The sequence below is a fragment of the Marmota marmota genome, unplaced genomic scaffold (assembly GCF_001458135.2).
Source record: "Marmota marmota marmota unplaced genomic scaffold, marMar, whole genome shotgun sequence".
Classification (NCBI taxonomy): Eukaryota; Metazoa; Chordata; class Mammalia; order Rodentia; family Sciuridae; genus Marmota; species Marmota marmota.
The window spans coordinates 46,192,332-46,401,694 of record NW_026000005.1 but is presented as its reverse complement, the minus strand read 5'-3'; the positions used below and the strand labels follow the sequence as shown (position 1 = coordinate 46,401,694).

Here is a 209,363-nt window from a genome sequence, read left to right as displayed (position 1 = left end):
GTGAAGGGGGGGGGGGTGCTCGGCTGGGGGTAAAAGTGGCTGAGGGAACAGGCAGGAGAGGGAGAAGGGTCCATCACCTCCTGAGGCCGGAGCCTTCTTCCTCCAAATTCTTCATAAATAAAACTTCACAGTAATCGAGGACTGTCCATTTCCAGGGCCAAATCAGCTAGTTTCTGGCCAGGGAACCAGCCTCAGTGGGGCTGCCAGAGGGACCGGGGCTCGGGCTCGGGTCAGACAGCACCGGGACTTGGGGGCCAGGAGCGCTGTGCTTCTGCCCTGCGTCAGGGTTGGGTGGGCTGCAACCCACGCCGAGGTCTGGAGGAGCGCTGAGGTAGACAGAGTGGCTGGTCACACTCCTGGCCGTGAGAGGACGCAGCCAGGAGCAAAGGCCCTTGGAGCAGAGGCAAAGGCTCCAGGCAGCCCTGGGTCGTGCTGGAGCCTTCTGGGGCTCTCGTCCTGGAAGACACCAAGTTGTGGACTGTGGGGGACCTGTGAGCCTGCACAGGGCTGAGCTTCTCCTGCAAGGCCATCTGGCCCTGGGGAGACCGAGGCAATTCACAGAGAGATTCTCTGTGAAGGCAAGCGGCAGCCGCTGACCAACCGGGGCTAGGCCCAGCCCAGACACCCGAGCACAGGGTTCCCTCAGAGGCCACCAGGGCCTCTCACAGGCCAGACTAGGAGGGTCCCAGCTCCTCGGATCACTTCCAGTCTGGGAAGCTCCAGCGTTCCTGGGCCTTGCTTTCTGGGAACTTCTGGGATCCCCCTCTGGTCCCTGTACCTAGGGGCACAGAATGCCCAAACCCTTCACCTTCAGCAGGGGATCAAAGGCCATGCCCGGGCACTGCAGTTCCAGCCCCAGCACTCTGGGCACTGAGCACATGCCCTAGTGGCCTGCAGCGTCACAGCACCTGGAGCTTCCGGGAGCAGGTGAGGTTGCCATGCACGAGCCCCCACATGGCCAGCAGCTCTGCGGGCAGCAGCTTGTGCACCACCAGCATGGAGCGGAAAAAGCAGGGCTCCTTGTTCATGCGGCTGCTGCGGTTCTGGGAGATGCCGAAGGTCTTGAAGCCCTTGTGGGCTGTGGGCTGCACGCCCAGCACCTCCAGGCACATGCCCAGGAAGACGTCATCAATGGGGTAGAGTTCCAGGGTGTCACAGGCGTGGTGCAGGCGGCGGGCCAGCCTGCCGGCCATGAGGAAGCCCCCACCGCCAGCATAGGGCGGGTAGCTGGCCTTGCTGTACAGGATGGGGGGGATGTAGTACTTGTTGTCCTTCCTGCGGATGGGCCGCGCGCGCTGCAGGACGTCACCCACAAACAGGTTTTCCTGTGGCTGCCTGTCAGCCAGAAACTCAAGCAGGTTGGTGGGATTCACGAAGACATCATCGTCACCCTTGAAGATGAAGGGGATGTTGGGGCAGTAGATGTCCAGCCACTTGAGGAAGTGGATCTCCTTGAGGGTGAGGTTGAAGAAGCTGTCAAGGAAGTCCCACTGTAGGATGTCGCGGTAGAGACGATCCTCGTAGGCCAGCAGCTGCTGGTAGTGGGTCCGCTCCTCCTGTTTGGAGGCCGTGCCCAGCAGGAAGAGGGTGCGCACAGCGCCTCGGCCCCTGCCAGCAGACTCCCACTCGCGGCCCCAGGTCTGGCGGATGGCCTCGCGGCGGTCATGCTGGGTAATGACGGACTTGACGACCACCAGCAGGTAGACGTCACCGCCACACTTCTCGGGGTGGTTCATCAGCATCGGGAAGTACCGGCAGTGACGATAGAACAGGAACTGCCGGAAGTGTGGCTCCAGGCCCTGGAACCAGGGCTGATGGGTCAGGTTGACGTTGGCCGAGCAGTTAGTGGTGGTCACGTCCCAGGTTTGGGGCCCCTGGGAGGCCGTAGGGGTGGGGTCCACCACATCCTTGAGGCTCTTCCAAAAGCTCTTAGGGTTCACCAGGTTTCCACTCAGCTTCTGGGCCTTTGGTGACCCCAGCGTGGGGGGTGGAGGCTCCTGCAGAAACTGACCAGGAGTCAGACTGCGCTGGAATACCGTGACAGCCACGAGGAGAGCCAGGGCCAGGCACGCGCTCCTGTAGAGGGTTCTCTTCCTGAGGGGAGGGAAGGAGGAGAGCGTGAGCTGCTATTCTCCTGGCAGCCCCAGTGGGTTCCAGGCCCAAAGGTCAGCTTCCTCTCCCAAGCTTACCACCCTACCCAAGGAGCACCGGAGGTTCCCACCTTGACCTTGCCACCCCCAAGGTACATGTGGGTTCACTTAACCTCTCCAAGCCACACTTCTACTTCCCCCAAGTGGGACAGAACACAGGAAAGGAGGGCTTGGCATGGGGTCAGTGAAGTGCTGCCATCTTCCTGGAGGACCACCTGATGAGATGACAGGTAAGAGGCCCTGTCCCCCTGCCCAGGAGCTTTCATTTCCTGGTGTAGCCCCAGGAGCAACAGAAGCATGATTTTTTGACTCTGAGCCAGGGTCACTGGGAGGGGCAGAGATGGCACCCTCTCTGCAGCCTGGGGCGCACTGGAGAGTTGCTATTGCTACTGAACCAACAGAAAAGGACAGCTCTTAGCCAGGCACAGAGGCACACGCCTGTCATCCCAGCAGCTCAGGAGGCTGAGGCAGAAGGATCTTGAGCTCAAAGCCAGCCTCAGCAACATAGGGAGCCCCTAAGCAACTCAGTGAAACCCAGTCTCTAAATAAAATATTAAAAAGGGCTGGGGATATGGCTCCGTGGTTAAGCACCCCGGGTTCAATTCATGGTACCAAAGAAAAAAGAAAAGAAAAAAAAAGAACAGCCCTATGGTTGACAAGAGACCTGAAAGCGGATGACCCATGCCCCTTACCCCTACATCATGGGGAGGGATGAGGTCCCCAGCTCTTCTCCTGGGAGGGAAAACATTCAGAGCCAGGAACCTCACCACACCCATTTCTGGAGCCAAAATCAGAGCTCTTCACCAGCAGCCACCCACTCTTTAGGGCTTGGACCCTGCTCCCCAGTACCCACAATGCAGCACACAGATGCCAGGAGGTCTGCCCACTCTTCCCTGTGGCACATGGAAGCTGAGGGCCCGGGGATAGGTAGGTTGGCCCAGCAGGGAGATGGCGCTGACCTTCTCAGCAGGAAGTGCAGGGAGAGACAAGGAGCCAGTGGAGGTGCCCAGGGTGTCCTCAGGGCCAGGGGGTTAAGGCTGAACCCCATAGGGCGAGTTTTCCCCATGGAGCCCCAAGGTTTCCTGGACACCAAGTTGGTGGAAAACAGGGTCACCTCAAAGTGCGGGGGCAGGGTGATGAGACCCGAGGCCTGCCCCTCCCCGCGAGGGGCGCCGAGCACCCTGGATCCGGGGGTCTTCCAGCCCTGTGGGCTGCGGAGAAGCCCCGTACTCGGGACCGGAGTCCGGAGGGGGAGGTCAGCACCTGGGCCGCCCTGCAGGCGCGCTCCACCTGCGCCAGCCGCTGCGCTGATGAGAGAAGCTNGGCCCAGCAGTCCAGCCCCGGGCCTGGGCCTGCGAGGAAAGAGGGCCCGGGGCTTGGAGCAGAGCCCCCTGGCTAACCTGGAGAGGAGGCCGCCCCCGCCCAGGCCCCGGCTCCTCTGTGGCTCCAGGCGGCTCCTTCTCCACTCCCACCCCCCACCACCAAGAGAAGGCCTGTCTGCCTGGGCCCCGTTTCTTTTCTTTCCATCCATTAACAAATATTTCACGTAAAATCCTTTTTGTCCCCAAGTCTTTATTAATTCGCTTGTGTGCCAGGACCACCTCCTCTTGGGGAGTGGGCATCTTGGCTCAGGCCCAGGCTCTGGGGTGATGTCCCCTCCAGTTGACTTGGAGAATCCTTCTCAGGAAAGCCTGGCCTGCCATTGGCCAGATGTCTGTTTGGTCTTGTTCCTTGATGGGTTCCTAGAGCTGAGCATGTAGTAAAATTTCAAAGTGCTCATAGAATTGAAATGGAGGAATTCAGCTGTCCCCTCAATGCCGATGACATTCATTCAGTGGTCACAATATGCCGAGCCAGGTTCTAGGCCCCGGGCATGAATAGCTCACTTCCTTTAGGGGCTACCTGTACCTTATAGAAAATAAATGGAGGTGCAAAGAGGACAAAGTCAGGCAAGTGAGGTCCCATGGTTAGTAGCCAGGAGGCCTCCTGGATCCAAGCCTTCTCCCAGAGATAGCAATGACAGGAAGCTACCTTCCTGCCCAGAGGCACACAGGGAGGGCAGAGTGCTCTAACTGGTCCCAAACCTATGAGGCTGGGTGAAGAGTCTCTTTAACCCTTTCCTTAAGGCTCAAGAGCTTCTTGGAAGGGGAATAAAAATTTAAGGTACAAAAGAATTTCCAGGGTGTCGTAAGCTCTAATCAGGGAATGTGAAAGCCTTCCAGGCAGAATCCAGAGGAGGACCCTGGATGACAGGTTCTGAAGCACCGGATGAGGAGGAAAACCTAGCCTGCAGCTGCGGGTCCCCTGGCCTGGCTGCCTGCCACTGAGAGCTACCCACAGCTCCCCGTCCCTGCAGCCCCTGTCCCCTTCACCACGGCTTTGCCCTGGCTACCCATCCCCACTTTGTTTCGCTGTCTAGGCTTTGGGATTCTCCCTGTTTGCCTTGCAGTGTGTGGCCTTGCAGAAGGGGGAGGCCCTGCTGAGAATGGCCTACCTGTCCACTCACCCCAGTGCTGTGGGATCTCCTCAGGTGCCAGGTGAAGGGTGGACACAGCTGTCCCTGGGAAGGGGTTGTGAGCTCAGGTTTGGGGACTAGAGCAGGGTTGGGGTCAGCGACCTATACTTCCTGTCTGTCTCTAGGGACAGGTGACTTATCCCCTTGAGACCTCAATTTCCTGCCAGTGCAGTTATGTGAGATGACGCATGGGAAGCGTGCAGGCCAGTGTCCCCTACATGATGAACATCACGACAGACAGCTGCTGGTGACAATTTTATCATTGATGCTTGGCTCACCCCACAATGCCCCAGAACCACAAGGGCTCAAGGAGGTGGTAACCAGGGGAGCTGCCCGAAGTCCGCAGGGTTTTCACCAGTGCAATCTGGTCAGTTGAGACAGTTTGTCACATGGGATTATGTGTTCTGTGTGTAGGTCAAACACAGAATGGGGAAATGAATGGCAATTAGGTACATGGCTCGCTGAGGGTGGGGTGGGTGGGGTGTGTGGGAGCCTGGCTCCTTGGGTTTTCGTGGACCCATCCCTATCCAGAAGCACAGCAAGTCCCCCACCCCTCCACTCCTGGGCTCACGCAGTCTGGCTCATACCACCTGTCCGGCCCTGAGGGCCATCAGATTTCTGTGGACTTTCTCAAGATAGCAGGTGGTCAAGCAAGGTCAGTCTGCAGATGGAATCTCCCCTGCCCCACATGCCCTGGTTGAAGGAAGAGGCTGGGGAGATAAAGCTGATCCCAGGAGGCAGTCTGTCGGGGGTCAGCAGAGGGAATCAGGTAGGAAATAGCAGGAATTCAAGCCCCAGGGTCACTCTGTGCCCCTTAGCTTGCTGCCCTGAGGTTAATTCAGTGAGCTGGGGTGTGGAAGGACCCTAAGAAGTATCCCTTCCCTCCTCCCCTCCCCCATTACTTCTCTGTCTCTAAAATAAAATTTAAAAAAATCAGTTGTAGATGGGCAGCTTGCCTTTATTTTATTTGTTTATTTTATGTGGTGCTGAGGATCAGACACAGTGCCTCACACGTGCAGGGCGGGCGAGCGCTCTGCCGCAGAGCTGCAGCCCAGCCCTCTCTCTTTTCTCCCTGCCTTTATTGTGGGACTGGTGATTGAACCCAGGAATGTTCTGCCTCTGAGCTACCTTCCCCTGGCCTTTACTACATTTAATTTTGAGACAAAGTCTTGCTTAGTTGCCCAGGCTGGCCTCAAATTCAGGATCTTCAGACATCGACCTCCAGAGCAGCTTTACCTCCCAGAGGGGGCCGTGCGCCCTGCTGCCCATTCCTCGTCTCCACACTCTCCCCGCATTTGCTGGGAATCTAGACCCTAAGTGACCACAGCAGAAACAGTGCCCTGTAGGAGTGGGGAGACATCGCCTGCCAGGGCTCAATGATTAGTGGGACCAAGTGGGGATCTTGGGCCACAGGGAACCCAAAAGCAGAATCTGAGGAGCCCTGGGCCCCTTGGAGAGAGGTCAACAGCTGGTGCTGGGAGCTCGGGTGGCCACTGGGTAGAGAGCTCTGCCTGCTGTGTTGGCTTCGCTGCGACAGCGTGAAGTTCTTCCACGTGTGGATTTACTTCAGTATTTGAAAGACCCTGAGCAGAAATGGACCCTCCAGGCAGCCACCGCCATCTACATTCACAGTGGAGGGTCTGCGGACAAGCACCAGTGGCAAGAAATTGCTGTTCTTAGGTGGGTGCAGTGGCACACGCCTGTAATCCCAGTGTCACGAGTGAGCTGTGTCATTAACATAGACCAAACACATTTGTGTCTTTCCAAAATGTCAGAATTTATTGAATAGCACTAAATTCACAGGCTACTCATGGGTGACCCAGCTGTCACCAGCAGGACAATCACAGGTTCTTGTATTCCCATCTTAAATTCTAAGGTCTCTAACACACAGGTCACGCGTCACGCTGCACACCATACATAACGCACAGAAAGGTTAGGAGAGGGCAAGGCAGCACCGGGGCGCAGGAGGCTGGGCAGAGAGCCCAGGCAGGGAGCGGGTGTGGACGCAGAGTCACTGTAGGTGGGCAGTGCTTCCAGCTTCCAGCCAGAAGAACTTGTTCAGGGCACAGAGGGGTCAAAGTACGGGAATTATTCTAGGCAAAGATCCTGATTGATGGTAATTTAATGGTTCAGTTTGAGTGAGCTTGAGAGGTCAGCTTGGAGTGGGACTTCCATGATTGTCAGGTGCAGGAGAAACTGAGGACAGAGATTCAGAGGTCCATTGCTGTGGCTATTTTCCTAGGGAAGGCTAATGATGAGTGACCAGGTGACTGGGTCAAGGTGCTGCTGTGTTCAGTCTTGGGGTGCCCCTACTTTTATGGGCCTCAAGTAACAGGGTTGTTTCATTCGGTGGTCAGGTGTGTTTGATAGACTCGTGGGCCTGGTTTTCCTAATATGAGTTTGATGTGCCCAAGCCGCTTTGTGCTTCTGATTAAGCTGATAAAGTCATGGGTTTTCATTCTTTATGTTTTAATTTTGAGGCAGGGTCTTGCTAAGTTGTCCAGGCTGACCTTGAACTTCTAATATGCCTACCTCAGCCTCCTGAGTTCCTCAGATTGCAGGTGTGTGCCACTGTGCCTGGCTGTCCCTGGTGGTCATTCTTATTAGCATGATTGATTGATTTATCAGCTTGTACCTTCTGTTTTTGACAGGCAGATGGTTTTGACAAAGTACCACCTCAGTACTTCAACTCAGCATGGATCAGCTCACAGCAAACTACGGAGCGAAAAAGGTTTAGGACAGTTTGAAAACAGCTGTTCCATACATGGAAGAGTAACTCAGAGCTGGGCACAGCCTGCTTTCCACATCTAGCAACTTGGGAGACTGAGGCAGGAGGAACACAAGTTTGAGGCTGGCCTCAGTTACTTGCTGGGAGCCATTAGCCAAGTAGGTATGACAATTTCCTTGCTAGCGTACCCCATGTTGCTTAGTGGAAGGACTCGTGGAAATAGGACATTTTGCAGTGACATTGCAGTTAGGTGACCTTGCTCAAGGACCAGGGCGGATCCGGGATTAGGGTGTTCCTGGTTTAGGATAATCGGGTTTAGGGCGTTCCAGGTTTAAGATTATTCCTGCTGGGAATAGGGCGTATCCTGCTGCCTGAGTTCCCCTTGAGTTCTCACGGGATTCAGACAGTATATTTTGGAGATAGAAGCCCAGTGGAGGTGGATTTGGGCAGAGAACGTGGATTTCCCCAGAACGTGATTGTAGACGGCTGGTGTGAGTTCGGGAATAAAGAGTTGCTGTTTGAATCTACAAGCTGTGTGGTGGCTCGTGATTGTGTGCCCAGCCAGACTGCGGCATTTGTGCCCAGCCAGACTGCGGCAGTTACTTAGCAAGACCCTGTCTCAAAATAAAAAATAAAAAGCATTGGGGGTGTGGCTCAGAGGTAAAATAACCCTGAGTTCAATTCCCAGTACACACACACACACACACACACATTGCTGTTCTTCAGCGGAAAGAGTGTCGCTAGAGAAGGGTGCCTGGAAAGAAGTACTGCGAGTCCCTGTGCCATGCTGGGCGAGCTCAGCAGCCTTCTGGAGCAGTGCCCTTGGCCTAGAACTTTCTCAGGTTGGGCTTGGCACCTCACCCCCATCATGACCTGGCCATGTCTTGCAGCTTAGCTGGTCCTTGTCGGTGTGTCCTGGAATCTGCCCTGAGATGCTTTCCCAAAAAGGACCAAGAAGGAGGTTCCCCGGGCTGGGGCAGTGGTGGGACATCTGCTTGGTGCTCCCTGCTAGGAAATGGAGGCTGAGCCTTGATTTCCTTCCTGATGAGGAAGTGTGCTCCCACCCATCGTGCAGGGCAGCCCGGGGGGGCCTGGGGGACCCCAAGGTTTCTCAGTCAAAGGGGCACACCCAAACGGCACTGGAGGAGCACACACAGGCAGACGGAGGCCACCCCCCACTCCCCACCGCTGGTGTCTCTAGACACTAGCTGCCCTTGCAGGGTCGGGATCTGATGGATTCAGGGCTGAGGGAAACAGGGGTAGAGGTGGAAAGAGGGGTACGTTTCTCTGGGAGTGGGTCCTCCCTTTAAGGAGGTGAGGGTGCTCCCAGTGGGATCCAGGGTCTGCCGATGCCGCAGGCGGCTGTGCTGGGGAGACCGTAGCTTCCCAGTTGCCCCGGGGCCATGCCCCGTGTTTGGGCAGGTTCGGGCTTGCTGGCCTGAGTCCTCTTGGTCGCTTGGAGCAAGGCCAGCAGAAAGTCTGGGGGAGAGGGAGGCAGAAGAGGGAAGCAGCCTGGAGGAAACAGGGCCAGAGAGAGTGAGGAGCCAGCCTGCGGCGGGGTGGTCGGCGGTCCGCGGTCGAGGAGGCAGCAGAGTGGGTTAGGAGCCTGAGAAGAGCGGTGGAGGGCGGCGCGTGCTCTGTGCAGGATCTGAGAGCCAAGGGGGATGATGGGGCCCGGCACCTGAAGACCCAGGCTTGTGGCTCAGCAGGGGTGGCCCAGGACTCCTCTGGCTGCGAGTGACAGCAACTCAACTCAAAGTAGCTTCAGCAAAAGAAATGTGAGCTCAGGTGACAGAAAGCACCCCCAAGGGCGGCCCTCCTGTGGGACCCTCCTGACTTTCCATGAGGAGGGACAAGGCAGGTTTTGAGGTGCCTCCAACTTGGGGGCCCCAGGGAAAGAGGTTTTTGCTCTTCCCCCCTCCATATGCAAGATCTTAGGGAAGGACTCTCCATGTCTCCCTTCTGCCATGTGCCCCTTCCTAGGCCAAGGAGCATGTCCCAGGGCTGAAGTTCCACGAGTGACCAGGCCTGGGTCGTGGGTCCTTTCTGCAGATGGAGCAGCCAGCAGGAGCAGCAGGGCTGGCGCAGTGTGGCATCTTCAAGAACCTGCATCGCAGAGGGTCCTGGGCAGTACAGACGCCAGGGCCAGGCCTCGCCTCCACTCAGGCCAAGCCCTGGACCCTCCACTTGTCCTGCTGTGCCTGCCGTTGGTAGGGGTGTACACATCCACGCACTCTCAGACCCGCACACACACATCACACTCACCAACCCCAAAGGTGGAGACCCTGGAGGGTGAAGCAAGGGGCGGTGCCCTGTGGGAAATGCTGTCCTGAGGCTTCTTTCTGGAGTGTGGAATAGCCCCAGGCTGGTCAAAGAGAGGTGGACTCAACTCTCTGGTCCCTTTCCTGAGCCCAGGCACTCACCACTAGCCTGGGGATGGCCGAGTTCACCTGTGGCTTTGTGGGTGTGGGGGTCATCAAGTCAGGGGGAAGCTGGGCACAGAGGCCAGAGTTCAGGGAGGCCCAGGACCTGGGCGGGAGGCCTCTGGGGCAGGAGGGCCAAGGAGCACACGGGGAGGATCGGCACTGGCCCCCATGTCTGGGTGCACCCCAGGCTCCTGTTGGGAGGGGTGTTAGTGGGAACACATCTACACACACTCAGGGACACGCACACACAGGCATCGGCACTTGCAGAGACACGACTACTCCTATACACACAGGTCCAGACACCCACACGGAGTCTGCACATGCAGAGAGACACACAGCACTCACGAGCATGCACACATACACCCCTGAGATGCACACTCACCCAGTAAGACACACACACACACGCCTCTCCCAGGCAGGAGGACCCTCCTCACCACCTCATCTGCTGACACTGAAACCCTGCCTGGCCAGCCCCCGCTGACCCCTGAGCAGCCTCTTTTGACCCCCAGGTCCCCGGGTCTTCAGGACTCTGGGCCTTGCCCACAGCCTTCGCGGCCTGCGTCTGCCCGCCACGGCTCCAGCACCTGGTCTTCTCCCCTTCACCAGGACCTGGCTTCCCGCTGCCCAGATGCTCTCCTTTCAAGCCCTACCTCCAATGTCCCCTCCCTTGGGCTGGGTGCCCCCTGCCTGGCCCGTATCCCCCTGCACCCCTCCTCCACCTGGCGGTCCACAGTGGGACACGAGATCAGGCTCCTGTTTTCCCTGCGGACCGCACCACCAGGGGGTGGGTGGGTGAAGAGCCAGCTGCCCTGCCTGCGGGGTCTCCTGCAGTCCCCGTGGCCACAGTCAGCAGACGACGACGGGGTGTGCCCAGCCCAGGGAGCCCTGGGCGGCCCAGACAGCTCTGCAGGGCCTGCCCCACCCGTCCAGGCTCACACTGACACATATTCACTTGAGGGGGCAGTGGGCCCCTCGTCCCGGGCAGCTGCGCCCAGGCTGCACCCTCCCCTCCCGGACACCAGTGACTCACATCTCCACCCGCCAGGCAGCCAGCGTGGACACACAGCCGCCTTTCAGCCCCTCGGCCTCAAACACTAGTGCAGTCTTCCCTCTGGGGCGCCTCCTCTCCCAGCAAGCTGCCCCCTCCCGGGCTGTGCTCGGCCCACACTGAGGCCACGCCAGGCCCCTTCCTCCTGGAGCACAGGCCTCCCTGTCTCTCGTCACCCGGCTCCGGTCCAAGCCAGCCCTGAATGGCTGTCTTTTCACGACCAGAGCTGGCCAGGTGCATTCTGGGCAGCCCCGTTCCCACTGCTCCCAGATGGACATCTTCGGCCCCGGCTGCCCAGAGCGGGAGTCCACTGAGGGCTGGGTGGAGACATGGAGGGACTCAGAGGTGCCCAGAAGTCCTTCCCAGCCTCCGAAGGCTCGGCATGCTGAGCCGCCCTCCACACACACGCTCCATCTGCTTCCCCAGCCTCAAGGATTGTTCCCACCGTAGAGAGGAGAACACTGAGGCCAGGGGAGGTGGCCAGCTGGTGAGTGGGGGAGCCTGGACCTGTTCCTGGTCGAGCTGGTCGATGACCCCACCCTGCACCATCACAGGGGGTGACTGAGACAGCACCCAGGCCACCGAGAAGGGGCCACCACGGGCACCTTGCGACGGGAACCCTGACCCCGGACCTCCTCCTTCTTGCATAACCAATCTGCCCGCGGGTCTCAGGGTGGCTCCTCGCCAGGCTGGCCAGTCTTAGTGTCTCCACCCCCCGCCCCCGTGGTGCTTGGTCCACAGTACAGGCCAGCTGGGGCTCTTCCCTGGGGATTTTGAAGTGGATTTGGTCTCTGGCCATAGCACTTCTGGGGACTAGGCCACAAGTACTCCACTCCTACTGTGTGTGCGGGTTCTGAAGAGCCCATCAGAGGACAGGGGTGGGCACAGCGCTGGCTGGGATCCCGTGACAGGCTCTGCTGTGGCCAACTAATGCCCCTTCCTCAAAGATGTCCACGCAATCCTTGGGTCTGGTAAATGCGTTAGGTAGCAGAGTGAAAGGGCCTTTGCGGATGAAATGAAGGTCATAGACCTTGAAGCGGATTATTTGGGGGCCTGTGTTAGTCAACTTTTCTACACTATGACAAAATGCCTGAGGAAAACCACATTTTTTTGATGGCACTGGGGATTGAACCCCGAGGTGCTGTACAGCACATTCCTAGCCCTCTTAAATTTTTTAATTTTAAAAAACAGGTTCTTGCTAAATTACTCAGGTTGGCCTCAAACTTGTGATCCTCCTGCCTCAGCTTCCTGAGGAGCTGGGATTACAGATGTGTGCCACTGTACCTGGCTTGAGAAAAACAACTTGAAGGAGGAAAAATTATTTTGGCTCCCAGTTTCAGAGGTTTCAGTTCATACACGGCTGACTGTTGCTTGGGGCCTGAGGTGAGGCAGAGCATCATGGTGGAAGACCGTGCAGAGCCGACCAGGAGGGAGGGGGAGAGACACAGAGGGGGGAGGGGAGAGCAGGGACAAGATGCAGTTCCCCAGGGCACGTCACCAAGGACCCACTCCTTCCAGCTGGGCCCCACCTCCCAATGGTCCATTCAGCTGTGAATCTGTCACTGGATTAACCCACTGATGAGGGCAGAGCCCTCATGATCCAGTCACTTCCCCAAAGCCCCACCTCTGAGCACGCTACCTTGGGGACGAAGCCTTCACGTGGGCCTGTGAGGGACATTCCAGTTCCGAGCTGTAATGGCCCGTCTAACCAGTGGGCATGTAACCATACGTCCTCTAACTGGCAGCAGAAGAGCTTCAGGAGAAGCAAGGTCAGGGGACTTGGTGGCAGACGGCTTCCCTCCCTCTCCAGGTGCTGAAATGTAGGGGTCCAGGTGCTGCCGCAGAGGCCAGAGGGGTCTCCAGGAGCCAGCTCCAAGGGCATAGGAACCTCAGTCCTACAGCCTCAAGGAACTGGGTTTTGCCCACACCCTGAGGGGTGTGAGGTAGGTTGTCCCAAGTCCAGTAAGAGCCCCACTGGCCCACACCTCAGTTTCAACCCTGTAAAACCCTGAGCAGCCTGGACTTCTGACCAGTTTGAGCTGATACATCTGTGTGGCTTTAAGCCCCTAAGTTGGTGGCAATTAGTCACGGCAACTCTAAGAAATTGATATTAACCGTGAGCACGGGTGAGCCAAGAGCTTCTCATTTGTGGTTTTTGTCACCCGAGAGTAAGATTCCTGGCTGATGGCGTGATTGTTTTCTGTCTCCTCTCTCTCCCCACAGGTTGCCCGCCTCACCATGGAGGGCACAGGGCACCCAGAGCTCCCTCCCAGTCACCCTCGGGCCTTGGAGCCTGTGAAAGTTTGAGGCTGCTCCTCCGGAGGCCCAGACCTGTCTCCTTCACCAAGACCACGGGTAGATCCCATCCTCCCCAGAAGACCTAATGTCACTGGGGAGGAGCCGGTGGGGAGCAGGGAGAGGCACTGGCCTGTGAGCGTTCCTGGTGGCTGGCCAGGGCTGGTAGAGGCTGGCAGGGTGAGGTGCCTCCTGCCTGTAGCAAGACTGGGGCCGGGGAGAGGATGGCCTTCAGCCTGCGCAGTGTCCCTCAGCCTGCTGGCCACCCTCTTCCTGCTCCTTCGCTTTGCCCCTGGAGTAAGGAGAGCAGAAGGGCCTGGCGCCAGGCGCTGGAGCAGAGGAACGTCACTGAGATAACATCGCCTGAAGCCAGCCGCGTAGAAGTGTTAAGACGGATAATCTGGACTTCTTCAAAACCAAGATCTTCTGGTCTTTGAAGAACATTTGAGAAAGACTGAAAAAAGCCGCAATCTGGGAAAAACTACTCATAAAGCGCCTGAGTGAGCGCCCGGAAGAGCATTGAGACCACAGAACTCTCCTGCGTGGTCAGAGAGCAACCTGGCTAAGAGAACATGGGCAAAAGATCTGGAAGGGACACCTCACCAAAGAGGACAGATATGGGTGGATACCGAGAGGTGGCGCTAGGTAGAGACGTGTCAAATAACCCCGTGAGAAGACGTCAACAGCCATGACCATTAAAACCCCGAGAAACAACTGCACACCTTTTAAATCATGGGAACCCAACCCTGGGCCATATCGCACGTTGGTGAGGATGAGGAAACACTGCATTCCCATGTTCTGCTGATGAGAACGTAAATTGGCTCGAGAGTTTTGGAAAACAGTGACACATCTTCTTAATAAGTTAAACATGTACTCACCTCATGAACCAGCTGTTCCACTCCCGAGTATTTATCAAGACAAACAGAGTGCGTCCCTATAAAGACTTGTACGTCAGAGTCCACAGTAGCTTTATTTGTAGTAGACAAAATCTTTCGGGTACTCATGACGTTCAGTCAACAAGGGACGATATTTAGGACACTGGTCCTGTAAGATGTGTATGGCCTCGTGATATTCTAGCCTTTTCCTTTGTGGAAGCACATTCTGTGCTGTTTGCACACTGACCTAGTTGCCGACGACATATTTCTCAGAACACGTTCCTGTCCGGGAGCAACACACGACCATCCACGACTGTCTGCACCGCAGAATACTGACCACACAGAGGAATCAACTATGGATACACGCTGCAGCAGGGACGGACCTCAAATCATTGCCCTGGATGAAAGCCAGACGAAACAAAGTACGTACTATGTGATTATATGTACAAAATTCTAGAAAACGCAAAAAAAAATCGTAATAACAGAAGGACGGCTTGCCTGTAGATGGGCTGAGGCGGAAAGAAGAGGCTACAAAAGGGATTGAGGAAACTGTGGGGGTGACGTTTGGGTTCCCCACATTTATTGTTTCACGAGTGTTGACATATATTAAAATTTATTACACTGTATACTTTAAACACACAGCTGACTGTTGTCAATCATACCTCAATAAAGCTGTTAAGAAGAACAACGTGGAACAGGAGGGATGGGGAGAGGGACATTCACGTGGCGGGGACGGCCGACAGGAGGAACACAGCCCACATTGTACAGCTGGCCCGGTCACTCCAGTTGACGACTATTAACTGAAATTCAAAACAGCTAATAGAGAGGATCTCGAATGTTCCCAACACACAGAAATGATGTGTCTGAGGTGACAGGCCAGTCACCCTGATCTGATCCTTATATATGGTATACACAGTACCCCATAAATAGGTGCGATTTCTATGGGTCAATTAAAATACATTAATAATAATAATAGGAGGACTATGGCACAGGTGTTGCGCAGAGGAGGTTCGTGGTTTTCTGAGAGGGCAGAATGGAGGCCCAGTGGTGGCCAGTAGTGACCCCAGAGTGTGGGTGGGCATATCAGCCCCACCTGGGCCCCTTGGAAAAGCAGATGCCAGGTGAGCTCTCCCGGGAGACTGTGCACATTCAAACTGCAGCTTGGGCCAGGCCCGACCAGGACACCTGGACCCAGGCCCTCCAACCCTCTCAGAGACTATGGCAAGGACTCCCTAGTGTGTCTGTAGAGTGACTGGGGACATGGTCAGTCGGGGAGAGCTGGAGGCAGGGAGGGGGCAGGAAAGACTCTCTGATTTGTGTCCCTAGCCACTTGGGTCCCATCATGGACCAAGAACCTGAATTGCATTTGGTCTTGCTCTGATCTGAGTGTTTGGGCTGCATTTCATGATGCCACCTGGCCTCCAAGAATTTATGGATTCAGAGGTCCTGGGACAGAGGGCAGAGTCCTCGCTGCTTAGACTCCTCGTGACTGGACGGAGTCCCTGGGGCCTCTTCTCATCCTCCATCCCGTAAGCAGAGACTGAAAGGGTGACAGGAGCCCGAGGAACAGGGCAAGAGGACTGCTCGGAAGAGGGCCACCACGGGGTCGAGATGAGGGGCAGGAGTGGCCAATGGGCATTTCTAGAGGCAGCAGACTTTAAGATTCTGTAGAGGGGACCCAGGATCTGTCCTGACATTACAGGTGTCAGAGGAAAGAAAGCCAGCGCTGGGTTTGCTGCCACGAGTGCCTTCGGGGGACAGGCCTCGGTGGGCACTGGAGCTGTGTCAGGGTCAGAGCCCCAGGTACTACTGTGTCCACTGCTCTACAAGGTGGCAAGCTGTGACGCTGAGTCCACCTGGCCTGGACCTGCTTCAGCGCCTGAGCCTCAGATGGTGTGCCGGGGCGTGGCCAGCTGCAGGGTCCTGGCCATGCCAGGGGGCAGAGGCCCTTCACTGCCGGCCTGACCCCACCCTGGGCCCGTGGTCATGGAGTCCTCACTCTGGCAGTAAACGTCTTCTTCAGCCAAACCGCCGTACCGGAGAAAACCAGTTTTGTGTTTCATCTTGGGGCAGATTGAGTTACTGAGAAGTTCTGTCTGACTCCAACTGCAACCTTGAACTTCTTGGTCCAGTTTGTTTGGCCTGCTGCTCTGGTGTCTCCTGGTAACCTTAAAATCTGCGGCAGCATAAAGAAAAAAGAAATGATGCCGTGTTCAGGAAAATGAATGGACCAGAGACCATCACATTAAGAAAATAAGTCAGACTTAGAAGGTCAAGGGTGGTGTGTGTTCTCTCCTATGAGGAAGCTAGAGGAAAGGGGGAAAGAGAGGTGCCGGTGGATCTCCTAAAAATCAAAGGGAGATCAGCAGAGGGAAGGGACCGAGGGGTGGGAGGCCGGGAGGGCGCGGAAGTGCAGGGGGGTGATACTGGCCAAATGCTGTCATCATGCTTTGTGGGTGTGCGAGTGTGTAACAACAACCCCCATCAATGTGCACAACTGTTAGACATCAATCAAAAAATGTAAAAAAATCTGTGGCAGAACCTGGAGCCTCACGGGAAGGTGTCACCCACCAGCAGAGCAAGGAGCGTCAGCTGGCCCCGGAGCCCAGTGCCACCACAGCCGGACTCTCCAAGCACCCAGCCCGTCGGCACCTCTCTGGGCCCTTCAGTCTTGCAGAGGGACCCTCACCATGTCTTCAACAGAAATGAAGGCAGAGGCCTCTCTCCGAGGGGGGACGGGAAAACCTAGTGGGGTGATTCTTGCTGCTGAAGAGTCACCCCTAGATGCGGGTTTCCCAGCGAGGACCTGAGACAATGGCCTGCCTCCTGGTCCCTCTTCCCGGCAGTGGGAGGGGCGGCTGCACAATGGACAGGGTCAGGACCAGCCTGGAACTCCCCAGACACTGTGACTGAGAGTGGACTGTGACCACAGACGGGGAACAGTGTGGCCTGCCACGTCTAAGAGACCAGCTGATTGCCTGACAAACCTTGTGTGCTGACTAGTTACACCCCATCTGAAGAATCGGTTAAAAAACAAAAAGGCAGAAATTCTGTTGGCTCAGAGGAGCAGAACGGGACAGGTCAGGCGGTTCTGGAAACTGGCCACCAGAGACTCCACTGGACACCACCTGGTTCTGCCTCTTCTTCAGTAGCGGCTCATGGTGGCTTCTCAGGGCCATCACCAGCTGACATCGCAGCTTCCCATCAAGCCCTCAGCCCGGGGCAACTCCCCAGGGCAGGCTCTGAAGCAGGGTGCAGGGAGGAAGGGCCTTGCGCTGGAGTCCCAAGGTGGGGGGGAGGGGAAGGAAGGAGCAGCCCCACAACTTGGAAGAGGTGAACACAGACCCAGCAGCACCCCAACTTCTGAATGGAGCCCAGAGATACATCAGGCCACCCCACCGTTGGGTCAGCAGGCCACCACGAGGCCTTGTGTTCTACCTGCTCCGTCCTTGTGTCCACCTGGCTCCCTGCCCTGCCTGGTCAGGCCTGCCCCACCCTTTCTGGTTATAGTTCCAGGTCTTACTTAGAATTCGCTTCCCCTTGAAGCCCTGTGTGGAAGGTCACTCCCTCTTCCTGCTCTTCAGGCCACCCTGAACACCCCTCGCCTGAGCTCCAGTCTGGCCTGGCTGCTCAAAGGTCTGCCCTGCCCAGCTGCGCCTCCTTCCCTGCCACGGGACTGCCTGCCAGTCAGTCCCCGGCCTGCCCCGCCTCCCTGCCCGGGAGAGCTAATGTGCTCTAATCCCCTACTCCAGGGCTCTCCTGGGGTCCCACAGAAGCTCCTGCTGCTTGCTGCTAGGGCTTCCCAGTGGCCTGTCCCACATCAGCCTGAGCTCTGGCAGCAGGCAGATCACAGAGCCCACGAGCGATGCTCCTTGGCCTTGGCCGGCTCTGCCCAGGGCCAATACGTGCCTGGCCCACGGTGCTCAGGCCTGCAGCTGGCTCCCTGGGTGTGCATGCTGTTGGCTAACCAGCCCCAGATTGGCAGGGATCCCAGCGTAGGTTCCAGAGGGTGTCCAATGCCAGACCTTGAGTCTAGCCTCATGCCCCACGGTCAACGGGCCTCCCAATGGGCCCTGGGACCATGCTGCTCCTGTTTAGCCAGGGAATGGTGCTGGCGTTTCCTGACCTCACACTCTGGTGGCTTGGCCTCCTCTCCTCTTGCCTTTGGATCCAGCACTTTTTCCCAGCATCTCTCTTTTCACTGTAAGCCCCGGGGCCCAGCCCTGCTCCTCTGGGCCCCTCTGCCTCTGCCTCTCCCATGAAGATGCCACTGTCTGAGTTCAGGCCCGGCCTGGGTGCTGCTCAGAGACCTGCTAGTCTGAATGTGCACCCCCACTTATCTCCCTTTTCAGCCCTGGTCAGTGCCCCTTGCCCCCGGTTGGGGACCAGAGTCAAGTTCCAGGGGTCCACTCCGATACCCAGTGAAGCCTCCTCACTTGCAGGAAGTGGTGACTCATCACTGAGCCCGGCAGCCGGAGCGGCTCCACTCCCTGGGGCCTCAAGTGGGTGTGCTTCTGTGAGGCACTCAGGGACAGTGGAGGCCTGAGCGTGGCAGCGTGCCAGCAGGACGGGGTCCAAGGAACACCTAAGTCACCGGGAGGAAACCCTCAGCTATCGCACAGCTGGGAGAACGGTTGCAGGCTGGCTCCTGAAGGTGAGGCCTGAGTGAGCTGGCGTGGGAGCCTGGGCCACTTGTGGACAGGTGAGAGATGTGGGTGGAGCCCCCTGGAGCAGCCGCCACCAGGCCACTGCACACACACCCTTGGTTTTGCCATCCTAAGGGTCACACGTTGCCCTGCTCTTCCAATCTCCCCCGACAGGACCCCTGGTCCACCCACACTATGCCTCGGGCCGCACCATCTTGTACCAGTTCCGCCTGGGTGTGGTCTCTGGGGGGGGGAAGGCTCTGCTCTGTGATGCCTGCCCATTCCTATGGTGTAAATGTGCCCACCATGGCCAGTTTCAAGTGACCAGGATGATGTCACTGAACACGGAGTATTTCCACCATAATGACGCAATACGTGCAGCCACCTCCAGGACAGGCAGTAGTGAATGTCGCCAAGTAAGTGTAAAGGGACAGGCCTGGGATATTCATTCTTTGTTTTTAACAGAACTCACTGAATCATAGGCCTCACAATTTAGCTTCTGGTCATGGCTGTATTTACAACCAGCTCACAGGGCTCCTCTGAGAAGTGGCCTGACAGCAGTTCTCGCGCTGGCCCCAGACACCACTGCTCCCACCCGGGAGCCGGCGGAGGCCTGGTGGGCTGCGGCCTTTGCTGCCGCCCCCTGCCAGAGCTCATGCGGTCAGGCCGCCTCCGCTCCCTTCCCTAGGACCACTGTCTCAGAGCCTGGGCCTCCAGCTCACGTCCTTGGCCTGCTCCGTGCCAGGCTGACCTGTGGCCAGGCTCTAAGGAAAAGTGGCCTCGGGCAGCCCCCTCCTCCACAGCGTGAGCCCGGGACAGCCCTCCATGCGCTCCTTTCCCCGCACCTGCCCCTCTTCCTCGCCCCCGGTTCTGTCCCAGTCTCTCCCGACACCCGTGGAGGTGGCTCTGGATCTGTTGGTCTCTCTGCCTGACTTTTCCCAGTGGTGCTGCTTCCTCCTGGAAGTCCACCCGTCGCTTCCAGCAGGGTTTGTGCTCGGGACAGTGCGACTGTGTCTCCACCTCGGAACACAGAGTGCCCCAGAGGACGGAGCTGCTCAGCTGACTTAGTATGGGGAGGCCGCGGCAGCGAGTGAGGTGAGTTCTGGACCCCTCTGTGCCGCAGGTGTCCCAGTGAGCCCTTGGTCTCTCCAGCTGTCCCATGTCCATGTCTTTCCACACAGGCCCTGGCTGTGTGATGAGAGGGCCCCCGGGAAGACAGCATGCGTGATGTCAGTGAGACTTGAGAAGAACTACCATGTAGTGGGTGAAGCCCCACGGGAGGAGACCCGAATCAATGGCCACTACCAGACACGGGTACGACCCTGACTGTCCTCCGACCACAGAGGCACAACTGAGTCCAGGCAGATCCAGCAGAAGAAACGAGCCCAACCATGGCTCACCGCATACTCATAAAACTAATGAAAACTAAATAAAACTGTTTTGAGCCACTAAGTTTCAGAGGTGGTTTGTTAGGTGCAAAGACCCACAGCATCGCTCCAACCACATCTCACTACGAGCCCCTGAGCCCCTCAAGGGGAAAGGAGGACAGTCAGGCAAACAGGCCCAGCCCCCAGCCTCAGGCTGCGCTTCCGGGGACTGGGAGGGTCCAGGAGGATCCCCGATCCTGCACTAGGGTGAGGGTGAGGGGCGAGGCATTCTCTGAGCCTGATTTAAGGGGAGCAGACCAAACTCATTAATCAAAGTAAATAATACTTTAATACAATATTTTAAAAATCAAATCAACATAATGGTCCATGTACAGCTGCATATTTTTGTAAAAAATATTGGTTTTTGTAAGAAATTATTGGTTTGAGGTCCAGGATTAGGGTTAGGTAAGCCAAATAGGGTTATACAAGTACAGGGTGAGCCTTGTTTTTTATTAAAAAAAACTTTGATATTTTATCATTTTTTGCATTTGGTTTTGATTTTTAAAAATTTGAACCCAGGGGAGGGCCTATGTAGGTCAGGCAAGTGCACGACTACTGAGTTACACTTCCAGCCCTTTTCTAAAATTTTTTGGAGACAGCACCTTGCTAAGTTTCCCACGATGACCTGGAACTTGCAATTCTACCCCTGCCTTCCTGGTAGCTGGGGTTGCAGGTGCGCACCACCATGCCTGGATTTAGCTCCTCCGATCTGGGCTGGGTCCTTCCCTACCTGCTGTCAGACCCCAGGTACCTGACTGGCTTGCGGAAACTCTTCCTACTATTTTCTACCCTATCCTGATTTGAGCACTTGTCAGGCAGTTATACCACACTCTGAATGAAGCAAATGAGATCAAGTGCTTCTCAGGAAAAAATTGGGGGAAAAAAAGAAAGAAAAAATTGGGCTGGGTACAGTGGCACATGCCCATGATCCCAGCGACTCAGGAGGTTGATGCAGGAGGATCACAAGCTCGAGGCCAGCCTGGGCAGCTCAGCAAGACCTTTAAAATAAAATCAAAAAGGGTTGGAGAGGAAACGAGATGGTAGAACGCTTGCCTAGCACATGCCAGGCAGGACCTGGGTTCAATCCCCAGTGCTGCAAAAAGGAGGGAGGAGGAAGAGGAGAAGCAAGAATAGAGGAGGAAGGGGAGGAAGGGGAGGAAGGGGAGGAGTACGGGGTAACCAGAGAGCTGGGCTTAGCTTCCAGGGCCAGAGGGGCCCACAGTTATTAGAGGTTCTAAGATTCTTCCCATGGCTTCCCTCGGTAGGTCTCATGGGCAAATCTCAGGAGTCATGTGATTGCTCTCGAGGTGATCTTTAAAGAACTCTCGGCTTATTTGTGTATTTGGTATTTTCCCCTGTAGATTGGGTTCATGTCCAAGCTCAGCTAACTCTGTGGAGCCAGCAGATAGCTGAACTATTTATGAACAGGTCCTCGGTATTTTAAAAAGCACATTTCCAGCCCGCAGCCTTGGAAGGCAGAGTGTGCCCGGGCGTGGCCCCCAGGCCGCGGTGAGAGGCCCAGTGGCTCTACTCCTTTCTCTTTAAAAGACTAGCTTTTCTTCTTCCCCAATGAGCAGACATTTGCCAGTGAGATTTCCGCTCATCTGTAGGCGAGGGAGAGACAGCTGGCTCAGCCCGGGGAGACACGGCTGAAAGACACGCCCCTGGGTGTCTGCGGCTCCCACACCAGGCGGGGAAAGGCCGTGCCAGGCGGCGCCTGAGGAATCCCAGGGGAGTGGACTGGTGGGCACGGGGAGCACCCTGGCTGCTGTTTATCTGTGACCACGGGGTGATTCCCTTCCGGGCCTCTGCTCCCCCCGCCCGCTTCTCAACCCTGGAGACCAGCACCTGATTGTAGTCCAGGCATCTGCAGGCCGAGCCAGGGGTTCAGAGGGCACCCGAGGCCCCGGGCTCCAGAGTGCAGGAGGACGCACGCACTTCCAGAGAGCTGAGATGCGGTGCTGGGCGGTGCGCACCAGAGTTCTAAGGTGCCTGCCCGAGCCGCAGCCAAGAATGCCCGAGAGTTCCAGGGTCCCGGCCCCAGATGGGCTTACGGGACTGTCAGGGGGAACCTGGTTCTTTCTTGCTCAAGGGACTTCTGCTGGCTTCTGCCTGCTCCTAAGCAGTCACAGGCCACTGAAAAACACAGGGATTGTCCTTTATTTCCAACCTGTGGGTCCCCTGAGATGTCTCCACTGAAGGCAGGAGACACCTGGGACATGGCCTGGACACTAACTTGCTTTCCCTCCCCACTGCCTTCTAAAACCTGATCAGTTTCATGATTTTACAGTGTGGGTAACACCCAGGGTACTGTGCTGTGCTGGCTCTGAGGGTGAATGTCCCTCCTCTGTCCTAAGACTTGGGCCTGATTTACCCTCAACAAGAACAGTGGTCACTGGTCATTTTGCTGGTGGAGGTGGTATGTTGTGGTCTTTTTAAAATCTTTTTTTTGTGTGTGTGTGCTGGGAATTGAACTCAGGGGTGCTTTACTACTGAGCTGTGTCCCCAGTCCTTTCATTTATTTATTCTCGTTGTGATCCTCCTGCCTCAGCCTCCTAAGCTGCTGGGATTACAGGTGTGTGCCACATGCCCGGCCTTATTCATGATCTTAATACAGGGAGGGAAACACGGGGCATTAAACTGGTCGGTTTTCTAAAGCTTTTAAAAACTGTGTGCAGCCAGGTGCAGTGTCACACGCCTGTCATCTGTGACTCAGGAGGGGAAGGCAGGCGGACTGCAAGGCGGAGGCCAGCCCGGGCAACTTAGCAAGACCCTTCCTCAAAGAAATGAAACGAAGTGAAAATAAATAGATAAAAAGGGCTGGGCTGGGGATATAGCTCAGTGGTGGCGCGCCCCTGAGTTCAATCCCTAGTACCACAAAAAATAAAATAAAAACCAAAAAACCAAGAACCCGGGTAGGAGCAGAGGGCTGCTCTGAAGCTGCCGGAGCATTCCACATTCTGTATCTCAGTTGAAGACCCAAACAGAGCCCCAGGCTGCTGCTGGGGCTGACACTGGCTTGAGAATGAGGTGCCTTAGGATGAGGACCTCCGCAGCCGGCCCCAGTGAGGACAGTGGCTTCCACAGGGCAGCCCTGGTCAGCAGTCTGCAGAGTCCCTCTGGCTGGCTGAGCTTTCGTGGGCTCAGCATCTCCTCGGGAGCCAGGGAGATGGCAGGGCTCCCAGGTTTGGTCTCGAATTCTGCCCAGCTGGTGCTGGGGAGCTGGGGATGCTGGCTGGACCTGGGCCCAAGGTCTCCCGAGGGCAAAGGCCACGGCTCTCCTCCTGTGAGTATGAAGGTGACCAGGAAATGTCCCCTTGCCGGGAGGGCAGTAGTAGGCTCCCCAGCCCTCCCCATGTGGCTCTCCTAGATGAGAAGGGCCCAGATGGTGGGCAGTCACGACCGGACTCCTGGCTGGCCTGGCGGGCAGGTCCCTCCCCAGCTCCCCAGTCGTTCAGTGTCTCGTTGTCAACTGTCTCTTCACATCTGTCACCTGCAGCTGCTGGCTGGCAGAGAACGGGAAGCTGGCTGGTCCTCAGGCAACGGGACAGTGACACCCAGGGAGAGAAGCATCCTCACTTCCTGTAGGACTGGCTGCCTGGGGAAGAAGGGCCAGAGCAAGATGCCAGCGCCAAGTGATGCCTGCACAGAACCCCTCTGTGCCACACAATCCCTCTTTCAACCCGCTCATGTCAAACAGAATGAGAACTTTCCCTCCCGGGTCCCGACTCCTGGCCAGGGCACGACTTGCTTGGCCACGGCCTCCCGCCACAGGAAGCAGGCCGCCTGGTGGGGCTGCCCGGTTGGGCTGCCGTGAGCTCTGCTGGGTCCACTTCCCAAGAGCTGTGCACACGGCTCAGGCTGCGCGAGAGGCATCTGGGTGTGTGGCCAGGGCAGCCATCAGCTGCTGGGGTGCTACTGATGTGATGTTATCACCCGCGCTCTTCTGACCTGGTGTGGCCTGGAAACTGGCAGGGTCAGAGGCCTGACCACTGTCCTCTAGCGGAGCTCTCCCTGGGTCTCCTGCAGCTGCCCTTGGGGCTGGGGGGAGGTAGCCTGGCCTGAACTGAGGCTTCGCCGAGTCTCCCCCAGGAACAGGGGCCCGTGGCCTTGCAGCCTGCAGGTCCTCAGGTGGCCACAATGCCCAGGTCTGGCCAGGGAGGGCTGGGGGCAGGCACAGAAGCGCCTGTCTCTGAGTGTGGCTTATTTCAGGCTGTTTGGGCTTCTATGTTTTGTTCTTCATTTTCCTCTGAAAAGGTCCAGCTTAGTTGGGGTGCAGAGGTGGTAGGGTGGGGAGTCAACTGGTTGAGGCTGGGAGGGTCGTCCTGACAGGGAGCAAAAGAGCAGCAAGGTAGGCCCCAGGACACAGTGGGGACCTGTGGACCCACCCACAACTGGCCCTCCTGGTGGCCCTGCTACCTGGCTTGTGAGGAGTCACCTGCTTCTCTTTAAAATTTTTTTTTAGTTCTACATGGACACAACATCTTTATTTTGTTTATTTATCTTTATGTGGTGCTGAGGATCAAACCCGGTGACTTACATCTGAGAGGCAAGTGCTCTGCCACTGAGTCACAACCTCAGCCCCTCACCTGCTTCTATTTGACTGTGTCCCCCACTGGGGCACAGCTGTTGGGCTGAGGCCTGCATGGGAGTCTCCCAGCACAACATAAGCCTCGTTCCAGGGCCAGCCTCCTTCGCCAGGACAGGCCAGGTTAACCCCGCATGGGGGTTGCTCACTCTGAGCTACTGGCCAGGGCCCAGGCTGACCTACTGTGCAGGCCCCTGGAGGAGGAAGCCGTGGAGCCAGGGCGGCTGGCCTTCTGGGGGCCACACGAGGAGAACTGGGGGGTCAGGGCTGATGCCTTTGCCTTGGGCGAGTTCAGCTCGAGGGTCTCTGGAGTGTCGGGGGTCCTTGGCTTGCAGGTGAAAGTCGATGCAAACTCCCTAGGGAAAAAAGTGCAGTTAGAGTCCCCGCTACTGAACCGCGGTTAGGAAGGGGGGAGGAGGGAGGCAGCTATACTGCTGAGCCCCAACAGGTGCCAGGAAGGCCCTGTCCTAGGCACGGCGTGGGGAGGGGGCACAGGACACCCACAGGCAAGAATCCCCGCCCTGTGGAGCTCACAGTCTAGGTGACAGGGAGATCATGAAAAGCAAACCCTAAAGGGGTGAAGGTGGGAAGGGGACAGAGCCTCCGAGAGATGGTGTGGGAAGGCATGTCAGCAGAACATGGTCCCCAAAGATGTCTGGGTCCCAAATCATGTTCAATTGCATGACAAAGAGGGCTCCTAAATTTGCAGGCTTGCTGGGGCTGCTAATTAGCCAGGTGTACAGGAGGGAGATTGTCTCGGCTTATCTAGGCAGGCCCAGGTGATCACAGGCTCCTCCCAGGAGAGAGAGGCAGGCGGCCCCGGACGATCAGGGAAGGAGATGGGCTGTGGAAGAAAGGCCCAGGGATGCACTGCCTTCAGAAAAACCTGGTCCTGGCCTATAGGAACTGACCGCCCAAGGTGGAAGGGGAGCTGAGAGACCAGAGGCAGAGAAATCCAGGAGTGCCCCAAATGCAGTGTGCTTGGGACCGGTGGCCAGAGTGTGTCTCCGTGGGCAGCAAGACAGAAGGATCCCACATCCCGAGGCAGTAGAAAGTGATTTGTATGCTGAATCACACAAAGGTGGGCCTTGACTCACCGGAATGTCCCTGTAAAACTATTAGCATGCCCAGTGTGAGGTCAGAAACAGTCGGGCATCTGTGGCTGCACAACATGCTTGGCTGACCATCTTAATGACTGTTTGTCAGAGAGGGCTTGGGATGCGTGTCAGGGTCACCTGGCAGGCCAGCGGCGGTTCTGACCAAGTTTTGACCAACATGGCTCCAGGTCAAGCTGAAGCCCTTTAGCACAGCTGCTGACTTTGAGGACGGAACAAGGGCCACAAGGAGGGCCAAGGAGTACAGGTGGCCTTTAGAAACAGGGGACAGCAATGAACAGGCTGTCCCCCAGAAAGGAATGTATCTATTAACACCCCTTGAATCTGGCCCAGTGACTTCTGCCCTACGGAGCTGGAAGTTAATACACTGGTGTCGTTGAGGTTTCTAAGTGTTGAAATCTGCTTCAGCAGCAGAAGGAAGCTAATTTTAGATGGGGTGGCCAGGAAAGGTCTTGCTGAAAACAAATGACAGTGAACCCTCAGTCCTGCGAGGCAGGCATCACACTTCATTTATAAGATGTACAAATTAAAGAGTCCATAGCAGGTAGCTGAGACCAGGGGGACCTTGAAGCCAGCACTTTCCAGGTGCCCACAGGATCTGGCCTGCTGCAGCAGCCTCGCCGGACATGGTGGCCCTGTGTGGGCACTGGCTCCCTCCTCCCGCCAGCAGTGAGATCTTGTGCTGTCTCCCAGCAGGGGTTGGATGTATGGTCTCTTGGCCCGTCTTGGGCTCTCACCTTGACTTTCTGAGTACCTGATGTGCTGATTTACTGACCATGTCTGTGAAGACTTGGAGCCCCCAGAAGTCCTTCAGGTGTGGTCACCACTCCATGAGCTTATGTGGGTGCCTCAGCGTGTGGGCGAGTCTACGCACAGAGGGCTGCTGAGCTGCTGAGGAGAGCCTTCCAGGCAGGACACAGAGGTGCTGGCAGGTTGCAGGGCTCCCACCCTGGGGGCAGGGGCAGGTGTGCAGTGCAGGCTGGGAGAGCGAGACCCAGAACTCCAGTGGGCATGCGCAGGAGCCAAGCTCCCTGGAGTGGCCAGTGACCCTCAGGGCGGCCCTTCCTCCCTCCAGCTGTGACTAGATGTGAGCAAGTTCCCTGACACTTGGGCAGCCTCAGTTTCTCTCCTTTAAGATGTCTATGTGGGCTGGGGATGTGGCTCAAGCGGTAGCGCGCTCGTCTGGCATGCGTGCTGCCCGGGTTCGATCCTCAGCACCACATACAAAGATGTTGTATCCGCCAAAAACTGAAAAATAAATATTGAAATTCTCATTCATTCTCTCTCTCTCTCTCTCTCTCTCTCTCTCTCTCTCAAAAAAAAAAAAAAAGATGTCTATGTGATGATTCAGTGATGCACCCTTGTCCCCAAGACAAGCGCTACATAAAATAAGGGTTACTGTTCTGGCAGCTTCTTTTTTTTTTTTTTTAATATTTATTCCTAAGTTTTAGGTGGACACAATATCTTTATTTTACATTTATGTGGTGCTGAGGATCGAACCCAGTGCCTCTAGCATGCTAGGCGAGTGCTCTACCATTGAGCCACAATCCCAGCCCTCTGGGAGCTTCTTTAGAGAAAACTGGAATTTCTATGGCATTTCTATATTTCTATATGCTTTTCTCTTTGTATTGAGGATATATCACTTTAATAAGTAGAAAAACAATACTGACAATATCTAAAAAGTCTCTAAGTTCAAATTAGGAAAAGACTGGCATAAAAATGGTCCCTACTTTAGGCCAGAAGCCTTCAGGCCAGATTCAGGAGGACGTGGAGGACATAACTCTACTGCATTTTTTAAAAATTGCAAAATTAAGTCGAGTGCAGTGGCACACACCCATAACCCCAGCTGCTCGAGTCAGGGGCTGAGGCAGGAGGATTTTGGGTTTGAAGCCAGTCTAGACAACTTAGTGAGACTTTGTCTCAAGTTAAATGAAAAGGGCTGGAGATGTGGCCCAGTGGCAGGGCACCCCTGGGTTCAACATTTAGTACAAAACCCCCCAACAAAACAGGAACAACTGAGACGCAAGTAAAAAATGACCTCTTCAGAACAGTGGCAACTATCACGGCAGTGGTAAGGGTGGGGCCGAACACTGGGTTACCTGGACACGTCCCCAGCTGTGGTCTTGGGATAGGGAGGCCAGCCCCGGCCATCCTGGGAGCCATCCAGCACTGGGGGTTCAGGCCCAGGAGGGCTGACTGGATTCACATATGGCACCTTAAAGCCCATGAGCAGTGACATCAGGCAGTGGAGTCAGGGGTTAGCTGAGGGGAGGCAGTGAGAAGCAAGACAGAAAAGGGCTCAGAACCTATAACCCCCCAGCCCCAGAGTGAGCAGGAAAGGGCACTGCCCTTTTGGAGAGCAACTTAGCAAGGTGTTGAAAGCCTTGAGGGGTTGGCTACTCTTACATTTCAACTTGGCTGGACCACAGTAGCCAGATATTGGGTCAAACATCATTCTGGATGTGTCCGTGAAATTGGTTTTTGGAGAAGATTAAGATTTAAGCTGGGTGTGCGGTGGTGAATGCCTGTGATCCCAGCTACTTGGGAGAATTAGGCAGAAGGATTGCAAATTCAAGGCCTGTCTGGACAACTTAGTGAGACTCTGCCTCAAAATGAATTTTTTTAACAAGGGCTGGGGATGTAGCTCAGTGACAGAGTGTTTGCCTAGATGTGAGAGGCCCTGGGTTCAATCCCCAGCACCACACGCACAACTAAAGCAAAATTAACTTTTTTTTTTTTTTTTTTTAGTTGTCAATGGACCTTTATTTTATTTATTTTTATGGGGTACTGAGGATCAAACCCAGAGCCTCACACATGCTAGGCAGGTGTTCTACCACTGAGCCACAACCCCAGCCCCCAAATTAACATTTCAGTGGTAGACTTCAAATAAAGTGGATCACCCTCCAGAATATGACTGGGCTTCATCTATTGAAGGGCTGATTAGAAAAAGATGTACCTTCCCAGAGTGGGAAGGAACTCAGCCAGCAGGCGGCCTTTGGGCTTGAATGGCACCTCTTCTCCTAATCTCTGGCCTGCTGGTCTACCCCGTCATATTTTTGGACTTACCCAGCCCCTCAGTAACATGAACCAATTCCTTCAAATTCATCTCTCCTCTGCACAGACTGTTCACACCTCAACAGCCACACTCCACTGCCCTGTGCCCTAGGACACAACCCCTGGCCGGCTCAGGGAGAGAGTATCCTCGGACTGGGACTCCCTCTGGCTGGCTCCTCCCAGTGGCATATGCCATAGCCCTCCTGCTGCAGGAGGTGGCCATGTTGACAAGGAGCTGGGCAACTGTCATCGACCTCTGCAGAGACGAGGGGAAGGACACTGTTGGCAGGATGGACTCCACGTCCCCACCCCAGCATGCTGAGGTAGCCAGAGCCAGGAAATAGCACTGGCCTGGCAGAGAAGGCCAGCAGGGCAGAGCGGGGAAAGTAGTTGGAAAGGAAGTCCGGGACGGTGACCACCTACGACAGAGAAGGCGTTTGCTGCAGGAACACACAGCACCCGGTGCCAGAAGTCAGTTTTGCTCTCTGTGTCAACCGGAAGGTGCCCTGGAGATAGCCGTCAGAGCTGTGGCCGCCTGCACGGGCAGCTCGTCAACAGGCACCTGTGCAGGAGGAGCAGTAATGGCCAGCAGACTTCTTCTGTGCTGGGGTCTGGAATGCTGCTGAGTCACACCAGGCCACTGAGCATCCCCGCAGAGTGTGGGGGCACCATCACCTGTGGGTGCACACAGACTGGGGCACTCAGGGCCCCACGTGGTCTCTGCTCCTGCCCTCCCTCATCCGGTTACAACAAAGCCAGAGTGTGGCCGAGCTGGGAGCCAACAGGAGTGGAAGAGAACACACAGGACGAAGGCAGAGGCCCCAAGCTCAGCAGCCGTGCCCAGGGCGTGCGGGAACAGGGCTGTCCTCCACCTGCCCGGGCTGCCTGCTTCCTAAGGGTGGTTCTCCAGCTGGATGGACTCTACCTGTCCCAAGCTGCCATACTTCCTTAGGGGACACAGGAGAGGGGAACAACATATACAAAAGTAAAGCTCTTTCTCCTTAAAAGTTTTGGATTTCAGCCGGGCGCAGTGGCACCAGCCTCAGCAACTTAAGAGGCCCTAAGCAACTCAGTGGGACCCTGTCTCAATAAATACAAAAATAGGGCTAGGGAGTGGCTCAGTGGTCATGCACCCTGAGTTCAATCCCTGGTACCAAAAATAAATAAATAAATAAATGAAGTTTTGGACTTCATTACTGACACTGATGAAGTTCAAGTGGTTGTCAAATGATCAAAAAGGAAGCAAGAATCACTTTAAGAGCCTTACGGATTTGCTGACAGGAATAAGGTGCTAAATGGAGACTGAATCAAAAAATGAAAAATGAAAAAAATTTCTTCAGAAAATATTTAGTGGGCCTTTGGAGAGTCCACAGCAATCAGACTCTCTCTGGTGTGGATATTTCAATGGGCTTGGATGTAGCCACCCTAATTTGTTGCAGTAAACCTTCTTATCTCCAAAGAACGTTGAACTCTACACCCCACCCCGTCAATACCTGTGTTTTCCTTTCCTCTACTCTTTTTAATAAAAGCCTCAGTCCTTCCTCAAAAAAAAAAAAAAAAAAAAGTTTGGATTTCAGATAGTTTTGGACTTAGGAACATTTGCATATGTATATGAGGTATCTTGGGGAGGACCTAAGTATAAACACAGACTTCATTCATGTTTATATATACACCTTATACACATAGCCTGAAGGCAATTTTATGTAGTTTTAAAAAGATATTTATGTGCAGGAAATAGTTTCCTGGTGTGGAATTTTCCACTTTTGGCATTAGTGCTCAAAACATTTCAGATTTTGGAGCTTTTCAAATTTTGGACTTTCTGATTACGGATTTCAACTTTCACGTCCTGTCTGAGGCAGGACAGAACCTTGGCGGTGTTTGCTTCAATCCCCACCTGGGCTTGGAGAGGAGAGCTCTGTCTGAGGCGTCCGCTCCCTCCCCTGTCCCCAGGTCATGTGGCAAATGCCTTCTGTCCAGCTGGGGCTGCTCTCTGGGAGTCACAGGGCTCCCTCGGGACCACACCAAGCTGTGGTGGGGGGACAAGAGGGAGTGGGAGAACAAGTCTTTCTCCCTTTTTCTCTGACCTGTGTTCTGACAGCCGGGTGTGGGAACACAGTCAACCGGTGTGTGACCACTGTCTTAGAGGACAGCGGAGCTGGCTGGGGGCAACGTGTCAAAGCAGTGAGCTCTGTGCCCGTGGCAGGGGATGGCGCTGCTGGGAGCCTGTGGCCTGGGGTGTAGCCTACTTGGGATCACGCAGGAGCAAGGGTGTCTAGCTGAGACCTGAGGGGGCCAAGAGGGGGTCAGGGTAGGCAGAGAGTGTTCCAGACAGTGTGGGGAGAGGGGATGGGACGCGCTCTCCTTTTCACCCTCTCCCTCCTCGTGCAGAGCCCCCTGGAGTCAGAGGACTGAACACGACGGTTTGACCACCAGGGACCTGTGCCCAGCGAAGCCTGGCCGGCCAGCCGGGAACCCTGCTGAGCGTCGTGAGGGGTTGCTTCCAGGAAGTGGGCCCTCAGGCGCCTGCCATCAGGGAAACAGTTATCCCCCAGCGTGAGCTTCATAAAGGAGGAAGGAAGGAGAAAGGACCCCAGGTCCGGAGCGCTGCTTTCTCTGACTGAGTCTCACAGGAGGATCTGCCTGGCCCTGGGCCTGGCCTGGAGGTCTCTCACTCTGAACCTCCTCCCCATTTCAAGAGGGGACCGAGGGCCAGAGAGCCCCTGACCTGGCAGACAAGCTCTCCTTCAGTCACTCAGACAGGGAAGGGGCCAGGTAGGGGGCCTGCAGCCACTGGCCCGGAGGTGGCCAGATGCTGGGACCCAGGCCCCCACCCCACCTCTGGCCTCTGGCTCATCCTGCCACCTTTTACAGCCTGTGCTCCTTAGGGGCTGACCCCTGTGGTACCTCCACCGTCTCCAGGAACGTGGATGAAGCAGGTGCTCCTGCCCGCCTCCTCCCCCTCCCCCTCTTTCTCTGACTTCCTCCACAGTGGGTGCAGGCTTTGGTCCTCCCACCCGCTCTGGATGGCAGTGTGCGGGGGCCTCTAGAGCTGGGGGGCTCCTGTTTCTGCAGACAGGGGAGGAGAGGGCTGGCTGGCTTCCTGGAGGGAGGTACAGTCACAGGGACCGGGCCCTGCTCCCTGCAGACACAGGATGGAAGCCTTCACGGAAGGCCTGGGCCGGCTGCCCATAACGTCCCTCGAGGCAGAGACTCTGAGGGTGTGTAGGCCACCATATGCGCTACCCCGTATTTTGGTGCCCAAGGATGAATTCTCCATCTTGAAGTCACTCTGCCTGCAGGGTGCCCGTGGCCAGGAGGACATGGAATGGGCAGCAGGCGACTGGGGCTTGGGACAGGCTGGTCTGAGACTGGGCCGCGCCCTCTCCCTGAGCAGGTTTCCTCAGATCAGCAAAGGGACAGGCGGGACCACCGGACGGCGCGCCTCTGCACCAGAGGAAGAGAAAACCATTTCCCCATTGGGCCTGTTCTGTCCTCGCCACCTTCTCCCCGCTGTGCCAGCGTCTTCAAAAGTGAAGAGCAAAGATAGGATGCCGCCCCCACGTCGCCCCGAATCACACGTCCCCGGAACAGTTTCGCCCATGGTTCCTGAAACTGGTCTCTGGGGCGTGTCCAAGAGGGTTGCCCCTTGGCACTGACGTGGCCTAGGGTCACCAGGCATGGTGGCGGCATCCCATGGGTGCCCCGTCTCTGTTTCAGGACCTGGAGAAAGCTCCCTGGCTCTCGTTGTCTGAGGCCAGGCCAGGGGAGCCTCCCCAGGCCTGGTGGGCGCTGTCTGTCCTGGGTCCTCCTCCAGGAGCCAGGTGTCTGATGAGACCAGGCCCATGACACCCCATGCCCCTACCTGACGGGCTCTCTGCTGCCAGGGTCCTGGGACACATCCTTCAGCCAGCTGTGGGCCACTGTGGGGAATAGGGGAGGCTCCTCCTGAGGTCCAGCGGGCAGCTGCCCTCCTGCACCGTCATCCGTGGCTGCTGGGGAGGAGATGAGAGTTCAGTCACACCTGCCCTGGCCTCTCTGCGGTGCTCTTTCCTGGCTGGGCTGCAAAGCCACGGCGAGCGCACCCCCAGGCCAGGCCCTCAGCTCCCAGAGCCAGAGATGGGACACCTGGGAATTTGGGTCAGAGGGGCGCAGCACAGAAGGCTCCCTGGTTCTTCCCCCCCCCCCCAGGGGAAAGCTGTCGAACACAGAGTTGTTTCCCCGGGTCCCCACCGCATGGCTCCCCGAGGAGCTCCGAAGCACATTTGCTTCTCTGAAACTCAAGTGTAACTGGCCTCCTGTGTTTTGATGCTCTAAACCTGGCAATCCCAGAGGTGGACACTCCTTACCACCCTCCTCGAGGTGCATGGGTGCCAGCAAGGGCCCAGGTCCAGGGTCCTGGCCACCAGGCCACCTAGGAGACCTGCACGGGGAGCAGATGGAGAAGTCCGGTGCTGCAGGGCCTGACCTGGACCCTCATGGAGGACGCTGTTTGCTCTTTGTGCAGCAGGGAAGGAAGTCCTAACACAGAACACTGTGTTTGGGACAAAGTGCTGTCAGAACAGTAGCAGGCACAGTTCCTTGCCCCTTTGACAAAAAGTCACTCCCCGGTTGGTGCAGGGTCGAGCTACGTGGCAGTTTCTGGACTCTTGGTGTCTTGACTTCCAGAAGTTGGTATGTTTGTGCCACCTCTGGCCCATGCTGACCGTCGTATGTAAACTGGCACACGCCCACTATGAGAGCTATTTTTGCTGCGCAATAAAGCAGACGCTGTTCTCTGAAACCATCTGGGGGGGGGGTTTCTCCGCGTCCTCCAGCTCCCCACAGTCGATGCTGGAGGGATAAGCCCCCAGAAACCCTGGGGTTGGGCCTGTTTCTATATTTCACCCACCATGTACCCCTTCTTCCCCAGCCCCACCCCTCTTCTCTTTAAGTCCTACAGCCAAAGGGGTCCTGTCACTTTGGAATGACCCTGTGACAGGGTCTGAATTCGTAGTTAGTTGTGTCTCCTTTTTTTTTCTTCGTCAGTACTGAAGATCGAACACAGGGCTTTTTACCACCAAGATACATTCCCAGCTCTTTGTATTTCTTATTTCAAAATTTTGAGACGGGATCTCACTAAGTTGCTAAGGCTGACCTCTAACGTGTGATCCTCCTGCCTCAGCCTCCCAAGTCGCCAAGATGACAGGCATGTGCCACTGCACCAGGGATCCCTGCTCCTTAATCCAAGTTCCTTTTGGCTCTTCCATTTAGAAAACACCTCAGCTCTATCCTGAGCATAAAGGAATCTTCCCTGCAGGTTTCCTTGAACCTAGAGCAAGGTCTTTGGCTTCCAGATAATTTTATTTTGACTTAAAAAACAAAAAACTCACTTCTGCCAGGCATAATCCTGTAATCCTGGCCACTCGGGAGGTTAAGGCAGGAGGATCAAGTTGGAGGCCAGCCTCAGCAATTTAGCCAGACATTCAGCAACTTAGAGAGACCTTGTCTCAAAATAAAATTTAAAAATAAATAAAAGGGCTGGAGGTGTAGCTTAGTGGTAGAGCATCTGTGAGTTTGCTCCCTGGTACCTCAGGGGAAAATCATTCCTGATATGGAGCCTGACGGGTGGCTTTATTTCAGTCCACTCTGAAGTTTCTACCTGGAACTAGAGTCTCTGTCTGGAACTAGCATTTCCAGCTTCTCGGATCCCATCTTCGTGGGCCCACTCCTTGGCATGGGCGCTCTGCTCAGGGCACTCAGGATAAAGCCCAGGAGACAAAGCCCGAGCAGGACAGGTGCTTCTTGAGCAGGACTGCACTTGAGGGCTGGGTGCACGGGGCTTCCCGAGCACTCCGCCAGCTGTGGAGGCCGGTGGCGCCCAGTCCCCTGGGCCAGCTGGGCCAGCAGCTCCGGGTGAGGAGCAGCCCTGTGCTCCTCTGGGCCCCCGGAGGCCTCCTTGGCTCAATCCCCTTCCTGCACTCACCCTGCCACATGCCACCCTGTGGACACTGGGGTTCCACCAAAGAGAAACGGACCCATGGACAGAGCAGGAGCCAGGAGGAGGGCACTCGGGGAGCGGGGCACACGGGGAGGGGCACCAGGGTTCCCAGGACAGAATCCAGATATTCATGGTAAGTCCCGGGAGATGGGAAAGAACATTCCTCAGGCCACTGGCTTGTACAATTCCAAGCCGATTCCCTGGTTTTTCCCTTGGGAATGATTTCCTTTGGGCCCTCTATGAGGCTGAGCCCTTTGCTTAAAAGGAAAGGTCCATCTTGGCCCGAGTGGAACCAGTCAAGCCTCCTGCAGGGCCCACCCGCTGTGCTGAAGGGCTGCTCCTCCACCTGGCGTCGGGGGTCCTACAGAACAACTCCACGTGCAGACCCTGGAGGGATCCCGGAGGCTCTGTAGATGGGGCCTGCTTCCCAGCGCAGCGGGGACACCTGGGGGAGTAGCCACGCGGGCTAGCTGTGTCTGGGGACAAGATAGGTGAGAGCCAGATGTGGGAGGAAGGGCTGGAGAACAGGCCTGTGTGGAGAAGCGTTCAGAGGACGTCAGCTCAGGAGGACGGACCCTGCCGCCCTGCCCTGCCATCAGCCATGGCACCTTGTCCAGGAGCCCAGACACGGCCTCACTCCTGGCTCAGCACAGCCTCACGGGCACACACACCGAGGCCGGTTGCCATCCCTCCCTCAGGCCAAGGCTGGTGACAGCAGCAAGAGATGAGGACAGGAGACCAACAGAACAACTGGCCTCAGTCCTTGGGCATAGAGGAAGGGCGAGTGTACCCCAGGGACAGAGCCACCGCCTGGAGGGACAGCCTGGAGGTGGGCTGCTCCAGGGGAGGACTTCCGCCGAGTGGAGGGTTTGTAAGGAGAACCCGGGTGCAGGCCTAGGTCAGGAGCAGGCTCGGCAGGCCCAGGAGAGAGAAGGGAACATTCCCGGTCCCAGGCCGGGGACAGACAGGGCTGAGGCTGAGTGTCACGGGGCCCACGGAAGTGGAAGAGCTGGTGGGCTGGGGGCAGGCTGGGCGCTGGCTGGGTGCCCACCAGACTGGGCAAATAGGGACAGGCGCAAGGAGGGGCACGGGGAAGACGGACTCAGCATCCTGCCGGCTGCTCCTGCCAGAAGGCTTTGGGGAGATCAGCTGCTCCCTCCTCAGGCCCAGACTCTGGGAACTGCATGTGACCTCAGGGCTGCGTCCCCTGGTGGGTGCCCACCATGTTCATGGGAGGAATTAGGATCTGTCAGGGCCCCATCTTTGTCAGGGCTGAAATCAACTACAGTTGAAAATAACAGTATTGTCAACGTCGTGGCACCAGCAAAAGCCACACTCAAGACATTTCTGTGCATGACGTGCTCACAGGCCTCCACCCTCAGGTGGCAGCACAGTAAATCTCTCCAAAAGAACCAACCAGGGCCTGCGGTGAGACCCTGGGCAGAGCAACTGCCTGGCACGCATGAGGCCCTGAATTTGATCCCCTGCACTGCAAAACAAAAATGAAACCATCATATTTATAATTAAGACTCAGAGGGAGCCGGGGTGGTCCTGAGAAGCTGTCACCCTGAATGAAGCACACAGGCTTCCCGAGGTCCAGGCCTGCGGAGCTGGAAAGCACTTTCAACTCCACGGCATTCGATCAAACTGGCCAACATCCTAAGATGACCTAAGACCTCCACCCTGGCAGCAGAGGCCTCTGGGTGAATCACTGAGCTGATTCCTTTATGAAGGCGCGTTAACAGTCACAACTGAAAACACAACGTAACTGACGCTCTAGGTCGGAGGACTTTAGAAACTGCTCATAATCAAGAGCCTCTGCCGGGCACGGTGTGCACACCTGTGACCCCAGCTACCGGGGAGGCTGAGGCAGGAGGATCGAAAGGCCAGCCTGGGCAACTTATCAAGACCTTGTCTCAAACTGTAAGAAGGGCTGGAGTGTAGCTCAGTGGTACAGCCCTTGTCTAGCATGCGAGAGGCCCTGGGTTCAATCCCCAGTACTGGAAAAAAAAAAAAAAAAGAGAGAGAAACCAAGAAATCAATCCCTCAAAGTCCCTCCAAATGGCCCTGCTATCTTCGGCCTCACAAACCAGCCTGTCACCCTGGTCAGAGCCTCTGAGTCCAGCTCTGAGCAGATCCTCCAAGTCCTCAGATGTTCCTCATCCCGGGCTCTGACCCGCTCCTCTGTTGTTTTCCTATTTGAATGGAAATTAGAGTCTTATCTGGACTGCCCACAATCTTTTTAATTTCCTCTCGAAAATTAAAAAAAAATACTTTGTACATTTCTCATTCAAAATACTTATTTTTTTGGCATCCAAAAAATACTCTTGTCCCCCCATCAGTCTCTGGTTAACCCAACTGGAGGCTTCGAAGCCCATTTGGATCCCAGGGTTGTTTGGCTGCCGGGTGCCTTGACTCGGCGCAGCTTCCCGAACACGGCGGCCCATCTGGGCACCAGAATCTGAGGCACCGAGACCTTGGCCATGGATCTACGTTGCTACGGTTTGAATGTGGGTTGAGTGGGTCACCCAAGGGTTCACAGGCTGGAAGCTCAGTCCCCCGTGTGGTAATGTGGAGGTGGTGGGCCCACGAGAGGTGGGGTCTAGGGCAAGGTCAGGGGGTACTACCCTGACCTGAGGGTTTAAAGTAGTTCTCATGGGATCCACTTAATTCCACCTGGAGTGGGTTTTAAAAAGAGCAAGACTGGGCTGGGGATGTGGCTCAAGCGGTAGCGCGCTCGCCTGGCATGCGTGCGGCCCGGGTTCGATCCTCAGCACCACATACAAACAAAGATGTTGTGCCTGCCGAAAACTAAAAAAAAAAATAAATAAATATTTAAAAAAAAAAAAAAAAAAAAAAAGAGCAAGACTGGCCCTTCCCAGCCTCTGCTTCCTGTCTTGCCATATGATCTCTCCCTCTTGAGTGCCCCACCATGATGTCACCTACCATGTTGACCCAGCCACCAGGGCCCCACCCGAGGCTGAACCAATGGGGCCACCTGATCTTGGACTTTCAGCCTCCCAAACTTAGTTAAGTAGACCTCTCCTAACGTGTCCAGCCTCAGGTGTCCTGTTATAGCAGCGGGAGTTGGTTAAGGCAGACAAGCGTTCTGAGATCCTGACTCCAAAGTCTCAACATGAAACCTCAGTTCCACGGCTCCTCCAGGAGCCTCCAGATGTGGGTGACAGATACTATACTCCAGGAAGGGGGGCTGGAGGATCAGCCGCCTCAGGGCTGGCTGTGTGATCCCAGGTCCCCAGCCTGCAGGCCCTGGGGCTGTGGCTGAGGTCAGAGGGCTTTCCAGGAGCAGGCCTGCACCTGCGACTCCCACTGTTGCTTCATTGGGATTCTAGATGTCACCAGGCCCAGAACTGCCCTGCAAGCAGCGGTGTTCTTACATGAAGAAGTTGTGTGGCACTCAGGGACATCAGGCTTGGCCTCCTTGCAGATGGCCAGGTGAGCAGTGAACAGGGCCTGCAGGCTGCCATTTCTGGCCTGTTGGCCACTCTGCGGAGAAACCAGATGCTCTTCCATCCTGCAGAAAAACATGAATAAAAGCAATAAATACAGATAGCTGGGGGGCACTGGCTGCTGGCCACCTGTAGCATCATAAACAAATCCAGGTGGTGGCTGTGCCTGAAATTCTTTTGTCACATTGATATTTTTAAAACCCTTCTGAGGGTGTTGGCAGAAACCAGGAAGTCCTGTGCAGAGTGACCTTACCTCGCTCCTGTTGGCCCTGCTGGGAGTTGCTAGTGCTACAAGGTGTGGTACGTTTCTAACACGTAAATGTCTTATGGCTTTGGGTGACACAGGCCCGTGACAGTTCAACCAAAGAGCTTAAGGCACAAATCTGTTTCTTCTCCAAGGACACAGCAGATGCAGGAAAGAATGAACCCAGTTAGAGAAGCAATGACCGCTGTCACGTCAGCCGAGAGCAGCGGCAGGCAAGAGCAGAACCGGGTGCAGCCTGTTTCCTTCCACCACCACCTGAACGACGCGGCAGGGTGGCCCCTGAGCTGACGTCCGCACCCAGAGCGGTGGAGATGGCTGTCTGCTCCGCCAGACGTGCGTCACGGGCACCTCACTGCGCCAGGCCCAGTCAGTAAGAGGCGCAGGCTGGACTGAGCTCTCAGAGGGCAGGCTCCTGGTGGCCCTCCACGGGCCCCAGGAGGGCTCTCCACGTGCCTCAGTATCAGAGCACGTGCTCCACCAAGGAGGAGACCGAAGCCACCACTCAACAAGGGCCTGGTGGGGACACTTGGTGACAAGCCTGTGCCTGCCCAGGGCTGGACTCTGGAGTGGCTTTCTTAGATGTCCAGTCTTTAAGGCTAGACTCGAGAGCGACACAAGGAGACACAGCAGCAGCCCAAGGGGTGGGGAAGGCTGCTCTGCTGTGTCCAACTCAGAACTGGGGATTCCTGGGGTCCATAAGGGGAACGTCATCTAGCAGGGGGAACACTGAGCCAGGTGACACAGAAAGATTTAAGGCACCACAAGAAAAATGTTGGCTGCCTCTCCCCCCGAAAGGCCTTATAAGATGGCAGTGGGGTGAGGGGTCCCCTGGGGAGCTTCGAGGCTGGGATGGTGTTGGTGAAGACCCTACAGCCCCGGCCAGGGCAGGCAGACTTGGTCCTCAGCACCTATAAGGCCACCCCGGTCACGGTCCTGGGAGAAGTGCCTGGAGCCCCTGGGGCTGGGGGGGACTATGGCTCAGGGGGAGGCCAGAGTCGGGCAGAGAGCGGGGCTGGAGCGAAGGGCCAGGCCTCAGATCCACTGTCCCCAGGTATCCACGCCATTCCCTGAGGCAGGGGGCGCAGAGATGGCCATGTTGCTCTAGGAAATGCTGAATGGGCGTGCTGGGGACACAGATAGCAAGCCCAGGCTGGATCTGGGCGGCATCGGTGTGTGGTGGGTATCGGGGAACAGGCAGGAGGGAGTGAAGGCCTCTGGAGGAGGGGGTGAGAGGCAGAGGGCCAGCCCGCAGGGCAGGGGGCAGTGGCCACTGTGAGAGCACATGGGGCCCGGAGGATCCCCAGGTGGGGGACTATTGGGTCACCTGGCGGCAATTCCTTGCAGACGTCACTGTTCCAATTCCCAGGGCTGTGAACAGGGAAGGGTCAGGACAAACCAGAGAAGGCCTGAGGGTGAGGGAAGTGGCCACTGAAGCACGTTGACAGGTCTAAGCAACAAGTAGGAGGGAGCAGGAAGCAGAGCCCAAGAGGCATTGGGGGGTTAGGCCTGCTGGGGCACTCCAGCACCAGGAGGCCAGGCTGAGGCCGGGCCGAGGGAGGCAGAGAGCCAGCACAGCATGGGCCAAAGTGCCAGTGTTTACTTACAACCTCTGCTCTTGATAAAAAGTGCTCATCATGAACCATCAGATCAGCAGGTGTAACGTGCAGAATGCCCTGGCATCCCCACGCCTAAACACACTGCTTAACATTTGGTATACAGTCAATCTTCTTAAAAAAATGCAAACTAAGTTGGGAGCCATGGTGCATGACTGTAATCCCAGGCACTCAGGAGGCTGAGGCAGGAGGATCCCAAGTTCCAGGCCAGCTTGGGGAACTTAGTGAGATGCTGACTCAAAATAAAATTTAGAAAGGGCAGGGGATGTGGCTCAGTGGTAGAGTGCTTGCCTAGCATGTGTGAGGCCCTGGGCTCCATTCTCAGTACTGAAACAAAACAAAACAAAAACAAAAAAAAGCAAATACATACAGAATACTAAGCTGGGATCACTATAAATGGCCCGCATGACTATTTCACCTCTTTTCCATTCAGCAACATATTGTGAGTCTCTTCATTTCTCATACTGTCTTGTCTGGATATAATTTGCATAATCAACCTCCTATTTTGGCGTGTAGATTATTTCTGATTTTCTAAGTCATACTTCAATAAACACCATTGTTTATCCTTATGAACTTCTGATTACTTCTCAGCATCAAATTAGAGAAGTGGAATATTCCTAAAACACTAATGTCTTGATATTATCAGATCGAAGATTCCAGATCTACCCCCACTCCTGACAACACTGAGTTACCTGGGGGTGCTGGTTGGACCCTCACACAGACTTCCTGGAGGTGAGTTGGAGACACGGAGAAGCTAAGAATCCTGCCCCCAGCACTCTGAGGCCCTCCTGGGTCTCCCACACACTAGACTCTCCATCTCCTTCCTTACCGCGCGGTGTGCCGTGTGTGCCTCTGAGGGCAGAAATCCCATCTCATTTGTCTTTGTGTCTCCAGCACTGAGCACCCCGTCCACCAGAGGTGACGAAGATGTTTGTTGAATCAATCAGATGGAGGGAGCTGGGGACCGCCACGACTTAGTTACAGGCAGGGCCATTGATTAGAAGGTGCTCTCATGACTGGGCAGGTGCACCCCAGCCAAACACCTCCATGGGACGATGCTCCGTGGGGAAGCACATTGCTCACAGGCTAAAGTCGGCACTTAGTAATTCCACATATTTACAGGGCACAAGCAGACAGTGAAATGAGCCCAACAGGGAAGTTGGCAGATCACCTCATTCTAAGGATAAAGAAGCACATTCAAAGTCTGCAACCTTCTTCCAAATAGTTTGGCCCCCCAAAAAATATTTTAAAAAGTATAGGTGTGTAAATTATGTATCACACACAGAGAAAGCAAGCAAGGAAGCCAGCATTTATGAACTGAAAGTTCTTTACCGTAATATTCTTTCAACTTGTCTATAGGTTAAGAAATACTGGTTATATGTTGGAGAGAGAAAAGGGCGCAATTAGTTTGCATATCAGTAATTAAAAATAAAAACCTAGAAATAGAAGCACATGGTGACTAATTTTGAAATCTAATCAGACAGATCTCAGAGCACTGATTTGGCATAGGCTTTGACATATTCACAGGGCAAACCCCAGACGGGCAATAGAACTTGGCAAAAGCTGGTGCTGGGGACACCAGTGTCCCCAGTAGCTGTGGCAAAGAGCTCACCAGGGCAGGCATTTCCACATTTTATTTGTTGCTAAATCCCCAGTGGCTGATTGCTTATTATAAAATTACCATGGACTACCACTGGAAAGAGCAGAACTTCCCAGCCGTGGGGTAGCTGGGTGAAACGTGGCACAGTTACGATGGCCACTGTAAGGCCATGGACACAGGGGGTTTGCTGGCTCTCTGAACCCTCAGCCTCCTCCATGTGTTCCTCTGCAGTATTCTCTAGACAGGGAAAGAGGCTGCCCCCCACAGAAGGGGACTGTCTCCCCCAAAGCCACAGGGGAGGGGCCCCAGGCCTTCCAGGGAGGCCGCTGGCTCTGAGGAGGAGCACGACGTTTTATTTCTGTCCAGGGAGGCACTGTGGAAGTTCCTGCTCCACTGGTTTTTTTGCTGGGCTGGGGATGGAGCTCGGGCCTCACTCGTGCCTGGCACCTCTGCCACTGAGCTCTGCCCAGTCCATACCGATGCTTGAACAAGGTCATCTTAGATAGACCTGGAGTCCTCAACTGTGACAGAGGCCACAAAAACAACAACATTAGCCCGTCCACGTGGTCCCACATTCCTTCTGGCTCTGTCCTCTGAAATGACCCTGGCCAACACCCATCTTCGGAAGTGGCCCTGGAGATACTATAACCAGCCCCCCACTTCTCTTTCTGGAGGTAGAAACCTGGGTGTAGGGAGGAGGGGGGTCTCAACTTCTTTCTTTCCAAAATCCCTCACAAGATAAATGATAAAGAGATAAAGGATTTCCAGTATGAATGCTTTATTTTGCATTTTTAAATATACACATCTTATACGTCAGTTAATCAAAGTGAAGCTTAAGAAAATAAACTCCTGCCTCCTTTAGCCTGGACTTACACTGGGCACCCGATCCTGTGGCCACTGGGGGTGACAGGCCGGCGCAGGGGCTCATCCCCACTCCACTGCACGCTGGCCAGCCCCCTCCGCCGTGCCTTTCCGGTGTTGGTCATGATCTGGTGGAAGAAGAGGAAACATGGCTGGAGCGCTGACCTGAAGCAGAACTTACCACATGGAATCAGTCAATCTCCAGTAATCAGGTCACAGGTTACTCAGGTAAGCAGAAATTTTTTGGGAAAAGTCCTTTTAGGTTTACATACGATAGCACTCAGCAGAATAATGTTTTTAAAAAACCAAACATAGGAAGAGGAAGAAAACAGTTGACTACAGCAATTTATCACATCTCTGCAAAGTAATGGTCTTCGGAAAGTGAGAAGAAAGGCCAGATTTGACTTCACAAAAAATTAACATATCCATGTGTGTAGTATATTAAAAATGAGCCAGTCAATAGGCGAACGAGCAACCCAGAGAAATATTTGCAGCAAATTCAATAACCAAAAGGTTAACATCTTCATTATGTAAGGAACTCCTACAAATTGGTAAACACTAAACAACTGGGCAAAGAATTCACACAGCTGAGTCACAAAATAGGAAAATTACCAGTAAATCAAATAATGACCAACTTTAGGAATAATTAGAAACTACAGCTTGACCAAAAAGATACCACCCTTCAACTCTGTGTGTGAATGACAGATAGACCCAGCCACCGCCTGGAAATGTAGTTTGCAACACCAGACCACTGCAATTTTGTGACAGCTCTTTTGGAAAGCAATTGGCATTTGATGTCAAGAGTGATAAAAATGTTCCTATCTTTGGGTGTAGATTCTAGTGAAAGAGTTCAAAATATGAAAAATATTAAATAAACATAGTTTTTCATTATAAAATTATTGGAGTACAACTAGAATGATCTAATAAAAGGGCAATAATTAAGTAAAATATGGCATATTCATTTGACATATGGCCATTTACACTGATAAAGAACAGGTTATAAAGAAAAATGTTCACTTAAATATTAAATGAAAATCAGGTGATAACGATGTATATAAATAATACTATCAATTATGCTTAAAGTACACAAAAAGGTAGGAAGGAAACAAGTTGTAAAGTGACCAGAGCAGCTCTACAGGAGAGTGGGACAGGAACAGTTTTTCTTTTTCATGTTCTGAGTTTTGTGTAATAATGTTACAATTATGTTAATAATTAAGAAAAAATGTTTAAAGAAGAAATTACAGTAAAACTGATGAAGTCCAGATAAACTGTGGATTGAACCCATGTCAACTTCCTGGGTTGATCTTGTGCTATAAATGACATGAGACGCAACCACAGCGGGATACGGGGTGAGGGGTGGGCAGGACCTTTCTGGCTGCTTTCCTAATATCCAGTGATTCTAGTCCTATTTCTTTTTAAATTTTTTTTGGAACCAGGGATTGAACCCAGGTATGCTTAACCACTGAGCCTCATCCTCAGCCATTTTTTTATATTTTATTTAGAGACAAGGTGTTGCTGAGTTGCTTGGGGATCACCAAGTTGCTGAGGCTGACTTTGAACTTGTGATCCTCCTGCCTCAGCCTCCTGAGCTGCTGGGATTACAGGTAGGTGCCACCACACCAGGCACATCTATTACTGTTTAAAAAAAAAAAAAAATCACAAATAAACAAAAAAAGCCAGAAGGCCAAAAAGTGTTTTTAAAATTGGATTTATACCTTTGATGTCTTGAGTTTTGCTGAAAAGTTCTTTGGGCTTATCTAGCACTTAAGGCAGGGTGTTATGGTTTGGATGTGAGGTGTCCCCCAAAAGCTCAAGTGTGAGACAATGCAAGAAGGTCTGGGGAGAAATAATTAGATTAAGAGAGCCTTAACCCAACCAGTGAGTTAGTCCCCGATGGGATTAACTAGGTGGGGGCTGGGGGTGGACAGGGTGTGGCTGGAGGAGCGGGGTCACTGGGCTGCCTTGGGGGTATATATGTGGTGAGCTGAGCTTGGTCTCCCTCTGCTTCCTGGTCACCCTGTGAGCCGCTTCCCTCTGCCACATTCTCCCTCTGCCACACTCTCCCTCTGCCACTCTCCGCCATGAAGTCCTGCCTCACCTTGGGCCCTGAGGAATGGAGCCTGCTGTCTATGGACTGAGACCTCTGAAACCCTGAGCCCCCAAACAAACTTTTCCTCTGCGATTGTTCTGTTGGGTCTTTTCCTCACAGCAGTGAAAAGGCTGACCAGACAGAAAAGAGAAGAAGACAAGAGGGCGGGGCCTGGGGACCCTGGGTCTCCTCTGAGCTGGACGGCTGCCAGTAGGCAGGGTCGAGCTGCCCTGACTCTGGTGGAGGGCAAGGGAGTGGGAGGGGCAGAAGACAAGCAGAGAAGGCGGAGGCTGCCACTCTGGGGGACACGGGACACAACCAAGCTCCGCAGAAAGACGTCAAGTGCAGCTCCCTCCCATTGTACCTGGAGGTTTCCAGAAGCAGGGGTGTCCACCCAAACACCTGACTGACCATTGGCTCCTCGCGGGCTCCCCCCCCTCCGCCCCGCACCCAGGCATCTCTGTGCCTGCCCTCAGCTCGGCTCCTTAGGCCCAACTTCAAGGCTACCTTAGGCCACTTGCACCTCTTCTCTTTCCCTCTCCCTGCCCCAGTCAGTCCCCGCTTCCAGGGCCTGAGTGCAGGGAGGAGGGGAAACTGTGACAGGAGGGCTGGGGTCACTCAGATTTGCGAGTATTCAGCTGTCTGCAGACTGCCACCTCACCTCCTTAAACCTGCGGTGGGAAAGCCTGGAACAGTACCTCCGTCTGACCCGGCTACCCCACTCCTCGGTTTATACCCAAAGGACTTCGAATCAGCATACTATAGTGACATGTCCACATCAGTGTTTATATCAGCTCAATTCACAACAGCCAAACTATGGAGCCAACTAGGTGCCCTTCAACAGATGAGTGGATAAAGAAAACGGGGTACACATACATAATGGAATATTACTCAGCACAAAGAAGAGTGAAATTATGGCATTTGCAGGTAAACGGACGGAACTAGAGACTATCATGCTAAAGGAAATAAGCCAATCCCCCCCAAAAACCAAGGCCGAATGTTCTGATATGCAGATGCTGACTCATAATAGGCTGGGGGAGGGGTTCAAGGGATTGGACAAGGGGGAGTTGGGGGAAGGGAGGGGAGATGGGAATGGGAAAGAGAGTGGACTGAGTCAGACGTAACTTTCCTGTGTTCACATATGCACACAGGGCCAGTGTAACTCCACATCATGCACAACCACAAACACGGGAAGTTACACTCCCCGTATATGTATACACGTCATGTCAAAATACATTCTGCTGTCATGAATAACTAAAAAGAACAAACAGAGAAGCCTACAGAGGCCTGGGCCTGACTTTCCTCCCCAGTGGACGGGATGCCTGAGGACAGGCCCAGGCCTCTGGCAGTCATCCTAGCACCTTGTGCATGGGGCAATGCAGGCCAAGCCCCCTGTCCACCCTTGCTCCCTCAGTTGCAAAGGAGACTTTCTGGGCAGGAAGCAGCTCCTGTCGCAACTGTCTGATGAAAAGCTCTCCAGACTGAATTCCACAGAAACACATCTGGGTCTTGGAAGAGGGGACAGAGTCGTGGCATCCACACCCACCCATCTGGAGGAACAGGCGCCCACCTGGGCTACTGTGGAGAGATCATTTGAAAAAGGGTTCTGCTATAGCAAAAGGCAAATTATTTAACCATAATAGTGCAGTATGTGACTGAGATGAATGTAATTTGTTCGGTAGTAAAAGTTGGTGAACACATCCACTTAGATTAAAAAAAAATCGTATTTCCCATTTGTTAGTTTTGAATATTTGTGAATCACCTGAATTACGATGTCATAAAGCATGCATCTTTGTAATGCAGGTACTCTATTTCATCTATCTTTACACTCACAGAAAATAACCTGGAATAGGAGCGGATGCTGTTTGCTGTCTACTCAATATGCATTCTCTCCTTCCTGACCAAAGAACTCTAATTTTATTGGCACAGCAAGTGTTTACTTAAAAATCTTCATTTTTGCCAGGTGCAGTGGTGCATGCTTATAATCCCAGCTATTCAGGAGGCCAAGGCAGGAGGATTCCAAGTTACTGAGTCCAGCCTCGGTAACATGGTAAGGCCCTGTCTCAAAATAAAAAGTAAAAGGGTTGGGAACGTGGCTCAGTGTGGCCTATCCCCTGAGCTCCATCCTCAGAACCAGAAAAAAGAAAAAAGTTCACTTTCCCAGATGCCCTGCACCAGAGGCCACATGACGGTCTGAGCAGAAAGAACGAAGGGACAAGCACCCAGGAGGGCAGACTGGCTGCCTGGACATCTGGACTTCTTCCATCACAGGCTCCTGCCAGGGGCTTCCTCCGTCTTCTTATGACCCCAGGCAATGGGCATATGAGCAGAGGCCTCCTTTAAAATAAAGGAGCACAGAGACAGGAACACCATGGAGCTAACCGCAGCTCTGAGCCCAGCACGTGCCCTAGCAATGTCTTCACGCTGGCATGTGCTTTTAAGATTTCCAAGAGTGGAGTATTTTTTTAAGTGCAATCCTTAATTCTGTTGTGACCTCCCCACCTCTCCAGTACTATGGATGGAACCCAGGGATGCTCTACCACTGAGCTACATCCCCAGACCTTTTCATGTTTTTGAGACAGGGTCTTGCTAAGTTGCCCTGGGTAGCCTCGAACTTGCGATCCTCCTGCTCAGTCGCTCAGCTTCCCGAGTCACTGGGATCACAGGCTGCGTCCTCCTGCTTGGACTTCCTTTGTAACTTCCCCTCATGTCACTTGGTGCTGGATGGTCCAAAGGCAATTCCCCAGTTTGCTAAGCAGAACTTCAACTGAGGTTACATTCGATTTGGGTTCAGTGGGAAACACTTAGGATTCAGTCACTTCTGTGCCTAGACAAGCGAGCGCCTTCTGTCCTGGTGTAGGAACGGCACTGAGGGTTCTCTATGTTGCAGGCGCTTGCCTGAATAATCAATATGTAAAAAAACTTGAAAGGCCCCTACTCCACACTTAAAGGGTGGCAGAATATGCTACTCCAAAATATGCCACTTTGGTATGAGGACAATTGTGAGCAAAAGACACTTAAAAAACAGCAGGTCCAAGAAGGGCTCTGATCTTCTTCTTTTTTCCCTGAACCCCATAGATAAAAAACTCCCTTGTGAAGGACAACCTCCCTGGTCTGGGCCAAGAGAGACTCTTCCATGGGAAGTAACAGTGAAGAGACTTCTGCACAAACACACCATGTTAAATATTTATCTTTTCTCTCAGTTCAAGACAGTACAAACCTGTCATATATAGAGATGATCAAAGGGCATAAAACAAAATACAGGAAGATAAACTTATGAGGTGTGCCAAGCAGTCAGTTATTGGATTTTGTGACATTTGTGATGGGCCTCCCAAGCCCTTGTAGGCTGGAGGCTCACAGAGCCTAAGTCTGCCTTCTTACTGGCAGGCAGGGCGAAGGAAAGATAAAGAGCCTGGGGTCTGACAGCATCCTTTTTCCTTAATTTCTTTTAAATTTTGAGACAGGGTCTCACTAAGTTGCTTAGGCCTTGCTATTATTGAGGAGACTGGCCTTGAACTTGAGATCCTCCTGTGTCAGCCTCCCAAGCTGCTGGATTACAGGTGTGCACCACTATACCAGCCCCTTCCCTGAAATTCTTAGCTGGACTGATAAGGCAGGAATCCTCTTCAAGTTCAGCCTGCTTCTGACTTTTCAGCAGTAAGCATATATTTCTTTTATAGTTAGGAGAGAATAAAACAAGCAACAAAAAGGAAACTGTAACCGGTGTTCACTTGATGTTTTCAGTATACCCTTGTGGCTTTGATACTCACATGTTTTTTCTTTTTCCGAGTCTTCTTTTCCCTAAACTTCTCCTACCTGATCTCTCCTCCCTGATCTCATTTTCTCTGAATCACTTCTATAGAAGCCCGCTATTCCTGTGGATGGGCAGAATCACAGCCTTTGAAACAGGAATCCCCTGTATTTCTCCTTTGCTAGTAAAGCAATAAACCTCCTTTTTCCTTTTTCTAAAAACCATGTTGGGACAAGGACCAAGCTTTCAGCAACAAAAGGATTCAGAACATTTTGGGATTCAAGATTTTTTTCTGCTTGTTGGGCTGTGTTTTCGCATACAAGACTATGGGCATTTAGTGGATCCCAACTAATCCCGTAGCGGGCAGAGGGCCTATCTCAGCCCGCAGGGGGGCAGGCGGGAACACTGGATGGGCTCAGGGTGGGGACAAAACTGAAGAACAACTACGGAGGGGAGGGGCGTGGGAAGGAGCTGGGAGCCCTCTCTGCAGGCACCCCAAATCCTCCCAGTGTGGAAGAGACCCCGCCTCACTCCCAGGGAGCACCCAGACCTCCAAAGACAGAGTCCTCGGAGCCTGGACTCAGCTGCCTGGAGGCCCCACAGCCTAGTGCACGCGGCTCAAAGACCAAGGAAGGCTCAGCAACCCTCCAGCCTTGGTTTCCTTCCTATAGCAGGTTCCAGTAGATGTGCCAGGTCCATTTGCTGGGAGGAGGAGATGAAATGGAAGCGGGCGTGTGAAGCCCTGGGTCCAGGGCCCATGCCAAGTTCACGTAAGATGTTCCTGACTGCTTCAGGGCTGGGGTGTGGCTCAGTGGGACAGCACCCAAGTGGAGGTGCCGGGTTCGATCCCCAGCACACGAGACAAAACAAACGTAACTTTAAAACAAAGGCAAGGACTGGGATTCTATGACTGTGTCATAATATTTATGTCCCTTTAGGCCAGTGGTGAGGCTTTTTAAATCAGGGTATTCTTTGCAGGAAGAATTTAGTGACTATGTGGTACAGTATAGTATAAAAAAATACATGGACACTCTGGCAAGAGAAACAGGAGTGAACTTTCTGTCTCGAACAACTCGTGTTCACAAGTCTGCTTGTCACTTCTCCAGAGTTCTGGGTACACAGCACAGTGGCTGTGGCCACTGCCCCTGCCACAAGAACAGTGACTTGTTCTCCTGTGTCAAGTGTTGGAGGTGGGTGACTTGAGTTGGAGCTACAGCAGCAGCAGTAACCCCTGAACTCAGGGGTGTGCCTGTGGGTCCCAGAATCCTGGGACACCTCTTCTCATCCCGAGCCCCTGGGGGCCATCTTGACTGCACCATACCCTTATCTCCAGAGACTGGTTGGTTTTAAAATCACTGATGTGCAAATAATTCCTGGAATTGTGATGAGGAGCTCTGGGTGGCGCCTAGACTATTTTTAACCCATACTCTAGTCTGGGACCAGCTGTGGCTCTGCAGGGCACAGGACAACACCTGCCATCTACCCTCAGCAAGAGCAGCTTTATCTGTTTTGTGTCTTTCCTGAATATAACACTGTGTCTCCAGCATCCTGCCACGTTGGGCAAATGGTTCATGTTGGAGAAAACCTTTTAAAAATAATTTTCTGACAGGATGTTTCAAAAAGCCGGCATCTTCAGGCTCACTCTGAAAACTCTGCAAAGTACCTGGCATCTGAGAACAAGGGGCCCGAGCCATGAATTTCGGGCACACACTCCCCAGGAAATGTCATCTGTCTAAGCTTCCTTCATGTGACACATGCAGCTATAAGAGGAGACTCTAAGTCCTTTCGTGCACCTCCAGAGCAAAGGGCAAGGTGAGACTTCCCCCTCTTTTGAAAGACCTAAGCCAGCACATATAGGTTTCAGCTGGCAACTTCAGATCCCAGGACTGCCCCGGGGACCCACCCGGGCAGCCTAGGATGAGTGACAGGCAGGGGAGACGGGGAGGCGTGCCTGACCTCAGCCGTCACTGCTCTACACCAGTTTTCTAACAAAATATAAAAATATTCTCTCGATGAGATCCTAGGGTGGCCTGGTGTGGTGGGCTGGACAGTGGCCTCCAAAGGCCATACCCACGTCCTAGCCCCTGGAACCTGTGGACATGACCTTGTTTGGAATAAGTCTTGGCAGAGGAATGGAGCTAAAGATCCTTGAGCTGGGAGGTCATCCTGGATTAGCCAGGTGGGCCCGGGGTCCAGAGAGAAGTACCTCCACAAGAAACGGAAGAGAAGGCCGGTGAAGACAGGGGCAGCCATCAGGATTGCCGGGAGCCCCCAGGAGCTGAGGAGGCAGGAAGGCGCTCCCGTAGAGCCTCAGGGGAGCCCAGCCTGCCAGGCCTTGGCTTTGGACTGCGCCCACTAACACTGTGAGGGAACAGATTCCCGCTGTTTGAGGCCACCCAGCTCCTGGTGTTTTGTCACTGAGCATGGAACACGAAGGTGCCTACATAGTGAGTTCTTTCTGTGCTTCGTCCTTACTGCTCACATCTCCAGCCAGGGCGGTAAGCAAGCCTGCGTTGAACCTCCTTTGTGTGATTCAAAACATTCCCTTCTGGTAAAAGGAAATCACACTGACCCTGAGGAGATTTCAACTGTGTGTGGTGCACGCCCGTCATCCCAGGGACTCAGCAAGCTGGTGTAGGAGGATCACATGTTTGCGGCCAGCACTGGCAACTTAATGAGACACTGTCTCAATAAATAAATAAATAAACAAAGGAATAAATAAATAGGCTGGGGTTGTAGCTCAGGAGTAGAGTTTGCCTAGCACATGTAAGATCCTGGGATCGATCCCCAGCACTACAGGAAAATTAAAAAAAAAAAAAAAAAAAAAGTCTCAGAACTACATGTGATGGTGAATGACACCATCTCCACATGCCAGTCATTTGGGGTTACTGATTAACGCTCTAGTTGTGTCTCACCAGTTGGCCTGGCAAAATTGGTAGTTGCGGCTTATCCTGCCTCATTTATATGTTGAGTTTGTTGAAATCGCCACCATATCCACATGAGGTCCTGTCCGTGGCATTTCATTGAGTGGAGGTGCTAAAATTGTTTACCAAGGGCTGTATTCAGGCTTATGTCTGACAAGGCCACAGTGATCCTTGCCGGCATTGACATGCTTGTGTCACTGTGTGGTGACTTTGGGGTAAGGGGTGTAGGTACATGGTCTCCCCAACGATCACCACCCATTCTCCAAAGGAGACACACCAATTTGCCTCCTGTTTTCCTCATAACAGGAGGTCCTCCAGATGCTTAAAAGAATGTGTGTCCTCTCAAACAGCCCAGACTCTCTGAAAAAACAGCTTTTTTGGTAAACACAGGTACTCACGGCTCAGACTCCCATCAGGAACCTGGAGCCCTAGGCTGCCCCCTTTTGACTCTTCCTGAGCACCTCCCCACCTGAGCACCTCGTGCAAACGGCTTCGTGGGCTCCTGTGGCCCCGAGACATTCTAAGGACAATGGCAGCCACCATACAACTGTGACTGGGGTAGTGGTGGCTGGCCTGTCCCTCTCCCTCCCTTCACTCTTGCCCCCATAGTCTACTCTCCAGAAGGCAGCCAGAGTGCAAGTTCGAGTGGACAGTCCAAATAGTCCAGTGGGTTCCCAGCTCATGCAGAGTAAGATCCACAACCCCTGTCATGGCCCCCACAGCCCTGCAACCTGTCCGTCAGCTGTCCCTCCAACCTCAGGTTCCACAGCACATGCTGCACTCTAGCTGGAGCCCTGGACACTCCTAGGTGATGATGGGGGGATGAGGGCAGGTGACTAGGGACACCAGTGCCTGGGGTGAGGGGATGAGGGGACTGGGCTGGTGATGGCAGCGGGAATGGACAGGTACATTCTGCTTCCATGTTCCTGCAAAGGCTCAGGCCTCCTGCACAGGCCATCTCCCCTCTTCCCGAATCTGGCTTTGCCAGTCTACTGTGGAGGGACCGGCACCAGCCTTCTTCTCCAGAACCAACTGCCCAACTGGAGAAGGTTTTAATTTTAAGGTCCACGTAACTGACCCTATCAACCACCAGCTTCCAAGTACCAGGAAGACCCCCCCTTAACGATAATGGCCCTTATCCTTATGTGTCAGCTGGTCCACACAGGGCTTTGGTCTGGATTGGTCTGAATCTCTGGCAACTGCGCATCCTGTCTGCTCTCTGATCAAGGCTTTCTGAGACACCTTGAGCCCAAGACTCCACCAGCTCCTGGGTGAAGGCAGCTCCCTCCTGACTCAGGTCCACCCTCCTGTTCTTACTTCCTCATTTACTTATTTATTTATATTTGGTCCTGGGGATGGCACCCGGGGCCTCATGCACACCACATCTGTGTGCTACCAGTGGGCGACGCCCAGCCTGCGCCCTGCCTATCTAGGTGGCAGGCTGTAGGCCAGGGTCTCCTGGCGCTGGTTAGCATCAGAGTTGGAGCTCTCAGAGGCCAGCTTCCGGCCCTGGGACAGACAGTGAGACCAACGGCTTCTCAGATGGTGGGCTCCAGCTGAAGCACTGCTCTCTTGGGTTTCTGTGGCACTGCATTCTGTGGGCTCTCTGCAGGCCCCTCTATTTGATTTCTGTCCTTCATGGGGGGTCCTTCTTCTTTCCTGCGTGTTTGACAAGCTGGGGAGCCCTGTCCTCGCCCACTCCCTCCCTCCCACCTTCCACAAACTTCCGTGGGTGTCAGTCACCACTGCTGTGCCCATGTCCTCCGAACTGACTAGTAAGAGGTGACAAAAAAGCTGGCTGGTGGTGACTGCCCCACAGCTGGGCCCACCTTCAGATGCCCCCCAGGGCTCCCGGCTCACACCTGGCAGCTACATCCCCTCTAGCCCCCTCGGCACGGTTTGAAACGCCCACCCAATCCTGTAACCACCCTTCCTGTTCCAGGTTCATGCCCGGCAGGTGGCACTTACTCCCAGGTACTCCGTCGTCAGAAGCTTCTCTCCTGAGAGTTCTCCCAGCTGGGGTTGGATCAGTTCGTCTTTGTCCAGATCAGCTTCCATGGTGTCATGGTCCTCCTGCGTCAAAGAGACGGGGTGAGTGTTGTGGACACCCTGCCTCTGGCCCCAGAGGGAGGCTCCCCAGAGCATTAGCCCAACATGGCAACTCGTGGGTCCCGTTCACGGGCCTCAGGCCCATCTGCCCTCTATGTGGAGATGGGTGGGGAGGCCAGAGAGCCCCTGGGATCCGGCGGGGCGAGCACTTCCCAGGGGTAGTGTGAAGAGGCCCAACATGGCACTGCAGCCTCTCTCAGCCACAGTCCTCGGGTTCCTCTCTGCGGCCAAGGCCCCAGGGCAGTGGCCAAACCAGTCAATCTACAACCAGTGTCAAGCACTTTCACATGCACAGGCCTCGAGGGGGCTACAGACGTATGGGACAGCTTTGTTCTCCTCAAGTCAGTCACGGTCACCAAGAAGACAATACGCGGGGCTCAGGCAAAGAATGTCATCCTGTAGAAAACGTCTCCATAAGATGAACACGTTGTGTCAGCACTGTGGCTCCAGGCCTGCCACCTTCAGATCTCGCCCTGCGGCAGATTCAGAGGACTGCCCAGCACAAGAGGCCAAGGCTGGAAGGTGAAAGGCCACTGGTAGAGTGAGATGTCTAAAAATCGCACAGCCCAGATTCAGACATGGCCTCTGAGGAAGGACACTGCCTCCACCCAGGAGGGCAGCTGCGAGGCACCAGCGGCTGAGGATGGCCACTCACGGAGGAGGAGAGAAGCGAGGAGGAGAGGGAAGGAGAAGAGCCGTTTAGCTTCAAGGAAGATGCAGTGGACCTGTGTCCCTCCTCCTCCCGCCAAGTCAACTAAAACACTGGCCACTACACTTAAACAGAAGACCCTGAAACATGGAGAAGGAGGCAGACCAGCGAGGGACTTTGGGACCCCAGGAGTGACAGATGAGGGCTTGGTTTTCTTCTTGCCTCATCCACGTCAGACTTGGAGCTGAAGAAGCCAGCAATCAGGAATGCCAAGGAAGACAAACGTCCCCTACAGCCTGCTCCCTCTAGCCCAGAGACCAGGAAAACGGGAATCGGACATGAAAAAAACACCATAGAAAGTAACCAACACTGTAGTCCCACCCCCGACAGAGCCTGCAAGGGCCTGGGGATCCTCATCTTCCGCCCTCACTGTGGTAAGGCACCCCACACCTTGTGGGGGGGGGCACCAGAGAAGCCGAGCAGGGAGATTCCGTCCCTGCTGGGCAGTAATGAAGCCCTCATGCCCAGTGTGGGCCCCTTCCTGTACCTGACAGTAAGTGGTTTCTTTCCATCTTCCTGCTGGGAGAAAAGGCCATGTTGGGGACCAAGTGGGGACCCAGAACTCCTGCCCCCATTCTAAAGTAATGAGGGAACCCCATCTTCCAATATGGAACCTGGAATTCTACCCACACCTTTCATTAAGGAAGGAGTCTGTGCGTTAGTGACAAGGTAGCGTCAGAAGAAACCAGCTAAAACAGAAGTTCAGATAAGATCCAGCACCTTACAATACCCCAAATGTCCAGGTTCAAACTTAAGACAAATCCCTCATCACATCAAGAACCAGGGAGATTGCTAATCAAACGGAGAGAGAATCCCTAGATGCCAATGTTAGGTGACAGAGATATCAGAACTATCTGACATAAATGTTCACGCAGCTATCATAAAAAATGCTTCCATGAATAATCACAAATGCTCTTGAAACATAAGGCTCAAGAATTCAGAAAAAGAAGAGAGAAATAAAACCAAAGCAAGCAAATGGAAGAACATAATAAAGGGCAGAAGGAAGAGAAGAAAAGCAGAAAAGCAACAGAGAACATGGATGAAAAAAAAGAGCTGGTACTTTTATTTAGGATTAATGAAATTGACAAGACTGCCAAAGAAAAAGTCAAGACTCAAATTACCAGTGTCAGGAAAGAAACAGGGGCTGTCAATACAGACCTGCAGGTATCAAAGGGATCATCAGGAATTCCCACAAACAACTCTACACACAAAGTTTGAGGACTTTGAGCAAAAACACAGACTCTTCACCAGGTCTCTCAACATGGAGTCAATAATGTGCACGGTGCTAGGAACATTAAGGAAACTGGACTCATAACTTGAAAATACTTGTAAAAGAAATCTCCAGGCCTGTGTGGATTCACTTGAGAATTTTATCAAACTTTTAAAGTAATACCAAGTCAAATAACCAAAGGAAGAGACGTTTCTCACTTCATTTTATGCAGCTAGTATTACCCCGGTACCAAAATCAGAGAGAGGTAATACCAAAAAAGAAAAGCACAAACACCCCTCATGAATATAGCATAGAAGTCCTTGACAAATAAGGCAATATATTCATAGATTTCTATCCCATGACCAGGTACAGTTTGCTCCAATGATGCAAGAGTGGTCCATATGTAAAACTTCATCCCTGTAACCCACAATATTAACAGACTTATACAGGAAAAACAAATCACATGATCAGCTAGACACAGTGGCGCATGCCTGTAATCCCAACAGCTCTGGAGGCTGAGGCAGGAGGATTGCAAGTTTGAGGCCAGCCTGGGTTACGTAGCAAGACCCTATCTCAAAATGGACAATCAAAAGGGTTGGGGGTGGGGCTCAGTGGTAGAAAGCCCTTGGGTTCAATCCTCAGTGAAGGAGGAGGAGAAGAAGGAAGGGGTGGAGGGAGAGGAGGAGGAGAAGCAGCACATGATCATATTAATGGGTGATCAGAGTATTTGACAAAACTCAACAGCCACCAGACAGAAACCCAGCAAATCAGACAAGTGGGGAACTTGATTAAGAACATTTACAAAAGCCCTACAGCAAAATGGTACTTAGCAAGGAGAGACTGGATGCTTTCCATCTAAGACCGGGAACAAGGCAGGATCTCTACTCTCACAGCTCTTAGTCAACATGGTGCTTGCAGTTCCAGCCAGACTAATGAGGTTGAAAAGGAACAAAAGGCACAGATCAGAAAGCAAAAACAGAACTGACCCTATCTGCAGATGACATAATTGCCTATGCAGAAAATCCTACAGAATCTTTAAAATATGTCTGTTGTGCATATGTGTATATATAAAATATTATTTTCTCCTAGAACTTATGATTGAGTTCAGCAAGGTCACAGAATACAAGGTAGACATATAGAACACAATTTCCTTCTTACTTTTTCTTTTCTTACAGTGCTGAAGATCGAACTTAACATCTCAGCATGCTAGGCCAGTGTTCTACCACTGAGCTACATCCACAGCTCCAATTTCTATATGTAACTAATAAACAGGTAGACACTGAAATTAAAAACACCACTTACAACTACACAAAAATAAAGGATTATCTAGGTATAAATCTGACAAATCACTACAGGAGGTATACGCTGAGAACTACAAGACTAATGAAATAACTGAATATCTAAGTAAACGGAGATACACACTTTGTTCATGAATCATGAGACTTGACATGGTTAAGATGCTAATTCTCCCCAGATTGATATACAGGTTCAGCTCAATTTCTATCAAAATCATATGAAGACTTTTTTTGTAGCCATATACAAGATTATTCTAAAATTTATACGGAAAGGGCAAAGGAGCTCGAATCAGCTAAGACAATTTTGGAAAACAAGAACAATATATAAGAAATCATACTATATAATTCCAAGATTTACTATATAGCCACAGTAATTCAGATTTTGTGCTATCGGCAGAGAGATAGAAAAATAGATCAACGGGAGAAAGAACTCTGAAACAGACCTACACAAATATTCCCAGTAGATTTTTTTTTTGAGTTGGAGTCTCGCTGTGTTGCTCACACTGGTCTTGAACTTCTGGATTTACATGATCCTCCTGCCTCAGCCTCTTGAGCAGCTGGGACCACTCTGCCCAGCTTCTTCCCCATTGTTTTTTGACAAAGGTACAAAGTAATTATGACGAAAATAGTTGTTATACTGGCCGACAGAACAGGACACATGTCGATGGGGGAAGTGTGTGGTACTCCTCCTGACTCCCTGCCAAGTCTTGCTTCAACACTAAGTTGTCCTCTGTGGGTTAAGTTATGAAAAGCAGCACACAGCAGCCCAGACTGGGGTCTGAGCTGAGGCTGAAGGGAGCCACTGGCCCTGGGAGTGAGCAAGGGGAGAGGGCTCCTGGGGGAATATGGCAGCCAACTGCTGCCCCAGGGTGGAGCCCAGGCTGCCCATCATCTTCCTGTGACACTGTTCCCTGAGCAATGCTAACCAACCTTTCTCTGATTCCTGGCACACTCAACAAGTAGAATTTGGTTCCTCTAAACATTCTAATTTTCAAGAAAGCACGATTCTGCAAACATGAGCACCTGTGCTCATTTAATACTAATTTCTGATCATTGTGGATGCAATGGTCTTTGGTGAATGTGATTTACCCGGTTCAGTTCCCAAGGGGTATGAAGTTCACACACCTGGGCCCAGGACTGGGCTGGGAGCTGAGCCCTGGAATGCCAGGCTGTCTGGTTAGGGCTGCTGTAGGGGGGCAGCCCCAGTCTTTAGGCTGTGGGTACCATACCTGCCATCATAGACATGGCCACCTCAGGACATGCTACCTTAAGAAAAGGAGATATGACTTATTCTAGGTGGCCCCCAAGGCAGGCCAGAAGCAGCAGACGGAGACAGGTTCTAGATCCACCCAGACCCTGTCATGGCCATCGGCACTGGCACTGCCTCAGTCATGAAACAGCCTGCAGAGGGACATCACAGTCACCAAACACCAGGGCACCCCGCCTGGCAGCTGGCACACTCGCCTATTAAACCATTAAGGAAGGCGCCCCCATCCTTACCCTTCCCGGTGACTCGGTGTGGATTCCTTTGATCAATGCTGCTTTCCTTAGGAGGAAACCACAGCCTGGAGAACAACAAGCCCACTGCAATGGTCCAGCCTCAAGGCTGAGCCTGGCCTTCAAGCTCGGCAGCCCCTTTTTGCCCAGGTCTTTCTGACCTGGCCCCTTGGGGCCCTGCAGGAGAAGCCTGTTTCTGAGGAGACACAGGCAGGCCTGCCCAGGTCTTCTGAGGACCCAGGGTCCGCGGTGTCTGGTTGCAACTGAGCTCAACAGGGCACATGGAGTGGGAGGGAGATTGTGGCCACGGTCTAGAGTCCACAGCTCATCCTCTCTTCCCTGCTCTTGTCTAATCATAAATGGAGAATCCACTCTTAATTCTACCCAGAACACAGGTTCACGGTCACTGCTGTGATCTAAGCTCTAGTCTGAACCCATTCTTCCTAGCAAGAACAGTTGCCAAGTGCTAGTGGACTCGGCATCCTAAGATTTCCCTGAGTTCCTTAAAGGTAACGCTATCTAGGAGACCCTACCCCGAGGTCAACTCTGGGAGGTTTGTGTAAGAATTATGTTGCTTCTTGGCTTGGAGTTGAGTTTACCAAAATAGCAACCTCTTAGAGATCAAATAGCATGTATACATTCTACGATGATTTCAGGAAAATGACTGCTCCTTGGGAACCAAGCAGCGGGCTCTGCGGTCTGAGTGGCAGGGATCTGGGCACAGAATAGAGTTTCATTTCTCCTCCAGGGAACTAAGCCTTGGAGGCCCTGACTGGAAATGGGCATGTGAATCACAGTTTCACGGAGGTATTAGTGACACACCACTTCCCTGCCAGGAGAGAATGGGAAACATTAGGAAACCAAACAAATGTCCACATTCCATTTCAAAGAGAAAGAAACAGTAAATGGCTAACAAAGGCTGACCTCGGCCAATACCAGCAGCAGAATTTCTTTACCTTGGACCATGAGTACGTATGTGAGACCCGTCCACTTGCAAATCAATCTACGCATTTGTGCCGCCACATCTTCCCACAGGTTGAGGCTTGACCTGTTAACTTCTTCTAATACAAGTTACTATGAGACTCACTGAAATATTTATTCAATTTTATTTTTTAAATTAAAAAGACTGAAGCTACTTTTCATTTAAAGTGCTTTGTAATTAAATTCACGGATCATTGATAAACTCTCACTAACCTCCCAAAACACAGGGCCGTTTCTGCTTTGGTTTCTAACATATGTAACACATTCATAAAGGCTACCTGGAATTTCAGCTTAATGATGTTGGGAGGGGGCAGAGAAAGAACCAGGGTCTCCGGCTGACCTACTGGCAATGTGGAGAAGTGGCTTCCCCTGACTCAGTTTCTCTCCTACAACATGCAAGGCAATTACTATTGGTGTTTTCAAGAGTAGAACGTTACTATGGGATGCATAAATGTAAGAAAACTGATATGGAAATCATTACTGAATGGATAGTTCTTAATTAAAAAACTTTTGTTCTGAGGTTTAATTCAGGAAAATATGATTCTTGACAGTGCCCTGGTTTCTCTAATAAGGGGGCTGCCTGCTGCCTCCTTTAAAACCGTCACGACCGACTTGAGGAGACTGAGGAAATCTCTCCTGTTCTTGCTTTTGAAAAGCCACGACACCGTAGATGCACACCAGGCACTGCTGTGGCTTCTGAGAAACACTAGTGTCTGTGAACAGGAAACAGGCATCCTCGGGGCTCAGGCAAAAGATAAAGCGGTGGGCGAGGTGAGTGGGAGACACATGCCAAAGCCCACTGGTGGGTTCCCAGCAGCACTCGGAGACTCTGCAGGCAGGGACGGGGGGTGGGGGGGGGCAGAGGAGTCTGGAATGGGCACAGAGAATCTGTCACAAAAGATGCTTGCTCAGAGCGGGCACTGGCTCCACTGAGTGGTACCAAGTAGGCTGGAACAGTGGAGGCCGCACAAGAACGTCAGACAAGAACTTCCGAAACTGGCAAAACCAGTGGCGACAGCCGGGAGGTACTCAGGGCTATTGAGGGCTCGGGCGTCCTGGCAGGGAGGGGGCAGCTGCTTTCCGACAGTTCTCCCCCAGCCTAAGCAGGCAGAATCTGCCAGCCCCGCTCACGTGCAAGGGAGGCCCCGGTGCCCCATGCACCATGCCGATTGGCCACCATGTGCACTATCCGACCTCCTGGCTCAGGAATGCCAAAGAGAAGGACGTAGATTTTAAACACCCACTTTGTGAAGCAAGGGCCAGATGAATAAGGAAATACTTCAGAAAGAAATGCCTAATTAGGGTGGGTCTCAAATACCATTGTTGGAGGAATTTTACTAAAATTACTGGCCTTTATAGTCAAGCAGAATGCATCAGATTACTAGGTAGAGCTCAGGGATAACTGATTACTTCAAGAATTAAGACTGCCTCAAAAAAAAAAAAAAGGCCCTTGAGCTGAGATGAATTTAGATGTTCTCATACGAAGCTTCCCCATAGCGGCTCAGTGACCTCATGACACTACAAGATTCTTAACTGGAGGCTTTAGATACACAATACTCTAGAAAAACCAGATTCTAAGCAACTGGCCTGAAAACAAAACTAAGGTTGACCACTAAATGCATTTGAAAACTCAGATTCTCGCAGATAAATGCAGAGAGCAGAATGTATTCAAGTGGTTTCACATATGACAAGTGAAAGTGCCCAGTGTGCTTGCCACTCTGCGAGCAGTTAAACCCCAGACAGCGTCTCAGGACACGGAATTGTAAATCTCTCTTTGTAAAAATACAGGAAAACCCTCCACCTGGGAGAGCAAGGGTGGACTGAGGTGGCCAGGCCCGGCAGTGGGATGGCAGACTTCCCGGGTGGATGGGCCCCGTCCACAGGGGCAGCATTTCTCCTGCACCCACCCTCAGGGCTAAGCACGCCAGCTCCGCATCCCCCAGGATCCTCCTGGTGCCCAGCAGCTCTGACGTCAACTTCCTTACTCACAGAAATGCATCCCAGGCTCCTGAGAGCTGGCCAACAACCAGAGCAATTCAATAAACGACCAGAGTCAACCCAGAGACCCTAACACCCTGACCTCCGGCTTCTTCAGGTCTGTTGATTTGGCTTCTTGATTTGCTTGCTTAAAAGTTTTTTTGAAGTCTAGGCAAAAACAGCAAGAAATAGAAAATGGCAAAGATGCCCTGGGAAAAGCAGTGCTTATCAACATATTTAACCCCAGAATCAGAGAAACCTGGAGGACCAAAGCGAAGGTGGGAGAAAGCATCGGGGAGGTCACAGAGAGGGGCCGCATTACAGCAGCTCTGTGGACACCATGCTCACACAGCCAAGAGCCTGAGGGGCACCTTCCAACCGAGTCCAGAGCTGCTCAGGGAACAAAAGCCCCCGAGACCAAGTCCGGGCGTCCCCTCCCTGACATGACGTGTGTGAGGGTGAGACCAAATCCCAGAACTGGAAACACCCCTCACACAGAGAAGGGATGGCCTCAATGTCAGCAAGAATGACATAAAGAAAAACCTTCAGTGAATCGTGTAACTTCTGAAATACGTTTAGATGGACCTCAAAGTTCCAGCCCCACACTCCACTCCACTTTAACCCGTGTAGGGGTTCAACCTCTCCTCCAGCTGCTTCCCACTCTCTGCTCCAAACCTCCCTCCCAGCAGACAGGAGTCTAGATCTGATCATGAGGACAATGTGACAAACAGCCCCCTGCACCCCGACTGTGCTGGTGTGTTCCACGGGGTCCTCATGATCACCCAGTGAGAAGGGGCTCAATATGCTCACTTCATGAAGGCCTCAAGAGTTAGCCCACATTCCCAGAGCCACACAGGTGATAAGTGGGGGCAGCATTAAAGCCCGCAGATGGGACCACTGCTCCCTTCCTTGGTATCTGACTCGAGCCCACTGACTCAGCATTTAGCCAGCGTTAACCAGGCCTCTGACCTTTTCTAGGGTCTCAGGGCACAGAGAGCTTTCCACACTCCACCCATCTGTTCCCCTTTGCCCTGGACTTGGAACGAGGACACACTGTGCGGATCAAATGCGCACAGGACAACAATTAGACCCAAGATCCCAGTGACCTGCCACAATAAGTTGACTTGCCAAGATGTCCCTCAGGGATCAAAATAGCATCCTGGCCTTGGTTCAACGCTGCCCCACCACCTACTTTTCTGGATTAGACATCTCATAGCTTCAGAAGGACTAAGGAGTGGACATCACATGCAAAGAAAGGAGGGAAAGGAAATGATCACTTGTTTTGTCTGCTGTGGGTCACAGGTTAATCTGCTGATCTTGCGACATTTCAGTCATATTTACCTCTATTTTCACAGATGAAGAAACAAAGCTGTACTGTTCGTGAAAATACAAAAGTAGACATGGGTCTTACCATGTGGGACTTTGAGTACTACCAGGAGCAACTTGAGATTTTACTGGGTGATGAGGAGCGTGGAACTGTTTAAAAAGGGATCAAGGCAAAGTACAAAGGGGTTTAGCTCCTTTGAAGAGCAATTTGGCAGGATCTAGTGAAAATGAGACCCTCGTATTCATGAAACTAGCAACTCAAGGTCCAGGTGTGAGCCTTGTATTTGTGCAAGGAACACGGACAAAGATGCTCTCTGCTGCACTGTGAAAAGTGCAGAACAGGAAGGAGAAAGACACGCTGCTTATGCTTACAGTGGAACACCCCACGGTAGTTAAAAGGATGAGCTTGGGCGGTGTGGACCGGAACGAATACACTTCTATCACAGAAGGTGAACTTAGGGATGAAAAAGCAAGCCAGTAAATGATTCTTACACTACTAAGCCATCTATGTAAAGTTGAAAACCATAAAACAAGGGCTCCGTGGAAGAGCACCCACTTAGCACACACCAGGCCCCGGGTTCCATCCCCTGCACCGCAAAACAGACCAACACAAGAGACCATAAAACAAGAGTGCGTGTTGTTTATGGAAATACGAAGATATTATGAAAGCACAGAATCATCCAGGGAATTTATATATCAACTTCAGGATAGTGGCTAATTCGTCAGGAGGAGGGTGAAGAAGGATACAACCATAGCTGTCTGTTATTTATTTTCTGTACTTTCTGGAAAGTCTAAAATGTTTCCTAAGTTAAAAATTAATTGGTTGCATCCCAGAGTGGACCACTCCCTGCTTTAGAAAATGGTCTGCGGGCCATGTGCACCTCAATCTGGGAAGGGAAGACCAGAGGCCAGGAAATCGGAGATGGGAGGGACGATGAGGCTTAGGCCAGGATGTGGAGCAGAAAAGGAAATGAAAGGGAAGAGGCAAGTGATTTTCAGACGGATGAGTCACACGATTCGGTAACGGTCTAGAAGGTGATGACAGAATGAGGAGAGGGAAGAACCGCAGGCCTCCAGCAGTTCAAGGAACACGGGCCCCAGGTACAGCCGGGCTGTCCAGGATCTTCACAGTTAAAGCCCCTGGTTCACACCCACCTCCTGGACACCCATCTCAGGGTGAGACGCTGGGACGAGCGGGGCTCTAGTTCATGACAGTCAGTGCTCTGGCTGCTGAGAGAACACGAGCCTCGCGCCCAATGGTCAGGACGGGAACAAGGGCCCTGTGTCCATACTGGGTGATGTCTGCCTGAGACCAAAGCCTCCTCAGCCTAAAAGTTCCTGAGGGCCCAAAGGCTACCTGGTCCCAGTGCCTGGAGAGTAGGTTCAAGTCCCAGAAATAGCCAAGCCTGGTCAGTGATGTGCTGGACTCACGGGGCAGTTTTCACCACCGTAAATGGGTGCGGTGTGCTCTGATCACTTACAAATGCCCGTGGAGTGATCACATCACACCTGACACCTTCCAACAGCTTCCTCCTCTCTGAATAAAAGCTGAAGTCCTTCTCATACCCAGTGATCTGATGCCATCTCCTGCTCCCTCCCCACATCTTGAGCCTGGAATGCCCCAAAGCGCTCCCTTCTCAGGGCTTTGACGGCTGCTCTTCCCTGTCCACCAGGGGCTTTCTCCGCCCTTCCTGCTCCCCTGTCCTTCAGGGTGTCCTCTCCACCTCATACGCTGCATTCCCACTTGTTCATTTGCCGGAGGTCTGCTTCCTCCCCACAGCATGTCTGGTTTGCTTATGACTTCCATCTCCCCAGGACCTGACCAATCTTCTAGTATGAACCTGAGCGAGTCAGGGAATTCCCCCTATAGAAATCATGTGTACAATGTGACACACGAATTAAAATCAATCATTTCAGGTATTTCACCAGGAAATGACCAGTGGATGCCACAAGTTGAGAAGGGTTTGCTCACTGGGGCAGGCTACTCACACTGGGTAGGCATGGCGTGTTTCTGGCCATCTTTGTCTGGGGAGCTCCTGTCCGAGAAACCCCACGCTTTTCCTGGCTGCTACTGGAGACTTGGTAGAGGGCAGGGCAGAGGAGGGGGAAATGAAGGGGGACACCTGGAAGCAGAAGCGCTGCAGAAGGACTGAGATCTCAGCAATCTGCACACATCTCTGAGTGACTGCCAAACTGCAGGTACATGCAGACATGGCAGGGAGCCCAGGGAAAATGGAAAGTCTGGGAAACTTGTAAATTTCGTGTGTTTGTAAATGCAAACTCCAACCCACACACAGCTCAAGTGGCAGAAGGTGGAAACCTTACTGGCTTGACGTATCAGAATACAATCTTTGGCCCAATCTAATCGGCAGTGAAACTATGCAGGGGGACTCCAAAGATTGGGGGAAAGAAGCAGCAGAGATGCTAGCAGCTAGCTGCAAACCACAGAACAGATGGACGCTTCAGATTAAGAACATGCAAGTCAACTGCTAGCTAAAACCAACAAAACCAATGAGCCTTGGGAGAGTAAGATGATTCAGAACCACCACCACAAATTATCTATGTTTGTATTTATGGTCAATTTGTTTTTTACAATAGTACAATTTCACAGAAATCTAATGGGTCAAAACAAATGGTGTTGGGTAGCTACCTGTGTATCCACATGCAAAAAGACGCTCATTTATGTGTGTGTGTGTGTGTGTGCGCGCGCACGCCTGCCGCATGTGTGTAACCACAAAAAGCTTCTCTGTTTTGTACCCACAGGCTATCTGGAAATGGTTTGTTCCCAGATGAACTTCTCTCAGACTAACAGCCACAAACTCCTCCCATGTCGTAAGCACACCCTTTTGCAAGGTGGCTTTGCTACTCTTCCAGAGCATTAGTGATGTCTGGGCTCGCCTTGTAACTTTGACCAGTAGGATGTGGCAGAAGTGAGCCCTTGAGAGCCTTGTCCTCCAGTCTGAGGTTCTAACTTCACCCTCTTGAACCAAGACAGACCCAGCAAGGAGGACAGAGAAAGAGAGAGGCCACATGGAAGAAGACAGAGAAGCCAGCTGACACTACTGCCAAGCCACTGGTGAGGCCACCTTGAACCTTCCAGCCAGCCTTCCAGTCCATCCAACTGTGGTCACGTGAGTGAGTGCAGAGGACCTGTCCAGGCAACACACAGACTTGGAAGGAAAATTTGTTGTGTTTGAGGCCACTAAGATTTGGGATGTTTGGCATGATTTGTCATCAGTTGACAAAGGCTAACCAACACACACCCCCCAAATGAGGCAGGCTCCTGAGCACCTGCTCTGCATGATCCCATTCACACATCTCTCAAAAACAGGGCCAGAATGGGAGGTGGGTGGCAGGCACCTGAGCCACACAGGCGTGTGCCTTGTGAGTGCTCTCCCGGGCTTGGAGTATGTGGGCCAGCCTTGTTCCATTCCTCTGGGGGGACTCTGCAGAGAGGACCCATCAGAACTCCTGCAACATCCCATCTGGAGCATCTATCCCCACAGAGTCATCTAGGGAACACCTGGCACGTGCCAGTTGCTGATCTAGGTAATGGGCTCGTCTGGTGAACAAAACTGATACCAGCCCTGTCCTAGTGGCACTTACAGGTCCTACAGGACAACTGACGGCAGCCTGAACAGCCTAAAAGCAATGACTTGGCCATGAAAGATAATATCAAGATAAACACCAGAAAGTACTAGATGCCAGCTGCTAAGTGAGTCGCATAACTAGTTCCCTGCAGCTCCTCTGCCCACACAGCCACACACCTTCCATTTTGTTTCTGTTTTTCTCTATTTCAGGTGAACTTTCCCTTCATGATCTCACTCAGCCACCTGACTCTGCTGGGCAGCAGATCCCATCTTAACCGTCACACGCTGCGCCTGATGGCTGCTGTTCTGCAGGATCACAGATGCTGCTCACTGCTAACAGAAAGCCGTTTGGATTCCCATGTTTTATATAATGGACTAGGTACGTGGCACTTGGCATTAGGTACAGGAAATCTCTATTTGAGCAAACCAGATCCTGCACCTTTGCAACAAGCCCCAGCGATGTGAGCGAAGACCTGGGGAATAAGCTCAGGCACAGGTGTCTTGAATGCTGGAGGAGGGACGAGCAGGTCACACACTGTTTTCCTCTCTGTCATGTTCTCAGACTTAGGTACTAAGTGTTTCATCTTGGAATGCCAAGTGACAGCGATTTGATTAGACCAAACCATTTATTAAATAGTCATAAAATAGAACTGTGCATGATGTGCCCAAGTGTTTCTTAAAGAGTTAAAAATGAGAAATATACCTTTCTGCACAGAATATACCATCACCCCAAAAAACCTATGATAACAGGAAAAGGTCTCAAAATGCCTCACTATAATTTTTTAAAAATTAGATAAGAGAGGGAAAAAAGTTTATTGTAGAGCATTGTTTGACCTTTTCTGCACCTGTTTCCATGGAAACAGATGTTGGACAAATAGGGTTTATAAATGCCTAGGAATCATGAGGTGTCTATAAGCCCTCACCTTGTTTTGAGCCATCTGATGTCTATTTCCATAGAAACCAGAGTGGAAATGAGGGCAGCAGCCATGAGTCAGTCTGTTGGGCAGCTAGTTCATCCCAGGCATGGTCTGGGAACCCAGGAGCTGCATTACAGAAACAAACGAATTTAGAAGCTGAAAAGGTACCAGAAAAAAGCAAAAGCCTTAATTGGGAAACACTGGTTTCTTTACTGACTTGGTTGAATAATGGAAAAGCCTTGCAAGTATTATAGACATAAGACAGACGTTTCTCTGCGAATTAGGTAACAAGTGTGGTCTGCCCCATGCCAAGCAAGCTGGCACCACAGTGACCATCAGCAGAGCGATGGTCTATACTATAGAGTCACTATAGAGACTACTCAGCTGCTGGCTCTTTGGACAGATGCCCTGAAGCAGCTTCAGGTGGCCACCAGTCTCACAGATTATGAATGAAAGTGCCAGAAGGGAAAGGAGTCCGCACCCTCAGCAATGTACCTGCCTGTGAAATGCAGGGTCAGTGGGGGAGGCTGGTCAGGAATGTCTGATTCCGTGTTCTTCCTCCTCTGGTGCCTTCTGTATAAAATCCATTCCACCCTGCACCTGAGCTATACCCTACACCCTCCAAACCAGGGTTCCCCATTTGGCATCCCATTTTCCCAGCTACTGTGGTTCCAAAGTTACCAGCCTTTGGGTCCTAATTACATGCTCTGCCCTGCTAAGTTCCCGACTCCCACTGGTTCCCCTCCAGGGGACTCCCTGCCTGGCCAAGCTCAGCCCCACTCCCTCCTGAAGCCTGCAGTGGGAGGGAAGCTGGGATCGAGGGCTTGTCCAGTCTAGGTTTACAGTTCATTCCCAACAAGGACTGCCCTGGGGCCTCGGGCAAGTTTCTGAGGTTCTCTAAAATTTGCTTTTCTCATCCCCAAAATGGGGCTCATAATAGCCTTACTTGGCGGAGAGGAGTGAGGAGTAAGTGGAAGGAGGGGGTGGAGGTTCAGGCCAGCGCCTGCACACAAGCGCAGTTTGTAAATCGCTGGCTGTGCGGTCACACTGGGCTTTCCGGGTCTCCACTTAACTGGACCTCTCATGCCAGATTAGTCTTCCAAAGGCATGGCTGTTTGCTCCCTCCCTCCTGGGCAGACAGATCCTGGGGTCTCCCTTCCCTGCAGTCTTTCTGCTCCTACCCTTGCCCGTCACACTCTCTGAGCTGGCGCACCGTGCCTCACCCTTGGCTGGCGGCAGGCAGGGCTCTCGGCCGGTGCGTTCTCAGCCTGGCATGCTCTAGCCCCACCACTTATTTGCTAAGTTCCTGTCTTTAGTTTTTGATAAAAGTTCCTTTTGGAAGATGTGGACCTTTATTGGCTAAGGTGACTACAAAGGAATCCAATGTGAATGTCATGACCAGATGCCCTGGTGGCAATAATTGTCCCAGTTCTGGAACCCAGGTGGAAGGTAACAGCAGGCAGGATGAAGTGAGAAAACTTAGGGGGCGAGCTTGGAGACCACACAAGGTCCCTGGAACTCCTTCAGCTCTGGAGAGTCCATATCTGGAGAAGAGGGAGATGAGGCTAGAATGTCCAGAGGCGGGGGCCAGGCTGCTGAAGTCTCACATGTTTACTGTGTCTTTTCCCCCCTTTCATGATGCTGTATCTGGGGCCTTGCTGACCCTGGAGTGACGGCCCCTCTCAGGCTAGCCAGTTCCTAGAGACAGGAAACAGTCTGCCCTTGAGCACACTTTTCAAATAGAAACCAGCCAATCCAGAGTTTGCACCCCAGTGTTTATTAGGCTCTTACATTCCTGGCAAGTAACCACCTGCCTCAATCACCCCAAGGCCAGGTGCCAGACAACTAGGGTTAGCCCCTACAGAACAGAACTCGCTAAAACAATGCAAACTGGACAACTCAAGGCCTGTTTACCCTGCCTTGCCTACACTGTGCCGCAGAAACCACAATTTAGGCTCTCATCCACCTCTTCCTCCTCTCCTACTACCCCTGCACTGATCCCAAGCTTCCCTGTGTATGCCCCCCCGCCCCGGGACATGGTGTGCACCAGCGCCTGGGCACAGCAACTGTCTGCTGGCCTGTTGGTCTTCCTGAACCACACGTTGCCCATTGATACACTAGATTCTAAAACCCCTTGGAGACCACAGCATTATCTAGGGCTTCTGTCTGGTGCCCAGACCCCCACCACATCAAGCGTGGCAGGCCGGAAGCTGATGACAGCAGTGACACTGCTGCTGCTGCTGCTGCTGCTGCTGCTATTGATGATGACAAAAAGGGCTAGTAGCCCCAAGGGCTTAAATTGTCCTAGGCACTGCGCCAAGTGCTTTGATAGTGATTATCCATTAGTGATGCCCGAACAAACAGGGAGATTATAAAAGCCACGGGTTCAGTTCTATCACTTCAGCCTGACCTTTCTTTGGATACTAATATTTACACCTAGGGGCTGTGTGTTGGTAAAATATATCTAAAGAGTATCACATGAAGTATCATATTAAGTTCTACCTTGAAAGTTAATGGCATGGATTGTTTTTGCTCTACCTGAGCCCCAGCCTCAGCCCTTTTCAATTTTTTATTTTCAGACAGGGTCTCATTAAGTTGCCCAGGCTGGCCTCAAACTTGTGTTCTTCCTGCCTCAGGCTGCTCAGTTGCTGAGATTACAGGTGTGTGCCACTGTGCCCAGCCTGACAAATTTTTAAATGAACAAGACCCAGTTTTCTGCTTTCTACCTTGATGCTTTGGAAAATAGTTTTGAAAAAAAAAAAAAAAAAAAAAAAAGCTCTAAGCTTCCTATGTCAGTCAATCATGTGAGATGGTCACTGGTTCTGGGCTTCCAACGCTACCTCAGGGTCAACCTCAGCCCCACCCACCAGTCATGCCTCTTTCCTGTACCCGGCCAGCTTCCTTTCCTCAGAAGAATGTGTGCATGTGCCAGGGGGCCAAGGGGAATAACTGGGGGCAGGACTGGTAAGAAGGGATTCAAACTCGCTGGCTGCCCTGTAAGAGGCAAAGCCTGTCTCTCCTGGAGAGATGAGACTTACATAAATTTTGTGATAAAGAAGTCTCCAGAGAGCTGCTTTGTTGACAAGAGGGCATGATTTTCATTCCAAGCCTGTCCCTAGTGCTGCCATGTCTCCTGACAAGCTAAGCTAGGGTGGAGGTGTTCTGATACTGATGGGGTATCAGAAACGCCCTAAAGGAAGAAAGAGCCAGACATCATTTCAACATGGCTGTCACCATGCCTTGGAGAATGCCCTCAAAGCAGGAAGAATGGAGTGAAGCTGGTCCCAGGCCAAGTTAAGGCAGAGTGAAAGGATCACAAGGGCAGGGGAGAGGAAGACCACGGGCACCCGGGTTTGCACAGTTCCTCTAGAGAGGAACCATTAGAGGACTCTGATGCCCCATCTCCTGACCTCCCTCCCTCCCTCCTGGGGCCTGGTGCTCAGTGTCCCTAGGGCTCCATATCTGCATTCAAGCCACCTACGGTTCTGAGGGAGAAGAGAAGGAGGGACTCCCAAATTGTAAAATCCTGCTCTGTCTTAAACTTCATTGTTACTACTCCAGTTGTTTAAGACTTGTTGACCAGATTGTCTGTCTGGGTACCTATTCCTTGTCATTTGTTATTATCTCCTTGCCTGAGGTGTTTTTTTTTAAAAATATATATATTTTTTAGTCATTGATGGACCTTTATTTTATTCATTTATCTATATGCGGTGCTGAGAATTGAACCCAGTGCTTCACACGTGCAAGGAGAGCGCTCCAACACTGAGCTACAACCCCATCCCTTGACTGAGTTCTTCATCTTCTCTGGGAAGCTCTTCTTAGTCTCACTTGCTCATTCCTATCTTGCTTAACCTTCTTGGACTTAAATGTCTTGCCCTCAAGACTTATAAACTTTCCAGCACCTGCCTACAAGATTCTGATTTCACTCTGTGGGATCTGTTGTGCCATGTTTTATTCTAATCCCTTTATAACTCTAACACAACCAATGGCTGTACTTTTCTATTTCTTGACTTCTTAAAAAAATCCTAAGAGTTCCAATTCTCTACCAATTAATTTCTTACAATTCACATTTAAATTAATAATTCTCCAAATGACTATATGTGTGAAAGAAGGTAAATGGCAATGACTCATGTCATTTGCATTGAGTATTTAAATTAGATTTAGAGAACAGTATAAAAGACCTTAAAACAATGAAGACATACAATGTTCTTGGAATGGAGCACTCCACCATTAAGGTTCCAATTCTCTTCAAATTGATTGATAGCTTTAGTACAGTCCCAATCAAAATTCCAGCTAGTTGTATGGTGGGGGAGGGAAGTGGGAACGTTCTCTGACTCATGAAAGGGAGAAATCTATTCAAAAGAAGTTAGTTTTAACTGCCAATCAAAAATGAAAATATGGCAAGTTATCTTTCTTTGATTTTTACAGATGTCAATAATTTACCTTATTATAATTTATGCAACAGAACACATTTGATTACTATAATATCAATTAAGTTGGAGTGTAATTTTGTGAAAAATTATTCAGAGTTTAACAAAAAAGGATTTGAATATTTAAACCAGATTTGATGAGTTCTTTAAAAGTCAAAAATTGAAAACTTGTTATAATCTTTCAAACTAGAAGTTTAAAAGCCCCTGAACTGCATGATAGATGTACAGGAATTCTCTGTTACTACTTTTCCTTTTCTTTTTTTATACTAAGGATTTAACCCAGGGGTGCTTTACCACTGAGCCACATCTCCAGCCCATTTTTATTTTTTATTTTGAGACAAGGTCTTGCTAAGTTGATTTGGGCCTCACTAAGTTGCTGAGGCTGGCTTTGAACTTGTGATCCTCCTGCCTCAACCTTCTGAGTCATTATGATTACAGGTGTGCACCACTACAACCAGCTGTACTACTTTTTCTGTAAATCTAAATTATTCATCCCCACAGAGATTTAAATTTAAGGACCTTGCAGGTAAGATATCATAAATTTGGTTAGAGAAACTACTTGGTTGCCTTGTATGGCTGACCTTGATGAAGCCTGCTGGATGGAAAGTTAGCAAAGGATATCACAGCAGTGACACTCTTCAGTGAAACAACAGCCAAATGGCAAACATACATGCTGAATCAACACCTCATCTGCAGAATTATGCCTAGACTTGCTATTGCTTTTGATTTAGGCTCAACAGTGACTAATTACCAAAGATCTTTTATGTAAATACTTGACAACAAAACCCAAGCAAAATCTTTAAAATGTTGGGTACCTTTATTGACTTTCGTGGTTTATCCTAGAACAATTATACTGCTGACATTTGCACAGAAAATACAAAAGCAGTGATGGGTGAAGCCCTTGGTAGCACGAACAGAGGCAGTAGATACACATAGGATAGGACAGAGATTCATTTAAGAATGTTCTTGATGAAACAGGTGAATTAATTTTATTAAATCTCTAACCTTATGGCCCATCTTTTTAATATTCTGTGTAACAAAATAGAAGTACAGATAAAGCACTTCTGCTTTACTACAGCAAGATGGTTATCTTGAGGAAAAACATTTGTGACATTACTTGAGTCCCAAGTTGAATATGCCTTTTTTTTTTTTTTTTTAAGGGAACACCATTTTTACTTGAAAGAACAACTGATAGATTCTGATTATTCAGACTTGGGTATGTGTCTGCCAGTTTCTCAAAAAAGGATGCAGTAAGCCTGTCCTGTCAAGGAAACAACTAATAGTATTTGTTAGCAATAGTAAAATTTGAACTTTCAAGCGAAAATGAGAATTTTGAATAACTTGTATCTGTCATTGAGAGCTTAATAGCTTCCCAAACCATAAAGACTTTTTTGATGGGAATAGCAATGATATTAATTAATGCATTTTTTTCATGCAAGCTAATGAAATGTGTCAACATTTGGAAGAACTACTAAATTTGATAAAACAATATTTTCCAAATGTCCAATAAAAAGTAATACAAACTCATGCATAGGTAGAAGTGCTATTGAGCCAGGTGTGGTGGAGCAGGCCTATAATCCTAGCAGCTCAAGAGACTGAGGCAGAAGGATTGCAAATTTAAGGCCAGCCTCGGCAACTTAGCAAGGCCCTAAGCAACTTAGTGAGACCCTGTCTCAAAAAATAAAAAATGGCTATTGATGTAGCTCAGTGGTAGTGCCCTTGGATTCAATTCCAGGTACCAAAAAAAAAAAAAAAATGCTATTGAAAGCACAGACAGTGCATGAATAATATGATTCTGCAACCTGTACGCTCAGAAAAATGAGAAATTATATCCCATCTGATTCAAATGTATGGTATATCAAAGTCATTGTACTGTCATGTATAACTAATTAAAACAAATAAAAAAATAAAAAAAAAAAGAAAAAGAAAGTGCAGACAAGAAGACTGCAGGAAGAATTCTGAACTTCCAAGAATCTGCTCTTCCATAAAAGCAATGAGAACACTAGTGAAACTGTCAAAATCAACTTTTTTTAAGTTAATTTTGAAATTTCAGTTTCAAGTTTCTCTGGAAATCCATGAAGGCTTGTAAAGACCTGAGGAGTGTTTATTTAAGAAAAATGGCTTCCTCTCACTAAGATAGCAAGCATCATGGCATTTAAACTTGCCTCTAGCTCCACAGAAAACCGACAGCCACTTGTGCCTATGTGTCTAGCAAGAGGCCAGCGAGGGTGGAGGCCAGGGGCCTGTCTACTCCCTCAGACACCCGGGTGGACCCAGCTCCACCACTTACTTACCCAGCTTCCTAAACTCAGCCAATGACCTGCTTTCTGCCTCTCCTCGTCTGTGAGGGTAAATGATGACAGGACCTAGCCCAGGGCTGCTGGAGGAGCAGAGGAGGGAACTCAGGTCAGGTGCGAGAACGTGCCTACCACGCGGTGAGGCCACACTGGTGGAGCTGCTCACTTGGATCATTATGGGCTCATCTACGGAGACCAGAAACTCTCGGAGATATGGAAACCCCAGCTTCTACATCCTATAGATTTTTAATGCATCTCTCCCTTGTCTTTTCCTAGAACACTCTCATTTCAAGGCCCTTAAATATTTGTTCAACAGATAATGACTTCTGAATTTGACAAGTTTTTACATAGGAAATTTCTGATCATATGACTGTCACTTATATGGATCCAGCAAGTAAATGTCCATGGCTGACCTCACCTGGCACTGAAAGCTGTTCTTTTAAGAGGGGAGAATATTTATCTTAAAATAGGTCTTCTCAAATTGCACAGAAAGTCCTTCCACCTCCACTTAGAGCCACTGGTGGGCCAGACACGAGGAACCTCACCTTAACATGCCATAAGAAAACCTGAGTCATTTGGGGGTGAGAACCCTGGAACCAGGCTCCTGAGCCTGTGAATCTACCGCCTGCCCCCTGGTAACAATGCACATGTTCACTGTAAAAATAAAGTACCTTACCTCACACATTCCTTCACAGTGCTACACAAGGTGCTTTTGACCCCTTCAACAGTTGTCACTGTCCCTTCTCTTGTGTATATTTTCAAGGTCATCTAATGATGATTTTATTTCTCTGGAGGTTTATATAGGTCTGGGGCCTTGTGGATCAAGAGAGTTTATGAAGCATCTTAGAAAATAATGAAAATAGCTGTCCTTGAAAGGCCACCTTTTCTCCTCCTGTCTGGAGCCTCCTGGCAGTGTCTGACCTGCTTAGGTCTCTCCCATCTCAAGTCAAACCAAACCAAACCAAAATGCTCATTTAGCTACCCGTTCTCCCGTCCAGCAGGTAGCCATGCTGTGGGAAGAGCAGTACATACTTATTAGCACCGTATTCTCACTTCCCACCTGCTCCGCAGTTCACTCCAGTGTGGCCTATGCCCATCAATCCACAGAAAAGCACAGCCCTTGACCTCCACGCCACCACATCGAGCATCCTGTTTTCACTTCTCTCGCTTGACAAATCTGCAGCCCAGGGCCCTGTTGGCCTCTTTCCAAGCCTCTCGCACATTTCCTCATTCCCTGTACCCCCCGCAGTTCCTATGCTAACAAAGAGGGTGTAACTTTCCACACCTTTCTGCTACACAGATGCATAGCACATCCATAACTCACAGGTTTGTGGGTTTATATGTTTGCTTTTTCTTACTGTTCACATTGTTTTAGGATTTCCTTTTTCATTTCATATTATATCCCAGATGATCTATAAAAACAGGAGATACGTTTCTAGCTCAATGATTTTTAAACTTTTGTATACAAATGAGTCTATACTCAGACATCAATGAGTTTTAACACATTAAAGTCATTACAGTTTTGGAAATTAGAAAGAAAACCTAGATTGTGCACTGGGGTCCTCTTGAGAGTTTCCAGTGGAGCAGGACCAGTCATGGTGGATGTGCAGATGCACAGATTTCAGCTCAATGTGAGGCAAAGGGAGCATAACTGACCCTGGCCTCTGACTCCCCCGGAGAGCCACATCACTAAGCAGCTAACTGAAAACATTTTTTTATCTCTGTTTCAGGTCTAGATATTACATTAAAAACATATTTTGCATTGGTAAGAAAAATGAAGTGTGACTCTAATGTCCTGACACTAATTCTGATGTCTCCTTCATCGTTGTCACCTTGAGAGGTGACAACAGTACTACTGCTTAAATGGTTCTTGAAAATTTTCCTTTAGCCTAAATATCTGTTTAAGCATTTATTTTTTCCCTCCATTTCCAATAGACGGTTATAAAAGTATTGCCTGCCCTGGCAAAAGCCGAATAAAACCCAGCCCCTACTGATCGGCTACTTTGCTGACCCTCTACAGTGCACTGTGAGGATCCTTTGTGAGACACAACCCACTATCTGCTGAACCTGAGTTGCGGTTCCAAACAACAACAGAACCTTTCTTGAGTCTTCCCAACTATACCTCTTCTGGGAATCTTCTGAAAATTCTACTTATCACAACAAATGTTTTCAAACATTAACCTCTTTTTTTAAAAAAATATTTTTTTATTGTAGATGGACATAATATCTTTATTTATTTATTTTTATGTGGTGCTGAGGAATCAAACCCAGTGCCTGACACAAGTGAGGCAGGTGCTCTACCACTGAGCTATAGCCCCAGCCCAAACATTAACCTCTTAAAATGAAAATACATGCAGAGTAGCAGCAAGTCCAGAGAACTGAAGGAAGACCTTGATATCTGATTGTGTAGAGTAGATTATAGTTGCTTTCACAGGGAAATTTCCACAAAACTGAATTCCCATCACTAACCAGAAAAGTTGTTCCAACGAAATTTCCCGTACAATACAAAACCAAAGGATCAATATGACAGTAAAACCCAGAGCAAACAGAAAAGCCAAAAAGGATGACACGGAAAGAGGGGAAAGCAGACCTGGGGGCGACCTCCGGACACAATGACAAAGAGCTACTGAATCCAGTCATTAAAACATTAACTGAAGAGCGCTGACAGCCAGGCACAAGGCAGTGTCTTGCTGTGGTTAGCAGTGGCCTAGGCGAGATGGCCAGCCAGGTCTACCTTAAGGGGTGGCCACAGTGGTCCTCAGGTACAGAAGCCTGTTTTTTTTATAGTCTGTGGCTAAGAATGATCTTTATATTTTCAATATTTGGGAAAAAAAGTAATGACATGAAAATTATGACATTCTAGTTTTAGTATCCACAAACAGTTCTGTGGGAACACAGCCATGTTCCCCTGACAGCTACTGTGTTACAGAGGCAGGACCAGAGACTGAAACCTGCACGAATGGCCTGCCAAGCCTGAGAGGCTTCCTATCCTCCCCTTTACAAAGAAAGTCCGTGACCCCTGTTCTAAATCAGATTCGACCGCCATTTGCATTCTGTGTGACCTCGGGCTGGTCTCTCCTTAGGAGGGGATGATGGCCAGGTCCCCTCTGCAGGTCGGGTTCAGAGCCTGTGCCACCGGGCAGGAGGAGTGAGCAGGAGTGCCCACTGGTGCCACCTGCAGTCCAGGATGGAGATGGCATGCGGGAGGCGCCTGTGAGTCGCTGGGTGGATCTCACCCTCCTTGTGGGGGCTCCTATGTAACTATTGCACACAACTGATGCCATCATGAACAAAACTTTGACTGTCACCCACTTTTTAAACTGACAGACCTCAACTTCCAACAAATACATTTTCCCACATCCATATTTATAGTGAATACTCCCCCACAACAGAAGAACCTTCCAGGATTCACCGAAGGAAAGCAAGTCACATATCCACACCACAACCAGGAGGACAATGAGTCAGCTCTTTCTGGGTCTCCGAAGGGAAAACAAGGCCTAGCCTGTCATCTGAGGATCCAGACAGCTCCGGGGAGTGGTCCTTCCAACACCTCACGGGCTGCGCACATTAGCTTCTGTGCATTAGGAGGAGGGTTTTCCACAGTGAGAAAATCCACTCCCAAAGAATGAAAATAACTGAGTGGGGTTGTTGATTCTGCTGGCTCTGAACCCAACCCAGGACAGCTCAGCCCAGAGCTGCTCACCATGAGCCTCTGTGCCCAGCTGCCCAGCCAGGGAGATGGGTGGAGGCTTGTGGTAAAGAGCTTCCATGAGATCCAAAGGACGTGCAGTCTGCATCTCCGCTCTCTGCAGGTGTGTAGGGCCTGCAAACACAGCCACTTGTGCTGCCACCCCGGGGCCCTCCTGCTGCCCCCTCCATCGCAAGGTAGAGTCTACTTCCTTTCCCAGCCGGGGCCGGGCTTGCTGTGTGCTTCCGCAGAGTGCACAAGCCCCGTTCTGAGACCACTGAGCCCAGAGAGGACCAGAAGGGCTCACTTCTTCCCTGGTGGAACCCAGCCTGACCGGACCACTGAGTGACAGCTGGCACTGGAGAGACACCTCGGAGGCAGCCATGTAGGACTCTATGTGAGCCACCCCACTGGACCTCAGCCACCCCACAGGACTGAGGACAACAGGGCAGAAGTGGAAACTTCAGTTCTGAGCAACTGTTCAAGGCAAGGAAGACCAGGATAGTTTGGTATGAGTTTTCTACATGGTGAAAAGAGTTTCCAACTTACTTCATCATCATCATCTTCATCATCATCAGACTCAAGAACGCCATCAAGCAGCTCTTCTATAGAGGAAAAAAAAAAAATATATATATATATATATAAGAAAAAATATCAGTGAATAGCCACAAACAGTGGGCGACTTGGCCAACACAATCCTTCAGGCGCCACAGAGACCAGTGAGCACCATCAAGAGAAGGAGTGCTGGGCTCAACCATTTCTCATCGTAATCATTTCAGACACGTTTTGACATTGTCCTCAGAGATTTTAAATAAATCTCTCCATTTTTACCAGAACATATTTAGAGTAGCACGAGGAAAATCCCAACCAGCACATAATTTGAGGGACCTTCAGGGAAGGGAAGTAAACTAACATTTACCACCAGACATGGCAGCGGGCACCCCGACACTGAATCCTCACAACCCCCTTACAGCGAGAGGTGGAGGCACAGAGGGGAAATAGAAACCGCATCTACTTCTGTGTACAGGTGGGGTGGTGGCTGTGGCAGGGAGGGTTCCCAGAGGTTCACTGCTACATCTTTAGCGTTCACAAACAAGCCTGGATTCATAGCGTAACTGAGCCAGAGAAAGAATGGACCATTTTACCATATGTAAAATGGGGATCCTACCACCTCCTTCTTAGGTGAAGCATCTGGCCCAGGTACCAGCAGGCATTACACAGATGCAGGTTCCCTCCTCCATGATGCCTTCCCTGGTGCCCTCACTGAGCCCATCATCTCTCCCTCCCTGAACATGATCTGCGTTTCACCTGGAACTCCTGCCAGCACTCACCCTGTGGATGACCCTGCCTCCTAATGAATGGACGGCTATTGACTGCAGGTGTCCCTTGTCCCTACTCTACTGGGTTGTGAGTATCTGGGGATGGAGCACCTGACTTCCCCCTCCCTGTGCTCCTGCTGCACCCTCCTTGTTAGCACTGGTTTGGTGAAAGTAAAGAAAGCCTGAGAAAAGAAAGGAAGTCAAAAAGAAGGAAGGAGAAAGAAGGCGTCAAAGGCCATACTTAGAGGTGGCCTTAGCACGGGGCCTGACAGAGGCACCTACATTAATCAAACACCAAGCCACGGCCTAGGAGGGCGTCACCAACATCCTGACAGTCTCACTTACTCAAAGTGAGGTCTCCGCTGACCTCACTGGTCTGTGGCCAGCAGGACACCAAATCTGTCCCCACCTTGATGAGGTTTGCATGTCTCTACACCCATCCCAAGCCACACCACTGTCACAGAATGCCAGTGAGTTCAGAAAGCTACTCTGCAGACATAAAGCTGTTAAGTCATTCTGCATTTTGGCTGAATTTAATTATCTAACTTCTCTTCCCTTCTCAGACACAGCATATTCCATTCCATCTGCAGGAAATGCCTTTCAAAATGGCGGTGCTTCCTATGGTCACCAATTACAAACCCCTCAGGTTCTCTGTGGAAAAGTCAAGTAGTCCAGCACACTCCCTGCTCTCCTTTTTGGCCCAGACTCTCTTCCCTAACCCACAATCTCTTCATCTATTGGCTCAGACTCTTCCCACCACCCAGAACAGGGCTGGTCCCATGTACTAGAAGACCTGGGTCTGGGCTCCTCCACCACTCACTCCTGAGTCGGTGCACAGCCACGCTGCCCTCCCCAGTACCGCTCTACTTTCTCCTGCCCGTGGACCAGGCTAGCACCGCTGTTTCTCTGCCCTGACTGGCTATAGTCTGCCAGCTCCCTTGCAGAGGGCTGGAACTGTGGTCTGGGCCCAAGCCAGGGATAAACCTCCTTACTGCTGTTGGCTATAGCTCTGCTTGTCATTGTCACCAAGCTGGAATTTTCTTTCAGGCTTCACCAGACTAGTCTCTTCCCACCTATGGGGTTAGGCTCTTAGATACTCTAAAATATACCCACAACTTTGTACTTGAAGATCTTAAAACTTCACTGGAAAAACAGCACTGGTGGGCTGATAGCCACGGTCTCGAATGTATGAAAACCCACTCCTGTGCTTTTAAGTTTACTAAAATAAAACAAGGAAGTCTCTAAATAAAGATAATGGTAATGTCATTTCATGGTGGTTGTGGTTTTTCCTTGCAGTGCTGGGGATTGAACTCAGGGCCTCTGCATGCCAGGCAAGCACTCTACCGCTGGGACACACCGCCAGTCCTTCACATATCTTAAACTAGGAAGGTGGCCCCAATCCACACTCCGTTAGTTTCCATATGAGTAGAAACACTGAGCAGAAGTTCTCTAGTTCCATTATTGTCTTGACTGGCTGCTGGTGGCACGTGTCATAAGGTGTGAGTGTGTGCTTTTGAATCTAGTTTCAAACTAGCAGACTCCTAGGTAGTCATCTCTGGGTTCTGCCTCCATAAAGAACAACTTGGATACTTTAGATGAAGAAAGAAATGTTTTAGGTCCCTTATTTGAACAGGAACTTGCTGAACTTTTGGGTAGGTATTTCCCAAGTCTTCCAGAATCTCCAGGGCTATCCAGCTGTAGTTCTGTCCAGGACAACTTCTTGCCAGAGTGGTTCCTTACAAAGATGTGAACTGTCTCCTCCCTCATGGCAGCCTGGCATGTTGAGCCAGGGCAGTTTTACCTAAGGGAAAGTTGACTCTTATGCCAGGGAGCAAATGGAGCCTGCATCCTGCTTCTTGGCTTCCAGGAAGACTGGCAAGAAGATGGATGTGCATTTGTCTCAGCGACCCAAACACAGGCAGCCTTAAGAAGATTCCAACCCAAATGTGACCTTGAAGTTGCAGAGAACCCCTGGCCTGAGAGGGAGGACTTGGCGCCACTAATGACCAAGAAGCAGACGGGCAACAACTACCCACCTCAGTGGCAGCCCACCCAGAGAAGGCGGGAAGCAACCTTAGCCGAGACTCGGGCAGGCTTGTTCACATTATATGTTTCATCGCACCAGCCTGGGCTCGGAGTCAGAACTGAAGTCCCTGGAGAAAATGAAGCTCTATTCTCTGCCCACCTGAATTTGGGATGAGTTATACTTGCTCCATAAGAACCAAAGAGGAGGACAAACAGGATGGCCAGGAAACCCACAGCTCCCTGGCCACTCACTCCTGTGGCCTCTTCTCTGCCTGGCAGCAGGCTCCTCTTGGCTGCCCGGGTACCACCTGTCCCTCGATGCCCTCTCTCTCCTGTGGGGATTCTAATTTAACTGGTATGGGTGCAGCAAATCTGCCCAGGTGCTGTGAGGCTTGAACAGGGAGCAGAGACACGGCACCTGTGGGCTTCTGGCGTTTCCCTGGAGCTTGGCTCTGGTCAAGCAGTGACTTGTGAGGAGAAGGGAGACCCTGGCTTACCTTTTGCTCATGTTTACTTGCACTGCTAGGTGTCAGGGAAGGGCATGTGGAGAGTCAGAGGGGACAAACTGCCCCAATGCTGGCAGCACCAAGGGCCTCTGTTGAAGAGTCCACACCAAGAGCCAAGAGCTCCTCCCCCACCCCATCCAAGGCTCCCCTGGCCTTCCTCTCCTGCTTATTATGGGACATGTGGCTGTGGTAATAGAAGCAGCTCAACAGAAAGGGGACCTTGCTTCTAGATGAAAATCATACATCACCTGGAGTGAATGGATCACCAAGGGAGGCGTGTACTGCACTATCTGACCCCAGGACCTGGGGAAGTCACCCTTTGGGGGCAGAACTTAGGAGGGGAAAGGGAGAGGCCCATAAAGAGAACTTACAAGGTTAGGGAAGGGTTTCTGAAATTGCTTTTAACTTCTTTTTGTTGACTACAGGCCCTAAAGTATGATAAGAGACTGTTAATCTTTGGACACTCTGGCCTTGACTACTGTGAGTTCACCTGGGCCTCCCCACTTCCCTAAAGGCCAATGACTTCCAAGGAACCCCAAGCCTCACTGAGAGAGCCCAAGATCCTTCTGACACGTGCAAACAGTTCAAAAGCGAGGCGTAGGTTCTTGCATTAAACTGACCGGAATTGAGCTGCTTGATGATGAACTCTATCTGGCGGATCATCTCAGCATTGCCTTCTTTGATGAAGCAGCGCAGGATGTCTTCCATCCCCTAGAAGCACAATGCACACGATGCTTTAGTGTTTTCAGTAGGGCAGTTTCATCTCATCCAAAAAAGAATTTCTCTTTTTTTGGGGGGAAGAAGATACGTACAATAAAAATCCTCTGCTTACTACTAAATATTCTTTTTGTTCCTTTTATAAGTCACAGTGAGATTTTCTTCTTGGTTGACTGACTGACTTCAACATAACATTATAATGTATTTAGCTTAAAAACAATTGTAAAATTTCCCTGCATAGTACTGCCTCGAGTTTTGGCAATTTGTTGAGAGGTGATTTCTTTCCTGTGTTTTCCTCTATGTATTCAATGCCTTCTGGATTTTAGGGCCAAATAGGGCCTTCAAAAAGTGGAACATTTGTTTAGAGAAGTAAATGAACAAACAGAAACTCTTTAAACAGCCTTCATTCTTTTTCTATCATAAGAATTATAGTTACTACACTATGTCATTATGTTATTGTAATTTTTAAAAAAATATTTTTAGCTGTAGATGGACATGATATCTTTATTTTATTCTATGCAGTGCTGAGAATTGAACCCAGGGCCTCACATGTGCTAGGCAAGCGCTCTACCACTGAGCTGTGACCCTAGCCCCTATTGTAATATATTTGACACTGGAATTTTCACATTGGCTAGCACAATCACAGGGAAACCCAGAGGTGAGTTGACTTGAACATGGTGTCTAATTCCTCTCCTTCCTCTTTCTCTGAAGGACGGGAGTTAAGCACACAGCTGGAGCTGTTGAGGCTTTCTTGCCACCAAGACGGGAAAGCGTATCTAATGATGAACCCAAAACAGAAGAAGCAGAGTGCAGAGGTGGTAGAGAGATGGATCTGATGCCATGCAAACCCTGACAAACCATGCTTGAAGCTTATCCTGGACTTCTTGGTTACATGAGCTGATATGTTCCCTTTTTAGGTAGGCCAGTTTGGAATCAGAGAAGTGTCAAGAGCAGAAGAGGTTAAACTCTCATGACCCAATGAAGAGAACTGCTTTACAGAAAGGTTAAATCAAGATTATCATTTGGATGGTAATCCTAGCTCCTACGTGGATTAACTGTGTGACCTTACTCAAATTACTCAACTTCACTCAGCCTGTTTCTTCAATTATAAAACATAACTAATACACATGTATACATCTACATAACTAATACCCAGTTACATACGTGGTCTTTTTTAAGACCATGTATGTAACGGGGTATTAGTTATGTAGATGTACACATGTGTCAGGATGCACTGAGCCGAACGAGGAAGGCCTGAGCATCCACTGTTTGCCAGTCACACCTAAACGATAGCATCTCGTGCCGCGGCTGGCACCTACGTCCACTAGACAGGAGAGGCTGCCTGGCTGTGTCTGGAGGGCTAGTGGCTGGGGTGAAAGACCCGGTAGCTAAGTCAAGGGGATAACAGCAGAGTGAGGAGAGCAGAGGATTGGGACAGAGCTGAGAGAACAATGACATTTCATTGGAAGACAGACGGGTAAGCTCACAGAGACCCTGAGAAAACAGTCTACAACGGGAGAAGGCCTTGAAGGGGTCTCTGGAATCAAGGACAGGGTGTTTCAAAGAGGACTGGGCAGCACTGTCCAGCTCCTGTGCGGCCAGCCAAATACCTGCGTTTGTCTTACAAAGGGACAACACCAACATCTGGCGTGGACCTTGGCTGTCAGGAGAGCTGACTTTGCTGTCTCAGTCTTATCAACGGGCCTCACCCTTACCGTCTGTCCCCACTTCCCAGGGAAGGGCCACTGTAGGAGCGACAGCTCCATCAGCCCGACATGCCCAAGAGCAGAATTAAGCACAAGCAGCTTGGGAATGGAAAGTCCTCAACCTGTGCCCCAGGAATGGGACAAAGAATCCATTCAGGCTCGCTTCTACCTTTTCTTCCCAGATGTTACTTTTACAAGTGAGTATCTGCTCTTATCTTTATAGATCTTTTTATTTTCACTCTTTCTCTTTCATATGGCTCTAACTCAGTTGTTACTTGGAAAACAAACAATAAATTCCTGTGTAAAGAGGAGGATCACCTAGGGATGCTTTCTTAATAGGAAAGAGTCCAGTCAGAAATTGTACTTATTTTTTAAAACCACATATATTAGGTAATGTTTAATCTGAATTATAGAAATGAGAAGTCATAAAAATAACAGTATTTGACCCTGAAAGTAATAACTCATTTTGAAGATAATCCTGGCCTAATACAAACACTCAGGTCAGATGGAAAGGAGAATATCAGCCACGTGTTTGAAATGGAATTGCAGGCTGAATGGAAGCAACCAGGAGGTCAAGGTTAGGATCATTGCAGGAAACAGTGGAGAGGCCCTTATCTGGAATGCCTGGGGCTTCAGGGTTTTGGCTTTGGGAACATCTGCATGCACATAATGAGCTCATTTATGCTTTGTCAGTATCTCATACACATGCCATCAAGATGACTTCATACAGTATTTTAAATAATTCTGTGTGTGAAACAAAGTTTTATGATGTAGAATGTTCTACCTGTATTTCATGTCTATGCTCCAAAAGTTTTAGAGTTTGGAATATTTAAGATTCTAGATTTTTGGATTAGAGATGCTCAATATGAAATAACACAGAAGACAGTGTTTGTATTATAGAATTTAAGGAAGGAAAACATTTATCATATCTAGATTTTTCATTAAAGATGAGATTAGGGATAGGAGTCTAGAAAGAAATTGGTATAGAAAGAGCGCTTGCCTAGCATGTGTGAGAACCTGGGCTTGATCCCTAGCACTGGGGGGCAGGGGGAAGAAAAAGATTAAATTAGTTCTTATTTCTAAAGAAGCACTGCAGCCTGAGGTGTGGAAAGTTCTCAAAACAAACATGCAGTTGGCCCCTACACTAGCTGTGTGGCTCCAGGCCCAGAAATCTACCTCTTACATCAATGGGGACACAGCCACAGCCACTCCTTTAGGGGCTTTGAGGACTGAGTGGGCTAAAGCACCTTGCACAGAGGTAGACAGCGTGTACTGAACACCACACAGCTCTCCAAACGATCCCACTCTCCCTTATGCTCAGCAGTTCAGCTCTATACCACATTCTATTTTGTTCCAGCCCAAATAGTCTAATCTACCACTAAAGGTCTTCAAGAGAAACTTCCCTCTTGGAAACTCAAATATCTGTTTTAGGTGAATAAAAACATTTTCCTCTAATTCTGAAAGTCATTCAGGTTTTCCAATAAAACTTATAAGCTACATAAAATAAACAGCCAGTGTACATGATGGAATTCAAGTGACTTGGGAGGCCGAGACAGGAGGATCATTAAATTCAAGGCCAACTTCAGCAACTTAGCAAGAGCATGCTTCAAAATAAAAAATAAAAAAGGGCTGGGACCCAGATGCCTATCAATAGATGAATGGGTTAAGAAAAAATGTACTTTTACTCAGCCACAATGACTTTATGGATGTGAGGGCAATCTGGCTACAACATCTGTCACTCCATTGATTGCCAGGGTTGATTCGGCTGATCCCACTGGCTAGGCGGGTGTCCCCTTCCTCCCCCACAAGCTGTGCACTCAGACAACCTTCCCTGATAAAGGAGCACTGTTCTTCAGTCAAGAGTAGCTGCACTCCCCTGCTAGAACCTCCAAATGAGCTCTGGTGAATAATGACTTTATGACATTAGCTGGTAAATGGATGGAAATGGAGAACATCATGCTAAGTGAAATAAGCCAACTTCAGAAAATCAAAGGTCACATGTTACCGGGCACACACCTGTAATCCCAGCGGCTAGGGAGACTGAGATAGGAGGATTGTGAGTTCAAAGCCAGCCTCAGCAAAAGCAAGGCCCTAAGCAACTCAGTTAGACCCTGTCTCTAAATAAATACAAAATTTATAGGGGATGTAGCTCAGTGATGGAGTGCCCCTGAGTTCAATCCCCAATATCCCACCCCCCAAAAAAAGTCAAATGTTTTTTTCTCATATGTGGAAGTTAGAGTAAAATAAAGGAAAGAAAGGAGAGGGTCAGATATCATAAAGACACAGGCAAGATCAGTGGAAAAGAAGGAGCTTAAGTGGGAGAAAGGAAGGATGGGAAAGGAGGAGATGTGCTATGTATATACATATGCCACAGGAAATTTCACCTTTATGTGTAAGTAGAAAGAACCAACCAAAAATAAATAAATCAGAAGAGCAAACGGAAGATCAGTAGAATAGAGGAGGGAGAAGCGGGAGGGAGGAAGGAGGGAAGAGTGGGGAGCGTGAGCTGAAATCAAAGGCCATTCATGCACCATTTCTTGGAGTAATCGCAACCCCAATGTTACTAGGTATAACCAAAATGCTATAAATAAATGAATACAATAAAGAAAAAAAAGGGGTGTAACTTAGCAGTAAAGTGTCCCTGGGGCTAGCCCCAATACTAAAAAAAAAAAAAAAAAAAAAAAAAAAGAATAAAATATTTCTCTGCATAGAGATAAAACTGAACATTCTGAAGTATTTCTTCTTTTATGGCTATTGTTTTACACAATTGAGATCATACTGGTTACAATGCTGTTTGTTATTTTTAAATTTAACTTACTATTTTCTTGTGTCAATATAAAGCTCATAAATAAAGTTTTAGTAGCTATAATAATAATAGCAGCTAAGATCACCTCTCAATGCTCACTAAGTGGCAGGCATAGTATGTGAGCATTAGTTCTTTTGATTCTCACAATTCCATGTGTTTGGTGCTACAGTAATTCCCACGGTGCCCAAAGACAACCAGATCTGCCATGTGAGCTGGAGCCATAGTCAGGACGCAGATTTCATAAAGACCCTTTCAGGGAAGACTAGCCCACTCAAGGTTGATGGATACCATAGAATATGTAAAGGCCAAGATCCAGGATGAGGGAGGAATTCCTCCTGATCAGCAAAACCTGACCTTAGCTTGTCAGCACAGGAAGAAGGACATACTTGGTCTGACTACAACATTCAAAAGGAGTCCACCTTTCATCTGGTGCTGAGGCTGGTGGTGCTAAGAGGGCTTACCCCACTCCCAGGAAGAACAAACACAAGAGAAAGAACATTAAGTTGGCTTTCCTGAAATACTGTATGGGGGACGAAAATGGCACAGTTATTCACCTTTGCCGGGAGTGCCCTTCAGACGAATGTGGCACTGGAGATTTTATGGCGAGCCACTTTGACAGACTGTTGTCTGACTGATTAATTCAACTAACTAGAGGACCAATAATATGTGACAACAACAACAAAAAAAAGACAGAACACAGCTCTGGCTGGGCGTGCCCACGGGACACCTCACCTCCCTGCCTGTTCTTATTCCTTCCCCAACTCGTTCCTCCGAGTGTTGCCATTTAGGTTGTTCCCTGGTTTCTACTACAATCAATAACGCTGCAGTGAATATTTCAGTATATACTATCTGGTCATGGTGTACGTGAGCTCCAGAAGAATTACTGGGCAAAGAATATGAATGTTTTTGAGGATTATATATATATATGTGTGTGTGTGTGTGTGTGTGCACGCGTGTGCAGCCATATTGCAAGGATGTTCTACCAACTAATCATCTCAGTCAAATTTCTACACTAATTTTGAAAGGCCTTTCCCTAAGGGTACCATGGAATGTAGCTAGGAGGCTAGGTGGCCCCCTGCGGCGCACAACTGCTATGATCGTAGCTGGAGAGTACTGTAGGACCAGCTACACCCCAGCCCTTGTTATTTTTTATGTTGAGACAGGGTCTTGCTAAGTTGCCCAGACTGACCTGGAACTTGTGATCCTCCTGCCTTCCAAGTAGCTGGGATTATTGATGTGTGCCTGGTTGAGAAGCAACTTTTAAACAGCTTCTCCACACTTATGCTTATTATATTAGTACCAAATACAATTTGACTGGTCTTACCATGTCTCCAAAAGGAGGAAAAAAAAAGGTGGGGGGGGGGAGGCAAATGAGTCCCCTGAGGCCCATTTAAGCTGACTGAGTTGTGGAGCGGGAGAAGAGCTCAGATAAATAGGGCTGCCTGACACTCGGGCTCAGGCCTCGGGCAGCAAGGGCTCGATTACTTGGGCAGGGTATCAGCCAATGACTGGCATCCCAGCTTCCTTTGCAGCGAGGGTACTGGCACCCAGCCTAGATGCTGCCAAAAATGTACCCAGGTGAAGCTTCTGAATTGGAAGCAGGCAATGTGAGAAAGTGGGCAGGAGGGAACACACATCTTTTGGAAGAGTGGATAGCAGTGGCACCCAGACCTCTGGGGAGAGTGGAGGAGGGTTCCTGGCATAGTAGGCATGAGCTGTGGGCAGCCCATGGAGCACAAGAGCATTCCTTCAGGCTGGGTGCCCCCACGCCCAGTTCCCTGGTCTCCCAGAGATTCTACAGCCTTCCTACCTAGCACCACATCTGGTCTGCCCCAGCTCTGGAGAATGCTCACAGGGGCTCTGATCCCAGGGAAGGGCACATGGTGACAAGTACTCCAGCTTGGTACTAATTGTACTTGGTACTAATATAATTTTATGCATGTGCTGTCATTTTCCATAAGCACACAAAGGTTTTACCCAGTGGCCAAAACAGAATTCTTATAATGACATGTTCTGCCTTAATTCCTCATGATGTAATAAAATTTTCATTCTGCCTCATCCTGCTTTTCCTAATTATCATCTTCTAAAGTTATTAACATTGTGAACAAAAGAACCACAATTTCATCAGCAATTATGGTAAAAATTATGTTACTTCCAGGTTTTCAACATTGTAAAAATGTTAAAATGAGCATCACCCTGCACTGAGTTCCTCTCTGCATCAACAACCGCAGGGAAATGAACGAGCCCGAGATGGGCACTGCAGTGGGTCTCACCTGTGGTGCGCAGCTGCTTTGCAGAAGGACTGTGTGACCCTCAGCTCAAACACCAGCAGGGCCCAAGGACATCAGTTCTGTCTCCCCTTCCCTAGCACTGCATGAGCAGAGGGTACTGTGGGGAGGTTGTGGATAGCGTTTTTCTTGTCTTGTTCCTCTAGTGCTTAGCATTCCCAGCATCCCTCGCAGCTAAGGTGAAGGCAGGTGCACAGCTGAGACGCTGACCAGCAAAAGCACCATGCAGCCTCATATCCAATAAGAATGTGCTGGCTTTATTCACCTAAAAACTCCCTCAAGGATAAAAGTGTAAAGAGGGAACCCGAGGATTTAAGAGAAACCTTACTGTGGCCATAACCACCCTTTTGAGGCCACTTTACAAATCGTTCAGTAGGCAACCGCCTGGGTGTTGTGTCTAAAAAGTTCCTCAGCTCAGGCTAACAGGGGTCGGGGAGGCTCATGACTCTGACCTCCATTCAAATGCCAGAGGCAGCCTACACTCAGACCTTTATCTGAGCAATTCAAGTTTTCTCTTAAAAGTCAAAAACTAAAGTGTTTTTCACTAAGTTGCTTCATTATCATTCAATCTTTTTTCTGTGTCATTATCTCCCACGTTCCTCCTTCTGGGACTCCTGTTAGACAGATGTTAGAGCTGCTCATAGTGCCACTCAGGACCCTGGGGCTCTGCTGCCATATTTTTTCTCCCTGGCCTGATGATCTGTGGGATGCCCTGTTCTGCTGAGCTACACCTTGATGATCTCAGGGGATGTGGTCCCTGTCCCCTGACTGCACTCCCTCCCGTCATCCCCACCTTTGCTGGATGTTCTCAGGGCCTTGTGCATTCTAGGTATGCATTGTAATATTGAGCTATACCCCAGCCCTTGCCTTTTTTGATGCCACGACACCCCATCCTTTCCTCCTACATGCCATTTTCCTGTTCCTTCCTTGATTAACAATCTTTCTCTTTCACCTAAATGACTACAGTGAGGATTTAATCAAGCTTTTATTTCCTATTTCCTATTGAAAATGCAAAGTTTTTAATTTAAAAGTAGCAGGCAACTCAGTTCCACTGTTTGGTAAGCTGGTATAACTGTTAATGTGATTTAGAAAACCAAAACCAAGTACTCCTATTAAGCCATTCTAAGGAAGCAAAACCAACTGGGGGAATGTTCTGGTTTCAATCTGACATCATCCTGTGTTTTGAGTGGGGAAATACATGTAATCCCTTCACCACAGCATATAATATACGCATGGTTACCCTGGTTTCACATGGTACAAAGAAAAAGAACAAAACTTTAATGACTTTGCTTATTAGGTCTTGAAACATTCACCTCTCCAAATAAGACACTAATCACCTGGTGCTGATTTCACTTGAGCATAAGCACTAATGCAAATACACTAAACTGGGAACTTGCTGTTTACCAACCAACTTGAGTACTGCACTTTTGCAATCTTTGCAGCTTGTCTGTTCCATTTGCAAAATAAACTTGCTGGAAATTTCTTAACACTGCGGTTCTTAACCATTTAGAATTTAGGGATCCCCTTGAGATTCTGATAAAAGATATAGACTTTTCCCAGAAAACTTTCTTTTGTGTGTGGTGCTGGGGATTGAACCCAAGGCCTTGTGCATTTGAGGCAAACACTCTACCAACTGAGCTATATCCCCAGCCCCTGCCCAGAAAACTGCAAATACACATTTTGCATGCCATTTCAGGGAGTGTGTGACCTGTGTAAAGCCTCCCCGGCTCTGTGGAGCAGTGCTTGCCCCAGCAGCTGGGCACGTGGCACTGACAGGCACCCACAGCACTCAGCTCTCTCTCTTACCATTGCTCTTGCCTCCTCACGAATGGATGGAATAGAAAGGATACTGTACAGAGCTCCGTTCACATATGGCTGTATCTTTAAGGGGAGAAAAAGACAGTCAATTGCAAGTTTTCAAATACCACACAACTCAATTATCAAACACCACAGCTGGCTGAGGAGGAGAGGGCGTCCATCTCTCCGGAGTTCAGGATGCATGTTTTCAAAGAACAGACATCTCTATTTGTATGTTCTAGGGATCTCTACAACCAGGAGTCCAAAACCAAGGCCATCTCTCTGCCCAAGGCCTCCTCCTGCTATACTCCACTGCTTAAGTCATTTCTATCCTCCTGGTCACGGAGCCTGGGAACTTTAGAGTCGTCACGGATTGCTCGGAACTCCCTGGGTTCGGTCCTTGAAAGGAACCTTCTATTCCACATCTGTTGCTGCCGTCCTGTTCACACATCGCTGTCCATGGCCCAGCCTCCATCAGACCTCCAGCCTCCACCCGACACCCACCCTTTAACCCAACCATCCTATCATCGCTGAAATTCTACAGCATGGGCTGATTGTTCCTGCCCCCCCCCCCCCCTCGGGAGCCTTCCAAGCGCCCATGGCGAAGTCCTAGCTTCTTCCACACACTGTGTGTACCACACACACAGGCTCCTCCAGGGGCCGGTGCCCACACCACCCACTCTGCTCTTCCCTCTGTACTGCCCAGGGTGCCCACACTACTTGAAGGACCCCCGCCACATGTTCCTGGTGCACGCACCTCAGCCCTGGCTGCTGCAGTTTCCCTTATGGGAAAGCTCTTCCCACATGTCCATCTGGACAGCTGATTCTGCCTTTCAAACCAAGCTCCGACAGAGATTCTAGGAAGCTCTTCCTGAAAGCTCTGCACACGGTGCTCACTTCTGCTCCCTGTTCAACCCTCTACTGCTCTCCTGATTTCTGTGACTTTTTTTTTTTTTTTTCCTTGTACGGGAGATTGAACCCAGAAGCATTTTTTAAAAATTTTTAATTCTGAGATAGAGGCTTGCTAAGTTGCCAAGGCTGGCCTCGAATTTGTGATCCTCCTGCCTCAGCCTCCCAAGTAGTTGGGATTAGAGGTGTGTACCACTGTGCCTGGAGACTCTGTGGGTGTTTTTTTTTTTTGTTTGTTTTAAATATACAGGAAGTCTCTTCCTTTAGGACCTCTGAGGAGAGGACCATTCTTAAATCATACAGATAACACCAACATTAAATGAACACAGGACAGGTCACAGCTGGCTTGATGAGTGAGAGTCACCTGTTCTGTGGACTGTGTGCTGCTCTCTCCACAGGAAGAGAGAGGGCACACTGGCCACCACCCTTCCTAGCACTGGGCTTTCTCTCTTTCTCTCTCTCTCTCTCTCTCTCTCTCTCGGTTCTGGGGATTGAACCTAGGGTGACTTTACAACTGAGCCACATCTCCAGTGCTTTTGAGTTTTTATTTTGAGACAGAATCTCGCTAAGTGCTGCAGCTGGTCCTGAACTTGCAGTCCTCCTGCTTAAGCCTCCCAAGTCCCTGGGATTTCAGGCGTGTGCCACGGTGCTCAGCTAAGAGCTCAGTGGTTTTTAAACATAAAATGCATGGCACAGACTTTAACAGCCCCTGAACTCCACCTGCTGAAGAAACCAGGTCCTCAGCAATGATGCTGTGAGCCAGGAGCTGTGGGTGAAAGGAGTGGCTGGAGCCATCTGCCTGGAATGGGACGGACCAGTGGGAACCCAGGGCTCCCTCGTGACCCTGTGGTCTTGTTACTGTGTCCTGCTAACATACGCCCCTGCACCTGGTCCATGGAAAGAGGTCTGACTTTGGCTGCAGGTGAAAGGCAATGTTGTAGCTTGTACAAAGGCGTTTGCAAAACACAAGAGAAGCATCACCTTTGCTGGTTTTTGTTGATTTGTCTTCCTACAGCTCTATTTCACTTCAACAAGGTTTATGGTCCATAAGCTACGAAACTTGGAGGATACCACCAGGTGGGAGGGGATGCTGGTGAGAACAGCTGATCCAGCTGTTCTAGAGGACAATCTGGGGAGACTCAGCCATAACCTGGTGTATGCTGTGAGTCGGTGGTGAAAAGGGTCCACACCCTGGGGAAGCTCTGCGCAGGCTCGGGTGGGCAGGTGCCTCACTGAGGACAGCTGTGGCAGCAGAGCCGGAGACGACCCAGTGTCTACCCCTGGGGGACAGGTAACATGGAGGGGCGTGGCAGTGGCGAGACTGAGTGAACCAGGGGCATGTACAGGAGCCCAGGAAGGTCCCAGCAGCACAGGAAAACTCACACCACGCAAGCTCCACACATGCAGGGTATGGCACAGATGCGGTATCATGTACTTTAAGGCCACATTTGTACCTACTATGGACAACGTTAATGCGAGCGCTGACGCTGGGGGGGAGATGAAGCCGAGAAAGACGATAAGGAGAAAAAGTGAGGTACAGCAAGGAACATCCCAAAACACGAGGACTTGGGGACACACTCCCTGCTCTGAGCTCCAAACTTTTAGATTATAAAAGATTTGAAGTCGTTCATAAAAATACCTGCAGGAGGGAGCATGTGTATACTTGTCAAATGCAGCCACTGCTGCAGGCCAGCCCCTTGGCTGCAGGCTGCAGGCACCGAGGGCCCAGTGTACCCCCACACCCGGGGCCAGCAATGCTGACTGAGTACCTCGTGATTTTCGTGGCCAAGGAGATCCGAAAGGACTTTCAGCACCAGGCCTGCCACCTTGGCACACATGTTCTTCCCTGTGGGACCAAAACAAAACATGACGCATCTGAACTTGGAAGCACAGTTTCACGTCAGGCAGACCTGAGGACAAATCTGGCTGGTCTGTTTATGCTATGCTGTGATGGAAGGCAACCCCAGGCCTGGGTATAAAAGGAAATCAGAACACTGTTATGGAAAACTACAGTGCCTGGGAAAAGGACAGTCCCCTCCTGTTTGGACTGTAAATAACTACCTGCAGGGATCTACTCCCATTTGAAGTGCTGCGGCTTAGCCCAAGGCTAGAGATTTATTGGAGGCCTGTGAGAAGAGCCAGTTCCTCCCCTTTTCACACTCTGTTTCTGTAAACCTACTCCTGCTAGAAACTAGAAATTTTATGGCACCAGATAGTCTATTAATGTTGTGAGAAACTGCAGATCGGGGCTCAGAATTTGGAGTGGGACCTCCTCTGGGACCACTGGCATAAAAATAAAGTTTGAGCTGTCCCACTCTCCAAGTGCCCTTTGCCGCTTCTTAAAGGCTCTGATTCCAGCAACAATGTGACTGTGGGCCTCAGTGTCCTCCTCTTTAAAACAGCAATTATCTACCTGAAAGGCTGATGGAGAATTCAGTGAGGTGGTGGACATGAAGGACTTAAAGTGGCGTGGAGCCCCCAGTGCCCAGTAATGGGCTATGGCTATTACTGAAGTCGGCACAGACTGATCCCGTACAGGTGGTGGTGCCACCACTTCCCTGAACAAGCAGGGAAACGGCTTATGATGCTCAGAGAACCTCCACCACCAGGAAGGGGTGAGAAAAGGATTAGGAGCAGGAAGCACGGTTAATGTCACTGCTCCCACCACCAACTTAATCCTGGAGAATGCTGGGCGCACAGTCCTCAGTCTTCAGAATAACGTAATGAAGATGAAGGAAAACACGAATGAATTCAATCTCCTCTTCCTGTGCGAAGTGCATACATATAAACGCTCTTTCTAAGGCCAGACTGTATTTTGGCCTTGGGGACTCAACAGCTCTATACCTAGCTGGAAGTACTTCAGGCTGTCTTTTCTTTTTCTCTGAGGGAGACAAAAAGCAAGCCCCCCCCCCTGGGCTCACTGGGAACCTGGGCTCTGGTCAGGATCTCTTCTCACACCCCCATACCAGAAAATACAGGATGGGGTGAGACCTGCGCTGCGGAGGCAGAGGTTCATGAGCAAAGCCACGGCGTACTCCAGTGTGTAGTCAGACAGGCAATCTGGGTCCTTCAGAATGTCAATCAGCCAGAAGATGAGGCCGTCTCGAATCATCGCTGTCTGCAGTGGGCGCCTGGGACGAAAAAGGCCTGAGGTAAATTAAAACTGGCAGGCGGGGCTTGTCACACAGGAGATACAACTCTGCGTCATAAAAGAAAGCCTACGGAAGATATAGACTCCGAGGCATTTTTTAAAAATTATTATTAAGCTGGTACAAATGAAATAACAAAATCCTTTACTTTCAGTGTGTGTGTGTGTGTGACTACTGGGGTGCTTTACAACTGAGCTCTCTCTCCAGCCCCCAACTTTTTTTAAAAAATTTGAGACAGGGTCTCACTAAGTTACTGAGGGTCTCACTGAGTTGCTGAGGCTGTGATCCTCCTGCCTCAGCCTCCCAGGTGGCTGGGATTACAGGTATGTACCGATGTACCCAGCTTATTTCAAATATTTAATGAATATTCATCGACAGCTTTTGGTCTACTTAAATCAGGAAACAGGGCCACGGTAACACTTCTTTGAAAAATAGATTTTTGTCTCAACCCTATATAATGCAGCACAGGCACTTTGAGCTGAATGAAAATAAAAACAAAAAAGAGCAAGACCCAGCTCAACAGCATTCTGACTCGGATCTCTACAGACGAAGAGTATGGCTTAATGACCCGGGAAACAGAAATTTCACCCAGCATCCAGGTGTAAGATTTTACAGAATCCAATACCTCTTCACAACATATAATGGCGGATGTCATCATGTTAGCCTTAAGAACAGATGTCACCAAGCACAGTGCCACCGTGAGAAGCTCTCTGGGCAAGCCCACTGCTTTCTACTTTTATTGCAGAGACCCTGGAAAGCTGCAAAAAACATTAGGCCCATTTCTACATTACCAGAAAGAACTATTTCTTCACCCAATCTTTTATCTGTACTTCAGTTTCCTAAACATAGTCACCATGAAGCTAAGCTGTTGTGTAGGTAAACGGGAGCAAAGTGTTCGGACAAACTGAGCAGGAATAACTGGACAAATCACTTGCAGCTCTTTTCAGTTCACGAGTTACTACAAGAAATTGCCACCGGCAGGGACGTGGATGACAGCAGACCCTAAGCCTGTCCCTTTCCCCGTGAAGCATGTACCGATTAGATTACTTCACTCTGTAGGCTTCTGGTAATTAGGGAAAGTCAGTCCAATGTTAGCATCTGACGGGGAAAGCATGTTCAGAAGAGGGTGGGCAAAAAGCTGGAGGTTCTAGAATTCTTCAAAAAGTCAAAGATAAAATGAGGCAGTGCTGAGGGAAGCTGAACTCTGAAGATTTGCCATCTCCCTGGCAATTCCACTCCCAGAAGCCTCTCAAGGAAATGCAAATGCACCCTCACCTGAGACTCACAGGCAAATGTCCACAGTAGCACTTTGCAAAACAGATAAAACAATGAAAACAATTCACACATCCATTGACTGAGATACAAAACAGGGCCTCTCTATCAGATGGAAGGCTATTCGGCAATAACAAGGAACAAAGCACTGACAAGGGCTAGGACAAGAAGGAACCGTGAAAACATTACACTAAGTGAAAGACGCTGTCACAAAAGGACACACATTATCTGATTCCATTTGTGAAACATCCAGGACAAGTCAGTCTACTGAAAGGAGTTTGGTGGTCATAAGGGCTGGGGCAGGAACAAGGAGGGACTGTAAATGGTACAAGGTTTCTTTTTGTGGTCATAGAAATATTCTAAAATCAGATTGTAGTGATGGCTGCACACCTCAGCAAATCTGCTAAAAGCCATTGACTTCCACACTTAATATGTGAATTTTATGGTAAGGAAAGTATACTTCAATAAGCTCTCAATTTATAAAAACCTCTAGCAGGTGCCAGATCGGTTCAAAAGTACGTGATTTTTCAATTTCTGACGGGGAGCTTCCAAGTCACAGCAGGAGGGTTCTGGGACGGACACACAGGGGCTAGAACCCCAGGGTAAGATACACAAGGAGAAATGGCAGGGCCTGTGCTGTGAGCCACTGGTCTCCACAACTGGGGCAGCCAAAGAATGCTTTTGGCCACACTCCCTGTGTCCTCGAGACAGCCCTGACTCCCAGGGGCTGCCAATCACACAGAGGACTAGAGACAACTTGAAGAGTATTCATGTTTGTCTCTCAACCTCGCATGTGGCCTGAGACACAATCCAACAATTCAGCACCTGGAGGGCACTAATGACCTACTGGACACCACCAATGTCCCCTGGAAAACTGTGCCTCCATTCCCAGCAGACTTGTGTAGCAGCTTACTGGAGGAGAGAGAAGCTTTCTATATCTGTCTTGGAAAATCACCCAAACTCTCCTAAGTGTTCACAGAAAAACACCATCTGCCTCCCAGGTTATGGGAATTAAATAAGCACTAAATGGCAGCTTAAAAAACTCAATCAGGCTCCACAGGACCCCCCATGACCTATGGCATGATCATCACCTGAGACTGAACTTCTGCAGGGCCCCAAGAATATTTTCCCGGGTGATGACGTCCTTGTCCTCCTCCTTCAGCCTTCCCTCCAGCATCCGCAGCACCTTAGTGTTCTGGGCCAGGTAGAGGCGGCCTAACGATACCCCAGACGAACAGGGGAGAGAGGAAGAATTAATCTGGTGGGCTCCAAATCACTTGCTATGGAAACTTTGCATGTAACACAGCAACTTTGCATATTAGATAATTTTTTGTTCTAAAAGAAATCATTAAAATGCATTTCTTCTAAGAGTTGTTTTATTCAATCAACTATGTAATGAGGAGAAATCACTCTTCACGATCGCCATGTTCCTGTGGGGAGCACTGTCTTCCATGCCTGCAGTCTGAACCCCACGGTGAGATGTGCACGGAGAAAAGGCAGGGCCTGTGCTGTGAGCCACTGGTCTTTGCAACAGGGGCAGCCAAGGAACGCTTCTGGTCACACTCCCTGTTCCTCGACGCAGGCCCAGGCTGGAGAAGGTGGAAGCCATAGGGAGGATCCTAGAACATGCCTTGAATGGGCACTGACCTGCTGTGGACTTCTTGGTGACAGACAGGTGTGATGTTTGGACACAAGTGTCAACAGTGCAATGGCACATCCCCTAGACTATAATAAATGTCTGCTGAATGAATTCGATAATGAACAGATGAATGGATAATAAAATTTTGGAGTATTGTGTATCCATAATTTGAAAACTCTTTTTATTTCCATTTTATTTCCACAGCTCAAATAAGTAAGAATTATGGAAAATAACGGCCCTTTGCAAGATCATTTTTAATTCATTTATGGTGGCATGTTATTTTTTAAATTCTCAAATCCTTTAATTTAAGAGATTATATTCTATTGATGGAAGTGGTACACTGCTTATTGGAATCAGCTTTCATTGCTTCACCAACCTTATTTTGCCTTTAAGTAGAAAACTATAGAAAAAGCATAACCTGTTACATACTTGAAAGTAATCTAAATAGTATTGTTCCAGCCCAAAGTGATAAAACAAGAAGGGTTACAAAATCAGCTCTTTCGAAAGCAACAAAATTTGCTGACGGAGATTACAGCATGGGGCTGGGGCTGGGGCCCAGTGGTAGAGCACTTGCCTAGCATGTGTGAGGCACTGAGTTCAATTCTCAGCACCGCATATAAACAAATAAATAAACAAAGGTCCATCAATAACTAATAAAAACAAATTAAAGCACTATGACAAGAATGTTTAATTTTTACAAGAGACTTCCAATGAATTAAACAGTAATAAAATGAGGAAACATATTTCATCTTTAAGAAATGTGGGGGGAACACCTGCACAGAGCCGCTCTGCTCTGCTCTGAGAAGCTGTGCCTTACCTTCTGCTAGTGACGCCAAAGCGTTGACGAGCCTGGCCATGTACTGCCGCACCACCTCGCTCTTGGAGTGCAGCAACTGCAGCACGCTCCTCTGTGGGGACGAAAGTGGAGAGGACGGGGGCTCTGTGAGGAGGAGGGCAAGGTGACAGCCGCCTCAGCAGCTCTGGTTGCTCCCTTCCTCTGCCTGGACTGGAGGGGACAGACCAAAGCCAAACTTCTCCTCTGGAAGTCTTGGTTTCAAATAACACCTGATGAGACTTGGCAAAAAGAATTTATCCAGACTTCTAAATTAGATGAATTAACCACGCAAAACACGCAGCACAGCCGCTGGCACACAGGAAGCGAGGCTGTTGGCTGTCACTATTGCTGAGCGTCACCAGGTCAGGGCATCTGAGCTGGCTTCCTCCAATCCACAGCAGGCTACAGGAAAAGGGTTTTCTAAATTAAGCTGGGTGTAGGGGTGGGCCCAGAGAAGCAGAAGGCTGAGGCAGGAGGATGGCAACTTAGTGAGACCCTGTCTCAAAATAATCAATAAAAGGACTGGGTGAGTGTTAAAGTGCCCCTGGATTCAGTCCCAACTTCAAAAATAAATAAATAAATAAATAAATAAGATCTAAATTAAGGACTGAACCAACAGAACGAAAAATGTCAACGCTACTCTAAAAGTGGCAATGCAGGCCTGGAACACCAGACCCAAGGCCACAGTGGGCAAGGAGGAAGCACCCAAGTTCCACTGCGTACTCCCCAAAAGGCCAACGGACTGGGGGAACCAGACAAATGAGTGAAAAGTGTTAAAGAAGCAGCTGGACTCCATGCTGCTTCTGTCACCTCCAAGGGTGGTGCAGGGGCACAGGGGTGTTCTTATGTGAGGGTGGCATAGAGGGTCTCTGGACTGGGGACAGTAGGCTCAGGTGGGCTAGGTTCTGCACCAAATGGAGGGGGTGTCTAAATAAAGAATGAAAAAGCTGCCCCCCCGACTTGGCTCCCAGACCCTGACTCTGGCAACCAGATCCTTACCTCTCTGCAGGACACGAGGAGACTCTTCTCGGAGGAAAGTGACCACCCCAGGGCAAAGAACTAGAGACTGAAATCAGTGGCTCCCAGTCCATGGCCCCTCAGCTCTCCTCAGCAGAGCTGAGCCAGAGGAAAGGCTCTGACATGGAAAACAGAGCCAAAGAGGGGGCCTCCCTGGAGACCAGACTGTGAGCGAGGGGAGAACCAAAACTAAATAAAAACTTTGTCACCAATACCTCTAGACATAAGAAACTGTATTGTATCCAGGAAAGAAGCAAATGCTCTGAGTTAACAAAAAACTCAACAGGAACTATGGAAAATATAAACAAAGAAACCTCCTAGAAAGTACAACAAAAAGAAAAAGATAGAGAATATGAGAGAAAAATTAACAAAACAACAGTTCAGAAGGGTTGACATTTAGGAAAAGAGAAAACAGAGGAAAAAAATCATCAACAAAATAAAGAAAATTCCCAGAAATAAAACTATCAGATTCAAAGGGCCCACAATAAGGGACCAAAATGCACTTCATGAAGCACATCCAGGGGGACCTCTGAACTGTGGTGATAAAGAGAAGACTCACCATGCTCCCATGTGCTTCTAGAGAGGAAAAAAGACCACATACAAAAGATCAGGAATCAGAATGACTTTGGATTCTCAACAACAAAACTGGAACCCTGGGCTGGGGTTGTGGCTCAGTGGTAGAGCACTTGCCTCACATGCGAGAGGCACTGGGTTCAATCCTCAGCACCACATAAAAAATAAATAAATAAAATAAAGATTAAAAAAAAAAAAACTGGACCCCTAAGGTTCTAGGACGGTGGTCTACATGCCTGTAGTCCCATTAATAGGGAGGCTGAGGCAGGAGAATTGCAGTTCAAGGCCAGCCTCAGCAACTTAGCAAGACCCTATCTCAAAATAAAAAATAAAAAGGATCGGGAGTATAGCTCAGTGGTAGGGCACCCTGGGTTCAATACCCAGTATACAAACAAAACGAAACAAAACTGGAACCCAAAGACAACAAAGTAATGTCTTCAAAATTCTTTTTTTGGGGGGGAGTGAACCCAAGGGAAGTTTACCACTGAGCTACATTCCCAGCCCTTTATATTTTGAGACAGGTTCTAAGTTGCCCAGGCTGGCCTTAGACTTGGGATTCACCTGTCTCAGATGCCCAGGTTGCTACGATCATAAGCATGTGCTACCACAACCAGTAAATGTCCCCAAATTCTACAGAAAATTTATTTACAACCCAGAATTCTACACAAAAAACAAAGATATTTTCATTCAGGCACAATCTCAAAAGCCAAACTGCCAGGTGGTCTCCGTGTAGGGACTATGACTAAAGGATGCGCTCCACCAGCTGAGAGAGCAAGTCAAGGAAGAGGGCGATACCGGAGAGAGGGGACAATGGCTGGAGTTGGGTGCGGGGATGACTGGATGACAGCTCTGAGGCACATGCAAAGGGCCACAGCCCACAGGGAACAGAGGTGACTCGAGGACACTGCATTGAGGACTTCATCTCCTGCTTCCTGTACACATTCTATATTTAATTTTTATTGTAGTCTAACAATTATATAGAAAATGGCACAGGTCGTAAGTACAGAACTCTGTGAGTTTCCATAGTGAACATGTGGGTGACAAGTAGCCAGGTCAAGAGGCAGAACATTATTATAGCCTCAGGACCCCCTTCCAAACTGAGGGAGACATTTCTTTCCTGGCTTCTTCTGCCACAGATTTATTTTGCATGTTTTCGAATTTTTTACAAATGAAATCATATTTTGTATATTCTTTCATGCCTGACTTTTTCACCCAACTTTTTTTTTTTAGGGTTGTGAGATTCACCCATGTTCTCTCTGTGCTCCTTCTCATTGCTCTCTGAACCCCATCTCGCAAATCTATCACAGACATTCATTCCTACTGTTGATAGACATTTGGGTTGCATCAAGCGTTTGGGATCTTATAAAGCAGTACCACTCTTGGACTTATTTTTGCAGAGGGGCACCTAGGATTGAACTCAGAGGCACTCGACCACTGAGCCACATCCCAAGCCCTATTTTGTATTTTATTTAGAGACAGGGTCTCACTGAGTTGCTTAGGACCTTGCTTTTGCTGAGGCTGGCTTTGAACATGAGATCCTCCTGTCTCAGCCTCCTGAGCAGCTGGGATTACAGGCCTGCACCACCGTGACTGATCTTGGACATTTCTGAGTGAACACATGGACCCGTTTCTGTTGGAGTACACCTAGAAGTGGTTTGCTAGACATAAGCTGTGCAGTCTCAGTAAACGCCACAGGTATTCCAAAGCAGTGCACCAGGGTGAATTTTAAACAGGGAGCTAAATGCTTCAGAAAAAGAGCTCAGAACCAAGACCCAGAGAGGCGCCCCTCCTCCCCTCACACCTGCAGTGTGGACAGCTGTGGACAGTCTTTCCACCCCACAGAAGGGTTCTCACAAAATCAAATCCTGAGAACCAGAAGCAGACCAGCGAGCTTAAAGGCTGAAATACAAAGTGGCATGTTCTGTAGTCCCATCCCAGCTACTAAGGAGGCAGGGGCAGGAGGATCACTTGAGCCCAGGAGTTCAAGACCAGCCTGGCCAACAGGGTGAGACTCTGCCTCAAAAAAAGAAAAAAAAAAAAAAAAGCCAAAATACCGAGAGCTCAGCACTGGCTTTCTCTGCCATATACCCATGTATACTATCGCTGGACAACTAGTACCTGGCTGGCCTTTCCATCCTGCCACATGCCCTGCTTCCCAGGACTCTCTCCTGACCCTGCCTACTAATGTCCCCAGAGGGGATCAGTAAGTGCCCGGGAAAGCTGTGCCCCACTATTATCCAACCATCCATTCATGCCACCTTCTCCCAGTGCCCCCATCTAACCTGAGCACAACTCCACCTCCCTGCAGAGCAGGGTCTGTGCCTGCTGCTCAGCACAAAGTCAGACGGCACATGCAGGACTCAGGGATGGTGGGAAACTATAAAGACAAGCAGGAAATGATTCACACCAAAGTCAGGATGTGAACATCCATTTTGTAACAGCACTGTTCTCAGCAGCCAAAAGGAGAAAGAAACCCATGTGTCCATTGACGGATGAATGGATAAGCAAAATGAGGATTGTAAGGCTAATACATGGAATATGATAATCGAGCCTTTAAAAGGAAAGAAATTCTGATATATACCTGAATAATAACATGAATAAACCTCAAGGACATTATGGTAAGTGAAACAAGCCAGTCACAAAAAACCCCAATACTATATGAGGTCCAAATCATGGGGACAGAGCACAGGATGGTGGTTTCAGGGCCGGGGGAGAGGGGAAGAGGAGCTGTTGCTTAATGGGCACAGGGTCAGTATTATAAAGTGAAAAGAGCTGCTCATGGAGACGCACGGGGGTGGCGACTTACCATCATGACTGTATCTAACACCACTCAACGTTTAAAGTGGTTAGGAAGGTAAATTTTATGTGATGTGTGTTTACCACAAGATTTAAAGGTAGGACAGTGTTTCCTTCTAGGGGAAAGGCCAGGGCACAACCGGAAGCACCAGGAGGTTAGACGGCCTGAATCTGCTTCCCTGTCTGTGCACCCTGAGTCGCGCTCCGTTTTCAGGACTCACGGTAAGCAGCGGGAGGAGGGAAAGAGTTGAGAATTGGAGAAAAAGAAAATGACAGAAGGAGCCGCGGAGAAGAATGAAGCAGGTCCTGCTAACTCATTCAGGACTCCTCGCTAGAAGCAAACTCAGACTCCCCAGCTCACAGGGTCAAGGCTGACGCCCAAGGAAACAGAAGCTCCCCACCTGCTAAGGTCAGTCCCGAGGATCGCAGGCCCTGGCTGACCTCTGCCCACCTCTTACCCACCTGGTTGTGGCTATGACAGTCCAGGAGGTCGTTGCTGATGTACGCCTGCAGAACCGTCTCCCTCTGCTCCCCAGGATGGGATGTGGTCAAGCGCTAGTGGGAAGAAAAACAAAAGTAACAGGACCTAAGTGTTAACAGGAGAAAAACTCCCATATAGCAGCTATGGTTTAAACGGCAGTTAAAACTCCACCAGTGACTATACACTGAACCAAGCAAAATAAATACTAGCCAAGTGGGGAGGTTGGTTAGCCAGCCAGCCAATCAATAAGGTGATGTGGGGGACATCTTAGGAGATGGGTGATGTCGGGGATAATGGAGTCAGCTTCATATGTGAAGTCTCCTCAGAGGGAAAGGGGCATGATGCCCAGGTCATCAGTGTGCAGATGAGAGAGCACCTGTCACCCTAGAGAGGCAAGAGTTGGCTCCACAGGGTGAATGGACCGTTAGCCAGCAGGGGAAGGCGAGTGGAGGGGTGGGGAAGCATGGCCCAACTCAAGAAGGTGCAAACACTGGGCAGAACCGAGTGGCTCATGGGTGGGGCGTGGGGCTGATGGGAGGTCTTGGAACACACCCTAAGGGACCCACAGAGCCATACTCAGCGAAGTGTGAGCGTGCCCGGTGGGGAGCTGGCAGGACTTCTGTAGACTGCAAAGTCCACAGGTCTGTTGTGTCGCTCTAAGTAAGGGCTTACGTAATGTCTGCAGGGAAGAAGAAGGTTTCACTTGGAGCACGTGGAATGTGCTCGTGCACATGGGCGTGGGCGGTATGAGTGGGGAAGCGAAAAAGCCATGGAACTGAAGTGGGCAAATGTGCTTATTTTTCCAGGAAAACCTCACTAGATAAACATCCTGAGGCTGCAGGCCCTGCTTCTGGCTGGAGAGAACACCCTGGGCAAGGCCAGAAGGAACAGTGGCTGAGGGGAGAGCTGACAGGACGAGGAGAACCGGGGAGGCAGGTGCCCACCATCATGGCGGGAAGGCCCTATAGGAAGAGGGGCCTCTCCTGGAGGAGGAAGGTGGCAAGAAGGCCACACAGGGAGCTGCTGCCCCCTCTCAAGCTCACTGAGGTTGAGGCAGGGGCCAGGGGCCGGGGCGGGGCCCTGGAGGGGGACGGAGACAAAATCATTAAAAAGCCTGCTTCTTTCTCCTGTGACACTGTTCTTCTCTCAGCAGAGCAACGTCCTGTCTCAGCCAGAGGCTTGGGAGAAGCGTGGGCTGAGAGGAAGTGCTAGGTGGCAAACCAAGAGCCAAACAGGAAGCAAGTCTGCTAAGCAGAGGGCACGGCGGGGACAGCCCGGGAGACCCTCAAGTGGCCCACCCATGGGGCCAACTGACCCCAGTGGAACCAGAGCAGACGCCATGGCCTGGCCACAGGACTCTCCCTGTGTCCTCAAGTCATCTTCCAGATGCACCACCAGACCAGCAGGGAGCAGGACTGATTCGTCCCCAGATGGGGGAAATTAGTCAAGATACTCTAAAATTAGGGGATCCATGAAAGGGCCTGCTGCAAATACAGGGCGAGGCAGAATGGTCATCCAGGTAGAGGGCCCGCCATCAAGGGGGGATGCCGGCAGTCCTCAAGTGAGTCCAGGGAACCCGGTGTACCCAAGCCCTTTCAAGGGCTTGGGCCTACAAGGACACGATTATTTTCACAATTCTACTACAATATGACCCCTATATTCATGATCAGTCTCTCAGGGGCTATATGAAGCGTGGCACTTGGCAAATAGAATGCAAGAGCAGATTCGAGAATCCAGCTGTCCTCCATGTTGCTGACATGAAGAAACCTGCAAACACGTGAAACAATGCACCCTTCTCGTTGACTTTGTTGATCAGAAAGTTGTTGTGATTTTTAATAAAAATGTCATTTATGTTAACATGTTCATTTGTTTATTGTTCACTTTACATATTTTAAGTTTCTCAGTTGTAATTTCCAATACTGTAAATATCAGTAGATAAAATTCACGTAAACAGCAGCTCTCCGCAGTCCTTAGTAACTGTTGAGTGTGTGGAGGGTGTGAGACTGAACCTGAGAACCCATGGCTGGTTCATGCTGCTGCTGTCAGGCTGGGGACTGTGAGGATCCGAGGCCTCAGAGGAGGCTTTATTTCCCCTAAAGACTGGTCTTTGCCCTGGAGGCCGGCCCCGTGACATCTGAATACCGGAGTCTTGGGCCTCCCAGCAGGCCTGGCAGCTCTCGCCCAGGAGAGGCCTTGACTGCAGCTCGTCATCACGTCACAGCGTGAAGGCAACAGCAACTGTGATGCCAAAGTAGGGGTCTTAGAAAGGCCAGAGCTGCCCTCAGGAGCTGCTCTGAATTCTAGTTCTTGGTGGCATTGGGAGCAGAAAGGAAGATTTCCAGTAGAAGGGTTACAAGATACAAGCATGGTAGCCAGCCAAGAAGAGCAGCACTGGGCTTGCCTTTGTTTTTTGTTTTCTGACATCAAGGGAAAGGTACCTACCCAGCGCAGAGCCTGCAACAAGAAGGCTTTCAAGCGGTCGCTCCCCCAGATCAAATCCTTCTTCAGTTTCTCATAATCCAGGGAGGGCAGCAACGGGACATCCTTCAGTTTCCTACTCAGCGTCACAAGTTCAAAGACAAAAACAAGCGGGAAAGGACAGGTTCATGACACCTCCTGACCATCCACACACCTGCTCTGGACCTGATCAGCCAGAGGGACTAGCAGTGGCCCCGCTGCCCGCCCTCCAGACTCAGCCAGCTCAGCTCGGCCAGTTCTGTTAGATGGACCAAGGTTTTGTGTTATGGTTTCTCTAAAATGAAGAGTCTCTGCCTGAATAGGCTTAAAAGCCACTGCCTTTGCCTTAGGCTTGTGGTGGGGAGAAGTCACCCTGGAGGCTCCTAAATTTTCCATCCAAGTTCTATTCAGAATTCCTGGCAAAGCCCTCAGACTATTAGCACCAGCAGTACCTGAGGGGTTTATCTGCACACCCAAAGCCATTGCCCCTCTCAAGCCTGGGGAATGAGTACCATAGAACAGGGGCCAGGAAGCAACTTGTAAGGGAGCAGGGGCCGGATGGACCACTGTGGAGGTGGAGGACTGGGAGCGAGGGGCTGGGACACACAGTGAGAGGGACAGTTTGCTAAGCCTGCCCAGAGGACCCCAAGTTTAAAGACCCCAGGGAAGCCAGGGGTCCGATTAGATCTCTGATTAAAGATCTGCCCAGCTTGGACGAACCCAAGACCTGCCCCCGCTTAGCCAAAAACAGAAGGAACCAGTCCCTTCAGACTCCTTGTCCCTAAAACAAGTATCTCCACATTTTGGTTTATTGAACAAAAGGTTAGAAAGTAGGGAAAATGAAGAGAACCGAATGAGGCCCGTGGTGTAGGTGACAGCACAGTGCCAAAACGACTTCCTCCTGTTGACCAGACACAGTCACCACTGGGGAAATGGGGGGGGGCCTCAGTTTCTGTGAATCTGTAATTAATTCAAAATAAAAACCTAAGCCAGGGTTGGTGGTACATGCCTATAATCCCAGCAGCTTGGGAGGCTGAGGAGGATCACAAGTTCAAAGCCAGCCTCAGCAACACATCAAGGCCCTAAGCAACTTAGCAAGACCCTGTCTCAAAATAAAAAATAAAAAGGGCTGGGATGTGACTCAGTGGTTCAATCCCTGGTACCAAATAAATAAATAAATAAATAAATACCAAAAGAAAAAAAGAAAAAGAAAAAAGAAAAATATCTCCAGTATCAAGGGGGAAAAGGAGACACACAGTATTAAGTGGAGACACACTTCCCTGTTTGGTGAGAACAGGGAAGATGCAGGGCTGCCCTTGTTCTGAGGGTGGAGGGGAATCAGTTCTAGGAGGAGGGAGTCCGGGCATGCTGGTTTCCTATAAGGAACTCGTGTTACTTACACAATGAAAAATGACATGCCAGCTTTTTCAGGATTAGCTTTTACTGGACAAGATGAGATTCTTGTAGAGGTTCCATGGAAGGGGCCGGAAGAGAAGGCAACAGCTGAGCTCTCAGTGAGCAGCTGCGGGCGGAGCGCCCCTCTTCGGCACCCAGCAGGAAGCCCACGGAGCGCACCGTGGCTGCTTCAATGCTGTTTTTGGAGGCACATACTATTCTGAATTTAAAAATCAACAGAGCTACTTTGCAAATTCCAATTGTAAATCACTAGGTCAGGATTTTTGCAAAATTGTCAAGGCCATGAAAGACAGAGGAACGCCTCAAATTCAAGAAAACTAAGAAGACACTCTGGTATCTTGAGGTTCTGGCTCCAACCCTGGCCCAGGGAAGACACGGGGGAGCAACAGTACCTGCGAATGAGCCTGCAGACCCGGTGGGAGCTGCCTCAGTGCCCACTGCTGGGTGTCTATTAAAGCTACTGTGAATTCCAGTTTGACATCTAGCTGTCCTCATTAATAAGATTTTCCAAGAGCGATTACTTACACGGGTGCCAAGGAGGCTCGCAACATGGTTGAGGCCTGAGGGGAAGGGGACGGGAGAAGAGAGACCATGTTAAGCACCGACAGCAACAGCTCTGACTCAGACCCTGTCAACAGTACACAGCCAACACGCCTGCAGGGTTCTCCAGCCACAGTCACACATGACTTAAAAATCAGCCCACACCAGTGCTGAGAGCTGCCCGCCCCAAGCCCCTGGCTAAGGTAAATGCTGCAGTGGGTCCACCCAGACCCCAGAGGCCATAAAGCTGCCCAAAGACATCGTGAAGAATGAAAGCAAAGTGGGTCATTGGATGTTCTTAGTTTTTTCTCTCTCACGATTTTCTCTCTAAGTACAAAAACAACACATGTACTGTGTGTCATTTCCCAGTCCTGAAAGAATCTGGCTTGGGACCCATGGAATAAGTCACCCCTTCCCTGCCTCCATGGTCTGCCAGATGCAGGTCCACCCTGAGATCCGCTCTGGCCCTTGAGCAGCGTGCTGCTCACCAGGATCCACTGAGGGACTCGGGATCTCGGGAGCACAGTGTGTCACAAAGCCTTCCGGGAAACCCAGGCACCAGAAGTTTCAAACCCTGATTCTTGTGATCAAATCAGAAAGGTTTCAGACATGTTGTTCAGAGTGACAGGGATGAGTTTATTAGAAGGGCTAGGAAAAGGGAAAGGGGGCTCTCTCAAGGCAGAGAGTGGGTCCTCTCAGAGAGGAGAGGTGGGCGTGCCTCTCCCGCCCTCCAGCTTCTTGTTTTGTTTTTGGCACTGAGGATCAAACTCTGGGGTCCTTGACCACGGAGCCACACCCTCAGCCCTTTTTGTATTTTATTTAGAGACAGGGTCTCACTGAGTTGCTTAGTGCCTCGACGTTGCTGAGGCTGGCTTTGAACTCACGATCCTCCTGTCTCAGCCTCCCAAGCCCCTGGGATTACAGGCACCTGCCACTGCACCCGGTCTGCCCTCCAGTTTTATTGGGGGTCCCAGGGAAGTTTCCAGAGAGCCCTGCCCAGGTCCACCTCTTGATTTTTGACTCACAACAGGATGATATCAAAGTTCCAAGTCCCCACTGCCATGACTTTGGCCTGGGCCACCAGTTCTAACTGGAACCTGTTCTTCAGATGTTCCGGGTAGGAGAAATTAATTCTTATCTCCCTGAGTTCGGGATCTGGTCTGTGTAAAGGTCACAGAAGTTCCCGCTTCAGGGTAACTGTGTTCTTATCAGCATTTCAAGGCCTGAATTTCTCCTGCAGATGTCAGGTAGTGCTGAGGAATGTGACATATCCTGTGAATCATATCTTGTGGACTTAGGTCAGGCAGGGCTTCAGGTAAACAGTTTCTCAAAAGTGAAATGGGGTCAGCACAGCGGGCCCAGTCTCTGGAACCACACCCCAACCTCAAGTTCCTACCACTTGCACCTGACTGTCCCCTCTCATGCAGACCTCTGGAACAAGCACCTGCATCTCAGCCGGGCCCTTGGGGACTTGTGCGCACTTCGGTTTGAGCATCTGACTCTGGTCCATAAGTCATGCATTGCTAAGCCAGCAACGCCCTGCTCTGGTGACAGCCCCATTACGGGAGTGCATATCAGGGAGGGCAAGTCCTTCATTTTCCACACTTTGGGCTCATCTCGGATATTCATCTACTGAATTAGCTTTGGAGAGGAACCAAAGTGTTTTCCTGTTCATGGGTTTGTTTGAAAGAAAATGGAATTTCCATCCGCCATGGAGCCTTTCCCAAGGGGCAGGCCGTGGTCCTTATTCTCTCTGTGTCCCCACGGCTCTTGAACAGGACACCAGTCATTTTTAACCACACTGAACTGTGATTATTTCACAAATATTTGTGTCTTTCTCCTTCAGCAGACAATAAATTCTGTAAGGACTGGAAACATGTCACCCTCCTGTCCTCAGCATCTGCTACAGTGCCTAGGCGGACGGAGTCACTGATTCAACATCTGTTGAAATGAAGGAAGACGGACCCCCCCAAGAGGCCTACTCCAGGGTCCTCCAGTGCCTAGGAAGAGGCCCTGGTGACGACGACTCTGTCACTGATTGCTTCCCTCTGGCAGCTTTACAGATGTGCAGATTCCCACCTTGTGGACATCTGACCTTACTTTTCAATGGTCCGTGACTATGTATGTTCCCATATTTTTTAGCCCTTGGGTTGTATTAATTAGTAAACAGCTTATTCCTATTACTGGCTTAGTGAAGAGTTCAGAAAATAAGTTGAAAATGGTATCCAAATTACTCATGTAATACATTAAAGAGACCAAGAAGCTGACAGTGGGTCAACTGGGTCAAATAAGGACATGGCCACGCTAAAATATTAGCATAATACAGATAAAAATTAAGAATTAGAGGGGCTGGGGTTGTAGCTCAGCGGTAGAGCACTCGCCTGGCATGTGTGAGGCACTGGATTCAATCCTCAGCACCACATAAAAATAAAATACAGATATTGTGTCCACCTATAACTAAAAAATCAATATTAAAAAAAGAATTAGAAATGCTGGCTCATTCCTATTTTCCCAATAAAATTCAGCACTACCTTTTTTTCATAGCTATAGGAAGTTTTCCATTATTTAAAAACCAACCCCTCTTTGCTAAACTCTATCGATCAATTTGCCTCATGAAGAAAGTAGTTGACAAGTAGGAATAACGGCCCCTCAGGAGTGGAAACAACAGGTAAGTGAAACCCCACTGGGACTTCAGCATCGAATCAAGGAAAGAAGAAAGCCAGGGATGGGCTGCGGAAAAGGGCTCAGCACTGTGCCCAGGACGGAGTGGGAGGCCACAGTGTTTCATGCATTCAGCAAGCACCCACTGATTACACCATCTGCCAGGTCACTGCTAGGCCCTTGGTCACACGGGGTGAACAAATCAAGTGCCTTTCTCAAGAACTCCTGGTCCAGTGGGGGGACACATGGCCAAACAACTCCCCTTGCCTCAGGGTCCTCACCTGCAAGATGGTGGTACTCAGAGTGCCGACCTCACGGGTCTGTTTCAAAGATTGAGTGAGTTAATTCTGGCCTGCTCAGTCTCCACCCCCAGCCCCCACAGATCAGGTCCCTGTGGTTCTGTGGTGAATTTCCCTCACACCCAGGACTTTCTCTCCAATCCCCACACCGGGACTTCCTTTGGCACCACCTCTCTCTTCTGAGCACAGACGGCCATGGTCAGAGTTCCTTGACAACCAGTGGGCATCTCATGGGCATTAGCTCATTTCCTGCACTGTTGTGGAGATGAAGCACCTGCCCTAGTCCAAGAGTCCAACCAGAGGTCGGGTCCCAGAGCCCACGCCGGCTCGGCCCACTCCCCCGCCAGGCTCTTCCTCCAGCCCTCCTGTCCTGCTTGGCCAAGGGGAGCTTTATCAAAGCCACCTCACCCCCATCTCCTCAGTCTCACCTCTGGCACAGCTCTGTGCCATCCTGCAGTCTCCTTCTTCATCCTTCAAACTCAGTTCCAGCCATTGTGCTCAGTGAGATGGTTCCCACCACTGCCCTCTACCCTCACTTCCTGGAGCTCTGACAAACACGGATTTTTTTTTTTCTTTAATATTTATTTTTCAGTTTTCGGTGGACACAACATCTTTATTTTATGTGGTGCTGAGGATGGAACCCAGCGCCCTGCGCATGCCAGGCAAGCACGTTACCGCTTGAGCCACATCCCCAGCCCAAACACCAATTTTTTTTGCCTGGTACTGCTGCGTTCTCTACAGAGCGTAAGGAACGTTTTCCATGTTTCCATGAGAAGTGTGCTCCATGTTTCTACTTTCCCTCCAGTGGTCCTCAACAGGGAGTCACCTTGTCCCAGGGGACATTTGGCAACACGGGGAAACATCTTTTGGTTGCCCAAACTAGGTGCTATTGGCATCCCCTGGGTAGAGGCAGGAGGTGCTATTACCCTCCCATCCACACACAGAACAATCCAGTGCTGGAGTCCAAAAGCCCTGCTCTAGACAAGGGCTTTTTGTTTTGTTAACAAAGCAGATACTCAGATCTCTTCTGAAGTGAATTGAGTTACTCAAGGATTTGCAATCATATTTATGATACGTAGGAGGTGTCCACCTGGAAAGGCCAGATAGGACCACATGTGGGTAGGGGCCACAGGGACGGCAGAGCAAGTCAGCACAGCCACCCTCCCCAGCCCGATGACACTGAACTCCTCCCTCTGACACAGTTGCTCCAGTTGGTAAGTAAGTACTGAATTCTAATTTAAACGACAAACTTGAATTGACCTAGACATTGACCCCTGGGCATAAACTTGCTTAATGATGGGGTACATAGCAGGCCATAGCTTCTGTGTCCTCCTCCTGGGTAGAAGTCTTAATAATAACACAAAAGCACTGAGGAGGCTGCTCTGAGGTTCTGTGGGCCACTCTTCACTGTGTGCTGGATTTCTAGAAGTCTACATGTGCAGGTTCTTGAGCAGGATGTGACAAGAGCCTCTGCTGGCTGCACTCAGGAGTCACTGCCACCAACTGTGAGCACTGCAGTATTTGCACAGTGTGGGGACAGTTCCAACAGGTAGGCAGCAGCCCCAGCAGGAGAAAGATGACAAATCCAAACATCAGCAGCCACAGAATAATTCCCTTAACGGAGCTCACAATAGGTTCTTAACACAGGAGGAACAAGTTTCAGAGAGAACTCCCTTGCTGAGAAGTAGGTTCTGGGTCCTGACTCCAGGCCAGGTGGCTCTTTATGATCTCTAGGTTTTTATGCTGAGAGCGCAGAGAATGGCCACTGTGGCCAGTGCACCCCTCTAGGAAGCCTGGCAGGAATGCTGGGGCAACCTTTTCAGGGCCCAGGTGTCGAACAGGGGGTAAGTAATGTGTTAATGCATCAGCTATTCCCTGAGCACCTTCACTGAACCACTTCAGGGCGAGGCTCTTGGAACTGTGGACCTGGGAGACAAACGTCCCTAAGCCAAGGTAAAATGGTAGTGTAACAGGGGTCCAAGTTATGCTTACACAGCCCTTGCTGCTTTGCCACTGCAACTTATTTTTAAAATGGACACATTTCTTTCTCTTCCTCTCTCTCTCTCCTCCTTCCTAATCTCAGGGGAATCAGGATTACTTTCTTCCCCATTTTAGGCAGAGCATCTGTCCTTCAGTGTGCACCCACCATAGAAATCAGGTAATCCAGACTTTGGGGATGGCACCTCAAGATCTCAGAAATGATTCTCTCCCAAATTAACAAATGATTTACAACTCCAACGGAGGACATGTGGGGTGTAGCCTTTGAATCCCCTCTTTAAAAATCCCCGGTTCCCCTTGATGGGCACAATCCCAGCTTCTGGGATAGGAGTTCCCAGTGCTTCTCCTTTGCTAATAAAGTTTTTTTCAAAATTGTGTCCTCATTGGATTGGCATCAGGGACAAGGAGTAATCTTTCAGTAACAGTAGCATCTATACCTTATTATGGTTTAGATCTAGAAATGTCCCCAAAAAACTCATGCTTTGGAAGCACAGTCCTCAATGCAGATAAACTCAAAGGTGGGGCTTTTAGGCAATGATTAGAGTTGTAACCTCGTCAGTGGTGCCATTTGATAGATTTGAATGGGCAACTGGGTGAGAACTATGGACAGGTGGGGTGCGGCTGGAGGAAGTGGGTCATGGGGGGCAAGCCTCAGGACTGCTCTGTTCTGAGCTTTCTCTCCCTGCTTCCCGGCTGCCACACACAGAGCAGACACCCGGCCACCGTGATGTTCTGCCTCACCTCAGGCCACGGCAACTGAGTCAGGTTCCTGGACGTTCATGGATTGGTCTGTGGGCTGAACCTCTGAAAGCTCCTCTAAGCTGCTTGTCGGGTCTTCTGGTCACAGTGATGCAAAGCTGCCTACCACACACTCCTTGGCCACAGGAAGACCCTAGAGCCTGGGCCTGCAGCAGCTGCTGCCCTCTGGTGCAGGGGTCCTGGCATAGGGGAAGATGGGTGCTGGGACCACCTCAAGGACAGGACAGCTATCGGTGATAACAGTGGGGAAGGACTTTGCTAATGACATGTGAGGTCAGTCTGCAGAAGTGTATTCAGAGAACTCAGTATCTGAGGTAACACCAAGCAAGGTGACTGCCAGTCACCCAACTGGAGACTGATGAGCAGTCCTCTCCTGAGGGACTTCTCCAGAGGCCTTGGTATGCCACTGTGTGTTTGGAATCACACTAGAGAGCCTGTCACAAACTCACTAAACTATAGCTTGTCTGGCTCTGGGGCAGGGAATCCTGTGGGATTAGTGTTAACACAATTTGCACAGAGCACAGGGGAGACTGAGACTGAGCCAACACACTTGGGAAATGCGTCTCTGCTGGTACAAAAGTGGCAGGAAGAGCAGGTGCTCATCCGGAGGGGGAGAAAGAAGGGGCGGGGCTCAACACCGGCAGGCTAGGACAGCAAGCAGCTGCTAACCCCTGAAGACCAGCCGGTGCCCACCAACTCCCCCTGCCCCTGCTCATGCTGCCGCCTATGCTGTGCAGGAGCGCATGTGACCAGGGACGGCAGGACCCTTGGCCAGACCTCCAGAGAGGTTCAGATGACCACAATGGGACATATGAGGCAATGTGCTCAGCCCAGGGACTGTATAGGTAATGGAGGGCAGAGACCACCCAAAGCAGTACAGGTGCTGTGGCCAACTCCCTAGCAGGAAGGGGGAGGAGCACAGCATGAGGAACGCTTTATCCTGCAGCAAGGACAGGTACTGGGAAAGGGGACAGCACAATCAGCTGCCTGTGCGACACCCTCATCCTTCTGGAAACTTGAAGGTAGAAACAAATAGGACAACCAGAAAGGTAACTCCGGCTGGGTAAGTATGTAGTTGGTACAGCAGGAGCTTTGAGATGTTAGGAAGGTGCCTTTAAGCCAGGAGAGCACCTTGTAGAACCTGAGCAAACGCAACAGCACCCAGACTGGGGAAGGAGGGAGGATGCTCTTTCGGGTCCTGGTGAACAAACGAACACAGGGCGAAGAGGGGAAAGGCCCTGGGCAATTCCCAAATGTTCCCTAGAGTTGCTCACTGAGACAGATAACACAGGAGCCCAGTTTGGAGACAGACTGTGGCAATCCTGTCAGACCGGAGGAGCCCGGAATTTGCAGATGGCCAATCACAACTCTCCAAGTGTCACCAGGTTAGTTCAGGGGTGGGACAGGCACTGGAGTGTGAGGTACAGAGGGAGGGGAGCTCAGTGGGCAACTCCAAACCCACAGGGCCCTGGACTAGAGAGTCTGCCTATGGTGATGGGCCAAGGGCAGGTGTCTGCCCCAACCCAGGTGGTCACAGAAGGGGAGGGCAGGGCTGCTGATGCTGAGCTTCAAGGCAGAGCGATGGCCACACGCTGGCAGACTCCAGGAACAGTCTTCCTTGGCTGAGCAAAGACAGCAATGCTCCTGGACACAAGGCCATATGAAAAAGGGTGACCACCACCACTGCCCCAGGCCCAATAGGATTTCCCTGTAACAGAGGGTAGGTGTGGGAGTAGATGGTTTCTGAGAGCCACACATCTGGGGCCTGTCAGACATATACTTCCTGCCATCACCTGGAAGTATTCACTTCCAATGGGGCCTCACCTGGAACTGTTGAAGAAGGGAGGGTTAATTTCCAGAAAGGCCATTTCTCCAAATGAGGATGCATTTAATTGGAAATTTCCCATCTCATGAATGCACAAACCCAGGGCTGCCACTAGGTGGGCCTTGGGACTCACCCAAGGGCTGTGACTCAGATTTCCACCCTGAGGGTCAGCCCAAACTCTCTCATGACCAGCTGCCCTCTGCCTATTCCTGCCACTGGCCTTTTTGGACACAGACTGTGGCAATCCTGTCAGGTGGGAAAGGACCTCCCTCCCCCAGCACACTTGTCCTTGAAACTCTGAATTCACCGTATGCCTGGGAGGACAGAAGACAGAGAAGGGAAAGAAAGACAGGTCAAGGGCTTTCGAAGCTGCAGCAGTACAAAGACACAGCTGCATCGTTAGCAGCAGCCAGGGGCTGAAAAGCCACCACCAGAGAAAAGAATGGCTGACTGCACCGTGTTCTCAAGCTGAAGCTCTAAAAGGGAAACGTGCATACACTCTAGGGACACAGAAGACTCTTGAAAGTGTGTTAAGTTAAAGAAAATTTGTATAACAATAAATATACTGAAACCTTAATATATAACCCTAATTATACATCTAATACATTTACTGAAAAGGTTTACGGAGTACGTAGGCAGCAGGGTCAGCTGAGGGAGGGGCTGAGGTGCAGGATGAGTGGAGGAGGAAGGGTTTGTGTGCTGCTCCTTTTACTGGTGAGCTGATGTTTTTCAGTGAACATACTTGCAGAGCCCTAACCCTACACCTTGGTCTAGGGTTGACTTTCAACAGATCATAGCAAAGGAGCTGCTCAGCTGTGTATGAAACATGAAGCCTGAGCCAGTAGTGGGTCAGCCAGGGATGTCTAGCGACAGGCTCCCCTCAAATGCATGCTGCATTGCGTGACTTGTGTAATCTTACAATTACTGCTTAATGATGGGGATACGTTCTTTTCCCCCCCATTATTGGGAGTTGTACCTAGGGGCACTTAACCATTGAGCCATATCCCAGCCCTTTTTATTTTTTGAGACAGGGTCTCACTCAGTTCCTTAGGGCCTAAGTTGCCCAGGCTGGCCTCACACTGGCCATCCTCTGCCTCAGCCTCCTGAGTCACTGGAATTACAGGTGTTGCTACTACACTGCCTAACGGGGATATCTTCTGAAAGGTGTCATTACATGATTTGTCATCACAGTGTCCTTACACAATCTACGATGGCTAAGATGTCACCAGGTGACATGCAGTCTGTTGTTGGCAGATGTCCTTCCTGAGTAGTCTTTGGAGCTTCCTGTTTTCCTTATCTCTGGTGCCCTAAGGAAGAATGCTTACTTCTTCTCACTAGATTGCTGAGGACATGAACTCTGGCTCCTTGCAGCCCAGTTTTTAAGCCTGATAAGGTAAAGGACAGACACACCTGAGGTGGGGCGATGGCCTGCAGGGCTGAACTATTAGGGACTCCAGAGAGAATTCTCAGCCTCCAGAAAATGAATCCCGGCAATAGTCATCATTCTGGGAGTACCCGGATTCACCTGCCAGCTCTGGTCATGCAGGCAGCGTCCTGGACACAGTTACCTGGGCATGAACTGGAGAAGGGCAGGAGCAACACTGCCCCCTGCTGTTTCCATCATGGGGTAGTCATGGGGCACTCTGCCGGTGAGAGCTTTCCTCTCTCTGAGGAGAGGGCAGACTCCTGTGTTTGTGGGACTGGGTGGATCTGGACACACACCACCTGCTCATCCTCTCCCATCTCCCTTAGCAAGCCAGCCAGAGGGCACAGTCAGTGTGGCTCCTCCATGCTGACCCCTCGTGGGAGCATGGTGGTGACAGTGGTAGCCCTGGCTTGGCAGAGCTGCCCAGGACGGGGTGAGCCTGATGAGCCTGACTCTATAAATCTAGTTCAGAGAAGGAAACCCACCTCCCTACCAATCAACTCCATGATGCCAACCCACAACAACAGAGGTGGGGAGGGAAGAACAGAAGTCCTGGATCAGACAAAGAGGAAGGCTGGGAAGGGCGGGGGAGGGAATAGGGAAGACGGAAGGAATCAGACACAAGTTTCCTGTCCTTATATATGAACACACGACCAGGCAACTCCACATCATGGACAACCACAAGAATGGGATCCTAATTAGAATAAGTTACACTCCATGTATGTAAAATATGTCAAAATACACTCTACTCACTTCTCAGAGGAGGACATACAATCAACAAGTACATGAAAAAATGCTCACCATCTCTAGCAGTCAGAGAAATGCAAATCAAAACCACCCTAAGATACCATCTCACTCCAGTAAGATTGGCAGCCATTATGAAGTCAAACAACAACAAGTGCTGGCGAGGATGTGGGGAAAAGGGTACACTTGTACATTGCTGGTGGGAATGCAAATTGGTGCGGCCAATTTGGGAAGCAGTATGGAGATTCCCTGGAAAGCTGGGAATGGAACCACCATTTGACCCAGCTATTCCCCTTCTCGGTCTATTCCCTAAAGACCTTAAAAGAGCGTACTATAGGGATACTGCTACATCGATGTTCATAGCAGCACAATTCACAATAGCTAGACTCTGGAAGCAACCTAGATGCCCTTCAATAGATGAATGGATAAAAAAAATTTTGGCATTTATACACAATGGAGTATTACTCAGCACTAAAAAATGACAAAATCATGGCATTTGCAGGGAAATGGATGGCACTAGAGCAGATTATGCTAAGTGAAGCTAGCCAATCCCTAAAAAACAAATGCCAAATGTCTTCTTTGATATAAGGAGAGCAACTAAGAACAGAGCAGGGAGGAAGAGCATGAGAAGAAGATTAACATTAAACAGGGACGAGAAGTGGGAGGGAAAGGGAGAGAGAAGGGAAATTGCATGGAAATGGAAGGAGACCCTCAGGGTTATACAAAAGTACATACAAGAGGAAGTGAGGGGAAAGGGGAAAAAAAAACAAGGGAGAGAATTAAAGAACAGCAGATNGTTATACAAAAGTACATACAAGAGGAAGTGAGGGGAAAGGGGAAAAAAAAACAAGGGAGAGAAATGAAGTACAGTAGATGGGGTAGAGAGAGAAGATGGGAGGGGAGGGGAGGGGAGGGGGGATAGTAGAGGATAGGAAAGGCAGCAGGATACAACACACTAGTATGGCAATACGTAAAAAAGTGGATGTGTAACCGATGTGATTCTGCAATCTGTATATGGGGTAAAAATGGGAGTTCATAACCCACTTGAATCAAATGTATGAAATATGATATGTCAAGAGCTTTGTAATGTTTTGAACAACGAATAAAAAAATTGTAAAAAAAAAAAAAACACTCTACTGTCATGTATATCTAAAAAGAACAACAACAAAAATATCAACTCCGCGTTCTCCCACAGAACCCTGTCCGTAGTGAGGGCGACACTTTGATCTCACTCTTCCGTCTTGTTTCTCCGTGGTTCAGAACTCAGCAGGGGATACAGGGGGCTTTTTCCTGGGCCCTTCTGAACTTTCAAAGTTAAAGTAAGTTGGAGAAGCCTAGGCTCATGTTAACAGCCAGATCTGAAGACCAGTCAAACACAGTAAGCTAACAGGCACCCGCAGGTTTCCCACAGGCTTGGCATTGCCTTTACAGAATGCCATCTGCTGGAACACACCAGTGTGACAGGGCATCTGAGGAGGAGCAGACCTGGGGCCACTCTACAAAGGAGGCCAATACGTGCCCATTTATTTTTGCTGAAATTGGTGGCAGCCTGCTTGACCCTAAAATGTTTATCACCTTAAAAAATAAAAAAGTAACGTTCCTCTCCTTCCATATCCTAAATCGTACCAGTTCAGTCACTGCACACCCCATCTAAACTGCTAAGGAGCCCTGAGAACTCAATGTCACCTGACCCTGTGCTACCGGGGCAGGGGCAGCACCATAAAGGGTATGACTGGCTCCACTGGCAAAATGGAAAACGGACAGACTGGACAGGAGGCCACGTGGACGTTAACCTACTGAAGTTCATAATTATGTTGCTGTTTTCTTTCTATGAGGTACTGGGGATTGGACCCAGGGTCTCATGTGTGCTAGGCAAATGCTCTACCTCTGAGCTACACCTCCTGTCCCCTAAGAGAATATTCTTAATCTTAAGAGATACACACTAACCTTATAAACATACACAACTCTTAAGTAGCTGTTAAAAAATAAATTTAAAAAACTCTTAAGTATTTTGCAGTAAAGAGTCATAATATATGCAATCGATCCTTCAATGGTTCAGAAAACAGATTTTATGTGTGTGTATAGAAAAAGAGAAAGCAAATAAACAGGTAATGCTAACAGTTGATGATAGATAAAGGGTATACCAATCTCCTTTGTGCTACTTTTATAACTGCCTTGTAAATCTGCAATTATTCCAAGCAAAAGTTAAAGGAAAAGAAAGAATCCCTGACTTAGACCATATAAACCCCAAAGGGCAATTCTTTTAAAAAAGAGAACGAGGCTTCCTTCCTTCTTTTCCGACTGATACCGAGGCCTTGGAGGCCTGGAGCAGCTGCCCCAGCAGATCACAACATGCCTCTCCACTCCAGCCCCAGAGACTGCATTCACTTTCCTCTTGTGGGGCTGGGGCTGTAGCTCAGTGGGAGGGCACTTGCCTGGCATGTGTGAAGCCCTGGGTTCAATCACAAGGACAGCCAAAAAAAAAAAAAAAGAAGAAAAAAATCAAAGACAGTTTTCCTTTTGAGAGTTTCTAGGCCTCCAGATCCAGCTGCGATTCAGCCTCTTGAACGAGATTTTCTCATGCACATTCATTTTCTTTAGCTACATTCATTTTAAATTTGAGGGACAGAGCAGGGGTGCTCTGCCACAGGCAGAGAGCCTCACCGTCCCAGGCCTCGTGAAGTCCACGCTGTGCGCCAGGCTCTGCCGCATCTGGTTACTGAAGAGGCGGATGCAGACACTCTGCAGGTACTCCGGGGTGATCTAAAGAAGACACGGGGACATGTGGTGAAAGGCACACAACCCACCCAAGGGACAGTAGGAGGCTGCTGTCCCCCAACAGCCTCTGTAAGGCACAGTGATGAAATGGATGAGCTAGAAAAAGAATCATTTGGCTTTAACCTTGGAGCTCTTGAGAAGAATTAATGCACTAACTTGACAGAAAAAGCTGATAATATATCCTGAGGTGTGATCAGAGGACATCACGCTTCAAACGGTGTAGTCTTACCTGCTATAGTCCCCCTGCCTTGGAAAATAGATTTTAAGCCATTTTTGTAAATTCAAGAAATAAAGTCACTGGGTGGCCATCACGTGGTGGAAAGAGGACCAGGCTGCAAACCTGAAGGCCTGGGCTCTAGAGAGAAGCAGCAGCCTGCCCCTTGCACTCCTGACCTGAGATGAATCAGGTTTACCTGTAGGGCCACGGCGAGGGGTAAATAGGGTCACACAATGATGGCTGGGTACATGCTGAGTGATGACAGAGACGTGATTAACAGTCAAGGGCCTGGCAACATGAGGCTGAACTGCGTCACCATTAGGGCTGCTGTTCCACAGTGTTCTTCAGAATGCCTTCACCTCGCTCATAGTCCTTATAAGTCAGGATGGGTATGTGACATCTAAGGTGGTGATCTCTGCATTTTTTCCTTTCATCTTTTCATAAAAATAATACATGCTTATTTAAAATGTGTGAGTCCCCCACTTTCTTCCAAATCATAGCCTTCCCCCACAAACCAATCCTTAGGGGCAATTAAAAATTCTGCAGCCTTACAAACTTGTCTCTGCATCTGTCAGAGGGGAACCTCCTTTTGCACAGCTTCATAATTCCTTTGTGCTGAAACTTCCACATGGTAATGGAACTGGCTTCTATTCCTGCCCCTCGCTCACTCATCTCCACGGAGGAGGGGAGCCTAACTGGAGAGCTGGGAAGACCTGGGAACACCGGCCCAGACCTTTTCTCGCCTGCTAGGGCTCCTGCCTATACCACTGGAAACTTCTGGGCTGCTCTGTCCATTCCATGGCAAATGTCTGATCATTCCTGGACACACAACAACATAAGAAATCACAGATCACTCAGAGAAAGAAGAGCCCCACTGAAGGCTAACCTCCTACATCATCCTGAGTGTACTGCCAATGGATTCCTACAGTCTTAAAACGTAAACATTCCCTTTTTCACATATGTGCATACAAGTGAACTGAAATAATACAAGAGAAGTTCAAAAAGGAAATGAGTTGAAAGAGCTGTGGTGGAGGAGGCTTCCTACACGATCCTCTGAATCCCGTCTTTTGCCATGAACACAATCTCTTTCACATTACAGACCAGCCAGTCCAGCCTCAACACTCGAGGCCCCTTTACACCCCCGCCTGTGGTCTGCAAGCTTCTGCTCACCAACTCCAGCGATAGGAGCTCACAAGCTCATTTTGGTCACATGCCTCATCAGGTATCACATGAACCTGGATGTAGGCGGTACACCCAGAATGAGGCAAGTTAATTTTTAATATGTAAGAAAGCAAAAGGAAGGTTCATACATTAAGAAAAACTAATTTGAAAAGCCAACAATGAACTGAGAAAAATACTTGCACTAGATAAACTGTGAGTGGCTCTACTCCAACAGCCCTGTCCAAAGCTGAACTCCTGATACCCCCACGCCTGCTCCCCACCCAAGGCCTCCCTGTCTCAGCTGGTGGCGACACCATCTTTCCAGTTGTAAAGGGTCGCCCTTGACTGCACTCCCTCCCTCCCAGGTCCAGTTCAGCATCATCTTCATCCCACATCTGGACAAGCACTTCTTCCACCTCAACCACATCCTCCTTCCAATGACTGCAACTGCCTCTGTGCTGCTCCTCCCAGTCTCCCTACAGCACCTGTGGACGGTTCTGAGTGGCCAGGTGACTCTGCCACACCTGTCAGACCTCTCCACTTCAGCATTCTTCTACTCGGCTTCCTCAGGGTGAAGGTTGAGCCTTCTGATGGCCCCCAAGGGGCCCGCCCTGCCTTGCAACTTCTCCTCCCGCTTGCCCCCACCCCAGCCTGCCCTGGGCCCTGCTGGCCCCTCTGGCCCCAGCTCCGCTCCTTACACACTGAGGCGCAGGCCACGCTGTGCACTGGCTGAGGCTTTGGCCTGGAACTATCTTCTCTCCACACTGTATGCTATTCCCTTGCCTCTTCCCAGCAACCCCAGCAATGAAGCTCGGTCTACCTGCACCCTGTCCAAACTCGCAGAGCCCCAAACCCTGATCCCTTCATCTGGCTTCCCTTTGCCCCCTAGAGCGGTCGTCCTCTAGCTCAGGTTCTTATCTATTCTGCTTAGGTTTGCTCTTCGCCATCTGCACTCTTTACTGCAGTGCCTGCTCCCTGAGGGTGGGGTCTCTGCTTTGCAGAGTGATGCATTCCAAATTCCTAAAATAGAGACTGGCGTACAGTATGTATTTAACAAATCTTTTTCAAACAAATAAAACATATTTAAAAAGTTCAATTCCATATGTAAGGACTATAACATATATTTAAATCATGAGATAATATTTCTAACTATCAAATTTGCAAAACATAAAAATTTTAATAATAATACCCAGGGTTAGCAAGTGTCTTTGTTGTTGTTGTTGTTGTTGTTGTTTTGTTTTTTAATAAAGAAATGGAATCAAGTGGAATCGCTGGAATCAAGTCAGCTTAACCTTCTTGAAGGATCTTTTTTGAGGGGGTACTGGGGGTTGAACTCAGGGACACTCAACCACTGAGTCATATCTCCAGCCCTATTTTGTATTTTATTTAGGGTCAGGGTCTCACTGAGTTGCTTAGTGTCTCACTGTTCCTGAGGCTGGCTTTGAACTCGCTATTCTCCTGACTCAGCCTCCTGAGCCACTGGGATTATAGGTGTGTGCCACCACACCTGGCTCTGAAGGACCTTAAGCATAAAATTCAACCTGGCAAATCAACATTAAAAAAAATAACAAAGGAGCTGGGGTTGTAGCTCGGTGGTGGAATGCTGGGTTTGATCCTTAGCACCACATAAAAATAAATAAAATTGGGGCTAAGGATATAGCTCAGTTGTAGAGTGCTTGCCTATGCATGCACAAGGCCCTGGGTTCACTCCCCAGCACCACCAAAAAATAAAATATGAATGAATAAATAAATTTAAAAATAAATAAATAAAGGTATTGTATCCACGTACAACTAAAAATATATTTTTTTAAAACATATAACAGAGGTTCATCTCCAAAGATATTTTCAACTTTATCAATGACATGAAAACAAAAACCTGGGGACAACCTAAATACCTAATAGCAGGTACCTGATACTACATGAAGTGTGCCACTGCTATATGACCAGAAACCCTGCAGCCACTGAAGGTGAGACACTGCAGAACAACACTCAATGGCTTCAAGCATGTAATTCTGTAGTATTACACAGCAGGCCAGAAAATACTGTGTGGCCTAGAATGCACTTTGGGAAAACATGTGTATTTAAGTTCTGAAAAAAGTCTGAAATATTGACCAGTATTAGGACTCACAATTATATGTAATGTTTCTTTTTCTTTTTGGATCATTCTATATTTTTGAAATTTTCTATAATGCATACTATCTTATAATCACATTTTAAAAGTTAGTAGAAAGAATTTTAATACACAAACTTACACTGGTAATAAAACTATATATAGTACTTAATACACACACAAAAATGAATACAAATAAAATTATGTAAATACAAAAAACATCAGCAGATTGTAGCAAGGTCTTACACTCATTGTGACACACTACAGTTTTACAAAATGTTTTCCACTGAAGGCAAAACGACAAGGGATCTCTGCATTGTTTCTTATAACTGCACCATGAACCTATAATTACTTCAATTTTTAAAAAAACTTACTCTCCACAAGGAGATTTTATTGTACTTCCTAATTTTTAAAAGTGAAATACTAAAGTCATTCCCATTATAGTCAGGGAGAAAATGAAGATGCCCATGACATCATTCAACAATGTCCTACAGGCCTTAGCCACTACTAAAGAAAAGAAAGATACTGAAACAAAGTAAAATAAAATTAAAATATCATTATTTGAAGATAGAGAATCAACTGAAAAACCTAAGCAAGTAATAGGGTTCAGAAAGGTAGGTAAATGTATACAAATCAACATGTGAAAATCAACTGCTTTTCACTATACCAGCAGGGCAAGAACATTTTTCCCACACATTTTTTTCTGTTGCCAATTTATCCTTATAACATTAAGAATTAGGGACAGAGGTTGGTGGCACATGCCTACCATGCCAGTAACTCAGGAGGCTGAGGCAGGAGGATCCCAAGTTCAAGGCCAGCCTGGATATCTTATTAAGACCCTGTCTCAAAATAAAAAATAAAAAGAAATGGGAATGTTACCTCAGTGGTGGAGCACCCCTGAATTCAACCCCCAGTGCTGCAAAAGCAAAAATAAACAAACCAAAAAATAAATAAATAAATAAGCTAGGGGGCTGGGGTGGTGGCTCAGTGGTACAGCGCTTGCCTAACGTGTGAGGGCACTGAGTTCAATCTTCAGCAACACATTAAAAAAATAATTAATTAATTAAAGGTATTGTATCCATCTATAACTAAAAAAATATTTAAAAAAAGAATAAGTTAGATAAAGATATGATAAATAATGTGTTAGGAAAATGGGTAAAATACTGCAAACAGCATGATGAACCCATGTGAAGCATCAGCTCAGCCCCTGTCCGTGTGAACCTTTTTAAATAGAGGGGCAGGCTCTGCTGGTGGAGGAGTGGCCAGGGACTGCCCACCACACAGCCCATTCTCCAGACACCACTTCTCTCCAACAGAAATATACACAGGGATCTTCCTTACCATCTTTCCACTGACTGTGGCCTCCAGGGAATCCACCAGCTCGGCTGTGACTCCAATGAGGTTGTGGTAGTCGGCCTGGATCTTATTGTACCGCTTCAGGTACGTCATTGACCGACGCTCGGCTTCGACCAACTGCTGGTGGAGCTGCTGCAGCATTTCTAGGAAGAGGGTGTACATGAAAGCCACACACAAGAACAACAACAAAACCCCACAGAACAAACTGCTTTCTTCTCAAAGGACTATCATACCTACTTTCAGAATATTTTGCCGTAATAACAGACTTGACACTATTGTGTTTAGCACTTTACCTCTAGTTCATGCCACCTATAATTACAAAGGATTTTATAATCATTAATTTAAATTCTCTTGGTGCTGTAAGTTCAACTAAATCATCAGTGGGCTCCCAAACAAAATCTCTTCCCTTGACTGACCCCCACAAAATTTCTAGTAGTTTTTCTATTTCTAAGGAATAGAATCAACATTTCTTTCTATATTCAGCTCACAAAACAGTGGAACCAAACCTGTGTCCTTTTCTCTGTTTTTGTACTATGAGGCTATCTGGGGATATTCCTATCCACAGGATGGTCCTCCATTTTAAACAAAAAGTAGAGTTGCTTGACTTATGCTTTAAGAATAAAAACCCAGGGTTGGGGTTGTGGATCAGCGGTAGAGCGCTTGTCTAGCATGTGCGAGGCCCTAGGTTCGATCCTGAGCACCACATGAAAATAAATAAATTAAATTAAATTAAAGGTATTGTGTCCAACTACAACTAAAAAATTGATATTTAAAATAAAAAAAAAAAAGAATAAGAATCCAGGGCTGGGGCTGTAGCTCAGTGGTAGAGTGCTCGTCTAGTATGTGTGAGGCCCTGGGCTCCATCCTCAGCACCACATAAAAATAAATAAATAAAATAAAGGTATTGTGTCCATCTACAATTACAAAAAAAAAAAAAAAAGAATAAGAATCCAGAAGAAGATAAGACTGCTGCAGTGCTCATGCTGCTGTTTGAGAAAGCAGAAAGCCACTCCACTAGAGAGATCGAGGCCACACCACTCTGGTCACACCTAGAAAGGGCAGATTCTCATCAGGGCCAGACTTACAGTCAGCTTTCTGTCACTCTAAAAAGAAAAAAAAAACAACCCTAAGACAATCAACTTCAATGGTGGAGAGCCTTATTTCGGCTCACAGTTTGGGAGGGGCCAGTCTGTTGGCCCACTGCATTTGGGCTTGCGGTAGCAAGGTACACCAAGGTAGGAGCGAGAAGTAGAGGAAGCCTGTTCACCCACGGCAGCCCAGAAGCAAAAAGAGACAGGCAGGGACCAGCATCCCAACATCCCCTTCAGGACACACCCCATCAACCCAAATGTGTTCTACTAGGTCACACCTACCAGGGGCCACCACCTCCCAACAGCACCACAGACTGGCAACCAAGCCTTTACCACATGGTCCAGACCATAGCACTACTTCTCTCCCTCTTTTTATTTATTTTTTTATATTTATTTTTTAGTTGTAGTTGAACTCAATATATTTATTTATTTATTTTTATGAGGATCAATCCCAGGGCCTCGCATGTGCTGGGCGAGCGCTCTACCGCTGAGCCACAACCCCAGCCCTTCTCCCCCTTTCATGATGGCTTCATTTGGACAGGAGATGGTGCTGGTCCCAAGACACTAACTCAGTACTGCACAGATCCAGCAGGCACTGTGGAATATTTATTCCATTTACAACAGATTTCCTAAATACAGAGAGAAAGATTCTAAGGTAATGACCTGGACTCAAATTCCTACTCTACCACTTTCTAGTTGGGTGACAGCAGGTAAAATATTTAACTTCTCTGATTATCACTTTTTTTGGGGGGGGGGGTTATCAGATATTAAACTCAAGGGCACCTAACTATTGAGCCACATTCCCAGCCCTTTTATGGATTTTTTTTTTTTTAGAGACAAGGTCTCATTAAATTGCTTAGGGCCTTGATAAGTTGCTAAGGCAGGCTTTGAACTCGTGATTCTCCTGCCTCAGCCTCCCAAGATTCTCACTTCTTAATCTACAACATGAGGATAATAATTTTACCTTGAAGGGTTACTATAAGGATTAAGTAAAAAACACACTCCAAGTGTCCAGTGCAATGGCTGGGATAGAGCAGGTAATCAATAAGTGGTGGTTATTATTATTTCATTTCACAGAAAGGGGTCAAAGACTTTCTGAATGTATTTCTATGCAAATAGATAACTGGCAAAAGTGCAGAAAGTCTGCATCCTAAGCAGTGGTACGCAAGCTTTGAAATACATCAGAATCATCCAAAAATAAAGATGATCAGAGCCAGGCACAGTGGTGCACACCTGTAATCCCAGCAGCTTGGAGGCTGGGCAGGAGATCATGAGTTCAAAGCCAGCCTCAGAAACAGCCAGGTGCTAGGCAATTCAGTGAGATCCTGTCTCTAAATAAAATACAAAATAGGGCTGGGGATGTGGCTCAGTGGCTGAGTGCCCCTGAGTTCAACCCCCAGTACCCCGAAAAATTATAATAATAAAATAAAAATAAAGATGATCAGGCCTCACACTGAGACTTTGATTCTGTAGATACTCGGCGGGAGAGGGTTGTGTCCTATGCATCTATGTTTTCAACAAACTCCCCAATGACTCGATGCATAACGTAAGTTTGAGAACCAGTGTCCTAAGTTACCCATTCTTCCATGTTTGTTATGCATGCTCACACACATTCAGACTGTATTTGAAAAACTTCCATGTTTCACAATTATTTGTGTACAGAAATAACTATTATAACTATCAAAACCCAAAATATTGTTAACAACTATTTATTATTCTTATTCAGCAACCATCAAATCTCAGTGTTGAAAAATAATTTTAAAAAGTCAGCTGATACAAATTTACATCCAGTACTTGAGCTCCCAGAAAATATCCCTGGAAATGATTTCTTAAGCTTCTCCTTAAACATTACAAGGGAGACGGACTCACTACATTCTTTCTCTTTTTTAAATGTGTGCTATCATTAAAGCTCTTCATATGTATCAAAATCAAAAATACATAAATTATAATTTCCAAAGATGAAAATTCTCCTATTCACAATCCCACCTCATGGTAACAAATATGAGAATATTTTTGTGCAATCTGTCCATCTACCCCAAGGGGTAGATGAGGGACCAAGTTGCAAAACCCATCATCTGGGCCATAATACCTCCCAAATCTCAACATGAGTGTCCCCAAAGCAGTCTCTCTCCAGAGGCAAATGCACAAAGGAACTCTTCCCCTTAGAAGCTCATTTTGTAATTAACTAAACAAAAGGAACCTTTGCCTTGGGAACCCAGAATTATAATTTATGACAGTTTCAAACGTGGCACCTTTAAGGAAAAGGAGAACTAACTTCCTGCTATGAGAGAAGCTAACTTCAGGATGAGAGAAGCAGACCACTGGACTGAAAGTTTCATGACCAATTTCAAATACATCATTTGGCAGAATAATCTGCTATCCAGAGACATCAGCTTGCAGATATCCCAGCTAGCTACGAACAAAGAGTAAATAAGATCTTAATTTTAGAGACTTCTTGGCTGCTCAGGGAAAAACAATCAATTTTAAATATGGGGTTCTGGGGGTGTGGCCTAGTGGCCGAGTACTTGCCCAACACATGCAAGGTCCTAGTTTGAACCCCTGACCATGACTGTATGATTTCAGTGATACCTCGAGGTAACCAACTTTATTCCAGAGCATTAAGCAGCACTTTGACTCTTTTCCTTATCAAAATTTTTATGAGATAAGAACAACTCTGATGATTTAGATAGGAGGTGTCCCTGAAATGTTCCTGTGTTAATGCAGGAAACGTTTGGGGGTGAGATGATTAGATTATGAGACCATGACCTAATCAGTAGGTTAATTCATTTGATGGATTAATAATCTGAATAGAAAAGCAGGTGGTAATTATAGACAGGTGGGGCACGGCTGGAAGAGGTGGGTTGCTGGGGATTATACATTTTGTCTCTGGCTTCTTGCATCCTCTCTGCTTCTCGGCTGCCATGTTCTGAGAAGCTTTCCTCCAATACATCCTTCTGCCATGATGTTCTGACTCATCTGGAGCCCAGAGCCAGGGAGCTGGCCGACCATGGGCTGAACCTCTGATACCTTGAGCCAAAATAAACTTTTCCTCCTCTGTTGTTCTTGTCAGGTATTTTGGTCACAGCTACAAAAAAAGCTGCCTAACACAACTAAGCCAAGATGCCTTGCCATGCACGAACTCAACTTTTAATAGGGAAGTATCTTTTAGACTTTTCATATTCTAAAACTACTGATATGATGTGCACGGAAGTCCAAAGAATGCGCCTCAAGTTTACAAAAATTTGAGATGCAAGAGACATACACAACTAAAAGAACGTCACAGGACACTTTCTGATAATTCTAGCATTCAAGGAACCAATAATGAAAGTGATAGAAATTTCACCCATGATCACTCAAGCTTTCTCTGTTAACATTTCTACTTCATTTAGAGGCATTGCTTCCCACTCCAACAAAGAGTTAATGAGATTTTAATTTTAGAGACTCCTTGGCTGCTTAAGCAAACCAGGGAGACTATGTCTCTAATAAAATATAAAAAGTTCCAGGGATATGGTTCAGTGCTTCAGCACCCTGGATTCAATTTCTGATACAGGGGAGAAAAAAAAAGCAAAACAAAACAGAACAAAAATGACTATATGGATTAAAGTTCCTTTCTAGCTTTTCATCATTACCTTTTCTGCTTGTTTTTTGGGGTGAGCAGCCAGACCTGGTTTGCTGGAACCCCTGGAATTCAGCCTATGGCAACACTGGGAGGTGGTGAAACCCTTAGGAGGGCAGGGCCAGTCCATTTTTGGGGTTGGGGGGGGGGCAGGGGCAGGGGAGAGTACCAGGAATTGAACTCAGGAGTGCTAACCACTGGGCACAGCCCTTTTTGTAGTTTATTTTGAGACAAGGTCTATTGAGTTGCTTAGGGCCTCGCTAAATTGCTGAGACTAGCTCTGAACTCGTGATCCTCCTGCCTCAGCCTACCAAGCCACAGGGATTCCATGTGTGCACCACTGTGGCTGGCCCAGCCCCGTCTTTTCATTCTGCTTTCTGGTTCCTCATGAAAGCTCCACCCCTTGCTCCATGCCTTTACCATCAGGGTCTCTCACCACAGGCCCAAAGAAATAAGACGGCCCAATCTTAGGATGGAAACTCCAGAACTGTGAGTTAAATAAACATTTTCTCTTTATAAGTTAATTGCCTCAAGAACTTCATTACAGTGATGAAAAGATGACTCACACACAAGGTTACTAAGGACAAAACGAACACTGAAGCCTTTCACATCTGACACTACTGAAACTCTCCACAGGTGGCAGACCTAAAGTATTACTCATTTGTCAAGTTGGTAAGCAGAGTTAAATAATTTACTAATATTTTCTTTCTTTAAAAAAGTTTAACTCTCTAAAAGAAGCATAGAAAAACAATGGCAGGACGTTCTGCAATATTCTCTGACATTGCTCTACTTTGAAGGGGGCAAAGGGGATATTTCACAGACCAAAACTTTCATGTAGCAAAACTCCACCTGCTGGGAGTTGAGGAACACGCCATCGATACTTACTAAAGGCATGAAGCACCACACACACCCTTCCCAACATGGTAATTCAGACACTTTTCAAAATGTAATATCAAAGACAAACCTGGCCCCAACTGAAGCCACCAATTTCATATTAACTAGTTTTTCTCACCTCGCTGGAAAATGTTCTGGTAAAAATTACTGACCATGGAAAAACATCATTTTACATACAAACTTAAGATTGGAATTTCTACTTTGAATATAAGAAATGGAAAAGATTTATAAGAATGGGTGCTGAATAAAAAAAACCCATTTGACTAGTTCAAGATAAAAGTTAAAATATTACAATAATTCCATAAGGGGCTGGGGATTTAGCTCAGTTGGTAGAATGTTTGCCTCCCATGCACAGGGTCCTGGGTTCAATCCCTAGCACCACCACCTGATAATAATAATAATAATAATAATTCCTTAAAATAATCCCATAGTGTCCTGCCTTCGGAGCTGCTACAGTCATTTATTTCCCTTGGGGACCCTATCTGGACCCTCCATTTCCCCAGGCCTTGCTATTCACTACGCAAGACTAGCTGGCAACACCAGACACCCTGAGAGCAGGCCTCAACACTGCAGATAAAGATGATTACAGAGCACTCTGTAAATATTTAAAGCCCTCATTTACCAAGTCTACAAACTCTTTCCATCGCTGTTCCTACCTCGCAGCTTAAAACCTGAATTGGCAGAGCTGTTCTTATAAAAATTTTAATCTAGATGATTTACCTTTGTTGTTTTGTCCATTCTCCTTCTGGGATGAGAAATAAGTTAAGGAAAACGAGCGTGTGGTAGACAGTACCAAAGAGGAAGAGGATTCTCAGGACAACGAAGCCCAGGTCTAAGCATTTCTGTGAGGAGCTAAGATAGTTAGCGATGTCTCAATACTTGGTTGATTTCACTCCCAAACCAATCAGTCCTCTTCTCTCCATCGCAATGATCACTGTGTTGGTGGAGCCTTGCCTATTCCCACAGCCTCATAAAGGCCTTCTACCGGCTTCCAAAGACCTTCCCCCTGCCGCTGAAATGTCCTAAAAATGCAAATATGCAACTTCAACTCCAAAGCTTTATCCTAAGGAAATTGAGATTGGGGTGAGTATAATGGAGCCAGACTGCCTGGGTTCAAACCTCAGCTCCCGCGTGTCTGGATGGGATACCAAAGCATATTCATGTGGGGTTTCTCTTTTGATCTCATTAAATTCTTCTTAATTTTTTCATAATAGCACTATTCACATACCATATAATTCACCTATTTATAAGGTGTACATTTCAATAGTTCACAGTATATTCACAGAGTTATGCAACCATCACTACAGTCAATTTTGTTTTGGGGTTTTTTTTTGTTTGTTTTCCCTTCTCTTTTGCAGTGTGGGAGTCAAACCCAGGGTCCATACATGATAGGCAAGTGTTGTAGCAATTTTATAACATCTTCACCATCCCCCAAAAGAAACCCCTTATTGACCAGCAGTCATGCTCACTTGCCCTGTTCTCCCCAGCCCCTGCCACCATTAATGTACTTCCTGCTTTCATAGATTCACCTCTTCTAGACCTTTCATATAAACAGAATCATACAACATATGGCCTTTTGTGCCTGGCTTCGTTCACTTAGCATAATGTTTTCATTATGTTGTAGCCTGAATTAGTACTTCATTTCCTCTTCTATTTCATCGTATGGATACATCACATTTTGTTTATCCTTTTATCAGTTGATAGACATTTGAGTCATCTGCCCATTGGGCTTTTAGGAATGTTGCAAGTTGCTGTGTGGACATATGTTTTCACTTCTCTTGGGCATAATCTTGGTGTGGAATTGCCAGGTCATATGGTAAGTCACCTTCTGAGATAACTGAACCTGTTTTTTGAAGACTATTAATGATATGAGGAAATGTTCTCTTCATTTGATAAAAAGATGCAAAAATAAACACACATACATGTATCTGTTTTTTATAAATACTGCAAACTTCTGGGTGTATGTATGGGTCTTGGCACAGCCTCCCATTAATGCTTTGTACACCTTATAAATGTTCACAATTTATATTCTCAGATTCACAATCATTACCCTTATCTACCAGGCACCTGCAACCACTGGCTGCTCTCATTCTGCAGGGGCTCCCACTGCTTCAAAAGGATACGTAGATTGTCAAAAGCTTTGGCGTGTTGTTTGCTTTAAAAATTAAAGCCAGAAACTTTTCCAGCTTCAACTTTAACTCTGGAGTCCAAGAGTCCTGGAGACAAAGAAAAAAAAAATAAAAATAGTACCCCACTAAATGCCAGCAGTACCATCAAGTTGGGGCCATTTGGTTAAGAGCCCTGCTAGTTACAGAAACCAAAAGCACAGGATCTTCCCAGAGATGTGAGAATGTAGAAACAGGTTCTAGGACTTATGACCAATTCAGTTACAGAAGACTCAAGAATTCACAGCACGGAAAAAACAATTCAGTACATGATCTGAATATTTCATGTGATTTAAACACAAGCATGACAAGTGACCTTATTAGGTTGAATACCAAAAATAATTATGGTTTAGGCATGCATGGCGCTGGTAGGCATAACACAAACAATTATCGCTAAGTTACTGATGGTTCCAAAGAAAGAAACTCATTTTCATAGAACTTGCCTTCATATAAAGAAAGAATAGAGGTCATTATTGGAAACAAATACATCCTATCATGTCAAGCAGTTATGATATGCTCCTTGAAAATAATATATTGAAAATAACACTCATTAAAGAAGGAAAAAATAATAAAAGAAAAAGTGTGACAAGTACCGATCTTTCAGAACAATTTTCTTCATACACTTCATACAAAAATAACTTCCACTCAAACCAAGAATTTCATAAAAAAGACGCTCTCCCAGTAAAACACTCACATCCACCTGCCTGGTGGATCCTGCTGTCACCCTCAGACTGTCCCATCCTTCCCTCTCTCTCCTCTCCAGCTCTGCATCCAATCACTCTATCCTATGCCATTTAGTAACAATACAATATAAATGAACACGTATTCCTAAATTTTGAAGAGTTGTTCATTTTTTGACACCATGTGATCATTTTGTTTATAACGAGTTGTCGTGGGTTGAACTGTATCCCTGCAGAAGACGTATGGAAGCCCTAATCCCTGGTATCTCATGAGGTCTTTGGGGAAGGGGCCACTGCAGATGTAATTACAGTTAGGAGAGGTCACACTGGCACGGGGTGGACAATTAATTCAATGTGACTGGTGCCCTTACAGGAACAAGGAAATTCAGACAAAGGAAACATGAAGAGAGAAGTAGACCATGCAAGATGGAGACAGAGGCTGCAGCAATGCAGGCTCAAGCCAAGGGCCACCCAGAAGCAACCAAAGCTGGAGGAAGAAAGGCAGGATACTCCCCCAGAACCTCCAAAGGCAGGCAGCCTGCACACACCTCGACCTTAACCATGCCCAGTCTCCCAAACTGAAAGACCATAGATTTCTGTGGTTTCAGCCACAGGGTCCTTGGTTCTCTGTTGGGGCATCCTTAGGAGGGCAAACATGGCATCTAGAGCTCAGGGCTCTCTGCACTTGACCATCTGGAAAAGAACCTCGGAGAGGACTGTTGTGTCTCAACATGAATTGAGACTTCTTAAAAACAAAACAAAGTATTTGTAGAGCTCCAGTTAGGCTGCTCTGTTTTGGTTACCTCCCCAGTGATGCTCTGCTAATGACAGGCTTAAGACTGGGGTAAAATCTCTCTGGGGATGAACCCCCCATTTTTTTTCTCAACTGTTATTTTTCCTGTGCTTTCAGCTCTGAGAACATTTCCCAAGTCTGATGGGCAACTTGACCACCATAATTCCAAAAATAAGCATAAAGAGCCAGGAGAAGCCCTGGGTCAGCTCTGCTGAATGATCTAGAAAAAGCCACTCACCCTTTTTCTCTCACGGTTTCTTCCCTTATAGAATGCAGGCTTTTAAGGAGATTAGTCTGGCTGTAAAACAGACTCTTCACATGACAGGGAACCTTTACTTAGGACCCTGATACAATGAGTCACGGCAGCATTACTATGGGAGTGAGGAAGGCCCAGGGCTCACCCCCTGGTTTACCTGGGGCTTCCTTTCTGTCCCTTACAGAGACTACAAGGCTCCTCCCCACTTCTTCAGATCTTCCCTAATCAAGCATATAGTGGTCCCTAGCACAGAATAGGTGTCCAGAAGTTTTTCCTAAAGTTATCAATTACAGAAATTCATAAGTATTTCTGCAGAAGGATGATCCTAAACTGAGTTTGCAAATAGAACTCATTACAATACCTATGAAGGAATTTCCTGTCTGTCAACACTGCAGAAGGGATAATATAAAAAAGCAATTAAAAGAACTCTTTGAAAAAAAGGCCATAGTTTTTAAATGCACCCAAGTGTCAAGGAAGGAACTGCAGAGGACAAAATGAAGTGAAAGCAGGAACCCCAAGAGTTAAGGAACATCGAAGACAGTGTTTTTGCTGTAAGGATAACTGCAGAATGTTGAAGACCTTGAACTTCAGTTCTGAGAGTTGTCATGAGTACATAAGATGGCAAACATAAGATCTGCTCATATTACATAATCTAAAGGAGACCCCAGAACAAACCCAGGACTCCAAAGGGCTGTAGCATAAGTAAAATGTTATGGATAATAAACTCATTGTACAGAAAGAACCAGTATTGACCTTGACACTGGGTGGAAGGAGGGAAAAGCCTAATTTGAGATTTCACAACCACACTCCGTACCATGAGCTGAGACTGACACTACCTGGGTTGTCCCCAAAACTACTGCAAATAATCTGATTTCAAATGGTCCTAGGTTGGTATGCCCCCCGTGACTGGAAGATGCCAATAAAAATCTTCTTTGGAAGAACCAAATCGCATCCAGGCCTCAAAGAAATTCTTTCCAGTTCCAAGTAAAATAAACTCATCAACACTTTTTTTTTTTTAAAAGAGAAATAAGTCACTGTCAGAGCAGCAGAAATAGACATAGTAGAACCAAATTTACACAGACTTTTGGTATTGAAATTCACAGAGAATATGAGATAAATGTTTAATATGTCAAAGAAATAAGAAAGCAAGAAATAAGAGTATAAAAATGACCCAGCAAATCTGAATAAAAACAACAACAACAAAAACCCTTCTATCTTAACACGTTAATAAAGTAGCCAGGCATAGTCATGCATGCCTGTACTCTCAGCAACTCAGGAGGCTGAGGCAGCAGGAGGATCACAAATTTGAGGCCAGTCTCAGCAACTTAGGGAGATCCTGTCTCAAAATAAAACATAAAAAGGCTGGGGGTGTAGCTTCATGATAAAGTGCCCCTGCATTCAATCCCCAGTGCCACACATGCACAAAAAGTTAATAAGTGAAATCACAAATTCAATGAGAAGAACATTAATCACAGCTGAAGAATAAATTTGTGAACTGAAATATAAATGTGAATAAATTGCCCAAAACATAGCCAGAGAGATCAAGAAATGGAAAATATATGCTGTTAAAAGACAAGGAAGGGGCTGGGGTTGTGGCTCAGTGGTTGAGCGCTCGCCTAGCTCGTGCGAGGCCCTGGGTTTGATCCCCAGTACCACATAAAAACAAATAAACAAAATAAAGGTATTGTGTACAACTAAGAAATAAATATTAAAAATAAATAAATAAACAAATAAAAGAAAGGCATTCTATCCATCTATGACTACAAAAAAAAAAAAATTAAAAGAAAAAAAAAGACAAGGAAGATGCCAGGCATGGTGGCACACACCTGTAATCCCAGGGGCTTGGGAGGCTGAGACAGGAGAATCCTGAGTTCAAAGCCAGCCTCAGAATCAGCAAGGCACTAAGCAACTCAGTGAGACCCTGGCTCTAAATAAAACACAAAATAGGGCTGGGGATGTGGCTCAGTGGTCAAGTGCCCCTGAGTTCAATCCCCAGTACCCAAAATAAAACACAAGTAAGGCCCAAAAATGTAAATGTAGATCACACTACTTCAATACACACTTTAAAATGGTTAAAATGGCCGGGCACAGTGGTGCACACCTGTAATCCCAACAGCTGGGGAGGCTGAGACAGGAGGATCATGAGTTCAGCTAGCCTCAGCAAAAAAAGTGAGGTGCTAAGCAACTCAGTGAGACCCTGTCTCTAAATAAAATACAAAATAGGGCTGGGATGTGGCTCAGTGTCAAGTGCTGCTGAGTTCAATTCCCGGTGCCCCCCCCCAAAAAAATTGGTCAAAACGGTAAATTTTATATGTATTTGACCACAATTTTTAAAAATGAAAAAGAAAAAAGAAGACACAATAAATAGTCTGATGTTGTACAAGAGATGTAGCTCCATAATCGAGCACCTACCTGTCTCATGTGGACAAGACCCTAGGTTCAATCCCCAGCACTAAAAAAAAGAAGTGCATTCAACCTGATCAGATATTCAGAGGAGAGACGAAGACAATGGGGAAGAGGTAATACATGAAGAGATAAGAACTGAAAATTTTCCAGAGTTGTTGAAAGACGCAAAAACAGTACATCCAGGAAGTCCAATAAATCTCAAGTGAAAATAGAAATCTATCCCTGGACACAAAGAAGTGAAACTATACCATCCCAAAGGTCAGAGAAAAAATATAGATCGCCTCTACAGGAATAGCACTTAGGGTGACAGCCAACTTCAAAGCAGCAACAATGAGAGCCAGGAGACTGTGCAGTGCAGTGAAGTTTTAAACATAATCGAAATCTCCCTTCAATCCTTACATACAACATGATTTAAGAGGCTATTATATTTTAAAGTATTTCTGATCGGGTGTCAACATACTTTATATACAAATAAAATATGAAAAATTGTGGTATATATGTGTATTAAAAATTGTAATGTAAAAAAACAAAAGTATATGTATAAAGGCATGAATTGTGTGAACATACTTTATATACAGAGATATGAAAAACTGTGCTCTATATGTGTAATAAGTATTGTAATGGGGACTGAGGATGTGGCTCAAGTGGTAGCATGCTCGCCTGGCATGCATGGGGCACTGGGTTCGATTCTCAGCACCACATAAAAACAAAATCAAGAAATTGTGTCCACCTAAAACTAAAAAATAAATATTAAAAAAAAAGAATTATAATGCATTCCACTGCTATTGTGTATTTAAAAAAAATAAAATCAATTAAAGATAAAAAAAAAAAATTCTGTCAGCCCAAGTTAACAGGCCTTAATATAACCAAAAATAAATCTTATTTTATGGCACCAAAGAGTTCATTAAGCCCATTACCTCAATGCTCTTTTACAGTGTAATTTAAGAGTGGTTGCCAGGGATTAGGGGTGAGGACAAGGGTGACTACAAAGGGGCAACACAAGGCAGTACTTTGGGATAATTAATGCAGAAGTTCTGTGTGCTAGCTGGGTGCAGTGGTGCCTATAATTTCAGATAGTTAAGCAAGAGGATCATAAGTTCAAAGCCAGACATAGCAACTTAGCAAGGCCCTAAGTAGCTTAGTGAGACCCTGTCTCAAAATAAAAAATGAAAAGGGCTGGGGATGTGGCTCAGTGGTTAAATGGCCCTGGGATCAATCCCTGGTACAAAAAAAAGAACAAAAAACTGTGTGTCCTGATTGTGGTGGTAGCATTATAGAATCAATGCATGTGTTGAAATTCATAAAACACACATGACCAAAAGTTAACTTTAGGGCTGAGGTTGTGGCTCAGTGGTAGAGCGCTTGCCTAGCACATGCAAGGGTCTGGATTCGGTCCTCAATACCACATAAAAATAAATGAATAGGGCTGGGGATGTAGCTCAGTGGCAGAGTGCTTACTTCGCCTGTGGAAGACACTGGGTTCGATCCTCAGAACCACATAAAAAATAAAATAAAGGTATTGTGTCCATCTACAACTAAAAAAAATCATAAATTTTTTAAAAATAAATGAATAAAATAAAGGCATTGTGTCCAACTACAACTAAAAAAAAACCTTTTTAAAAAAATAGGTTAATTTTACTATATAACATCTAAAAAAATAAAACTTTAAAAAAATTTGTCAAGCAAGCAGGTAAGAATCCTTGCTTTCTGTTAAAACTGAACACTGGTATATGCTGGCCTAAAAACTACCTTTATTTGCTTTGATCTATCTACAAAGAGAAACTATAACATGTCCTCTCTGTTTATGGCATACTCAAGGCTATATCATTGTGCGGTTAGTTCGTTCTTTCTCCTAGATGTACAGTATTCCATTGTGTGACCATTACACAATTTATGTATGCATGTTCCTTCTGATGTACTATGGGGCACTGCTAGTTCTTGCTATTACGAGCTTTATAAGTATGTACAAGAACACAAGCCACAGCTAGTATAGGACAGTGAAAATTAAATCAAACACTCACCAAATATAACTAACCACCCAAAAGAGGATGAATAAATTAGGGTTACAAAAAATAATAATGAGAGCAGCCAGGTGCAGTGCTATACACCTGTAATCTCAGCAGCTTAGAAGGCTGAAGCAGGAGAATCACAAGTTCAGAGCCAGCCTCAGCAACTTAGCGAGGCCCTGAGCAACTCAGTGAGACCCTATCTCTGAATAAAATACAAAAAAGGGCTGGGGATATGGCTCAGTGGTTAAGTGCCCCTGAGTTCAATCCCCAGTACCAATAATAATAATAATAATAATAACAACAACAACAGCAGACTTTAGTTTTCTAAAGTATAATTCAGAAACCAGAAGCTTACACAAAGTGAAGCCACAGATGTAAAGGCTGCCACTTACCTGGAAGAGCTCTTTGAATGAGGGGTGTACCATGGGGTTGGGCACAAAAGGGAGGGCATAGAAAGGAAGGAACTCGGTGGTCTGGCTTAACGCTGCCCCTTTCGTCTCCAGGTAGTTTTTGAAATAAGAAATCCGTTCATCCAGTTCCTGCTTGTCCTAGAGCAGGGAGAAACTTGTTTGAGGTTTCTAGCTCCACAATGGTCCCCCGTTCACCCATCTGCTCTTGAGGCTCCTTGTCACTGGCCTTGTCCCCATCTGGCCTGGTGGGCACACTGTCTCCAGTCATTCCAACATCACCTCAACTTTACCCCTAGTGAAACTTTAACAGAAATGCCAGAAAATTGTATGAACAGTTCAAGACACTGCTTTTTAACTTCATTTTTACCAATTTAATATGACCTCCAAATTCTTCATGAACATCCTTTTTAGTGAAAAGACAAAATCTCATCGAATCTCTCCTACTTTGAGTAGTTCTCCCATTATTAGACATATCCACTGTTTCCACTTTACAGACATTCATGAACATCTGTCTGCATTCCCATGATTCTAAGGGGAGTAGGTATCTCCACAGGTTCTTGAAGGCGAAGTACCCCTGTCACTACTCCTCTCCTTTATCCATCTAGGGGCGGATCCTGCCCCACTTCCCTGCTCCACATGCAACCCAGTGCTCCTCAGTTCCCGTCTCAGGGTTCCTCTCTTCTCTTGGACCTTGATGAGCACACAGAGGAGCTGGATTTGGTGTTTCCCTCCGTGACCTCAGGGGCCCCACAAGTTATAGCCCTCAGCCTGTGGCCTTGTACACACACTAGCTGCTGTCCTCATGGGCACACCTCACTGGACCTGTACGTGGCCCTTTTCCAACCCATCTTGAAAAATGGATGACGTTTTTTTTCTTACATCAAAACAGAAAAATTTAAAAATAGAAATAAAAACAAACAATAAGTCTCCCATGACCTTCCCCACATGAGTAATATCTTAAAGAACAGACTCCAAGAAAGGGTACTGCAAGGTACCGTAATGCCCCTGCCTCCATCACCGCCCCTTCCTTGGGGCCCCTGACGTTCAGAGTTAACACAGGTCCCCAGGGCAGTGTTAACGTGCATGACCACAGATCAACTGGCTTGCTCCCTCTCTAGCACTTCCTCTGAACTACAAGGCTCATCCACCCCAGGGCTTGACACTTCAGCCCTCCACCCTACCGGGAAAAGGTCACGGAAGCTAAATTCAACCTGTCATTCCCATGCACTCTATAAATAGGCAAACTATTCCCCTACTACTTGCGTTTAAATTTATTTCCTAATATGTGGCCCAAAGATGTGTTCTTTTAGAAGTCTGCATATATATACACTAAGCTATTTTGATGAGTTTTTCAAAAACTTGAAGTATTTAGATAAAAATTTGATTACAGAAATTATTAAATCTCCATATAAATTAGAAAATAAAGTGCTGGGAATGAGGTGGAAAATAACTTCTCAAGACACAAGATGCTGCACCTTTTGAGCAGAATGATGAAAGAGGACAGAACCAAGAACATGGAAGAGCTGACAACTCCCCCAACCTCCGCCCACCCTTGCCCACCCACCAACCACAGCCAACCCACCGGCCTCCCTACAGAGTACTTCAGAAGATAAATGGCAAAATGAATGTGAAGATAGAATTCCAGCTTCTGAGCAAGGGAGTCACCATCTCGGACGGAACTGGGAACATGCTCCTCCCACAAATCGAAGAACACCTTCTGGTCTCCACCATCAAAGGCAGCCACGAGATCCTTCTGCAGAGAGGACATCAGACTGATCAAGAATTATGAAGGACACTTGTTCTTCCAACACCCAAACCCCTCATAGCCCAGCTAATACTACAGACACCCCACACACCCCTCTTCGGAAGCAGGAAGTAGAAATACAAAACCCCAAGAGACTGCCCATTATTTGGCCATTATTCTTTTTATACTTTCAAAAATGGTTTTAGATATGATTTTCCTATATAATTATCATTTTTAGATTACTTGTTCTATTTATGATCAAGTTTATTAACATTATAAAATGGAAATGTACAGCGAACAAGGTCACGGTGTCTGGTTATACTTACTTAGGTCAAGGACATTCACTAATAAGGATTCTTCAAATGTGACTTTTACAAAAACTATCACCATGTCATGTGATGGAGAACTACTGTTTCAGAAACCTGAATTACTGCAGGAAGTATCTGCATACATTGAACATAAACTCAGAACTTTCCCAAATGAGACTCCAATGAACTTCTACCTCCTCCAAGCCAGCCTCTTTCTGTTGCTCAGCCTTGAAACAGGTCAAGGGCAGCTTACAACAACTCTGGGTGGGGGCTTCCAGGACAAAGCACACAGCCGAGCACAGCCCCTCTTGGGAGACACTGGGGGTCCCAGGGAAGAAGGCTCCACACTCTTGTGAATGAATGATATAACAGCAAAGTGGATCTTCCCAGAGGCAGTGCTGCTGGGCCTGGCTCAGCACCAAGTTCATCTCTGACGTGCTCCCAAGCAAACCCTATGAGCCATTCCAGGGGAGGCCTTTACCCTGAGCATTGCAGACCAAGAGCTCTCTATGTGAATGAGGAGAGCACAGACTCCCATGGAATTTGAAGGCCCAGAATCATGGTATTTTCTTTTCTTTCTTCCCTTTTTCTGCAGGGAGAGGTACTAGGGACTGAACTCAGGGGCACCTGACCACTGAGCCACATACCCACCCCTATTTTGTATTTTATTTAAAAATAGTGTCTCACTGAGTTGCTTCTGGCCTCACCACTGCTGACTCTGGCTTTACACTCGTGATCCTCCTGCCTCAACCTCCCAAACTGCTGGGATTACAGGCAAGTGCCACTGTGCCTGGCCATGACATTTTCTTAACATGGCTTACCAGAGCCCACATGTCAAATGGCTCATCTACACTTTGTTCTAAACTCCATTTTTAGTCCTAAAACCACAAGGCTTAGATATCCACTCCAATTTGTTATTTTCTGTTATGTTCATTGGTAATTATCCTAGTGTGTTTAAAGTGTAATACTTCAAACACACTAGATAATTACCATCCACTCCAATTTATGATTCAGATTTTATACCTAGAAATAGTCCTTGCATTTAAAATATCCTTATGTGTAAAGCAATCCACTGTAAGTACGAGATCACAAACTATTAATGATCTTCTGTAAACCACAATCAGAGCCAGAATCAACAAGATGAGAAAACGTGCATACCACCGGGCACCACTAATAACTCATCAACACATACTTCTTAAAGCACTGTGCCCAGGGAAACACCATTTGTTTTTGAAGGTCCCTGACAACATATTTTGTTTAACTGCTCTGTGTATTTTTATTTGTGGATCTACTCCAGTGGGGCACAATTACTAACTGGAGGAGCAGAAAAGATACTCTGTGACAATCAAAAAATTTCAAGGTCATAGCCAGGTATGGTGGCACATGCCTGTAATCACAGTGGCTCAACAGGCTGAGACAGAAGAATTGCGAGTTCAAAGCCAGCCCCAGCAACAGCGAGTGAGACTCTGTCTCTAAATACAAAATAGGCTGGAGATGTGGCTCAGTGGCCAGGTACCCCTGAATTCAATCCCCCGTATGCCAAAAAAAGAAAAGAAAAATTCAATGTCTTTCAAGTTACATAAAAATGGATTGGAAGACATCAGAGAAATGTAAATCAGAATCTCAAGATATTACACTTCAGTCGAGTGTAGCAGCGCAAGCCTGTAGTCCCAGCGAGTTGGGAGGCTGAGACAGGAGGATCAAGAGTTCAAAGCCTGCCTCAGCAAAAGCAAGGTGCTTAGCAACTCAGGGAGACCCTGTCTCTAAATAAAATATAAAAAAAGGGCTGGGGATGTGGCTCAGTGGATGAGTGCTCCCGAATTCAATTCCTGGTGCCAAAAAAAAAAAAAAAAGCATTACACTTCAAACACACTAGGATAATTACCAATGAACATAACAGAAAATAACAAATGTTGGTGAGTCTGTTTATAAAACAGGAAGAGCCAGGTGCAATGTCACATGTCTGTAGTCCCAGCTACTTGGGAGGCTGTTTAAAAAAAAAAGGCAAAAAGGGATGGGGACGTAGCTCAGTGGTACACCACCCCTGGGTTCAATCCCCAGTACAAAAAAATGGGCAGGGGTTAGGGGACTTGCATACACTACTGGTAGGAATGTAAAGTGGAGCAGCCACTGAGTAAAACAGTCCAGCAATTCTTCAAATAATTAAAATTTGAACTCTCATACAATCCAGCAATTTCACTTGGGTGTTTCATGGATATATATCCAAGAAAATGGAAAGCAAGGTTTTGAAGAAAGATTTGTAATCACATGTTCACAGCAGTGGTCACAAAAGCCAAGAAGTAAAAGCACCCAAGTGACCATCCCGGGAGGAATGGATAGACAAATGTGGTATATACATACACTGGAAATTATCCAACCTTAAAAAAGAAAAAAAAATCTTGTTACCCACTACAACATGAATGAATGTTCTCATAACTAAGAACATTATGCTGGGTGAAATAAACCAGACATAAAAAGATAAATACTGTATGATTGTACTTATATAAGGTATCTAAAGTAGTCAATTCATAGACAGAAAATAGAATGGTGGCCAGCAAGGATGGGGTAAAGGGAATTATTTAATGGATGCAGAGTTTCAGGTGTGCAAGGTGAATAAGTTCTGGAAATCTGATTCACAACAATATAAAATTCTTAGCACAACTAAACTATACACTTAAAAATAGTTAAGATGACAAACTTATTATTTTTTTCAATTTTTTTTTAGTTGTAGATGGACATAATACCTTTATTTTATTTATTTATTTTATTTATTTGTTTTTATGTGGTGCTGAGGATCGAATCCAGTGCCTCACACATGCAAGGCAAGTCCTCTGCCACTGTGTCATAATCCCAGCCCAAACTTGTTATTTTTTAAATAATTTTTTTTTTTTTTAAAAAAGACCCAAAGAGACATTTAGGGTCTCAGAGGCAGCTAGAGCTGGAGCAATGACAAAGCAGTTGCCAGTGCACAAAAGCCATCCAGAGGCACTAGATGTGCCAAGAAGCTCCACAAGCCTTAGCTTGCTGGCCTCATCCTGAATCATCTCAGGACCTGGTTAGGCATGAGCATCGCAGAAGATTCTTACTGTTCTGCTAGTTAGATACTAAGGAGCTACAGTATTCCTCCCAGACGTCAGCCTCAAGCTGCGAGGCTCACATATGCTTCCAACGTGCAGGGCCAGGCACATGGTCCTTCTCCAGGCAGAAGGCATCCAGGTGCTACAAGTGAGGCTGAGCCTGTTTCTACTTCTCTCTCTCTCTCTCTCTCTCTCTCTCTTTTTTCTTTTTTGGTGGTGCTGGGGATTGAACCCAGGCCTTGTGCATGCGAGGCAAGCTCTCTACCAACTGAGCTATATCCCTAGGCCCCTGTTTCTATTTCTAATAATGACAATATTCTCCTTTTACGTTCTGACCTCTCACTCTGGCTGCTGCTACACCCCACAGAAGTCCATGTCTGAAACAGCAGCAGCAGTCACCACCCAGGCACCCAAGGCCAGAGGGCACTAGGCAGAGGTGCAGGCCTCCTGGAGCTCTAGGGGACACTGCAACAGTGCCCTCCTCAACAATGGCACATGCTTGACCACTAGGAAGTCAGGGACTAAGAGAGAAGATGGCTAATAGGCAGCCTGAACTCCAGATCCTTAGGAGCTTGCAAACCAAGCCTCAATTACTTCTGGAAGTAGGTATACTGAAATAAATACATTTATTAAAATAATGAAATTGGGCTGAGGTTATAGCTCAATAGAGCACTTGCCTTGCAAGTGTTGTTATCCTCAGCACCACATAAAAATAAATAATAAAGATATTGAGTCCATGTTAAAAAAAGAATCTTAACAAAAGCATAATAATAAGCCAGACGTGGTGACACACGCCTATAATCCCAGCAGCTCAGGTGGCTGAGGCAGGAGGATCATGAGCTCAAAGCTAGCCTCAGAAAAAAGCAAGGTGCTAAGCAACTCAGTGAGACCCTGTCTCTAAATAAAATACAAAATAGGGCTTGGGATGTGGCTCAGTGGTCGAATGCACCTGAGTTCAATCCCTGGTGCAAAAATAACAATAATAATTATAATAATAATATCACCTGAAGGTGATACAGGCTTCCTTGTCAGTATCACTTGTTCTCTTGTCACTGGCAACATTCAAGGTGAACTGATCACACCCGAAATGGTACAAATGGAACCGAGGTATCTAACGATGAAATGAGGAGTTTAAGGTCCTTTCTATCCTTGGAAAATTCCAAATCTCTGTGCTCATTGCAGCCTGCTGGTATTCAGAGCTGCCTCAGGCTTTCTTTGTGGTAGGACACTGCCTTGTCATTATCACTCTTGCTCCTGGTCCCCTTCAATCTCCCAAAGCACTGTGAGGCAGAGGACTGGTTCTGCTTTGGTTGTCAATGCTCCATCCCTAGTACTTAGATTAATAATCTCAGGTTAGAAATTACACTATCCTGGTTCCTATAGTTTCTTCTTCTTCTTCCCCCAAAATATGAAAGTTCTTATTTGGCCACCCCTTTCCTATGTAGGGAACAGAGATTTAAAGATGAAGCAATTAATTCACCTATAAACACTCACATGGTCTAAAGTAACCCTGGGCAAGTCCCCAGAAACGATTCCATCATTATTCAATATGCTGCAAGTTGAGAGAACCTTAATTCTCTACAGAGATGAAAAATAAGCAAAATGTTACCTGAATAATCAATGATTTGGAGTCCCTTAAAGATCCACCTGCTGTTTTACACAACGGTTTTCCTTTTACTTTGCATTCTTTTGAAAATGTTTTCAAGGTGTCTTCAAATTCAGCAAAATCTAAATACTATAAAAGAGATCATAAAACTCAGCAGGAAAAAAAAAAAACACACACACACACAAATAATCAATTTAAAAACAGGCAAAGGACCTGAACAGATATTTCTCCAAAGACACACAAAGGCCAACAAGTATATGAAAAGGTGCTCAACATCACTACTTATAGGGAACCACTGTATACCTGAAATTTGCCAAGAAAATAGATTTTAAGTGTTCTCACCACCAAACAAAACAAATGAAAAACCCAGTTAACTATTTATTAATTAGTTTGATTGTGGTGATCATTTCACAATGTATACCAAAACACCAAGTTCTAGGGCTGGGGATATGGTTCAGTGGTACAGTGGTTGCCTACCAAGTACAAGGCACTGGGTTTGGTCTCTAGTACTTCAAAAAAAAAGAAAAAAAAATCAAGTTCTGGGGCTGGGGATGTAGTTCAAGCAGTAGCGCGCTCGCCTGGCATGCATGTGGCCTGGGTTCGATCCTCAGCACCACATACAAACAAAGATGTTGTGTCCGCAGAAAACTAAAAATAAATATTAAAAAAAAAAAAATCAAGTTCTTATACCTTAAATATACACATTTTTGGCAGCTATGCCTTAATAATCTTAAAAAAAGAACATCATTGAACATGTATCGTACATATATTTCTGTTTTCATATCAACGTGTAACTGTCTGATATTATTGTACCAGCTCAATATTATAATGAATTTATAAAGAACTTAGTAAACTGCTATCTTTAGGAGAATATGGGATTCAGCTTAAAATTTACTTATAAGTATGTACTATAAAAGCCTAGAAAAAAAGTATCACAGAAAATGTAAAAAAGTATTTCAGAAAATAAAGCTGCTTTCAGGAGGAAAGTGTGAGCTACATGATTTGCTATTAATTATTATTTTTTTAATATTTATTTTTTAGTTGTAGTTGGACACAATACCTTTATTTTATTTATTTATTTTTATGTGGTACTGAGGGCCACGCACATGCTAGGCGAGCACTCTACCACTGAGCCACAGCCACAGCCCACTATTAATTATTAATAGAAAAAAATGACTTGTGCAACATTTTCAAAGAGGTGAAAGGGATCAGCAGAAGACCTGATGGATTTGGATCCAGTAGGTCCCTGGGAATTTGTTACTTGAAACAGATGGAATCAGAAATCATGTATGTTCCTAAGAACAGGAGAATATAAATCATTAAAATATAGGTAATGTTGCTAGAGATGTAGCTCCATGGCACAGATACACACACACACACACACACACACACAGGGGATGTAGCTCAAAAATAAAATGCCTTTGGCTTCAATACCCAGGACCAAAAATATTTTTTAACTTTAAAAAATTAGATAAAATAGAGGCTGGGGCTGTAGCTCAGAGGCAGAGTGCTTGCCTAGGATGTGTGAGGCACTGGGTTCGATCCTCAGGACCACATAAAAATAAACAAATAAAATAAAGGCATTCTGTCCATCTACGACAAAAAAAAAAATTTTTTTAATTAGATAAAATACTAATTTTTCTGTGACCCGTGTTTTAAATAACATACCTACCTCTTTTACTAGTCCAAGTAATTCAGATTCGTGAGCCAAAATATCCCCCATAGTGAACTGTTACTAGGAATTCTCACAGCAAAATTCTACAAGGCAAAAACATAAGACAAGGTTTCACTTCAATCACCTGAGAAGTCCAAAAGGGTGGCTGTGATAGGCAGAATAATGGCCCCCAGGATGTCCATGTCCCAATCCCTAGAGCCTGTGAATATGGGTGGCGACATGGCAAGGAGGAATTAAGATGGGTAATCAACGGACCTTCAATGACAGGGACTGACCTGGATCATCAGGCAGCCCCAAGAGGATCACTGAGGGCGTCAAGAGCAAGAGGGAGGCAGGGGGGCGAGTGTCAGAGTGATGAGATGGAGAAAGACACAACTGGCCACCGTGGGCTTTGGAGATGGAGGAAGCACAAGGAACAAGGAAGCAGGACAGCCTCCGGAAGCAGGAAAAGGCAGGAATGGATTCTCCCCCACAGCTCCACAAAGGAACAGCCCCACCAACACCTTGATTAGCCAGTGAGGACCATTTCAGACTTCTGATCTCCAGAACTGTAAGAAAATAAACTGGCTCTGCTTCAAGCCACTGAGTTCATGAGAATTCATCACAGCAGCAGAAGGAAGCACAATAGTGAGGTCGAGAGCACTGTCTGCCCTCCCTCTCTAAGCCACGCAAGCAACCTGCCTGTGGCCCACCACTTACCCCAACTGGGTGCCACCACCCTAAGGAATTAAAGAAGGTGGGGTCCCAATACTAACTGTGCCATTCACTGGCAAATCACTGAAACTTAGAGCCTTTTTTCATTTACAAAGCAGAAATTATGAGATCTCTTCCAGTTCTAAGGATGTATGAACCTGAACTTGACCCTTTTCTGCCAGTACATTTGGTCAGAATTATCTGAACACAGGGAGGTTAAATTCAGTAGCTGTCCCCCACTTGCTCTATCTCACTATCACTGTCTTGGGGACTTCATCTCTCCACCTCCTCTCTTCACTTTACTCCAATCTCTGCACCAGGAACAGGGACTTCCCCTCCTGCTCAGGACCCTACAGATGAAGCCAGACTCCCTAGGCCCAGTTCTCTAAGCATTTAACAGCCTGGCCTCTTATATTCTCCCTTTTGTTGAACAGACTTGAGCCACACTGGCCACCCTGCAGTTCCAGTGGACACAGACAGCCACTGGACACCCAAAGCATATGCTCTGCATGAGCTATTTCCTCTACTTCACTACCCTGGCTGCAGATATCCACAGTTCATTCAAGTGTCTGCTTAAACATCTCCCCTGAGACACCTGTTGGCCACCCTCTAAGTGGTCCTCTCCTGGCCTCTGCTCTGACTTTCACATCTTCTCAGTGATGCACCTGCTCACTGTCTGCTCTTTCCCTGCACCAGGCCATGGATCCTGAGAACACAGGCTTCCCTGGCATCCCCAGTGCCCAGACCAGTGCCTGGCACATTGTAGGTGTTCAAGAACACTCACGAAGGAGCAGAAATAACTTTAGGTCTGAAGAAAACAAGATAAGCAGAGCCTAGAGGAGACAGAAATGAGATTATTTTAGATGGGGTAGTCAGAGAGGCCTCACTGGGCCCATAACATTTGAGTAAAGACTAAGCCCTGCCAGGGGCAGTGGTGCTTGTAAATCCCAGCAACTCAGGAGACTGAGGCAAGAGGATCACAAGTTTAAGGCCAACCTCAGCAACTTAGTGAGGCCCTCAGTAACTTAGCGAGATTTGTCTTAAAAAAAAAAAAAAAGGGCTAGGGATGTACCTCAGTGATAAAACACCTCTGGGTTCAATCCCTGGTACCCACCCCCCAAAAAATAAAGACTAAGTACTGAAAAGAAGGACTCTACACAGACCTTGGGCAGAAGGGCTCTGGAGTGCTTCGGTGCTGGGGTATAGCAAGAGGAGATGAGCGAGATAGACAGTGGAAGGCAGTAAGGAGCCAGGGGCCAGGGAAGGTGGGCCTAACGGGGTCAGTAAGCAGCTTGACCGTTAGTCTGAGGCAATCGAATGCCCAGAGGGAGCAACGAGGAAGACTGATGAAACAGCATTTCCATTTTGTGACCAACCTGATGTCTGATGTTCAGGGAAGAGACTGCAGGGACCGAAAATGGAGGACTGGAGGATGCTATCCCAAGATGCACACCATAGACTAGTGTAGGCTTCCTGAGTAATAGAAACCAGGAGCCATGTTCTGACTCCAGATGTTAAAGGCAGAAGTGCTCACCTGCTGGGGACTGTGTGCATGATGATAGGGGAAGTGAAGACTGGCAGCTTGGTCTGAGCAGCTGATGAATGGTATGAAATTTGTTGAGACAAAAAAATTTGGAGAGGGACAGAGCCCCCTGATCAGAGATGAAATCAAGCAATGTGTGTGGCTATATGTCTAAGAGGACTATTTACAAATCAAGTGGGGGCTGGGGATATAACTCAATTGGTAGAATGCTTCCCTCGCATACACAAGGCCCTGGGTTCAATCCCTAGCACCACAAAAAAAAAAAAAAAAAAATCAAGTGGAAGCTGGGCGCGGTGGCACACACCTGTAATCCCCAAAAGCACTGCCAGAGGCCTGAGGACAATGGAGAATTGCGACGTCCGAGCACCAGCCTACAACATCTAGGAGATCTAAGCAACTTGGTGAGACTGTGTCTCTTAGTAAAAATAAAAAAAAAGGGCTGAGGATATAGCTCAGTTGTTAAGCACCCCTAGGTTCAACCATGGTACCAGAAAAAAAAAATATTTAGGGCACTTGAATAGACAAGGATAACTAAATTTCATGGAATTCAAACATTCTTTTTGTAGTACTACACATTATTATTTAATTACATACAAACTGAGTTAGGTTATGTGTTGAATTATACAAAATCCTAAAATAAGCTACATTTTAATTCCAGGAAACAAGAGAGATTGCTATGCTTGGATATGTGTCTCTCAAAAGCTTTTGTTCATACAGAAATACTTAGANAGGAGGATTAGGAGTTCAAAGACAGCCTCAGCAACTTAGCAAGGCCCTGAACCACTTAGCAAGACTCTGTCTCAAAAAATTAAAAGGGCTGGGGATGTGGCTCAGTGGTTCAAACCCTTGTACCAAAAAATAAAAAACAAAAAAAAATAATAATCAAGTGGAGGTGCTAAAAATTTGGTGGATATCTGTGTCTGGAGCTGGAGACAAGCGTGGGGAAAATATGGGTGTGAGCAAAGAAAGGAACACAGTCAGTGAAGAGAAGTAGAACAAGAAATAAGATAACTGGCTGAGAGGAAGTATGCTGGCAGTCTGGAGAGAAGGGAGGTGACTATGGCAGCAAGGCAGGCTTTCTATCGTGGAGTCCACTGAAGACGCGTGGACTCCAATCTAAATGGTCCCAGCCTAAAGACTGGCTCCCGGCACTTTCAAAGGTGAAGCTAACTTTCCAACAGAAAGAAGGAAAACAAGATTAACAGTGAGTGGGCACTGAAGCTAAGCTGGGTTATGAATGGGGGCAAGGGAGGCCAGTAATGGAGCTTAGACAGTGAAAGGGTGATGGGTGAATGCTCTGCAAAGGGGGCACAGTAAGGCAAACGGAAGCTTGGAAGACACAAGGTGTGGTCAGAGAGGGGGAGGCACGATGGCAGTCAAGATTTTGGAGGTGACATAGTAATAAAAAGCTCACAACCACAGGAGCAAGTGGATGAGGATGGAGGGAAAAGATGCCTATAGCTGAGGAGGATGAGGAAAGTGAAGAAGCCAGGAAGCTGAAATCTCCAAAAAGGAAGTAGAAAAAGTGGAAAAGGAAACTTGGCAACTTGCCCTGGAAATGACTGCCTTAAGGAGGGGTGGCAAGTGTCACAGAGCACAGCACGAACTTCAGAGGGAAAGCAGGATGTGAACAAAAAAGCTGGAGATCCAAAAGCAGCAACAGGACATGTCCTCCAGACCTGACAGGCACATAAGGTGGGAAAAGAAAGTTAGTTCATGTCTAAAGCCCACCCATCTCTCCAGCCTTCATCTCATCCCTCTCCCTGCTCCCTCCAGCTCGCCCTGCTGATACTGAACTCAGGTTATTCCCCACACAACATGCTCTTTAGGGATTCTAAGCCTGGGGTGCTTTTGCAAATGAAAATTCCTGCCCTGAGCCTGCTCTTACTGATGAGCAGCAAGGCCGGAAGGCCAGAATCTGCCTTTTAAACGAGCTTCTTGGATGCCTTCCACACACACTCAAGTTTGAGAACCAGGGTTTTACTTTATTCAAAAGTAGGAGAAATTCCAGTCACGGGTGGGGTTTGTAATAGCGGCTTCTGAATTTCTATGAGAGAAATATAGGGCCTAAAAACTGGCCGGATTCAGGGGAGGCTATGGCATTTGTACGGAAAACTAATCTGCACACAAGCATCGCGTCCGCTTAGATTAGATGAAGTCTGGGCTTAACCTGGGCGCCTAAGGAGGGGAGCCAGCTGATGAACATTACTACGGAGGTGGCAGGAACCTAAAGCCCTGGCCACCCGCACGGCCGCCCTCCAAGTTGCGGGACCCGCTCCAAGTTTGGCCACGGTAGCAAAGATCAGGGACTACTTGCGGCAAGCAGGGGCCCGGTCCTTGGAATTCCCGGCGGCCGCCTCGGGCCGAGGGCGCAGGCGAGAGGCGCGGGCATCGGGGTTTTCCTGGGGGCGAGGGGTCAGCAGCTCTCCGGCCGCACCACGGCTCCTCCCCGCCCGGGGACCGCGGGCTCCCGGTGGCCCCCGCGGCGTCGAAGGACATGCTTACCAGCTGCTCCGCGGACACCTCTCCCGCCGTCACCCGGGCAACCGCCGCCGCCGGCTTAGAGTCACGTGGGGCGGCGCAGCCAATCACTCAGGACGCTGCCTGCGCTAAGCAGCTTGGGAGGAAAGGCGGGCGGCCGAGCTCCCCAGGCGGTGGAAGTGAGGCTGCGCTGCGTGATGGTCGGCTGGTCATCGCGCGCTGTCTCCAGGCCTTCGAGAACTGTCTGTCCATCCGACCGTTCGTTCGTTCATTCATTCACTCACTCACTCATTCATTCATTAATTCATCCCACGGACGGTGCCAGGCGCTGTGCGGGGCTCGGGGTTGAGCCGGAGCACGCTGAACCGCCGAGCGCAGGGAGCTCGCTGTGTCCTAGAACAAAACACGCCCAGAGGTGACAGTAAACTCTGCTCCCAGGAGAGAGAAATAGGCCTGGATATTCCCCTTTACAGGATGCCTGGGGCCACCACAGAACCCGAGGTCTACCTTAAAGCCCCGGGCACCAGGGTTCCATGCCACTGCAGCAGTTTCCAGGAATATTGGGACACTTTTTTGTTTTGTTGTCCATGTTAAATTTGGGTTTTGAAAAACAAAAAGGGAACGCAGATATTTGCGCCTGGTGCTTTTGAACTAAAATTAAGCAGAACTCAGTGACCATCTGCTGGTGGCCAACTCTGGGCCAGAGGCTGGGGAGGTGGCCCTAGGAGGAGAAAATCCCCCCACCCTTCCAGGTATGGAGGCTCTGTGGTTTGCGGCTCCTTGTTTCCACCTTCGTGCCTCCAAGTTGGAGACTTCCAAGGACTCCCAGTTAAATTTTGGATAACTTATTCATATAAGTATATGCCAAGTATTGCCTTATTTTATGATGCACATAGCACATTTTATTAGTATTTTCATTTGCTAAATATGCAGCCCTATACCCAGTATCATGCTAAGCAAATCAGATTCTTTATTTCACACCTTAATTATAGGATGGATCATAGTTTCAGCATTTTACAGATTGTCTGTGTTGTACTTTACCTAAACCCTGTGCTCCTGGAAAGCAGCTACAATTAGAAATTCTCCCTTTTGTGTTCTGGGAAAAAGCTTACCAAAGGAACTACTTGTTGCTGGGGTTGTAGCTCAGCGATAGAGTGCTCACCTAGCATGTACCGGGCCCTGGGTCCCGTCCTCAGCACCAAATAAAATAAAGGTATTGTGTCCAACTACAACTAAAAATAAAAAATAAAAATAAACTATCTTCTATTACCAGTGACTTGAATAAGACACTGTCTTTTCCAAGAGACAATCCTTATGGAATCCTCATGAATCCCATGAGACTCACAGGTAACTCCCTTATTTACCTGCAATAAGGACAAAAACAGACTTTTCAACTGCTTATTCTTTGTCATGTGGTCAATTAGCTGAGATCAGAACTGTTTGAACCCCTGCCCCCAAAACTTTTCAGACACAGAGATAAACATTTCTAGATCAGCTAATTGCCCGAGTCTTCCACTGATGGCTAAACCATCCCAACCACAAATCAGCCCACCTGTAACCTGTTCACCCCTCCCTAAACAAGTCTAATGTAAAACCATCCTGTGCAGACAGATGTTCAGATCTGCGCTGTTCTCCTTATTTTTTAAAATATTTTTTTGTCAATGGACCTTTATTTTTATTTATTTATACGCGGTGCTGAGAATTAAACCCAGTGCCTCACACATGCCAGGCAAGCGCTCTACCACTGAGCTACAACCCCAGCCCCGTGTTCTCCCTATTTCAATAGCCGGAATGAAATCATTCTTACCTAGGTTTCATCTTTGACAAGGTGAACAATGTGAGGCACAGAGTGGTTAAGAAACTCCTCATAGTTCACACAGCTAGGGAAAGCAGAATAAAATCCAGACTTTTGTGCCTCTGAGCCTGGGCACTGAGCAACAATGATACCCACCCCCACCCCTGCTTCCCTTTTTGCTTTCCCTTCTAAGTGCATTTGCCTGACTGCCAGGATTATGGTCACTGTGTGGTGGCTATTTGTGTGGCCAGCACGCCTCTCCCTTTTGATAACTATATGTATTCAGTTTGACCTGACTGCAGCCATCTTGAGTCATAACGGCCGTGATTGCCCCTGAGTAACCCTGGTTGGTTTTCCATGAATAGTTTTCCAGCAGGCTATAAATACACACGACCATTACAGTGGTATGTGTAGCTTTAGAACTGAACCCTGGCATTAAGAATGTGCCTGGCTCTTTGATATTAGCCTGATATAAAACAGGTACATTCTGTCTTGGATGAAGTCAGCTTGTTCTTGACCACTTTATAAGTCCCCATCTTCTGACCCAAATTGCAGGGATCTACCTGATCTTGCTGTTGCCCAGGGACCATACTTCTATCAGCAAGTCCCCAATAAATTGTACTCTGTGTAATCCTGCATCTCTCTGCCTCTTTCTTTGGTCTCATGGTAGCTTGGGGCCAGTTCTCATACACTGGAATCAGGTGATTTCAGAAAAGTAATATATCCCACTTATTCCATCCCTGACCACAGGGTTCAGCAGATGGCTCAGACTTACCCCATCCCTCTGGCCACAGTGACTGATCCAGGATGAGCATAGGATCCAAATTGAGCCAATGGCAGTCCCTCCCTGGAACTTTTATGTTGAAGTGTGATCAGGTCATTGTAAAATGAGACAACATCCCCACAGGCAACAGCCACGTCCATCGCTACATGAAAAGCCAAGAAAATGAAGCCATCACTCAGAAAGATGCAAACATCCTTGGTCCCCAGCTCCAAGTTCTTGGAGATGCCCTCGTTCTTGCCACTATCCTTTCTATGAGCCATCCTTCAGCATCCTTTGGATTTACCGTATTTGCCTACTTTAACTGATTCAAGATGGGTTTCTATTACTTATGACCAAAGAGGTCTAATTCAGAAATAATTTTATATACATCTGTTTATGTTAAAAAAAAACCCAAAAAACTCTTTTTTGGTAATACTAGAGGTTGAACCCAGGGGTGCTCTATCACCGAGCTACATCCCCAGCCTTTTTTATTTTATTTATTTTATTTTTTAGGGGAAGTACCAGGGATTGAACTCAGGGCACTCCACCACTGAGCCACATTCCCAGCCCTATTTTGTATTTTACTTAGAGACTGGGAGTCACTGAGTTGCTTAGGGCCTCACGTTTGCTGAGGCTGACTTTAAATTTGTGATTTTCCTGTCTCAGCCTCCCCAACCCTTTTTATTTTATTTTGCAATAGGGTCTTACTAAATTGCAAGCTCGAGGCTGGCCTCGAACTTGAGACCCTCCTGCCTCAGCCTCAAGTAGCTGGGATTGCAGGATTACGGACTGTAACTACAGCCAGCTAACAGACTGTTTTTGCTATTCTCACACACCCAACTCAGTGTATCACTTCTGACACAGATTTATGGAGGTTTTTCTCTACACCAAGCAACCGTCTAGCAGATGCCAAATAGGTGACCAATAACTCATTTCAATTCTTACACTAGCTACCTGGAGTTAAAGTCAGATTGCACGGGGTAAGGACTCAGTTCCACAACACTGACCCCCACTTCAAATGTCAATTACAAATAGTAGGTTGTCACCTGTACTTCTGGCCAAACAGCCATAAAACAAGGTTGCCTGGACCCTCAGGGAAACATTCGTATTTTCTGATTTATTATAAAGAATACACAGGCAGATGAAGAGGTACATAGGACAAGGTGTGGGAGACAGATCACAGAGCTTCCGTGACATCTCTAGGCTCCCACACAATACAGCAGTTGGGAGGCTCTCCAAACCCTGAAATTCAGGGATATTTATGGAGGCTTCTTTGTGTAGGCGTGATCAGTTACTAACCGAATCTCCAGCCCCTCTCCCTTCCAGGAAGCTAGGAATGGGGCTGAAAGTTCCAAGCTTTTAATCACGGCCTGATCTTTCTGGTGACCAGCCTCCAACCAGGAGTCACCTCATTAGAACAGAATTATCATTAGAACTATCACTCTGGAAATTCAAAGGGATTAGAAGTTTTATGCCAGAAACAAGGCAGAGGCCAGATGTAAATTTTTTTTATTATTCACAATGTCATATTAACTAAAAGTGGCTTTAATAACAGGGGATTTATTTTCTTATAACAAAAATAGAGTTAGATTCTTACCAGCAGGTCAGTATGTCAGGATCTGGGTTGGTCTCTATCATTTTTGTGGCCATGGATGATACTAGAACAGATAGATATGGCTTGATGCAGTTGAATAAACTACCATACCTCTTTAGTTATCTTTTAAGACTTCATTCAAATCCTAGAACACTTATGTGATGTCTTAATATCAGTATGAAATTGGTACTATTTGAGTAAAATTCAGTGTGTTTAACTCATATGGTATGTTGGGGCGTGAGTACAAAGAATACTTTTGTCAAAACAGGCAAAATTGCCAGGCATGGTGGCTCACTCTTATAATCCCAGCGACTTGGGAGGCTGAAGCAAGAGGATCACGAGTTCAAAGCCAGCCTCAGCAACTCAGTGAGGCCCTAAGCAACTCGGCAAGACCCTGTCTCAAAATAAAAAATAAAAAGGGCTAAGGATGGGGGGCAAAATTACTTAGGTCTGAAGCTTCCTCTGAGCCAATACCACATTGACTCTGCCCTGTTGCTCCCTGAGTTTAGAGCAGTGCTCCAAACCAAATGCCTAAATTTCCCCATTCATAGGACTTACCAAGCTCCCGTCACTCTTTCATGTGCTTCTTTGACCACTCCAGTCTTTCCAAAGTGGGACACACTCTGCAGGGAGCCAAACATGACTTCTGAAATATTTAATTGTGAAAATTTCAAATATATGCAAAAGTAGAGAATAGTTTAATGAATCCTCATAAACCTATCACTCAGATTCTAGGATTGTAGAGATATTGCTGCTGGGAAAAACTTGACCTCAAATTAAATCCTTGGAATATGCGGAACACTTCAGTCAACATCTTCATTTATGCACGGGACATCAAAGGGAATGGCTGAGCTCTGATCAGAGAGAACACATCTGAGTCTTCAAGCCCTGAGCACTGTAGGAGGGGGAGGCTGCACATCTCTGTGGCACGATACGCAGCTCATGGATAGATTCATCTTCTTAAAATAATAATGTGTATTTTTAACCTGTTTATTTATTTTTATGTGGTGCTAAGGATCGAACCAGTGCCTCATATGTGCAAGTCAAGTAGCCCGCCCACTGAGCCCCAGCCCCAGCGCGGAGGGCTTCATCTTTGCAGAGGTAGCAGACAGCGGCCTGTCTTCTCTCTCCATTGGAGGGCAAAGAGCTGAGACCATTTGCAAAGAGAGAGAGATTGGTAATTGCCACTGACAAAGTGGGACAACAGCATGAACCCACCTTGATTCAGCCAAAAAGCCTGACAGTCCAGACACACCAGGCAGCTAGTTTGGGTTGTCTGCCTGGGAGCTCCTGCAGGGGGAGTTCAGTCCAAGAAGAGGTCTCTGAGCCAGCTCGGGTCTGGATCTAATCAGCGGGATGGAGGAGGAACTCGCTGAAACCCCAGGCGTAAATCTAGAGATGAATTATGGTAAGACGCTGCTTAGGCTAAAAATAGTTCCTTCCAGGAAAGTCGGGTTTGGGTCACTGCTGAAAACTCATGACACACTGCCTCCCCAGGGCTGCTTCTCCTGCCCTGCTTCCCAGAGTGCTGGAACAGGAAGCTGAGGGTGTCTTAGAAGGAGAGAATGTGTCCCTCCCAAGAGCACTTGTCAGCAGGCAGTGAAGCAGGGGCTCCTGACCATGGGGACACCAGGGGGTACACCTGGGCCTTGAGTGAGTGAGGTTTTTGTTTTTTGGTTTTTTTGCTGTGTGCCAGAGATGTGAGCCACATTGCAGCTCCAATTGTTGTGTGACCTGAGTGAGGTGGCAAAAAGACCCAGGCCTCAAAAGGGACTCCTGGAAGGGCAAACTTGGCTTCCAGGATGGTGTCAGAGCAAACACGCATCAGGAGGTTGGTGAGGCTCTCACCAGGGTGTTGTTCATAGTCACAAATACCTAGGACTTCAGTGAGAACTGTTACTCATGTGTAAGCAAGTTTGAAAATACAGAATTTAAAAATAAACATTTAAGGGCATGTGATGTGAGCCCAAAGGGTGGTATGTGGGTTGGACCTGGAAGAGTGGATGTTAGAGAGACCACATTTGGGTGATTTCCTGGAAGGTCAACACACCTTGAGGACCAGAGACATGGTACACAGGGACCATCTCCTTTCCATGCAGAAAGGAGTCCTGCAAGTCACAAAGCATTTCCTGGCTTTCTTGTTGTTTTAGCTTAAACCACTAGTCCTATTTGCCCCAAATCAACATTACCATATGATGCTTTCACAGTGAGACCTGCAGATGGTCCCAAGGGCCATGAATAAATAGTTGACTTTTTTTTTTTTCATTACTGGATGTTGAACCAAGGGCCTCACACATGCTAGGCATGCTTTACTCTAAGCTACATCTCCAGTCCTTTTTATTTTGAAAAGGTCTTGTTAAATTGCCCAGGCTGGCCTTGAACTTGTGATCTCCTATCTCACCTTCCCCAGTAGTTAGGATTACAGGCATGTGCCACCATGTCTGGGCAGTTGATTAATCTTTTTTTTTTTTTTTTAATATTTATGCAAATTTAATAATTCCTAAAAATTCTCTCAATTAATCATTAAATATATGTCAATTAGAAGGAAAGGAAAAATGGAAGAAGCTGAGCCCAGTGGTGCATGCTTGTATTCCCAGGAACTCAGGAATTTAAGGCATGGAATTGTGAATTTGAATCATCCTAGTCAGCAACATAGTGAGAGACTCCATCTCCAAAAAAAAAAAAAAAAAGGATTCGGATGAGTTCAATTTCAGCATAGCTACTTTTTAGAGAATATTTACTATGTACCAAATATTATAATAGATATTTTAATACATGATTAATTTAATTATTAAAAGGTTCATGAAGTAGGTATCACCCCATTTTATAAATAAAGGAGCAGAACCCTAGAGATGTTAAGAAATTTTCTTGAGGAAACTGAACAATCAGGATGAAACACCACCTTGACTACTAGACCCTGGGTTCTTAAAAATAATGCAACATGTGTTTCCTTTAATAAGACCTTTACTCAGATTTAGATGGGAAATCTGTGATCCCCATAATAATACAAGTTCATGAATAATGGATTACCTGTGGTCCAGCAAAAATACTACTGAGAATCCAGGCCAGGCTGGTCATGGACTGTTGAAGCTTGCGGTTGTTTTGCACAGCTAGTGGTCTGGTGATAGCCAGGGAACGGCCCAGGCTTAGCACCACCATCATGAAAGCTAGGGCATACATGGAGAAAAGCTTCAGGCAGCTGAGGACTTTGCAGAGGAACTCTCCTGCATACCATTGGACTGTAATATTCCACATGCCATCCAGTGGCATGACAATCAGAGTCTCCAACAAGTTGGCTAATGTCAAATGTTTTAAAAGCAACTACATTCTGGAGAGTTTTTTCCCTTTTTCTTTCTTCTGAGTCCACATGATTCACAATAATAGGAAGTTCACAGAGTAACATTAAATCTTCCATTTTTACCCTTGCCCCCACCTGTAGTGACTGTCCCACGAGTTGGGCTGAACCGTGGGACAAGGATAAGATAAAGAACTCCTTTCTGCCAGGTATGGTGGCCTACACCTATAATCCCAGTGACTGGGGGTGCTGAGGCAGGAGGACCACAGGTTCAAGGCCAGCCTCAAAATAAAAAATACCAAGGGCTGGGGGTGTGGCTCAGTGGTAAGGCACCCCAGGGCTCAATCCCTGGTACAAAAAGAAAAAACAAAACAACAACAACAAAACTCCTTTCTGCCGCACCACGATGTCTTTTATGCTGACAAACATTTGAAGCCAAAAGAAAAGCTGTGGTCCTGTGAGCAGGCAGCGGGAAGGGCTGACCCTGCTGTCCAGAAGCTGGGGTGGGAGAGAACCTGCTGGGGCGCTGCCCCTCCCAGCGCCCCCAGTGTCCCCAGGGTGGCGACACCTGGCCGCTCTGCCCCACACCATCCTGCCCAGGCGGCTCCACTCCTGGCGTCCCCTTCCCTCCTGCCCAGCTCCCTACAACAGACGAGCAAGCGGGGCAGCCAGGGCGAGATGGCTCCTAAACCCAGCCACACAAACCTTTCCCCAAACAGCTTGAGCCCAACGGGGCCTCCTGGGCTCCACGGGGGCAGTGCTGGACAAAGCCCTGGCCCTCGCCTTCTGTCCCTCTGCCTGCTTTCCCTCTGTGTGGCCTAGGGCCAGGCAGCCGTTCTCTCTGTCACCCTAAAGCCTGCAGCGGTGAGTGGCCTGCCTCTGAGAATCAGAGGACGACGAGACCTGGTCCTGCCGGAGTCTGGGCCTGCCAGGGTCCAGTCCCTACCACACAGAGCTGCCTTGATTGACACCCTGTCTTCCTGGCCAGCCTCCTTCTTTCCTTTGTTTTTTTCAGCCTGGTCTTGAACCCAGGTCTACCACCGAGCTACACCCCCAGCCCTTGCATCTTATCTTTTATTTTGAGATAGGGTCTCAGTAAGATGCCCAAGCTGGCCTTCAAGTTGTGATCCTCCTTCCTCAGCCTCCCAAGTCACTGGTATAACAGGCATGCTCACTAACTGCTGTCTGCTCTCTGCCCTTGACTTTTTAAATGTTTCTATGTGTATTGGACAAGGCTCTCTCTCTCTCTCTCTCTCTCTCTCTCTCTCTCTCTCTCTCATGTTCACAGTGCTAGTTTTGCTTCAAGGTGCCTCCCTGCCTGTCCCTGAGGACAAGCTCCCCAACAAGGAGGCAGGAAGAAAGAGCCTGAACTCTAGCCCTGCCACCTCCTCCCTCCTGCTGCAGGTCAGGGGAGCAGCCCTGTCCTCCTCTGCAGCCTAGAGTCCATCTGGGGAGGAGTCCCGGGGTCCTGGGGAGGTGCTGAAGCTGGCAGACATGCTGCAGCTGCTTGTCCAGGTTCAGGGATTTCTAAGACATAGAATTAATCATTCCCTCCCCTGAGGATTTGCAGTTCCATCTTTGAAGAGGGGCTGAGAAACTATCCAGAAAAAAAAAAATGATACAAACCCAGGCCACCCCTTACATTCAAATAAATATGGCAGGGCGTGATGGCGCATGCCTGTAATCCCAGTGGCTTGGGAGGCTGAGTCAGGAGGATCATGAGTTCAAAGCCAGCCACAGCAATGGCAAGGCCCTAAGCAACACAGTGAGACCCTGTCTCTAAATAAAATTCAAAATAGGGCTGGGGATGTGGCTCAGTGGTGGTGGAATGCCCCTGAGTTCAATCCCTGGTACCAAACCAAACCAAACAAATATGGCCTGAGGCCTGGAGCAGTTCTGACAGAGGTCAGCAGGCAGGGGGTCTGGCTGATTGAAGGCATGGTGTGAACAGAAGGGGCAGCATCATCAAGTGTAGCACAGTCTGAGGCTCTGACAGCATCTCTGGTCCCTGAAACGCCAGTGGTCAAGACGAACCCTTCAGAACCCATCAAGATAGTGCCCCCACTTTACAGTGAAGCCGTGGCGTCCACTTCTACCTGCTAGGGATGTAGCAGGTCCCAGCTCCAAGGAGGCACTCCTAACTGGAAAATCTCTGGGAATGCTGCAGCGGGAGGCACTGGAATGGCTGGCACCCCAACAGAAAACACAAGGAGAAAGAGAGAATTCTATGGGACAGGCCTGCAGGGACCCTGGACCCCGGCTGCCAAGGGAGCCCTCAATCTATCCTTCTGGAACTCCCAGACTGAGAGGCTGAGCCTCTTAGTGCAGTGGCACCTCAGCTCTGGGCCATCTAGAGGGGTCAGAGGGAGAAAATGCCCCTGGTTAAAGGTTTCCCGGGTGGGCAGTGAGTGGTGAGGCCCTGTCAACCCAGTGAGGCTGGGAAGCGGATGGGGTTTCACTGGTATTAAGATGAAAGAAAGATCCTTCCAGATTTCCTCTTAGGAAGAACATTGGATTCATTTGGAAACAATACTTGGATAAGTCCTTTGGGGTGAAGTGGTAAGAGGAGCAGGGTGAGACCCCAAGGCCTCAGAACTCTGCCTTCCAAGGAGGCTGGGTGCTCACACCCCCTGTCCTGGGAGGGAGGGGAGGCTGGATGGCTCAGGGAAGCTCTGGGACTGCCCTGAAGGGTCCTGTGTTAGAGGAGATTTGCAGTGGGGAGGAAGGGAGCCAGCAAGGTAGGGTGCTGCTTGGGGAAGGATGAAGGTGCTGTCTCCATCAGGGTCTCGGGGACCAGAAATATCCAGAGAGGTGGGTTGTTTCTTGTGGAGTGTGCAGTATTTCCCCATTTCCCTTTGTGGTGGGCGGCAAAACCAGGCCTGAATGTAAAATAAACTACAAGAACACTGTCCTGGAAAGGAGAGTTCCCCTCCTATTGCAGTCAGCCCTCCTTTGGGAAACCCAATTAACACCTTAGACCCTCACCTTTTGGATTGCAAATAACTCTAGGAATCTAACTACTCCCCTTTGAGGTGTAAACGCCCCCTTTGCAGTTTGGGTCCAAGGCTTGAGATTTATGGAGGCCCTGTGAGAGGAGCCAGTTCTTCCCCTTATCATACTCCCTCTGTAAACAGGCTTCCAGCTAGAACCGCCCTGCCCTCCCCCTGCACGGTCTTCTTTCTGTAGACCAGAAATTTTATGGCACCAGATAGCCTATAAATGTTGTGGGAAACTGGAGCCGCGGCTCAGATGGAGATCAGAGTCTCCTCTGGGCCTGCCAGGGTAAAATCAAGTTGGAGTTCTCCCCTCTGCGATGCCTGTTTGTGCTCTTGATGGATCTGATCCCCACAACACCTTCTCCCTTCTTCCATAGTAAAAAGCAACCATCTTTAGCAAGGCACATTTTCCAGGTGCCTCAACCCTGGCCAAGGGGATGAAGGCAGAACTGAGGTGTCGGGCCGGGAAGAGACCGTCCAGGGAAGGCTCGTGCTTGGCCTTCCTAGCCCTTGCTCTCCAGGGGCTGCAATGCGGGTGTACTGTTGAAGTACAGGTGCTGCCTTGGCATGAAATGACCTTGGGAAAGGCCCCTATAGGTGGTGGCAGCTGGGGTCCCTTAGCTCTGTCTCTGCTGCAAGGTCCAGCACACAAGGGCCCCACAAGTTCTCTGACCTTCTCCAGGCACCGCCTGGAGGAAATGTGGATCGGAGGCCCCTGTCCTTGTCCAGGCCCTCAGGGTGTGCCCTGCCCCTGCCTGCCCACACAGACCAGCTTCCACAGTCACGGGCAGGCCTGCTCAACCTGCCCATTGCACTCTACCACTTGTGAGCTGGGGGGATGGTGCTGGCAGCCTGACCTTGCCCGTCCTGTGTGTCCTGACAGGTTGAAGGCTGTGTGTGGTTCAGATGCCAGGTCAAGGCAGGTGGTCCCAGAGGCAGTCCAGCAAATCCCCACAGATCCCTGTTTCTCTGGTGGCCCCAGGGCCAGGCTCAGGGAAGTTCCCTGTGAGGGACCCAGCAGGAAACAGAGATGGCCCCGCTGACGCAGGGACCCAGGCCGGCTTTGACATGATTCGGACCTGGGCTTCCACACACAGCAGGGCTGGGCAGGGAGGCACAGGATGGCCCTGGTGAGTCACCATCCTGCCCTATGCCTCCACTGCCTGTCTGTGACAGTTCCTCCCTGGAGGGACTACCAAAAGGCTGGGAAATAAACATTTTGGTTTCCAAGAACAACTGTGGAAGGAAGGGCAGGGTCGGCTTCTTCCCAGTTTTTTTCCATGGAGCCAACCTGGAAGGGCCAAAGCGGAGCTGAGGCTGGGGGGTGGCCCTGGCCCTTGGGGGCAGTGTGGGCTCTGGCCAACCCACCACTGGATCCTGAGGTTCCGAGGACAGTGGTGCATTATGGTAGCCCAGCCCCTGCAGCACCAAGACCTTGGACTGGGCCCCAAAGCCCCTCACATCAAGCTGTCCAGGCTTAGAATGGCCAGGTCCCAGATCAGGCCCCTGTGGCCTCATAGCGGTCCAGGTAGCCTTTGGGCATCTGTACTGGCAACACCAGGATGCAGGTCTGGGGAAAGAGCCAAGACCAGGGACAGGTTTCTCTCCCTATCCTGCCCCAATCCTGGCCCAAAGAGCCCTCAGGGCCTTGATCAGCCCCGACTAACATCTTCTAGAGCCATTTGTCCCTTGAGACTGTATGTGCGCCTTTCTGGAGGGAAGTCACAGGAGTCATCATGAACAACTTTTTCTTACTTTCCCTTGAAAGTCTAGCTAGTCCAGGATCAGACTGGAGCCCGTGTCTGATTGGGGGCTTCCCGGGGCCAGAGTGCCACGGAGCCCAGGTCCTGAGAGGGTGCTCAGCCCCATCTCTCTGCAGCCCTCCACACACTCTGCTACAGGAGGCTGTGAATGCCACCAGCCAGGGGATCCCATTCATTCTGTCTGTCTGCTCAGCCCTTTCATGGCCTTATAGGGTAGAGACTGAGGATGTGCAGGAGCCCAAGTCTGCTGGGAAGCACAGGTGGGGAGTCTAAGTCTCCCTAAGCAGAATGCATGGCTCACCCTCCCAGTCTCCCCCCTTTAATAACATGTTATGTAATATCCTCTTCCCTATCCTAAAATGAAGTCCCTGCATAATATAACCTATTTGTCTGCATGAGTTAACAATGATTGCATGCTCCTGTAGTCCCAACTATTTGGGAGGCTGAGGCAGGAGGATCACTTGAACCAAGGAATTCAAGGAAGAAATACAGATCCCATCTCTTACAACAACTGAAGTAGAAAGAAGTAAAAGGAAACAATTTATAAATAAATAAATGTGCATGTATGTGTGTGTGCGCACACACACACACACACACACACATATATTCTCCCTTCCCATGTATAAACACTTAGGTTGACTACACCAGAAGACCTAAAAGGAAGTCTCTAGTGTGGTCTTAGGCAGTCAGTCATGCAGACTGGCACAGGTGGGCAGTGGCTGTGGTGACACAGGAGTACAAGTGGTGTGGCCATCTTTTTTTTTTTTTTAACATTTTATTTTATTTTTTAATGTTTATTTTTTAGTTTTCGGCAGACACAACATCTTTGTTTGTATGTGGTGCTGAGGATTGAACCCGGGCCGCACGCATGCCAGGCGAGCGCCCTACCGCTTGAGCCACATCCCCAGCCCGGTGTGGCCATCTTTGATGTGAGTTTTCAGAATAATAAAAGCTCATGGTAAAGTTCAAAACCAACCTAGGAGTCGGACACAGTGGCACATGGCTGGCACATCCCTGCTATCCAGGAGGTTGAGGCAGGAAGGGCGAGGCCAGCCTAGGCAATTTAGCCAGGCCCGTTCTCAAAATAAATAATAAAAGGGGCCAGGAGGTAGCTCAGTGGTGGAACAACTCTAGGCTCAATCAAGAAGAAAAAGAAAAACCCAACACCAGATGGGCCTTGCCTCACCCACACACTACAGAAAGCCCAGCATGGAGGGCTCCCTCCCGAAACCAAAATACCCCACTGGTGTACAAATGTCCTCCCAGGGGCGTCAGTGTTGCATTCTGGGAACCGGTGCTATAGGCTGTGGGAATTGAAAAGGAATTGACCCAAGTCCAGCCCCAGGAGCTAATGAGCTGTGTGAGGAGAGGCACAGGGTGTGGTAAAGACAAATAAGGCAGAGGTCCCGTCTCCTCTAGTGCAGAAGGCTCCAGAAGCTGTCTCCTTTCTATGCCTAGGGTCATCAGCAGTAGCCAGGCTCAATCCATATTCTTCCACTGATTCCTTGGGCCTCCTCCTGAGCTCAAGCTTCATCCTTCCGAAGGACTGACTAACTTGCTCCTTTCATGCCCCATGTCCCTGTTCCATGGTTCCACCCAGATGAGCCTGTGGGGCCCCATCTACAGACTTGCTGTCTCCCGGTTCTGGAGGCTGGAAGCACAGGATCGAGGTGCCAGCAGGTCTGGTTTCTCCTCAGGCCTCTCTCCTTGGACTGCAGGTGGCTGCCTTCTCACTCTGTCCTCACGTGGTTGTCTCAGCCTGTACACTGTCTGTTCTAATCTCTTCTTATAAGGACACTAGTCAGATTGGATTAGGGCCCACGCAAATGGCCTCATTTTATATTAAGCCTATTTCCAAAAATAGTCACATTCTGAAGGTACTGAGGGTAAGACTTTAACAGATGAATTTAAGGGAAGGGCAATTCAGTCCATGTCACCCACAATAGCTCCCTCTTGAAGTGCTCCTTTGGCATCAAGTGCCAGAAATTCAACTCCGAGTACCTCATGTTTTGCTGCAACAAAGAAGAGAAGCTATTTCTCAAGGAACTTCACAGTCTGGAGAGAGAGGCACAGCTGGATCAGGGCTCAGTGATCCACTCGGGATCTTAGCTCATCTTCCTCTGGCTTTGCACCCCATGTAGGTTCCACGTGGTGGAAGGAGCAGGTTTAGGTCACATCAGCAGTGGGAAAGAAAAAGAAAGAAAGAGGTTCCCAGACTTGGTCTTGTTAGCTCTGACTGATCTGACCTGACCTGGTTGTGTGGTCTTCCCTGAACCAATCACTGCAGCCTGGTGATTGGCATCTGGGCTAAGCTAGGAGGTGGCCCACTCCCTTAAAGAGAAATGAAAGTACAGAGGTCGTTTCAGAAGGGATGCAAATGTCTGATGGACTGCAGTTACAGTTTGTGAGAAATAGAAAATCCAGCTGAGCAGCTGGGTCTACCTTAGTTGGTAGAACGTTAAGTCCAGCAGGGCACAGTGGCTCACACCTGAAATCCCAGTGGCTCGGGAGGCTGAGACAGGAGGATCACAAGTTCAAAGCCAGCCTCAGCAACATCAAGGTACTAGGCAATGAGACCCTGTCTCTAAATAAAATACAAAATAGGGCTGGGGATGTGGCTCACTGGTGGTGGAGTGCCCCTGAGTTCAATTCCCAATACCCCCCCAAAAAAACAAAGAAGGAAAGTCCAGCGGTCCATTTTTCAGAATACAGTATGTAGCCTTAAATGTAAAATGACTTGGGATATAAGAGAGGCAGCTGGAGGGAAGAGCAAGATGGCAAGTTACAAGCAGGTAACACTGAAGTGTAAAATTTACAGCCCCTCTGCAAACAGAAGGGGAGAAGGAAGGGGCCACCTGACCAACAGAGATAAACTGTGTAGGTGCCAAAAGGCACTCAATTCAGGGGGACTTTCCCTGTCATAAGAGAATACAGGGAGATGAGGACAACTAAAGGCATATTTCTTTAAATAACCTGTAAGTCAGTAAAACCTGGGCGAACCTGGTGCAGGGGCTCTTTCCCAGGAAACAGATTCAGGGCTCTGCAGGTGGAAGAAGATAGATGCAAGATGCAGTTTGGAAGCAGACATGCTCCATTCTGAGGTGGCCACAGCCTCCAGCTTTACCTTCAGCCCCCGGCCAGTTCCATTTTGCCCCATTTTGTCCCCATTAGCCCCCAAGTCTTTTCCATAGGCCCTTTTTAAATGCAGACCAAACAAAGAAGGCACACTGCCAGCAGGTTGCTTCAGTTAATGCTTATGACCTTGGGTCTCTATGCCGAATCAGAGTGTTTCTGGCCTGGACTAACATAACATAGCTGGCTCCCCGCCCTGGCTACACACTAAACACATCACATAGCCCACTGAAGTCTTGGTGAGGGAGCCATTTTGGGTGTGCCCCAACAGTGAAGTTTGGGAGGATTGTGTACCCCACAGTACTCAGCCATGAGGAACTTGGGGGAGGGATCTTGCACTCCAGGGGGTAAAATGCTGGTTGTACCCCATCTGTGTGCCCCTGACTGCCAGGCACCCAATCTTGCAAGATTGCCATTAAAGTCAAGGCTGGCTTTTTGCTCTACCTGTGTCTCTTCGTCCCCTCGTTGGGCCTGGGCAGGCGAGTGTGTTCCCCACAGGTTTACTAGAGAACACGTGACTGCATGGGGCTCTGATCCCCCAACGTGGTACAGAAGTGGGAGCCGGACCCAGTCGCCTGTGGACTGAATTTCCCACAGTGTGGTTTGGCCAGTTGACCTTCTGCTCCAAGCCAATGCCTTCCCATGTCCGTCAGTCAGAATTATTAGTCAGTATTGGCTTCTCTGTGGAGCATGACTCTGTCTTGAACCAGTGATTTGAGAACATTGAGAGACAGACTGTGTGTTCCTGTTCAGGCTGCAGGAAGATATTTAAAGACTCGAAGCTCTAAGAAGATTAGGTTTAGGCCGTCTCCTACTTACCTTCTTTCCTTTTTTTAATTTTCATTTTTTTTAGTTGTCGATGGATCTTTTTATTTATTTATATGTGGTGCTGAGAATCGAACCCTGTGCCTCACCCATGCTAGGCAAGCGCTCTACCACTGAGCCACGACCCCAGCCCCTACCTTCTTTATTGTTCCCACTAAAAATAATAAAATAAATAAACCTCTATGCCACAAAACAAATGTATGAAATTAGAACGTGTTCATTTTTTCCAAAAAAGAATATTTAATTACATATATATTGATCAAATTATTTTTGATCAAATTATTTTAAGAAAAAATGAAATTATTTTTCCTGGGCTCTGCTGTGCTGGCTGCAGCCTATAAGCTTTGCCTGCTTATGTTCTTCTGGCCCTCTGTCCTCTCTTGACCCTGGAGTGTGACCCTCTCTCTTCCCCCTGCTGCTGGCTGAGGTGTTACTGGGGACTAGACACAGTTCCCCGTGGCGCACTGGTGAGAGGAATGGCTGAGGCACTTATGCCCAGGCCTCCATGGTGACGCACCTATGGCCAGGCCACCATGGGGCAAGCCTGAAGCCTGGAGAATGAAGGACCAGGACTGACACATGGCATCCATTCCTGGGCACTGTTTGCTAGAGGAGCAAGAAGCATCTCAAAAAATGGGCTGTTGCTGGAGTCGTACAAACCCAGAGTCCTTCCTGACAATGAACAGCAAGTGCCACAGCAAAGCATCCTGGAAGCCACCAGGCTTCTGTGTACTAGGACCTGTCCAAGGGGCCACAAGACAGCGTATCCACCTGGTGCCACTTACATTGCCCTTGGACACATCTGTCTTGCCAGGAGGGCTTTTGCTGATGTCTGTTCTCCTCCATGCTGTTGGAGGGCCCAGGGGACCTCTTCCTTATCCTGCATTCTATCTAAATGGCAAGGAGATGAGGGTCTTCTAGAAGCAGCTTTGTGCAGCTTTGACTGTAGCAGAATCAACTGAGTGCCTGCTAAAGTTACTTGATCCTGAGTTGAACTCCACCTCTGCTGAATTACTGTGTTTAAGAAAGAAGCAAAACCAAAAGCAAAAGAAATAGGTTTTATAGTTAGACCTGGATTTGAATTCCAGTCCTGTAACTTTGCTTCGATGTCACTAACTGTAACTTGAGGATAGTCATACTTCCCTCACACTAAAATCTCAAGGACTAAAGATGGTGATGTAAGGAGGGTGCTGAACCCGTGCCTGGCACACAGGGGCTAAGTACATTTTGCCATCTGCCCATCCAATGAATGTTTACTGGATGCCCACAGTGAGCCAGGAACTGCTCTGGGCACTAGGAATAGGACAACCATCAAGATCAACCTCCTCATCCTTATTAAGTTCATGTGCTAATCAGGACAAAGACAATAAACAGATAAACGTCATATGCCAGGTGGTTGTGAGTTCTGTGGAGAAAAATTCGCCAGGGTCAGCGGCATCACCAAACTCCTCCAAGCAGAACCAATGATTTCATCTGAAACCAACAGGCGTTACTGCTCAAGCACAGGGACTTTAAGGGGGTACTTTGGGTTTGCCTTTAAAGAGCTGATTAATGGACTGATTGGGAAACCAAAATCCTAGACACACAGGACACCGAGTTGCCTTGCAAATGATGTGTGATGTGTCCTCGGAAGAGACTTCTGGGGGTGGACAGTGAGGTGTGAGTCTCCCGACCAGGCCCCTAATCCAGGAACCGGGGAAGGGATTTACCTAGAGACCCATCACCTGTCCTTATTTTGAGGATGCTAGTTCAAACCCAGTATAAGCAAAAAGCCTAGGACACTTATAAAACTTCAATCTTTGGGACATGAATCAGGATTTCTGAGATGATGGCACAAGGGTCGGAGGCTGTTCACACCCGGTTATGGGAACGAGACTTGATGGGAAACACTTTATCTCTGACCTACTCTTTGCCAAGCCCCAGCTCTGAGTAATGCCCAAGATCTTTAATGGTAATTATCTTCCGGATGCAATTTTATTATAAATCACTAATTTGCAGATTAGGAGAACACTGAGTGCACGCACCAAAGGAACTGCCCAGATCTGTGCAAACAGATGGGAAATGCCCATTACCAATAGGCTATGCTGGAGAGGCCCCCAGGAGCTAGAAATAAGGCTTTCGTTAACACTCCCTTTCTGAAAAGGATATAGACTCAGGAGTGCAGAGAAGATACCAATTAAAAGAGAGCATGAACATAGAATGTGCAGAGAAATGGCTATTGGTGGGTCTGCTGACCCACTGAATCAAAGTCCCAGAGAATTCAAAGGCCAGAATCTAGCTTAGTGGGAAGGTGAACTGGAAGCACAACTGTAAAAATGGCTCTCCATGTTGGACCGTGTCTATCCACTCAGTGTCTGAATGAGCATTAGACATGTCTTGAATGAGATGCAATGAATGCCTGCCTGAGCGCCGGGTTCTCTAACATGGAGGGTGGGTCTACCTCTTGGAATGGTTGTGAGGGATGAGTGGCAGCACATATGACACTTAGCACAGTTGGCTGGCACACAGCAAACCTGTTACATTAGCTGTTATTTAATATTGTAATGACCTTGAGATGAACCCTGCTTCCTCTGTGCAGATGAGGAAGCCAGTGAGGGGCAGGGTTGATATCTGAACCTCAGTCTGAAGCCAAAGTCCATGTTGTTCCCAATGCATGGTTTAGCTTGGAAGGGCCCACAGCCTTGACTGTAAAGGAACTTGAGCCCTCAGAGTTCCTTTCCACAGCTAAGGGCTGTGGAAAGTGGAAGTATCTCATTTATAATGGATGTAAGGCTGGCGGGAAGTATTTGGGACAAAGCCACAAAAGCTTCTTTGCCTAAACTCTTTTCTTTCATCATCTCAGGCCGGTATAGACCCAGAGACACCCTCTATGCCTGCAGAGAAAAGCCAGGGTTCTTCAAGAACAAAACCAACTGAAAATCAGTCCTTGGCAGAAGTTTTTAGTTACTGCAGAAAGAGTGAGGAGAGACATTTAGGCCCCTGGGGAAGGCAGCTCTGAGACAGGTGAATTAATCACCTTCTGTGCTCATGGACTCTTCAAGTTGTTTTGTTAGTGCTCAGTTGTGGTTCCCAATTACCATTCTCAAGAACACAGTCAGCATGAAGATGTGGGGGGGTAGTTAGGTAGGTGAACAAGGCAATGAATGATAGGGTCTGAGGACAATGGGGGCCAATATTGGTTTCTAGGGAAGCAGAGTAAAGAACAGTAAGGCCCTGGGGTACGAGGACAATGGGGGCCCAGAGTAAAGAACACAGTATGGTCCTGGTGGGAGAAACCAGGGAGGGCGTCTTAAAGGTTAAGTTTCTAAAAACAAAATCTCTACAGGTGGTCCGCTACCTACAATGGTTAGACCTAGAACTTTTCAAGTTTCTGTTGGTGTGAAAGTGATATATGCTGCATCCAGCCTGGGTGAGGGGTGATAGGGGATGAAGACAGACACACCTAGAAAGAAAGCTGGGACACAGAGAGAAAGCTGGGACACGGTGGGACACTATCCTCTGATGGAGAAATAATGACCCAGAGCTAGTTCAGCATGTTTATTATACAGGTTAACAAAGGTTATTTGTGGGAAAGTTTCAGTAAAGCAGACAGACTTGAAGGTTGCAATGAAACTTGCGAGACATCGAGGTTCTCTCTTTATGCCCAGAATTCTCTATCCATGGGAGTGGGTGCCTGAGCTCAAGGTCCAGACTGATAGAACTCTGTGCCTTTGCACAGAGCCTCCCCAGGCCAGGCGTCACCATAGCAACCAGGCCATCTTGACCTCCACCTTTGCACAGGAAGTTCCCAGCACAAAGGTAGCCTTGAGGCAACCAGAGACTCTGGTTCAAGTCATTACTCTCCACAGATACACATTAGTGAAACTGTACTTTTTTTCTTTTTTTTCCAGTACTGGGGATTCAATTCTGGGCCTTGCACATGCTAGGCAAGCGCACTCTACCACTGAGATACATCCCCAGACCCTATACTTTAAATTTAGAATTTGAATCTTTTCCTGGGTTAGCTATATGCTGTCTGATACTCTTGGACAATGCTGAACAGTAGCATCGAGTCACAACTCCCAGTCAGCCATGTGGTCATGAAGGGAAACAATGGATCCTCTGCTGTGTACTGTTGCTAAGCTACAATGTTTGATATGTTTGGAGTATTAAGTACATTTTGAACTTGTGATAGGTTTACCAGGATATAACTCCCACTGAGTAAGGAGCACCTTAGATTTGCCAGATCTAGATGGAAAAATGTTGGGAGTGAAAAGAGGAGGGTATTTCAGGCAATGGAATGTGCAAAGATTGAGAGACAGAGAGCCTAGGTCTTTGGAGGAAGTGAAAGCAGTGCCCAGGGGGGAGAAGTGTGAAAAGACTGGAGGCCAGAAAAGCAAACAGCAGCTAAAGCCTTGGGCAGCCATGAACACACACTGAAGAATTTGGGCTTTATTCAACACTGAAGGATTGCATGCTTTTAAGCAGGAGACCAACATGATTTGCATTTTAGAAAGATCGATTTGGAGAGTGCAGTAGACAGAGTCTGGCATCAGAGAGGCCAGTGATGTTCTTCTGCTGGGGATGGCATGCAGAGAGGAAGTGGCAGATGAACTGGAGAGATATGGGAGGGGTCAGGCACCGAGTCCAGGGTAAAACTGGGTTTTGGTGTGGGCAATTAGATGGATGACTTGACATTAGCTCAAATCAATAGAAGAGGCTGGATGTGGAATGTGCAAAGTGCTGAATGTAGCCATCAAAAACTCAGAGGAAAAAAATGGGAGGAATGTGAATATTAGAGTCATCAGCACAAAGATGGTGCCTGGATGTAGGATGGATGAGGTCACTTGAAGGAAGCAGACTGAGAAGAGGACAAAGACCAATTTCTGAAGAAGGCTAGTAGTTAAAGAGCAGTCAGAGGAAGTGGGACCGCCAAAGAATCAAAAAATCTCTGTATAATGAGATGATAAAATAAACACATTTATCCAATTAGGATAGGAAGAAAATTAGAGCAAGTCAGAGAAGCCAAGTTTTGTTTTTGTATGTCACTGGGGATTGAATTAAGGGATGCTCTACCACTGATCTACACCCAGCCCTTTTATTTTGATAGGGTCTTACTAAGTTGCCCCAGGCTGGCCTCAAACTTGCAATCCTCCTGTCTCAGTCTCTCAAGAAGCTATAGGCCTGTGCCATGGTGCCCAGCCCCAAGGAGAATATTTTAAAAAGGTAAGTCAGGCATGGTGTTGCACACCTGAAATCACAGCAACTCCAGAGGCTGAGGTAGGAAGGTCACAAGTCCAAGGCCAGGTGAATGACTTTGCAAGACCATTTCAAATAAATAGGGGTTGGGGAGGTAGTTCAGCAACAGAGCCCCTTGTCTGGCATGTGCAAGGGTTCACTCCCCAGTACCAGGAGTGGGTGGGGAAGGCAGGAGTCCTTTTCCTGCAGACCACTATGAGAAAGACCAGACTCCAGGATTAGATCCAATTTAAGACACCAGTTTACTCCCACTGGTTTCAATGTTGTGCACCCCACTTACCTTCCACTCTGGAACTGAGTGCCACAAAGATACCACCCAGGCAGAGTTGCCTTCATTCTCCCTTCCATTTCTTTTATTAAATGTGTCTGTTCTAGGTCCTATCCTGTCTTTAGATATGACTTTATTCTACCCGGCTCTATATCACTCTAGATTTCCTCGATCTTTGGTTAGCTTGCAGTGCTGTGCATTTCTAAGGAAATCTTCTAGTAGAAAAAAAATCCAATAGGAAAGCAGATACAGTTTCATCATAATCTGACCCAAATGGCCCTTTTACTTTATAGCTTGCACTCTTTTAAAAAAATTTTTTTTAGTTGTAGATGGACACAATCTTTATTTTCTTTCTCATTTTTTAATGTGGTGCTGAGGATTGAATCCAGTGCCTCACACATATTAGGCAAGCACTGCACCACTGAGCCACAACCCCAGCCCCTAGCTTGCACTCTTTAAAGCTGTAACCTGAAGATTTAAATTCTGAGGAACTAGTGCTGACTACTGCTTGAAGTTCAATCTATTATTCTTTCTAAAAAGAATAATAGATCGAAATAACAAAAAATGTTTTAACTTTGGCAGGAGGCCAGTGAAGGTATCACCCCTCCTAGTCTACTCAAGTTTGGACAGTGACATCATTGTGAGGTTTCTGTTTTTTGAATATTTTGTGTATTAAGGGAAATGTATGAGATAACTGTCTAAAATGCAAGCAATATTAAGGAGCTTGAACAGGAAGGACTCATCTAATGAGAGGCTAGGAAATGAGATAATCTCTTTTATAGAATCATCTGATATTGAGGAAACAAGGAATTTACGAAGGAGGGGACACAATGAAATTAACCAAGTGGTGCTATACTTGGGAATCAATAACCTTTAGACCTAGACCTATCAAGAAGGCTGTGGCAGATGAATGCATTAGGGCTGATCTATCCAGGGGTTTATTTCTCTTAAGAACAGTTGTTCATTGTTATGAATTTTTGTAAGAACAATAATTTTAATTTCTACATTAAATAGTTGTAGGCTATGACTTCAATTAGGAAGTCAAAGAACCAAGGTAAGAACCACATGTCATCCATGTAAAATTTTCAAAGTTACCTACTTTTAAAAATATGTAATTGAAGACCAAAACACAAAATAACAACACAAAAATACAAAACCTCTCAAGTTCAGCTCTTATTCAACTATGGCCTAAATAGATGTGAGAAATCCATTTTATGTGCTAGAAAATGAGATGAGTAACTGTCAGCCATGATGACCCTGCTTGCTTATTCTAAAACCCTAACACTCATGAAAGTCCTGATAATGTAGAAATTAAAATTATTGTACTTACAAAAATTCATTAAACTGCATATGCTTTAAATCTCTGTATTGTTTTAAAATTAAATTCAATTAAAAAAAACATGAAAAAAGTGGCTAAGGGATAAGGAAAAAAGTTACATTGTCAGATCCTGTGGCTAAATGAAACAAAATCATCTCTACCTATTGCCCTTAACAGGATCAACAAAAAATAAGCAAAGGCTGTTTTTCAGAAGTTATTTCTCTTGGGTCATTAAAAGGTCTTCAATAAGTGTAAGCACTCCCCTCCATCCCATTAAAAATTGCAGAGAATTCTGGGGATGCTGAATATGGTTTAAGTTTTCCATGATTTCCAAATGGTTTAAAATGTATTTATTTCTTAAGGACAAAAGATGAGTGAGTACAGGGAAAAAAACATAGTATCAGAGTCACACACAAGCCTGAACCTCCTTAAATGGTTTATAACTCACGAACAGCTTGTTTTTCATCAATATAAAAATCATGGATACTCATCCTACCACATTAAGTATTAGCCTTTGGATATAGAATTCGCATTCCATGGTGGGTAATTAGATTTATTTTAAAACCCAGGCTGAAAACAAACCAACGAAAGTCTTGTCCATCTGGAGATTTTAATATATTTATTTGAAAACCAAGTTCTGTGAAAGAGCACACTAAATAGTCATACATCTTCTTTTCAACCAAAGACTTGGAGTCAAGGTTCTTCAGGTCAGCACAGAGGCAATGATACATGCAGTGAGTAACAGATCTCAGAAGAACTTCTGCATAGGCATTTCCAATATGAGCCTGGAGAGTCATCCTTGGATGAGCAAATGAGATCCTGGAAAGGGAAAGGGATGGTGGTAGAAGCTGGCATTATTTTTTATTTAAAAAGCCCCCAAACCTGCTTCTGCGATCCTAGTATGACAGTTTGTGCCAAGATACCAAGTTTTAAATTCCTAACAGATGGAATATTCTTATCCTTTGAAAAAGTAAGAAAAATTCAATTTCCAGCTGTACACCTCTAAGCCATTTTATATATACCAAAACACATCATCAGTAGGTATTACGAAAAGCTGAAAGGGGCTACCATGAGTCAACTCAATTCTGTGAAGGATCATCACATCCACACTGTCACGTGGTAGAGAAGTTAATATAAATCTCTCTGTAATGTGTATTCTCCTGAGGCATGAATGTTTTTCCATCTGTGGCAGAGTATTTGTTTAATATTTAGAGATTTCTATAAAGTTTTCATTAATTGCTAGTCAATGTGTAACACTGACCATGATAAATTTGCAACCAGACCTTCAAATGTACTTTTAAATTTTGTCATACTGTAATAAATGACACTGTTCCTGCTTTTCTTAGAGTGGAATAAAAATAGCTTAGTGGAATTAGAGAAACCTGATTACATGTCATTCATATAGGTGTCTTCAAATGTATGTTGATTATTAAAAAGAAATGGAGGAATTAAGAGTGACAATTTCATGCAGGTTATTCCAATCTTCCAAATCAAAAGACCCTCTTCGACACTGTCAGAACACTGGCATTATCACATTTTTCAGCTGGATAAAGCTCTGTGGTATTGTCTAATTGATACCAAAGTCCCTAAAAGTAGCAATTCTTATGTACACTAAATATTTAATAGCTCCACTGAATAAACAAATATTAAAGTTTTAGTGCCAAAAGTACTGCCAAAAGAGTCAGAAAAGAATCAGGGAGAAGTCTACACCTGTGCTACTCAAAAGTGTGATCTATGGACCAATGTTGGCCTACAAATTATGACTGGTCCACAAGTAGCTTATACAGCATGCCATCACTAAGCAAACTGCACAGTTCAGCTGACTATTTTCAATAGTTTTTCTGGATAAAAGAAGTACTGAGTAGTTGCACATTCGGGAACAACCACTATATCTCCCTATGAACTTCTAAAAATAGTGTGCAGAGCAGCCACTTTGAATAACAGTGGTAGAATACTACAGAGCAGAGTCAAAGAAAAAGGGAGTTTGTGGTTTTGTATGCAGAAAGGGGCTGAAAAAGGGGTAAGTTTAATATTGTTTAGGTCAACAAGGACCAAGCACAAAACAAGAGGAAGAAGTAAAACAACGTCCTTACACAAAACATTTTTAAAGTCTTAACAAAGAGGTTTCCCCTCATAAATATAATTTTGTTAAACACTCACCTCTGGTTCTTAATCATCAATATATTCAAATGGCTCTGGGGGTTCTGGCTCTTGTTCCTCTTCTTCAATTTTCGGGCCATGTGCTGCCACAGGTTCTACTAGCTCTTCAGTGTCTTCACTGGTGTCCTTCAGAATGATGATGCCTCCAATAGAGAGCTGTAAGCACAGAGGAGTGAAGCAGCATAAGCTCCACTAATACTTCAAGATGTTCCATGGAGCTCTAACTTGGTAAGTGTACCTTAAACTACTTGGAACTATACTAGGATAAAGATCACTGTGACCTCTAAGGAGTACTGGTAAGTTTAGCACAGTGTCTCTGGATGATATAACTCCTGCTGCTGCTCTATATGGATGCTGTATCCCAATTCAACAGCAGAACTTCCCAGCCACAGGGAAGTATGGCTACTAGTAGAACGCTTAATGTCCCAATATGTCATTCTAATGCCTTCCTAATCAAGATAGTGTTCTTCTAGGAATTGGAGCATCTGGAATCTACTTTGGGAACCAAGGAAGTACAACTGTGGCAAGCTACTTGGTCACTCTGGGACATGGGCTGGAAGATCATCTGTCTTGCCATCTCCTATGTAGTAGAAATAGTCTGAAAAACATCAATTTCTAAATAAAAAGTATTTATCATATCATAAAATATTACCAGTTTTGTAATAGCATCCCTATTATTTCATTTCTTTTATAGTCCCTTTGTATGTATTATATTCATTACCCCAAAATATGTTCATTTTACAAACATTAGAATATCCAGAGAAATAGCAAGTGAAATAGCAATCTTAAAATACTTAAAACTCCACCAGTCAGAGATAAGGTTTTGAAAAATTCTGTGGAATTACTTTTTAGTGCTATTAGAAATCTTCATAAAAATGCACAATTATTTTTAAAACGGCACTGAGAAGAGATTTAGTTTGTTTGCTTATGGAGCAGTAAGTACTCTGTAAATATATGTAATGAATACTAAACTTTATGTTGGAAATTTCGCTTAATTTTTGAGTTTGTGGTTTTGTATATAGAAAGGGGCTGAAAAAGGGGTAAGTTTTCTTTCCAGGTTAGAAAATATATTTAAAAAAATCACTTTCAATGACAAAGAAAACAAAAACAAACAAAACAAAAACAAAGAAACAAAAAAAGAAAAGATAAGTGTTCTTGGACCAGTAGCATCATTATTACCTGGTAGCTTGCTAAATATGCAGAAAAGGTGGCCCCACTCTGGATGATCAGAATCAGTATTTTAACAAGATCCCCAGTTGATATTGAATACATTGAAGTTTGAGAAAGATCCTAGTTTAATCTACACTCTTGGTGAGATGGACACATTTTAGACAAAGAATCTATAAAAGAAAAGCCGAATTTTTCTCTAGCAATTCCAGAATGATGGAGAAAACAATACAAATACCACAGACATCTGAGTGTTTTCATGTGAATCTATAAAGCCCTATAATGCAAGCCAATGAAAAACCAGATGGGAAATAAAAAGAAAGGAGTCAGCAGCAGCAATTCTATTAAGCCTCTCTCAGTGTATTAGCAGAAGGTAAATCCAAACACCAAACTATTCACCCATCTCTTGTGTGCTAATCATATTCTATTTGCTTGCCTGTGTCAAAGGAAATGGAAAGCTGCTCTCTATAATTAAATTAGTCAACAGTGGCAGGGCACATCTGGAAAGAGCATATTCTACCAAAGGACATTACTGGGAAGGAAAAGCAGCATGAGCACATTAATCTGATGATTCACATATGTATGAGCATCTCTGCAGTTGGACCTAATCTGATTTTCACTCATCAGGACTCTGCCCTGTCATGCTATAAAACTGTATGCCTTCATGAATCCCTAAACTATTTCCCTTCTCCCAAAACACACATCTACACACATTAATCTACAACTTTCTCCCTTAAAAAAAGTTTGATTTTCTTGCCAGGCCCAGTGGCACATGCCTGTAATGCCAGCTACTCAGGAAGCTTACAAGTTCAAGGCCAGCCCAGGCAACTTACTGAGAACCCTTCTCAAAATAAGATTTGAAAAATGGCTGGGCTGTGGTGACACACCTGCAATCCCAGCAGCTCAGGAGGCTGAGGCAGGAGGATCATGAGTTCAAGCGCAGCCTCAGCAATTTAGTGAGGCCCCAAGCAACTCAGCTCTAAATAAAATATAAAATAGGGCTTGGGTGTGGCTCAGTGGTTAAGTGGCCCTGGATTCAATCCCTGACACCAAAAACAAGGTACGTGTGTGTGTGTGTGTGTGTGTGTGTGTGTGTGTGTGTGTGTGACTGGGATGTAGCTCAGGGGTACAGCACTTGCCTGGCATGCTAGTACTACCAAAAAAAGATAAGTTTTTTTTTTTTTTTTCTTGAAAAGGATGCATTTTATGAAGACTCTGCCTTTATTCCCCAGGAACAATCAAAGTATATAACTACTGTTCTAATCCTCAATGGTCTAAAACTTTACTTGAATCTCCTAATGGACCAAATGGAGATACATCTTCTATTAAACAGGAAAAAATATCCATGTTCATAAGATGACTTCGTATTTTTTGGAAATAATGTAGCCTCTAGGTTATTACTACTACTTCAGTCTTAACAGGAATGAAATAATCCAACTCAAATCCTGCAATAAAATCAACATATAGAAAGAACTATTTATAGCTCTACACTGTTTAGATTTATAAACACTCTGTATGTTGCTAAGAAAGTTCACCATCTTTAAACAGAAAATAAGATACTCTGTTCTCTGGGAACACTGATGACAACTGAAGACACAGGCCATGGAACACTTCCTGCTGCCAAGTTCTTCACCTTTGCTTTAAGATGCAAAGGGAGCAGAGCAGGGATGTTACCCAACTTTCCAATGAACCTCCTGAGAAGGTTCTGAACCTGTCACTGAGGGTGGGGGTGAGTTACTGGGCACCCCTTTCTTCACTGTACATTCACAGAGGTAGTCTTTTCCATTTTCAAACCGAGATATGATTCATACAACATAAAATTCATTTTAAAGTGTTCATTCACAAATCTGCGCAACCACATCCATGATCTAATTCAAGAACACCTACAACAATGTACAAGAAACCCTGTACTCATTAGCAGCCACCCTCCATTCTCTTCTAGACCCTGACAACAACTTATTTCTCTCTACAGATCTGCCTATTCTGAATATTTCTTATAAAGAGGATCATACAACATCTGACCTCTGATGTCTGGCTTCTTTCATTAGCATATTTTGTACGTTTGCACACACCATAGCATGTATCAGTATGTTTTTCTTTTTTTTGGCGGTGCTGGGGATTGAACCCAGGGTCTTGTGCATGAGGCAAGCACGCTACTAGCTGAGCTACATCCCCAGCACCCAGTATGTTTTTCTTTTTTATTTTTTTTTTATATTTATTTTTTGGTTTTCGGCGGACACAACATCATTGTTTGTATGTGGTGCTGAGGATCGAACCCGGGCCGCACGCATGCCAGGCGAGCGCGCTACCACTTGAGCCACATCCCCAGCCCTGTTTTTTTTTTTTTAATGGCTGAATATTATTCTGTTCATATATCACATTATTCATTCATAAGCTGATGAATTTTTTTTTACTACTATGAAAGTGCTTATACAAACATTATTGTATAGGTTTTTGTATAAGCATAGTTCTTTATTTCCTTGCATATATGTGTGTGTGTGTGTATATATATATTATATACATATATATTTATTTAATATATAATATTTAAATATTTTGTTTTAGTTGTAGTTGGACACAATACCTTTATTTTTTTTTGAATTTTTATGTGGTGCTGAGGATCAAACTCAGTGCCCTGCACGTGCTAGGTGAGCACTTTACCACTGAGCCACAACCCCAGCCCCTCCTTGCATATTTTTTTTTATTGGTGCACTAATAGAGTTTTCGTTTCACCTAGGAATAGAACTGTTAGGTCATATGGTAAGATTACTTTTACTTTTTGAGAAACTGCCCAACTGTTTTCCACAGTGGATATAATAGTTAAAATTCCTATATCTCTGCAAACAATATAAATTCATTTTTAAAGTGTTCTAATCCTCAATGGTCTAAAACTTTACTTGAATCTCCTAATAGACCAAATGGTTATGATGTCATTGTGGTTGAACCTAGGGTCTTGTGCATGTCATTGTGGTTTTGTTTTGCATTTCTCTAACAACTAGTGATATTAAACATCTTTTCACATGCTTAATTGGTCACTTGAATCTTCTTTGGTGAATGCCTATTTAAATAATTTGCTCATTTGAAGCTGGGGTGCACAAATTCCCAACAAAAACCAAAAATTTCTCCGTTTATAAATTAGGTTTCCTTTTTTTGTTGTTGAATTGTAAGAGTTCTTTGTATATTTTGGACACAGTGGTGTTATCAGGTATATGACCTGAAAATACTTCCTCCTGTCCCACTGTCTTTTTACTTTCTTGCTGGGAACTCTGTAGCACAAAAGTTTTGAATTGAAGGACTGAGGATGTCGATCAGTGGTAGTTTGCTTAACATGTGCAAGGGTCTAGATTTATCCACAGGACCAAACACACACAGTTTGTTTTTTTTTTAAATATATATTTTTTAGTTGTAGATGGACACAATATCTTTATTTTTATCTTGTTTATTTTTTTCATGTGGTGCTGAGGATCAAATCTTACTCATGCGAGGCAAGAGCTCTACCACTGAGCTACAACCTCAGCCCCAATACACACAGTTTTTAATTTGATAAAGTCAAATCCATCCTTTTTTCCTTTTTCTTTGGTTTGTTGCCTTAGATATGTACGGTCAATCATTGCTAATATAAAAATCCGAACTACTCCCAAATCTGACTGAGTAATACCACAAGTGGGAAACTTCACACTTAATCATATGTGATAGGTTGCAGTAAAAAAGGCGGGAAGGCTAAAAATATTGTCAAAAATTACCTTTGCACTATAGGTATAAGGTGTACATGAAAAAAAAATTTTGTTTAGATTTGAGTCTCATCTCCAAGATATTTCATCATGTATATACAAATATTCCAAAATCCAAAACACTCTGGTCCCAGGATTTTGGATAAGAGATATTCAACCTGTATCCTGTAAGAAAACAATGCCTAAAGTCATGAAAATTATTATTTTTTTTTCCCCTGAAAGTTTTATACTTTTAGCTCTTTGTTTCATTTAGTTAATTTTTATATATGATGTGAGGTAGGGGTTTGACTTCTTTCTTTCACAAGTGAGTAGAAAATTATTCCAGCATCACTTCTTGGGGAAAAAAACCCTTTCCTTATTGAATGATCTTATTACCCTTGTCAAAAGAAATCAACCAACCCACCAACCATAAATATATGAGTTTACTTCTGGATCCTCAATTAAATTCTATTGCTCTACATATCTATCCTCATAACAGTACTACATATGTCTGGAGTACTGTTCTTTTGTAGAAAGGTTTAAAATTGGGAAATGTAATTCTTCCAGTTTTTTTGTTCTTCTTTTTTTTTGGTGGGGGTATCCTCAGGGGCACTCAGCCACTGAGCCACATCCCCAGCCCTATTTTGTATTTTATTTAGAGACAGGCTCTCACTGAGTTGCTCAGCGCCTTGCCATTGCTGAGGTTGGCTGTGAACTCACAATCTTCCTGCCTCAGCCTCCCAAGCCCTTGGGATTACAGGCATGCAACACCACGCCTGGCTTTGTTCTTCTCTTTCAAGATTCTTTTGGCTATTCTGGATGTCTTGTGTTTCCATATGAATTTTAGAATCAACTTGTCCATTTCTATAAAAATGATAGCTGGGAATTTGACAAGGATGTATTGAATCTATAGGTCAAACTGAGGATCCCCCTGCCCGCCAGCACTGGCATGGAACCCAGGTGTGCTCTGGCACCGAGTTACATTCCCAGCCCTTTTTATTTTGAGATAAGGTCTCACTATGTTGCTGAGACTGGCCTTGAACTTGCAACCCTCCTACCTTTGATTCTGAAGTCACTGGGAATGTGCTACCACACCTGGAAAACTGAAGAATACTGACATCCTTTAATCAATGAGTATGGGTGATCAGTCTATAATTTTCTTTTGTTTTCTTTGTCTGGCTTTACAATCAAGATAATAATAGCCTCACAAAATGAGTTCCTGTTCTACTTTTAAAGATGGTTTGTGAAAGACTGGAATTAACTTTTTGTTTTTAAACATTGATAGACTTCACCAGTGAGCACTCTGTCTTTAAATTTTTCTTTGTAAGAAATTTTCTGATTTCTGTTAACATCTTCATTATTAAGTATATTCAGATCTCTCATTTCTTCTAAAAAAATATATATTTATTTATATATATCTATATCTATCTATTTCTTTTTGTTGCTGTTGATGGACCTTTATTTTGTTTATGTATTTATATGCGGTGCTGAGGATTGAACCCAGTGCCTCACACATGCTAGGAAAGTGCTCTACTGCTGAGCCACAACCCTAGCCCCTCCTACTTCTTCTACAGTCATTTTTTATAGTTTGTGTTTCTCTAGGAATTAGAAAATTTAATCTAGGCTATCAAACTTATTTATACGCAGTTGCTCGTGTATTCCCTTTTAATTCTTTCTTTTTTATTTTTCACGATGGGGTCTTACTGTGTTCTCCAGGTTGGCCAAGTGTTCCTCCTGCCTCAACCTCCAGAGCTGTTGTGGCTACAAGTGTGCACCACTGCACCCAGCTCCTTATAGTTCTTTTTATTTCTGTAAGGTTGGTCGTAATATCCCTTTTCCTTCCTGATTAAAAAACAAACAACTTTTGGTTTTCTCAATGTTTCATTAATTTATCCTCTAATATTTATCATCTTCCTTCTACTTGATTTTGGTTTAACTACTAGTTCTTTTTCTATTTTCTTAAGAGGGAAGGTTATTTGAGATCTTTTTCCTTTTTCTTTTTTGGTAGTGGGGATTAAACCCAAGGGCACTGAGCCATATTCCCAGACCTTTTTTAAATGTTTTGAGACAGGCAGGGCCTTGATAACTTGCTGAGGCTGGCCTGGAACTTGCTGTCCTCTTGCCTCAGCCTCCCCAGTCTCTGGGATTATAGGAACACACCACCACACCTGGCTTCACATTTCTTTAAATTACAAAAACTTTTTTTTTTTTTCTTTTGTGACAGGGTCTCACTGTGTTGCTCGGGCTAGCCCTTAACACCTGGGTTTAAGTGATTTTCCTGCCTCAATCTCTTGAGTAGTTGGGAAAAATCTTTTATTCACTATATATTATTATTACTATTTTCGTCTCCCTTGAACTTGTCATCCTCTGTCCTCAGTCTCCCAAGCTGCTGGGATTACATCATGTCTGTCCCCTTATTATTTTACTTTATATTTTTGAGTAATTTTCTTAAAGTCTCAGGATTATAATTACCATCTCTAGTATAACTAATGCTAATTTAACGTTCCCTCATTCCTTTGTGCTATTATAATGTATAATTACACCTTTACATATTGTGTACACATCACCACCAATTTAGTTATAATTACTGTTTTATGTAGAAGTCTTTTAAATCAGATAGGAGAAAAAAGAGAAAAACAAAAAATGCATATATACTATCTCTCTTTAAAAAAAAAAGTTTTTACTTGTTGATAGACCTTTATTTTCTTTATTTATCTACATGCAGTGCCTATTTAGTTACATTTACTAGTGTTCTGTTTTTTCACATGGATATAAGTTATTATCTAATGTCCTTTAATACCAGCCCAAAGGTTCCCTTTATTCCTATAAGGATTGCCTACAACAAATTTTTTGTTCATCTGAGGATATCTTAATTTCTCCTTAATTTCTGAAGGACAGTACACAGAATTTTTGGCTGAGTCTTTTTCTTTCAGTATTTGAATATGTCATGCCAGGGTCTTCTGGCTGATATGGTTTCTAATGATAAATCATCTTCTGATCTTATTAAGGATTCTTTGTACATGATGAGTTGCTTCTCTCTTGCCGCTTTCAAGAGTCTATGGTCTTCAACAGTTTGGTTAGTATGTGTGTAGGTGTGGATTTCTTGAGTTTATCATTTAGAACTGATTGAGCTTGAATGTACCAACTCGATTTTCATCAAAAATGGGGAAGCTCTCAGATATTTCTTCAAATATTCCTCTACTCTTTTCTCCATCTTCTCTTTCCTTACTTCCAATTATGTGTTAGTATGGTTTATAGTGTTTCATAGGTCTCTGAGGCTCTGTTAATTTTGCTTTATCTTTTTTTTTTGTGGTCTTCAGAGGAGATAATCTCAATTGACCTATCTTTGAGTTTGTCATTCTTTTTTTTTTTTTTTTTAAGTTTTTTAGTTGTAGATGGACACAATATTATTTTTTTTAATGTGATGCCGGAGATTGAACCCAGTACCTCACACATGCTAGGCAAGTGGTCTATCACTGAGCCACAACCCCAGTCTGAGTCTGTCATTCTTTATGCTGCATACTCAAATTTCTCTAGGAAATTTCTCATTATAGTTATTGTACTTCTCAATTCCAGAATTTCTATTTGGTTATTTTTATAATTTATAATTTTATATTATATTTTTATAATTTATAATTTTAATAATTTATAATTTTTATCTCTTCAATGATATTATTTGTAAAACATCATTCTTACATTTTCTTTTACTTCTTTAGACATAGTTCCTTTAGTTCTTTGAACACATTTAAGTAGTTGGTTTAGCCTGCTTATGTCTACGCTTCCTCAGGGACAGTTTTTATTTATTGTCATTACTGTGTTATATTTGTTTCTTTCCATTTTTTTTAAAATAAATTTTTATTAAACACTAAACATTTAAAATAACATAGCAACTCTAAGGGCTGGGGTTGTAGCTCAGTGGTAGAGCACTTGCCTAGCATGTGTGAGGCACTAGGTTTGATTCTCAGCACTGCACATAAATAAACAAATAATTGTGTCCATCCATAACTAAATATATATATATATATTTTAAAAAAATAACATAGCAACTCTATAAGACAGTATGTGTGGCTCTGTGATCTATGTTCCTAATTATTGTGCTGTATTAGGAACTTCTATGGCCTAAGTCTGTAGTAGAAGAGAGGAGGAATTTGTAGACTTACAGAGACAGGAAAAAAATTCCTCCCAAATGTATATGAAACAGGGGAATGTTCTCTCTTTTGCTAAAAGGAAGTTTTGAGTACTATTGACCTTGCTGCAAGGTTTTGGAGATTTCTCTTTCTCTATCAATTTTTCATTGTCTTAGAGATAATATTCCATTGACTCCTCTAGCTAAGAGCCAGTGGTAACTTACTGGTTTGAAAGGCTGGTATCTGCAGGTCTCTGGCATGGTTAGGACTTTCAGCTGGGCAGGCATCACTCGTGCGGGGTTATCCAATAACTGGAAGTTTGGCTCAGGTTCTTTTTTTTTTTCTTTTTCTTCTTTTTTCTCTGCCTCATCCTAAGGGGGAAAGGGTGGAAGGCAGTTCAATAAAGGCTTACTTCTGTTCCATATCACTGAATAATGTTTACTGAGTAACTATTAGGAGCAAAAGGTAGTGGTAGACATAATGAAAGTACAACTAAAATGATACCAAACTCACATGAGGGAGGGAGAAAACTTTGCTTGGGGATGAGAATGTTTATTTAACTTGGGTTTAAAGGATGAGAAGTTTTTTTTTTTTTTTTTTTTTTAAACAAACAGAAATCATAAAGAGAGAGTGCATTTATTTATTTATTTATTAGGTACCTGGGATTGATCTCAGGGGCACTCAACCCCTGAGCCAAATCCCCAGTCCTTTTTTGTATTTTATTTAGAGGCAGGGTCTCACTGAGTTGCTTAGTGCCTTGTTTTTGCTGAAGCTAGCTTTGAACTTATGATCCTCCTGCCTCAGCCTCCCAAGCCACTGGGATTATAAGCATGCACCACCGCGCCCAATAAGAGGGTCTATTTAAACATTATAATTGTTTCCCTGAAAGGGCCTTTTTGTCTCCTACCAATATCTCATTTTCTGCTGAATAATCCTACTCTGTCCTTTAAAACCTTTTTTAATTGTCATTTTCTCTAGGAACTCCTTCTTTTCCTGATTTGTATGCTTCTAAGTTTCCTAAAAATAGATAGTTTCTAGAGGCTTATAAGTATATATAATTCTATATGCTGGAAACAGGATGGTTATTTGAAAGAAGTTAAGAATAAGATAATAGTGTTCAACTAAGGAAGAATCTGGACCACAGATGACCACTTACCACTTCCATTTTCTCCTCCTCCTTTTTTTCCTTTTCTTTTTCCTTCTTTTTAGCCTTGGCAGTGATAGATAATACAGCAGTGGAAACCTAGAGAAAGTGAACAGGGTAAATTGTTGTAATCTTACCAATATACAATCATGTAAGCCCAAAGAGAACTCAGTCCTAAAATACTTTCCTGTTTTCTGGCAGTATGTATTATAAAGAACAAAATATCAGAGAATAAATGCGAAAAGCAAGCGGGACACTATTAGCATAATTTACTACGTTCATCACCAGGTGACTCTTTAGCTCTTGGAGGTGATGTCCAACATAACTTTATTTTTTTCTGATTCATATCCTGGATATGAATCCATTGTTATTTATTCTGAAAGCGATCTATATCTTTCTTGCTTTAAAGGGAAAACATAAAATTTCCTCTCATCCAGTTTTGTTTCAGACCCAAAAAGAGGGGGTGGGAGGAGGTCTGAAGGAGCTGATGTAACAAAATGTTATTACTAAAGGATATTCGTTACCTGTCACCCACAAATGTGCGAATTATATAATTACCCTACTTACACACAGAATTTATGGCAAATAATCAACAACTGGCTAATATGGAAACATTAATCTGAAACAAAGAGTAACTTTCCTATACATAAGATGTCATAAAAAGATAATTTTGCTCAATAAAACTTGACAGGCAAATGTAACGTATTTAGAGAGTTATCAATGAGTGCAAACACCATTGGTAAGAATACAATTTGGTGGTATCTATTTTGAAAGGCAAATTAGCTAATATCTATATAAATAAATAACATGCGTTATTTTGATCAAACCATTTTGCATCTAAGATTCAAACCAATAGATTTACTTGCACAAGTATTATATGTGTAGTCTTTCATCCTAGCCTTATCTGTGTAGTGACAAATTATGAATAACCTTAAAAGGACATCAAATAAAGAACTATAAAACAGGTGGCACATACATAAAAGCACTGCTCTAAAGCTTTGGGGAAAAAAATGAAATCTTTATACATTGAAAGCATTAAAGATATATTGTTGAAGTGGAAAAAATAATATGTAAAACTGCATTCAGAGAATGATTCCATTTGTTGTGTAAAAAAAGTTCTGAATGTGCACATAAACTTTCATAGGGATTCACAAGTTGTGACTATCTAGGACTTGGCTCTTGATGTGGGGCTTGATGACCAAGAGAAGGAAAGAGTTTTTACTTTATATTCTTGTGTAATTTAGACTTTAACATGTTATTTTAAAAACATAAGTCATTTAAAACAAACCCAAGTGAAATATTCATGTCCTCTATAGGAACAAATGCTACTCAAAGGAACAAGGAACTCACCTTTTCTTTTTCTTTTTCTTTTGGTACTTCCAGAGGGGCAGGATATGCAAACGTGGATGGTTTACAGTTGGATTTATATTGAACTTTTGGCATCTGAAGGAAAAAAAAGAACTTTTTGCTCCCTCCATTAAAATAATCACTATTAAGATTTAAGTATTCTATGTTTTTAACAAGCATTCAGGTGCAAGGGAGACCAGGAGTTTCCACATAACATTCAATTACAGATCTAATCAATGTGGTCACCTCTCTCTGAAAGGTGTGTTTTCTTTCTGTAATTTAACATTCTATGTAATCTTTTTTTTTCTTTTTTTTGGACTGGGCATTGAACCTAGGGGCACTTTACCACTGAGCTATGGTCCCCAGTCCTAAATTAGTTTTTAGGTGCTTTTACAGAATTATCTGCATTTTCCTTTACGTTCCTGAAGCTCTGTGCCTTCTTTCCTGACATTCTGCCCTGCTTCAGTGGGTTAATTAACAGATCAGATGTTACTTCCTTTGTAAAGTGTGTCTACCACCAAATTTCATGCCACCAAACATTCATGTTCCCTTCTTGCACAGCACTGACAACTAACCCAAGTCTATAGACAGTTTCCACACCATATAATCATGGCTTATAAATCTACATGTGCCTAATGGCAAGTTAGCTATCTATTACCTACTGAGCAGATTGAAAGTTCTCTAGCCTACACTTTTCTCTATTACTTAATTTGTATCAATGGAAAATGGTAATGAGCACCTTGTTTACTAGGACAAGGAACCTTATCTTTTCCATTCTGCTTTCACTGTAAAGAATGAAAACAGAGCCAGGTGTGGTGGCAGAGGCCTGTAATCCCAATAACTCTAGAGGCTGAGACAGGAGAATCGCAGTGGGTCAACCTCATCAATTTAGCAAGACCCTATTTCAAAATAAAAAATAAAAAGGACTGGGAACCATAGCTCAGTGGTAAAGTGCCCCTAGGTTCAATACCCACTATAAAAAAAAAAAAAAAAAAAGACTACATAGAATATTAAATTACAGTGTTAAAAGTTAGGGATTGAGAAACCAAAATATTCTTGTTTTGAGAAATAAAAATTTAAAATGTTTACAAACATAAGCACTTTTAGTACCAAAACACTTGATGAAGGATAACTGGCTATACAGCTATGCTGAAAAAAATCAATAAAATGAAATACTCAATCAGCCAATTTTTAGCCTAAAAAACTTTCCACTCTGAAAATTTAATGGAACATTTTAACAATAGTAATGACCAGATGTCATTATTTAAAGGTTAAAAGCCCTTGACCTTTAAAGAAGAACAAGATGAATCATTAGGTCACAGGACTGAGAAAAGACCTAAACACCATTAGGAATATGATTAAAAATGTGATGACAAAGCATGAAGGACCTTAAGTCTTTGACCTGTTTCATTTTGTCAGATTCCTGGATTCCTCGCTGTTGGTTTTATTTTCTGCCACTACCAAAGGGACAGCCTCCTATTTTGCTTTTCCTTGTAGCATAATTCTTTCTTCCATCTGTCAGTCTAGTATCATATAACTCTGAAATGTGTACTTGTTTCCATCCTTCATTCCTTATTGATATTAAAAACTTAGTTTAGAGCTGGGTGCGGTGGCGCACGCCTGTAATCCCAGTGGCTCGGGGAGCTGAGGCAGGGGGACCAAGAATTCAAAGCCAGCCTCAGTAAGAGCAAAGCGCTAAGCAACTCAGTGACTCCCAGTCTCTAAATAAAATACAAAATAGGGCTGGGAATGTGGCTCAGTGGTTGAGTGCCCCTGAGCTCTATCCCTGGAACCACAAACAAATAAACAAACAAACAAATAAAATTTAAAAAAGAATTTAAAAAAAGAAAAAATAAATTTTAAAAAAATTTAGTTTAGGTCCTTATTCTTCCTTGCCCAGGTTATTTTGCAAGAGGTTTCCACTGATTCTAGAATGACCTTCCTTCCGTCCCCTTTCTCTTGCAGTAGTGTAGATTGAACTCAAAGAGTTTTACACTTGTTAAGGAAAGCACTCTATCACTGAGCTATGTCCCTAGCCCTCAGAAAGAGTTCTCTAAAATACAAACCTCATGTCATTTATCTGTATAAAATCCTTCAACAGCGTCTGCAGCCTTTATTAAACCAATCACTCAGTGGTCTATAAAGTCTCTTCCTACCTTTGTATTATGCCCCCTCTTAACATTTGATTATTTTATTATTTTATGTATGTGTGTATTTATGTATGTATGTTGCAGATGGACATGACACCTTTTTAAAATTTATCTTTATGTGGTGCTGAGACTCGAACCCAGGGTCTCACACATGCGAGACGAGTGCTCTACCATTGAGCCAAAGCCCCAGCCCCAACATTTGATTTTTATACCTCCTACTGACACACTCCACTTGATGCAGTGATGACTCAACTTGAAGGGAAGACATGCTACAGATGAGACGCTAACTCATCTTTAAAATTTCATGGGAATCCTTATGAGTGGGTGGTGGATATGAACAGGATACACCATAAAGCTGAGGTTTCAAAAACATACCTTTAAGTCCTTGTTAAGGCCAATGACACAGGTAGGGGTATAAGCCAATGACAGGAAGTGTGAAAGAGGAAACCAGAACCAGAACTGGGTAAAGACAAGGACACCAACCACAGAAGGCATATGAGTGTGCCCAGTCCTGGACTGTAGAGAGATTGTGACATTATGACCACCTGCAGAAAAAAAGAGAGAGAGAAATCATAAATAGCAATCCAGCAGGGCAATAACAAAAACTTCAACAAATTACTTCTAACTATTGCACTAGGGAAGCATCTGATTTTTATACTTTAAGAGGACACAGGGCAAATCTAGAACTTCTTTCTCTACAGGCACATATATTATTTTTTATTTTTTTATTTTTTAGTTGTAGTTGGACACAATACCTTTATTTTATTTATTATTTTTATGTGGGGCTAGGATCGAACCCAGGGCCCCGTATGTTAGTCAGGTGCTCTACCATTGAATCACAACCCCAGCCCTACAGGCACATAGTTTTAAAAAGTAAACCTGAGGGGCTGGGTGGAAGACACACAAGTGGGAGTGTGTCAGTAGGAGTTGTAAAAATCAGTGGTAGACTGCTCGCCTAGCACCTGTGAGGCACTGGATTCTATTCTCAGCACCACATTAAAAAATAAAATAAAGATATTGTGTCCATCTACAATTAAAAAAATATTTAAAAAAAAAATAAGCCTGAGCTGAGTGTGGTGGCACACACTTATAATTCCAGCAACTCAGGAGGCTGAGGCTGGAGGATGGCAAATTCGAGGCCAGACTCAGCATTTTAAGACCCTATCTCAAAAACAAAAACACCTACTTCTTGCTAAAAACAAAAATAAAACAACACAGAACTGAGATGTAAACTTTTCAATTATACATAACACATGCTATAAAAATGGGACTTGTCTGTGCTTACTCAGGATCCTAATTTGATTTCCAGGGCTGAATTTCTGTTGTTTTCAAGTTATGTCTCTTAATTGCAGCACTAAATTAAATAGCATTTAATTACATTTAATTTTCATAAGAATCAAGAGTCTACAGTTCACCCAAATAACTGGGATCTTCTTAATATTCTACTATAAGCCATTCATTTTAAAACATGGCCTAAGTTGCTGAGGCTGGCCTTGAACTTGTGATCTTCCTGCTTCAGCTTCCCCAGTCATTGGAAATATAGGCATGTGCATTCACCCCCAGCTTATTTAAGATTTTTTTTTTTTTTTAAAGACACACTTAAAATTTGGGTTGGGCTCACCCGTAATCCCAGCAGCTTGAAAGGCTGAGGCAGAAGGATCACAAATTCAAAGCTAGCCTCAGCAACTTAGCAAGGCCCTAAGCAATTTAGCAAGACCCTGTCTCAAAAGAAAAATAAAAAGGGCTAGGGATATGGCTAAGTGGTTGAGTGCCCCTGAGTTTAATCCCTTGTACAAGAAAAAATTCTTTTGGTTTTCTATAGTTATATACATTTATTATCTGATTATATTCTCCTTACTTACATTCACTGAATGCTTACTCTCTACTGAGAAATGTGCACAAAATACTGAAAAAGATCTTGAAGAGCCTTTGGTCTAGTGCAAAAGACAGGTAAACAGATAATATAAAATAAGATACATGCACTGTGATAGCTATGAACTGGGCGCTGCTGAGAACACAGCTAAGCCTGATAACTCAGGGGTGAGGGACAGGACAGAGGAGAGGGAGAGGCTGCAGGGAGCATGAGCCATTTGAAGGTTTGAAGCTGACTTTCTTCATCACAATGAAATCCACCTTCTTCGACTTAGAAACTAAACTAGCTTTTTGTTCTAACATTCTGAGACTTAATAAATCAGAGTTTATCTTATTGATTGTAATAACAGTTTAACATACTTCAATAATAAAACTTCTTAATTTTCAGCTTTTCTCCCTAAAGACACCAAAAAAGTGTGTTCTCATAAATGTCGTTCCCTGGAAGGTGTCCTCTCCAGATCTTCTCTACCACTACTAATTTTTACTGAGATCAGGCATGAGGCAAGTTTTTTCTAATGCAGTTATACAACATTGTTTTACTTAAGAATAAGATGTTAAAAAATAGATACAAAAATAATTTCAGGTACTTTATAACACTAAGTACCCCAAGCAAAAAACATTATAATTAAAAAGAAATCAAAAGAAGCATCAAAATTTGATTGGTCCATGACACAGCAAATAGAACAGAGCTGAAAGAGAAAGGAAGGTGGGAAAACCAGAGAAATATCTTTCAATAATGGTGGTAGAAAAATATAGCTGAACACAGAATTCTCCTCCTCCTTATTTTTTAAACTAGGGATTGAACCCAGGGTGCTCTGGGCTACATCCCCAGCCCATTTAATTTATTTAAAATTTTTTTTTAGTTGTAGACAGACTTTATTTATTTATGTATGTGTGTGTGTGTGTGTATGTATGTGTGCTGAGGATCGAACCCAGGGCCTCATGTTGTGTGAGGCAAGCGCTCTACCACTAAGCTACAACCTCAGCCCTCATTTTATTTTTGAGAAACAAGTTGCTAAGGCTGGCCTCAAATTTGTGATCCTTCTGCCTCCACCTCTTGAGTCACTGTTACAGGCATATGCAACTGAACCTGTGCCCCCCTCAAATTCTTAACAAATAACTATTACAGAAAAAGCCAGGAAAAATCTGTAGTGCTTAATGAACAAGTCAAAGGTTGCAGTCTAAAAAATATAAACTTCACAAAGTGGCAGCTAAAAGAAAAAAGATTAGAGTAGTAAAATGTTACTTCTAAATCCTGATTTAAAAATTCATTACAAAAAAGCTAATTTGAAAAGGCTATATGTTGTATGATTCCAACTACATGATAGTCTACAAAAGGCAAAATTATGGATTCAGGGCTGGGGATACAGCTAGGTGATATAGCACTTGCCTAGCATGCACAAGGTACTAGGCTCCATTCTCAGTACAATAACAACCACAAAACAAAAAAACAAAAATCTTCCTATGGATATAGTTCAGTTAGACAGTATGAATATATTCAGGAGATATACAGCATGGTGAAATGAATATCAGCTTGATTTAATTGTTGTATAACAAATACATATCAAAACATCATGTGAATACCTTGTAAATACATACAATTTCTATCTGCCAACTATACCTAAATAAAAACAAAATTTTAAAAAAGATACAGCATGAAAAGGTGACATCAATTTTGATTCCACAGATATTGAAAAAAACAAAAGAATATTATGGAAAGTTTTCTCTCCATAAATTCTAAACTGCATTTAAAACTAAAGGGTGGGGCCTGGCGTGGTGGCACATCCTGTAATCCCAACAGCTAGGGAGGCCGAGACAGGAGGATCACAAGTTCAAAGGTAGCCTCAGCAAAAGTGAGGTGCTAAGCAACCCAGTGAGACCCTGTCTCTAAATAAAATACAAAATAGGGCTGGGGATGTGGCTCAGTGGTCGAATGCACCCGAGTTCAATCCCCAGAACCAAAAAAAGGTGGGAGGCCTAGCTCAGTTTAAGAGCAAGGCCCTGGCTTCTATCCCCAGCACTGAATAAATGAATAAATACTGAACCCAAACAAATCACAACAAAACTATAGGGACAGTAAAAAGGTCAGTGGTTACCAGGGGCTTGCGAGGAGAGATAACAGGTGGAGCACAGGGGATTTTTTCAGGAAATGAAACTACTCTTTATGGCATTGTTATCATATATACAAGTCATTAAACATTGTTGAAACCCACAAAGTGTGTATAATACCAAGAGTGAACTCTAACATAAACTAGGGACTTTAGTCAATAATAATGTATTAATACTGATTCTGCAATTATAGCACCCACTAATGAACAGGGAAGCTGGACAGGGACATGGGGACACATGGGAAACTGTACTTTCTGTTCAAATATTTCTATAATCGACAAATTTAAAAAGATAAATAATTAAAAATTAACTGCTGATAAAACCAAGAAAATTAAGTGTTGATAGTTGGTAAAACTCAGACATGAAAACAATAAAAGAAATGGTGGTAAACAACAAATCCATTAAAATATGGAACTAAGACCATGTACAACTATAAGAATTATGATTTCTGAGGACAATGCAATATAAAATAAAAAATATTGGTAGGCAGTAAAGAATGAGGAGGAGAAACTATGAGCTATTAATGTCTTCACTGTTTATACATGAGAATTAATACTATGTTAAATCTAGCTACAAGGAAATGTGTGTAAATTAAAGAGAGAAAAAGAAGTTTACTTCTACATTTAAAGCTTAAGCAGAAAACTCTTCTTAGTGAAAAAAGAAACAAAAAACCACAATTGGACAGAGGGATTAAAAGAGAACATTTATTTCAATAATTTAGGAAAAAAGCACCAAAGTCCTAAGATGAAAGCAAATAATAAAGAGCAAAAATAAAGAATTAAGGGGAAAAATGGTTGAATAAGTGCAAAAATTAAAAAAAAACTGACTAATCTAATTAGCAAAAATAAAATAAACCAAATTAGAAAAGAAATTATTTTTTAAAAAGACCATATATCAAAAATGATAAAAGAACTCTGAAAACTATATGATAAAAACATTCTCAGCAAGCAGAACTCCCAAGAAATTAGTAACATAAAATTAGACAATTTTAATCAAAAAATCAGTTTCTTTTTTGATCTTCTTCATTACAAATATATACACATTCCTAGTTGAGTGAGAAAAGAATGGCTTTAACAAATATGGCTAAGGGCTGGGGGTATACCTCAGTGTTGAAGTCTGGCTCAGCATGCATGAGACCCTGGATTCAAAATGCAGTACCAAAAAACAACCCCAAACAAACCCCACAAATATGGCTGAGTGTTTTTATTAGAAGAAACAGATGGGTAATATATATGAAAAAAACGATCCCCTAATAATAGCATTGCTATAAAGACCCTGAGATGCTGTAACTTACCTTTCAAATTAACAAAAAATTATTTAAAAGTATAAGAAAAATAATTACATGTGAACAATAAAGTAGGTATATGCTCTTTTCTTTTTACCTTACTGAGATGGCACCAATAATAAAATTAAGGAATATAGCAAATGAACCACGTCTAAGGTACTGATGGACACTATCTTTTGAAATAAGCTACAATATAATGGTGAAGAATGTGAATTCTGGAGACAGATTTGTACAGAGTGCTGAGTATTTATTAGGCAAATGTTCCACGTATCTTATTTTAGGAGTGATTCTGGCTTTTAAAATTTGTCTAAAACATAATCTTTTCCTCAAATATTTTTTCAATGTCAACTTGTTTAAAACATGTATTAAGAACACCAGCCAACACTCCCTGGGTACTTTATACATGACAAGCACTATTCTAATTGCTTTCTCTGTATTTTTAGTCTTTCTAACATTATGAGGGAGATTTTACAAGATAAGCAAGCAGAAACAGGGAAACAACTCTACAAACTTACATAGCTATTATGTAAAGGATAGGATTCAACTTTTAACAACTCTACTAAAAATTATCTATGAATGTCAGACTCCAATTTTCTCTAGAAATAATTTGCCTCAAACTGAATTTCTACTGTCACATAGCTAGATTTGGTATAAATTAATCAACCAACCAATCTGGAAGACTTAAAAACAGTTACCTGCATCCAGTATTCCCTGGGCCAGAATAGCGCCAAACTTGGCCATGACATCATCATGCTTATCATTGATGACTTTGGAATACAGCTGTCTGAACTGATTCACCTAAATAAGCAAGACAAAGAATTATCATCTAATTCTAGTATTTGCTGTTCCATGTTAGACAAGTCAATCAATTGCTAAAACAATAATGAGCTTTGAGTTTCACAACACTGGAAAAGAAAGAGAAATGGACCAGAAGTGAAGGCTGTGAACAGTTTCCTGCTAGAAACCACGGGTGCTATGACTTCTTTGCTATGGTATGGGAGCACTGGTTCTGTTTTCAATCCTCATTCCACAGTGGATGAATCAGGCTCAAAGGATTGCTGAATGCAATTTCATTCTGTAACACTTTTAGTCAACAGGCCTAAACAATCCAAGCTAATACTAAAGCTTTCATTGCACTTTGAATTACAGCTATGCTGCTTACCATCAACCCTGAAGATTTCCTAACAGGCATAGTACTTCAGTTCCATCTTAAAGTAAACTATCCTTCACCAAGGCTGTGTGAGGTAAATAAATGTATTCACATAGTCAGTAAAGATTTCATTATGCTGGGGTTAGGATTTGGTTCAGCGGTAGAATGCTTGCCTACCATGTGTGAGGCAATGGGTTCGAGCCTCAGCACCACAAAAAGATAATAAAGGTATTGTCCATCTACAACTAAAAAAAAAAAAAAAACCCAAAAAACTTTCATTATGTACACATTTTCTGAGGACTTGTCAGAATCAGCATTCTTATCAAAAGGAACATACCAAAATAGAAAATGTGCTGACTCATTTATGCAGAGATTACTGGTATTTTGGTTTGCTTCTTTATGTTTTTCTGCATTGTCTAAAATTAATACGTATTAGTTTTATAATTAAAATAAAATTTATAAAATATATCTTTATGAATAAAGTAAGTGATTGGCTGGCTGGCGATAAGAAAACTATTTTATACTTCTTCCAAGTCTAACACTTCTGTTTTCCCAACAGTGATTTTCAAATGGTAGGTCCCCAGGAAAAAGTCGGCTCGTTCAAAAACTCATGGAGCTCCCCATATCTGCCCAAAGCAGAAAATATCAAATTTGAGTATCCTAATATAATGATTTCACCTGCATTACACATTCTTTCAGAATCTCTTCCCCTCTTCATCTGTCTTGGTTTGAGATGCCACACTGTGATACAGTGAGAGAGTAACAGAACCAGACAACCTTGGCTTATGAATATTTCTGTTCTTTTAAGTTTCTTAAATTACTAGCTTTTATGAGTATTAGTTTCTTCATCTGTAGGGGATTATAGCATTTATCTTTCCCGACTCTTGTAAAGACTATGTAACATATATGTCATGTGATATGTAGAAGGTATTTCAAATTTCAATAAGCATGTCTGTCTTCCAAATGGGGTCAGAATCCTACCGGTCCTCCTACTTCTTTAAATTTTTTTTTTTTCCCCCAGTTCTAGAATTGAACCTAGTGCCTCTTGTATGCTAGGCAAGTGCTCTACAACTGAGCTACTTCCACAGCTCTTTTTATTTTATTTTGAGATGGTATCTCACTAAGTTGCCAGGCCTGGGATCCTGTTGCCTTAGCTTCCTAAATTGCTGGAATTACAAGCATGAGCCACCATACCTGGCCACTAATCCTTCTCCACTGTTGTCTCTACAATCTAAATACTGCTAAAAAATAATGTTTCTTAAACATAGTCCTCATTTTTTATTCACAGCCTACAAAAAAAATAATAATAGTGAAAAAAATATCCTAGCATATGACCATTTTAAAGTCAATTCTCTAAGCCTTAACTTTATAAAACTCAGCATGATTAAATCATCACAAAATTCCCTTCTTGTTTTAAAAATCCTGAAGTTTGATGCTTTTATTCTGGTTCAACAGGTCAAATTCCTTTGATCCTGAACTTATTTTAGATGAACACTTACATTACCTTATATAGGATGGAAATTTTATGTGCTAAAGGTTTATGAAATATTTCATGAACTTACAAAAAGAAACACTGGACAAAGCACTGTATGTACATTACAGAGGAGAATCTGAATATAAAATTGTATCCACAACAACAGGAAATCATTCAGTATAATTTAAAAATGTATTTTTAAGTTAATGTAAACATATAATAGACTTATTCAGTTAATATTAATTCTTTAAAAAAGCTACGTTTGGAGGCTAGGGTTGTGGCTCAGTGGTAGAGTGCTCGCCTAGCATAGGTGAGGCCTTGGGTTCAATATTCAGCACCACATAAAAAAATAAAATAAAGATATAGTGTCCATCTAAAACTAAAAAATAAAATTTTAAAGGGGTGGGCAGTGAGGATGTGGCTCAGGGGTTAAGTGTTCCTGGGTTTAATCCCTGGTACAAAAGAAAAAAAATTCACTTTATTTCCTTATTTTTATTATTATAGTTCTTGGTAAAGAATCATTATTTTAGTTGAGTTAAGTGTCTTAAATTTGAAAGACAATTTAAAACACCTCTCTATTCTCTCTGTTTTAGGTAAGGTAAACAACTTGCTTGCTGCCCATCACAATTAAGTAGTGGCAATCAGGGTGAGGATCATGGTTTTCTAACTCAAATTTCATCAAGAACAGTATATGCCCTCCTCCAAAAGAAAGATAATTTGTAGGAGAAAATAATATTAAGTTTCCATTTTATAATATGATAAACCCCAAAAGGCAATTAAAATCTTAGGCTACTCTGTGATCTAGGTGTGTGATTGTATATGAATCCACCTTCTCTAAAATCATGCATTTTTAATATTTATCATATTCTAAACTCTATATGATAAATACTGCTGGGAAAAAATTCTACTCTTAGATGTCAGGGAGAAAGGAATAAGTTCTTCAGGGTCATTTCTGATGAATCATGATGGCCCAAAAAAGTATAATCTATCCAAACCACAATTAATTTTTTTTTTTTAAGATAGAGGGAGAGAATTTTTAATATTTATTTTTTTAGTTCTCGGCGGTCACAACATCTTTGTTTGTATGTGGTGCTGAGGATCGAACCCCGGGCCGCACGCATGCCAGGCGAGCGCGCTACCGCTTGAGCCACATCCCCAGCCCCCACAATTAATTTTATTACAGCAGAAGCTTACCAAGCTTGGCTAAACATAATCTTACTTCCAAAAACGGTACTTGTCAATGGCGGGAGAAGCTTCCCTAGGTCAGAAAGTAGGCCAGGTGATCTCAGACAAGATCCCTCTCTTACATTGTAATTTTTTTTTTTCTTGGGGTACTGGGGATTTTAACCATTTTAAAGTGTGTATTTCAGTAGTGTGAAGTAGTATGATGTACATTTACATTTTAGGGCCTTACTTGTCTTTTTTTTTTTTGGTACTTGGGATTGAACTCAGGGGCACTTGACTACTGAGTCACATCCCCAACCCTTATTTTGTATTTTATTTAGAGACAGGGTCTCACTGAGTTGCTTAGTGCCTCCCCATTGCTGAGGCTGGCTTTGAACTCATGAGCCTCCTGCCTCAGTGTCCCAAGCTGCTGGGATTACAAGCGTGCGACACTGCACCCAGCTTACATTAATTTTTAAGTCTGATTTTATACATGATACTTAATATGTACCTGTTCAAATAATTGCTAAAGATGGGTTTCATTTAACAAGAAAAACAAGATAGATGCTTCATAAAGAGGAAAGTTGGGTTCCTGAGAGAATTCAATTCCAAGAACCTACAAAAAAATACTATTCTAGTTAAATGTGAACCTCTAAGAGCTTTCTAAATAGAGTTTTTAACAATCCAGGAGTGTGTACATGTTCCCGGGTCTACATTTGTATGAGTCATGGAAAACTTATATAAGTAAAGCAAAGATTTACTGGAGTTACCGAAACTAAGGCCACAATGTGTAGAGCTAAGTGTTAGGTATGTGACATATATTAATGATTTTACAAAACATTTCCTTTGGAATTTTTTCCCATTGTGAATCTCACAACATATCTAAGAAATTTCTCTTCTGGATTCCTTTCACGGGAGACAGGGGGTGTTATCATTTTTGGTGAAGTTAACACCTGATCTTTGCTTCTCAGCAGTTTCTACTTCATTTCATGAACTGCTTTGCAAATCTCCAAGTAGGACTCCAGAGACTTGAGAATTAAGCCCTCTTCAGAGGTTAACAGCTTTTCCTTCTGGACAAAATATGCCAAACCACCCTCAAGAATATCAATTTTGTCTTGTTGGCAATTATCAGATAAAGCAAAGATGGTATAAATGGTAGTACAAGAAGTTCTTTATCACTTGTTTAATAACAGAAAACAATGAAACAGAGCTTAAACTTTAGCTGAATGACAACTTTACTCTAGGGGGTAGTGTTTCCTGAAACAACGTTGAGTTTTACACTATCATACATAGTTTTGTCTTTGTAGTCAGTAGTGTACACATTTACATTTGCCTACCCAGTTTATATTAATGGCCATGGCTATATCAGTTCATTTCTACATTCCTAATCAGTACCCCAGATTTTGATACAACCTGAAGATAGGAGTGTGCCCCATGTATCCATACCAGCTAAGGTCAATCTACTTAAAGAGAGCAATATAACTTGGAATGATTAAAAATATTAATTATTTAAATTGCTGTACCTTTTCACTTTTTTCTTTCATTCTTTTTTTGGCGTGTAGGTATGGGCATTGGGGATGGAACCTTGGGCCTTCAGTATGCTAGGCAAGTGCTCTTCCACTGAGAGATACACCTAAACCTCTTTTCACTTTTCTAAATGTGAAATTTAAGACTGAAATGCTTTTCCAAACCAAATAATCTACCTGCAAAGGATTCTGATATTGTTGGAATCTGGGTTACACATACAAAAAAATCAAGGAAATCCTACAACAAGGATGGGAAGATAGTAAAACATTTGTTGACAATACAAGTAACTTGAAAGCAACACATGAAGTCAAAGTGAAAAGATATCTCTCTGTGACTGAGGAGGTGCAGTCCATGGCCTAAACTTGCTTCTTTAATGACATTCTTCAGTTGGACAACCTCCAAAATTTCAACAGCAGATCAAAAGCAGAAATAAAAGCTACTCATAGCCTCTATATTTAAAAAGAAAAAGAAATGTGGTCTGTGTTTGGAAAGATGTTTATGGCTCTAGAAGATAACAGTATATTAAGCAGTACATTATAAAATAGGATGAGAGGTCAGATCCTATCTATGCTTAATATGATATGAAAATCACAGTAACTGCTTAGAATCTGAAATTTATTTTAAAAAGTTCTATAAAGTTAGAATGAATAACCAATGTGTTCTGGATATTCTTTTCCATCTCTCCAAACTTAATTTGCTGAAAATGAGGTTGTTCTATATCTGCTTGAAAACAGAAAGGCAGAAAACAGAAAGGCAACTGTTTACTTCTGTTTCCGATTTTTTAACCTCACATACAAGCAGAACACAAGGTTGTTAAATGCTCTTTTAATTAACATAGTTCTAGCTAGCATCAAACATGGTAATTTTGGTACATGCAAATAAGTTACATGCATTTTGTATTTCTAAACAGGATGGGAAGTTTTGGCTGAAGCAATAGGATACATTAAATATCAAACACTAAAATGAAGTTTATAAGATTGTCATATGGAAACTTTTAAACAGATGTCTTAAAATTTGTTATGGAAGTCACCTGAAGATGGTTTCTTAGGGAAGTTGGATGGTGAATCTTTCTCCCACATTCTAAGTCTAGAAAAAGGGGCTTCAGAGGGATCTCTTAGAGCACTCAATACTTCAGGGGTCATTATGCACTGATGTCTGACAGAGTGAGAGGCATTAGTACTGACAGCCTAATGCATTCCCACCCCCAAGAAGGGCAAAATACACAAGCGTTTCTATAAAGCAGAAGGCATCAAGTGGGAAAGAAAGCCATCTTGCAGCCATCTGAAAACCTTGCCCAAGAAGATCACCCTGAAGAGCAATGACAGTCCACACAGAATATGAACATACTTTTATTTATTTTTTTGGAACTGAGGATTGGACCCCCAGGGTTGCTTTTACCACTTACCCACACCCTCAGCCTTTTCTATTTTTTTATTTTGAGAGAGGTTCTTGTAAAGCTGCTGAGGCTGGCCTCAAATTTGTAATCCTCCTGGAATTACAGGTGTGCACCACCACATTTGGTTGGGCATACTTTTTATTATTGTTATTACTGTTTTGTAGTGCTGGGGATTGAACCCATGCGAGGCAAGCACTCTACCAACTGAGCTATATCCCCAGCCCTGGGCATACTTATTTTTAAACTGAGATTATATGTAACAAATAAAGTGATGCTAGGATTTTTTATTGCCCCAGAAGGATGGGTCAGAAAAGTCATGGACTGATTAAATTTGCATTCTCTGTCAGAGTAATGAGTCATCCCAATGAAAAAAAAAAAATTAAAGAACAGTGAGAGGCACCCTCCCCCCAAAAAAGAGAGAGAAAATAATATATATTTAAAGTTTTCCTCTTTACTTCCTGTGACTTCAGTATTCACCATATTTGAGGTTAAAATGTCCTTAGAGGAAGGAAAGTCACTAAAGAAAAGCCCAAATCAGCTCTTTCCCTTTTGCAGAGAATTTCTTTGTTTGCTCACCTTGGGACAAGTGATTTCAGTCTGCTGGATCATGATGAGGGCGGAAGCTATGAGAGCCCCTTGTCTCACATAATTCACAGGGTCATTTGTCATTGGTTCTAGCAAATTAATTGCTTCCTGAAAGCATTAAAAATAACAACTTTAAACTGATATAGCCAGATTTTCAGATTAATTACAATCACTCTAAGTCAGTATTTTCATCTAATAGGGTAGTAATAATTTAAGACTACCTGAACAAAATAAGTCAGAACTGAGTGTCTTTAAGTTTCAACATAATTGATCATAAGTGAAAAGAAAGCTTTAGAACCTGGGTGTTCGTGTCTTAAGTAAACAAACTGTAAAGAAATTACGAGAAAAATTATTTAGAGGGCATTAACATTTGTTAAGAACCCATTATTTTTTAGGCATAGTACTAGATATTTTATATATTCCAAACCATATAATCCAATTAATACTCAAAACAAAAAACCAACAACCAACACAAAACAATATTTATGAACAAAGAAACCAAGAGTTTAAAATGTTAAGAAACTTGCCCAGAGTCGCACGGGTATCAAACCCAGGCCAGTGTGGCTCCAAAATGCATATTCTATATATATATATATATTTTTTTTTTCCAACCTCCTTCAAATACTAAAATCTTATGTGAAAGGTAGTAACAGATGATTTTACATGACCTAATTTTAAAAATTAAATCAAAACAAACAAAACCAACACAAGAAACAACACAAACAAAAAATATTTTACTTAGAATGGCAAAACAAATTAAATAGACCAGAAAGGATTTCATGACACTACTTTTTTAAAAAAAAATATTTATTTTTTTAGGTGTAGATGGACACAACATATTGCATTTATTTTTATGTGGTGCTGAGAATCAAACCCGGGTCCTGCCCATGCTAGGCAAGCGCTCTACCTCTGAGCCACAATCCCAGCCCTCATGATACTACTTCTTAAGATCAAAGGTAACGAGATTTTCCAAACTGTCTACCAGTATTTCCCAAATAATATATTCTTCAGTATACTGATTTTACGAAAAAAGGATTCTTTGGCTAAATAAGTGGGATGACATATATAACCTCCTCTTGCAGACTCAAAATGTAACATGGTATCAAAGGCTCTAAGCATGTGCATACCACAAGGCTTTAACACAACTTAAATCAAGAAACTACACACTTTGTCTCAGCATTTGTCCACTGTTCTTGACCATGAACTTGTTTGTCCCATACAACTGCTATTAAGACCCTTCCATGTGGGAACTGCCACTTTGTGATGCAAAGTTCCCTATAAGGTTCTAAAATAGGAATAAATCTGGAAGGACCAGAGAAATGGGTCTACAAAATTATTAAACTTATTTCTTAATTCAGGATGTTACTTTTCAAGTATCCTTCATTCTAAGACAAAAAAAAAAAAAAAAGACTAAATTTAATCCTTTTTTGGAAAATGACTTTAGACTCCTCTACATGTAGACTTACATATTTTAAAAAACAGAGCTCTTAACATATAATACATATACCAGAGATGTGTATTCTTTCTTTTCACTTCACTGAAAAATATTACATTGTGCAGAGGAATATGATTTCAGCCATTTGTTGCTGATATTCTTCATGATAAAATGTAATTAAATTTCTGATGTACTAGTCAAGTCATAATTAGGCCTCTCAGATGTGTAATACAAATTCAAAGGCATATTTGCAACAAATTGATGTTTCAGGTTTTTTTTTTTTTTTTTTTTTTTTAATTTTCGGTGGACACAACATCTTTGTTTGTATGTGGTGCTGAGGATCGAACCCGGGCCGCACGCATGCCAGGCGAGCGCGCCACCGCTTGAGCCACATCCCCAGCCCCTGTTTCAGGTTTTTAATCAATAAAAATAATTGAACATCAAATCTCAGTCAGATATGTACTGGTACCTAGATCACACACATTATCTAGAAATAAAGCAGACTTGGTTAAGATGAGTAATAAAATTTTTCTATTGAATTAACATGTCAGATGCCATGTTTCAAAGAACATTTGCTCCTAGATATAATATTAAGTTTAGAATAATCTGGAAAGAAAAAAATCTCATTTACATTTAATTTATGAGGCCTGACATAAATGTCAACTAAAGACCTGAGGGGGAAATACTTAGTAAAATCCACATCCATTCAAATGTTCTAGAAAGTAATTTGATGACATGAAACAAGAATCTGACTTCTAGGAATCTATTCTATATAGGCAAAACAAAGAAACAAACATAACCCTATTATTTAAGCAGTGCATTTCTTTATGATTCAACATCTTGCCTAACCCAACTCTTTATTCTGTTACTCTTGAGGGATTAACAAATACCAGGTTGCCTACTAAGGTTAGTGTTGAGAAGGGCTGGGGATATAGCTCAGTGGTAGAATGCCTGCCTAACAAATGCAAAGTCCTGGCTTCAATTTCTAGCACCAAGGGGGTGGGGTGAGGGGTAGGGGTTATAGATGAGAAATAAAAACAGTAAATAAGCAGTTTGCTTAAAATAGAAACATTATCAAATAAACTGATTTTGTTGGCTTCAGATGAGAAAGTGGATTTTCATAATACTAATTATACAAACACAGAAAATAACCATGTAAAACAACCTGAGCAGTTCTTTAAAATAGAAATTCAGTGTCATCGTTTCATATATCCACATCGTGTGACAGTTTGTTCTTAAGTGGCTTTGGGCAACCCCGTATAGCAAGGTGAGGAAGTACTGGAGAGCTTTGTGAGGCAAGTTCAGTCGTAGAGATCACACTATACTTGTGTTTTTACAGCTGTTGCATAAACTCTTCTGCAAGGGAAAACAGTCTGGCGCCAGGAAAGAACTCACTGGCTCTGAGCTTTACCTTGTTTCCTGTACCAGCACAGCAGATCCCCAGGGCCATTGCAGCTCCATAGCGTACGTGAGGGTTGTAACTCTCTGACAACAAAGAAACAACACTAGGGCACTGTTCAGGGGTCCTGAAGAGAGACGGAGAAAATGAAGTCGTGTTATAGATAACATATTATAAATCAAACAAGAGAATTTTAACCATTTTTTTCTTAAGTCAGGAAATAACTGAATGTTTAACAAATAAATTGCAGAATTAAAAATCTCCCGTAGACTTCTAATTAATAATAGTAGAAATTTATTTTCTATGTTCAGAGAATGTGTGCAAAAAAAAAAAGACCATATCAGGGATCCTCCATCACAGTTCTGCATTCTAGTTGTTCCTGGGTGCCCTTCATGGGGCGGGGGAACAGCCATGCGGAAAACAGCACCCAGCTCTACAGCCACTTTCCTGTTTCCTGGTCACTCCACTTTTTGTTTCAGCAGACAGAAATCATTTATAGAGACTTGTGGATGTTTCCACAGCTTCATGAAATATTTAAATAGCACAGTATTATTTTAGTTACAGATCAAACTGGTAAGTATGCTTTCGTAATGAGGAAATTCTGACTTTTTTTTGCCTTTAGCTATTTTTTGTTGTTGTGGTATTAAGTGTCAACAAAAAGTTGTTGTTTTCTTTTTCTTAAAGACAATCCTGCTATGAATAAAAACAGTTTATTTCTACAAACCAATTCCCATCTAAAATTCTAAGCTGGCACTGTCCTCTAACCTCAAATTCAAAATGTGTGGCAAATTCTAATTTCAAATGCAACAGTGCCAAGTTTACAAAAGCTAGGTCTAGTAAATGAACGCTATGATATAAGGGAAGGATGGAATACTTCCACCCACAGTTGAGTCTGTCACGCTTTTCTAAGTGTTCTCTGTCTGACCGCGCTGCCTTATGTAAGTGATTCTGGAATTAATAGCAACAATATCGAAAAACAGTATGGTGAAATAAAAAGTAATGTTATAGGAAATAGAGGAACTCAATTCTAGTCTTAACTTTGCTAATTTTTATGTTACATTACCCAAGTCATTTAGGTTTTCTTTGTAATTAGAGACAGATTTTTTTTGACTATTTTGCAGTAATAATACAAAAATGGGTGAGCAAATAACTGAAAATATAGTAATAACATAAGCTTTCAAGTTAATGCATAGAGATAAATAAGAGTAAAACAGTATGTATCTAAAACTGGGTCCTGGTTTAAACTCCCCCAGGATTTAAAGGTGTGATTATCTGCCAATCAGCTGACACAGTGGTTCTAAATTACTTTTTGGATCAGAGTCATGCCCCCTCCCCAAATGTATGGCTAAACATAATTTTGGAAGTCTAATTTTTTAAAAAAATATTTTTTTAGTTGTTGTTGGTCCTTTATTTTCATGTGGTGCTGAGAATTGAACCCAGTGCCTCACACATTCTAGGCAAGCACTCTACCACTGAGCCATAACCCCAGCCCCTGGAAGCCTAATTTCTAACTGTAAAATGAGGTAATGTATTCTCTGAGGTTTTAAAATCTAGTTCAAATAGCATCTTGTAAAGAAAATGAAAACACAATCAACTTTATTACTCTTAAGCATTGTTACCACCATTAGGTACAAAATTGCAGGTTCAATAAGTAAAAACATTACCCAATCCCTGGTATATAATTCAGGCGTGTACGTGTGTATGTGTGGGTTTTTTGTTTTGTTTTGTCTTATGGTACTGGGGATCAAACCCACTGCCTCACACATACTAGACAAGCGCTCTGCCACTAAAGTGTACCCTAAGCCCTATAATTAAGCTTCAATGAAAAAAAGTTGTAACTTTTGGTTTTAAAAAAAATAAAATGTCTTGGCTTGCAGCTAACAGCCATCTTTCCAATGTTATTTTTTGTCTGAACCTTCCACAGGGCAGGGATTGTGCAAGGCCATACGCACAAATCACTGACATATCATTCGACAATAAACTGCACATATGAGTTCCTTTCTTTCACTTTTTACTGCTTTTTACTGTTGTTTCTTTATTGAATGTTCTGTGCAATTTCTACATTAAATCATACTGATAAATCAAGATGTTTCCAAGGACACCCCAGCAACCCCAATCTGTTTTCACTAGTGGAGGAAAAGCAGCAGAAACATTGTTTTTTGCAGGAATCAAAAAGGTAACTTCTGAGGCTATAAACCTCAGGTAGAATTATGAATTTATAATCCTCATTAGGTAAATGCCAGTGTCAGAAGAAATTCAATCCTGAATTTCTAAGGGCTTGTTGAATGTCTTTAACCAAATATGCCAGACACCTCAGTCAACATACAGAATCCCACACAGAAAGAGGAATCAAGAAGGGCATCTTTCCCCTATACCTCCTCTCCTCACACTGTGACCATTCCATTCCTTCCCTCTCCACACCTAATCAGCCAGCAAGTCAAGTGAAATCTTTAAGTCTTAGTTCAGGCCTTGATCATTTCTCATTGGAATTAAAACAGTGATTCCTGAAATAATCTGTCTCCTTTTGTTTTTCTTCAGTTTGTTGTGATAGAAAGAACACAGGCTTAAAATCAGAAAGATCTAGATTCCAGTGGCTGGAGATGTAGCTCAGTGGGAGAGCACTTGCCTAACAGGCCCAAGGCCCTGGGTTCAATCCCCAGAACCACAAAAAATGAAGGAAGGAAGGAAGGAGGAAGGGAGGAA

General features: G+C 46.5%; 3 protein-coding genes and 2 long non-coding RNA genes across 12 annotated transcripts in view; 2 read left to right on the top strand and 3 right to left on the bottom strand.

The window, feature by feature from the left end:
- Positions 1-477: 477 nt before the first annotated feature.
- Positions 478-4,115, bottom strand: B3gnt7 (UDP-GlcNAc:betaGal beta-1,3-N-acetylglucosaminyltransferase 7). The gene is made up of 3 exons (XM_048807992.1): positions 4,037-4,115; positions 3,265-3,502; positions 478-2,094 (listed from the first exon to the last, which is right to left on the bottom strand). Exons 1-3 carry the CDS (start codon positions 4,113-4,115, stop codon positions 900-902), a joined length of 1,512 nt encoding a protein of 503 aa, XP_048663949.1. The 3' UTR covers positions 478-899.
- A 6,742-nt stretch (positions 4,116-10,857) lies between these two features.
- On the top strand, positions 10,858-20,127 carry LOC125618291. Of its 6 annotated transcripts, none has more exons than XR_007349538.1 (4): positions 10,860-11,354; positions 18,480-18,691; positions 18,858-19,778; positions 19,865-20,127. It is a non-coding gene; the product is annotated as an uncharacterized LOC125618291 (long non-coding RNA). The 6 variants fall into 6 exon arrangements; XR_007349534.1 differs by having other exon boundaries at positions 10,861-11,354; positions 18,480-18,739; XR_007349536.1 differs by having other exon boundaries at positions 10,866-11,354; positions 18,480-19,099; positions 19,626-19,778.
- Positions 20,128-22,254: 2,127 nt separating this feature from the next.
- Armc9 (armadillo repeat containing 9) lies at positions 22,255-152,570 on the bottom strand. 3 transcript variants are annotated; one of them, XM_015481536.2, is made up of 25 exons: positions 152,497-152,570; positions 147,753-147,838; positions 146,084-146,209; positions 140,928-141,098; positions 139,328-139,483; positions 132,750-132,842; positions 131,347-131,371; positions 125,011-125,168; positions 120,068-120,166; positions 107,677-107,711; positions 105,721-105,832; positions 103,260-103,352; positions 98,394-98,484; positions 97,029-97,152; positions 94,508-94,647; positions 93,286-93,362; positions 90,617-90,691; positions 81,914-82,004; positions 77,993-78,048; positions 53,386-53,490; positions 42,666-42,781; positions 38,243-38,379; positions 32,730-32,859; positions 24,882-25,054; positions 22,255-23,708 (listed from the first exon to the last, which is right to left on the bottom strand). In XM_015481536.2, exons 2-25 carry the CDS (start codon positions 147,801-147,803, stop codon positions 23,686-23,688), a joined length of 2,457 nt encoding a protein of 818 aa, XP_015337022.2. In that variant the 5' UTR covers positions 147,804-147,838; positions 152,497-152,570; the 3' UTR covers positions 22,255-23,685. The 3 variants fall into 3 exon arrangements, 2 of the variants coding, with proteins under 2 accessions (XP_015337022.2, XP_048664688.1); XR_007349531.1 differs by lacking the exons at positions 22,255-23,708; positions 24,882-25,054; positions 32,730-32,859 and adding an exon at positions 52,977-53,076 and having other exon boundaries at positions 38,244-38,379; positions 42,666-42,784; XM_048808731.1 differs by lacking the exons at positions 22,255-23,708; positions 24,882-25,054; positions 32,730-32,859; positions 38,243-38,379 and adding an exon at positions 52,977-53,076 and having other exon boundaries at positions 42,554-42,784.
- On the top strand, positions 102,989-105,135 carry LOC125618290. The gene is made up of 3 exons (XR_007349532.1): positions 102,989-103,206; positions 104,085-104,325; positions 104,432-105,135. It is a non-coding gene; the product is annotated as an uncharacterized LOC125618290 (long non-coding RNA).
- A 23,491-nt stretch (positions 152,571-176,061) lies between the features above and the next one.
- The window catches only part of Psmd1 (proteasome 26S subunit, non-ATPase 1), a 94,352-nt gene continuing 61,050 nt past the window's right edge, over positions 176,062-209,363 (bottom strand). The window contains exons 17-25 of the mRNA XM_048808728.1: positions 206,673-206,787; positions 203,818-203,934; positions 197,226-197,328; positions 191,640-191,809; positions 189,118-189,210; positions 187,780-187,866; positions 186,848-186,994; positions 177,620-177,775; positions 176,062-176,278 (exon numbers count right to left, since the gene is read on the bottom strand). Coding sequence (XP_048664685.1) covers positions 177,629-177,775; positions 186,848-186,994; positions 187,780-187,866; positions 189,118-189,210; positions 191,640-191,809; positions 197,226-197,328; positions 203,818-203,934; positions 206,673-206,787 — 979 coding nt within the window. The 3' untranslated portion in view covers positions 176,062-176,278; positions 177,620-177,628. The remainder of the gene's footprint in view (positions 176,279-177,619; positions 177,776-186,847; positions 186,995-187,779; positions 187,867-189,117; positions 189,211-191,639; positions 191,810-197,225; positions 197,329-203,817; positions 203,935-206,672; positions 206,788-209,363) is intronic.

Excerpts from the sequence above, each read along its gene's own strand:
- Armc9 (XM_015481536.2), bottom strand. The coding sequence starts at position 147,803 with ATGGGGGATATTTTGGCTCACGAATCTGAATTACTTGGACTAGTAAAA. Across the intron at positions 131,372-132,749 it reads CAAAGCTTTTGACAATCTAC|AAGGAGAATGGACAAAACAA; the intron begins GTATCCTTTTGA and ends TTCTCATCCCAG. Across the intron at positions 38,380-42,665 it reads CACAGGATCGGGTGCCCAGT|GATGGAAGAGCATCTGGTTT; the intron begins GTAAGTCCAGGC and ends GTTTTTCTGCAG.